This window comes from Dioscorea cayenensis, chromosome 5 (assembly GCF_009730915.1).
Source record: "Dioscorea cayenensis subsp. rotundata cultivar TDr96_F1 chromosome 5, TDr96_F1_v2_PseudoChromosome.rev07_lg8_w22 25.fasta, whole genome shotgun sequence".
Taxonomy (NCBI): domain Eukaryota; kingdom Viridiplantae; phylum Streptophyta; class Magnoliopsida; order Dioscoreales; family Dioscoreaceae; genus Dioscorea; species Dioscorea cayenensis.
In genome coordinates this window covers 27,322,010-27,565,802 of record NC_052475.1, presented here as the reverse complement: position 1 = coordinate 27,565,802, position 243,793 = coordinate 27,322,010, and the positions used below count along the sequence as shown (strand labels likewise).

Below are 243,793 nucleotides of genomic sequence, written 5' to 3'. Positions count from 1 at the left end.
GTGGGCTTTCAACCTGTTCTTGGCCTACTCTCTGTAAATAGAGTACATAAACTAGCAACCAACCCTGGCTTCAAATTGGTTGTAAAATTGAATAGAAAAGGGACCATGCCTCATAAGAGTCACATCTATTTGATGCCTATTTCAGTATTTCTCATTCAACGGTGTAAATTTTACATTGAATAATATTATATGTATACATGTTCAATATGAGATTTTTCATGTTTTAGACAAATTCATTGAGGTCCATTGGATGAGTATGCACAAACCGGATGATCAATTTCAAAAGACGTTCATTTTTTTTATATGTGACTTGTTAATTTTATGAAAAAAATAAACAATAATTGAAACTCACACAATTTTTTTTTTTGAATAATAGGCAACAAGCTGTAATGTCCTCCAGCTTGGTTCTTTGGCCAAGTTTGACTAGAGAGCATCCTGATTTTTTTCAGGAAGTGGAGCCCACTCTCTGCCATTTTACCCATGACCCCTGTCATGTCACCAGTGAATTCCGGATCTGGTAGGCTGTTCTTCTTTGAGTTGGAGCTGTTTTTAGAGAGCTTGGGCTGAAGGCATCTTCTTCAATCTTGAAAGCTCTTTCTCCTTGGAAGAAGTCTAAAGCTTGGACTTTGGAGGAAGGTCCCCTTCGCCGGCAAGCTTAGAGGTAGGTGTGTTGCTCTTGTGTTGGGAGTTTTGATCTTGTGAGGTTGTTGGTGCTTTGATCTTGATTGCATGCTTCTTCTCCCTTGTTTGAGGTGGTTTTGATATTCTTGTGTCTTGTTTGAAGCATGACAGTAAGCATGATTTGTGTGTATCACCTTAGTTTGTTTTAATTAATTATGCATGTGTGTAGCCTTGATCTAGGATATGCAATCGTGGTGTGTGTCTATAAATTTGCCTTTGCTTTTGTGGATCTGATCATGTAATCATGCTTTGAAGTTTACCTTATATATATAGATCCATACATCTAGTGTATAATTATAGCTATATTCATGTAAGGTTGTGTATATTTATTTATAGTGAAACCCGGGTATACTCTGACTACTTGTGTTGAGAAAATCCTTGCATACGGGTGATTTTCAGTTGTTAGTATATTGTGTATTAATTCCAATCATGCTTTTGAGCTAGATGTATTTATTTATTTATTTGGAGAGTGAGTGTAGCACGGTGAATGTAGGTACTGGAGTGTGAGCACACCTCTTTCATTAATTTTTTGGACCTTACTTTAGTTAACTTATGGTATCAATAATTCTGTATGTTTGCATTTGTGTAAATCTGCCATCTTGTAAAGCATGCTAAATTGTTGATTGTAATTATGTTCTTAGTTGATCTTTAATTGTATTTATTGCTGGTAAGCATGAGATATTGATTTCTTTTTAGTATTTGATTTTCTGAAATCTTCTAGACTCTAATTGCGACTCTAATTGCTTTACTATGTTTATTATTTTGTATCATCATGACATCCAGAGTTAGCTTATGCAAACACCAATGTAAGCATGCCTTGTTCAGTAGAATTGTCTAATTATACGTGTGTGTGTGTATACATGTATTTAATTATGCATACTTATCTGCAACCCTAGTATGTCTCCTTTGTGCTAGCAATTAAATATTAAAGCATGGCTTCTTCGTAAACCATTTATATTAGTTGTTATTTACATGTGTGTACATATTTTTGTGATTGGTTGTTCTGATTTTAGCTGTGGAATCTTGAAAGTTTGTTGTATAAATTCATGTTGGGTAAAGTTTGGGCTATAGTTGTAAGTTAGGCAGAGCCCAAGAATTATTTCTAAGTGTAGTTATTTTGTTAGATTAGATTATTGTAGTGAGCCTTAGTTCGTGGGACTTGGTGAATGCGACTTTATAGCTCGGAGCCAGGTACGCTCTCGCACCGTATAATTCCATATTTCTGACATTTGTTATTATTGAATTATTGCATTATATAGGAATTTCATTTTTTTTTGTTTAAATACTTGTTATTTATTATTTATTTTATTCTTGCATTATTAATTCGGTATTTCTTTATGTCTGTATTCTGTATTTCTGCGGTTTTAGTACATCTTCATTCCTGGCTCGCCCAGCTAGGAGGAGTAAATCTTAGCCATATGCACATGTTTTCTGTAGTAGCACTACCCCTTGACCTAGGTCGAGATCCAGCTTCGTCTATTGATATTTAGTTCTGTTCTGACTTCACAGTCGATGATCCAGCCTCGTGCTGTTGATTGTTTTCTGCGTGTTTTTCATATTTCTGATTATTTCTGTCCTCTGAGTATTTTTTGTATTTCTGTGTGAATTTTTATAATTACTCTGCAATATCCGCATTATCTGTTATTTCTGCGATCCTACTGGGCCCTTGTGGCTCATACACTATGATTTCTGTTCTCGCAGGAGAAGATCAAGTCTAGGCTCGGGGTGTGTCTTAGAGTCGTATTCTTGATTTGTAGTATCTTTATGGTGAACTTATTTGTGAGAGTAAGACTTGTATCCGTCTGTATATTTTGGTCTATAGACTGTTTGTATGACTCTGTATTTCTGTAGGGATACTTAAGCTCATACATGTATTATTTCGGTTCCTATCATCTTATTTGTAGTTCTGTATTACTGTTCATATTCCGTTTGCTAGAGTTGACTTTAACCAGGTCAAATATGAGGCCTTGCACCCAATGGGGGTCAGTCGCATTGGATGCGGTCGATCTATCAAGTACTGAACAGTACTGAGCCTATATTAACAATAGGGAGAATAATACTGCTGGGGGAGGGATTTGAACTTATGACCTCCTCTTTTACATTTTGGTGTCATACCATTAAGCTATTCAATGGTTGATAAAAACTCACACAAATTGATCTATTAAAAAAACTAAAATATAGTGTTTTTTTTCATCTATTTGAAAAAAAAAATTGTCTAACTTTAATTAATATCCATTTTATCCATGATTTTCCATACTGTTAATGTTTCAAATGTGATCACAAAGTCATATATTGACCAAAGAGAGGATGGGGAATTTTTACTAATTTGCTCCCTCAGTTTTTAGATAAATGACATTTTAATTATAAAATAAAATAAAATTCGATGAATAAGTGTCAATTTAGAAAAAAAAAATAAGATTTTAATTACTTTCAAAAAAAAATTCCAAAATTATTTGTTCCAAATTTAAATTATTTTAACAATTAATTTTGTTCCTTACAATTTTTATTTTTTATTTTTAAAATGGCCATGCGAAAAGGAATAATAGAATAATAACCGAGAACATCTTATGTGCAAAAAAATATTTTAATGAATTACTATGATAATTTTTCATTTAATTTAAGTGCTAAAACCTTATACTAAGGGGAGATTTTATTATCTCACATATAAAAAGATATGAACAAACTACATCAATCTTAAAGTGAATTTAAATAAATAAAAATAACTATGAAAGAATTTTAATATGTACAGTGTAAAGAATAAAATGAAAAGCAAATCACATATTCTTTTTGTGTTTATCTTATCTCTTAACAAATTGAATTTATAATAATTATTTATTTAAAAATTAAATTTAACACTATTACGTTAGTGTTGAGATGGCCGAGTTGGTCTAAGGCGCCAGATTAAGGTTCTGGTCCGAAAGGGCGTGGGTTCAAATCCCACTCTCAACAATCAATCTGTATATAATATATATAGATGTATATTTTTTTTAAAAAAAAATTATTTATTATTAATTAATAATTAAATTATTCCTCTGTTTTTTATTTTTGCCTTTCTTGGTGGCCGCTGTGCGCATAAACCCTAGCCCTAAGCATCAAAGAATCACAATGGAAATCGTCGCCGTGAACGAATCTGTCGAAGGGTATGCATTCATTCCCTTCTTTCAACTCTTAATCCGCCGAAATCTCTCTCCTTTATCTCTAATTCGACCTGAAATTATCCCAATTTGTTGATTTTTTCCCCTCTTGTTCTCAGTTACAAACCTGAGCCGGATTTTTTGGAGGATTCCAAGGAACCATTGCTTGACATTGAGGTGAATGATTCCACGGAGTTTTGGCTCATTCAATGGCCGATCAACCAAGTGAGTTTTCCTTTCTTGTTTTTCTTGTGTTTTTATTTATTTATTTTTGTTGATTATTCTGTTTTACTTTTTAGATCGCTTTAATTTTGATATGGTGTTGTTCTTGCAGTTACAGCCAGTTGATTTTAATGGGAAGGAGCTTTCTCTTAAGCTTCATCCTGATGGGCGATTAGGTGGTTTTGAGAGCTCATCAGGTACTTATGAGCATTGTTTTATTTGATTTTGGTTTCAAAATGTCAACTTGTTTGATTGTTCTATAGTTTCATGGTCACTTCTTGGTTGCATATTGATTCTACAAGTTAATGGATGTGTGTTTTTGTGATGATAGGCAAAAGTTATGATGTGGTGAGCTTTGCAGCACAAGAACCTAATGCAACTGTTTTTGTGTCATCTCCCAATGAATCAAAAGTCGGTATGTGATTGAGATTGTGTTTTCATTTTTTGTGTTTGAGAATTCATGTTAAACTGAATGCTTTTGGATTGAAGAAAATATGCTTTAGTTATCATCCCTTAGCTGCATGTCTTGTGGTATATGTATGGTATAAGAGTGAGGCATGCTCTGGTTTAGGTGTTGGTGGATATAATTTTAACTGAATTTCTTTTTTATTGTTATTTTGGTAACAACATTGGTGGGTGTGTGTTCTATGACTGTCTGTTTTAGTTGTGTTTCATGGAATCTTTTAGGTACTATTGCCAATTATGAGGATTATAGTATACATTTGCTCAAAACAATATGTCACCATTTTGATCAATACATTGTAGAATGGTTATGTTCTGAAAGGAAGTAAAGAAAAGATAAAAGCTGAACAAATGAAGAATTTTTTTCAAAATAATAATAATAATAATGAAGGATTTTATTGTGTTGGTCATCCTTACCTGTCTTAACCTAAGTGCCTTTTACCCAACAGTTTTATCACTTTATTGCATCTACTTTGAAATTTGAGCCGATACTACATCTGCAGTTCTCATTCATACCATGTCATTCATGCAATTTGTAGATATACTGATGAATGATAACTCATGCTCCATGAGACCATAGATGCACAGTGATGATATATTGATATGGAAAATTTAAACTCTGATGCATGTAGTTAAAATACATGAAATTTGGGCGTAGTGTAAGATATGTTCTGTGGGAGTTAGGATTCATTTTAGTTTTGTGAGTGCTTAGGTCTTTCATGTGAGAAAATGAATGATGAATTTAATATTGAAATTAATTGCTTATGATCTTGGTAAGCATATGTTGGCACAAAAACACTGCTGTTTTATTCTCTTGTCAAGCCAAGATCTGTAACAGATGGGATCAAACAATTAATTGAACAAGATATAATATATGTGGTCATAGTTGTCATTGTGTAAAATGTCTTACTGAATTTTGATCCTCTTCTACTTGGCTTGCTCCACGTGTGTCTATTGGCAATTTTAATTGTCAAATGGCAGTGTGTAGGGGTGCTTAAAATCGGCGAATGCTATTCCAAAGATTTATATAATTGATTCCATTACATAATGGATCTAACCCCTTGAAATACAAGGGAGAGGAAAGTCCATTATATTTCTTGATTCTGGTTTATACTATTATATACTTATTATCTATGTTCATTCCTTTTTTTGTTACTTGTTCAATCTATATAACAATCAATGATTTATCATGCTTCCTCACTCTTTTGCCATGCTCTGTCCTTCTTGCTTAGTCGGGAGGGTTTCCCGCAGAGTCTGTTTAGTTCATTATCCAGAGCCTGAAGAACTGGAGAAATCAGCTACTGGTAGGAGATCGGAGGGTAAGTCTTCACACTGGCTGGCATACTCTGCTCTGTTTTCCCATGTTTTCTGCACATTTTGTGTGAACTATTCTCGGGTCAGTCTAGGAATCAATGATCTGCCTTCTTTCTCAGGTCCCATGAGCAGGAGCATGTCTCGTCTCACTGGAAGTCGGTTGAGGTCCGGAAGTAATCGAGGCACTGGTGCAACTCATGATACCTTGACTTCAGCACACAGTATGGACCAGAGAAGTGAGGAACTCTCACCAAAATCAAGTAAAAAAAGACGCAAAAACACCAGTGCACCTATTGTTGATACACCTACAAGATCAGCAGGACGACCTTCTCATGCTTCTGAACCAGAAAGCCAGATGACAAACACCACCTCCGGTTCTGAACTTTCTCGTGGAGACAAATCAAAGAAGAAGAAGAAGAATAAAACAAAAGTCGAAGAGTGATATCAATCATCAATAATATTATTGAAGCACAAAATTTTGAAGAAAACAGAGAAACAGTTTTGATTTGCTAACATTGTTTTGCCATTAAAATCACACTGTTTTATCTCAGCTATGTTCATTCAAGCAATGCAATACAATATACATTTGTTTATTAAGGAAATCCTTATTATATGCCAACTGATGATTCTCTAATGGGCATCATCTAATTTTAAGTTATTCAGGTGTGCAAGTGCAAAATCAGTTTCTCACATTTACAGGGGTCTATATACAAAATAACCGATGAAAATATCATAAAATCTCGTCTGACGTGGCATCTTATCCTCCTTCCCAAATCGGAGGATCTCAAAGAAATATTCTTTTGAATTTCAGGGACCTTATCATAACATTACTTCTCGTCGGAGCTTTCTCTTCTCTCCTAGAAAATGGCAGCGCCTCCACCTCTTCTCTCATCGCCGCCGCAGATCGCCGGCATCCCTCACCGGCCCAACCTATGCTTCAATCCAACATTGAGACGACAACAGAAGCCAAGGTTATCCCCGGTGCGCGTCTCTCTCCATGAGATCTATGCGGCGGCGCCGGTATTCACGATATCGGCGGCGGAGGGAGTAGGGTACTCTCCGGCAAGCTACTACACGTCGCTGGGGTTGTTCGTGATCTCTGTCCCGGGTCTCTGGTCGCTCATCAAGCGTTCTGTCAAATCTAAGGTCTCATCCATCACTTTGATATCATTTAATGCATTGGAATTCTGAGTTTTTTTTTCCTTTTTTTTTTTTTAAAAAAATTGAATTTATTTGGAATTAATTAATCGTGAAAGAAAATGGGATCAGATTGTGCAGAAGACGTTCGTCAAGGAGGGAGCGGCGGCGGCGGCGGCGGCGGCGCCGAAACAGGTCGCCGGCGAGATCATGTCCTTTTTCACGCGCAATAACTTCTCCGTCTCAGACCGTGGCGAGACCATCACGTAATCCTCCTCCGTTTCTCTCTGTTTCTCTATTACTACATTATTAGTTTGATTTTTAATACTATAATTATTTATTTATATTTAGATAAAAAAAATTAATTAAGCAGTATTTATCTTTTTTTCCACCTTGATAAAATAAAAATGTTTGATTTTAGTAAAAGCCCATACATACTCTGATATTTGGTTCGAACATTAAAATGAACAGACGTTATTAAAAATATTTAAAAAATTCATAAATTAGCCGTGAATCATCTCGGTTTTTTGTGTAGGTTTGAAGGCATGATGGTGCCAAGTAGAGGACAAGCAGCATTGTTAACCTTCTGCACATGTATTAGCTTGGCAAGTGTTGCACTTGTTCTCACAATCGCATTGCCAGAAGGTGGCAACAATTGGTTCTGGCTTACTGTTCTCAGCCCTTTAGCGTGAGTTCTCTAATCACAATTCACAAATACTACCACTAGTACTAGTACTACCAAGAGATTAATCATAGATTTGTGGCTTTATTATATATAGAGTACTGAGTAATAACTTCTTGGTTCATAATTATTGTTTAGAGGAGTGTATTACTGGCAACGGGCGTCAAGGAAGGAGGAGATCAAAGTGAAGATGATTGTTGCTGAAGATGGAAACCTCTCAGAGATCATTGTTCAGGGTGATGATCAGCAGATTGATCAAATGAGAAAGGAGCTTCAACTAAATGAAAAAGGAATGGTTTATGTGAAAGGCATCTTTGAAAGATAAAAAAGAGTGGGAGATTTTGCTGACAAAGAGTGAAACAGTTGGTCAAATTTGCATTCTAATTTTGTAGCTAATTGTCTCAATTGAGTAAAAATTACATAAAATTACATCAACTTGTTCATGGCGTGAACACGGCGAATAACATGGACACAATTCACAAGTCCAAAAAAGAAACTCAAGCTTCTGGCACAACTAGAAGATGCACAAAAATTGGCATAAAAAAAACTGTCATACCTTCAACCAAAATTTGCATTAATTGATTGTCACTGTATGGTGAACAAACACAATGCAATTACAAAATAAACATGGTTGCAGATTGATTAGTTTGGAACTATCTTAAGAAGCTCGATGTCGAACAGTAGAGTTTTGTCAATCAGTCCTTGGTTCTTCAACACAAAATCTAGCGCCCTTTGTCCCTGAGTCGAGAAAAAATAAACATAAGCTGTTATTTACGGAGAAGAGTAAGATCTGGGGTTCCAATTAAATTACCGAAAAGGTCATTGGCTTTGGACCAAGTTTGTTGAAATCATTGTCAGGATATCCCAACTCTGGAGGAACTATTATCCTGCATTGCTGTGAATTAAACCTTGAGATAAAGGTACAGTATAAAATGTATGCATCATCTAGAATATGAGAGACAAATTGTAAAGTGATAATGAAAAATCAATTGTTATAGCAACAAACAAATCGACCTTCTATTTAACAAAATGAAGTGTTACACTCCAATATCTATAGTTAATGCACAATTTAATTGCAAGTGCACAGCAATTAAGCAAGGTGGCGAGTAGAGAGGCACCAGTATGAGGATAAAACAATTTGATTATTAACTTTAAAGAGGTGAGTTGGGTGGACCTCATGTCCAGGTGAACAAAATTTTCCATATGAAAATAAATGGGAGAAAAACAAATTTTCACCTGCGAATGCCTCCAGAAGCCATGCCTGCTACAGCTTCCTCAAAAGCAGGTATAACCTACAAATTGGAAAACAACAATTTCCAAGGTGTTACTTCAAGTATGTCAGTACATTTTCTTTTTAAAGCATGCCAAGTACATTTGACTATTATGGACACTTGTTGTAAGTAAAAAAAGAAAAGAGATCTGCAGGGCTACAAAGACACAACTTGTGACTAGATAAACAAAAGTGGAATTTAAAGGAACTTTCTTGTTCCGTGTGAGATTGGGAAGGTGCGCGAGCTTGTTACCTTTTTCGATCCAAGTTTAAACTTGAAAAAGTCTTTATCATCACCCTGCAAGTTGAACAAGAGTATGAGAGTTTTGACTCATAAACAGAAGGAGGACTTGGGGATATGCCTAGAAAATTATTTAAAAGTATTACGAAGGTTCACAGTCAAAGAGATTCTTTTACTGTCAAATTTTTAGGATCCCGTGCAATATCAACACAAACCTACCATACCTAGAAGTAAAAAAGAAAAAAGAACAAAAGAAGAAGAAGAAGAGTCCAAACGGAGAGTGCCATACCTCAAAAGAACCACCTTTTGTCTTGTTTCTAGCTTCAAAAATTCGTCCATAGTATCCTATGGTATAGCCATCCCAATCAACCTTAAACGCATTTAGAATTTAAAATCTGCATCAGAGTCTATGCTACTCAACCAAACTTCAAAAACATTCCAATAAAGGTTTCAAAAAACATAGAAGTTAATCAAGACAACACCGCCTATTGTCAAAAACACACACAGAGGAGCAGCTACATATCTAGAGAACAATATGCACCATTAGACATAATTGATAATTCTATCAAAACCACTCTCAAATTGAAATAGTCAAATTCATGACAAGGATATGAGAAATGAGACATAAATCTTGATGAAATAAGGTTTATGTAATTCTCACCAATATCTTAGTCAAAGATTACAAAAAATGCAATAGTCTTACCACCACAGTCTCACCCAGCTTTGGTGCTGGACCATCACCAACTCGCAAATCCTAAACGCATAAGAAGCTAATTCAGCAAAATAGAAAATGAAGCTATACCACACACATGCATAAATGGTGCAATAGGTGAATGAAATGTTACTAAGCGATTGCCTTGTACTGAAGCCCTGATTGTGTCTCTGTATAATCCGGAAATTTCATCTTTGTTTTCCCATAATCCTTCCCACGCAGTGCAGGCACTAAACCAAACATTTCCAAGCCAATAATATGCAGGATTAAATCCTACTATTTTCACTCGGAAAAAATCATAAAAGTTGCAATTTTCGAGGGATTGGTCCAAGAACAAATTCATCCATGGAATCAATAATTCCTACAAGTATCTGCTAAAATATGTCAAGACAAAACAATTTCCAATGCAGGCGTTCACAAGGTCATTAAAAAGTGGGACATTAAATAGTCATTTGATGCATTTAGTTCGTCAAAATAAGAGCGTAGGGGATCAAGATGAACAAAAATAAATAAATAAACTGGATTTAAACCGAATTACTGTCAGCGAACTCTGAAGCAATTGCAATTGGATTCGCAAAAGAGTGTGACAAGGCACCAAAAGTGCACAATAGGGTTGAGCACAAAATCAATCTCCTTCCCTCCAATGCTTCACCACTCCCCATCCAAACATTCCCCTCTGAAAAAATAGTAAATTATGGAATCATAACATCGATCTACGAAAGAAATCAATTACCTCAACAAACCCTCGATTGAAAATCACAATGAATCAAAGAACTAGAAGAAATCACCGTCTGAAACAGAGACCTCAGAATCCCTGGAAGTTCCACTCGTGATCCAAAGATTTCCTCTCTTGAAACCCAAGCCCTAATTAAACGAATTTCATCGATATAGAGTAAAAAAACAACACCAATTTTTCCAAAAAAACAAAGCAGAGAATTCACCAGAGAGGAAATCACACCTTAGAGAAGAGAGATCTCTGAGTTCTAGCATTTGATAAATTCGGAAGAAATCCAAGAGATGAGATCGACGCCATTGGAATACCTTCGAAGGTATCAGCACAAGAGAAACGAAGCAAACGCGCGAAAGAGAAGATGGAAACTATCCGTTGTTTAAAGACCATTATACCACTACCTACCCATACTAATAATATCAATGAAGTAAGGGTGTTTTCGCCATTTCAAGCTCTGAGACTTGGCTCTAGAGATATCCTGAATGTAAGTCTGTGGATGTGGACTGTCTTGAAATTTTTGTTGTTAATTTAATGATTTAATTCCAATTTGATTTTAATTCTTCAAATCTGTGTTTCTGTATTTGTTATGATATAATCCTTCGTGTCATTAACCAGCAAAACAATTAAAAATATAAAATAAAATTTCCCGTTAATAAAATTATTTCTTTCCATATTTGAAATATTCATCTTTAGACCCAAGTTCAAAGTGTTTTGTCTGGCTTTTCAGAAAAAAAAAAAAATCCTTTGTGAGACAAGCTTAAGAGTGTTGATGAATGCAAGGCTAACTATATAATTAAAAAATAATTATTCTGAAAAAGTAAAGTTTATATAATCATGAACATGAATTTCTTGAAAAAAAAAATAACATAACTTAAAATGAGTTGAAAAGCACTGCATGTCAATATTTAAAATTAATTCATAATATTTAAGCAGGAATACAAGCATGTATCTTCTGGGCTGGAATCAACGCCATTTTGCCCACATTCCGTACTTGCTTAATCAAGGCAGTTGGTAATGGTGAAAACACCTTATTATGGTTTGATAGATGGCTAGAAGGACAATCCCCCAACAATCGTTGGCCATCTCTTTTCCTGTACTGAGGTCTCCGCTCCCAACTCTATTACAATTTCTGAAAATCTAAATCTTCTAGCAAAATTACTTTATTCTGTTGGCTAGCATGAGATAACAAGATTCTTACGCTTGAGAACTTATTCAATAAATGTTGCAATCCGTACGCCACTGACACATGCATACTTTGTCACAATAACTCCGAATCAGTGGACCACCTTATGTTAAACTGTATCTTCTCTTCTCGTATTTGGTCCTTTTTCAAGTGTCTTTTTGATTCTGAAACCCTACCTTCCTAAGTCTCAAATATCTGGACCAACTGGATTCCCTCTTTGAATCCTTCATTAGAAATCTCTGGGATCTTTGTACTAGAGCCATTTTCTGGATTATTTGGATGGAACGCAACAATCGTATTTTTAATCATAGTTGTTCTACTATTTCCTCTACATTATACAAAACAGCTAACTTGGTTCTTACTTGGTTATCTGCAGACCCGGAGTCTCACCAACAGGAAGCTTCAGAGGACATTCAAAAAATCAAGCGCTCGTTAAACTTCCTGAGCTCCAGATCCACCGACTTCTCCAGCGAGCTGGCGCCCAGCCTAAGCCAAGAGTAATCCGTTACATCCGTTTTTGGACAGGCCTGTGTCTCCAGATGGTTGACTTCGCCGGCTCCAGATTTTTACCTTTTATTATGTGTTTTTTCGCTGCTACTATTGTACCTTGTACTTCCATGTATTATTTTTTTTAATAAATTAATGGTTTATCCATCTTATTAAAAAAAAAAATACAAGCATGTATGTATTCTTAAATTCATGGCATAGAAATCTTATATAAAATATATGAATCTTGCGCTGTCTTTAATATTTTTCACATGATTCACATTACATTATTATTTAAAAACTATACATTTTCTTTGAAATGTTATACTCTAACTCATTTTCTCCCATGATATACCTCTAATTTAATCAACATATTTATTTGGTTAAATTCACCTATTTAATAACAAATATTTAGAATTAATTAATATTACCAAATATTTATTACTAATTTATATAATAATGCAATAAACTTCCATATCTCACGGTTGAGGATTTAAGTTGTACATTCATGTCATAAAAAAAAAAAGATAATTATCAAAGCGCATCATTAATTGATATAAAATTCTTTATCTTGAAATCCAAAATAAAAATGCCGTGAGGACATAACTTTACTTGCAAACCAAACAGATTGTGTACTACAGTAATGATGACACACATCTCGAGGCAGAGAGAGGACAGTGCACGGTTCTCAAAGAAGATCATGGCAGCATTGTTGGGGATTGAGGGGCCACTTTATGCCTAATAGCTTAAGCAATTTTACTGTATAATAATATGGGGCATCCACCCCATCATCCAATTCAATTCTTGATTTGATGTTTAGGTTTAGCCTGCTTCAAATCATTCTCTTTACAAATAAATTTTTTCTTACTCCTCGTGATACATACTTTTAATTAAAATTTAAATCAGGATCGAATACAAATGTAAAACATACATATAAACTTAATAACACTTGGCTTTAATTTTATATAAATTTTGATTTCACGATCATTCCAAAATAAGAAATTTTCATAAATAATCCAGTACCAATAGATTAAATAACTACTGATTACAAATAAAATAAAATAAAATAATTATGATAGATTTTTAATAACAAATACATCAAGTCCTGTAAATAAAATTTCTAAAAACTTATAATAGTTATTTCGATATTTTAAATTATTATCGATGATAATATGTTTATATAATGAATAACTTTTTTTCTCTAGGTTGTATCGCATATGTTCACACACTTGTCACTTTATGTTTGTCTTTCTCTCGACAACTTATTAATTATGGTATTACATATAAAGATTAAAAATTATTAGGTGATGATAATTATCAACCATTTCTCTTAATTTATGTTGAGTGGCAATGACACTCCACTCTATGAGGCATTACTTTAAAACTAATCTAATTAAATAATATAAACACCACAATTAATTTTTTAAACCAAATGAGTATCCCACACAGTTGCATGTATTTGTAATTCAGCATGTCAAATAAAAAAATGGAATATTAAATCTATTCCTCTGATTAAGGATGGCAAAAAAAAATTAATTAACATTTTACATTCCCTTAATTAGTGTCACTTAATCTCTTCATCTTCACCGTCGGATCATATAATACACGCACATCCAACCGTTGATCCAGCTACAAATACTTTCCCATTCCAGGCACGTCAAACGAAAAACACGGAACACATTTGCATTCAAGTCCTTTTCGAAATATTTATCTTACCAAGGACTTTTTAGAAAGATCTCACCAACGTGATACAGAGAACTACGGGAATGATGAAATAGTGGGTAGTAGTATAAACGACGAAGCGATTGAGAAGACAGGCACGGCACTTAATTTCCCCAAGCTACCCCTACGAACAATCAAAGATAATTTCCCGAATAATAATATTGATAATAATTTTAAAAAATAAATAATGTGCATCACAACCGAAAGAAGATCAGAGAACTATAATTTCTTGAATAAATAAATAAATAAAATAAAAATTTGAACATAATTTAAATGCATTTTTTTTCTAGAAGAATGGATGTAGGGGCAAATGCGTCATTTAACAGTGCCTCTTCATATCCAGAGTGTCCAAGTCTATCAGAGCATCACTCAGGGACAAGGGCCCAAATTCAAACCTCGTCTCTGAAACCCGCCTCCATCTCCATCTCCATTGCTGGTGCTTGCTCGCCAATGGCGGCGCTGGATCTCCCCTGCGACGGCGATGGAGTTTGCATGCGCTGCAGCACGAAGACGCCGGAGGCGGAGGTTGTGCACTGTCAAACCTGCACCACGCCTTGGCACGTCCAGTGCCTCTCCAAGCCTCCTGAAACCATGGCCGCCGTTGTTGGCTGGCTGTGCCCTGACTGTGTACCCCCTGTTGACGTCGCTGGAGCCGGAGGTGCTGGTTCCGTCTATGCGCCTTCCACCGCGTCCAGTCAGCTTGTCGCTGCCATCCGGGCGATCGAGGGTGATGCTTCGTTGACGGAGGCGGAGAAGGCGAAGCGAAGGCAGAAGCTGCTTTCTGGTGGTGTGGAGATGGATGAGGATGACGATGAGGAGGAGGAGGAGGAGGAGGAGGAAGGGGAGGAGGGTAGAAAGCGGAGAACGAGGAAGGGGAAGGAGAAGGAGGATGCTATAGAACTTTTTGATGGGAAGTTTAAGTGTTCATTTTGCATGCAGCTTCCGGAGAGGCCTGTGACCGTGAGTATTGGTTTTTCTGCCATTTTGTTAATCTTTTTACGCTGATTTATTGAGTTTATTTAACATATTTTTGTTTGTTTCTTCGGGAGCTTTAGATCGAAGATCCCTGCGGGAGCTGTGCTTGGTTTACTTTTGATGTATAAATTATCATTGCTCTTGTGCTTCTTTTTCTTGAAAGTTGGTGCAGGTGTTTGATTTTTTTGTTTCATTTCATTCTTGTGCTATTATGTGCTTCTGTTGGCTCTGTTTGTAGATTTAATGGAGATTCAAAGCCAATGAGTGTGCCTGAAATGTGCAAATGATATAAAAAAGAGATGGATAACCAAGGGTAGAATACAGGGGAAAAGCTTCTTTCTCTGTGTTAGTCGGCTTTGTGTTTCTAGATAAAATTTTTAAATATGGTCAATCTTATTGTTTTGGTGCGGTCCGGATTACTGTTCCGAATGTTGCATGGTTTGCTTTTGGTGTTGTTTTACTAGGTTGTTTCTCTATCTAATCTTGTTTTTGAATGTTGATAATTTACCCTTTTGAGATCATTGGTGTAGCAGTTTTTTGTTTTTTCAGGGAGCAGAGTCTTTGGAACTTTGTTCTTTATGATCAGTTTCAGTAGTTAGTGACCTTGAAGTGAGAACTAAGCTTCATAATTCATACTGAGAAAGCTGGCTTTGGTGCACTATTGTTGGTGCTTACTATTGACATCAAATATGTTTCACCAGTAGAGGTGCACAAGCATGGCCATACCCATAAAATTTCCTTCCTGCAGACCGCACCCTCTTACATGAACTCAAAACTAGCTCTGCCAATCCCATTTTTCAATCCCAAATATATCATGTTAACACTACAGAATTTCTTTGGTTCATGGTCCTAATAACTTTTGGAAAGAGGAGAATATCATACTAGAGAAAGAATCCAGCTAAGCTTGTGGGACTGTTAGGAGAACCGAAACTAAAGTGCTTGCATTCAATTAATAGTTTGGGTTTTTAACTGATTTTAATAGCTCTGAATAAAATGGGACATTACATATCGGTGTCTGGAGGGAGTATGGAAATCTCTGCCTTTGTTTTGAATTTTTCTTGGCATGAAGGTTGATTAGTCTGACACAACCAGATAGAGAGTAAGGTTTTTGTTATGATATGGTTTGTGATTCTTGTGCCATTGGAGTTGTGGATAGATAATAATCATAGACTAAGCCGAGTATCATGGTAATGTGCAAGTGTTGCCGCTTACTGATTTACGTTGGCATACCAACTTATAATTTTATTTATGTATTTATTTATTTATTTATTGTTATTATTATTATTATTTGCGTGAAAAGGTAATGAAAACATATTCTGAGGACTGAAAAGCATCTACTTCATACTTCATAGGGGGATGTCTGCTAGATTATGAATAGTGTTCAATGTTCGCCTAATCAATTTGATGTTTTACGTGATGCCAATTTATCTTTTCGTCATGTTCATTATAGACCAATATTATATCAGTATTATATGAATTTTGTTAATTTGAAAGATGTAACTTGGATTAGAATCTACGACATTTCCTTGATTGGCCATTGGAAACTACTGTAGTTCAAATTGTTTGTAAACCTACTTAAAGTTAACAATCTTAGATCTCAGTCATTAATTTTGTCCTCAAATGGATGAGCTTGCCCTTCTATTCTTGCACAATCATTAAAGCGGTAAATGCTCTGTAAAAAGAATAATATCCCATGTTTCAGTGTCTTTGATTAATTTGGCATTCCTCCGTTAACCATTTTTGTCAAACATCTAGCACATCTAACATCTATGAGAGGCTGAGTGACCCTAAGGGGCTTGTGTTTAATCTAGTGATTACTATGTCAAGCTCGACTATCTACCCAAAATGTTCAATTTGTTGCTAATGTTATTTGTGACAAATTTGTAAAATTTTTTATGCTGAAAAGCTTCTGTGCATCTGTATTGTTTACATTGACTATTTTCATGGAGTGCATAATCTTTTGAAAAAGCGGTGCATAATACGACAAAACACAATAATTAGGCTTGCTTGCTATTGAGAACTTATCAGCATAAAAATGCAATGCTTTCACCTAGTGCATAATCTGCTAAAAGCGCAATGCATGATACAACAAAAGCTCAATAATTAGGCATGCTTACTAATCAGGACATATCGGCATAAAAGTTCAATGATTTTTTGGTAGTGCATAATCTGTTAATAGTAGAATGTGTAATAATCGGTTGCTATTCAGGACATATTTTTCATAAATTAATTGCTCAGGTGCATTGTATGCTTTCACAAATTATTTTCTATGGTATGTTTTATGCTCTCACCCAGAGAATAATCTGGTAAAAGAGCAATTCATAATACGACAAACTGCTATAATTAGGTTTGCATACTATTGAACTGAAGGAGGTGATAGGAAATATCACGCACAACTCATTGTCTGATGAGCTTTTCACATAGTTCTGGAATCACCTTTGTTTTGTTTACTCTGTCAGCACTTTTATTGGTATGCAAGTAAAACCATATGGTCAGGCTTTTCATTGAAATAGTTTACTATCACAAACTGATTTTCCCACTATTTCCCCCTTTGTTCCTAAATACTTGTGTTGTGACGAGGACATGACCCTTTCTTAATTTGTAGTATATTCTAATTATGACCTTGATCTCAAGCAAGTATTGCTCATTTATCAGGATCTTCCTTGCTATGAAGTCTTTGGAATTGGTCTTGTCTTCAATGGAAACTTGTATTAGATGAACCATGTACATAGGATTATCTTTTGTATCTCTATTTGCATTGATTTTAAGTCTGCAATGATGGTTGGCTTGTCAAATCTGTTGTTGTTGTATGAGTGCTTTGTTGTTTTTCTTTGCTTTTGACACATTCCTGTGTAATATGTCTCTTGTCTGCAGACACCATGTGGTCACAATTTCTGTTTGAAGTGCTTCCAGAAATGGGTTGGCCAAGGGAAGCACACTTGTGCAAAATGTCGCACACAGATTCCATCAAAAATGGCATCTCAACCAAGAATTAATTTATCACTTGTTGCTGCTATTAGAATGGCAAAAACTGCTAAATCAGTTGTAACTGGTGTCTCATCTCAAGTATACCACTTTCTGCGTAATGAGGAAAGGCCCGACAAGGCATTCACTACTGAGAGGGCAAAGAGGGCTGGGAAAGCTAATGCATGCAGCGGTCAGATATTTGTTACTGTACCTCCTGATCATTTTGGTCCAATTCTTGCAGAAAATGATCCCAAAAGGAATCGTGGTCTTCTTGTGGGGGACTTGTGGGAGGATCGAATGGAATGTAGGCAATGGGGAGCCCACTTCCCTCATGTTGCAGGTATAGCAGGTCAATCAGAATATGGCGCACAGTCAGTTGCACTGTCTGGAGGTTATGCGGATGATGAAGATCATGGCGAGTGGTTCCTCTATACTGGAAGGTACAAACCCTTTCACATTTCTCATTTATGTAGCTAAATCTTGATATGGGATGCCTCTGCAGTAGTCTGTCATTGTAATTCTTTCTGGATACAATGCAATGTTTTAATTTGCTTCCCATGATCTTCTCCTTGAGATGCACATCTTGATGCATGTGTTTTTTCTCTGGGTTGAGTAAATTCTATCATTCTTCTGCCAGTGACATATGGTTCTCTTGATCTATGTCATTACTAAAATACATCTTTAAATTTACTTGAATGACAGTGGTGGGAGAGATCTTAGTGGAAATAAGCGAACAAACAAGGAGCAGTCATTTGATCAAAAGTTTGAGAAACTTAATGAAGCACTCCGAGTCAGCTGCAAAAAGGGTTATCCTGTTCGTGTGGTCAGGTAGGTGTCCAAAGTCTTCACATCTTCTGATTGATCATATTATGATGAGATGCTCTAATCATTTGTGCACCCTTGCGAACTTTGATTCTTGCAGCTAATCAACTTGTTTGATTTTCCTGATCTCTTTCACTTGGCAGATCACACAAGGAGAAGCGCTCCTCATATGCACCTGAGCATGGAGTCCGGTATGATGGGATTTACCGGATTGAGAAATGTTGGCGCAAAGTTGGAATTCAAGTATAGTCCGTTTGTGTGTCTTTCAAGTGTTTCTGTTTTCCTCCTTCAAGCCTCCTTTTAAAATATAATTCATCACGTATGTTGTGAGTTCTCTTTTCAGGGTTTCAAGGTTTGCAGATATCTTTTTGTAAGATGTGAAAATGAACCCGCTCCATGGACAAGGTATTCTGACATCTTAAGTTGTATGCTCATGTAGCTTGTTTGTAATACTTCACATACTATGGTAAGCTATCTTATGCCTTCTTTCACGACAATTTGGATTTCAGCGATGAACATGGTGATCGCCCAAGGCCTTTACCAACCATCAAGGAATTGAAGAATGCAACAGATATATCGGAGAGGAAGGAAAGTCCTGCTTGGGATTTTGATGTATGAAATTGCTATCGCAACGTTATTGTTTTGTTTTCTGTGTTGCCTAGTTTTGCCTTGCTTCCATATTTCTGTTTGTGTAGTCGTTGTGGGTTTTGGTTTATGTGCATAGTTCGCATTGCTCATGTACACAATAAGATGTTTTTCTACTCGACAGACATATTTTTACCAATTTTCACTTATGGCAAGAATACTGGTGTATATGGATGAGAAATTTCCCACCAGGCAAAGCGATCATGTTTAATTCACTCTATCCTTTTCTGTGATCATTGTCTTGTTCTAGGTTTTTGCTTATATTTTCCTTAACGTAATTTTCTTCATTTCTTATTAGGAGAAGCATGGCTGGAAATGGATGAAACCTCCACCCGTAAGCAGAAAGCCTGTGGTAACTGGAAATCCAGAGGATACGAAAAAAGTAAAGAAAGCAATTAGGCTTGCTCAAAACAACACTTTTAGGGAGAGGCTTTTCAAAGGTTTGCGCTGTTCACACACACACGCGCGCGCACAATTTATAGGTTTTTCTTACCATGTATTTCTTTTGGATGAATATTTACTGTGTTCGTTTGCTGTTATGTGCAGAATTTGGATGCTTTATATGCAGAAAAGTAATGAGCTCTCCCATGACAACCCCTTGTGGACATAATTTCTGCAAGACATGTTTGCTGGATGCATTCTCTGACAAATCATATATGCGGGAGAGAACCCGTGCTGATGGGCGTACCCTTCGAGCACAGAAAATAGTAAAAAAATGTCCGAGTTGTTCTGTTGATATCTCTGATTTTCTACAGAATCCTCAGGTTATTTCCTGCATGTGTGACTTTAGTTTGTTATATAGATGAAAGGAGAAACTGAAAGCCTGTGGATTACTTGTTTCAGGTCAACAGAGAGCTGATGGATTTAATAGAATCACTTAAAAAACAGGCTGAGGAGGAGGAAAGAGCTAAAGTTGATGATGCTGGGGTTGATTTGGATGAAGAATGTGATATTGCTGAGGATAGAAAGTCTGATAAAGAAGGGAGTGATAATGCGAGTAACATTAGTGAAGGAGGACCTGGTGATGAGCAAGGTAAGAAGTTCAATGTTGAAAATTCTGACGAGAAAGTGAATGGGAACCCCGATCACACAGATAAAGATTCTCAAGTTGATTCTATTACTAACGAAATGGATGTAACTGCAGCTGAAGAGAAGAATGGTTGCTATAAGACAACATATAAGATGAAGAATGACAAGGCTACACCGAAGGCTAACAAGAAGTTTAAGTGCGAGGAACAAGTTTCGAATTCAAAGAAAGATATTTCTGGTGGGAAAGCTGCTCATTCCGAGATGCAGAGGGAGGAATTTGTGAATTCAAAAGAAGATATTTCCGTTGACAAAGTTACTTATACTGAGAAACAGGGTGAGGAGGAAATTATGAATACAAAGGCAGAGATCTCTGTTGAAAAGGTTGCTCATAATGAGGCACAGAGTGATGAGGAAGTTGTGGGTACAAAGAAAGAGATTTCTGTTGACAAAGTTTCTAATTCTGAGAAGCAAAATGATTTATTAGTGACATCTGAGGGCAACAAATTGGATTCTCCAAAGGGAGGAATCAAGAGCAATGCAGAGAACTTGGTCAAGGGAGGGAAGCCTCCCATTGCTGTGAGGTATAAGAGGCTTGCTAAAAGAACTAGGGCAGCCAAAAGAGTGACTGATACTTCTGATAATGGCGATGAATCCCCTTCAAAGATCCTGCGTGCTGAACCAGATGATGACTTCCAGTGATTACTGAAGTGCCTCATCTGGTAACCTTTCCATTTTGCTAATTCCATTTTATTAGATGCCTTCCATACCATCATTTTGTCGGTGATATTCCAACTATGAATTGCTATTTGTTTGTTGTTCTAAGCTTCTCCGATCACAGGTGCATGCCTGGTTTTTGTTAAACATATGTTCTTTGTTTTTCAGTGTGCAAGACGCATCTGTAGCTTAACCTCTTAGACTTATATTTATATATATATATATATTTACTTTGAGAGAACTCTCTTAGACTTATATTTATGGCATTTGACATGGTGAAAGCATTGTGTATGGAGCTCTGTTGTGTTCCATATGTTGTGGTTGTCTCTATTCCGTATCTTCACTTGTTTCCTTTTTTTATGTATTTGTTTATTGGTACTAATGCAAAAGTATATGGAATTGAACATAGGTTTGCTAATATACCTTTGTAATTTATTCTCATACATAGCCGGACATGGATGAACGAGTGAACACCATCATGTCAGTGTTTCTTGTTCTACCTTTGTAATTTATTCCCATGCTAGTTTTTTATCGTTTCTTTATCATATGGTATGCGTTGCACCTTGCTTAAGTAAAAGACAAACACAGTTGTGGTCCTCGTTAGCCCTTTTTTTTTTTTGGTGGTACCAATGGGTCCTAAGTTGTTCCCATGGTGCCATATCTTGTGGGTTGTTGGCACTAATTCAGTGGATGCCTTTTGCTAATGGACTAATAGTAAACACAGAGAGAGAGAATTCAGGAGTTTGTTCCAAGTGATATAAAAAGTCTTATTCTCAGATTGTCATGATTTGTACTTTGTGAAACTCTATTTCATCATGTGTTATTTCTTTTGTCTTTTTAGCCTCAAGACTGAAGACTCTTTTTATGCACATACTTGGTTTTGGGAACAGGTGCCGCAAAGTTTGACATGATACGCCGAAAGAAGGTTACACCCTTCCCAAGATGATCATCAAGGTGAGCGTGCACCAGGGTTCCTTATTTTAAAAAAAAAAAAAACTAATTATTATATATTATAATAATAATATATTAGAATTATTTTGAATGTATATATTTATATATCAATACATATACGTTTTTATATATAATTTCATTAAAAAAATTGTATTAGTAATTGTCAGTGATAATATTTTGGAGGAACTCATTCCAGTATTCACGTATAGACACAATATCACCGAAAAAATAAAATTAATTGGGAAATAGTAAGGTATTATTTATTTAAACTTAATTAAAAATAAAATTAATTGGGAAATAGTAAGGTATTAATTATTTAAACTTATTAATTATGCCACTTTGTTACATCAAATCAGAAAGTTAGCAGTGGAAGGAAGGTGCATAGGGACAATAATCAACGGCCACATTCAACTCCATTCATTGTTTATATCTGAAAGAGTACTCCAACTTCCACCATGCATTGGAGGGCGCTTTTATTGTTGAAGAGATTGGAGACCATGCACCTACATATAGAAACTCACTCAAACTTGATTGAAAGCAAGTGCTCAACGCCCAAAACCAACATGTATCAGTATGAACTATCAAGTTATCTTGCCGACTTCCATGACCATGGACTTTTGAAGCATCACGTTTGTTCCTTTTCTTTGACAAAACTCTCTTTCTTTTGAACTAAGACATTAGAATTGCCCCCTCTGGCCTTTTTAATAAACAGTTTTTGACCATCAACCTCCATACATATTATAGACATAGAGCAGCGCACACACAGACAGAGAGAGAGAGAGAGAGCATCATGATGTTCATATAATAGTAGTGTTGTTTCTAATTGAACATGCAATGTAAGTATACTTTATGTAACATGGAGAACGCAAGGAAAGAATATATCCTTTGAACAAACATGTTGCAAGATGCATGCATTTCATGAAAAAGAAAAAAGAAATGCGCCGCTGAACAAACAGTTCAAACAAACAAACAAACAAACGAAAATAAAGATAAAAAAGTATACACGGCATTGATATATTCTTTCTTTCTTTCTTTCTTTCTTTCTTCTTCTTCTTCTTCTTCTTCTTCTTCTGCTCTTGCATAATATCTATAGCGAAGGATAGAAAGGAAAAGAGATAGAGAGATTGTGATGAGGAGATGCCATGCATTGCACTTCATGAGACGTCCTTGTCCTTGTCCTTTTGATGTTGTTGATCTTCATGAGGCCAAGAAGTTGAAGAAGTAGAGCTACCAAAGTGGATATACTCTTGAGATGAATGAGATGTTTGGGATGATCCTGATGAGAAGAAAGAAAGGCTAGAAGCCACATTGTGAAGGTCTTCATCTCCACTACTTTGGAGAAGCTGTGCATATTGGAGAAGGTCTGGAAATGAAGATGGTGGTTGGATTGGTTGTTCTTGTATTGTTCTTTGTGGTATATCTTTACTGACTAAGAAACCAAGATCAGTCCTCCCTTGAACTCTCTCAGGGAAGTTGAGCTTGGCCTTAGTGCCCTTAAATTTAAGGGCAGCTTCATCATAAGCAATGGCTGCACCTTCAGCAGTGTCAAAGGTGCCAAGCCATACACGTGCTGCCTTCTTTGGATCTCTTATCTCTGCTGCCCATTTGCCCCATGGCCTTTGTCTCACCCCTCTATAGTGCCTTCTTCTCACGTTCCCTTCATTCATTACCATTTTTTTTTTTTTAATCTTTAACTTCTCCATTAGATTCTATCTATCTATATATTTATACTACAAAGAAGAGATAAATAAAACAATCATATATATATATATGATTATAATTATGCTTGCTTCTTCTTCTTCTTCTTTATCTTTACAATATCATATAAAATGCATTCATTAACTGTAAGGTGTAATTAAACTGCAAAATATTTGGAGTAGTAGGGTAAAACTTGAAAGAAAGATCAATAAATAAATTAAAGAGGTATATCACATCAGATCATATCATATCATATCATGTTAATCTCTATATATGTACTTGATCAGCTATATATGAAATATATATAATAGCAGTGAAATTGGATTGAGAATTTCATCTGATTATATAAATTAATAACATATACATACCTTGATCTTCTAAAGGTTGAGTAGGTTCCATATGATGAGATACAATAGTACCAACTGGGAGTGATGAAGGTGGCAGTGGAAGTGTTGTTGCTTGTACTTCTTCTCCAACTGATGATCCTTCTTCTCCTGATCTAATTCCTCCAGCTGTTTGGCTACTACTTATAACATGAGCTAAAGCTGAGACCATGGCCGAAGCATCCTGATCCGCACGTGCTGATGAAAATCTAGAGAGCTTTTGCTGCTCTTCTTCTTCTTTCTCTTCTTGCTCATCTGAAATAACTAGAGGCCTCTTACCATGCCTTCGCTCCACCTTTCTCTTCCTTCTATTTACTTCACTTGCTGATGATCGTATATTTGATCTTATATATATATATAATTTCAAGAAGATGATGAACAAGTTGGTGAACAAAGAGAGGAAGAAAGAGTAAAGAGAGAGAGAGAGAGGATAGGAAGGAGGCAAGAAGGAAGATGATGATAAGAATGGGATATGGAGTTGGGTGGAAGCTTTTATTGGGCAGGGGCAATGAGCTCTACTTTGTTTTTTTCTATCATATTCCCTAACTTTTAGACTAATGAGACCTTGGTTTTGTATCAGAAGGGTGAATATATTGATGCTCTCTTCTTTTCTATATATATATATATATATATGTCTTGGAGGACCTAATTAATTAATTATTTATTTAACTTGTAATAACTTATTATAATGTTTGTATTTGTTTCTTCGACACAAATAGTCACAATCTGCATTGGGGGTTTGTCAAAACTTCTTTATCATATTGTGACATTATATATAATAAGCGAATATGTGTTATATTCAAACACCATATATCTCAACTTCTACTTAATTTTAGGGTTACGGGTCATGTTTGGGTTTTTTTGGACTTGATCAAAAATAAAAATTTCAGAGTCAAAAGCTATAATTGAATAATCTTAAAATTGATTGAGACACATAACCTGCTTAATATATAGTACTAATTAATATAAAGAGAAAGAGAGCTTTTTCATAAACACTTGTCGGTATTACATACCTACACGTATATATATATATACATGTCAAAGATTTCATAAATAAGTGCCAACATGGGTTGTCACTTCCCAAGGTTTAATTTGAGAGTTTTTTTTGCTATTTTCTTTGGAGTATGTATATGTTAGTATATATACTTGGTATAAATGTATACATACATACGTATGTATGTGTCTATGAACTTGTGATAGCTATATTGTAATTAAATTGGTGGTCACTTGTCAAGTCTTGTGTATGGGTATCTTTAGATTATATTTATACATGTGTTTTCTCATGCGTAAGCAAATACATCAAAAAAGTACAACTCAAACTCAAACTCCCCATAAATTTATATTATATTATATATTGTTTTTTCTAACAAGTCATAGAAGAATGGATATATAATAATAATGAACAAAGCTATATATATATATATATTATAAATGAGTTTGATTATAAAAACAAAGGACGTTCCGTGTCTTTGTTTCCTATTGAGTGAGACATTTGACGTCTTCTTTTGCTTCGCTCGGACTCCCCAAACTTTTAACTCATTATCTACAACCTATCTATTTATCTATCTATCTATCTATCACTTTGCTTTTGCTATCTTGGCCTTTTCCTATTTCCTTATTCTTCTCTCTTTCTCTTTCTCTTTCTCTCAAGATCTATCTATGAATGTGGCAACCTTTGAGCTTTGTCATTTTGTATCTTCTTCATCTTCTTGAAAGACTTGGCCACGTATCACTTTGGAAGTACCTTCAAAGCCATTAATGGCGTTTGGCCACCTTCCATGCTGAAAATTTAAACGTTTTTATCGTTTGTTAACTTAAATGCTTCCAACTCTCTCTCTCTCTCTTGTTTGCTTGTTTGTTTGTTCTCCACTTTCTTCTTATCTTTTTTGAATTTATAATTAATGATTCACATGTTACTCATTTCTTGTACCAAAGAATATATATTATTATTATTGTTACTTATAATCCTATGCTTCACTAAGAATTTTCCTTGGATTGATAAACTTAATTAATAAATTCAACCCTCCTGATCATTAAAAACACTAATTCCATACTTTAAATTAAAATGCTACTTAATTAATTAATAGAAAGGTTTATAAAATATTTAAATGGAAAAATGACTCAAAGTTCTTCAGACACAAATGGCCTTGAATGTCCTTATGACCTTTGCAATGATCATATCCTTATTTTTATCTATAATTCTTCCATTGTGCTCTTAAATACAAATCAATTTTTAAATTTTTATAAATTAATAATATTATTCCATTTTTTTCTCTATGTACTCTATTTTTTCCTTCATTCACTTTATAAACGGTGATATTCTCTTTGTTATTTTCCTTTTTTTTATTGCATATGTTATTATTTTTTTCTTTTTTATATTAAATATTTTTCTCTATTTTCATTTTTTCCTTTTTTATTAGATTTGTTGTAAAATTCTTTAACAATGTTTGTTTTTCTTACATAAATCAAAAGGGTAAAGAGAAATAAAAAAAATAGGAAAGCTGAAATGAGTCTAACAAGTTATAGATTAACACGCTGATTAGCGTGTCTAACAAGCTAGATTAGGATAATTAGCAACTTTAGCTGTTTTGAAATTAATATAAATAATTAAAAATAAATATAAGCCAGTGGTGTAACAATGATAGATTAACACGCTATTGAACAAGTAATAAAAGAATATGAACAATTAAGAAATAAATATAACTAGTGAATTTAACAAATATGAATTAAAAAGAAACCCGACTAGACAATGGTTATAATGAATCAAGTAACGAAGAAATATGAATAAGTTGAAAGAATTATGAGTAAATTTTTTAAAAGAATTAGATGCGTAAAAAGTGTAGATTTAAATATATAAAAATTTATTTTAAAAAAAATATATAAAATAATTGGTGGTTAAAATATTGAAATTTGTTGTTTAGAAAGGTGATAAGCATCTGCCTCTATGACGTGTGAGTGTGTGGACTACTTTATCACTTATGAGTTAATTTCTCTAATAAAAATTTGAACCTTCAGCATTGTGTCCGTCACACAAAAATTTATTTTTAATGTTGCTATCTATTTAAACTAAATAACTCTAACAAAAATATTGGGATTTGAATTAAGTAATCATTATAAATAAAAAAAAACTTTATTTATTAGCGATCCACTTCTATAAAATCTTAAAATATTAAAAAAAAATTGAATAATAAGATTGTTCTCCTCAACACTAATTGCTTAATGTCCTTTTCTGAGATTGTTTTCAAAAAGAAAAAAAAGTTTGATATCACCTGCAACGTTACAAATACTTCAAAATCAACTAAAATTACATCGTAGTCTTTTGAAACATTATTTGTATTTAAATTAATTTAAATATTACTTAAAAAATGTCGCCATGAGTTGATCTCTAAATTAAAAAAAACAATAATGTCCATCCAAAGTCTCTCACTGTTACACAACATATAACATGATGTGAATTTAAATATTATTTGTTTTTTAAGTTAAGATCGATTGGGAAGATCACCTGGTATGTCATCTCATCAACCATCTTTTCATCTTATTATTTATATCAATAAATTGAAATTAAAAAATTAAAATGTATTAAAGATGAGGCATGGTCTTTTGACAAGTTCATACCATGTCATACGCTATGCAACCTCCACTGGTCTACTTTGACATAAAATATAATATTTACATCCATATTATTTATGACTGTGAGACCACCATATGAATATTTTACTAATGGAACTCATTTGAGAAGTCAAATTAATTAAATGATACAGATACAAATGCACTTACTCCAAGATGATCCTAATACTATATATTACTCTCTCTCTCTCTCTCTCTCTCTCTCTATATATATATATATATAATTTAATTAATAAATTATATATATATATAATATAATTAAAGATGACCAAGTGGAAGCAAAGAAAAGAGCAAAGTCTTATCTTTGCCACAGAACATCCAGATCATCACCCCTCAAAGCAGATATACATTAACTTTGATTCCTTCCCATAGCATTCAGTCTATGTACTCTTAATTAATATTTTTTATCTTTTATCAACTTGATTTATTCATTTTTTATCAAAATAAAATAACATAGAATAATAAAGTGGATAAAGATCCACTTTATTATTATAAGATCAGAGAGGATCTAATTATTTACACTTCAATTCCAAACCTATGTTTATCATTTATTTTATTTTTTTTTTAATTTTTTGGAACATTAGTTTTATAAGAATCATATGAAAAAAATATTTAGAGCTCTATTAAAAAATAGATCTTTTCCGGTTAATATTTTTCTATACATAAGAATTTAAATCTCTATCACTTGGATTAATCTCATTAGTATTATATCGATCTTAGACTTGTTATTATTTAAGGTTAGATGAGTAAACGGTAGACCCTAACCTATCTTTCTAGTTTATACTATAAATGTCCAAAGCCTACTTTATGAGTTGTAAGACTAGTCTTTTAAAAGAATAGTTAAGAAGTCTTCAAGGGCGTGGAGTTCTTAGTTCCTAGCAAACATCTTCATCATCTCAAGTTTATTAAATTAATAATTCAGTTCATAATTTTTGTACAAATAAAGGGATGGTGATTTTTTTTCCCATCCTTTTGTGTTTGGTTGAGTGAAGGAACTAAACGAATAAAATGTTGATTTTTCTTGTCACTCACTCATAAGTTTCACGAAAAAGATTAATTTTTCTTGTGACCTTATCAACTGTAAATTAATACTGGTCAAGCTCACAAGAAAAGGATATGAAGCATTACAATGCATTGAACTTGAATATATTATTTAAAATAATTAACTTTCCCACTTGTGTTGGTCTTATCTTTTCACATGAAAGCATGCCTATAAATTTTTCCTTTCATATATATATATATATATAGACACACACACACACATGCACATAAAGCTCATCATATAAGTGATGCATCACTTTGATCATGGAGGGTTCAATTATATAAGGCAATAAATTTTGAAATATTTGGAGTTTTAACACATTTTAAATAATATCTATTAAAAAAAATGGCATCTAGAAACCCATCATTGGATAAGTTTGGGAGCCGGTTCTTATATAGAGAAATTGATTTACTTTGATTATGCCTTAATTTATGCAAATATTGTAGAAAATAAATATTATTCTCTTATGCTGAACGATCATACATTGCTTTTGTTAAATTATCAAAGCGCTGTTAAATTAATTTTTTATAAATTTATAAAATTCAATCATATTGAGCAATATATATTCACTGCACCAAATTGCATTAACAATGAAATAATGATAATATTACTTTTATAAGCTGAAGCTAAAGTTGTAGTTTTTTCAATCAAGACAGAATTAGAATTGTGCCTAATAAATTTAAAAATTAAATAGATTTTTTGAGCCTTAACAGACCTAGTTGAGAACCAAAAATGTCTATAGGTCAACTCCTAACTGGTCAACATTTAGGTATTTATTTATTTTATGCAACACTTAACCTTGCTTGCATGAATATACAAAGAGTGTTAGGTTTTTAGGTGACCCAACCTAAAAGATGCTGCACATGATGTGTGGTTGCTCTGTTGATGTTGTGAACCCACAAACACACTTGCGTGTTCAGCAATATCTCTAGGTCAAACAAATCCACAAACTTAAATATCTCTTATTTTATTTTATTTGTTTGCTTAATAATTTTTTTTTATAAAAAACATGGATATTATGGATTATCCTATATTGCTCTTTATCATAAAATGTACTTGTCATAAATCAGTACCTAAAATTCTCTTTTTTGGCAGTGGATTTGTTTGAAAAACAAGAAGATAAATCAAGTCTAAAAATGACAGCTTATTGAAGAATAAATTCCCTAAAAGAAACAAACTGTGTTTGCTTGTCCCTGCAATCTTTGCAAGTTAGTCAAAGCAAGTAACAATAAAATATATATATATATATATAAATTTAAAATAAAAATAAAATAAAATAAAATACAAATGGTATAATCACCAAAATAGTCCATGTACTTTTCTCTCTCATCCATTTTGGTCCCTCTACTTAAAAATGCTCCCGACTAGTCCTTTTACTTTTGAAAATGTGCCCACTTAGTTAAAAATACTACCAACTAGTCCCTCTACTTTTAAAAATGTGCCCACTTAGTCCCTCTAATTGGGCCATTTTTAAAAGTAGAGGGACTAATTGGGAGCATTTCTAATTAAGTGGACACATATTCAAAAGTAGAAGGACTAGTTGGGAGCATTTCTGAGTAGAGAGACCAAAAGGGAAGAGAGAGAAAAGTAGAGGGACAAATTAGGGTATTATACCAATACAAATCTAGAGGATGACAGATGTTGGAAATCCTTCACGCAAGAACAATAAAAACAGAATAAGAAAAGTATCAGAGAAGGGATGTGGGGTCATATTGTTGTGCCTTCAGGGATCATCAATAAACTAAAAGGACTTGCGCCAAATGCCAAGTTTCCATCTATTTTCGGCAGTCTTAAATCACAATAATTGATGACATGACTTAAAAATGGCAAGATACATTTTGATCAAAAACAAAAACTAAATCCTACTCAACGGAGCCAAGAATAAAGGAAGGGAGAAGATAAAAAAATAATAAAGTTCTGACCTAATTAATAATTGGTTTACAGAGACATTTCAGGCACTGGAATGAACTATGATGAAATGATAAGGAAAAGCTCTGAAAACACAACATACACAAACATGGTGACCTCACTGACCTGGGAGTTGAGAAAAATTATCCATCCACAGTTTATATATGTATATATATATGTGTGTATCAGTGGTACTTTTAAATTTCCAATAAGAATGAAGAGAATAATTGGGAATTAAACACAACTGAATATTTTGAAGATGTTGTAATCAAGTCTGGAAAGACCTAATTTAGCAGGAGAATGACTATGCTTATATATTGCATAACATGCACAACCACAATATATTCACATACAATGTAAAATTCTGCAGCAACGTTCGGGTTTCTTGCTTTCCGTGCAGAACCTTTGTATTGAGTTTGTTATGCCGAACTCCAGATTGACAGGGGGCTTGGCTTTTTGCCTCTTTGAAGGATGAAAGCTAAAGGTAAAATTGAAATTATGAACAAAATTATGGGGGCAGGAAGGTAAAAGAAGTAGATGAATGCCTTTGGGTGATCAAAAAAGATCTAGGGCACCAAAAGGGGAGATGATGAACACACAAGATGAAAATAGAGGATGAAAGCTGAATGATGGAAACAAACCCATAGCAAACTAAAATTAGCTGAGAGGTTGAATATCTCTACTCTGCATGTAAGTCAAAAACTGCCCTGGCAATTCAGCAAGGAGAGCATGAATTACTGATTCTTGATCACCTGCAATTGAAAATGCTTGCAAGTCAAAATTTTGAGGCGAGTGACATGACCTCCCAATCTGATGTGCTTTAAATGCATATGGTTGAATTGTAGATCCAGGTTACAGGTGAGACTGAATGGAAGTATTGAAAATGAGTAAATGACTAGGCCTGAAATTTTTATTAACCTGCCTCATCTTTCTGGGCTAAGTTTCTTACGAAGTTGCTAAATCAATTGCAGATCACCAAATAATGTATATTTATTAACTCTATCTAAACATTTTATCTTCAAGTGCCTCAGCTTCTGGCTTTCCTTCGTGTAATGTTCACCAATTTCATAGAATATTTATTTATAACAAGAAAATGTTTCCCTTGTTTTCCATGGCAGACATAATCGAAGAGTGAGGAAAAGGTACACACCTTGAACATCCCGCATAGGGACAAACTGCACGATATCTCGTGATGCAACTCGTCCACTCAAGCTCTCAATTTTCTCCCCTTTGTCCGCATCTAAAATCTACATTAAAAAAAATGTTAAGACAAAAGGAAAAGACAACAATATGAAAGAGTTATTTCACACTGACTTGGGATATGATAAATGAAAACTATCAGCTCAGCAATGGAGACTTAATAATAGTCAGAGAGCCCAATCTAATGAACAAGCATACCAAAGTCATAAAGAAGACAAATTTATCTGTAACTATCTGGGGAACCCAGAACTAATGAAGATTCTATGGATTTGTTGCTTCGCAATACCTCCATTTCTTTGAAATCGGCACCACCAACTCCAACAATTAAGATCGATAAAGGCAAATCAGATGCCCTGACCAAAGCATCTTTAGTTTCCTGAAGATCAGTTATCACTCCATCCTGAAGACAATCATTCCAAATTAAAGAATAATATATTACACCTAAAAGACCAAATTTAAGTTTCTTTCATACCGTGACTATAAGTAGAACAAAATACTTCTGTTGACTGCTTTCAACAGATTGGCTGGCTATTAGAGCAGCAGTGTTGATTACTGGACCGAAAAGGGTAGGCCCTGCCAATGATACATTGTGGAGGGCACTGATGTAAGCTGACATGACACCTTGGATTCCTTCAACCTGAAAAAAATTAGCTACAGTCAAAATCTGCAAGATAATATAAAGGTAAATCATATTGTGCTGCCCCCCAAAAATTTATGACACTTTTTAACATTCAATTAATATAACTAGAAAATAAAACAACAAACACTTTCCAGTTACACCCTAAGGGCTGATCTGGAACTGATTTTGCCATCAATTTTTCTATGATATGTATAAATGCTAGGTAATGATTACCTCAGACTGGTATGTGCTTCCATTCAAGTTAAAACAATGAGAAACAGGGCCATCAATTGGCCTAGCTCCAAAGCCCCAAGCAGGAAATCGCTTATCAGAATCATAAAACTGCAAAACTTCTCCAACCTCAAGTATTGCCTGCCAATAAATAGATAATATTAATTTTGTGCCTACTTTCAGATATTTGATAACAAGCACAAGGCTAAAAAGAACTATAATGATGTAATATAAAAGTCCCTCACTCTTTGATACGCATTCAGTCGACCTGACGGGTCAATGTAGTGCAAAGAATCTGGAAGGCGGGGGTTGCCATTTGAAGCTGAAAAAGAAACTTTTGAGAGTCAATGTTCTAATTTAAACATAATAATTCATAAAGACTGATCCAACAACCATCAAGTGGTACTGTACCTGTGAAGTCAATTGCAATCATGAAATTCAATTCACAACCATTAGCAATATAGTCCAAGAAGGTCAGCCTCTTGCTCTCAACAAACCTTTCCACAAATAACTGACTCTTCAGTACCTGATGATCACCAAAATATCATCAATTATTGAGATTTGTTAAATCGGTTAACATACTGCATAAATGATCAAAACACCTCAATCTGCATGATAAATACCTTATTTTGAAGATCATTCCCAACAGCAGTGGGAAAAAATAAATGCTCCCCATGCTTGCTGTAGTGAAGTTTTTCCAACTCTGATAGTGGTTTGACAACTTTGCTGTTCAATCAACAATGCATGAAAGAGATGGAGAGAGAAAGAGAGAGGATGGAGGAGGAGGAGGAGATGGGCAGGGCTTTACCCAATCAAATCATGCTTTCCGTTGCTATTGAAGTTAAAACAATCAATACTTAAAAGGTTATCCTGCCAATGATGAATAAGTGTTAAATAGTAAAAGGTCTATAGGATTTTCACTAGCTTGGCTAAGAATGACAATACCTTACTTCCAATCTGTTGAAGATTCAATACTACTGGTTTCCATATGGGATTAAGATCATTCTTTCTCACTTCTGTCTTACAAATTGGAATCCATACCCCATTTTCTGTAACTTTAGATATCACCAAGAAAGGGTCCTGTGAAGGGAGGGGCAAATATAACACACATCTCCACATAAATGGGAAACAAGAATCACATCAAAAGAAAACACTTACGCTTTTTGAGAAGAGATCCTTGTTTTCCAGATCTGAGCACCTGAAAATCATTTCTGCCGTGATTTTTGAACCAGCATACTCCTCCGCAAGGACAGTCAGCTGGCCTAAATTTCTTGAATCTGGTGGTCCATTATGTTCTCTGCGTTCAAGATTTAGAGTCAATGATCTTGTTCTCTTAGTCACTATCTGCAAAGAAACATGGAAGTGAAAAAAAATGTTGATGCGCAAATAATGGCTCACAATAATGATTCAAAGCGTTTCAAATAGTAGAATAGTATAAAAACATTCAAGACATGCTAAAAAACGGTTCTGTGGACCTGCCATTAAATTTTGTAGACATGCATACCTGAGACAGTGCACAACTGGCTTCTCCAAGAAATTGCTGCTCATCCAGCTTAAGCATCTGCAAAATTTGTGGTGTTTGCATTATGTACAAAATATTGCATGCACCAAGCAATAATGCAAGGAAATTCATGCCCGCAATTAAATTGATCATAATGCAGAGGTCCCTTTAATTCACTAAAAATTCTTTGCAAATAATCAAATGATGATGATGATACATTATTATTATTATTATTATTTCGACGACGACAGCAATTAAAAAAAGCCTTTTTCTACCATATCTCAATAATAAAATCATTTTGTTCAACTTATTTGAAACATTGAACGGTAAGAACATATCTCCAAAATTGAAAACTTAAATGCCATTTTAATCATTAGTGTGCCACCTAGCTAACTCAACATAATCATGTTGATAACTAACAGCAATTCTAGCGATAACTCAAATCTCCTTCATGGTTACAATGGATCAATAATAAAAATAGTATATTCATTCCAACATTGACTAAACTCAATTGGATGTCCTGTATGGCTTTATATAAATGATTACTTCCATGATCGTCACCACAAACAAGAAAACTAATGGACAAAGCACTCCGTGTTTAAATAGATATTGGCCATAATTACCTTGACAGGTACACTATGAAATTGCGTGTCAATGTCATATACCTGAAACCTGTGATAACAAGTAAATTGATTGAAAAGAAAGGTCAAACAATGAAATGTAATGCTTAAAAAATAAAAAGTCAAGGAACTTGCTGAAACTTGAATTTGATAAACATTGAAGCTTACACCAGATGCTGCACAACCTCAAAATAGTAAGTAACACCAATCTTCACAACCCACATAGGATTTAACGAATTCAAAATAACCTCAGTGCGCCCAATCTCTTCAAGTGTTCCATCTTTCCTTTTTGCATAAATGACAGTCATTGGATCACTCTACAGGGAAAGAAGAATCTGATCAAGGATGCATGCTAAAGTGCACCTACTATCAAACACAGAGAACTTATTGCATGAAGTATGGTGAAGAGTTATGGTAATGAAAAATGTTTGATATCACTGGAATTAGGAATCTCACATAGTAGCCTCAAGATTGAAAAAAGGAACTTAGATAAATAATTTTTTTATTTTTACAACAAAAGTACTATCTAGGGCATGATCATTATGTACTATAAATATAATACCACAATGTAAAAATGTTAAGCCTTGGAAAATTCACAAAGTTACTGACCGAAAATAAACACTTGCATGGCATGGAGTTTGTTAATGGTAGAACAATAAGAGTGTATAACAAATGAACACCAATGGTCATTGAAGCATAGATAACACGATCGGAAATTGAACAACTACAGTCTTCCCACAAGGAATATAACATAAAACTGTAAAGAAAATGCCACTTCACTCAATCTAAGCAAGAATAAATTATTCTGGATCAAGAAACAAGGGATTGACAAATTATAAATTTTCTAGCATAATTTCAATAGTGAGAAATTACCTTTGAGAGCATATCCCGATTGAGCAAGTTCGAAGCAGAGAGAGACAACTGGCACAAAAAATAAAATAAAAAAAAAACCAAAAATATTTAAGAAAAAATTTTCCATAGAAAAGTCAACCAAAATAATTACAGAATGAATTTTTGTTTTGACAAAATACTCATTTGAATATTCATAATAGAAAATCTAGTTATGGAATGGAAGAATGAAAATCTGCTCAGTAGGAAACAAACATTTTTAAGCATAATTCTTGAATATGGTTATTAAATAAAATCCACATAACAAAATAAGAAGGCAATCTTGTGCTAAGTTGATCTAAATCCACAACAGAAAGGTTGTAAATAACTTCTCTTCACACATGTGGACCTTTGAGAGTAAATAAAGTAAGGTAGACATGAGGATGTTCTTCGTCAACTATAAGGGGGGTTTATGTTGCTTATGTATTAGCAAATAAATATAAAAAAGTTCAAACATAATTACTGTCTATTATATAGGTTAAAGCATTCAATGGCAACTCAAATCAAGCCAAGTGAGGAAGAAATGACTAAAGATAATATGAAATGACCAAAGACAATATGACAAGAACTGTTGAGAAATTTAATAAGATCTTGAAGAATATTTTTACAAGATCACAATCCTCAGTATGTAATATATATAAATATATTTTTTAACTCAACAGAATCCTACATTAATTTCTCACAGAAGGACAATTGATCATCTAAGATAATGTAAATCAATATACGAACATAAAATGCAATAGAAAAATTTCCAAGCTATTTCCAAAATCTTGCCTTTTTTCAATTCTGCCACATTTGAATTCACATGTAAATCGATCCAAGCAAGAATTGACATTGGAGACAATTACTAAATTTAACTTGTAAAAGTTCTGTTTCTTAATAAGGAGCTTGATCAGCTGACTGCATTGAGCCCTAGAATCAAACTTACACAGCACGGCCATAAATAACAAGAAGGATGGAGAGATTGTTTAGGGGAAACAATCCTAATCCGAAAATACATTGGGGCCCGCCTACTCAAAGAAGAGATTTCAAATTCAGAACACTTTGGATTCTCGGACATGAACCAGACATTGAATCATTGTCCTGATACTCAAAATGAGAATGGTGTCTGTGCATGAACAAGAATAAGGGAAAACTAAATGCTAGAAATTCGGGAACCAATAATCCATAAATGAACATCGCGAGCTACGCTACTCTGATCATCACAATCCTCAGTTTTCACTCACAATTCACTGAAGCAATACACAGCAACTTAATCTCAACCAAATCAAAAACAAAATTCCAAATGCACAACACCTAGAGCGGATTAAACACTACTAAATTCCATCTCCAAGCGGCTCAGGAAGATAATCGAGACAAATATCCACCAAACGACAGTGAACAAAACAAAAGAAAGCCATTAAGCCACAAAAATCGGGAAACAGACCTCGATCTGAGAGCAAGGCCTACGAAATCCACCACGAGACTTTAGGAAGTGATCTACAGCATCCACAGCGTCACTCCTCCCCGTCGCACCGGTTCCGACGGAAGTGGCAGCGCCCCCCACGGCCTGCCGCCCTCCCGCCACATCGCCAGAGCAGCAGTTCCCCATGGCACCGAAGTCCAAAACCCTAGAAACGAGATCGAAGAGGTAGAGATGAAAAGCGGGAAGGAGGACGAGGGAAGCTATTTATAGACAACGGCGAGGCCGGCGCTGTGACGAGAGAAAGCGCGTAGTTGGAGGCCCGATTGAAGACGAGAGAGAGAGAGAGTGAGACCAGTCCTTGTCTATGGTCGAAATTACCATTTTGGACCTCCCTTGCCTTACTTTCTCGAGGATGGTTTTTGGGAACCCTATATACTTTAGGGGCGTACGCAAAAGCCGTGAATTAGGCCTTGTTTGGGTTAGCTTTTAGAAAAAGAGTTAATTTGTAGAAGCGTTTTTTAAAAATGCTTTTAAGAAAAATAAGTTAAGTCTTTTGAAAGTATTTTTATATTTGGATAACTTAAAAACAAAGCGACTTTTTATATATGTAAAAGTTGTTTTGGATGAAAATTTTTAAAAGAACTTTTAGAGATAGAGAAATTACTAAAATGAGGCATTCATTGAGTTTTCATTAAGTTCTTATTAGACATTGGTATTAATTATAATGAAAGCACTAATAATAAAATTAATAATAAATTAATATATTATGATATTAATTATAATTACAATTATTATTATTATTATATTAATTATAATTACATTGAAGAAGTGAGAATATGAAAGGGTGGGGAAATTTTATAAAAAGACATGGGTATTTTAGTAATCTTACAATCCATAAAAAAAGCTTCTAAAAAGTGCTTTTGAGAAAAGCACTCACTCAGAGACTTCCCGAAAAAAAGCGTATTTTTTTCGACGAACTTTTTACCAAAAAAATCTAATACAAACATAATTTTTAAAGCCCAGAAGTGCTTAACTTATAAAAAAAAACGCTTTTGGGCTTTAAAAAAGCCAATCCAAACATGCCATTAATCATTCAACTCGTACACCTTCAACTAGGGATGAGAAATTTGAACTGTGAGCCCATATTCATAATAGATGACCCGTTATCATTATTGCTTCGAATGAATCTTGAACTCAAGATGTTTTAAATTTCTTTCATTTTCTACAATAATATCTAAAAACATTAGGATATGAGGTTTTTTTATAATTATGATTTTTTTATTGATATTTTTATCCGTATATTTATATTTGTATATATATAAATATAAATATTGTAATCGAATTTATATATTCTTTCTTTTTTTCATCCCATTATATAAAATAATATATTTTATTTTTGTGCGATATTGGTTTGAGTTGTGGCATTTATTGACGTGTTTTTTTATATTTTAAATTTATTTATTTATCTTTATGTTAAATATTAAGTTGATTTATTTAGAACGGGGTATAAAAGTGATAAAATCAATTTTAGAGGAGAAGAAATTTCTCGCATAATTTCCAACTTTGAAATTTGTATTTTTCACAAAAAAAAAATAATATGTACAAAAATTTCAAAAAATAATCATAGAATATATTTTGAGATGCTTTTAATTAATTAATTAATTTGATAAGATGGATGAGGCATTCACTTTAACCAGTGATGAGAGGATGTTAATACTTCAATCTTTCACTTCTCAAAAAGAAAAAGATAGTATTTTCTCCTTATGATCTTTGCCTAAAATAAACAAATAAATAAATAAATAAATAAATAAAATCACAAATTAAAATATTTCAAAAATAGTTTTCAATCTTATTTTTTTTTCTCTTAAAATTGTTATTTTTTTAAAAAAAATTATATTCATCTTTTAAGGAGAATCATATTTTTTTAGAAAAGTAATATTATTTTCATTTGAGAGCTCAAGGTAACTTTGAAATATAATTTTATAAATTTTTTTTTTATCAAAGCGTTGAAAATTAATCATCTAATCTACACACCCTGTGGACCAGGGTTTTGGGATGTGAGCCCGCATCTATAACCCGTAATTTATTACCATTATTATTTTTAATGAATCTTGAACTCTAGACTTTTTGATTGTCTTATCATTGTTATTCGCAATAAAACCAAATACTGTTAAGCTATGAGTTTTTTGGTAAATTTTTTTTTTATTAATTATCTTTAGTTATTAATATAGTTTTAGAAATGTTGTTGCCCGGATCAAATGTAACTAAAAATTTAAATTTGATGGGTTTTAAAATTATGAAAAAAATAATCTATTATATTAACCAGATACTCTTTTGCAAGGCTCCGTACATCACTATATGATTAGGTCAACAACAACAACAACAATATATATATATATATATATAAAGAGAGTGAGAGAAGGTAGAGAGAGTTTTGTTTTTTATTTACTCAAAAATTTTAAACTCTAAAATTATTTATATAAAGTATTTTATAAACAAAAAAACCGTTGAATTTCTTATTGTCATGTTTCAATATGAAATCAGGATTTGAACATCCATTATCTCATGTTCCAATTATTGACTCCACTTCAAATTAAGAACAACATCAGGATAGTATTCTACTATTCACTGAAAAAATCTTCAAAGTTTTGAAAAATTTAAGAATAAATTAAGCCAATCTCTAAAATGACATGCTAAGTCACATCCATCATTTGGAAGTCAATTTGAGCTATATATGAGCGCACTAAAAATTTCTATAACTCGTTAATGAGTCAACTCTCATCAGTCTTTGAAGTCCTTCAATCTAAAGTCAAAAGCATGGAAGGAAATGGAAGGTTCCAGAGTGTGAAACAAATTCATTTCCAGAACTGATTTATGGTTTTCCAATCCAATGTTTAATTAAGATTTTGAGATAGATAATTATCACACAATGAATGGAGGGGCCAAGCAAAAGAGGTCACTAAGGCTTATTCTGTTATTTCAGTTATGCCTCAAGTCAATGGAATTGGAGATCAAAGACCGATCAGCTGTTTTATAGTAAACAGCAAATATGAAAAGCTGCAGGAGTGTGTAGGTGAAGAACACGTAACCATGCATGTTAAGTGGAGTCCACAAATATATGTAGAAAGTCTTCTAAGTAGTTGACATTTGGAAAACACTAGAGTCAACGAAGAAGACCAAGTGAAGTGGTTGGGTTGGGTTGGTTTGAGTGGATTCATACTTGCATGGATAAAGACGAACACGGAATCAGTAATGCCACCATGAATTGTTGGGTGTTACTGAGGATGAAATATCTTAGGACAAGGCTTGGCATTGAGACCATGGTCATCGATCTCACAGTATATATATATATATATATATATATTTTTTTTTCTTTGTCTTGGGTGGGAAACATGTAGTGCAAGTTTTATTAGAGTGGACAAGTTACTGTGAGTCGGTCTAGCACTGGCACAATAGAGTTAGTCACTTTAATATTCATATAGTTGACTTCAGTTGAAAGTATACCTACCAGTCAACCTTGCTAAAAGGACATGTACGGGCAAACACAAAGTTAATCTCTCAACATGCACTACATATGTCATCATCCAACAACATAGGCACAAAATTAATTTCTCATATGCACTTCTGGGGATCAACTTTAGATTCTTTTTCACATACTAAGAACCTTAGACCACTGACCTAAAAGTCTAAGTTTTTAGTGATAATTTAGCGAAAATACTTGTAAAAAAAAAAGTTAGTTATTCTTTAAATAATAAATGATCAAAAAATGAAGCCATTATCCAAATTTGAACATTAGAGGATAGTACAGAGCTGCAAGAACTTCATGGTTTGATGATAAAATAAAGAAATAAACAAGAGTTAAGACTGAGGAAACACTGTGCAGTAATCTCTTCTCTCTCTCTCTCTCTTTATGACTTTGTCAACAAAATCTCTCAGCACAACTCAGAAAACAACAGCAAACATTGTATGAGGTGTACAAAAAACTGGAAATAGACAAACTGGTAGCAACAAGGGAAAAAATGAGAGGGAATGCAGAGAAGGCCTTCTCAAAACTCAGATAAGCGCAATAACAGTTACTAGCTCTAACTTTCAGGATCTCCTGTACATTGTTTATTTTCTCAAGATGGCCATCCAACAGCCGAAAGCTCTTCCCGTGCAGTTCACCGTCTCGACTTTCATAACAGAAAGAAAATTTTGGAAGCTGGCTCGAGCTTTCCGTCACACATGATTATATCATCACTACAAAATGATGCAAACAAAGCGGGAGGTGATTGTGAACCCAAAAAAACACAAAAAACTGGAGGTGAGACAAAGTTACAGTCTGCCTGCTTTTGGTTAGTATAAGTTGGTTGGTTTATGTCACTCGGAGTCCTTCCCATTTGGAGTTTCTTCTCCATTTGCAGAGGATGATGGACTCCCCTGAAGGTTTTCTTCATTGTTGCAAGTCCTGGATCTACCAGGTCTGGACCTCACATTGGTCCCTACAGGGAATGGCTCCTGCAAGGAACAAAATGAGGAGTTCAGAAAGACAGCAAGTGCATGAGTGGAAGTGTTTCTTCAACATATATAATTTAGTTATACCTGATCCCCGGCATTGGGGCCATCTGAATGGAAAAGAATGGGACGGCACCTTTTATCTTCATTCATTAAGCTTGAGTTCTGAAAATGTGCAATCAGAGCTGCTTTACCTTGGATACGAGCATATGCCAGTGATGCCACCTTCTCACTGTTGAACTTCTCCCATTTTTTACCATTGAATGCCTGCAAGAGATCCACATTGCCCTGCTTAGCAGACTTTAGACAGGAGAGAGTTCATAGGCTCCCCCTTTTTATTTATAAGGAAAAAAAAAACCTGATAAAATGGAATGATGCGTTGGGGATCTATCATGTTGATAAAAGCATAGCCCACATTGCATTTGTTCTGAAAAGGGAATAAAATCCATAGAGATATATCAGGAATCAAAGGGAAAGTTCCATAATCAAAGGCAGGATTATATATAAGCACTAACCTTAAAATCAATAGGCAAATAGATGAAATCATAAGTTCCTCGGTGATTTTCATCAATAGTGGCCAAAAGCATCTTAGAGGTGTACCTGATAATGAGTTGTCAATTATTCAAGAAGCAAAATGTATAAAAAATTAATACTATAATCTCGACAGGGCAAGGAAAACAGGTCAAATCCACATACTTATTAGGAATATTTTTAATCATCAGTGTTGTTCGAGAGTCTTCGCCACGCACAATGCGATCAATATCAAGTTCATACTGCTTTTTATTATCAGCCTGGTTGGCATTGGCATCAGCTCTCCGGCTTCTAACCCGATCATTAGGTGCATCAAATGAAGAAGGTATCATAGAATTTCTACCATGGAAAGTGGGGCACCTTTGCTGAGGTGAAGGAATCCCACCATGTGCAGAACCAATAGAAGTGTCTATATGGTTCCCATTAGAATGAGCAAAGATATTATGGGAAGCAAGCTCCAAAGGGTGCAAGAGGGAGCCACCAGAAAACCCCATACTTCCGAGAGAACCTGGATGAAATGCAGATGGCTCCACAGATTCCCCAGTATAAATATGCCTCCTGTCCCAAATTGAGGGATTTATGGCAGGTGCAGAACCCACATGATGGTTTACAGGTAGACCTGCATTCACCACGGGTGTTGGTGTCCTTGGAAGTCCATGCATGTGTTGTTGATATTGAGCAGGAATGCCATTGAATGAAGGCGAGCTTTGCCACATCATGGAGTCAGATGCATGATGCTGGTATGAATTGGAATTGTTGATATAGAACTGGTGTCCATGAAGAGGGTGGCTTCCATTTCCCAGTCTTGCAAATGCTGCGAACAGAGTGCATCAATTGAGTAGAGCATACAAAGGACTCACATAAATCAGGAGAACAAAGATGCAGATAGAGAAAAAAAATTATATTTTATTGAGTCAAGCTCCAGATGGCAACAGCTTCAGGGAGTTCATGTGAATGCATTTGAAGATCATAATGATTAAGCACACCAATAAATGATGAATATTCTACTTTTAGTACTTACCAGCTCCGTTATGTTCAAATGAGTGATTGTTGGGGCCACCAGATGCTATTCTGTGAATGTGCCTCTTATCAACTCCCCCGACACATATTGAGTTGATGTCAACAGGCATGGCTGATATGTTGCTTGAAGAATTGCATGGTATGCCATTGGATAACCCTTCATGGTATTCTGGAAGTGAATGAGCAAAAGTTGGCACACCCGGAAAAGGAAAGTTCATCTGCCCCAGAGAGTGGCTAGGGTTAATGTGGCCAGATGGATTCCCATGATTGCCAGCTGACGTAACCCTGACCGGGGAGGATAAGTTATGAGGTACGCTTGAAGATATTCCATTAAATGCAGTATCCATATATGTGGTGACTGGTGTATGGACTGCAGAACAAAGGACTTGCAAAGCAGCATTGTCAAGGCCACCCGTGGTAATCGCTCCAAATGAAATTGCTCCTGAAGAAACTGACATAAAGGATTTTTAAGTGAAAGCATGTGCAGAATGGCTCACACACATGCAGGGATAGCAGAACCTGCAGCAAATGAAATTCTTTCACAAATGACTACCATGCCGATGATCATACCATGGAGTTTTGATGGTGAATTATTGGCAGGGCTGCCCTGCCATCCAATTGGCTCTTCCTGCTCCAAATCTGTATAGGATTGTTGTTGCATCAAGCTGCCAACATAAAAACTTTGTGCAATTAGTGAATAAGCATAACCATGAATAACTGAAAAAAAAATGCAATACTAGCTTATCCTTATTCTTGGGATAAAGGAAAGCAGCATAACCATCTTGATAATGTACTTGAAGGCAATAATACAGTACAAACATATGGAAAAATGATTGGCAGGATTATCATTTGGAATAAAAATCTAAATTAATGCCTGAATAAAGTTAAAACTCAACATGAAGCAAAGGTGTTATCAGAACTCAGAAAATGAAGATGCAAGTTTCTGATGTAAAACCACCTTGCACCTCCAGGGAAGCTGAGCTCAAGCTTAATATTTTTTCCCAGAATGTCACTCCTGTTTGATGCACGCAGAGCAGCTTCAGCAGCTCTAACATCAAAAAATTCAATGAACCTGTGATGCTGCTTGTAAGGAATTTCACGGATCTATTAACCAAAAGCAGAAATTAGTATCTTAAAATTTCAGAAGAAGTAACAAAAATTCAACAAGGACAAACTTACCTCTTTGATTTCCCCATAAACACCAAAGATTTGACGAAGGTCATCATCTGAAACAGAGGATTCAAGGTCAAAAGCCACAACTGTCCCCTGGTTAATATCTTTTTCTGAAGGATTGTCCTGATGAAAACAAGGCAAAATCAAAATAAACTTTAAACCAGAAAGCCATACACAAGTAAAACAGTCAGTCATACCAAGGAAAAACACTATATATGATTATACAGTAGCTAACCTTTAGAACAAAATTTTTATTTGCCAAAAAGAGAGCCCACAAAGTACATAGAAAAAAAGATTTCACAGGGAAAAATACAAAAATCTAGCTGAAACAAAAGAAATGTAATGACATCTAAGTATATAATAAATAATGGCAGACTACGTTACATGACAGGACCTGAAAAAATTCCTGTAGGCAATACATCAAACTGAAAAGGAGGAAGTGGCATGCTACCTTTGGAATAGAGAAGTGTATGTCAAGTTTCCTACGCCTCAATGGTTTGCTCTGCAGGGCTCTCATTGCATTTTTTGCAGACCTAATATCATAGTATGATATCATAACAAAACCACGATGCTTGCAGGCTGTATAAAGTGCTCGTACATCCCCATATTGCTGAATTTGTATACATGAAAACAGTTAGAGTGGAGACAATTTACAATTCCCATTAATCTATTGCAAATTACGCACAAAAAAAAGTGTTAGAAAAAAAATGGTTTGAGTACCTCAAAGAGATTCTTCAACTCAGAATCCTCAACATTGCTACTGATGTTTCTTACAAAAAGTGTTCGTGATGGATGCTCTCCATGGGGATGTTCACCAGCAAATAAATTATTCAGCTCACCTTGTTGAACAGCAGAATCGGCACAGTTGATGAAATGGGAGCGATTTTTGTAACTGAAATTACCATCAACCTCTAGTTCCATTCCTCCACCACTACAGAAAAGATCATCTTCAATATCATCACCAGAGTTCGATCTACCAATATAGTCAAGATCATCAATGACCCCGGAAAGCAAATCATCATCATCAGGAAGGAGGTTTCCAATAGTTTGAGCTTCAATTTCTTCCAAGGATTCAAAAGGTTCATCAGCGCCAATGTTGGAGTCAATAATAAAAGCATGTTGGCGAGAGTGTTCATTTGATGATAGTCTCACTGCATCAAATATCAACAAAGGAATTTATGTAAATATAACTAGCTTCTAACAAGCCCGAACCACACCAAGGTTTTGCAAAACAACACATTATAACATCAGACAGCTCAACTCGATACTTTAAATTTATAGCTGTCGCATAATGCATAAAACTGCGAATAAAATATTTGTCAAGACCAGTAAATAATGAACAAGGAGAGAGACGCACGGTTTTTGTTAAATATCTCAGACAAAGAGCTTGAGAAGAGACCATTCTCATAACGATCCCGATGAAAATCAAGTTTGATCCCTTCCAGACTTCCAGTTTTAGGTACTGCATAAAGACCAGATTGAAATCTGGAATTCTCAGTAGCTTTCCAGGAAGTCAGGGGCTTGCCTGCGATGCCCTCAAGTCCCACAAAATTTTGATCAAGTACAAATTTAGTCTTTTGATCTTTTAAGAAATCAGGCTTTGCAAGTTCTGAGCATTCTACAGAATTTGATCCCATATTTCTAATTTTTTCATATGGAGATGAACAAACTGATTTGCTTCCTGACATGAGTGGCATTCCTCCTGTTCCTACTGACAAAGATAGAAAGAATAAGCAAAATGATAGGGAAAACAATCATTTAGATAGAAAATATGTAACAACAAAGCACAAGGCTGTAAATAAAAGATGAATGATTGGCTGCATGACGCACATTAATAAGAGGGTATTGAGTTAACTGGCAGGGAAATTCCATTCATAGATAAATGAGGGTTGTTCTCGCCTGACAAGTGTGTCAACAACTTGAAAGCTGGCTCATTGGTGATGGGTTTGGTAAGCACCAATTGCATATCTCTCAGTCTCAGTGATCCGAATACAATGTAACTTCCAATAGCAATGTTCTTGGCCACTTGTAAATCAGGATAATAAATATGTGCTAAGTCCAGAACCACTCATCATTGAGTATTGGCAAAGAGTTTAATTTATTTGTGACTTTCTTGTTTAGAGTTGAGAAGGATTATGACAGACACATAAAACTAAAACTCAATAAAGGAGACAATGATGGAAACAGGACCAGAATAGAAGCCTCCCTCGATAAGCAATATATGATTCAATAGTTAAAAATGGGTAGGTGGTCGTCAAGAAATAAAAAGTGACGGCTCAAACACATAAATCTGTTTTAATTATGTGATTGAAAAGCCCTAGCAAGGCAGTTAATAGAATTCGGGGCCAGGCATCGGCACATAGGTAGGCAGATTGTAAGTAACTCGGGTATCAGCACAGGCTTGATGCAGGGAAACAACCTTCAAAAATGTGGGAGCAATGGTATCAATATTTAATCATTTCCAGCTAACAGGAACCTTGAGCACTACTATTCTTTTAGAACTGGTTTTCTTCCAGACCTAATAAATCTATCATCATGAAGCATATATAATTACATAAATGCTGTGGCTGCTTGAAAACCAGTTCAAAATGTAATTTTCTCCAACCCAAGCCTGCAACTGGAATCAAAAGCATGTGCTAAAGAATATAAATGCATGAGCTCAATTTTGTAGCCAGACTGGTTCATAATAACTGATGTCAGACAATTTCCAAGGGGATCCCATTCTCTAGCTTTAGAGCTCACGGAGGACATTGCCAACAGTGAATTATAATGAGTGCCTAATAAATTCCTACTGGACAAAAGCTAGTGAAACAAAAAAGAAAAAGGAGACTGATTCACTGGCAACTATAAGCTGTGCCACAAGAAACAAAAACTTTTTTGCAACCTGTACAGCTAAGATCAATAACCTCAGGCCTTTGGGCAGAACCTTTAAAATAAAAATTCAACAAGCAAACCACCAATAAAGATGCATAAACTGAGTCAGAAAATTAAAGAAGAAAGCAACAATTAAATCACTGCCCCAGGTGCCATTGAATTCACATAAAAAAAGTCATGAACACCGGAAGTATAAGAAAATTTTCACTGAAAAACAATGTGAACAGATATGGAATGCCAAAACTATAGTACTCACCACAATGATCAGGCATAGACTCGGGCTTCCAAAATCCAATCTGTCTCTGAGAACAAAAGGCAAAGAAAACAAAAAACGTCAAAATTTCATTTCCAAAAGTAAAGCAGGAAACGATTCCAAAAAACTGGGACCCCACTCCACAAAACATTCACTGAACTAAAGCAGTAAAGATAATCCAAAAGCAAAAGAGACGACTTCTTCCTCATCAAATTCTCAAAATGCACTAGGAAATCAATCAGGAAGGCATTAATTCAAGCTCCACAAAGCAGGCACCTCAGCAGGGAAGCGGATCTCTTCAGAGAAGAAAGACAAAGGCCTTTGATCCATGACCTCAGATGGCATCCTGCGTCTCATTCAACCATCAACCCTTGGAATAAAAATTCAAGCTTTAAGGTTCCCAGACCTCAATTTATGGTCCACCTTTTCTCCAACTGGTCTCTAATGGCACCGATCGCCTGAAATTAAAGCAGATCAACCCAAATCATAAGCAAACATAAAAGATCCAATATATCAACAATAATTGAAGAAAATCATATCCATCAACGAAAATTAATTGCACCCATTTCGAGAAAAAAGAAATTACAAAGAGCTTTAATAAAATTACGTCTAATATCAAAAAGAATAAAATCAATACAAGCAAAAGAACTCCAATTCGATCTCCCACCACGATGCCAACAAATTTTTAAAAAAAAATGAAAAATAAACAGAATTAAAACGATTAAAAAATAATTTAAAATAAAAAATAGAAATACTCACCAGATCCCTCGTTCTTCTTCTCACCAACCAAAAACTCGTTCACAAAAAGAAAAAGCACAGTCCAGAGCTAAAGATCAAGAGATCAAGGCGCAAAACAACCGATCGGCAGGGTGACAAAGTCAGCCACAGTCCAAGCAAGCGGCAGCTACAGCAAAATACGAATCCTCCCCCTCACGATCTCTTCTCAGTCTCGCATTGCACGCAACCCCCCGAATTTCACACAATTCCCACGGCTACTCACCTCCCTCTCACTCTCTCTCCCAATTCTCCTGAATTACTCGCCCGCAAGGCTCCGATTCCACCCACCGTATTCTCTAACTCCTCCGGCGAGGTCCTCGCCGGCGAGTCGAGGGAGAGAGAGAGAGAAAAACCAAGCGAGATAAGAGAGAGAGAGAGAGAGAGAGAGAGAAGAGAGAAGGATCACAATATATTTCTAGAGAGAGAAAGGGGGGTGCGCGGAATGTGGGGGAAATGCGCGGAGAACCAGACCGCGGTCCAGAGAGAAGCCAATGGGAGCGGCTTATGCTCAGCTACTCACGCCCGTACGTGCGCTTGTCTCGAGATTCACATTCTCACCGATCTCGATGTAATCCGGTGGCTGATATAGGAGATCCATCCTGGGTGCCAGTATTACCAAACAGGATTTGACGCCGTTAGACGCACGTTGACGGTTGGCGGGGAACTCGTTTGAAGTTTTTCTCTTTACGCGCCGGTTTTAACTTGTTCTTTTCTGGACTTACGTATTTGCCCCTGAAGACATTTTTTTTTTTATGCTATTTTATTTATTATTGTTTTTATATAAAAATTAGTGTGTAAAACAGTAAAGAGTTCAAAACTTACCCATGTATGGCGATATTAGGCCTTATTATGAAAAATAATGGTAAGGTAATCAAAAGGATTGACTTTATGACTCATTTAAAGTAATAATGATAATGGACATTAGTTATGGATGTGACTTCACAGCCCAACCTCTTGTCCCCCGCTATAGGTGCACAAATTGGACGATTAATTTTCAACCTATGTGCACGCCCCTAATACATAAACACTTGTTGTTTTTGTAAAAAAAAAAAAAAAATCAAATCTTTACTCCACAATATTGTTTATTGATAATGTTCATGTATTGTACATTATGATTTAGACTGTTAATAGTATTTTTGTTGTTCATGTTGTGGGTTCTTAATGTTTTTTTCTCTTCAAGGTTGTATGACAGAGGGATTTATCTTTTGATCATTGACATTAAGCCACTGTAGTTGACACACCTCTATACTTGTTTGAATCTTTAATGTCACTTTTCTCGTTTTTTTAAATAATAATAATAATAATAATGAGCTATTTATTTATTTTAAAATAAAATTATCAAAAGGAGCTGTTCTTGTGAGTGATTTTAATTTGTGGGGAACCCCAAAGGCATGGGTCACATTGAATTATAGTTTGTTGTTGGCTTGTTTGATGATCAAATTAACACAAAAAAAGGGTGGGATATTTGAATTAGAAATTGAATGAAGTGGTCCAATTGGCCATGAAATTGGACGGTGGAGAGTTAAATGTGCAACATTGTTGGGTCACTAATTCTAATTCCCAATTTAGATCCACAATGTTTCACAGTATATCTAGAAAAATCATGTGTTTTTTGTGAAATATTATATATATATTGATAATATGTCGTTTATGTATAATTTAAGTTTTTCATGAGAACAGTTATATAATTTATTAAATTTAATGTATTATATGAAACCATGTTTTTTTTTTTTTTTCTTTTCTTTTTTTGTCCTTGCTATTCTTCTGATATGATTTGTAACTAAAATCTACTATTTGGTTTGCCTTGTACCAGATTTCATTTAAAAAAATTAAAACAATTAGCATGTTATAAAATTGAGAAAATAGAAAAGCCGGGACTGGATTCTGGAATGTGAATTTTATATAATAAATTAAATTTTTTTTTTATGAGTGACTATATAGTTTATTCTTTTATGACATATTTAATCAAGAGTTTTAGAAATTCAAGCATCTCCCTGATTAGATTTGATAAAAAACATGAAAATGACTTGAGTTTGATCGTGATACATATTTCATTGTTTGGTTTTATAAAATTAGTTAAATTTTTAGTAAATATATTTTTTAAAAACATCATTTACTTTATATAATTTTTTTTTTATGTTTCTAAAAACCGTCATTATTCTATCTTTCATGTTAAGAAAAATCTAGAGTTTCTGGGGTTTCACATAAATGAAACAAATGATTCAAACGATATATTTAGAAATTAACTTGATTTTAAACTTTTCAATACCACAATGACTACTCGAAGTCCTTCTTTATTGCTTTAGCCAGAGATGCTAATATTTTTCTGTTAGTTTTTCTTCTAGTTGTGTTGTCTCCACATCTAGTGAGTTACTTCAATTATTTTTTCTATTTATTTTTTTATCATTTATTCTTTTCGAGTATTACTATATTTTATTTATACCTTCTCATCTCAAGTTTTTTTTTTAAAATAAATGCATCGTGATTTATCTATTTAAAAACCTAATGCATGCAATTTTAACCATGCCCGATCACGTCCAATAAGGAAAAAAAAAGACGAAAAAAAAAGACGAAAAAAACTTTTTTAAAGTGAAAACTAGGCAACAAAAGCATATGGATATAAAAGTAAAACAGATAACTCAACTTTTTTTTTAATCAGCGGGGTCCCTTTATTTCCGCAAAATTACAGTTTGTTTGAGGGAAAAAAATAAGAAAGCTAGAGCGCGCCACTCATTTCAAACCAGAGAAACATTTCGTTAAATTTACAAATGGGACCCTCAAATTGCTTGAATTTATCCGCCAGACTGACAGCTTTTGTCGGATCGAATTATTTGGTCTTGTACTCGTTTCCCAGATTTCCGTTGATGGGCTTTCGGTACTTTAACCGCCACCGCTCTGAAAATTATTCTTATATTTTTATATAATAATATTTCTAGGTAATTCTCACCTTCTTTTAATTGAGAGGTGACTATATCCTAATTTTTTTATTTAAAAAAAAAAAACGACAAACACCAGAACCCAGGGACGTGCATGTGTGAGGAGCATGGCTCAATGCCGACCCATGTGCTCTCATCTTGCATAGGACATGAGGTTTGATATTGGGTCCTCTCCGAAACGAACGCTCTACACAAATGACCCGATATCAATTGACCAAAAAGCCGTTGGTCTGGATCCCAATTTTCATCTTTCATTTTTTTTATTTTACAATAAAACTCAACAAATGGCAATGTAATATTTAATTTTTTTAAAAAATATTTATTTCGTTTATAATAATAATAGTTTATAATCTATTAATTTATTGGCACCTGGTCCGTACATAAGGTGAACTTTTACTTAGTAGAATGAAAAAACACATTTATGTTGAAATATTAATATACACTTATGAGCATCCCTGACTTGGTTGTTAATTTTATAAAAAAAAATAATATAAAAATAAAATTATTTATTTCATTACAACAAATATTAGTCTAAATGGTCCACTAGAAAATTTTTGTTTATTTATATAATTTTTAGTATTTTTTTACTGGTTTAGAATGTGTAGTTATTAAAAGCTAGCAAATCGAAAATATTAAAAAAGAAACACACATTTTATTTGTGTATAGTTTAGTATGTAAACAAATTTGTATATACAAGAATAAATTTTGATAATTAAAAAGTGAAAAATAGAACAATGTGAATATAATAAATATCTCCATTACATCATGAAATTTGTATGCATAGAGGCACTCTCACTCATGGTTGTACAAAAGCCACGTGGTAGAAGGAGAGTGGGTTTGAATGATATAATGAAAGAAAGAAGGGTGTGTAAAAACAAAGGTTGAGAAGGGGATGTTGATGGACATTGATGGAAAGAAGCCCTTCACCTTCAAAGTCCAACTTGTCCTTTTTTAAAATTATTATTATTATAATTATTATAATTTGCATGCTTTGCATGACCTTTTATTTTGCTATAAACTTTATTCATCATGTAAAAATAAAATAATTAATTCCCGAATTATATCATTGATGCAATACATGCAATCCTCACTCCCTCTATTTCTTGTTTTTATTTGTTAATTTTGTGTTTTTATAATTGTTATTTAGAACAATAAATTATTAACCCGTGATTTGATTTGGATTAACAAGTATACAAATCTAATTTAGAGTTAATATATTAATCATGATTCATGAGGCACAAATGTATATATAAATAAAGTGTAGGCGTGCCATGGAAATATATGAGTTTTAATTAGATGAATATTTGCATGAAAATTAGGATGGAGGGCATTGTGAGAAGAGTACTATTGATTCTTTTCACAGCTCTTTAAAGCTGTGATGCTTGTGCACCTTCTCTTTAGGATATATTCAAATTTCATGGACCATAATAAGTATCTTTCTCATATGGGAAAAGAAAATGAACCATTTATTTATTTATATATATATAAATAAAAAAAGATATAATATTAGTTTTTTTTTTTAAAATATAGGAACATGGAAAGAGTTTCCCATACTTTTCAATGAATAATTTTCATTCCATTTTAATTAAAATATATATGATCCTTATTATAGTAGTTAAGTTGATTTCTTGGATCTAAAATTGTATTAATAGTTGGATTTTGAACATTAAATACAAGATAATTGAGTAGCCAACCACACAAGTAGTTGAGAAAAGACCTCATATTAAGCTCAAACCTCATGACTTTTTTTTTTAATATGGATTTAAACATTTAAGACCAAGAATTCAACAACCTTCGTTCACATTCATTTATCCTCCAATCTTCCCTTCTTTGATGCAAATATAACTTAAAGAAAAACCACACTTAGTTTTTATCAAACAAAGGGTTAATAGTGACATGGCAGTGATTGTTGGACTCCTCTCAAATAATTAAAATTTAAAATTTATCCTGAAAAATTTAATATATGCTCAAGATTAATTATATATATATATATATATATAAACATTATCAGCTCAGTGAAATTTTCAAGGTATGAAAAGTTAAGACTTAGGTATATGAAATTCAAGCTAGGTTTAATAATGATTAATGTTTATATCCCCTTGATTAGAGAGCCAACTAGTCCACAGACTGGCATTTAATAATAGTGGTTTAGAATAATAATCACAATTCAAATCTAATTAGCTCTACTACTAATCTACTTATAAAAAATCAATCAAGCAATCATTTTTAATTATTAGAGCCTGAGATGTATTCTATGTATTTCATTGATACTAAGAATCAGTTTTAAATTAATTTATTGTATGATTTTCATTTAATCAGAGATTAAGAACATAGAAAAAGAAATTGAAAGGCCAATGGAGAGACATATATATTTTATGAGTTGTGAGGCTTGGTTTGCCAGGCAATTTTGGTGTGGATTTTGTGTGATTGCTTAGCTGGGAATATAAATATATCATATAAAGTTTAGCTTAATTTATATGCACTGCTTTGTGATCTGAAGGGTACCTCTATGGTTTCATATGGCCTCAAATGAATGAAGAAATCTCAATCAATAAAAATCATTGAATCATTTAGAGGTCTATTAATTTTTCTTTGTTTGAGTACTGAATATTTTAGCCTTGGATTCACACATAACATCATTCATACACATGTGTATGTGTAGGGTGTGCTTGGTTATCTAGATCTAGATCAAGTTTCGATATTATTGCATTTAGAACTTGATGAATAATATACCATGTGATTACTTAAATAAACCCATGAAATTAATGTTAAAATGAGGGTATTTTTTTTTTTATAGGTGTATCACATTGTAAGGAGTTAGAATTTTAGGAAACAACATTGTAATTGTTTTTTATAATGACAATTTTGGTTGCATAAAAGAATGGAAAAATTATTATTTTTTATATGTCACACAACAAGGGCATTTGGTCTAGTGGTATGATTCTCGCTTAGGGTGCGAGAGGTCCCGAGTTCAATTCTCGGAATGCCCCCTAATTTCATTATTTATTTATTTTTTGCCATTAAAAAAGAATTTTAAATCCCAACAAATTATTTGCAACAGATCCTTTGAAAAGGAATAAAAAAACAATGATTAAACAACCAGTATTATACAATTAAATTATGAGAGACATACAGAGAACAAGATGAGTAATCCACAAGTCAATCAAAGTAATCAATATAATTAAAGAAAAACATCTAATCCTATCCAATCCATCTACAACTTCATGAGCTGTCCATATGGACTATGCTAGTTGTCAGCCTCCAGATTTATTATATTAAAAGCCTGATTATACATTAGATTACTGACAGATGGTTATGGTTAAGGATGTCTCTGGATTTTAATCCCTTCCCTTCCCAATTCAAGAATGATATTTAAGATATTTTCCAGCAGAGCATTCACCACCCAAAGCAACTTAACTTATGCAAGATGAGAAAACAGCATGATCATCAAATTCCCATTTAAAGTAAAGAAACAATCTGTAATTCCCATTTTAACAATGTAAACAATACCAGGGATTTTAACTTTTAAAGATTGGTGGTTATCTCTTTTCCATTCATGGCAACATACAGTGAACAACACTCAGGCATCTTCTTCAAGGTATTGATTGCAGCAACAATGTGGGGTTTATTTGTTTAGCAACAATACATTATAATTCTCTATCTAATTCATGTTTGGCTGAGCCTTTTTTAATTTTTTAGTAGAGTGGCCCCAAACAGATGCAGCGGACTGATGCTGTACTCATATATTGTATTATTTTAAGTTGGGAATCCACACACTAAATTAGGCTAGTACTGCAAACAGATGGATTGAATTTGGTTATATTTTTGTTTTTGGCAATCAGACACTGTAGGACTATCATGTAGGACCATTTCTCTTATTATCCTTTGTTTGGGATGCTATAGAATATAAGCTTAGAAATCTTTCGTCTTTGAATGAATGCTAGCCACAAAGTAGTGCAGGGTATTCCAGAATACCATATCTCTTTATCCTATAATGGGCAATTAAAATTCATGAAAGTCTGTCAGGATTTAGTGCAGTCCAACAAAATTCCCACCCATAGCACACCATGCTGTTTATGTCTTCAGCCTTATCATTGTTCTCAAAGTTTGTGCATTATATAATATATATTAAGATTTTGTTTCTGCCTTGGATGCTCAGTCCAGTCCAGCAACTTAAGTAGTTTTTTCTTCCAATCCTTATCTGGATATTGTTATATGTTGTCCTTATTCAAAGCAAAACCCTTGAGTATCTCTAAGGAATTTTTGGACAATAACATAAGTTCCTAACTACCCACTGCAGGGTTATTTTTATATCAGCCTCAAGGAAATATTGCTATCCACAATTGCATTAAACATTAAAACCCAATAAATTAATCATAAAGGTCAATAAGCAGAATATTAATAATCAGGGAATAAATGATGTGTTACGTACACAAATAAGCAAGTACTGGATCAAATAAGACAAAGTTCATTCTGAGAAGAAAGTTATAGTTTCATGTAAATTATCTAATGAATGATTACTAAGAGTGCACGCTATAGATTTGATAGTTTGATGTTGCAAACTTCAGACCTTGGAAGAAACCCAATGAGAAAGCATAAAAACCAGTGAGGAATTCTAATACATCAATATTTTGAGCTAAGACTTAATAAATCTTAATTTCTTGATAGAAGAATATTTGAACAAACACAACAATAAATATTTCAATTTTCTGAAGCACATGAAAATGGCGATTGAAGGCCTTTGGACTACTTTGATAAGTCTATAACAGAATACGGGAAAATACCATCAAGAAAGAACTTAGTCACATTGAGAAAGCTAGAACCTTTTAAGTCACAAATTTCAGAATGATTTAACAGCTCTAGATATATTAAATCTACAGAAAAAGAATATGCAATAAATGAAATGAGAAATAAACACATTCTTTATTTCCTAGCATATTCTATTAGATAATGTCATGGGGGTATGGAATGCTAGTTCTCATACCGCCTATTGTGGACCATGATTCATGACCAGAGCCATCAAATCAGATCATTTAATCAATTAAAACTCTTATTATGAAAAATGAACACCACAAATCCTTGTTTCATTAATTGCCTATCAAAGGAAACAACTCATGAGACATGAGGATCACTTGTATAATTGAAGACTATGACCATCAGATAATACAAGCCAATGTCCAATTCATGACAACAATAGGCCAGAAGCATGTAGAACTAGTAAATCTCATGATACTTGATGGCTTTAGGATTCCAGTGAAAATATTTGGCTATGAATACAAAAAAAAAAATCTCAAGACCTTTCTGGCAAGGACTGGAACAAACTTTTGATGGAAAAGCATTAAACATTAAGCTTCGCTTTAGTTTTCCCAAAAAACTAAAAGATTACCACTTACTGCAGATTAGGCATCAGAGAGTTCCTCAATCAAGTTTGGAGCAACTTATCATTCTTCTTTGAGCATTTCTTTCTCTTCCTCTCAGATTGGGGATCTTTCCCTTTCAGTTCATGAGAGAAGTTCCGCAACAAGGTCATCAAATGTGCATTTCGATGAGCTGAAACAAAATTTAGAAAGGATTACCACCACTAGAAGATAGTTCCCAGAAAGCTAGTCTCAAAGTACTATGAATACTAATAAGAACTGGTACTGAAATTCAAACAATAAATAAATCCTAACTTGCTATAATTCAACATAAAAATACTCCAACATTGATCTGAAATAATTACCAGATAAAATAACATCTTCCATATTCACAGATTTCCGGCCAGCATGCTGCGCAAACATCTCTACATCTTTCGCCAACTGTTCTGCATCACACAACCCAAAAAAAAATATATAAAATTGTTGTCTATAAATCAGAAGTTTCAAAATCAAAGAATTTCACTGTGATACAATCACTCTCATTCATGGATCACATCTATAAGCAATAAAAGAAAAGGAAAACACATGCCTAAATTATATTAATTGTGCTTCAGTATTGCATCAAAATCTGAAATTTCATTCATTTTAGCAATTATTATGTCTACAAAGTAAAAGACTGCAAATTCAATACAAGAATTCCACTTTGAAAAAAGCGACATCAACTAGGTGATAAATTCAAGTTAATCCAGCAAACAAAAACCACTTAAAATGCTTGGAAACCCAAAAGTAAGCGAAATTAGGGCATAGGCATCGACCTGTGAGCTTAAAAGCCAGATCAGCGATACACGCCACCACGGTCTCCGAAACCTCCATGGATTGCTTCTTGACTAATCAAAACACGAAGATTAACACCATCATCGCTGAAGAAAACCTAGTAAATCAAATATTAAAGAAAAAAGGAGAATCCAGGGGATGGACGAACCCTCTGATTCCGCAATGGTGATGACGGAGAGCCTGAAACGATCCTTGAGCAGCTCCCCCATCTCCAAGTCCTCTTCTTTCTCGATCTCCCCATCTCCTCCATCCCCGCTCTCCATCTCTCTCTCTCTCTCTCTCTCTCTCTCTCTCAATTTGGCGGGAAATGGAAACGAAGCTTTGTCCATCTTCATGTTTAATGGGCCCAACTCTAATCAAGTACAGCACATTTGGCCCATTTGGTTTTTTTGTTATCTTTTCAATCTAGAATTTCCTTTTTTATTATTGGTATATATATATATATATATATATATAGAGAATTTGAGGGGGGTCTCAATTAATTTATGAAAAAAATAAAAAAAATTGACAAACAGTTATACTATTTTCTTGAGAAAAGTATTCTTTTTCTTAATCTAATTCTAACGGTGTTTTATTAATTATTATTTTATAAAATTTGTAATTTTATGGGTTTTTAATCATTTAAATCCTTTTCTATCAATTTATCAGGAAATATCATTTTTGTCAAATGAACTTTGTTGTTTTATATTTATTGCAACGTGGATTTTTCTCCATTTTGTAGACAAAAAATGATCACTAATTAAAATTGTGGTACTAATGATATTGATGGAGTAACTATAAAAATTGATAATTTGAAAAAAATAATTATATTTAGGACAGTTTTAAATGTAATATATTTATATGTAATACCAACTCAACAAATGATAACCAAAAACTAGATATCAAAATAAATTTGAAAGTTTGTGAAGTTATTTTTAAATTTTTAAATTTATTTTATATTAAAATTACACTCCAAAATTCTTCAAAGTGACCACCCCTAGAGAGTTATAGTATTTCATTTTTATCTCAAACTAACAATTGAGATTTTAAATTTATGAGTTATATATATATATATATTTAAAGAATCAACGGATGTAAAATTACATTTCTTTTAATACTATTATTATATTTAATAATTTCTATTAGATTATAATTGTAAAATTACATTTCAAATTATGACTTTTTTTTTTTGGTTAATGAATCATAATTCCACTGGTCAAACAGAACATCTTCAATTCTTATTTTGAGCTATGATTATCATGAAGACTGAAGTTATGCATAACATAAGTGTGTTTGTGGACTTTAATCCTCTTTGCTTGAATTTTCTTTTTAAAGGAGCTTTCATGTCAAGTGAGTACATTTCTCACATAATTTAATTATTGCATAAAACTATTGATAGAAAAAATAAATAAATAAATAAAAGATATTAAGATGGTGGAGAAATTCATTGATGCAACATAAGTTGTGCAACTCTTGATTTAGGCATTAGGCATTAGTCATTCACTAAGAGCCCACTTTTAGTGGTCCCTTGAGTCTGTGGCTCTATAATTTCATAGTGTTTCTTTTAGTCACATTTAACAGATGCAATTAGAGAGGTGAATGGAGCATTGAAGAATTTTTCTTTTCAACTTTTATCTAAACTTTCCCCTGAAAAAGATAATAAATATATAACACAAAAAAGTTTTCATTCCAATACCTCAATAATTTTTTTTGCATATATTTATATTTTTTTTATATAATGGACAAGTCAGAGATGTCACAAATAACTTATATTCTTATCTTGCCTGATTTGATATTTGAATATGATTTTTTTTAAGAATATAAATATCCTATATATTGGTTTTAGTGACAATAAATCAAGAATTCATCAGTATATTTGGAATTATTTATATATTATTATATATATATATATATTGATGCATGGGAAAAAACTAAAAATAATAAATAGAAACAAATGAATTATCCACTAGTGCACAAAGGATTGACCTTTAAGGGGCCAATAATATTGAGTTATGGAATGATGAAAAATGAGATTCTAATCATGCCAATATTAAAGCTATCTTTTTTGGTAGTCAAAATGAGGTCCATGGAATGAAAAAAAGAATGACTAGAAGGAAATGGGTTTGGTGCCTTGATGACCCACCCAAGCAAAGGCTCCATTCCATTGCCCATTCTACTTTAAGTTTGAATATGGAAAAAAGTAGATTGGATTTGGTTGCCCTTATCTTTCCTTTGCACTTATTGGGCCTTCCTCAAATCTAATTTTGGTAAATAATAATAATAATAATCACTATATATATATAGCTTTAAATTATAATTGAAACCTTATAGTTTTGCCAAAAAAAATATTATTTTGTCTTTATTATAGATAGTTGTATGAAATCTTCAATATTATGCATTATTTCTTTGGATTGCCAAAATAGGAAGTTTTTTATTTAGATAATTTACATGAATGCTGAAAGTTCTAAAATTTTAGTTTTTTTTAATCATATTTAATTTTATTTAAAAATATGGATAAGCCATAAATTCATATTCTCGACTTTTGATTAGAAAAAGAAAGAAATACTAACTCTCCAATTGCAATTGCTAGGATGATTATTATTTTTTTAAAACTTTTTATATTTTTTTAATGTATTTTTTTGTTTTGACTCGATAAGAGCATTTTATAGCTTTTAGTTAAAATTTAAATCCAATTCACAAATAACTGTAGGTAAGAGGTCATAATAATCATGAAAAATTCAATGAGTAGTTATCAACAATTACAAGGAGCATAAGGAATTTTTTTTTAAAAAAAAATCCCCACAAACCTGCTTTGAATTTTCTATCCTCAGATTTTAAAAAAAAATAAATATATATATATATATATTTATATATTTACGTTCAAATCACTAATCCTTTGATTTTTCCAACTTGGTTTCCAACTTTGTCCATTAAAAACATTAAATAAAAATGCTCCTAAATCTTATTAAGAGTGGCTACAATATTATACAGTGGATCCATTAGCCACTAAAGATAACAGCAAAGTTAAAGCTAGACCCACAGCTATCATTCCAAAATCAAATCTTAATCCCCCTCTTAATTCTTATTTAAGACACCCTCTATAATAATAAATGAAAAAGAATCACTTCTCTTCGTATCACCATTAAACACCCCCATATCTCTTACGTTTTAATCTTTTATTAATATATAGAATCAATAATCTCAATTTTAAATTTTTTTTTTTTTTTATAAAATAAACAAATCATATCAAAAGTGTGCACCAATATAGATTAAATGGCTCAATACATATGTACTTTTATCTTGTTTGAACTGAGTTTAAATCCGTCTTTATTAAAAATTTAAAATTTAAAATAATAAAAAAAGTAAATAAATAAAAGGATCAAATTTGATGTCATAGATGCTGATAAGGCACCACCTCACTCTCCATTGCCCCAAAAGAAGAGGGTCCCATGAATTGGACTAAGGGAATGAGATTAATAAGATGATTAATAGAAAATTAAATTTTAATGAGTTTTGGAGGAGCCCTCCAATTGTCCACTCAAGCCGGCCAATATGACCCATTTTAAGGGCATCTTCTCTCCTTTGGTCCCCCCTCTTCTCTTGTGGCTATCACAATGTAAAACTATCTTGTGACCCACCCATGGCTAGTGACCCCCAATCACTTCATAGAGACATATATGCCTCCTAATCCCACTAATTAGCCCTCTCATTTGTCAATGGACAATTATAATTTTCATCCTCATTAATCCATTGATTAAGGATTATTAATACTATTTATTTTGTGTTTTTTTATTTTTTTTTATTAATCTTCTTCTTGACACATCAGTCTTCGACTAGCCATAAATTTTAAATCAATATGGGTATGGGATGAGATAAATTCTTAACTGATGTTTTTTGAATACTCAAAATATTTAAAATCTCTATTATTTAGATAAATTCTGTTGATATTTATTTTGTATTTAACCAAAAGAAATGATCAAAAGTTGCAAGCATGGTCCATGACAATCAATTTTATTTGCTAAAAAGAAAATTGACATATCAAAGCACAATTATTTCTAATTAATCATGTCCTAATCACTTGTAAAACAAGGTCCGAAAACCACTAGTGGTATCCCTCTCCATCCCACAAAATACTATTAGGAAGGTGGTGGAGCCTTGTCAACCTTCATACTAGGATAGGGATATCCCTTCCTTTCCTATTTTATATGTATAAATAGTTTTCCATCAACATCAATGAGTTTTTTTTTAAACAAATTATTTTCAAGTAAGTAATGTTAATAATTACAAAGAATAGATTTATTTGGGAGAAAATTTTCTTAATATTTATATTTTATGAGGGTATATAAGCAATTGTAAGATTTTTTTTTAAAAAAAATAAATAAGTGAAAAAAGGGAAAAATAAATAAATAGGAATTCAAATCTAAAATCCATGTCTAATGACCCTCTAATTAATTAATTAATTATATATATATATATATATATATATATATATGGATGGATAGAGAATTAAAGGATAGATTAATTGATTGACTAATTAGGCTCCATTGTGACCTTTGCCCTTCTCTTCATATAACCCTCTTTCTTTGTTTCGTTTGTTCTCTCTTTCTCTCTCTACCCTCAAAAATTGGATTTTTTTTTAGAGAGAGAGAGAGAGAGAGGTTAACGGCGTTAAGCGCCGTGAAGGGGAATGGAAACGGCGGCGGCGGTGGCGGCGGCGGCGGCGGGGAACGGCGTTAGGGCGGGAAGGCTACCACGGTGGACGAGACAAGAGATACTTGTGTTGATCGAGGGGAAGAGAGTGGTGGAAGGGAGAGGGAGATGTCGAGGGCCAGGGCGCGCCGGAGGACCGGCCGGAGAACCGAAGTGGGCGGCGGTGTCCGCTTATTGTAAAAGGCATGGGGTGGACCGGGGACCGGTGCAGTGCCGGAAGAGGTGGAGTAATCTCGCCGGCGATCATAAGAAGATTAAGGAGTGGGAGAGAGCGGGGAAGGAGTCGTTTTGGGCGATGAGGAATGATGCGAGGAGGGAGAGGAGGTTGCCGGGGTTTTTCGATCGGGAAGTGTTTGAGATTTTGGAGGGGACGGCGGTGGCGGTGCCGGCGGTGGTCGGGGAGGAAGAGGCGGTGTTTGATAGTGGGAGGACGGCGGGGGAGGATGGATTGTTTTCGGATTGCGAGGAAGAGGAAGAGGAGGAGGGGGAGGAGGAGGAGGAGGAGAGGGCGGCGCCGTCGACTCCTGTGGTGGCGTTGCCGATCTCCGGTGAGTGGTTCTTTCTCATCGATGAACTATTTCTTTTTTTTAAAAAAAAAAAATTGGCCTTTTCTTTTGGCAATCAATGAGAAAAATTCATATCTTGAATCTTGATTGCTTCACGAAAGTATTAAAAAAAAAAAAACCTTTTTTTCTTCTTTTCTGGATAAATTATTGTTCTTGTTGAATTGCTGGTATTGTTGGGTTGATTTTTAATTGCGTAAGATGTTTGGTGGATTATAAGAGTTGTTTTTGTTGATTGGATTATGGTCTATTGAGGATTATTATTTTTGTTGCTGTTTTATTTATTTATTTTTTTTAACTTGTAATTCTTTGGCTATTTTTCTTCTTTGAGTGGGTGTAGAGAAGAAGTATGAACCATCTCATCCGGAGGCATCTGAACCAGGTATTAATTTGCTTCAATTGGTTAAAAATAAAAATAAGATTTTTTTTTTTTAATACAAACTTTATTTGTAAGATGCTAATTCTTTCATTCTATGTTTGTTGGATAATTAGCTCCTTAATTTATCTATGCAACAATGTTAAAAAAGTGTGTATTCAAGAGAAGATTGATGTATTTGTTGTTGGTATAATGACAATTGGGACTAAAACTTATATGAACATTCTGAAGGGTTTTACTGATGTTTATGCATTAAAATTATTGGGGTTTAGAGAAGTGATGGAAGCTTTGCATTGATGTATGTTTTTGAACTGTTGAGATTTTATAGGCATGCCCAAATTATTGTAGTGTAGGGAAGTGATGCAACTCTGTAAAGCTTTGCATTGATGTATGTTTTTTTAACTGTTGAGATTTCCCAGGCATGGCTGAAGATCAGCCACAGGCAGTTGAAAACCCGGAGAAGGGCTCATCGTCTCGGGAAGGACAGAAGCGGAGACGGGTATCACCGGAGGAAAGTGGTGGTGGCTCTGGTGACACCAATCTGCAGCATCAACTAATAGAAATCCTAGAGAGGAACAGTAGGATGCTGACAGCCCAACTAGAAGCTCAAAATATGAATTACCAATTAGACAGAGACCAGAGGAAGGACCAAGCAGATAGCCTGCTTGGTGTGCTTGGAAAATTGGCAGATGCCATTGGGAGAATTGCTGACAAATTGTAGGAAAATGCAGAGCTCTATTGAGTGAAGGACATTGCAAAACCATTGTATAGATAGATTAGTGCTTGACTGCATTGATTTAGGAGATGAGTGTGAGTTTTCATTGTTTTTTAGTTTCATTGAGTTTATAGGAATACAACAGGATGTAGGGGTAAACACCAGAGGTGGTCCTGGAGCACCATGGTGCTGTTTATTTGGTTGACATTTAGTCTTGGAAGTGTTTGTGATTGTTTCTCTCTCTTCATAAATTCTCAAGATTTACAAATGATTTTGTATAGTATGGTTATGAATTTTGAACCGGATTATCAGGTTTCTGCTTAGGATTACCAGAAAGTTAACAAAATACATTGCAAGAAAATTATCATGAACAGAGTAAAACCGAGCAATCACACACCCTCACTAGCATCTCTGGCCTGCTGCTTGAACACATTCCTAGTGTACATGTAACATGTAAAGAGAGGTAAAACCTTAAACGGATGAAGTCCAGTTAAACCTGCCGATTAAATAGTGCTTCATAGTTTGACAATCAGGCAGGATCAGATGTGGATGTCTTTGAACGATACTTGCGATCTGCTTTCCTTGCATTAAGGTTCCTCTCTGTGATGTCATCCTCTTCCATTTCACATGCATCATTTTCTTGGGCTTCCCCTGCTGCAATGCCCATGGTATGGACCAAGTTATGCTCAGGTTCCTTGCCCATAACCAAAATTTTTTGGCTATCATCAACTGACATAGGATCACCAGCCTTCTTCTTTTGAGGAGTGAAAAGTATGGAATGGGGAAGGTCCAAAGTAAATTCAGGCTCCAAGTTCTCAGGTTTCGATTGCTTCAGCAAGTTGCGGAAGTCTTCAAAAGCAGACCTATTAGCCCGATCATCAAAATCATCTGATGAGTCAAAGGTATAGCGGGTATACTTTGCGGGGTTCTTTATATAATCAGGTACTGCAGGGGTGGTTTCCTGATGTAGGGTTGAATCCTCATCGGACACAGCAGTTGTTTCCATGGACTGTGGAACCATATGGAAATCTTGTACTTCGTGGGGCACTTTGTCATGGTTATTCTCGCACCCAGGATCAAAACGAACACGTTTCTTTGGCCTAGGATTCACCACAACCTCTTTTCGTTTCAAAATGGGCTTTAGACCAGCATCAACTTCAGTTATCTTTCCCTGTAAATCCATTGCAGGTTTGTCAGTGTTGACATGAGGATCTGTAATGGCAGCTTCCTTGTCTTCATTAATCCTATTCCTCGCTGCAAAATGATCCGCCCGTGGATCCCTTTGGTAAGGGTTGATTTCCTCAAATGACTCATCAAATGGATCAGAAATGATGCTGTAATAGCTTAAATGAGGACCGTGATCTTTGACATCCCTCATGTATACCCGTTCATCCATGTCATCTTTGAAAAAGGCAGCTTTGTCATATTCATCCTCCTCATCCTGCGGAGACATTGTCAAGTCAGTAAAATCAGGAATTGGAAGATCAAGGGAGATCAATTATCTTCTATAAAAATTTTATTTCTCTATCATAGTAAAATAATGGAAAATAAAGGAAACAAAACATTAAAATGAGAAGGGTTCAGGTCACACACCCAGGTTCAAAATAGAATCCATTATGTGATAATGAAGCAAAAACATGTAAAAAAAGATAAGCTGTTTTCACTGAAGAATAATGAATCAAAAAGAGTCTATCAACTCTACTATTACTATATAAGTTATAAAGAGTAAGGCAATGTTTAACCTATACTTCATTCTTAGACAACAAATGCTGTCTTCGACAAAGACAACATGCACCTTAGTTGTTTCATATCATTTCCATGCATTTATCACATAAACTTTTGCATGCCAAAAGCCCACCAAATATCATCCTTTATCGTTATTCTTTTACAAGCTACTTCACACCATTTCCATCCGGTTTGCATCTCACATTTCTTTCATCTTATGAATAACAAAAATCAAATGCCTATAGTGTAAAAAAAGATGTACAAAGTAAAATCAAATTCATTCCTTAACCAATCAATCACACATGACCTTCGCTCTCCTTCATCACTGCTCTAAATACTATATATAAGACTTACAGAAAGAGCGCATCTTATCACAGAACATGATGCCCCATATGATGCAAACTAAATCTAATCTGGTCATGTTCTCAATCACAAAACACTTCATTCTCTACAATCTCATCATTCCAAAAGCAACGCTAACTCATGGATTCAACCACATGGCAACCCCTGTATTTTTGAAAAGCAGAAAAAAAAACAGAAAAAAAAAATAAAAAATCCAAGCACCTCTGCATCACGAAACTAAGTTCATTATCATCAGCCAAAATCCAAGTTTCACATACTCATCCGCTAACATGATTTGAACTTCGATGCTATAAAGCATGGATAAAAAGGATCAATTTGCAAACAGAGCTGGAAGGCAACTACTAACTAAACATGGAAATCACTATTAAAAAAATTTCTCAGATTATTAGCACCTCAAAATTTCAAAATTTAAAAAACAAAAATGCAACCAAATGACAATAAATAAATAAAAAATTAAATAAAATTAAGAAGGAGAAATCGAAGAAGAAGGAATCGTACCTCGTTATCTAAGGTAGGATCCAAGCCGACCGAGGAGCGGATCTCCCTCTCCTCCGCATCTTCCCCCTTTCCCTCCTCTTCATCATCATCATCATCATCATCATCATCACCAAGGTCATCAAGATCGGCCTCAAAGTTCTCCTTGCGACCTCTCCCTCCCTTGTACTTTTTCGAGAAGCACCCACCTTCATCAAACGCGGAGGCGCAGGGGATGTCCTCGCGTTCCAGATCAGCACCCCGCTCGCGATTCCACTCACGGCGCTCAACCTCACCACTGGCGACCGACCACGACGACGTAGGGAAGGAGCTGTTCGGTACGGTGTCGAAGAGGTGGGATCCGAAGAGCCGCTTCACGCGCAACTCGAAGCTCTCGTCCATGGCTGCCCTCTCTATCTCGGCCTCTGTCTCTCTTTTCGCTCTCTCCATCGAAATAGCGAGGACACCGACTCGAGGTTAATGGATCCTACCCGATAACACCATTCAAATCCGACCCGATAACTCACGTGCAACGTGCGTGGTCTCCAGTCAAAAGATTCAAAATACAAATGACTGCTGGATCCGTATAAATATCATTTTCAAAAATCAATAAATTAATTGAAAAGGATATAATTATTCAAAATCAGGTAAGCAGAAGGACACTATTGGCTATAAAAATAGAGAAGTTCTTTCTGTTTTTTTTTTCTTTTCTTTTTGTCATTTTACCTTATTATTTTCATCATTTTTATTTTTATTTTTTAATAAAATTATAATTTATTCACATTTACTTAAAAAAAATAAAATGTTGTTCTTCCATTTTACACCAAAAGATATATTAACATGTATTAAGATTATGGATCACTTTATAAAAAAATTTAGAAAAGGATTTTGTCATACCAAACTTGGATTGGCTTTAAATTGGTGAAATAAATTACATAATATGGGTTAAAAATAGAATTTTCAATATGGTTATAAATTTTTTAGTTGTCTTTATGCTTATCAAGTGGAATTTGATGTTGTGCGGGTATTTCATGTCTGAGATATGAACTATCACTTGGTGTCTTTAATTTAGCCTTTTCAGATTATATATAATAATGGTATTAACAGGCATACATTATAACTATGAAATGAAAAAAATATATAAATTTGAGTAAAAAAAATATAACAGATTGATTCATTTAAAGCTCACCTTTAAATTTTTAATCAAATCATCCTAAAATGTGAAATTCATAAAATATTAACTATATATATATATATATATATATATATATAAAAAAGAAAAAACTACAACCTCAATGAATGGGGAGATCTCTCAAGGACTCCATGGCGAGGGAGAAGGGTGATCATCAATATTAAGAGGAGACACAGAGGAGAAGATGGTGTTCTTATCAATGACATCTCCGCCGCTGCTCGTCAGTGACACCAGAGCAGCAACAAGCCCTGCATTGCCAGCGAGTGTCGGCTCCGTGTAGTTCATGTTTGTCCTCATATCGGAGAAGCCATCGCCGTGGTCCGGTCCGGCCACCATGGCCCCTGTGATGTTATTAGGGTTCTTGTTTCTATTTTGCAGCCATTTCCTTCCTTCAATGCACCCATAATGCTTGCCATCTCTTGGCGTTGATGCTCCACGATGATGTACGTGCATGGGCCATGCATATCCGTACCCTACTACGTAACTCATGTTCTTAGGGTTTGCTCCCAAGATATAATTCACCTAATTACAGTTATGAACTAAAAACTGTTAGATTGAAGCATCATAATATACACAAAACATACATATATACTTGGTCAAAGGGAGAAGTACCTGAGAAGCAGCAAAACTTCGGAGATCATCTGCAGAAATGAAGTATGGGCCACAATACCATCCAGGAACATTTGAAGCATTCATATAGTCTGCATAAAGATTAGCAAGGAATGCGGCATTTGCTGCATACTGCAATGGTCTTGGTCTCTTTAGCAGAATCAATCCCCCTTCATCATGCATTCCATCCACCAAATTAGTACATTTATGATTTATCTGTCAGAAACTTGAAACAAGAAGGAGAATTTGTGATTTTAATTTGTTCATTTTTTATTACCTGGAGTCCACCTGAAAACTTTGAATCTTCGGAGAAAAGAACACATGTTCAGGTCTGTGGAGCTGTGGTATCTGCTGAGAATGTCCTCATAAGGATAGCCAGGATTCAAGAAGATTCTGAGCCTGGTAAGGACTAGTTCAGCACCTGGTAGCTTGTTGTCCCAACTGAACATAGTTAAATTCTGAAACCCTGAGAAGGCATTTGCATTAGCAGCAAGATTTGAGTCTGTTGCAGCTGTGGCATAGCTGTAGTTGCCAGTGGCATAGTACATCCATGCGCCACTCCAGATGAACTCATCCCAGAAATCAGTGGAGTTGTAGAAAGGCTCAATGACTGGATTGTTCAAAGAGTATGCTGCTTGTGGATAATTGTTGGCAAATTTGTATATTGTTTCAGCTGCCTTGATGAGGTTTTCTTGAGTAGGCGATGTCATCGAGGAAGACTATTGAGGCAGCAGCGAGAGCAGCAGAGATTTCGCTACCTAGATCAGATGCAGAGGAGCTCCGCTGCACTGGCCTCACATAGCTCATGTCTTCTGGCCTTTGCCAGCAGAAATGATCATCTGGACTGGTTGAGAACTCCACTGCCATTCCCACCTATCAAGCTTCCATATCAAATTATGCTTAGTAATTGAAAACAAATAACTTCTGTTTTTTTAGGTACCTGAGTGTAGATATGATCAACGGAGGAAGCAGAGGAATTGAAGGTCTTTAGCAAGTAGTCAGTGCCCCATCTGATGATATCCCTGACATGGTTATACTCTCCAATTGCTTTGTATTTGTGACTGTACTCTATCACTGACCAGCTGAGAAGTGTCATGGAGAAAGCCATTGGGAAATGGTACTTGATGTTATCCCCTCCATCATAATACCCACCAACCAGACCTCCTTTCACATCTGAAAGTTCTGAGCCATCTTTCATGGCAGAGTTCCCTCTCCATGGCACACCATTGTTCTTTGGCAACTGGCCAGCTGTGTGAGAAAGCAGACAATAAATGACATTCAACCATTAGCTAGATTCATAAGTATCACATATATATTATATAAACTCTATCATTTTGTATCACATATTGAAGAAGCACAAGGAGTGTCTTACATCTTTGTGCATTGAAGAAGAGGAGGGCCTTGCTCAGGGCAATGGCATATTTATCAGGTGGAAGGACTGGCTCCTTGTGCTTGGGTAGAAGCTTTTTAGAAATAATGATGGGAAGTCCAATGGCAATGAAAGTGATCAAGGTGCAGTATATAATCCATTTGAGCACCTTTTGCTTGCAAAGAATGCATCCTAAGTCCACGTACTTGTGCTGCTTGATGTCCTGAGGGCCTCGGAGCCAGCCTAACTGAATCTCGTCTAAGTTATGTCTAAGCAGAGCACCTCTGTCAGTATCCATGCACTGGCTGTGATCATCATCAGTGCCTGGCTCTTGTTGAATCTCAAATGATCCTCCCCAGTGGTTTCCTAACATCATCTTTCTTCTCCCAGAATCTTGTAGAATATGTAATTTGATCATATGTAGTAAAATCATAAATGAAACAGTGAGAGAATGTGCATGAAACAAGATTCAATTGTATGTTTGATTAAAGACATTCTGCAACATTAATTAATTGGCCAAATGAAACAGTGAACATGAGAAAGGAAGTTTGGTATTTTCATTTTGAAATGCTTTTCACTCAAGCTATAGTGCCTTGTTTGTCATCTTGCTGCAGATCATTAGTTCTATTCACTGTAGTTAGATCATATATGTGGAAGTATGCAGCAAAGAAAATACAGCAGTTAGTTCAATTAAAGATGTGTGTTTCTTGCATTAAGGTCTAATTAACTTGAGCAACAATGGCAACATTAGACAATAAAAAAGAACAGAGAAAATTATTATTTTTCAATCTGAAATGTTTTCAGTTCTAGTAATTAATGTTTACAATCATCTTAATGCAGATCATGGTTCTGCTTGGTGAATCCAATGGATTCCTAAAGAGATAACTTTGAGGATGTATTAGTTTGATTATAAAAGTCAGTATGATGAATGAAGCATTGGGGAAGCTTGATCGAGCAAGATATAGCAACCACTTCAACTAAAGGCATGTTTGCTAATTCGCGCAACAATGGCAAACTTAAACGAATAAAAAAAAGAAAATAGAATGATCGGTGATTTTCACTCTGAATTCCTCTTAATTCATAGCAAGCTATTCAATATGCATTCCTCTTGATTAAAAACAACCAATCTTTCCAATCAATCGCTTCTCATGGATCAAACAATTACAGTTGGGAGATTGAGAAGCCAAAGAACTTGTAGTACACTGAGGAATTCCTTTTGTACTAATTCAAAGGCCATTAGATTGGTGCAATTCTGAATTCCATTGAGCAACACTTGTATCACCAACTTCATTCAGAATCCTTAGGTTCTCAATCAGTTGCTTGTAATTGGTGCATGAATGAAAGAAAGAGAACACAAGCGAACCAAATAAAACGGTGACCATTTCTATGAAACAAATCTAAAGCACACCAAATATATATTTGCTTTCTCTATCTTTTCAAAGAGAAGATACAAGAGCAGTGAAAACCACATGTGATTTCCATGAAACAAATCCAAAACACACACACAAACATATCGAATTGAATCCTTGCCTTCTCTATCACCTATTCACAATCATTGAGAATCCCTTTTTTCTCTCAATATGATGCTTCTTATTGGTGCAAGAAAGAGAGAATGAGAACTTGCCATAGAAAGAAAAAACAGTGGTCATTTCTATGAAACTAATAAAAAAAAAAGCACATCAAAATGAAACTTTGTTTTCCGAATTATCAAGCTCCATCAAAATCAGACCTTTTTGCTTCATCGATTCATCTCCGTTCAGTCTCAGTCTCTCACTAATCGTTCAAGAATGAAAACCGGTTATAATTTCAACAAAACCAATCCAAAAACCACAAAAAAATGAAACCTTTAAAAGAAAAATCAAACAATAACAAAACAAAGTGGTGAAGAGGGAATTACCAGAGATCCAAAATCGAAGCAAATCCCTTCAAGCAACTTCCTTTCCGATTGAAAACTCACACTATGAACACAAAGTTGAAGCCTTTGAGGGAGTGGAGAAGGAGGAGAATGAACAGGAGATGGGTTGGATGACAATTAACAAAGTTGAACATGATGCTCATTTTTGGAAAGAAAGGGATTAAATTGGGGAAAAAATAGGAAGAAATTTGATTAATTGTTATGCTAATTTTGGCTCAAATATGAGTGCATGAATCCTTGAAAGAGCTACGCGAGAGGTTCAAGTGGGTCCAGTCAAACACTCAGCTGAAAATTAGAGAATTATTATTATTATTATTATTATTTTAAAAACATCCGTAAAAAAAATCAGGGGTGTACACAAATTTTGACAGAGTACACAAATAAACTAGAGAATGCTCTTGTGATTCGAAATTAATTATTAAAATTTTTCCATTACAGTCTATTAAAATGCTAGTATCATGCTTAAATGAAAATTGTATTTGACATTTGAAGTTCAATAAATAAAAATGAAATTATATTTGGCATGGTATGAAAAATATAATATTTTTTTTAAAAAAATTGCCTTTAAATCTTTAGAAGTTTATAACATTCCTAATCAATACCTCTTATATATTTTTTATATTTTTATACCATCATTTTTTAATATTTTTATTATTATCATTTTAATAATTTTTTATAATATCAAAAAAACTCTTATATAACCGCTGTGATACACTGATACCAGTATGAGTGAGTAAGATTAGAGCCTTGTTTGGGTTGGTTTCTCAAAAAAGTATTTTTTTTTTTAAGTTTAGTATAAGTGCTTCTGGAAAAAGTGCTTTTTCAACTTAAGTTTTAAATATTTTTTTATATTTTGTGTTTGTATTAGATTTTCTGTAAAAATAAGCTAAAAAACAGTTTTTTTTTCAGAAATTGCTTCTGATTAGCTTCTAAAAATAAAACTGCTTTTTCGGGTTTTTTACAACTTGCAAAAAAACCAATACTAACAAATTTTTAAACCAAAAGTGCTTAATTTAAAAAAAAAACACTTATGGGTTTTCCAAAAGCTGATCAAAACAAACTCTAGAGATAATTGATAATTTTTAATGAACTTAGATTTAAAAGTAATAATTGATATAAAATGCAAAGATTGCTTTGTCTTGCTAAAAATTATTTTTTTTTATAAAAATAGAGAATTTGAAGGGGCTCTTATTAATTGTCTCGAAAAAGAAAGACTCAAACCTCTTATCTTTATTATTAATGATAAATGAGATATAACTCGTCAAAATAAAAATGAACTAGTCCAAAACAATGCAAAATTAAAATTGAAAATTTAACAGAAAATATGAATTACTCTAATGACATGTTTAGTTGGGGATAAATATGGAGTATTTCCCAACCAAACATTTTATAAATCCATTTTAAATATTTAATTATTTTTTAAATATATGTATTAAATAATTATTTTTTAAAATAGTAATAATAAATACTATTTATTTTAATAAATTTTTAGTTAATAAGAATTAAATCAAAATCTAATTAGCTAAGGTAAAAACATTTGTTTAACTGAATACTCTCTTCGTTCCTTTTTATCTGCTATTTTTTAACATTAATAAATATTTATTTATTTTTTTCTAAAATTACCCATAACATTAATATTCAACTATTTTGTTGGAATTAAATAAGAGAAAAATGTGAAGATATAAATTAGGGGAATTTTAGAAAAATAAATAATTTTTTATAAAATTTTATGAAATAACTAAATTTCTTGGTATGTGAGATTCGGATAAAACAGAACGGAGTATTAAAAAAATCTTTAAGTTCCAAAAGATACAATGTAAATAAATTAAATAATAATTACTCTCTCCTTTTTTTTTTATCTGTCGTAAATAACCGAATCTCACATATCAAGAAAGTTAGTTATTTTACATAATTTAATAAAAAATTAGTTATTTTTTTAAAATTACTCTCTCTGTTCTCAAAAAGATAAATAAAAAAAAAATGAATTTATGACAAATAAACCAAGAACGGAGGGAATATAAAAATAAAATGATGAAATAAAACAGGAGAAATGACAAAATTAAAAATCAATGCGGCGCCAACTCTGTCCTATCTTTGGAAAATAAGTTGCATACGTGGATTCTAAGGTGCACGCGGAAATTATTAAATATCCCCACGTGGGCCAAAAATAATGGGCCTCATTTCTTTTTTTAAAAGTAAAGTGCATCACACTTCTCACACTGTCACACATGACTTAAATTATCTTATTTATTATTTATTATTTATCGAAATATTAAATATAAATATTTTGACGATCTCCATGCAACTCCAAAGCCCGAAGATTAATCAATTGCTTTCCAATCTTATCCAATCAACAGCTCCCGCTTCCACTGCCCCGCGGCACAGTTTAACAAAATCTAATAATTAATTAATAATTCATTTTGAATTAATGATTAAAAAACAATTCAACTAAATAGCACCGTAGCTTTTTTTTCAAAAATAGATAAGGGTGATACCGCGAAGCACCAGAAACATGATAGAAGGGAACAAAGAGAAATTCGAATTTTTAAAATTTAAATTTAGAAAGAGGTTTAACAACATACCTTTTTATAAAATTTAATTATTTGTAATGATAATTCAAATAATAATAATCATTATTTTTTTAAAATCTTAATGATTAATAATTATTAATTATCGATTTTATCCAACGAGACGAAGATCGCGGTCTCCGCGAAGGTCTTCGTCTATAAATCTCCTTTTGTTCCGCAAATGAGGCAGTGAGACTGGGAGTCACTGAGCTCCACCTTGGAAATCCATGGCGATCGCCTCCTTGCGCCACCTTCTCCAGCTTATTCTCTTCGCTGTGGTGTTCTTCTCCGTTGAATCGCAGTACATCGCGTACAACACCTCGCAGGGGATCGTTCCCGGGAAGCTCAATGTCCATATCGTCGCTCACACCCATGATGATGTTGGATGGCTGAAAACCATAGATCAGTACTATGTTGGGTCTAACAACTCCATTCAGGTCTCTTCCATCCTGTTTTCTTTGATTTTTTGTTCTGGTTGTTGGATTTTTCTTGATTTTTTTGGGGAGAGGATTGTTGCAGGGGGCATGCGTGCAGAACGTGCTGGATTCGATGGTGACGGCGTTGTTGGAGGATAAGAATCGGAAGTTCATATATGTTGAGCAGGTTTGAAGGCGATCCATTGCTGAGGTTTTTGGATTCTTGAGCGTGGCTAGCTTATTTTGTGGTTTTGCCAGGCATTTTTCCAGCGATGGTGGAGGCGGCAGAGCGATGCAATAAAGAAAATAGTGAAAGAGCTACTCAGCTCTGGGCAATTGGAATTTATGTAAATGAGCTACCTTTGTTCCCTTAAATAAATGCGCATTATTCCCAACGTTCACTCTTCAGTGAGTAGAGTGTTCTGGTCGCACTTTTGCCTCAAGATTGGGCGTGCAAACACCAATCTCGTGGACGGAGTGAGTAGGATTAAGTTTTAGTATTGTAGTATACCTGCAAAGTTGCCTTTTTTAGCTCATTCTTGTGGTTTTCAGCAACTATCTTGATGAAGTGAGTGCGTGAGCAGTAAACACCAAGCTTCATTTTCTCTATTGTTAGTGTTTTTTGGCCTTTGTTTATCCATGACTTTTAGTCTACCTGCAAAGTTGCCATTTTTAGCTCGGTCCTGTGTGTTTTTCGCAACAATCTTGATTGATTAAGTGCACGCATTAGTAGTGAGCACAAACCTTTATTTTTTTATTTTTAATTTTTTTTTATTAGTTTTGTTGGCCTCTGTTGATCAGGACTTTCAGTTTTTCAAATTATAATTGGTGGCTTTTGTGGTTTGAAGAAATGGTGGTATGTGTATGCATGATGAGGCAGCAGTGCACTACATTGACATGATAGACCAGACGACATTGGGGCATCGTTTTCTCAAGGAGGAGTTCGGTCAGACCCCAAGGATTGGTTGGCAGATTGATCCTTTCGGGCATGCAGCTGTGCAAGCTTATTTGCTTTCTGCAGAGGTATTACCTAAATTTGGTCTCCTTTCTATTGGTTGAAATCAGAGATGAGAAAAAGCTTCTTCTTCTTCTTCTTCTTCTTCTTCTTTATTTGTTTATTTTTTCATAGTATTTCTATTGGTAAAGCTCATTCCTTTCCTTTGATGACCCTTCCTCTGATTTTAATACAAGCATATGTAGTGCAGTGTCTTAACTAATGTCTTTCGGCAGGTTGGATTTGATGCTCTATACTTTTCCCGTATTGACTACCAAGATAGGGAGAAAAGGAAGGATCAAAAGAGCCTTGAGGTTGTTTGGCGTGGTTCGAAGAGCCTTGGCTCTTCTGCAGATGTAAGGGCGTTATTTTCCATATCTCATTATGTTTTGTGCTAAATTCATCTGAATTAACCTTTTTTGCTCAATTTCAAATCCAATGCTTTCCTTTGATCTCCAATGTCCCCTTTCCTCTGCTCACCTTCAGTATTCTATATTCAGGTTTTCACTGGCATATTTCCAAAGAATTATGAGCCTCCTCCTGGTGAATTTTACTTTGAAGTTAATGATGCCTCCCCTGTTGTCCAGGTGCTTCTAGTCACGAGCTTTTGGTATATTTGAGACTCCGCCTAGAAGTTAACTTTTGTATTATCTGATTGAAGGATGATCCACTACTATTCGATTATAATGTTGAAGAGAGAGTGAATGATTTTGTTGCAGCAGCAATAGCTCAGGTAGGTTTTATCATTTTTTTTTTCTGCAATTTCTCATATCAGGCTTTACTTATTGGCTCTTGGGATCCTTCTGAGATTGCCTAACTTGAGGAAAACAAAGGAATCCTTCTGAGATTACCTTTCTTGTTGTATTTCCGGTATTAACTGGTAAGTATTTATGATGTGGAAAACTGCATTACCTTACACCCGAAAATATGCAAGCCCCAATTTGGAGGTTATAATGGTGGTGCTCACTTTTCATTTGATGGCAGTATTGTGATGCTACAAAGCTGCACTTCTGTAACTGTTTGATTTAACTGTTGTCTTTACCGTGGTAACAAACTATCTTCTATTCGCTTCAGGCCAATATTACCAGAACAAACCACATCATGTTCACAATGGGGACAGATTTTAAGTACCAGTATGCAAACTCGTGGTTCAGACAGTTGGATAAGTTCATTCACTATGTGAACAAGGTATTCAGTTGTTTAGTACTACTTTCTAGTTTCTAGCGGGCACTTCATCTGTGTCTTATTATCATTGATGATTCAACTGAAATTTCGGTTGAACATTTAATTTTTTACATGTGAGAGTTTGCTAACAATTTTTGTTTTAATAAACATTATGCTTTTCACTTTTAAATTTTTTAACTGTGCTGTTGCACTGATGTTTTTGGTTCAACTACAACATCTTACGCAACTGCAGTGCTGTTTGTGAACTTTGGCCATATCTGCACTTGTTCATGGTAATTGATTGATTCTCCAACTTTTTATTGATTGGCATCACATCTACATTTCCATCTGTTCTCTTGTTTTGCATATATACATGCTAGAACCATTCTATACCACTATTATATTCCTTGCTGGAGATCAATAAGTCTTGGTGTTTCCTGGTCTTTTCCTCATTGAGCTTTGTCCTTCCCTTTGTTCTTCCTTGATATGGAATCAGGAGATATGAAGGCAATGATTGCTGATAGAATATTGATCAAATTTATTCAATTATCAAGTACTGATGAAAGGCTTTTAAAATAATTATATTACTATGAGCATGACTGACTAGCTTCTGTTGAGGCTTTGCTATATTTGAGTATTTTGAGCATATACCACAAGCAAAAGTCGCCTTGCTTACCAGGAAATCTGTCCTTATCAAGCTGAATTTATTTGCCGTGGTATTTTGATGTGATCCATTTATAAATATAATTTACTTGTAATGGTAGTTTGTTTTCCTTTCCCTATGATCAACACATTTATTATGAGACATGCCATATTGTGTTTTTTATTGATTGTTTCTACCTTGTTTTCTTCTATATATTCTTTAGATAAGCCTGGAAACATATTTGGATGAGATTAATTATTGTTACATTCTGCTTTAGGATGGAAGGGTCAATGCCTTATATTCAACCCCTTCCATATACACTGATGCAAAATATGCTGCAAAGGAGTCATGGCCTCTCAAGACTGACGACTTCTTCCCGTGAGTTAAATGTTTCTCTTCCTTAATTGCAATCAGTTATCAGGATCCAGTTTTCTGCTTTGATAAAAAACCTTCTTTTGTATGTTCAGGTATGCCGATAATCCAAACGCATACTGGACAGGTTACTTTTCAAGTAGGCCTGCCCTTAAGGGCTATGTGAGAATGATGAGTGGGTACTATCTGGTAAGTTTTTTCTCCTCTTTGGCTGCTTTGATATTTTACTTTTCATGTGAGATGTGGAGTTTATATGAATAATTTGTTATTAAAAAACAGGCAGCTAGGCAATTGGAGTTTTTCATTGGCAGAAATAGTTCAGGGCCAACAACAGACAGTTTGGCTGATGCTTTAGCAATTGCTCAGCATCATGATGCAGTCAGTGGAACTGAAAAGCAGCATGTGGCAAATGACTATGCTACAAGATTGGCTATAGGCTATGCAGAGGTGATAGATTTAATTAACAACCCACTTCTTACCTTGTAAGTAAACTTATACTTTCCGTTCTCTATGTAGGCTGAGAAACTGGTTTCATCTTCGCTTGCTTGCTTGATGGAATCTGTCCAAAATTCAGTGTGCAACCCAAAAATGAAATTGGAACAGGTAATTTCATTAATAAATAGCATGAAATGTGTAGGAATGGTATTTCTTGCATCTCTTGGTTAAATCCAAATTCTTGATTCTTTTGCAAAATTTGTTCCACCATCAAGTGTAATCACAAACTATAACCTATTTACTGAATTTGACCAGTGTCTTCTTCTGAATGTAAGTTATTGCCCACAATCTGAAGCAGATCTATCTGATGATAAAAGCTTGGTAAGGTTCCCTGACAATTCTTTAGCTTAATTTGCATTAGATTTTGTTTCTTTTTTATTTTTTTTTTTCTTTTCTTTTCCTGAATTCTATCTTGTTCTGGCAGTTCTCTAATTTCTTCACTCTCACTTTTAGGTTGTTCTGGTGTACAATTCTCTTGGCTGGAAACGGGAAGATGTAGTGCGAATACCAGTAAGCAATGCTATTATTATTTCTTACTGTATCTGCGTCTGCGTTATTCCTTCATTCATTAATCATTACTTCTATGTTCCACACAACATTAATGATAATCAGGAACTATTTATTGGAAATGTTTTTATAACTATAGAAGGATATAGCTTGTTGTGTTGTAAATCTTCCTTAACCATGTGTCAGACTTGTCTAGAATAGAATTGGGCTCTGCATGCAAATGCTGTCTAAGAAAACGGCATATTATAATTATTTGCCTTCTTAAATTATAATGATTTTTATGCTTGAATTCAGCTTATTAAGACTTTCCTGCTGGCTGCTAAGGGTTGTGGGTAGCAACAACTTGCTACTTTCTTCTTTGCTGACATTCTTTTTTGGTGTCCTAAATTTATTATTATTATTTCTTCAGGTTTCAAGTGAATATGTAGTTGTTCATGATTCAGAAGGAAGGGAAGTTGTGTCACAAATTTTGCCTCTGGTCAATGCCTCAGCTGCCATTCGTAATCAGTATGTAAAGGCATACTTGGGCATTTCTCCAAAAGTTAATTCTTTACACTGGCTTGCATTTCCAGTATCGATACCACCTCTTGGTTTCAACACATATGTTGTCTCAAGCTCTAAACGGACTGGTGAGGGATCAATTACTTGCTTTTGGTGCAATTATTATTTATGTTATACAAACAGCCTTGCTAACTTTATAATGTTTTTTTTTAAACTCTACATCAGGATCTAATGCTGTCATGTCAACTCTGTACTCACCACAAGAAAACAAGAAGAGCAACATAGAGGTTGGGCCAGGAAATATGAAGCTTTTATTTAATACAGATGAAGGAAGACTCACACAATATTCTAATGGTAGAAGCTTGGTATGTTTTATTACTCGGAACATGGTTTCTAATCTTTTAGTTTTCATTGTTTCATAATCCTTTATCATTGATTGTCATTATATAATTGTTATAGTGTATTTTAATTGCTCGCAAATAAAATGTTGGCACTAATTGCTTCTTGTGTTTAAACTATTTCTGTGAAGTTCTTGAAATTCTAATGAAGTTTTTCTTCTTCAAGGTCAATGTACCTCTGGAGCAGTCTTTCAGTTATTATCCAGGAGATGATGGAAGTGGTAAAGATCCTCAGGTAGCTATAGTTCTTTAATGATGACATTTTCACAGTTGTGGGTAATTCTGCTGTCAATATTTTCTGTCTACACTGCTGTACACTTAGAAGTCACTGTCTAAAGATTTTAGCTACTTGTTGTGAAGGCATCTGGAGCATATATCTTCCGACCAAATGGAACAACTTCAATTAAACCTAAAGCACAGGTAGCTTTTCTCATGATTGTGAAAGACGAGACAAAAAAAAAGTTCCTTTTTTTTACTTACCCTTTACTTTTAACCTCCTGTGTGTCAGGTGCCTTTGAAAATATTTAAAGGACCCATCTTGGATGAGGTGCATCAGCAGATTAATCCATGGATATATCAGGTGATTCACCTAAACAATGCCAATATAATTTTCCCTCTTTATTGAAGACTGGTACTCCATCGAATTCTGTTCTTGTTGCCATCTATATCTACATCTTTTTATGTTTGCAAGGAATTGTTGGATAGATATAACAACAAATGATATGCTTTCTAGTAGAACATTGATGACAATGGCAGGTTTTTGTCATGCTAACTGGTCTTGAATTTACAGATTACCCGAGTTTACAAAGGCAAGGAGCATGTGGAATTTGAGTTCGCTGTAATACTTTCTCTTCCAACTTGAATATTCTTTGCTAACGCAGAATTATATTGTGTAAAAATCACGACTAGCATTGGAATTCTAAATGCTAATCAAGATGTTAGCTTTACGTAACTCTCTTGTTTAGATTGGGCCAATATCTGTTGATGATGGAATTGGAAAAGAAGTGGTTACTAAACTGACATCGACCATGATGACCAACAAGATATTTTTTACAGATTCCAGTGGACGGGATTTTCTCAAAAGGGTATGTTCATATATATCTTCCTTGTTAGAAATAGCTAAATCAATATTGTTGCGGGAGAGTTAAATTGTTTAGATTCTAGAGAGATAAATTGTCACTGGCTTTGCTCCTTAGTCTCTACTATTAAATATGTATGCTTTCCTTACACTCTTTTATCTTTTACTCTTGAAGTAAAACAAGGGCCAATTTGGAAATCCTAGAAAATTTGATGTGGCCTTCTGTTCTCTGTTGTCAGTGGTAAAGATCACAATCAGTGAACATCTTAACGGTTGTTTATAGGACTCAACTACATATCTCATTTATCAAAAGCTGTATGGTGGAAACTTTTAGGTCAATTATTTCTATCTCATATATATTTAGCAAAATATGTCATATTTTGAAAAACACTGGTTGCTTAAGAAGTTTCATTTTCATATATTTTCTTTTTAAAATTCTCTATACCTAAAGTAAAGTTTTGTGGAAAATCTAGTTGTGATAATTATCCGACATTCACTCATACTTTGTTGGATTTTATTGAGAACTTGATAGGTAACGATCATTCTCTCAGCAATATGATGCTTTCAGAAGTTTTTTTTTTATTTATTATGGATGAGTTACAGATGTTATTGGCAGGACTTAAATTCTTACTCTACTTTGGAAAATCTACCATTAGCATGTGAAGTAAATAGAACAACCAAATAAGAGAGCTAATGATACCCCTAGTTAAATTTTTAATCCTGAAACACATAAGCATGATATTTTCTTTTTTTTTGCTCTGATCATATAATAATTTATCAAATGGCAGATAAGAGACTACAGGTCAGACTGGCAACTGCAAGTGAACCAACCTGTTGCTGGAAATTATTATCCTGTAAGTACCCTGTTTCTAAGTTTGACATTCTAATGTCTCTCATGAAGGTGCTGAGTCTTTCTCCTTGGAAATGATGAGGCTGACACTTTTTTTGTGTTTCTACTAAACGAAGATTAGGACTCATGGTCTTTAATGTTGGTAGTGTTGCTCATGATTGAATCTTATAACCTGCACAAGCCAATTTGAGGGAGTACATTACCTTGTTTCAGATCAATCTTGGAATTTATTTGGAAGATAAAAGCACAGAATTTTCAGTTTTGGTAGACCGGTCCACAGGAGGTTCCAGCATACAAGATGGTCAAATAGAATTAATGCTTCATAGGTAACTTCTTCTTGACTTCGATTACTGCATGTAACCACTTTTGATCATCAATTTCGTTGTCTCTTTTGTCCATGACTTATTTCAAGTGGCCACATGATTTCGCTGGCATGTTTGAACTTCCAATGTTGATCTGTGAGTCATGTAACAGGCTTTTTTTTTATAATGATCATACAGGAGATTGCTCCACGATGATGGCCGAGGTGTTGCAGAGGCACTCAATGAGACTGTCTGTGTCAATGATAAATGTGAAGGATTGACAGTGAGTCCTCAACATCTCCAAAAAACTGCACGTGTTCAGAATTGTATCAATGTTTATGATGTTTAATATTGATAGGCTCTTTCTTTGAGAAAGGATAACAAATTCGTTCTGCAGATTGGACTGATCATTAATATCCTAGCATGTACTTTGTCAAAATGGAAATGATAGGGAAGGAATATGAAATGTTGTTATCAGGAAACAATCACACATGCTATAAATGTGTGTACTAAAATTTCCAGGGAAATGGTTTCCCGGTTGGGCTTACAGTTTAAATACTCAGCTTGTTGAAGTGTTCTTGGTTTCATCTGATGCTTAGTTGAACATAGTCAAGTCACAGTTGGTGCTATGTTTCTGTAACTAGTTTAGTATGTCTCTAGCTGAAATATGCACCAGTATGCATCTAGTTGTTTAATACCTTTTAAAGGTATGTGTGGTTTTTAACATCTTGTATTTGAACAGGTCGTTGGAAAATTTTATGTTAGCATTGACCCAGTAGGAGAGGGAGCTAAATGGCGTCGGACCACAGGGCAAGAAATTTATTCTCCCTTGCTTCTTGCCTTCTCAGAACAGGTAGGTTTTTTGAAACACCACCTCCTTATTGTTCTCAATTTTTGATGTATAATTCATATTGTCCAGAAGGGAGACAAGGGGAAAAGTTCACATGTTCCGAAATTCACACCAATGAAATCTTCCTACAGTTTACCATATAATGTTGCATTGCTCACCCTTGAGGTACGCCATGTTTGTTTCCATGTCCAAAGTATTTCAATATCTTGCTTTTGCAATGTTGTTATGGTTGAGCCACAGGACAAAGTAATTCATGTTGGATACATGCCTCATAACATTTGTTTTTGGTGATATTTTTCTCCGACTTTCTTCGTTATGCTTTTAGTTTGTAATGGTTGAGCCACGGCACTGAGTAATTCATGCAGGATGATGATACATGCCTTTTTGAATAATATGATTTCTTGTCATTTATTTTTACGTCAGTGGTCCTTCAATATTATCACTCACATAATTGGGTGATATTCTTCTGACTTCCTTCATATGTTTTAAAACTTAATATGCAAACTTCTCAGGCACTTGAAGATGGAACTACCCTCCTTCGGTTGGGGCACCTTTACGAGGTCTTAAATTCTTAACTGTGTTATGTTTATTGATCATTTATCTTTTGAAAATAAATTCAACATCTATTGAAAAGAATGCCAAAACTTTCTATTTGTTGACGCATTTTCTGAACTTCGAAGTCTGTATTCATCGCTACTCAATTTGAAAGGTGGACGAGGACAAGGAACTCTCGAAGATGGCAAGTGTCGATCTTAAAAAAATGTTCTCAGGCAAGAAGGTAAGTAAATTGTGCATCGAGCCATTGTTTTCTTTACTTAAAAGCATCTCTAGCTCAACTGACATCTTACCTTGTTGAACTTGTTCTGCACTTCAGATCAGCAAAATAACAGAAATGAACCTATCCGCCAACCAAGAGAAGGATGCAATGCTGAAGAAGAGATTAAAATGGAAAGTAGAGGGTTCTGCGGAAGATCAAAAGATGGCAATACGAGGACGGGCAGTTGATTTATCAGATCTCGTGGTGGAGCTCGGCCCCATGGAAATCAGAACATTCAAAATAGACTTCGAGTTTGATTCATTCCTTGCGTTTGGCGACCGATGATGATGCGATGAACTTATTGAACTCTATCAATGTACTTCTAGTAAAAATAAATCCTTGGTGTATGTGGGAACCTTCACCCCTTACCACCAAAATCTAAAGTGTAGCCAACCTTTAAAATTACGCCAATAATTTATCTTTTTTGGCTTGCATCCCCTAAGAAATGTGATGGCTTGGTTGAAATAGGACCAAAAAACAAATTATATAAACTCACCTACAGACAACGGACGAAACTATGGTTAATAATTCTGAACTATCAATTTTATTGTATGAACATATGAGTGATAGTACTTTTATATGTATTAAACTCTTTCTAATTGATGTAAATTGGAAAAAGATTCAGAGAATAGATCAAATAACTATGAAAAATAAGTAATTTCTATAACAATAATATAGAGTGGTATCATACATTAATTACATAGTGCACCCTCTGTCCACTATAATTGTAATGCTGGAGAGAAATTTAGTGGGGAAAACATGTCACTATAACCCAATGCTTGTGCTGGTTTGAACTCATAAGGACCCTCCTTTGCTCCCCAAACCTGATTTCCTTCATCATCGAAACCTCGGTCCCAAGTATGCACTTCTCCGTTTTTGTGGATCGACAGTTCAGTTGTACAATATGACGCACCATTCTGTTTTAATTGGGTTTATAAGTCCAGCAAAGGTAAAGAAACACAAATGTTGAATCAGAGAAGGAGCATCATACATAGTTTTAAGCAGTCATCATAATACGAAGAAATGCATAGATTGAATCTCTTAGAGAAAGTAGCATCACAGATAGTTTTAATGGCTGGAATAAGAGACTTAATTACCCAAGTATTAGGGAAACCACCAGGAGGTGTTGAACCTTCATATAGGCAGCGTTTACCCCGTTCACAACGCGAGAGATGTATGGTTGTAAGATGTTCGGCGATATCCTGAAACAGAACCATTTGCGAATTGATTATGGTACAGAAACAGTATTATAGATTCGAATAGAACCACACAATAGGTGCTACACAGTGCAACAAACTGTACTCATTGCAAATTCACAAGATATTCAATTTGCATACACAAAGTCGCAGTTATGTAAAAGAAGATTGGTGATGCTATAAGAATCAGAAACTTAATGCATTTAAAATAACTACAAGTTTCCTGTGCATTGGATAGTACCTCAATAACTTCTTCAGGTTGTGGTCGTTGGTCTTTTGACCGGTCACAGAAGTTCTTGTACTCTTCTACATCTCTTATTGCATATGAGCTCAACTGATTAAATAAGATATCAAAGATCATGTGTTATTTTTGAAGTTGTGTACAACCTACAACTGTCAAAGATACTTGAAACATTTTAAAAAAAGTAGAACAATCAGATGTAAAGTCTTCTTTATTATTCAAAATTCACTCACTTCAACATCACATCTCAACTCTTTAGGACAAGGCTTCACCATATAAAATCTCTGCAATTAATGAAGTCATGAACTTTCAGTATGCTCCAGCAAATAAATAACTGCACAAACAAGCATAGCATGACATAAAAAGTGTAGCATAAATTCATTTCAATTGGACAAAAATCATATCTCATTTTAATGTGACTAAAATTAAGTATGTTTAGCAGATAACTGAAAGTTTAATTTATCAATAATTAAAAATAATCAGCGGAAGGGGAGATCAAGTTTGAAAAGGGTAATGCTCAAAAGACTAAACACAATAAACAGAGTAGTGTTATAAGATCAGCTGACCAACAATGTCAGATTACAGGAGCATGCTATGGAATCAAGTTGCAAGTAAAACAACTTAGCAAAGGGTTTGAGCATACAGGACGCAAATAACCATACTTGTCGAAAGGGTTTCTCAGGAGTTCTCCAAAATGCCTGACCAAAAAAAAAAACAGTCGAGTCATATTTTCTTGCACAAAAAGGACACGGTTTTATACATATAAAGAGAGAGAGAGAGAGGAAGCGTAGGGGAGTAATACAAACCTGTTCAAAGTACAGGATTCGTGAACCATCAACCAGCTCTGTTGCAGGGCAATTCAACATCCTGCGGCAAAGAAGGCTAGTTGACTAAGCTTAAAATTGAGAAAGTGATACTTGTGAATGTAAGGTACTATAAAGCTATAACATTTGTGATCTTATACTCCAGAACAACCAGCCCTTAGTTGATTTCTTCTTATTTAGACTCGTGCTTGGAGACCACCAAAATCACAGTTTTGAGCTACAAAAAATATTTTTTAGCAGATACCTATCAGAAGTGATTTTCAGGTCTTTCAAAGATGAAAAAGCAGCTTGCCCATCGTAAATGCATTGTTTATTTCATTAAAAAGTGTTCTTCTTGCAGTTTTTAATAATATAATCAATTAAAACACAGAAATTTCTTGCTCAAAATCCAATGAAATCCTAGGTCAATCAACAAATCAACCAAAGGTTTACTACATAGAGAGATCTAAACAATAGCCAAACAATAAAAGAAAAAAAAATACAGAATAAAGAAAGAAAAAAATCTATTCTATTGCTCTCTAAACTCAAGTAAAGCATAGTTAACAAGACAAAAAGCATGAATCCCATTTATCCCAAGCATAACTAGCACAAGAAAAGAGAATTCACCTCAGATTGAAATAGTTATCAGGGTCTCTGCAAGCTTGCTCTCGAGAAAACTTCAAAAGATCAACACCATCAAAAGATAAAAGAAAATTAAAAGCATCAGAATAAGACAAGAAACTAAAAAGATTTATTTATTTATTTTTTTTAAAAAACAAATCATAGGAATGAAAACAAAAACATAGAAATAAGCATACCTTCTCTCCAGAGAGAGCTTCAGCGACAACTCGGGCATGATCCCATCGAGTTTTGGACTTCCTAAGCTTCTTAAGAAGCAGAGCTCCGCCCAAAAGCACAAGAGCCTTCAAGACCAGCCCGCCAGCTCTGCTTCCTCCTCCCTCCTCTGCCGAATCCCTTCCCATCCTCTGAAATCAAGGATCTAGTCACAAAACCCACGTTGATATCCTAAAAAAAAATCCCGCCTTTTTCACTCTATATTCAAAAATCAGTAGAATTAAGCAGCAATCAATCCCAAAAACTACAGCATGAATCAAAATTGCAAGAAAAAACCAAGAAAATAAGTAAAAAAAGAGGCAAATTTATCCACATGTACTTACATGAATGATTCTGAGAAACAGCGAGAGGGAGAGAGAGCCTTGCCTTGCCTTGCCTTGCCTTGCCACAATCGAAAGTGAGGAGAAGGGCTTTCAAGATGGTTCCATTTCTGTGGATTTTTTTGGGCGTAATTAGAGAATCAAAGATCGACGTGGCACACGGTGCGACGTCCTCTCAGCCTTGTGAAAACTGTGTGCATTTCTGATATTTAGAATAATTTGCCCAACTTTTTTATAATTTTTTGCAAGATTTATATATATATATATATACATATATACATATAGATGAAAAATAAAATGAATTTAGGAATTTATGATAATTTGCTTTATTTCATTTCTGGCAAGCTATTCATTGTTCTAGAAACGCATTTAGAATTTGTTGTTTATCTTTGATTGGATATGGGTCCTAGATACTGTGTTAGCATGACAATTGGTATCTAGGGCAAGCACCAAAGAACATCTGGCCATAGTAGTTTTTTTGATCCCCTATTTTTCCTTTTTTTTTTTCATAAATTTCATTCAATTCTTTTTGAAAAAAAATACATAGAGGTAAACTTTTTTTTTCATAAATTTACAAACGAATCATATCCCCTATTTCAACAGGACATGACAGTAAAATTTGAAACCTAACACCTATGAGAGAATTCATCATGTGTCATCTACTTAGATGAAGAATGGATGTCCACTAAAGATCAACCCATTCAATTAGTTGATTTTGGACAATAAAATTATAACACTAAAGAATTTTTTTGGGAGAAGGTGCAACAAACTCTTTGCGGTTTTTACTATGTTACCAATGAGATTATAAAACTTTTCTTCACCTGGTCTTTCACACTGATCATTTGGTAACACTTTGATCAAAATCCTCAAGCAACCTCAAACTTCGCACTTTTTAGAGAACCCTGGGTAATTGGTTTCGGAAAGTAAACTCCCTAAACCGAGTCTCTTGAGAATTTTTAGCAAAAGTAATTACTTAGCATATTTAATTTGAAAAAAATAAGTATATTTTTAATTTTTAAATTCTTTATCCTTCTACTTTTAGGATTGGGAAAATCTGCCACTTATTTCTTTATATAGGCATGAAGCTAATCAAGCTGCTTAGGGGTTTCCGCTCTTTTTATTTAGACGTGTTGGGCTCTTACTCTTTGCTTTCTAATTGTTTGTTTCCACATTTAGTGTATTATTATTACTATTTTATGTATGGCTGTGTACTTGTGTTTTTTAATAAATTTGTTATTTATCTATTTTTTTAAAAAAATCCCATCCCATTTTATTTAAAAAATATTTTTAATAAAAAAATTATTAATTTTTTTATAAAAAAGAGTTTGACATTTCATAGTCTTCCAAATGAAAACGTTTATTACTATATTAACAAGTAATATTTTTCATAAAATTTTTACAAACTCTTTTTTATAGTGCATGGACAATATGAAAAATATATTATATTTTTTATTAATAAAGATAAAAATTATTTATATTTACATTATACTCCATCTAAGTTAAAATTTACTCCAGAGTAACAAATAAGATAAAATTTAAGAGATGGAGAGTAATTTAATTATTTTTCAGGGGAGGCGAGTGAAAACCCAGATAATAACAAAATATAATTTCAGGGGCTTTTTTGGAAAAGGTTAATAGCAAGAGAGGAACAAGCGGCGAATAGCGGAACATTCCATTCTCGAGTGCCGAGCGAGATGAGATCCGCGAAGGGCCCGGCCGGGCGTCCGACGGTGCTTGCTCTCCTCGGCGCCGCCCTCGTCTTCACCGTCATCGTCCTCACGATCCAGTCCGCCTTCTTCACCGGTGGTCCGAGTTCCGACCCTAACCGCGGCGAGATCCATATTCTCTCCGGGTTCCAATCCGCTGTCCAGCAATGCGTGGTATGCTTCGAATCTGCACGAAACCTCTGATATCTTTTTTGTGATTTGTGTTTTTCTAGGATTTATTAGTGAAAGTTTAGTGCTTGCTCTTTAATGTGCTTCAAAAATCTTTCGTTTCGATCTGTAAGGAAGGCGACAACATGATCCAGATAATTTTTTAATGTGTCAGTGTTACTAGTGTTGAATCGAGTTATTCCAGATATGTAATGGCGGCATTATATTGAAGCTAGTTCTCAATACTTGCTGCAAATGAGTGAAAGCTAGATTTTGTGTTGAACTAATAGACTTTTGGTGTACTGACTTTATCCGTAAAAATGGTAAGGTTATATATATATATATATATATCAGTAGCTTTTAGTGATATAATGCCATGTTTAAGCTTTTTATTCAACCATTCATTTTGTATGGTTTCTTATTGTTTAGTGCATTATTGCCTGTTATAATATGCTTGTTACTGGACTTGGAGGATTAAAACTGGTAACTGGTACCCCTAATGTATTCTGATAGTGATAAATATTTGTAGTTATAGTGTTTTACGATAAAGCAGTTCTTTTTATGATTCCAGCCTTAATGCTGTGCTTATACTGTAATTTTGTGTAGGCAAACAGAGGACTTGGGCTTACTGCAGAAATCATTGACCACTGTAAATTGGTTCTTAAATTTCCAGAAGGCACAAATAGTACCTGGGTCAAGCACTTCTCTATGCCTCTACTTCAGGGTTCTTGAGCATTTGACTTTCTTGTTTGTAATAATGCAATATTTCATATGGAGAAGCGCACATGCATGTCTAATTGTTGTTCTCTTTTTTTGGTAACAGTACAATGAGCAATTCAAAATTTTTGAGCCACTGGAGTACAAATATGATGTCTGTGAGGCTATCCTGCTGTGGGAACAGGTGAGATTTTAGTTCTCGTAGGTGTATTTTTTTTCTCTAGGTGAAAATTTTATTAAGCCACTTGAAATTCCAGTACCGGAATATGACAACAGTATTGACAAGAGAATACCTAGATGTTCGGCCTGATGGATGGCTAGACTATGCAGCAAAAAGGATTGCACAGTTGTAAGAAATTAGCTGTTTCAGTTCCATTTCAATCATGCTTGACTATACTGCATGATTGTTTGAAGAAACTGAATCTTTTCTTGATATTTTGGGTTTTTAGAGGTGCAGATAAATGTTACAATCATTCTCTTTGTGAAGAACATCTTAAGTTGATCTTGCCATCAAATCCTCCTTTCCATCCACGCCAATTTAAGACATGTGCGGTTGTTGGAAATTCAGGGGATCTCTTAAAGACAGAATTTGGTGAAGAGATTGACAGTCATGATGCTGTTATCAGAGACAATGAAGCTCCTGTTAATGAGGTGCCTATTAAAGATGCTAACAACTTCATTTTGCATTTGTGTGCCAAGTTTGGAATCACTTGCATGTATTGCCAATCTGCAGCTTTCAGTATGCATTTGGAATCACTTGCATGTTGGCAACAAATGTTGATGATGACTTGCCATTGGTAGTTCTCATATTTGTTGTGACACTAGACTCCATATTTATTATTTCAGTATACTTATCTCTCAAGGTGCATCTTTTATATTTAGCTTGACCGTCTTTTGGCAGAAAAATTGTCTTATAATATATTTTTATGTAATGATTCCTGTGAACCATTCATGATGAACATTTTTTTGCCTAATATACATGCTGAAAGCCATGCATGGTCATGGATTCCAAGAAAATTCTTGTTGTTCTTATCTTGACTGCTTTATTAGCTTTGATTCTGCATCTTCTTTTCATGAGTGCTTTTGGAGCAATTGATATCAAGATTCATCATGTTTGGATATTGATCAAGTTTCATCATGTTTGCTTTTTCATTGTCAGCAAACATATGCTCAGTGTTTTTCTTTTTTCTGTTTCTATAACTGAACGCACTTGAGGTTTCAATTGTCTGTTGCAATATATTAGCTCTCAGATTCTTGTATCTTTACTTGTTTCTATGTATTATGTTGGTGTGGCTGTCATTCTTCATTACTTTTAGTGTTTGTTATGCTTTTGCCATTACCAAGTGATCTATCTTTTGTATTTTGTAGAAATATGCAAAGTATGTTGGTTTAAAGAGGGATTTTCGCCTTGTAGTGAGAGGTGCTGCACGTAATATGATTCCCATTCTCAATGGATCATGTAAGTTTAGAATGTATTATGAGATGGTCGAAGTGCTTTGGGGATGTTGACACTAACATTGAGAAATTGATTGTCTGTTATTTGCAGCGGATGAGGTACTGATAATAAAAAGTGTGACACATAGAGACTTCAATGCCATGATAAAGGTGAAGCCCCTAAAGGAACTATTTAATATCTTAGATGTGTCTGAAAATGGTGATTTAAGTTGTCTAACGTTTTCATTAAGTAAATAATGTTATTCACGAGACATGTGCGGGACCTACTTAATGCTGCCTTGTTGTCTCTCCATGGTTTATAGGCCTTCGAAAACACTCTCATATGATCACTTTGTGTCCCTTATTTTATGCAGATGGTTCCAAATCCTGTCTATCTTTTCCAAGGCATAGTGCTGAGAAGGGGTGCCAAGGGAACTGGAATGAAATCTATAGAACTAGCACTTTCCATGTGCGATGTTGTCAACATATACGGTTTTACAGTTGATCCCGGCTACACAGAATGGTCAGTCAAATCATTTTAAAATTCTTGCTTCTTTGGCTAGAATCAATGGACTTACCAATATTACTGTGATTACTATTATATTCTAGAGTATGCCTATCATTGAGAATGGTTGGTAATTGGCCTCCTTTAAATGCCTTTGAGTTCATAGCTTTCATATATTATTGGACCTTGATTTTTAGTTGGTATGCTCCATATTTCAACAGCCTAACTTCATGGTAGTTTAATTTTCTATTTCCCTTGTCTATGAGAGCAAAACTAGCTAGTTATTGGTGCCTTTAAAATTTTGCATTGATAATAGTTGTCTGGATATTTATGTGGATTTCTTCTGCAAGGGATGGCTGGCCACTTTTAACTCAAAAAACAATCTCGAATTCAGATTTTAGACTTTTGAACAAATAGATCAGTCTACTACAACCTGATTGACAACTTTTAGACTAAGTTCCTGGTTCAACATATGTCTAAGCACTTGCCAAGTATATCCTGGCAATTTTATTACTCCTAATGATGTTTTCTCAATGTGTCAAACCCCGGCTTAGCAAGTGTATGCCACTCTAAACTAGATAAAAATTAGGATCCTTTATACTTTAATATTGGTGGTTGTGATTATGATGTATAATTTTTTCCCCCGAATTCTATGTTTGTCTTATTGCTTGAAGTGTTAGATGTGTAATAATCACTAAGATTGTGCTTTCATTATCTCCTGCAGGACTCGCTACTTCTCAACTCCAAGGAAAGGGCACAATCCATTACAAGGAAGAGCATATTATCAACTTCTTGAATGCCTTGGTGTAAGTTCTCTATATGCCAACCTAATCATCAGTTCGCACTTCCAGGCTTCCAGGCTTCCTGTTTTCCCCAATCCTCAAAAAAAGCACATTCTTTTAAAGTGTATAAAATTGATTCCAAGTTCCAATTTCAGCAGAACTATTACATATCAATCCTTGGCTACAGAAACAGATAATGGCTCCATGCAGAATACTGGTGGATAGATCATCAAGCAAAGAAAAATAGAAAAAAAAATCTGAAAATAGATATATGAACCTTCAAGATTGCTTTCACATGGAATTATTCTCCATTCATTGACCATCAAACAGACTTCATTTGCTTTTACATTTAAGTCTTATGCATGTCATTATGATAGGATTTGAATTGGCAATATGTGTAGGTTATCAGAATCCATTCTCCAATGAGAGCTAGCAGGAAGGACTGGTCAGACGTGCCCAGCAGGGAAATGATAAGAACTGCTCATGCTGCCGCTCTGAGTCTGAAAAAGACTCAAGCTGGGCAGCCTGCTGACTTGGGGCCATTTAGCAGCTGCAAAGTTTGGGGTACAGCTCGCCATGGCGGCCCAGTTTCAGGATCCCCGGACATGAGTGATACAAGAAAACATTCAAATTACAATAAGTGGGAGGTCCTACCTTTCACGGACCTGAGAAAGGAGGCACAAGAACATTTCATTCAGATGGACGGCGCTTCTCTGTACAAGATGGATGGTAATAAATTGGATGATCTAGTATGTGTCAAGCATTCCTTGCCATCGAAAGATTGAAATGGTTTTGATCTAGTTCATGTTTGATTGCAATGCATGACTGCGGAATCAGAGAAATCCATGATGAAAGACTGCTATCCTTCACTGGAGGATAGATTTGCACCGTATACCTTTCATGGAGATGTAAGTCATTGTTGTTTCCTTTTCGGAGATTGCCATTCTTGGTGGTTGCATGTTTTATAGAAAAAAGATGTACTTGTGATGGATTAGGGTTTGTCAAGTTTCTTGAGAATTTTTGTAAAATCACACTGGATCTAAAATAGTTTTACTCAAACTTTGTTGATATTTCTTTGTCTACTGTTTTATTGTGTTCTAAATTCATGCTAAATGAATTATAGAAAGTTGATTGTCAATTTGAAAATTTTTATTTATATTTATCTATTCTAATATATGTTACTAAATTCGAAATTCTTACTTGTATTAATTTTAATTTTAAGATACCTGTAATCTCATATCTTCAGTAATTTTATTGCTAATTTAGTGTAGTAATAGGGTGAATATTAAAAACCTTTATGATTTTATTCAGGGCTTTGACCTTGTTGAGTTACTTTGGTTTCCTCCATTTTCCGGTTCTAATATAACATGATACTTGACTTTATTATGCAAAACATGAAATGGATACCATATATTACCTACCAAATTAATTTGATTTTACATATATAGTTAAAAAAAAATCATATATTTTTTTCATTTGTCAAATAAGAAACATATTGAACAAGTTTAAAAATTTGTGGCAAATCAAACAATGCATAGTTGAAAAACAAAATTTCCTTGTATTATATATATATATCCTAAATGGACTAGCTACTCAGAAGCTTGCAAGGGAGAATCTATCATGCAAGAGTGTCCGCCAAAGGAGACTTTATTTACATGCTTACATGGGAAACGGACTAGCGTTATATATTAAGGTTTTATTTGGATTGACTTATCAAAGAAGTGCTTCTCCAGAGTAAGTTAAACACTTTTTATATTTTCTATTTGGATTAGTTTTTATATAAAAATATAAGCTATAAAAATAAGCTAAAAACAGTTTTTTTCATAAACTGATTATGACTAGCTTTTGAAAGAAAAAAAAAAAAAGGTTGTTTTTACAGTTTATGTTTTTTCAGAAAAACCAATGCAAACAATATTTTTGGAACCCAGAAGTACTTAACTTATAAAAAAGCATTTCTGATTTTCCAAAAACCAATTCAAATCAATAAACAATTGTTTCTAATCATGCTTTAAATTTCACTACCTCTTGCACGCAAGGTGTTCGACCATTGTATCGAACCCTCCTAGTCCTGGTATGAGACCATTCAAACCACATGGCTTCCCCGCCATTGCTTCCCTTGTTCCCAAGCTCATCCTCCCCCAAATCCCAGACCCCCAGATGATCAAAACCGGCTTTGATCTCCAGACCTATAATTCAAACCACCTTCTCCAATCCCTCATCAACAATGGAGATCTCTTCGAGGCACGCAAGTTGTTCGACGGAATGCCTCTCAAGAACACCTTCACCGCAAACCGGATGATCTCCGGATACGCCAAGTTCGGCGAGCTTGATGAAGCCCGGAAGCTGTTTGTGCTCACCACCGAGCGCACTAAGGTCACCTGGACGATCATGATCGGCGCATTCTCGCAGTTGGGTTGTTCCAAGGAGGCGTTCGAACTTTTCAATGAGATGTTGCGCTCCGGTGAGCGAGCAGATCATGTGGCGCTTGCCGCATTGCTCGGAGCTTGCAATGATCCTCATGCTTCACGTTTGGTGAACCAAATTCATGTTCATGTTGCAAAATCTGGTTTTGGGAGTACACTGTTAGTGTGCAACACTTTGGTGGATTCTTATTCCAAGTGTGGCCTCGTCGATGTTGCTCGATGCCTTTTCGATGAAATGCCGGAGAGGGACACAGTGACATACAATGCCTTGTTGATGGGTTATTCTAAAGAAGGATTCCACGGTGAAGCTATGGAGCTCTTCATGGAGATGAGGAACTTGGAGTTGAAGCCCTCTCAGTTCACTTTTTCTGGAGTTTTAACTGCCGGAACAGGGCTCGGGGATCTTCGGTTTGGGCAGCAGGTTCACAGTCTCATCATCAAATCAGACTTTTATTGGAATGTGTTTGTTAACAATTCATTGTTGGATTTCTACTGGAAATGCGGGTGTGTAAGCGAAGCTACAAAGTTGTTCGATGAAATGGCTGAGAGGGATAATGTTTCTTATAATGTGATGGTCTCTGGGTATGCATGGGATGGGAGGACTAGAGAGTTTGTAGAACTCTTTTGGGAGATGCAGTATCTGGGTTTCGATCGGAAACAGTTCCCTTTTGCTAGTATGTTGAGTATCACGGGTGCGTTGTCGGATTTCCAGATGGGCAAGCAGATACATGCACAAGTTATAGTGCTGGATCTAGTGATAGATGATCTTGTCGGAAATGCTCTCATTGACATGTATGCAAAGTGCGGTGACTTGGAGACTGCGGGGATGATGTTCAGGAGTAGAACAGATAGAAACACAGTCTCTTGGACAGCCATGATCTCAGGGTTCATTCAGAATGGACTTCATGAGGAGGCATTGACTTTGTTTTGTGAAATGAGAAGAGCTGGTGCAATCCCGGACCGAGCCACGTTTTCGAGCATCCTACGTGCTTCGGCATGCCTTGCATTGCTTGAGCTTGGAAAGCAGCTTCACTCATATATAATCCGATGCGGCTATATGTCTAGTGTGTTCTGTGGGAGTGCCATGCTTGATTTATATGCAAAATGTGGCTGCCTAGCAGACACTGTTCTGCTATTCAATGAAATGCCCGAGAGAAACATTGTCTCATGGAACACCATGATCGCCGCATATGCACAAAATGGGCAGGGAAATAACGCTATCCAACTATTTAATCAGATGCTAAAACAGCGTATCAAGCCTGACTCAGTGTCCTTCCTCAACATCCTATCGGCCTGCAGTCACGCAGGGCTCGTGGATGAAGGTCTGGAGTATTTTGAGTGCATGAGTACAGCATACATGATAGAACCTAAGAAAGAGCATTACACTTGTGTTATCGATATCTTAGGCCGAGTAGGCCAATTTGACAAATTAAAAGCTTTGATTGATGCAATGCCATTTGAGCCGGACCAGATCATATGGAGTTCGATTCTGAACTCATGCAGGATACACAAGAAACAAGAGCTAGCGAATCAAGCAGCGGAGAAACTATTCACAACTGAGATAAAGGATGCAGCTCCCTATGTAATTTTGTCGAACATATACTCCAGAACAGGAAGGTGGGAAGATGCAGCAAAAATTAAGAAGATGATGAGAGACCGAGGGGTAAAAAAAGAGCCGGCGTATAGTTGGGTGGAAATTAAAGGTAAAACATATACATTTTCGGCAAATGATGAATTGAATACTGAAATAAAGGTGAAACTGGAAGAGTTGGATAAGGAAATGAAGAAAGCAGGATATAAGCCTGACACTCAATGTGCATTGCACAATGTAGATGAAGAAACAAAGGCAGAGTCCCTCAAATATCATAGCGAGAGACTAGCAATAGTGTTTGCCTTGATAAATACTCCGGGAGGGACACCAGTCAGGGTGATGAAGAATCTTAGAGCTTGTGATGATTGTCACAATGGTATTAAAGTTATTTCCAAGATTGTTGGAAGGGAGATCACAGTGAGAGATTCTAGTAGGTTTCATCATTTCAAGGATGGTTTTTGCTCTTGTGGTGATTTTTGGTGACCTGTATTTAAAAAAAAAATACATTTTTAAGATTATTGTTGTTTGTATAGAATTAAAATTTGTTGATTGATGATATACACCTTGAAGAAAAAAAATATCTATATGAGATATAACTATAATAGTTTTGCTAATGTGTCCTGCATTGAATTCTTGAGCCTTACCATTAGGTTATATATCAACATGGGTAGCTAACTATGAGGGACAATTACCCAGATATAAGTAAGCACATAATCATTATTACTATTATTATTTTGAATAAAGTGGATAAACCACAAATTTATTAAAAAAGAACAAACTGGAAGCAACAAAGTACAAATGAAAATACAACAAACACTGGAACAAAGCAGAAGTCTGCTATCCTCACCAGGGATGAAAATAACAGAGAACAAGGAAAGCGAAAAGGAAAATAAAAGAGGAGCAATCTGAAACCGGCGAAGTCAACCATATGGAGACACAGGCCCGCTCAGAGAAGAAGGTAACGGACTACTCCTGAATCTGATCGGGCGCCAGATCACCGGTGCTGACAGAGGATCTGGAACTGAGGAAGTTTAAGGAACGCTTGATCTTTCATTCAAAATGCGGGAGTCAGAGTCTGCAGTAATCCAAGAAAGAATCATATTAGCCATTTTATAAATTGTAACAGAAGTTTGTGAACATTTTTGGTTAAAAATACGGTTATTGCGTTCCAGCCAGATATAATACGGTTAAAAATACGGTTACTATTATTATTATTATTATTATTATTATTATTATTTAAATGTGGATGAATCAATTTCATTATACCTGATATAGTACAAAGATCCTCCACAAAGCAATAGAGGCGAAAAAAAACAACGAACCACTAGATGTGGACATCAACAAAACTGGAGACATACAATAAAAACAAGACGACAAACCGAGAGAGAAACATTCCCTCCAAACTCCCAGACCATCAGAAAAAACTCTAGTTTGTTTTCGTGAACTGTCTCCTCAGGTGTCGAAACCCCACTGGAGGTCACCGCACAAAGTCCCAAAAACTCCAAGCTTTTGCGAATGGTCGACATTGGAGTCTTTCAACTTCTCACTAGTGCCCTTTGATAAAGATGAGAATCAGTACATAAACATATGGTCAATTTGCAGAATAATAACATGAGCAGATAATATATTTTGCGTTGGCATATAATGGGTATGTGAAAAAAATAATAAATGATAATAAGTAAAACAAAATAATATAAGAATATGTTAATTTATGTAAAAATTTCAAAATGAAGAAAAACTACAGGTTGAAGAGGAAAAAACTATATGCTGAAGTCATTTATTTTATAATAAAACTCTCAAATATATTTAAATTGATGGCAAGTCAAGTTGATTTAGATTCAATACGGATGATGGCCTAACTTGATCCCATCCTTCCTCGTAGATTTTTCAAAAAGAACCGAGTTAAATAAAATTTGGTTCACAAACTCTAATATTTTGTAATCATGTTTAAATTTGGATAATTTTTAACATATCCATGTTTTTTAATGTGGCAATTTGGCGACTTAATCCCAGCTAGTTTAACCTTTCAACTACGCCAAGACAAATCTATTAATTTTCAGTTTATTTCGGATTTATATCTTTAGTTTATGTAAACTATATTCATATAAAGCTGACATTTGCATAACAATCAAAGAGATGACATTTATAGTTAATAACAACCCGCGTTTATTTAAAGACAATCCCAACCAAATATCTTGATTAATTGAAAATCCAGCCAAACTAGACTCCATAAATTTTATAAGGTGCATTTGATACGCTAGAAAATGAGGAACAACACAGCATAAATTTTCTTATCTCTTGTTTGATTTGTAAATGGGTTTAGATTATAACACAAAGAAGTTACCTGAGTACAACACAAATTGCTAAAAATTTTATCTCATAAAAACTATGGTAAAACTTTTTAACTGTGGTATAACACAATTAAAAGTTTATAAATGGGTTCTTAGATTAAAATTAAAAATTACAACACATGACCACAACCCAATCAAAAAATTTTGAAAGTAAAAAAATTATATTTGACAAAACATTATTAAGTAATGTATTTTAGAAACTAAAAAAATATAATTATGGCTTAATAATTTTGCAAATTATGAAAAAATTAAATGGTGACTGTTAAAAAAAAAGAAATTTAAAAATACTTAGTTTTGTGAAATTTTTTTTCAAAACAATAAAATATTTTACAAATTTGTATTATAGTAATTTTTACGGTTTTTAGACTAGTACTTATATAAATCAAACAAAGAACGGTACAAAAATTTTGTGATGTTCACTAAATATCAAATAAAAAATAGTACAAGTATTTGTGATGTATCCAGACACTTTGTATTATGTTGTACCTATGTGCAAATCAAACGAACTCTATATCAAATAATACCTTACGTAACATAAGAGTTGATATTTAATTCACATATAATTTTTTAATTATCCTTTCTAATAAGAGTTTAATTATTGTTAGTTTTGCATCTTTCAATACTTATTTATACTGTTTTTGTCTAAATCCAATACATTGCATCTAACAACAATTAAATTATTTATTTATTTATTAAGACAAAGTGGACAAGCCACACTAGAGACGCGCAAAAAACGTGGAGTTTCTCATGTCTATAACCTAATCTTGTGTGAGCTGAGATTTAAATATATCTTTTCAGCATGGACACAAACATTCAATACAGATGATCTGCTGCCAAAAAAACCAAAACATCATTGCCACCAAACTATTATCAAATACGCTAATAGGTTTTGATGCACCCTGCCAATTTGCATGCTAGAATTTTGGCCTGCAAAATGAAGCAAATTTTCTTTAAAAAAAATAAATAATAATAATAATAAAAGGAAAGCTGAGTTTGGTGGTCCGCAGGAGTAGCACAATAATGCAGTGCCTGCGTCACAAGGACGCAGAGCAGTGCTCTCTGCCATTCAACCAGAGACCATCAACGTGGGCCTTTCAGACTTCTGATAAAACAAATGATAACCGTCCGATCAACTACTCACTTCCCTTGTCGGTGGTCCTCGTTCCATCTTATTGCTCCATCATCCCTTTCATCTGGACCGTCCATCCGTTACTTCCTTAATCTTACTCTATCTGTGTTTATACTAATAATCAATGTTGCTGATTTACAGCTTACAAGAGAGAGTGATACTCACTCGTATGCCAATTAATTAATTGGGGAGACTTAACAGTTCATTATATATTTACATTTATCATTTACAACGCAGTAAAAAATAAAAAAAATAAAAAAATAAAAGAAGGGTGAAAATAAATTAAAGAGAAATGATATCAAACTGGTACAATTTTGTCACTTTCTTTTATTTGCATGTGTTGAGGGGTCTATTGGAGCCCATTTCATCAGCTTTTATTTAATCCGTCTATATATATATATATATTTATACATTTTTTTTTTTGTTTTAATTCAAGTCATCATCATATTATAAAATACAAACTCCTTGTTTTCCCTTATTTGAGTTGCTGCAGTTTTCTTCCAATTATGATTATTTTTTTAAAAAAATGTTATATTTTAAAATATCTCCAAAAAGCTCATTATCAAGTTAAACAAAGTGAATAACGACACTTAAAAAGGGAGAAAAGAGAGCTCATAGCAGTAGGGGTGGGGGGGCCCAAAGAGAGAAATAAAAATAAATATAAATTTAAAGGTTATAAAGACCAATGATAAAGAGTGGGTCAAAAAAGAAGTCGGGAAGTGGGTGGAAATAAAGAAAGTGAGTGGAAAATGTGTAGAGATAATTGAGAAGAGGGAGTAGTGAGTAGTGAGGTAAGAGGTTCATACTTTGTGCTGTGTCACTGAGCAATGGCACGCGAAGTAGTGGGACCCAAACCCAGCTCAAATTAGACTCATCTGAGCCACCCTTTTACTCTTGTCTCCAGAGTCACGTGCACTGCAGCCTTGTCATTCTTGGTTTGGGTCCCACCTCTTTCTCATCCTTCACCATCTCTCTCTCTCTCTCTCTCTCTCTTCCCTTCACCACCATTTCCCAATCATTCTCAATTTCTTTTTTTTTTAAATAAATAAAAATATCAAATGTTTATCCAACCACATTAAATTTCAAGCGTTGGTTTTGCTGTGGCCAGACCACATCACGACGCCCAACAATTTCATTGGTTAAAAAAAAAAAAAATTATATGTGTTTTGTTGATTGTTATTTGAATCTATCGAATGAATAACAATTTGAACTTTTTTTTAATTAATTATTTATTATTTTTACAGTATCTTTATGAAGTTAAAGAAACATGATAAAAGGGTAAAAAGGATTAATAATTCCAAGTTTTATTACTTTATAGTTTAAATTAAAATAATTTCCAAGTTGTAAAAAGCTCGCAACAAACCGGAACGGACTCACGGTTGAATTCGTGGTGGATGTTGGACCGATGACGTGGAGTGGGCCCGGGATACAGTTTAGGTAGGGACGCGGTTTTTGGTCTGAGGGGTGAGGTGTCACAAATGGAGGTCCAAAGTCCGGGTCCCTTCCTTTTTCTCAATCTCTCTCTCTCTCTCTCTCTCTCTCTCTCTATGTGTGCCCGGGCCATGTCTATTGCCCCGCTGACATCCTCAAGTGGGCCCCCACTGCCCCGTCCCCTGTCTATGTCTCCCACGCAGGAAGCACCGTTGGGCCCCACTTTCCCCCACTGCTTCCGCGAAATTTGCAGACACACCCAGTAAGAACACATAATTGCATAACCCTATCAAAATCATACATTTATAATTACATTACATCACCAAAATATCACTATTTCTGTTAACAATTTTAAATGTTTTTCATCAGGTTATATTATCTATTTAATTATAATCATCTCCAAAACACAAAGAATAACTTGATATTTTACTCCTTTTTCATAATCAAATATTACTATTTAAAAAAAAAACTTTAAAAAAATCTCCATTGTTGAACATATATAAAAAATTACTCCACATAATGAGAAAGATATTTCAATTGATGTGAATTTTTTTAAAAAAAGTCATACATAATTATGCATGTTTCAAGGGGTATATATGAAAAATCTTCTCCTCCGTGGCTCCACATCTCGACGGACGGCTCAGATCGGAGCAGCTGGTTGTAAGTTTCAGAACGACCCCCCTCCCACGTGCGGTGTCAACTTGTGAGATCTTTTGATCGTTTACTGAGGACGTGTCCATCATCTGAGCCACTCGTTTCACAGTTCGCTGTTCGGGATGTGACAGCGGATTATAGAAAGATTACGTGGTGGGGCCTATCTTTTGGGGGGAGGGAGGGAAGGGCACCATTCTCAACGTGATCCTAACCGTCCTTGAAAGCGTTACGAAGTTTAGAAAGCCATCATTGCTCATCGGTTTCGCCCAGAACAGAGCGCCGTATCACTCAGCCCCCCTCAACCCCAACATTAACTCTTCCCCCGGTAGGCTTACCGCCTCCCCTTCCCCTTTACCATACCCATCCTCCCAGACTTCGGCAATTGAAGGAAGGGACGCCGGTAAGATTACCGCGACAAAAATGTACCGCCGCTGCCCAATTAGAGCAATGGCATGGACCCCACACCGTCTTTGTCCGACACGTGTTGTTGCCCAAAGGGGCAGGCTGGGAAAAGTAAGCCCGGTTGATTAAATAATTAAATTACACTTTCTAACACAATCTCGAGTAATAAATAAACAAATAAATAAATAATAAAATAATGAACTTAATTAATTGTGTTATTCTAATAATTTATTTTGCCGCGCTTCCTCTTCTCAAGGAACAATTGCTTTATTATTATTATTATTATTATTTGGATTAGAGATAGTTAAGAATTAAGTTTATAGTTCAAAGATGTTTGTAATCTACAGAGAAAGAACAGAATCATTATTCAGTTAACTGGATTAATTTTTTTTTTTTCAATAATTTCAATCATAGTAAATGAGTAAAAAATAAAATTAAAAAAAAAAGGAAAAGAAAAAAAGAGGTAAAAAATTTGGGGCCCTCGGGTTAAGGAATTAACCGCGGTTGAAATGATTGCGTGGGGATTTTAACCTTGGGTTAGCAACCGGTCGACCAGGGTACGAATCCGGTCTCGCATCTGGACACTCTCACCTTCACCTCCCTTCTTCTATATCCCTCCCGAGAGCTAGGGTTTGGTCTTGTTCTCCGTTCTTGCTTCGTTCAACGGCGTGGATGTGGGATTTTGGCCGGGGTTGAGGCGTCGAATTCGGAATGGCGGCGTCGGAGGCGTCGGCGAAGGGGAGTAGTGGGAGGGGCGAGAGTTTCACGTCTGGGTGTACTGAACCGGGTGGAGGTGGTGCTTCGGATGGTCTGGCTTCCGCGAGAGGTAGGATTCTTGCTGATCTTTGGGTGTGCGGTTGGATTTTGGGTTTCGTCTGATGATTTTGGTTGTAGATTTGGACGATGCGTTGTATACTGAGCTCTGGCATGCGTGTGCGGGGCCGCTGGTCACTGTTCCTCGCAAGGGGGAGCTGGTGTTTTACTTTCCTCAAGGACATATAGAGCAGGTATGCCTTGGATGGGATTTTGCTGCTGTTTGAGCTTGGGTTTGTGTTGAATTCTAGGGTTCTGCTTGGTTTTTTAGGTGGAAATTTTGTTCTTTCAATACTTTGTTTTTAATGTGGGTCTATGGATTGTGGAGATGATGGTGTTCTGGATTTCCTTCTATTTTTCTCCCATTTTTGGTGCCTTTTTGGCAATCTAAGTTCGAATCACTGTGGAGATGTAGGTGGAGGCGTCGACGAATCAGCTGGCGGATCCTCAGATGCCGATCTACGACAACCTTCCGTCTAAGATCCTTTGTCGAGTGATCAATGTTGAGCTAAAAGTAGGATTTTGGTTTTTAGGGTTTATAAATCTTTCATTGTTTCTATAGTTCTGTTATTTCTCGTGGATTTAATGGACCATTTGATTTTTTTTTTTCTCAGGCGGAGCCGGATACTGATGAGGTGTTTGCTCAGGTGACCTTGCTCCCTGAGTCGAAGGTTTGTAGTTAATTTCGTGCTTGTTTAGAAGTAGGCTTTACGAAGGTCAGATGTTTTAATGTCTTGTGAATTGGTTGTTTGAATGGCAGCAAGATGAAAACTTGGTCGAGAAGGAGATTCCACCTCCACCACCTCTGCGACCTCGAGTTCACTCCTTCTGCAAGACATTGACTGCATCTGATACAAGCACTCATGGAGGGTTCTCTGTGCTGAGAAGGCATGCTGACGAGTGCCTTCCCCCACTGGTTGGACCCTCTTTCTTTATCTAGTTTGGTTGTTGGATTATGAAGTTGTCTCAGATTGCTTCTCGGATCAGGACATGGGCAAACAACCTCCGACTCAGGAGCTGGTGGCGAAGGACTTGCATGCTGTTGAGTGGCGCTTCCGCCATATATTCCGTGGTAAATCTCATGGGATGCATGTGGTTATTTTGAATATATGAATGCTTAACTGCTCACCTTTTATGCTGATCCCACACCATACCTTTTGAGCATTTACATTAGTTATTGGGCTTTTCTCGGAAATCCGATGATTATGTTCTCTCTTTTATCAGTGAGGTGAGCTGGAGAACATGTTGTCTCTAGAAAACTCAAGCCAAAGATGTTTAAGAGTTTTAAGTGTTCTTCTTGGGTTTGGCTCCTGACAATTTTGAGTGTTGCTGCTGCCTAGAGTTAGATAAATTCCTGAAAAATGGGCTAGGAGTTTTTTCTTCTTCTTAAATATGCAGTCCAGTATGCAGCAAATGCTCTCTCGCCTTGGATGTGACATGTAATGCCTTTAATAGCGGTCCGCCCATCCAAGTAACTAAGTTGTGTTTTCAATCGGTATTGGGATTCAGGAATATTTTTGGAGCTTGTAGGTAGTGTCAAGTGTTGTGGGGTATCATTTTCATCCTGGGATTGTTTTCTGTGTTTGTTGAGAGGTGTTTCCTTTCAATCTGATGTTGTCAAGTCATAGTATTGCTCCCTTAATTTCTAATTTGACTGCTGTGGTTATGAAACTCTAGGTCAACCAAGGAGGCACTTACTCCAAAGCGGGTGGAGTGTATTTGTTAGTTCAAAAAGACTTGTTGCCGGAGATGCTTTTATTTTTCTCAGGTCTGTTCTGTATATATATAATGTTATTGAAGTTGAACAATTACTGCCTGTTTATATCCATGGCATCATCTGATTGTTTCCGACTCTTAGAGGAGAAAATTCTGAGCTTCGTGTTGGAGTAAGACGAGCAATGAGACAACAGGCTAATGTACCATCCTCAGTTATATCTAGTCACAGCATGCACCTTGGTGTCCTTGCGACAGCATGGCATGCTGTCACTACTGGGACCATGTTTACTGTCTACTATAAACCAAGGTATTCCTTTGATGTTCTTGTTTCTGTTGACATGTTATATAATACCTGGAGTAGTATTTATTAACTCCCCTCTTGTTACAAATTTTTGTCATGTAATCCCTCAATTCTGGTTATGAACCTCATGACTGTGCTGGCTGTTTCCATCACATTTCATCCAATCTTTGACAATGTTGTTTTACCATCAATTTTGGCCTCAGGACAAGCCCCTCAGAATTTATCATTCCATATGAACAGTATATGGAGTCACAAAAGATTAACCATTCTATAGGAGTGAGGTTCAAGATGAGATTTGAAGATGAGGAAGCTCCAGAGCAAAGGTATAACCAGTATTTCACTGCTCTACCAGCAGTCAAATGCTTGCCCCTTCATAGTCGTTAGTGAACTTTTGTTTTTTCTCAATTGCAGGTTTACTGGTACTATTATTGGTATGGAAGATGTTGATGCCAGCAGGTGGCCTGGGTCAAAATGGAGATGCCTTAAGGTGATGTGCATATAAATTCTCTTGTATTTCTGTTTCTCTACTAGGTAGACATCTCAATTTTGAGGCCTTAGGTACGGTGGGATGAGACATCCTCGATTGCTCGCCCAGAAAGAGTATCTCCATGGAAAATAGAACCTGCATCAACTCCTCCACCACACTCTTTGCCACTGCCTCGTCCCAAAAGGCCACGTCCAAGTGTAACACCTGCCTCACCGGAATCTTCAGTTCTTACAAGAGAAGGTACAGTACAGCATTTATCTGTGTTATTGTGATTGATAGGTTTTAATATTTTAAGCTCTTTCTGCATTCTTATGGGCACATTTAAGAGATTTATGCATTTTCTCAGCCGCATCTAAGGTTACTGCAGACCCTTCCCAAGCACAAGCAGCTCAGAGGGTCTTGCAAGGTCAAGAAACTACGACCTTGAGAGGGAATATTGCTGACAGCAATGAAGTGGACAACACTCCAAAACCCATCATGTGGTCTTTACCACATGAGGATAAATGTGATCAAAGAAGATTAGGATCAGACAATTGGATCCAGATGACAAGGCAAGAACCGATGTATACTGATATGTTATCAGCATTTCGCCGACCTGGTGATTCTGGTGGATTCAATCCGTCACTTTTTGAGCAGACTTCAGGGGATGCAAGCCACCTGAAGAGTCATTTTCAGGATCAGGATGGTAGATTAAAATCACTGTCAGGGTCATGGTCAATGATGCCTCCAAACATTCCTTTCATTATGGAGTCCACCATGAAAATGGCTCCACAGCCCGGTGAGCTACCTTATTCCGGTCTTGGAAGCATTAGGTATGGGGGTGTGGGGGGCCTTCATGGTATTGGAGTTGAGCAACATTCTCCAAATTGGTTATCACATTTATTGCCTCCTGCTCAAATTGAAACAGCATCCCATCCAAGGGTTCTGAAGCCTCAACCTATGATGGCAAACCCTACTGAGGGGGCAAAGCCAAAAGGCAGCGGCAATTGCAAGCTCTTTGGGATTCACCTTAATTCCAATCCAACATCTGGTCAAGTGATTTCACACAGAAGCGTATCCTATGAACCAGAGTCACACTCTCATTTGGTGGCTACATTGAATGAGTCACAGGCTGTTGAAGTTAATCAACAGCAAGAGCATTTGAAAGGCAAGTCAGTTGATGCTGGTGCTGCCTCTAGTTGTGATCATGAAAAGTTGATGCATTCTTGTCCGCAAACATCTAAAGATGTCCAGAGCAAACTTCAGTCTGGTTCAACAAGGAGTTGCACTAAGGTTTGTTGCCTACCCTTGCTACCTTGTTGGAGCTATCTCCTTTGGTTATTGGTTGGGCTTGTTTTCTCTTCTTTTCTATTCTTTATTTTTCATCTTGGTCATGTTTTATTGTTGTTAATGGGTATCTAACCTTTCAAGTCTTATGCTATATTTTCCTGGAAAAGTTGGTTGCTTTAAGTGTATCATGCACATCAATTATTAGTAATCTGAAGCTTATCAGTTGTGCAAATCTCTCTTGATTTTAGCCATGGTATCTAGGGAACTTTTTGTTCATATTAATGCTCCTGTTGATTCTCATGAACTATGTTGCCTACATGATTTATTCAGGTTTATGATTGGTGTTCGCAAATGAATGTAATAGGCCTGTTTTCGTTTCAGGTACACAAGCAGGGTATCGCATTAGGTAGATCTGTAGATCTTGCAAAGCTAAGTGGCTATAATGAACTGATAACTGAACTAGACCAGATGTTTGAATTTGATGGTGAATTGCTGTCTCCCATTAAGAATTGGTTGGTTGTATACACTGATAATGAGGGTGACATGATGCTTGTTGGTGATGATCCTTGGGAGTAAGTTTGATTTTACCTTGTCAATTTTCAAGTCATTCAGTTCACAATTCATCTCCTTACTGAATTTTCTTTAAAGAATCATAGAATTTCTAATTAAGCTGGCTTTTTTTTAATGCCTTTTTTGTGTGCAGGGAATTCTGTGGCATGGTCCGCAAGATCTTCATCTACACAAAAGAGGAGGTACAGAAGATGAATCAAGGAGCGCTGACCCCAAGAACAGAAGACAGCCCATCGGCTTCAGAGAGAACTGCACCAATAGAAACAAAAGGTGCTTTGACCATATAAACTGCTAATTCTGAATTCTTCTTAGTTCTCTGCAGTTTTTATTATTCCTATGATTACATTAAGGAAAGGTTGAAATCTCATTTTTGCTTTTCCCAATAAAAAACGTGCAATTTCCTAGACCATGATTTGATTGGATAGTACAAGATACTTGACACTGACCATATAAAAGATGTTGCTCATTATCGTTAAAGACAATTCTTTCTGCATAATGTTACTTTAAATTACAGTATCTTTGTATTCTTTTTGAAGCTTTAACTGAAAGGGTACATACTCATTGGCCTGGTGAATTGCTTTTTCGTAGGCTTTGAAGCAGAAGTTTGAGAAGAAAGGGGAGTGAGTGATGTTAGGATAAGCTTTTTGAAATGGGGTTCAGACATCACTGGTGTGCCCCATAGTAGGGTGAGTGGTGTTCTTTGCCCTCAGAGAGGCCAAGAAGGCAAGCCACCACTTAATTTTATTTACTATCTAGTATTGCCCTTGTATTTGTGCCTGAGCTTGTCTATCATATATTGTTATCCAGAAGGCTGAAGTGTGGATTCCCAATGTAAATAGTTCTATGTTGTTGGCCATATATTAATATTTCAACATCCTTTTTCCTAGGGTGAATGATGTCTACTGTTCTTTGTTATGAAAATGGATCTCATGTGAGAGCGCTAACTTTGAAGCAGTCAGATATATCTTCATAGCAGGAAAAATATATGAAATAGTTTGTACTTGAAAGTTGAAAACCCCCTCTTCCCTTCTCTCTCCACATCCTATATTGTGTTTGATCAATCTGAATATGATATGATGGTATGCATGAGTGGTATTGAAGAGAAATCAGCAAGTATGATGAGCGGGAGGCTTTATTTTATTTATTTATTTTTAGGTGGGTGGGGGTGGGGGTGTGAGAGTGCTGTTCAGGTGGTTTGGCTCTAATTCTTTTTGTTTTTACTTTGTTAATGTATTTTTCAATTGTCTGGCTGGGGAAAGCAAGCATATAAGAACCTGCAAATCCTGAGAGTCAAGATAATCATGATGATAATAATGTGAAGTTGTGTATTCTTTTGAAGTGATTGGTATCCATTGTTTGGTCCTCGAAGTGCAGTGATTCAGACTGGTGAGAATCATTCTCTATCTTTTGGGGGGACAAAATAATGCTTTGCTTTGTTGGTAGGGTTTTTAATTTAGCAAATAGGAAGATTCATATATCCCATATCCTGTGGGTCCCTCTCTCTCTCTCTCTCTCAACAACAAACACTAATTCTGTGGCGTGTGTTTTGGGTTCTTGTTGTGTTAATGCTGTTTGGTTTTCAACTTTCAACAATGATAACAGTCAACTCAAACAGTCTCCTAACTCTAAGACTAATATTAATAAAGTGCATATGATTCCACTTGATTAGGAAAAAGTTGAATAAATGATAACATGGAGACGAATCAGTTGCTCCATTGTTAATAAACCCTTAATTAAGATTCACTGACTGATTGATTGGACATGCAAATGAATGAGTGCCCTCATGAAAGCTGTCCAGAAAGACAAAAGTGTAGCAGAAATTCCTTAAACAAAGAAGATTAATAACCCTCCTAAAGGTGTCACCTGAAAGAATCTGTCAGAATGACCACTGATTTGATGTAAACAAGACACTAGTGCTTTGGGGGCCCAGGACTAGGAGTATGAGTAGGACTAGGACTATGACTAGGACTAGGACTATGCCCCCTTGTGATCCAATTGTGTGCCTTTTCAGTCACTATGCGCAATGATCAGCAAGCCTGTCTTTATTTGATATATAACTATCTCCGCATCAGATCCTAGCACCCATCAAAAGCATATACATCTCTATAAATATATATATTATATTATATATATAATGCACCAGTCATTTGGGAAGAAGTGTCCATTTCTTTATGCAATGGTATAGTCCTGTTGAGAGCACCTCCAAGCACAACAAGGCAAGCGAAAGAGGTAGAATCCCTATTTATATACTTACCACTGTTTAGAACTTAGAACTGTCCTGTGATGCATGAAAAAAGTTGCAATCAGGGTTTGCATGTTTCAATAAAGTGAGATTCCGCAAGTCTGAAGAAGTATATGGCAATAAATTCACTAAAATAAATGAAACCATGGAGATGACATTAACAAGCAAGATTATCATTTAACAGAATTTTTAGTTTGGAGGGAAACAACGAAAATGAGAGTATTTCCTCATTGAACAGATAGAAACCTAAGTTATGATCCCAGAATACAAAATGTTAAAAGACTTTTAAGTGATGAAAAGGCTTTGTCACATCCCTTCCTGTACCTTTAGTAATCCACTGGCGAGTAGAACTACAGTTAGTGCCATTTCTGAATTGTCCTCTGATGTGTAGATCACATAGTACTTTGAAAACCAGCAGAGTGCAAAAGCACAGCCTTTATTTCCTCTGGAAGAACGCCAGGCCCATCTTTGCATTGCTGACAATCAAAGAGTGAAATATTTTAATGTATAGTTTTATTTTGCAAAAATAAAAAACAAACATATGTATGTTGAAAACACACACACACAAATCTTTATCTTTTGGGAGTGATTTACTTTACCTCAGCTCTGAAAACATCTAGGGCAAAGCCATTGAAGCAGCTGATGACCGCCTGTTGGATGTCCAGACCAAGTCCATCGAGTGCCCTCATTGTTGAGAGAAGAAGGCCAGGTCGACGAGCACAGAACATATGTATGTTGACTGCTCGGCCTTCTCGTACCCTTACTTCCACCTAAATCAAAGAAATTGGAGTGTATAGTGAAGAGGATTCAGTAGGTTACAATAAAAATACAGAAACGTAGTAATTAGGCTAGCAAAACTAGTAAGATCATGCTGTGTTTTATTTTGTCCTTATGCTTCCTCTTTTCATGTTCCATCAACATTGCTGGTCCCTGTGCATATCAAAGTAACAGAAGAGTACCACAAGTGCAATTTATGAGCAAGAAGGTTATAAATTTAAATAACTTGAGGTACAAGGTTGAGCAAGAAGTGGCCAACCAAGAGGATTCCAAGATCATGAAGAGGAGCAAGAGACACTGTCACTCTTTTATTTATTCAAAAGACAAAAGAAAAAGAAAAAAAAAAATTCGAATAAGAAATTTCTTAAATAATCTAGAGTGATTGTGTTTTAACATTTGGGATGATAAATAAACATATGCTATCATTTATTTTAGTCAAAATTTTCAATAAAATTTTTAAGTTTTCATAATGTGCTCAAGAATCAGGAACTAACCCTGGCTGGTTGGTTACTTGGGCTTGGCAATGAACTTGGACAGAGCTCTTCCTTCACTCGACATGGTAGAGTGGATGGCGTAGGAGTCAAAGGGTGAAAACTGGTAGGAGTGGTGGCAGCCATTGAGGAACTCGAAGGTGTTGACTCAAGTTCATTGTGAAGGTCATTGATTCTTTGTAAAAGCTCCTTTAGGTATTCAATTGCATCACCAAGTATAGACGCTCGATCCATCTGGCAAAATAAAGAGGTTGACAATATATGTGGCAGAGCAAAATAAAGAACCAGATAAAGGCCGCTAAACGGGATAAATAATCACTAGTAAAGAGCTGGGATATCTATGAAAGGAAGATTAGACCAAAATCCCAGAGCAATGGTGAATTTTTTAGCACAATATGGCATGAACCTGAAATATTTACTTATGGACACCACTCACTTTTAAAGTTCTAAAAAGTAACGCTCTCTGAAGATAAAATACTTAGCAACAATCAAAAGCCTAGTATTGAACTATTCACATCGAGGTCAAAAGGAAACTGTTGATCAAAGTTACAAGCCCTGCCTACATCCTGCGTGACCAGAAATCCAGGTTTTGGCAAATGTTTGTCTAGCATCAAACAAACAATCAGGCTGCTTAGCTATTTTCTGTTAACAAGCTGTTACTTAAGCACCGAAAAAACAGGCAGTTTCATGGGAGAAAAAGAATACCCCCAAAAAGGTCATGAAAAACATCTGGCAAGATCCTCCACAAAGCCACACAAAATCAATCAGCAAATATACTTCGTCTGAAGCGCAGGCAATCTAACTCTGACTAGTTTAAACTACAGACAAGATATACTCTCACAAAATTATGTGCATGGAAAGCATTTAAAGTTTAAACCATTAAAAAGTAACAATGAAGCAAACAAGCACAAAGCCACACAAAATCAAAGAGTTTGAGAATGAAAATAAAAAGTTCACCTTGCTGATCTTGGGAACCACAGATCTAAGCATGTAAAGCCGGTCATTGAGCTTCTTCCTTCTCCTCCTCTCGGCCATCAGATTCTTTGCAGGCAAGCCCTTCTTCTTCCCTTTGGGATCAGTCCCGCCACCTGTCACTGTGCTATTGGCATTAGAAGCATTCCCTCCACCACCAGCACCATTCTTCCCACTCTCCTCCCCCTTCCCATTCTCCTCTGAATCATAATTCAAACCAGAGCCATCAAAGCTCCCTTCCTCAAAATCATCCTCTTCACTCCACCTCCTCTTCCTCTTCTCACTCTCCTCATTACTCCCCTGCTTCCCTCCCTCTAAACCAATAATTCCCCCAAAACTCCCACCTTTCTCTCCCCCCAAGCCAGAGTTTTGCCGAATGGTCGCCGCTCGCTTCTGGAAAAGCGTCGGCTGAGCGCCCACCGGCGGGAAAATCTCCAGAGGCCTCAAAACCTTAGTCCTGTTAAGGAACGGAGAATTCTCAAAGCTCTCAAAGCCCATAGGCTCAAAACCAGCACCAGAGCCAGAGCCCGAGCCAGAACAACTCTTCTGCCCTAGCATCAAGCTGTTGCTATGAAACTGAATACCCGAGCCAACAGTTGAGCAATTCATCTGCACATTAGCCCCCAACCCAGAGAACCCAAGAACCCCACCACCGCCTCCCTCTCTACTCATCAACACTGGTGAATTCGACACCTGGGGCTCCGCAAGGAACCCCGAAGCATCACACCCGAGATCAGCCCCAGTATCAAAAGGCATCGAAGACGCAGCTCCAAGGAAGGAAGAAATCATGGTTTTCGAGGAGAAGAACGGGTGAGACGAATCGAGGTTGAAAAGAGAAGAAGGCGAGCAAGAGGAGGAGGAATCCATAGCGGGGTTGAAGAGCATAGCATCAGTGGAAGCCGGGTCAGTGGGGAAGCTCATCTGCTTGATTTCCGAGTGGGTTTGCAGAGCTTCAAAGCTCTGAGGGTACCAGTCATCGTCAAGCATAGACTTGAAGCTCGCCAGCTGCGCCATGCCGTCCTTTGCTTCGGGATTGATGGTTCTCGTCCACGTCGCCGCCTCTTCGTCTTGGTCTCCTGCTCCTCCGGCGTCCTCCGACCATGCGGCACCGCCATTGATGCGCGAGAGCATAGCTCCGAAGATGGAGGAAGAGAGAGCGAGAAAGAGAGAGAGAGAAACGAACGTCGAAGAGAAGCGAAGGCGAGAGCGAGAGAGAGAGAGAGAGAGAGAGAAGCGAACGTTCAGGTCGAAGAGAAGCGAAGGAAAGAGAGAGAGAAAGACAGGTGTGATGTGGTTACCTTTCTTTGTCCTTTTTATCTTGTTTTTTTTTTCTTTTTATTTATTTATTTTTTATTACTATTTATTTTTCAACTTTTTAGAGTACTATGCGCCAAATTACCCCCCATTTTGGTGATTATTTCTTTTTTAAAATGCTTTTATTTTGTTTAATTAGCTTTTTCAAATATATATTTTTTAAAAAAACTATTAAATTTTGACATTCCCCTTTCTTGATCGTTTTCTCTTGTCTTCTTTTTATGCCCCATTTTTAGAGGTCTACCTTTTATTTTAAAATATTTTTTCGGACAAAACACTAATATTTTATACAAATAACCAGTGACAATAAATTAATAGTTTATTGGTAATTTAATTAATTTTTTAAAATAAATTTGGTAACTATTTAATTAATTGTGATTTTTTTCATGGTTTTGTCCTCTGTTTTTATTTAATTTATTATTTTAATATTTTTATAAATTTTCTTTAACTTTTAGGCCCAATGCACTAAATTGGTTCTTATGTTTGCTAATCAGTTCGTCTTTTAGATAGCTTTATTAAATATTAATATTTAAATGTGTAAGATAACTGCACAATAAATTATTGTATGTTTTGGGTGTAAAAGAAAAGTTTAAATAATTTTTTGAAAATGTATGTCAAATTTCAATGTTTTAAGTTTAACACGAGAATTTAAATCTAAAATCTACGTGTGTTAACAATGAAAGGTGAAAACCTTAAAAAATAAATAAAATAAAATAAAAAATACCACATTTGTTTAGTCACAAGTTTCAACTATGCTCTGAAAATAGATTGTTTCATGCCACCAATAAATGTTCATCATTAAATAACATATATGGAGGAATAGTTGGTATAGACTCAACTCATATTGGTAGCTTCTGCTTCCAAACTCCATATATGGCTTCTATTCAAACTCTAAGTCTGTTTTACAAAAACATTTTTTATGTGCTTTACTATATATATATATATATATAATCAATAATACGATTTAATTTTTAAAAAAAGGCGATGATCTCGGAACCCAGGACAAACACGTGGGGGAGCCGCGCTCACCATCGAACCATGCCCTCACCTTGCGCTAGATGGGGATCGAACTCGGAGAGCCACGCTTAACACTCAAGGTGAACACCCTACGTAAGGAATCCGATGCCAATAGACCAAAAGGTCGTTGGCTACGATTTAAATATTAAGATCTGATCGACGGAATGTTAAAATCAACGGTTATAATTATTTGTATTATTTATAATTAATTTTCACTTTTTTGTGGCCCAAACCAGAACAAAAGGAAGATGAGCACAAGAAATCAATTTTTCACTGTTCTGTCTTGCTTGGGTTTGTTCAATTTATCTACAGTCACTTTTCAAGATAAGTTTTAGAATATTTTTTTGTTATATAGCTCTCTCAATTTTATGCAGTAATTAATTCTGTGGAATTATCAGATATTTCTTTTGTTTTACATTTATAATTATTCAATAAATGATAAATATTTCTTGTTAATTCGTAGGAGTATATATAACATCTGAAAATTATCTTCTTCATTTTTTTTGTATTTTTTTAATTTATATTTAGTTTACCATTATAACTGTTATTTGTATCCATGTGAATCATGGTAAGTAAAATGGCCATATATAATTTTTGATATATATATATATATATATATGTATTAAAATATGAAAATTTAATATTGATAATGATTTTACTTTTGACCTATCCAAATGGATTCCCATGTGTAATATCTGACTAACTAGCAGACATGCAATTAGCACCTTGACTTGATTTTAAATATACATAATTCAATTAGTAAACTTTTATTACAACTCTAACAGGAAACAAACAGCTAAAGAGGTAATAGTAAAATTACTTAATAGCATTAGTAATTAAATGTTTTAAGTTTTTTACTCATCCTTCCTCCGGCTAAAAACAAGATGCAAAATTACTTAATAGCAAAACAACAGTTATTCATTAATTCAGCATGTTTGGAAAAAGTCATAATATACAAAAGTAAGAGTTCTACTTGTGTTATTCTTCCTGGTTTAATTCTTTTTTCCTATACATGAATTTGATTCGGAACAAACAAGTAAATAAAGACCAGAGAAAGTGAGAGACAATTAAACTCTGACTTTTAAAAAGCTTAAGGGCATTCATGTCAAATCCCCTTAAAAAAGAATTCTAGTAGAACTGTAGTTCTCCATGGTAAAACATCAACCCTGTTAATTAGTTTATACACAGAACAAAGAAAGAGGTGGCGTATGAAGTGTGCTGTGCTCTAACGGCCACTTGAGGTCACTTCTTAATCCTTATTAATGACAAGCAAGACAAATACTAGAGATGGAAAGAGAGAGAGAGACATGGATGAGAGAAATCTAGAGAAAGATGTATGTGCTATGTAAGCATGCATATATGGTTGTTAATTATAACACATAAAGAGAGAGAGAGAGAGAGGTATGGCTAGTTGCATGGCAGGAAGGAATAAATTGGATGATGGAGAGAACCCCAGGGATCTCGTGAAAGCTTTCTATGTCACCCCCACCTAAATCTCAAACCCAGCATTGAATCTGATGAGGCCATGAAGAACCAAGCCGACAGCAACATTAGAAGCACATTTATTATGTGCCATCCATGACCTTCTTGTCCTCATTACATACTTCTCTCAACCTAATATTATTCCTTTTTTTTCTTTTTCTTTTTCTTCTATTATTTGCAAACATATATATGAGAGTAATTCAAGACACTGTCTTTGTACATATATAATTCAGATACATGCATGCATGCATGCAGGAGAATATATATATATATATATATATATATATATATATATATACAAAGACAGCAATTTGAAGTTTGAATTTGTGTATATATAGAGATCGATGCTGACCAAACAGTATTGTTGTCTCACACGGCTTTAAAATTTGTTCTGCAGAAATGAATATTGTGGTTTAAATTGATCAAGCACTGGCAGTAGGATAACGGTACTGCATATGTTTCATGTGTGTTTCATTAGACTTGGACTGAGAAAACTGGTAGCGTTTTTCTGCAGATAAAATCTGTACATTTCTGTGGTTTCTGACTTCTGAGAAATGAATTCCTTGCAAGTTGCAACTTGCAACGCGGTAATCTTACTCCAACCAAAGCATTGGCTGCAAGATAATATAAAGTGAGACGGTTTCATACTTCATTCAAATAAAGTGAGAAAGACAACAGCATTGCTCTCACAATTAATTAATTCCTTGCAATACAGATATACAAACACTTAATTAATTAATCTCAAAGCAATTTTGGCAATCCTTGCTTCAAAGTTCAAAGAGTTGGCAGTAGGACAACAGTGCATTAATATGCATATATATGCTAATTAGAAAACCAACAACAATTAATTTACTGCAGATGAAATTTGTACATTTACAAGGTTTCTCACAGCTCATGAATTCCTTGAAATAGTCTGATCCAATTCCAATTAAAGCATTCAAATTGTTGAGTCTAACTAAGATCGATCCATCAGATCGAGCATTGGCAAATTGAGTTGCTTGCAGCCAGTAAATCCTCCATCAACCACCAGATTATGACCTGAAACATACTTGGCATCATCAGATGCAAGATAAACAGCAGCTTTGGCTACATCAATCTCCTCACAGTTTGCGCCCTTAAGTTCTCCAAGTCCTTTAATTATCTCAAGGACTCGCTCCCTCTCTGCTCCTTGGTACAATCTTGCAAATTGCTCGACCACGAGTGGTGTCCCAATGACAAACGGCGAAATGCAGTTAATTCGAATTCCACGGTGACACAATTCACTAGCTGCAGACCTGACAATGCCCGGTATGGTGAACTTTGAAATGGAGTATGGATGAGGCCCAAGTCCACCAAGCAACCCACTAATGCTTGCGGTGCAGAGGATCGAGCCCGATCCTTTTGGGCCCATTACACGGGCTGCATGCTTGATAGCAACAACGGTTCCCCGGACATTCACCGCCATTACTTGATCAAAGTGAGCCAAATTAAGGCTAGCAATGTCGGGTGCTGCCGGAGGCCCAGTAATACCAGCACTGTTGTGCAGTATGTCAAGCCGGCCGTGTCGAGCCATGGCAAAATCCACGGCATTTGAAACTTGCTTCTCTACTGTAACATCACATTCGATGAATTTAGCTCGCGAACCGAGTTCATCTGCTGCTTCTGAGCCTAGTTTGCTGTTTATGTCTGCGAGAATGACAGTTGCCCCTTCCAGTAAGAATTGCCGAGCTGTGGCTTTGCCTAGACCACTTGCTCCTCCAGTGATAAGAGCAATCTTTCCTTCAAGTCTGCATTCAATGCCATTCCATTCTAATTAATAATTGATGACGGATGGTTGTAACATTGGCTATGAACACTCAACATTAACAATAATTTTCACTAGAAAATCTAAGCTTTGATTTAAAACTCACATCTGATTGAATTTAAGTTGTAAAAGTAATCACCTCTGTTATCAGAAGTACACATTACAGACTTCAACAACAGTGTATAATGAATTATTGCATGTTTTGACTCTGTTATAGCACAATGGGTAAACCTTCAAATCAATATCCAATCAAACTTCTTTAGCCTAATTTACAAGAAGTAGTTGAGCTAATTAATTAACAACTCATGCTTGTTTTGGTGGTTCTTACCTAACGATTTGTTCAATTAAATTAATGAAAAAAATCCAGTTAATGCCAGCTAATTAAGAGTACGGGATCTCCAAGGAAGAAGGAACAGCTCACTAAAAGTTTTAGTTCATTAAAAATATTAATCTGTTCCTTGAATATTACAACATAAAAATAATTAAACTAACAAAAACAAAGCTCTATTATTGAACATCTTGATTTATTTATTGAAAAGAGGGCAAGAACAAGGAATGAAAAATCAAATGAAACCACAACTCTTAGAATTTACACAGACACACACACACACACACACACACACAACAAAAAAGAAAAAAAAAACTACCAAAATCAGCAGCTAGAGCAATTCCATGGTGATATAATGATCATAAATACAAGGGGACCAAAAAAGGCAAAACAAATCTTTGAAAACAAAAGTACATATAAACTAAACTCTCAACAATGACAAAGGTCCTTTCTTTAATTAGCTCTTAAATAAAGAAACATTGACAAAAAGAAAAACAACAACAAAAACTCACCTTCGTATGCGTTCTTTTGTAGAATCATCATTAAAGGAACCACTTAATCTTCTCACAAACATAACCCTCCTTGGGATAACTTCAAAAAAACTAAGAAAAAAAAAAATTAAAATGAAAAAATGAACACCATCTAAAGTGCAAGATATGAACCAGACTAGTAGAATAGTACTACCTGGAGGTGAGGCGGAGCATCCTACCGGCGGTGGTGGTGGCGGTGAAGAACTAGTGATCTGGTTATCGGATTCGGGTGTGGATCCGAAAAGAAGCACTCCAACCCGCTATTTAAGGGCAATGCACGGCGCTCAACGGGAAAGCTACCCACGACCCACCATCTTACGAATCCCCATGCACTTATCTTTTTTTAAAATTTGTTTATTATAATACAATAGTATATTAATAAAATTATTATTATATATAGATAATATAAAAATATATACATACATATATAAGCACGTCTTTTTAGATTTCTATGCTTCCCAAACACGTTAACATGGTGTCAGACGACAACACTGGCTTCTCTTGAATGGTTAATTTAATAGAAAGTAAACCATGCATGCAAAGCTGGTCTCTACTTTTCGATGCAAGAGAGTAAACACCTGGTTACTTTACCATTTCTCTACTCCATTCCTTTTTGAAGATAAGATTTAAGAAGCCATGCATGCTTGGAGAGAAAAAAACCATGCTTTCATTGATGGACGTGGGGTACGTGCATGGGTTAGATGTACGTACGTACGTAGACATAGGGGCAGGTAGCATGAGACTAGGGTTTACAGTGTGATTGGCTTTGTCTTCATGGATGCTAGTGAGAAGAATAGAATCAAACACTTGTTTTAGACACGTAATCTTTGCATGAAAAGTATATATGTTCATGACATGCAGTGCTTTGTATAATCTAGTTGATTTGAAGTTAACATTAGTTTAAGTTTAGTTCATATCTCTTCATGCATGCATATAAATCATCTTTGGACAGTAAGAAAGAAAGGTCCTGTTTCTCCTATGTTGCTACTAATAACTCTATATGATCAAGACCACCTCATCTTCTTCTCTGTGAGTTGGAGACAAGCTAGGGACAAATGAGGTGTTCCAACCTGGAATCTCTTGTCTGTGGGACAAAGAGTGGCCCATGTTGAATTATGATATTATTACAGTGTATCTCTTGTTTTCTTGCTGGTCTTCATTGACTCATTGAATGGAGAAGCATTATTGAATTTTTGTGGCATATATGCATTTAAGTATGTTTGCTTTATTGCTTTGTGTTTTTGGATGGAATCACAGACATAGAGAGTAACACATGGAGTTGTATGTGTTGTAGCAGGCACTCACCGGGAGTTCAGCTCTGCCTTACATTTGAAGAAGAATGTTTCCATCACTAGAACTATCATGACAAATAGAATACTACTAGAGATCGATGATTCAAATTGTTTCCATTCTTATTCCAAAACACTGTGTTTGAAGATGTGATATGTTTGGTGACAAAGAGCACATCGATCCACAAACAAATGTTCATGATCACATTGTGCAAGAAGAGCAGTACTATCATGTAACTCATGCTTTAATTTTGTATTCATATAAATTTGGTTTACTTCCAAGTCATATAATATGATGAAGCTTGATCTGAATATAATGAAAGCAAACTTTATATAGATATAGATGCTAAAGCTCTATATATTATCAAGATATATAGACCCAAGTACGCTTACTCTATCACTCTGTTGCTTCTATATATATATATATATATATGATCTTGAAACATATATACCTAATATATGCTTAATTTTTGCTATGATATAATAAATTTTAATAGTGAAAAACTTCTTGATCATAGTCCAAAGAAGAGGCATATTGCTTCCATTGTGTCTTTTACAAGAAGTATTTTTTAAATTTTGACTTTCATTCTGCTGTTTATGCATGTATCTTAATATCATTGAAGTTAAGAATAACAAAAAGCACATCATTATATATCCATGTTTTTCAACTAATTTACAGTTATATACTTATGACTCATTATTAGGATAGTTATTGAAAGAGAGCTAGACAATTAGCACAGCCAAATTTTGTGGAGCATGTACTTAATTCTTATTTTATTATTAGTTACTGAAATGAGTGATGATTGATGTCCACCTTTATAGTGCTCCACTCATAAGTTCAATAATTTGGAAGCAATTTATTGTTGGAATGATTTTTCTGAATAATAATAATCAAAGAACTAGGGTATTATTCACACTTTTTAGACGTTCTAGGATGTTCAGCTGAAATCATGCAGAAACAAGCTTTATCTAGAAAAAAGTACAGTAAGAAGAAAGATTTTTTATTTTCTAGCATTGCTAGGCTGAATGATTGATATATATGGATAGATAATTACTTGAAATTAATACCATTTATAGTTTTTTTTTTTAAATTTATTCACAATTTTCCGTTGCTTTCTTTTTCTCTTCTTACTTTTTTCTGACTATTCCTCCTATTTTCTCCCAATATATATAAACATATATATATATATGGCAAAACTGAGCGAATAAATATCTAGTTCTGAGCAGGTGGGCTGTCTCAACTCTCAAGCTATAGAAACAAAAGAATTCAGAGAGACCCAAAAAAAACTTTAAATCAATAATTAAGAAATTATTTTTTTTTATAAAAAGAAAAGTGGATAAGACAAAATAATTAAAAATCAATTAAAAAAATAAATTCAATTTCTAAATTATTGATTTTAAAACACAATTAAAAGCAAAATTTCAAATTTATGAAGCCCGGCCCAGTCCACTATAAAAAAGACTGCCCGGCCCGTGGTCATGAAAAAATCGCTAAGGGAAAAAAGAATCGTGACGTGTTGAAACGGCGAAAGGCGGGAGAGGACAAAATAATCAATGACGGTTGCTTGGCGGCCACGTTTTCATTTCCCTCTCGTTCGTGTACCTTCTTTGAATACCTAATGTAGATATTTAGGGTTTCGCTCTCCAATCCCCTCTCACCTCCCTCCTCTCATCTCTTTGGAATTAGGGTTTTATCCAAACCCTAGCTCCACCACCCGTCCCCAAGGTATTGGTTCTTTTCCCCTTGGCTTAATGATTCTGCTAATTATATATATATATAAGAATTTAGAGAAAGAATGGAATTCTTGGAGGTCTGATTGGTGTTAACTTAGCTTTGTATATCTGTAAATCAGCTGGACTTGTTTCCCTGTGTTTATTGATGTCTGTGTTTCTTGATTCTGTTTAGTATTTACTTTTGAGATGTTTCTTTGTTTTATTTATATCAAGCCTGATGTTCTCATTGTTTATGTAATTAGTTTGATTGTTTTATTGGTTACTTGTTTTAGGGGGATGGGTTGGATGAGTTTTAATTTATAATTTTTTGGCTTGGATTATACTTTTATGCTGTATTATCATGTAACTCCTCTTAGAAATTTTATCGCTTTATTGTAGATTAGCTAGTGACTTGATTGTCTCTTGATATGTATCTCTTGATTTTGATCCTGCCTTAAATCTCATTTTGATTTTTATCTACCATGAATACATAAGATGGTTATTTTATTAAACAACTGATAGCATGAATTTAGTGAATTGATTGTCACTAATTGGTTTATGATACCTAATTTGGGGAAAATTTTGGCATGAGGATAGCTGATATCATCCCATTTCTTGGATTGAGGGACCTAATGATATCCATCCTGATTTTATTGTTCATGTTATAATCTAAAAAGGTTTATTGCCTGGATAACGACAACATGGAAATATGACTTCTACCTGTTACTCCTTTATGATTCCGTTGATAGCATAAACACACATATAATAGGATCGCTTGCACTTACTTAAATTTATTGTATATATTTCTGACTTAGATTTCTTTAGTGATCCTGCAATTTTATCTGTTTGTTAGGTGATTGCATTCATTCTTTTCTCTAAGTAAAGCTTGTTGGCTTTTCTCTAAGTAAAGCTCGTTGTCTTGTCCATAAATCAATAGTCAAATTACTTAGTGCTATTGAGACCACTGTGTAATTTTATTAATGATCGAGAGGCTGGCTCCTGTGACTAGAAAATTCAACAGGACTGTGTGAAATTGGCACTTATGAGTTGTTGCATGACTGATCCTAGTAAAAAATTTGGTGACGCGTTGGAGTCAATGATGAATATATTTACTGTTCTTTCTAGATATTTGTGAGTATGGTTACTCAGTGTAGAATTCAATGACACACACAAGAGGGGAGTTTCAAACTCACGCGGGATGGATGAAATCCCAACACCAACACACCATGCTATGCCTTTGTTGGTGTTCAATGTTGAATTTAAATATATAGAATATATTTTATATTAAGAATCTAGCTATTTGGTCCGAACTTGGATGAGCCAACCTATATACAAGCTCAGCTCGTTATTGATTTTGAGCTATAGATCCGGGCTTGAGTTTAGCTCATTTATTAAATGATTGAGCTGAATTCTAGCAGCTTGTGAGCTGAACAGCCCTATCTGTGATAACTTTCCTGTAACTGTAGACTTTACAGCTCTCTCATACATATCAACCCTTTTTGCAAATTTTCCGTGGTACACAGACATGGCTGGGACTCTTCTTCAATCAGCTGTTTTTCCTGATGTGAATCGAAGTTGCATTCAACCTCGGGGTTCAGGGAAAGACAAAAGGGCTGCTACAATGAAGTGCAATTTGCAAAAAAACTCACCTAAATTGTCAGCCTTTGCGGGTCTACGACCATCCAGTACATTGGATTGCATTTCTAGACCTCAGAAGGATTTCCATTCTGTTGTGAAAACTTCAATCTCAGTCCCAAAGGGGAAGGCTAGTCGTGGAGTTGCTGTTGCTATGTTTGAGCGGTTCACTGAAAAAGCTATCAAGGTTATTATGCTTGCACAAGAAGAAGCAAGGCGGCTAGGTCACAATTTTGTTGGAACAGAGCAAATATTATTGGGCCTTATAGGTGAAGGGACTGGAATAGCAGCCAAGGTTTTGAAGTCAATGGGTATCAACCTTAAAGATGCCCGTGTTGAAGTGGAGAAGATAATTGGAAGGGGCAGTGGTTTTGTGGCTGTTGAGATACCGTTCACTCCTCGTGCAAAACGCGTTTTAGAACTTTCTCTTGAAGAAGCCCGCCAACTTGGTACACTCCTTATTGATTACTTCATTACATACTATCATAGCATTACAAATTTTTATATTAAAGTATCTTTGTGAACAATGCTTGTGTTCTCATTATTAGGTAAGCCTCGCATGGTTTCATTGCTGTTGCCTATAAAATTTTAACTTCTAATTTTATTATGAATTACACAATGCCACATGATCAAATTTGGCTGGACTCCTTCCACTTGTATCTGTTTCTAGGAGACATTAGATCTAGTAATGTTGCGGCTATTTTTGCATGCGAGACATTAGATCTATTATTTGCAGAATAGGAGACAGTAGATCTGTCGTATCTGTTCGTATCCTTCCACTCGTATCTGTTGTATCTGTTTCTAGGAGACATTAGATCTATTATTTGAATAGGAGATTGCTCATTGTAGAGAAACTACCTCTGCTAGTTTATTCAAGATGATGATGATTATATGGGTCATGGTATGCCATGTCTTAGAATATGTTCAAGTTTGTTTGCAGAAAAATTATGAAGGACAAAGTATGAAAAAGCTAACCCCCGAATCTTGTGTGATAAGTCACTTGCGTATAGTTCTGGCCTTTTCATGAAAGTGTTTTGTGTTCTCATAGGAATTTCAAACTTTCAATCAATATGTAGGTCACAACTATATTGGATCAGAACACTTGCTTCTTGGATTACTTCGTGAGGGTGAAGGTGTTGCTGCCCGTGTCCTTGAGAGCCTTGGAGCTGATGCAAGCAACATTCGTACACAGGCAAGACCTGATGCTTGAAATTCTGCTGTGTCCAAAACTAAGTCTTTAATCTTTATTAGCATGGTTAACAGTTTAAAACATATCTCTGTCGTATGGTTAGGTTATTCGGATGGTTGGTGAGAGCACAGAAGCTGTTGGTGCGGGTGTTGGAGGTGGAAGCAGTGGAGCCAAGATGCCTACACTTGAGGAGTATGGCACCAATTTAACAAAATTAGCGGAGGAGGTAATTTTCTGTCTTTGTTTCTCTCTAAAAGCTTCTAGTTTTTTGGTTTCCTGGAAAATATGATGTCTGAATGTCTTGTTGCCTTGCAGGGTAAACTCGACCCTGTCGTTGGGAGACAGCCACAGATAGAGCGTGTTACCCAGATATTGGGTCGGCGGACGAAGAATAACCCCTGCCTCATTGGAGAACCTGGTGTTGGGAAGACAGCTATTGCTGAAGGGCTTGCTCAGCGCATTTCAAGTGGGGATGTTCCAGAAACAATAGAAGGGAAGAAGGTAGCTAACTTTGTTTATTTCTTAATTTTATCATGGTGGCTGTGCATTCCACCTGAATTTTGAGAACATTGCCCACATGAAATCGTTCATCTCTTTGTCATTACAGGTAATAACGCTTGACATGGGATTGCTTGTTGCGGGCACAAAGTATCGTGGAGAATTTGAGGAGAGACTGAAGAAGCTGATGGAGGAAATCAAGCAAAGTGATGAGATAATACTTTTTATTGATGAGGTTCACACTCTGATTGGAGCAGGAGCAGCAGAGGGTGCCATTGATGCTGCTAATATCTTAAAACCAGCTCTTGCAAGAGGTGAACTGCAGGTATTTATATAGGCGTGCATCTTCCTGTTCAACACCATATGGTGACGTTTAGCTTATAATAAAATTGTTGAGGTTCTTCAGACACACTACCCCGCAAGCATATATATATATATATATTTGTTTTTTGCTTAATTTCTTTCTAAAACCTTTCTCTCTCAGTAAGAGATCACTTCATGCTTTTTTTCTGTTTTCAATTGTTTCTTTATACTGAACCATGACTATGAAAATGTATTGTTTCTCAAAATTAGTATATATGCTTTTTGTAGTGTATTGGAGCCACTACACTTGATGAATATAGGAAGCACATTGAGAAAGACCCTGCTTTAGAAAGACGGTTCCAGCCAGTAAGAGTGCCAGAACCAACAGTTGATGAAACAATAGAAATCCTTAAAGGCCTTCGTGAAAGATATGAAATTCATCACAAACTTCGATATACAGATGAAGCTCTAGTTGCTGCGGCACAATTGTCTTATCAGTATATCAGGTTAGTGATGTGCATATTATTTATCTTTTGATCTGCTATAGCATATCCTTTTTTTATCTTTATATTCTTGTGAAATTGCAGTGAGGAACTTTGTTTTATGCTTTCACTTTTTTTTAAAATATATTTCTTGATCAAGATAACTATCAGCTGTTGTAAATGATCAATTTCCATTGTTTGCAAATATTTGATGTGCATACTAGTGGGGTTCCTAGTGTATCATTTATAGAACCTGGTATCTGACATAATCTAGTCTTTGGCAGCGATCGTTTCCTCCCTGATAAAGCTATTGATTTGGTTGATGAAGCTGGCTCCCGTGTTAGGCTTCGTTATGCACAGGTATTCTTTCAACCACTAGCGCATCTAATATATCACCAATCACCATGGAACTTCCAAAAACTAAGTTAGTTTTTTTGCAGCTTCCTGAGGATGCAAAGGAACTTGATAAGGAGCTCAGACAGATAACCAAGGAGAAAAACGAGGCAGTCAGGGGTCAAGATTTTGAGAAGGTATTTCTTTTTTTCTTTGTTTTTGTTTTGATATTTTAAAATAACATTACACTGAACATGAGTGCCCCAAATTGTCAATTTAAGTATAATGTTGTTTGCACACTTTTCGTTTCTGTTCCTAGTTAACTTTGCAATTCCTGTCATTTAGCGGCCTCATCTATGTTAAATCATGAGCGTTCAATTCTTCTAGCTGGTTGTTTGCTATTTAATGTGTGAGTCTTTACTCTTTGGACAGGCTGGGGAGTTGCGAGATCGAGAAATGGAGTTGAAGGCTCAGATCTCAGCTCTAATTGAGAAGGGGAAAGAGCAGAGCAAAGCTGAAAGTGAGGCAGGTGATCAAGGCCCATTAGTTACAGAAGCGGACATACAGCATATTGTGTCCGCTTGGACTGGCATTCCAGTGGAGAAGGTCTCAAGTGATGAGTCCGACCGCCTCCTGAAGATGGAAGAGACACTTCACAAGCGTGTGATTGGCCAGGATGAAGCTGTGAAGGCCATAAGCCGTGCCATCCGTCGAGCCCGTGTTGGTCTCAAGAACCCCAACCGGCCAATTGCTAGCTTTATATTCTCCGGGCCTACTGGGGTTGGGAAATCAGAGTTGGCCAAGGCTTTGGCTGCCTACTACTTTGGCTCTGAGGAAGCCATGATTCGGCTTGACATGAGTGAGTTCATGGAAAGGCATACTGTCTCTAAACTCATCGGTTCACCACCTGGTTATGTTGGCTACACTGAAGGCGGCCAACTGACTGAGGCAGTTCGCCGTCGCCCCTACACTGTTGTCCTATTTGATGAGATAGAGAAGGCTCATCCCGATGTCTTTAACATGATGCTTCAGATATTAGAAGATGGAAGGCTAACAGACAGCAAGGGCCGGACAGTGGATTTCAAAAACACCCTTCTAATTATGACTTCCAATGTTGGAAGCAGTGTGATTGAGAAAGGAGGACGTAGAATTGGTTTTGATCTTGATTACGATGAGAAAGATAGCAGCTACAACAGAATCAAGAGCCTGGTAACAGAGGAGTTGAAGCAGTACTTCAGGCCAGAATTCCTGAACAGGCTGGACGAAATGATTGTTTTCCGACAGCTCACAAAGCAGGAGGTGAAGGAGATTGCAGATATAATGCTGAATGAGGTGTTTAACAGATTGAAGACAAAGGAAATCGAGCTTCAAGTAACCGAGAGATTTAAAGACCGGGTGGTGGAAGAAGGATACAACCCAAGCTATGGAGCAAGGCCATTGCGGAGAGCCATAATGCGTCTTTTAGAGGACAGTCTTGCTGAGAAAATGCTCGCCGGGGAGATCAAGGAAGGAGATTCAGCTATTGTTGATGTTGATGCCGATGGGAATGTAACTGTCCTGAATGGAGGGAGTGGAGTTGCCGATTCATTGCCTCCTCCAGTTTCTGTACAATAGAGCAATGACATATTCCACCGAGTAGAAATTCTATAGTTAAAATATATGAATTTTTTTATTTTATTATATCTGAAATGAATATAGATATGTACAGAAAAAGAACTATTGGGTTTCTCCGTCTTCAGAATACTTGTATAAGATAGCATGACTCTTGCTATATGTATATTTCACATTACTCATTTCAAATATATTGATCTTGAGAGAAGTTTTATCTGTTGTTTTCTATTTTTACTTTTTGATAAAAGTAAAATAACTATGTGTCATTGAAAATTAAAGCTGTTTTTGTACATTGTTGGTGGTTTTATCAGTTCTTTTCAAGCTGATGTTTTGAGCATTAGTAGTGGTAAATGTTGTGATTATTTACTAATTGCTTGTTCAGTCAAAGGATTATATTGATGATGATCAACGTAAAAAACAAAATTTATAATACAAAGGAAAACATGGTTACACAGGAGTCGGGATTACTAGCTTGTCTTTGAAACTAGCAACAACGCAAGAACCGGATCAAAATGATGCCCATTTTTTACTGTTTAAAAAAGAGGGGGGGATCATGAATGATTTTCAAAATGTTTCTGGCAGGGGTCTGCCTTGCAGGAATGCTCTGAACAGCACCAGAGACCGCTCCGGCTGCGAGAACGGAGCTTCATGTGATGCGCCTCTTATCGTCGCAAACGAAAGCATGTTGCCATACACCTGAGTCCATCCGCCAACCTACGAAAACCATCAAGAGATGATCAATCAAAGCTGTGTTAGAAGAAAATCTCAATTTGCAAAAAATGTGGTTTGATTGAAAGAGTTTCAATTTTGACAGTAAATTGTTCACCTGTTGCCCTTCAAACCAAACTCTGTATGGCACTGTTGTATTCAATCCTAGATCTTTCGCCAAATTATGCACTAATGTTCGACTACCGGTGAGAGGAATTACAGAATCTTGATCCCCACTGCAGTATCAAAAGATTGATAATGATCAACACAAGTTTTAGTTCACGAATGGCGAGAAATCAATTATGTACCTACCTGTAAACCAAAACTGGAACTCCAGATTTGATCAGTGAGCCTACAACAGTTATTGTCGGTATTTCCAAGTTGAGAAGTTCATATTCAAGTACACTGAAATGAATTATGTCAATGTGACATTAGTTCAATCCTACTAAACCATTAGCTCAAAAGTTTTTGAAACTTATAAACACCTGCTGCAAACTGTCCATTTCGGCACACCATTGAGCTGAGCATGGAGAGCCTCCTGCACATCTTTTCGGTTCAAATAATTCACCATTTCATCTTCCACGCAGACATCGATTCGCTCCTCGACACCCTGCATTGAATTTATTCAATACAAATGGTTAACAAATAATTGCTAACTTCCTATTGATAAGAATTTAAAAAACCAACAATTTGGACTTCAGACTTACATGAGGACTGAGGACCAAAGACTGTGACAGAACTGATGATATACAAACATCAAGAGTAACATCATATTTATCGACAAATCGACTGGTTTCTCTAGTCACTTGGTTCATCACTCTCGCACAAACAGGCGAAAGATCACCTCTATAATACTCACTCACATACCGAGAGTAGTTACACTTGGAAGTGAACATGTTGTATGTTGAATCAGAAATCAGCCCATGAGACCAAAAGAATTCAGCTCTTGAATTGAAATCAGTTGAGAACTCAAGAACAGGATTTCCAAGCTGCCAAACACAATGCAAAGGAAATCAAAAAACAAATCAAATTGCAGACTTTTCAAACTGTGTTGTAGTTTTATAATACTCACAGCAATGCCTTTGAGATTGAATATCTTCTCCTTCATATTATACAACACCATTAATTGAGCAAGTTGAGGAACATAATGACCTATAGAAAATTCAAAACAAAAACCATTTTACCGTTTATCTTTCTTGCGAACAGTGGAAGCATTTGAGAGCAACGGTGATTAGTGCCATTACCTGCATAGCTTTCTCCAGTGATGTACAAGTCCCTGTTCTTATACTGTGGAAACTTTGCAAACCAGCGGTGCAGGAACACAAGATTGTCCCTTGCTTTACATTCAGGAACATTCAACAGTTTCAATAGATGAAGAATTGTAAAAGAGAAAATGGTTTGAAAAAAATTATCAATAGGTAGTAATACCTGTCATCTTATCACTGACTCCAGAATAGTATGAAGAATCAGTGGCAAAAGAGAAGCCAACACCAGCTGGAGTCTCCAAGTATAACATGTTTGCTTCTAATAAAAGATAAAAGCAAAAGCAGAAGTAAGTTGCTTTCCTCCTTTTGATCTTTGAATCAAAAGAAGGGGAGAAAACTATTGATACCTTTGTTCCAACTGTACTCATTCTTCACCAACACCTCCCCACTTGGCCTGAAAGGTCCATTCTCAGAGAATGCACCAACTCCAACAGATGAACATCCCGGTCCTGCAAAGATTCAATCAATTAAAACCAAAACCGAGAAAGAAAAAAAAAACAACTTTTTTGGGAGATGAGATGTGACAAGGAGAACAACAAGAGTACCTCCATTTAACCAAAGAACAAGAGGCTTGGAAGTAGGGTCTGTTTCAGCTTCAGCAAAGTAGTAAAAGAGAGACCTTTGTTTATGCTTGTCAACTGAGATGTAGCCTGAGTAGTGTTGGAAGCTGACTTGAGGTTGGCCAGGGAGCTTGGTGATCTTGTCTTCCTCCATGGAAAAGCTCAGCTGAAGGTTCAAAGCTGCAGCCATTGCCATGGCCATAGCCAACAAAGCTACAGAGCTCATGATACTGAAGAAAGAGGGACACAAGGGAGACAACTGAGAGAATGTGAGAGTGAAGAAGAAGAAGAAGAAGAAGAAGTGAAGAATGGTAGTCAAGAGATGCCCAGAGGATGGCATTAAATAAGCAAAGGCTCATGTACAAAGATAAATGATGGTGTCTTTGATCCTTAGGCATGTCTAAGTATGTCTTTAAGGATTACAGTTTTGTTGCATATGATCTTACAGTACTTTTTTAAAAACCATTGTTTTAAAACATTTTTCAAATGGAAGAGTCACATGATAGTGTGCAAAATTTGTTTGTTTGTTTGTTTTTTTTTTAAAAAATAAATGGTGTCAGGAATGAACTTCAAGATAAAATAAAAAAAGGATGAACTTTGAGGCTGTAATAATGGTTGTTAAATACTAAACATAGAAAGATGTTGCTAATGATGCTATCCACATATTCATGTCATGGATTCATTTTGACTCAAAAAAAATAAAATAAAATAAAATAAACTGAATTAAGATATAATCCAAAACCAGAAAGAGAGAACATGAACACAATTTTGATGGGACTTATCAAAAATCTCTTCTCAGTTTTCCATGGTTATTGCATCAATGGATGGATGGGGGCCAGTGGTATTGGTAAGGTACCAAGTAAAACAACCTTTTGAGAGTGAATGCTCCTGACAATTAGTATCATCTTTTCAGCATCTCTATTGAGAGTTGGAGCAAAGATTAAAAATAAAATTATTAAAAATAAATAAATAAATAAAAGAAGAAAAAGTTAAAAGAGTTTAGCATCCATCTTTTTCTTGTTTTCTTCTGAGTTTGTTTTTCTCCATAGGAATTGGAGGATGGTGGCAAGGGAATTTGTGAAAACAAACAACAAACAAGGCAAGATGGAAAAGTTGATCCAGTGAGGAAGAGGATTCCTGACATTTTTCATGCACACATGTGATTCATTGGGGACAGGGAAAAATAAATTAAATTAAATTAAAATAAAATATACTCACAAAATACAAATAGTCCTTTCCTGCTACTCTTCCTTTACTGCTGCCTTATGCTCTCTCAGTTTTCAGTTTTCAGTTTTCAGCTCTCAGTACTCACTTTTCAACTCTCTCACATGTAAATTCTCTGAATTCATTTCTAAAATTATATACTAAATTTTTACATTCCTTAAAATTCATTTATTGAGAGAATGAAGAGAGAGGAGTGTTTGGTGTTTGGATTGAGAAACATGTGAAGTGGCAGGGACTGGATGGGAGATGAAACATGACAAGAAGGATTGTTTGTACATCTCTGAGTACCCACCCAGACCCAGTCTGCTCTCTGTATTATCAATCCAATAAACCAAAACTTCTCCACCTTGGGGACTGTAAATGAATTTTCTTTCTTCTTTCTTTCTTTCTTTCTTTCTTTTTCACATGGAATTAATTTTACATATGAAATATAATTCTAAAAATGTGTGAAAGTTCACAATGTGTCCTTCAGCATAGTGACATATTCTTATTGGTCCTTGAGTCAAAGTTTTTTTTATATTTTTTCCCCAGATTTTAGTTTAATTAAAATTAAAACGATCTGGTAAAAGGTTAGATTATCATGTCAACAATAACTAAGGATTGATAAAAAAAAATAAAATAATATTCTCATACAATTATTTAGTTCCATAATGAAAATAAATATTTTAGTATAATTTGAAATGTGATTATTATTTTGAAAACATTGGGCATGTGAATTTTTTTTATTTATTTATAATAAAAATGCATATGTTTACATACTTTTTTTTTTTCATTCCATAAATATTTATTTTGGGATCATTAGTTATGAATCCATGAATTTAATAACTGGTGTTGCAAAAAAAAATTATTAGAAGTGGATTATCATTATATATATCATGCCCATTGATCAGTGCTCATTAATGAACAAATTTACAAGGGATAATCATTCAATGATAAAGACCAATAGATTTTGATAATTAGACTTAATCCTAATAAAAATAAATTAATAGAATGTAACCATACCTTTTTTTTCAATGAAATAAAATAAATTAGACACTCAACACCTCTTTTGATTCACCCTTGGGGAAATCAACAAGCGTGCAAAGAACCACATTTTATTTATTTATTTATTTATACAACCACTTGCCACTTTGATCATGTTAATTTAAATTCAACATCATCATATATAAATATATACACACACTTTTTCATTTAAAAAAAAATATGTATATATATATAGTTTTTATATTGAGAGTGCTATGAGTGATACTTAGAAAATTTTGGGATGGAGTGTTCTTTCTCATGCTCCATTTCTTTGACTTATTCTCCACATTCCTTAAAAAAACTTTTCACATCTCTCCTTTTTTCTCACTACTTTTTAATTTCTTTTCAAACTCTCTCAGTTTCTTTATATTAACACAAATAAATAAAAATACAATAAATATATATAATATTTTTTTTTATTGAAAGGAAAAAAGCCTTTCAGCTTTTTTAATATTTTAGTGACAAACATCAAGCATTTCTTATCTGACATTTTGTCCCCCTTCAAATGGTCATAGTTTTTGATGCAATTAATTAGAGTTTTCTTTCATAATACTTGTGCTTGTGCAATTGAGAAACTCTTGTATTTCTTTTTACTTATCAAAGTATTGAACAAAATGAAACAAAATAATTGGAAAGAGAGCATGTTATGTGAGTGAATTTATCATGTTTAGATGATTATAAACTTTGATTAGATTTTGAAGTATTGGGAATTAAAGGGAGCTGTTTAATTTAATGTTTTTTCTTTTAATTTGGGAACAAGAATAAGAATAAGGGATTATTTTTTTTGTTTAGGAGACTTGGCAAAAAATATTAATAATAATTTAATTAAATAAGTTTTGGCCTAATTATTTTATAATCCTTACTTTTTCTCTTTTTTTTTTTTACTTTTTGGCCCCTCATGTGATGATTTTGTCAGATAAGTAATCATTTCAGACCGAGTGGGGGGGCAGAGTGCAAAAAAGAAGAGCCGGAAATGACAGCGTGGCATTCCGTATGACGTGTACAGTGGAGTGGGGCCCATATGCTTGTCACAGTTAAAGAGCACGTGGGCCTTCTGGGCCCACACCTTTTAATTTTATTTATTTTTCTCTCAAATATATCATTCTCTTTTGCATTTTATCCTCAAATTATTTTTTTCAGTGTTTGCATTGTATTTTATGAAATTTCTCTCATCCATATATCAACCAAGCAGGTTTTTGAACAAATAAATAAATTTATTCAAAATTTATCCGATTGCAATAAAATTTAAACACATTCAATAATTTATTTATTCACCAAACAAGTGCTTGGTTCATAATTCAATAATATATATTTTTTTAATAAATATGGATAATTTACCTGTCAGGCATCAGCAAGATTTAAGGTTTGGATTACAAACCTAAGCTCACGTTAGGAACCCTTTTTACCATTACATTGTAATTGAGGAAATTTAAACTTGGACACTAAAGGCCGTTTGGTTCACGATAATGTGAAAATATTACAGTCTATTACGTGGCGTAATCTGTGACTACCAACCTTAGAAGATTACCAAAAAATTTGATAATCTCATTACCACCAAAATAGGTGGCTATGTTGGATTATCAAGTGGGTGGTAATTTGAAATATTTTTTGGATAAATATGTCCTTTGTTTAAAAATAATAATTTTCATACTTTATTCGTTAGATAAAAAAAATTAAATTTAAATAATATTATTTTGAGAATATATTCAACTTCAAAAATTTAATTTTTTATCCAAAATTTTATTTTACTTTAAATTTAAACTCGCACAAAATAGTAGACACAAAGATATTTTGAGAAATTTAGAACATTACCAAGTTGATTATATGTAATATGAGTTTCTAATCAAACATGGTTATCATAAACACCACAACATTTATGGGAATATAACATTCCTGATTTTATTACCATGGTAATCCCATTATGTGGTGGTATATCATTACCTCAAACCAAATGACCCTTAAAATTTTTTTATCATTATTATATATAAGTAGGACAATATTGTTGAGTTATGAGCTCATGGGTAAGAATAAGATCTAAATTTCACTTTTTTCAAAAATTATCTTACATTATTACTTGTATAATAAAATGATTTTTTTTTTAGATATGTAACATTCGCAACAAAAAGTGTTCTATGCTAGCAGTATTTAATCTTAAAATATAACAAATTACACAAAGGAATCGAATTATTTATATATATAAAAAAAGACCATATAAATCACATTATCCTTTCTTCCGTTTTTTTTTTCATTATTCATGCAAAACGAGGTAACCACTAAAGAAAAAGGAGCCCGAAATTAGCGTCCTTAACTTATATATATATATATATATATATAAATAGTGGGTGATTTGGCCAAAGAACACAATCCAACATGCAAATGGACAAGACCAAGAGCCATTACATGCATTAGAGGCCAAAGCATTCAAAACAAAGTGAAAGAAAACAAATACAAGAATATGTAAAGAAAATATTGAAAGGAACTCAAGAAGCTGGATTACTTTGAGACAACTTATGGTGGAGGACCCCCACTATCATACTCACTGTTTTCCCCTTCTTGTTTTTCAACCTCTCACTCATTTCACATGAATCAATAAAGGGTATATAACCTTTAATACATTGATAACTAGAGATACTTGGATTTATTTAATTTATTTTCAGCTAGCAAAATACAATAACAACGAGGTCTTTACTTAGTTTCACTAGCTAAGACAAACTTAATTAAATTAATGAGCTCTAGATAATGCACCAAGGATGATAGTCTTCAAATTAAACAAGTGAGAGCCAATGTTTGTGTTCTTCTTGTTCATAACTTTGTGAGAAAAATAATCCTTGTTGTCATTAATCTTCAACCGTTTGAGTTCATCATGGAGTGTCTCATTCTCATGCATTAACTTGTTGTGCTCCTCCATAAGTTCATGCTTCTCTTCCATCAACTTCTCAACCCTAATCCATAAATCTCTATTCACTTGTCTCTTCTCTTCATATCTTGTAGCTAACTCCTTCAAATGTTTGTGGTTGTCCTCCACAAGTATTGCTATGTCATCTAACATGGCATCAGAGCTTGAGATTGAAATCTTTTTATTATAAGTAAAGTTTTCTATCGTCGAGTTGGGAGAGTATAGCTTGGAAGTGGAGTCGATAGAGTGTCGGTTGATTGATGATCGAGCCGATAACTGATGGAAGAATTTGACTAACAAGCGAAAAGAATTCTCAAACTCTTTTATTGTTTTCATGAGATCAAGTTTATCATTGGCGAGTGAATGACCATCTTGTTCTTGAATCAGTTTTGATATGACTGCTATGTTTTGATCAAGCTCTGAAAGGTCAAACATGTTTATATGTATATATGTATATAAGTTAAATGTTTATTTGTCCATGTATATATATATATATATATATATATATATATATAAACATAGGAGTAATAAACATAGTAGTAATAATATTTGGTTTTCATTTGTGATACAAAACTTTAATTTTGAGAAAATGGTTTTAAATAATTTGAAAAAACATGCATGCATGATCATGAAAATAAAGTTACAAAAGAGAAAAAAGAAAAACACAAGAGATGAAGTATTAATATATTAATTTATATATGTACGTATAATATTGGTTGAAGAGATGCATACCAGAGAGTGTGCATTGAAGCCATTGATGGCTACTCCACATCCAAGAACTTGAGAACTTCTCTTGGACATCATCCATTCTCACTTGTAATCTCTTCTTCTTTCTTCTTCTTCAGTCTCTTCTTTGTTAAGAGAGAATAATGAAATGGCTTGTAAATTATATATAAAAAGAAAAAGAAAGTTAAGGAGAAAGTTTATGGCCCCCGCCTCATCTATTGCCTGATAAGTCTCTTTCCCATCAAGCTCTACTATTTATTACATTGATATTGTCAATTTTCTTACCCTTTATTTTTATTATTTTTCTGAGCATAAGAAACGGCTACTCTCATTTATCATGTTTATTTATGAGAATTAGAGATTTTAGATGCTGAGATCTAGCAATTGATTAGGTTTTTTTTGGTTAAATATAGAAAGTTATCTTGGCTAAAGACTTTGGTTTTTGTATTTTGAAAAAATCCTAGATTTATTGCAGAAGATAATGATTAATCCACTGAGAGTATTATAATTTCATCTCTTTTAATTACCTCATCACATTCTGCGGAATAATCCCACTATGATGATATTGTAATAATTTTTTTTTCTCTCGTTTTATATGATAAATTATAGATCACAATATTCCATAAAAACTCACATGTTTTTTTTTTCTTAAAGAAATAAGTGACAAGTAATACCCTCATTTTGTGGGGTTTTAAAATTCAAGTTCCCTTCAAAACAAACACCCTTCATAATAGATCCAATGTCTATCCTATGTCAATAGAAAATTGACTAAAAAAATCAGTTATTATGTTTAAAATTTCAAAAAATAAAAAAAATTAGGACCACTGCTATTATTATTATTATTATTATTATTATTATTATTTCTAAAAATATAAATAAATCACACATAAAACCGCCCTCGTTAGATATGAAAATTGCTCCTAACCCAACTATCATTATTTAGTCAAACATTAATTATGTTTAAATTAGTTTTATCCACATGCAACCTTAGGATAGATCACAACAAAAGATGACACATTAACATGTAATATATACATGTACATAGAGAATGCTAAATATTTTACTTTGATCATTAAAACTTGGGGAATAATCCTCTTGGAGAATATTAGCATTATCTACAAAAGACTTATTCCTCCTCACCCCTTCACAGTGATATAAATGTGATATAAATCCTTCAACCCCCTTATCCAGTGCCTTTAAACTTTCTTTCTGGCTTGCTTTCTCCCCTTAAAAGCAACCTTACAAGTTTTCCCTCTTTTTAAGTGTGATTAAAAATTTCCATAAATTTGAGCTTTTAATCTTGCTCAATGTGGGGTTGAGGTTAATTTCTTTCAATTGAGGGTTTTAGAGATCACTCTCCAAAGGCCAATGGAGCAGTGAACCAAAACCGTAAATATTCATTTAATCAGGGAGCTTAATTAACTTTTTCAGCAAGTGATTTTAAGCTTGTAGGGAGAGCGAGATTCTTGATTCAATTATATTTTGACCGCAAAGTCATGCTCATTTGCCCGGCGATATAACAATGCTGAAGCTTCAACCCCTGCCCCAAAAACAATAAAAAAATGGTCTCCTCAGTATATAGATTGAAAAAATTATGAAGTGATTACTTTGACAAGTCTCACCATCCAGGATGTACAACAAATCTTGCAGTGGACAAAGCCCAGTTCACCTGATGAATGGAAAATTGGAGAAGTTGAAGACAAAAATATCCATGATTTGTTTTTAAGAGAGGGGGTGTTAGAGAAGTTTGATGTTTACCTTATCGGTTCCTAGTGAATTGGCAACAACATGTGTGACACGATCGTCGACCTGATTTGTGCAAGAAGCACCGAACTGCTCCGCTGTCTGCCAGAGTGGATGCATATGAGGATTAGCTTCACCCACTGGGAAAACACGGCTGAAGACTATCCTGCATCCTGCCAGGATCTTCCGCTGCTCTGATGCAAGAATGTTTCTAACATCAACATTGTCTAGGGAATGATTGGAGAAAAAGTTTTGGTGAATTCTCTCAATAACCTGTCTTGATGCAGGAAAAATAAATCATTCGCTTAGGTACAACCTTAGAGAAAAATTAAAATAATAATAATTAAAAGCATTCAGGAACCTCACCCCCAAAGAAGAGGCAAGAGTGCCATCCTCTGGCCTCTCATCGTGGTCAATTTCAAGGAGCGAAGGGCCGAGAAGGCCAAACTGGCGTCGGCTGCAGGGGAAATATGTATACCTGCAATTGGAGATGCAAAGGCAGTCTAAGAGGGGAAGAAAAGGTGAAGGCTTGCAAGGTGAGAAAATGAAAGAGAGATTAAGATGGCCCATGGTACCTTTCAACCACGATCAAGTTGAGTTTGTTATGCGGCCAGACCCTGATAGAGTCATCAATGATCACAACAGCTGATTCCATACCCAATACCCCTTCCAGGTCCTTGCTTCTGGGTGCCCTCTCATCTCCATCAACAGGATCTCCATCATCACCTCTGGAAATGACTCTTCCCGAGAACAGAGTGCCAGTGGGGTCAAGCACTTTCGCCATCTCAGTTGCATATAACTTGTTTCCCATAGTGTAGAGATGCAACTCATAGAGCTTACTAGCCTATAGAACCCATAAAGAAAGAAAGCTAAGCATTTGCATTGAATTAAATTCAAGATTTCAATCTTCATGAAATCCTCACCTTTTCCAAGAAGTTCCAGATTCCTGGCCTCAACTTGGTCCACATACCCATATGGTGAAGACGGAAAAGATGCCTCTGGGCCTTTTCTCTGTCTTGCTCCTCTTTCTTTCTCAATATCTCGTCGTGAATAGGATCTACTTCAGTAAACTAAACAAAAAAGAAGCATGTTAATCAAAGTCAAGGACATGGTGGATATAAACCGCTTCTCAAAAACAGTTTCACGCAATACCTTAGCTGAATTTAGGAGTGTGTGATCTAGATCAAGAACAAGACATAATTTCCGGGAGGCAAACATCTTGTTCTGTTCTTCAATTCTTCTTGCTCTCTCTTTCTGGATGGCAGCTTTTTGATGATCATCATAACCATCTAGCAGGTGTTCAACATCCCCCCATGGGTTTGAAGCTTGTGCAGCATCAGATACACCGTCAGAAGATGAGATGGAACCAGACTTTTGATCATTAGATTCTGCTGATGATGGTCTGATGTCAACCTTACTTATCTTGTTCATGTTGGGTTGTGGTGTGCTTTGTGGAAGAACTGTGAGCAGAGGAGTGGTTGTTTGCGAGCTGGGAATACTATCAGCATTGTTCCTGGGATTTGAGGTTAACTGCTGCAACACATCAGGCCTGGAAGTAGAATGTGGGAGCAAAGTGGTGGTCTGTGCCTGTTCTCCTTGCTCACCAACTCTTTGTAAATCCTTGTTCATCAGGCCATCAGTTGATAAATTTCCAGTTGATTTTGTCTGTTCCAAGGCAGCCTGGGCCAAATTATTGTGAAGGATACGCCGAGGGTCGCGGGGTTTCATGCGAATTTTGGAAGTGTCAGTCTGGATATTCTGCGAATTGAAATAGTGTAGAAAAATTAACAGTTATCATGTAATAATCCACAAGACTAGGGCACGCAAAAGTCTACTAAGTCCATCAAGTCACATGCAATAATTGATTCTTGAAATAGACTCAGTGCCTAAAGTTCTATGGGAAAATTCTTTTGTCATGGCAATGATAAACCACTCTTAAGATACACAAGCTAGAGGAATCGTAGTGGATAATCCATTTGCAACACTTGTTCGAGACTCATGAGAGTCCAAGAATAGTCATGATCATCTAACATAATGTTAATACCAGTTAAGTTCTTACATACTACCAGAGGCATAGAGCAAAAGCAAGAAAGGGGTACTACTCACCGTGGGAATTGTTTGAGCAGGCATCTGAGATTTTCCTGCTTGTCTCTGTCCAAGTTCTGCAGAATTCAGAGAAGCGATACTCAAAGAAGGGACTGCAGCTGTTCTGTTAATAGCAGAATTTTGTATTGCATCAGCTGGTTTTTGTTGAGCTCCTCCTGCTAATCTCTGTTGTTCCATCTTAAGCAGTTCCACAAGCATTGTGGGATTCACAGCAATGCCCTTCAACAAATTAGGCAAAGACACAGCAGCAGCAGTGCTCAAAATGGAATTCAACTCAATTGCATTATTTGAAGCCTTAGTTATCATGCAGGCATCTGGTCTTCGGTCAGAAACAATTTCACCATTTCCAGGTTTCCTCTGAACATCTACACTTTCACCTCCATAAATCCTGCTGTTTGGTTGAGCAGACATGGAACTACTGCTTCCCAACCATCCTCCTCTACCTGAAGTCATCAGCACATCTCTTGGATCTGAAACACCATTTCTTCGCCTTTTCATGTGATGGTCATCCAACAAAGGCTCATCAAGTACTTTGTGCTTCCGTGTGTTCACCAATGCTCCAACTGGTCCATTTTTTAGGGCTGTAGACTCAAGGGAAGCGGTGTGTTTGCTTTGATCTGGAGAATCACCAACCTCAGCATTAACAAATTTCAGTCTTGGATCTCTACTTTTTGCAGCAGACTTCATGACAGAATTTGGCGCACAACTCATTTGCACAACTGTTTTGGTAGGAGCTACTGGCTGCACAGTCAAGTTCATCATTGAAACATTACTGCTACTAGATCCAATATCTTGCGATGAACTTGTAGAATTCGTACTTTTGGAATGGCTGCTAACTGAGGAACTAGAGACTTCACCACGAGTATCATCATCATTATTTTTACCATCCTCAGAAGGAGTTGGGCTTGGGAGCCTGTTAGACTGGAGGAAGGTTGTTTTGGAATACTTCTGCTGATAAGAAGAAACAGCTTTAAGTGCATCTGTCAAATATGGATGCACAGAGGTATCATCAGCATTCACATTCTTTGAAGCTATTGGTTGGGAAGGTGTAGTTGCACCAACACTAACACCAACTCCAATAGGTTGTAGCATAGGCAATGGCTGTGGGTTATCACGTGTAGGAGAAGGAAGGCTTCCTTCATCGTACTTAGCATGGAGATCCACCAAAACCCTATTTCTTGGCGTCACGGGAAGTTCTAAATTTGGAAAACTAGGCTTTCTTTGGTCAAAAACAGGTTTTTCAGCTAGCTTAGCAGATCCACTCCTATCAACATTCATTTTCATCTCTTTCTCTTTATTTGAGTTCTCAAAAACTAGTGTTTGCACCAGAACATCAATCTGTTATAGAGAAATAAGCAACAAATTTTAGCAATCATATGTCCTTCGATGAATTTTACCCAACTGAGAAGAGAACGAACCTCCTTCATTTGCTCAGGGTTTAAAAGAACATGATATTGGTTCTTAATACGCATTAACAACCTACAATTAATGCAGTGAAAAGGATTCAACACCAAACATAGATTTTCTCAATCAAAGCAATCTGATATTCTGATAGATGACAGACAAACCTCACAAGAAATTTCTCAGCTTGATCCATATTTTTCAAGTTCCCCGAACTATACACCTGCCAATCAAAAACACAAATGAGGTTTCCCTTACAAAGATCCACACTTAAACAGAAACACCCAAAAGGAGTCATGCATCTTACAGAATGCAGTGTCTGAATCGAAATGAATGCCTGCTGCACCAAGGCATCAACAACAGGTGTATGCTCATCCGATGACATCTGCTTCAAGCTCTCAAAACACTTGAGTAACCGCAAATAAGAAGCTTCAAAGGATCTACAAATCACAAACAAATCCAACACATTCAGCTTTCAATCAATTCAATGATCCCAAATTATATTGTTTATAATTCAAGAATCACAGTTCAGTTTTCACAGTTAATATATTCCTGATAAACATATTAGTTTTATAATCAAGGTCAAGAGTTTTCCATTTGGTTTAACAGCTCCAAGAGTTCATTAGCACTTACTTCTCCACCTCTTCAACAGTTATAGCATCCAACTCTTCAAGTATCAAACTCACACTTTTATCAAACTCCCCCATCTCTTCAACTTCCACTTCAATGTCCTCCTTCCCATTGCTCTCATCGGCATCGGGTGGAGGCTCATTGCTTTCATCAACATCAGTAACGGGGGCAACGACGTCAGAGCCGAACCCGATCTCCCCCTCCTCCAACTCCCCTTCTTCCTTCTCCCCTCCCACATTCTCGCTACTGTCTTCAATCACCACATCGCAAGGATCCTCCTTTACACCCTTCTCCCCATCGCCGACGATCTCCACCGACCCCATGGGGCTGACCTCGAACCCCAGTGGCTTGTTCTGCACCGCCTGAGCCCAGGCGAAGTTGTAGAGATGAGGACTGTAGTTCCTCTGCCTCGGGACCTCCATCCAAACCCTAGATCTCGATCCCCTGATGTCATCCCGCCGCTTGAAGGCATCAGCAGATATCTCCTCCAAGGACTCCGACGACCCCCCGTCGGACATCTCATCGTCCCTCGACATCCGGTCTAGGGTTTCCTCCTCTCCAGGGTTTATAAAGAACCGATTGGATCCGGCCACGCGCATAGAGCCAAAATCAGAACTAAAGGCGCGCTCACCGGAGCTCCGGCGATCGATGATCGGCTCTAGGGTTAGGGTTTCCGAGATTTCCAGATCTAGGGTTACGTTCGGGGTCACAGGCCGCCGTTTTCTGCAAATCCTAGCTCGTTCCAAAGATCTCGACGAGAGAAATCGATCGACAATGGTTTCGATTTGTGAAATAGTGTTTTAAATTTCCAATTTGGGGTTAAAAAACAACACCTATCAATCGAGATCCGGGCAAAAATGTGAAAGCACGAACGAGAGGAAAGGAATCAGACAACCAGAAGACGGAAGAGTGCTCGTGATATGAATTTAAAGCCCTAAACTCAAATCTCCACCGTACACGTCATCAAACTGGTCTGCCACTCGGACTTTAATATCCAAATAAATTTCAATTTTATGCCTATATTTAATAAATAATAATAATTGAGATTTTTTTCTAAACGTTGGTTTGATTTGGCAATTATAGATTTTCACGTTTACTGCTTGCTTGCTATATGGAGCCCCAACAAAAAGAAATTATCAAAATTTTGATATTCTGATTTTATCCCATAATATAGCATCTTATCAACGTCCCTTGGTCTAGTAGAACAGCACTGAAAAATCTTATATAAAATATTTATATTCTACCGAAATAAAAAAAATTTAAATTTTAACTTATGTGAAATGAATTGGAAGATATGTTAAAGTACTAATTGCGTACTAGTGCACGTACTTAAATAATTTTTTTTTAAATTCTTTTAACAGATTAAATAACAAAATTTCAAGTAGTTGTATCAATCATATTTGCTATATTTATATTTGTATTTATCAAAAAAGATAAAATTTAAAATGTTTTTCTAAAAATTGTTATAAAAGTTTCTTTGTTTTTATCTAATAATGATATTTTTTTTAACTATATATTATTAAAAAAATTGGGTTGTTTTAAAAAATCAGAGTAAATTAAACGGTTCTTATTATATATGATCTGTCTATATTTTATAAAAATAAAAAATAATATAGCATCTCTATTATGAATTTTCTTTTCTATAAAACTTCATTATGAATATTTGTTTTTATTCAGTGAAACTTTAATATTATTTTTAAGATTTATTTGTATAAAATGACAAATGATTTTTTTTTTAGAGAAAGGACAAATGAACTTCATTTATAATGTAAAAGATCGGAGTTGAATTTTCAAGAAATTATGCTGAATTAATTTCCGAAAGAAATAAAATTCAAGGGGGCTTCTACAAATAAAAAAGAATCCAAGGAGCAGAGTGAAAAAAAAAACAGTGAAAGCTGTCCTCCATGGCGGGAAGCCATGGCTTCAGCTCGAGCACCAAGCTCTTCTAAAGGAAGCCATGATCAAAGCTCCATCGTTTAGAGTTCTCCAATGGCCTCGCCTTCTATCAATGGCCGCTCATCTCTCATCGGAGATGGGCGTACATGCTCTCAATCCCACAAAATTCGACTCTTTTTTCTATGCCCGAGCCTTTCAATCCTGCATTGCTGAATCTAATCCGTTGGCCGGAGGATCATTCCATTGCCGAGTTCTCAAGTCTGGCATTCATTTGGATTTGTTTTGCAAGAACATTCTTATGAATATGTATGTTAAAATTGGTCATCTTGGTGATGGCCATAAGCTATTTGATGAAATGCGTGAGAGAAACATGGTTTCTTTTGTCACCTTAATTCAAGGCTATATGCAGAGTGGTGAGTTTGGCATGGCGGTTCATCTCTTTCTCCGAATGCATCGTGAAAGCCACGAGCTTAACCAGTTTGTGTTCACTACTGTCCTCAAGTTGTTGGTTTCCATGGAGTTGCCAGAGCTTTGTAAATCCGTGCATGCTTGTGTTTGCAAGCTTGGCCATAGTTCTAATGTGTTTGTTGGTGCTTCCATGGTTGAGGCGTATTCACTTTGTGGAATGGTAGATGAAGCAAAGATGGTGTTTGATGGAATTGTAGGGAAGGATATTGTTGCTTGGACTGGAATGATGGCTTGCTATGCTGATAATGACTGCGGCGAGGACTCCGTTGAAGTGTTTTCAAAAATGATGAATGAAGGGTTTAGGCCAAATAACTTTACACTTACTTGTTTGCTCAAAGCATGTGTTTTGCTTTCATCACTAGAGCTAGGCAAGTGCGTTCATGGTTGTGCAATTAAGACACAATATGAGTCTGATCCTTATGTTGCTGGTGCGCTTCTTGATATGTATGCAAAATGTGGGGATGTTGCAGATGCTCGTGCAATTTTTGAGATGGTTCCTCACCATGATGTGATCTTTTGGAGTTTTATGATTGCCCGGTATGCGCAGAGCAATGAGAGTGAGGAGGCACTAAAGCTTTTCCAGCGAATGCTTCGAGCATCAGTTGTTCCCAATGAGTTCAGCTATTCAAGTGTTCTTCAAGCTTGTGCTGATTTAGGCGGGTTGAAACTGGGAGAGCAAGTTCATGGTCACATTGTGAAGGTTGGCATTGAGCAGGACATTTTTGTTTCAAATGCACTTATTGATGTCTATGCTAAGTGCGGAAGCATGGATACAGGATTGGAGATTTTCGGCGAATTGAATGATAAGAATGATGTCAGTTGGAATACAGTGATTGTTGGTTATGTACAGTTGGGTTATGGAGAGGATGCTCTGGGACTCTTCCTGGACATGCATGCCACTCAAGTCCCAGGAACTCAAGTGACTTACTCTAGTGCCCTTCGGGCCTGTGCAAGTATAACGGCTATTGACCTGGCCAGTCAGATCCATGCTTTGGTTTCTAAGACCTCATTAAGTGATGATTTTGTTGTTGGGAATTCATTAATTGATACTTATGCTAAGTGCGGCAGCATTAAAGATGCTCGCAAGGTCTTTGATTTGATGAATGAGCATGATGTGATATCTTTTAATGCTATGATCTCAGGATACGCTATACATGGTTTGGCAGAAGATGCATTAAGTATTTTCAGTAAAATGAACCAAATGAATGTTAGAGCTAATGCTGTGACTTTTGTTGGTGTTTTATCAGCATGCAGTAATATAGGTCTGGTGAAAGAAGGTCTATCTTACTTTAATTCTATGACTCCGGAGTATGGCATTGAACCGAGCATTGAGCATTATACTTGCATGGTGAGGCTTTTAGGTCATTCTGGTCGCCTTGATGAAGCTGTTAAATTTATAGAAAAAATTCCAGCAGAACCTAGTCTGATGGTCTGGCGTGCACTTCTTGGTTCTTGTTTGGTCCACAAAAATGCTGAGCTAGGACAGATGTGTGCAGAAAGAGTACTTGAGATAGAACCTCAGGATGAGTCTACATACATATTGTTGTCAAATTTATATGCTAAAACTGGGCGTTGGGACAGTGTAGCTCTCACCAGGAAATCCATGAGAAGCAGGGGAGTAAAGAAAGAAGCAGGTCTTAGTTGGATTGAGATTCAAGGTGAAGTTCACTCTTTTTCAGTGGGAGATAAATCACACCCTGACTTGAGGCTGATCAATGCAATGCTGGAATGGTTACACATTAGGATCAAGAAAATGGGGTATGTCCCAGAGAGTGATGTAGTATTGCATGACATTGTTGAGGAACAAAAGGAACAATTACTATGGGTACATAGTGAGAGGCTGGCATTAGCATTGGGACTTCTTAACGTTCCACCTCGTTGCCCTATCCGGATCATCAAGAATCTCCGCTTTTGCTCTGATTGTCATACCGCATTTAAGTTAATATCTAAAGTTGTTCAGAGAGAAATAATTGCAAGAGATGTGAATCGTTTTCATCATTTTCACAGAGGGGTATGCACATGTGGTGATTATTGGTGATGGTTTACAATCTTCAAGGAACCCAAATTAATTCTATTAAACCAGAAAAACCTCAGTGAGAGCATATACATTGTTGACCACATTTGCTAGAAAGGCCTCAGCAAGTACACGGTTTTTGGTGAAACACATTTGTTAGAAAGCACTCAACAAGTACAGGTTTTTTGGTGAAAACATTTGTTAGCAAGCCCTCAACAAGTACACATTTGCTAGAAAGGTCCCTTCTTGGAAGTGCTACCAGAAGCATCTTATTGGTATTAGATGAACTGCAGCTCTTTTGTGGCAAGTAAACTGTTAATCTCCTTAGAATTGTTCATATAAGAATGAGATTCCTTTAATGATTTGCTTGCATGATACAATGCACCATAAGTGTTATATTAAGTTACTGTTTTCTAAGTTTTCAACAATGACCATGCTCATACAAGTTACTGAGAACAGTCACTAGATTTGAATGACATCTCAACTATGTCTATATGGATACTAAATTGTATTTCACTTATTCAAAACAATTACTATTTAGATTCACGTGTTTACTTGATTTTGTTGGCCCATTTTCTGAACTTATACTTGATGCATGTTGTCTAATTTTGTTTAAATAGAGCCTTAGAGACTTTAGCACATGCATATGCAATTCCATTTTAGCCTTTTACCCTAGTTTGGTTTTTACCAATCAAGTATAATTTTTTTCTACAAAAAGTTATAGACCAGATCAGGATCTCATTCTGAATGAGTTCAGGAAGCTCATTCATCATTATTAATAAAAATATGTCGATTCAATAATGAAAGTTGGTGTAGTTTTCATGATAATCATAAAATTAATATTTGAGGACTATTGGAAGGCAATATTATTATTTTATCTTACAAGGTGTAATATTGCAGCATCATCAAGTCTGCTTCAGAGATTAATTAATCTGTCTTTCATCCACATCTCATTGTCAGTTGAATGATGCCGAATATGCCATAGGTATGTTGCATTATTTGACCTGTTGTGCATGTTATTCTTGAAGCCTAACAATTGGCTTCTACATTTTAAGACTGCAAGTCATCCTTGGCAGGAGAAAAAGAAACCTTCCTAGAATGGTTAGTCTACTTAATAGAATGCATCACAGCACAAATATTATATTGACTTAGTTAACAACAACCATATTTATTCATTCAAGAATGAAATTATCGCATGCCTTTGATTGTGTTTATTCATTTTCTGAACTTACATTTTATGCATGCTATCTTATTTCATTTAACTTAGAACCTTGCGATTCTAGTGTTTACCTCCAAAATTTATTTACTTTGGTTTTTACCGACTAGTATCATATCATCTACAAAAGTTATACACTGAAAGTATCTCATTTTGAATGAATTCAATAACCTCATTCATTACTGGCAATAGAAATAGATTGACATGATGTTGAATCCTGGTGTGGTTTTCTTAATTATAACTTTAATACCAGAGCATTATTAGAAGCCCATATTATTTATCTTACAGATATACTCATTTTGCAGCATCATAAACCCACCCCCCTTCAGAGATTAATCTGTTTTTCATCTGCTTCTCAACATTATTATCTGAATGTGTGTGTGTGTGTGTGTGTGTGTGTGTGTGTGTGTGTGTTCACAAGATACTGATCATGTTGCCTGATAAATGAAGGGCCCAGGTCAGGGAAACATGATCAATTTCGTTGATCATTCTCTCATCGGTGTGTTACATTATTTGACCTATTTCACTTGTCATTCTCATCCCTAACCCTTGCACCGCCTTCCACGTTTTGTTTTAGTGTTGCATTTATGTGATGTGAAAATATGCAATTTGGAATATACAGCATGTGTTGCTATGTTGGTGTAACAAGGTGTAAGTTTGAAAATCAACTAGATCAAATACATCAATAACTTTATAGTAAAGTATGGTTGTATTTTTGGAAATTTATCAGTCTCATAATATTTTCTTCATTCTTTTTCCTTCTACAGCAATTCATTCTCTGGAATATCAAATTCTTCATAATCAGAATTATGACTAGTGACATCTCTGTTGGTGTAGACACTCCTTTACCTACCATTATTCTTAGAAGCAAGGCAACCTTGATTTTGTCTTTGAACTCTAATCAGCTTCTAGATTGAAAATTTTCTGAAAAATTTATAGAGACCATCTTATATATAAATAACCATAAATTGTGTTAGTGATTAAAATTCTAGCTTGATATAATATATATTAATTAAGTTTGCATGTCAATTACCTCTTCAGGGTTAGACTAAAACTCATTTACTCTATGATTTAGCATTTAATGATCAAGATCATTTCTCTAAGTAAACCATTGTTTCTGCAGATATGTTCTCAAAGTCTGTCCGACAAGAATTACCGCTATCACTCAAAAGATTATGACCCCGAATACAAAGATCATGACAGCATTTGAGTTGAATCTGTTGTTTTCAAAAGCATTCTTTTGTTTAAAGGCATCCAGCAAACCATATCAAAAGCCAAGACGTTCTTTGGATTTAGGTAATCCCAAATTGTGACTGTTTATTGAACTATTTATTTATATCAGTCAAGTTTTGGAGAATAAAAAACAATGTGATCGCTATCCTTTTTATCTAATTGATCGTGTGAGAAAACTTGTGGCCATTCATATGATAGCTGATGCACTGATTTCACTGGATTATAAACATAAGTCTTCATAATTAATTCAAATGAAATTGATGGTTATATTAATTGTGTCATGTCTCACTCTGAAAGCTTTTTAGGGAATGTAAGGTCATTCAAAGTATAATGCAATGGGAAGTGCATGATGGTGAGATAGCTTTTGCAGCAGTTGTGCAGTTTTGGCAACAAGAACACTTTGATCATCCCAAACTCCTCCCTTCCAAAAAGGAAAAGGTAGCCAGCTTTCTCTCCAGCTTCTCTCTTTTCACTTTATTTACCTTCACTACCTATCATCATAAACATTTCTAGCCACTTTCATATATCAAATATATACACACAGAATGTAGATGTTAATTTCTATGTAGTGTAGAACATGCTTATAAGTATCTAGTTAAATTGATTTTCATATCTTTTACTGTTTAACAAGGGTTATTCATAACATATTATTCAGATGTCTAATAATTATAATAATTTTCAGACTTAAGTTAAGCATAAATAGGTTGTGTCAGCCCAACCCGTTTTGTCACTTAAGAGAAAGAAATTAAGGGGAAACTGGACGTACGTGTGGACCATGCATTGCTTTACAGGCTATCAATTCAAACTCATGTGTCACCTTTTCATGGTTCCTAGGAGGCTAGGACCTTCTATAATTATAAACTCTCTAAAATAAAGCTTGCTTTAATTCATGATAATCCAAGGAGAGGTGAATAATGTTTTAAAGTTTGTGTGCATTAATAACCCAATTAAGGTTCCATCTTCAACTTGTTAGTGCTAAATTAACAACTTGAAACAAAAGGTGATCATTGCTTAGTATTGTTTGCTTTCAACTTTGAAGGAGAAGAAATTACAGTTGTAGTTTGATTTATTTGTCTGAAAAGTTTCTGAATATCAAGTGATGAATGATGCTTGAAAAATAATAGTGTTTGTGTGTAAGTGGGACTATATCTTATCTGGTTGGGTCCCACCACTTGAGGATTGAAGAGTTGAGACCAAGTTAACTCATCACCTCATCCTTTTTTTTTATTTTTTAAATAAAGATTTATAATAAAATAAAATAAACTTGATTGACATTTGATCTGTATATGAGAGAAAATAAAATATAGAGATCTATAGTTAATGTAAAGGTCTTAGACTTGATAAAATCTTTTTATATATCTTTTAATGTGTAAATGAATATACAATGGTGGGTGATCATGATTAAACAAGCTGTCATAACTAAGTAATAAATCTTCAATTTAATTTATGATAAATTTAGTGAAAATGAAGAAAGAAAATGAGTGTGTGAGTGTGAATGTTCACAAGATACAGATCTTGTTGGATGATAAATGAAGGGGGCCAGGTCAGAAGGGAAACATTGATCAGTTTCACAGAGCTCAAACATCTTTTCTTGTCTCTTTTAGTGCTCTACAAGGATTGATGAAAATATGGTACCACATATACTGACAGAGAAGATGTGTGGGGAGAAGAGAAGGACTTGGGGTTTTTCTTCTTGTCATTTGGTGCAATGGAATGAACTTCTCCAACAATATATATAGACACTTACAAAATAAAAAGATTAGTGGGATATTATGTAGACCTAACTTGTACTACTTCATGAAGAGACTCACCAACTCTTTGCATGCTTAGGGTTAGGTTTTGCACATGTATATATTAGTGCTGTAAATAGTAATAAAAAGTTTTACAATAGAAGGGCAAGAAATGAAGAAGATGTAGCATATATGCATGGGAAGTCTCAACTTAATTAGCATGTCCCATCACTTCCAAACATTTAGAACAAATTAGGGTTCATATATACTTCATAACTATATATCAAAGTCCAAAACCCTAAAAGTGACTCATATATATGACCTTTAATTTTAAACATATATATATATATATAGAGAGAGTTATTGACAAAAGGACATAAGAAGAATGAATGAATGAATGCTTTAGTTTAAAGGGAATGGTTGTTAGATAGAGAGAAAGAGAGGGAAAATAAAAACTAAATTAAGGTACTGATTTAAGAGTTCATATAGATTGATCATACATAGAGGCCTAACAAGATGGCGACACATGATACCAAACTTTGGACAAACAAATATATCAATAAAGTAAAACTAAAGGAAGCTCACGAGCTCATGCATGCATTGTTATTAAAAATCTCATGCAGGTTAATAAGTTTCTTATTAGTTCACATGTAACCCTTTATATATATATATATTTATTTATTTTATTTATTGGTAAAGAAAGCTAGAAGGATTGGTCTAGATCATGTTGAACAACTCTTTTCTTAGCTTTAATTTGTTTCCCACTTGTTGTTCATCTCTTCTTCATGGCTTCTTTGATTAACTCTCTTTCTCACTGTGCTATATATATTGATGACAAGGTGAATGATGTGAGGATGACGTGTAACAATGAAAGTTAGGGATGTGGGCTCAAAAACCTCAAATATTAAGTCATTCAAATGGTATTGCTTTGTATGGTGGCGAAGGGACTCCACTAACCACTACCACTTTGAGAAGGACATGGCTCACACTCTCTCTTCAGTCTTCACCATGATGAGCCCATGTATATATAGCATCCTATATATATATATATATATATATACACTTTTCCTTACAAAGAGATTTGTATATACATATATATATATATAATTTGTGCTTTTGATTTGTATATATGTATCTATATATAAGGTCTAGGCGGTTAAGTATAGGTGGACCTTTTCTTTTTCTATAATTAAAAAAACAATTTTTTTAATAAAAAATTATAATTTTTTTTACTCAAAGTAAACTGTTAATTGTTGAACTGTTATACATTGCATTCTAAAAATTATATATAGCAACCTAAATAAGATATGTAATTGCTCATTTATTTCTGTTTTGTATTTTTAAAAATAAAAATAATTTTTTTATGGTAAAAAGTAAGAAAAACTCATAAAATGATATTGACAAAGATGAAATAAGTATTTTATATATTTTTTGAGTTTAATTTTATTTTATATTTGTTTTTTTTTTAATAAAAATATTGTATTTTATCTCATTTCAAATGTGAAATGTGAGAGTATATTTTTGCCGACACATAAAAAGAGAAGACAAACAAAATAGGGCAAATACAAGGAAGTGTAAGTTTGACTTGACAAACTATGTCCCTTTCTTCCTCCTTTCATTGTTCAATCATAAAAAATAGACCACTACTGAGATTTAAATTTGCAGGTCTAACATGTCCATTCATTGTGAAAAATCCATTGCATCTTCAAGAAACTCCAACATAAAGGACATGATCCAAAATTAAACAAGATGAAAAATTGAAAGGCTAATTGTCATTTGTCACTCAAAAAACGAGCTAGCTCTTATACATGGTCAACAAACTTAATTAAGCTCTCATTGGACATGGAAAAGATCCCATCATCTAATTAATATGCCCATGCCCATGCATGCATGGACATTTATACTACGTGTCTGAATGACACGTACTCATCTACAAATATGTGAATGTGATCAATATATATCCCCTTCAATTATATCTTGATTCTTTTCATGGTAGTTGGTAGTCATTTTTAAGCTATATATATATATATATATATAAAATAAACCAACACCATTATACATGTCACAACATAGATAAACAAAACATTAAAAAAATATATATTAATTATATATATGAGAGTATCTTTAGTCTTTACATGGTTAATTAATCTTTAGCAAGCGATGTCGAGATGAGATTAAAAGAGAAGGGGAATGAGAATACTTGTGATGGATACTAAACATATAGTTTATATAAAGTAAAGCAAGTATCACATAATTGTCACTTAGTGTGAGTCCTAATAATTATGCTTGTCATTAATTAATTAACATGGAATATAAAATTATAGTAATTAAGAATCTTGCTTTTTGATAAACTTTCTTATCAAATGGCACCCTCTCTCTCCCCCACTATGAATGTGAACTTAAAGAAAAATGCCAATTGCCATGGAAGGAAAAGGATGAAGAAGGTTGTGAGCTAATAAAGAGATGAAAACTCATGGTTTCAGAGAAGAAGATAAGAATTTATATATGAAATGTGAAAGGTGGCCAATTGAAATCTTTTTCATTGTGACTTTTTTTTTTTTTCTTTCTTAGGAGGAGAGAGTCTCATATAAGAGAATCTTGGTGGCCACCTTTTGGTAGAAAGATATCTCCATCAAACCCTAATTCTTACTCATGCTTTCATTCCAAGCTTAAGTCACTCCATGCCCATGCAAACATCAATGCCCACTCACTATGCCCACACCCAAAGTAAGAGAAAGAAAAGCACATCTCTCATTACACACTGCACCCACTTTTGTCTTAAGGATTATTTATTTTGTATAATATTATTAAAATTACATAAAAATATTATGACTTTCAAAAGTTTTGTTTAGATACAGTGTTTAGTATTTCTTTCTCTGTTATATAGCAATAAAAAAATAAATATATGAAGGTTAATCTACTTTACCATTATTTCATGTAAGGTTTTGATGGGACATGATGCTTGATATAATCATATCTTTCTCCCAATAAAAAATCAAAATGAAATTTGATGGCCAATATCATCACACTCACCTTTTTTCCCTGTATAAATTATAATACAATGATCTAATACAAACATTTACATAATACACTTATATAGGTGAACTTTTAGTATTTTATATAATAAACTGTTAAAATTATAATATATAGACAATTAATAAACATATATGTGTGTGTGACACTGTCTAGAGGAAGGCATCATGCACAGAAGGTAATGTTTCTCTTGAACAAAACATAAGCAAAGAGGCTCCATTTTGTTGAGCCAACTTTAGCTATACACTAATAATTACAAGAATGTGACCTTTTGTGGTTTTGACTCTCTCCCTCTTTCTTAAACAATCACTACTAGTACTCCCTCTACATATATAATTATTTGATATCCATTTTTACATCTCTTTGCTTGCCTTGCTTGTTTTGTTTCCTCTTTTAACTCATCTTCACTCAAAAGGAACAAACATATATATCAAATTTTTAATGTCCATATATATGCATAGATAGTTGTACTTGATCATTCTATTTAAAAATAAAATTTTGAGTAATAAAATTATCATATAGTTTAATTACGATTGTAATTAGTATGATAAAAAAAATTATTATTGGATAACATGTGTATAATCCTTTGGAATAATTGTGGAAAGACAAAAAAAATTAATTAAACACTTGCTAAGATTGCATTTATTTATTTGAGCGATGCTATTTACCGAATAGATTTCCTGGATGACATGGATGCCCAACTTGTCATCCACATCGTTATCCACGTCATAATCTTTTTTTATATAAACTTTAAATTTGAACCTTAAAAATTCTTAAATACTTAAAATTAAGAAAATATATATAAAACTATATTTAAAATCATAAACCCAAATACTACAAAATCTATACCCTAAAAATCTAAAAATTTAAACCATAAATAATAAATATTAAACCCTAAACTCTAAACCCTAAATCCTATGCCCTAAACCCTAAACAAGAAATCACAAATCCCTGCGGGGGTTTGTGATTTCCTGTTTAGGGTTTAGGGAGGGATTTTTGGTTTATCATTTATATATTTATCTTTTACGATTAAATGTTTAAATTTAGGATTTAGATAATAAAGAAAAATTAAATTTTTTTTAAAAAAAATATAAAGAAAGAATGCGTGGAAGCTGACATCCATGTCATTCGGAAAATCTATTCAGAAAATTTATTCGGTAAAAATATCATTATTCTTTTTATTTTATTTTATATTTAAAAAAAATAAACCATAAACATATTAAGTTAATTGTGTTTATTTCTTGTTATTTAAGATAGTTATATATTTAATATATATATATAATATTAATAATTTTTTTAAGCCATAAATTTAAGAAAAAGTTCACCGGGAGAAAGAGGTACCCATTGTACGGCGTGCTCAGCACGTGAGTAGCACGTGGGGATGAGACTCTCACCATCGCACCGTCAAATCAAGGAGAAGGATTTGATATGATTTGCGGGGTCCACCCGTTACTTATTTGTCAAACCGCATCTGAACCGTTGGATTTTCCATCCTCTAGATCAGTCCTGATTCCGAGGCAAAACCCCCCATCGACACTCAAAAAATTCTTTTCCCTTTTATGGAAATCTCTCTTCTCAAAAAATAAAAATAAAAAAAATAAATAAATAAATAAATTTGAGAATACAAAATTGAAAAACCTAAACCATTTTTATTTTTAAAATTATATATATATATATAAACTAAAATTTTCTTTCCGGTTTCGCAGCCGGTTCATGATGATGATGATCATCATCATCAAGGAGGGCCAAGGGGGAGGATAGACTGTAAATAAGGCAACGGTAGAAGGGCATTCTCGTAACGTCGTCTCTCCCGCCAATAGAACCGAGTCACGACAAGTATTCCCGTGGGTCCAACATAATACATAAACACGAAACCATCCCACGTAGACGACATACTCGATATTTTTCTATCTTTTTTTTTTTCCTTATTAAAATTTCAGTCATAATCTAAATATATTAATAATACACACGCATATTAATATATATAATTAATATCAACATATAATAATGTTAAATATTTAAATAAAAAAATAGAGAAAACATGCAAGCGACTTCCTAACTTTCTCTCTGTCTCTCTACGTATTCCATCTACTAATAATTCTGATTCTCAGACCTTTAAAGGGAAAAAAATAATAAATCACGGAAAGTAATAATTTTTCTCAACATTCTTAACCAATAAAAAAAACACACAAACATGTACAATAATATCTCTCTCTCTCTCTCTCTCTCTCTCTCTCTCTCTCTCTCTCTCTCTCTCTTTATCTGAAGCTATTTCATCTTCACAAGCTTCCAAAGGAGGAGAGAAATAGAGAGAGGAGATCCAAGAACCCCCTCTCTTTTTATCTTTCTCTCAGCTCCATTAGTAGCTAGGAAGGGAGAGAAATTAGAGCTATTAACTTCTTATACTTTCATGGCCATCTTCATCTCTTCTTCTTCATCTCCTTCTTTTTCTTCTTCTTGTTTTTGTTATAACCCCAACATCTAAATAAAAAAAAAACCCTGCTTTCTATGGATTTATCATCATCACTAACATCATCATCATCATCATCATCTACATCATCTTGTTTTGCTTCTTCTTCTTCTTCAAGTGCTACAATAAGGAATTTGCAAAAGATCAACACTGACTTTGATGGAGATAAGATTGAGAGGTGGAGCTGGGAAGGGTTGACGGCATGAGGAGATGGTCGGAGCGCGTAACCTCCTCCGGCGGCACTACGACAGCTATGGTAGCTGTTTTAGTGACACAACATACAAAGACTTCCACCAGCTCAAGTCTTCCATGATAACAAATTTAATGGCAGAAGAGATCTCAAGAACAGGTGGAGGAGATGAAGAAGACGAAGAAGAAGAAGAAGAAGACGAAGAAGAAGAAGAAGAAGAAGAAGAAGAAGAAGAAGAAGAAGAAGGAACTAGTTCTAAAGATGTAGATGATCATGAGCCATGGTTAAGGTTAAGTATAGGAGGGCAAAGCTCATCTGATATCCCAGCAAGAACTCAAGAAGAAGGTAATGGTAGTCAAGGGAGAGGAAGGTTAATGGAGCTTCAGTTGTTTTCAGATAGGCCAACGGGGGGGCATCTACAATCGGTTAGTCCTACAATAAGGACAGGTAGGACACCGGCCGGAATGATGATACCTTTCTTGCCGGCGGGGGCAGTGAGGCCGTGGGGCTTCTTCACTAGTCAAAGTCCTGTGTTTGCAAGTAGTGGTTCTACGTCTACACCACCACGCTTTGATTACAGGCCTTATATTTACCCACAGTGGAGTTTAGGATCACCGTCGGTGATCGCCAGGAGTTCGATGGCTAGTAGAATGAGGGTTGTTAGCCCACCAAGACGGCGACAAGCCGGACTTTGGTTTATGCTTGAGCCAGCTCAAAACCAGTGAGTTAGACGTTTATATATATATATATATATGTTTCTTGGTTTTGATTTGATTCTTTGAATGATTATAGTGTAATGGTTGCACCTTGATGATTTAGATGGTGGTTTGTTTTTTTTGTTGGTTGAATGCAGAGAGAGGGAACCTTTTTTGCCTCAGATACCTAAGAACTACTTGAGAATCAGGTACTGCTAGCTAGCTATTGACCTTCAGTTCTCTTTTCATTCATTCCCTTTTGTTGTTCTTTTTCTTTGTTTTGAATGCCTTAAAATGGAGTTTATGTGGCTTTCAGAGATGAGAGGATGACTGTCAGAATGGTGATTAGATACTTGGTAAACAAGCTTGGATTAGAGGATGAATCAGAGGTAATATAATGTGCACCATTATCTTATCACATATAGATATTATATATATTACACACACACACACACACACACAAAAAGAAGAACTTGAGGTGGAATGGTAGCCTTCATGGTAAAAATTTTAGGTGGGATGTATGTATCTAAGAGGTACATCAATATGAGAATTGATTGGGGTTCACTGAGCTAAGTGTTGGGTAGAGGGTTGGCTATCAAAGGGTAGTGATGGGTTCATTTAGGTGGTGTGTTTAATTAAGAGATGGTTTAGCTTTTAATCTTTGTTTTATTAGCTAGCTTAAGCTTGGAAATGTAGTCTTATATATATTGCTCTTTCAAGTGTGGCATGGGTTGAATGGAAGAGACATGATTAAATGAAATCAGATATTGATTAGTAGAATTAGTAAGAATTAAACTCCAATATTTATTAGCTCACCTACCATTGCTTGAAAGCTATGCACTAACTATTTTGTAAGAAGTTTATTTTTAGTTTCTCTGAACCATCATATTAATAGTACTATTGAGATTGAAGTATCAAAATTAGCTAGTGTGAGATGATTTAATTTAATGCAAAATGTTGCCAATAATTATTTATTTTGGATATATAGGCTCTGGTTAATTAATTAAGGTGTGATATACATGTATATTATAGATTGTTGTGACTCTAATTCTGATTATATATATTCACTTGTTCCTATAATGTTTTTGGACCACAATCTTTCAACATCCCTTGATATTGTTCTCCTTCTATTTGAATGAATGAAGATGTTAATTAGAGAGGATGATATCTCCTCCAATTTTGGCCTTTCATTAATGTCTTAATTAAACAAATATGCCAGAAGATCAAATAGCTAGAAATCATTGTGTAATAGCAATTAGATTAATATTAATGGAGATAAATAAGAGAACATCTTGAAAAGAAGAATATTCAAAGAGATTAACATTGAAGTGATAATTCTTAATTATGCTACATATTAACTCGGACATTTTGAACACTGAAGTAATTTGTTGGCAAATCTGATGTTTTCACTGCACAGTGCCATATAAAAGTATTAGTTATAGCTTTAGGACTTGGACCAACTCAAAGTTTCCATCCAAATTGGAAGTTTCAACTAATTAAAGAAATGAAAACTAGAAAGACAACTAAGTATTAATTGTCAACAAGACCATAGCTTGAACATGCATTTTCTTAATTCATATATAAACTCCTCAGTTTATTCTATAAATATATAATATTCCATTAACTCACATTTCTTGTTAGTGCAAGCAATGCCTAGTCACTTGCTTGTACATATAAATATATGCATATAATTTATTTTTTTTTTGGTTAGCTTGGGGTCAATGAAATTGCACGTTTGTTTAGAAAACAATAAATTTAAATTTTCCATTAATTCTTAATGACAAATCATCAAGTGTGGACTTTATGCACAGATGATACACCAACCCAGAAGCAAGGCATATATATATATATATCTTTAGTGCCAACTTATTATATATAAGTTTATTAGTTAAGTAGTTGTTTTTGTTCATGTTGCTGTGAAGAGGTTGTTGCATGGGCATCGATCATATATCAATAGAGAACGTCGTCATGCTCACATCAACCTCAGGTCATCCTAGAGATAAACAAAAGAAAGGTTGGCCTACATGAAACCCTAATAAGTTTGTGGTTAGAGGAGCCATCAAAGGGTTAAGTGGTGCACTTGCACTTGCACTTGGATGGAATATAAAAGAGGGATGAGAAATGATGATCATAAGTTTAGAGGGGGGAAAACGAAAAGAAAAAGAAAAAAGGCAATGCATGGGTGGGAGATGAATGGAAATGTGAAGCATGAGAATGATTGGGAAGTAGTTGGTGATTATCAGGTAGGGAAGTGGGTGTTGTGGCCATGAATATTGGAAATGGAATGCATGGAAATCTGGAATATTGGAATGGAGGAGGCGTTGAATAAGTAGTGTATATATATATATATATATATATATAGTGTGACTTGAAATAAAAGCATGGGTGGTTTGTGTTTGTGTTTGTGTTTGTGTGGGAGGGGAAGGGAATGTTGACTTGCTTTCATTGCTACAATAAGAGAAAAAAAAAAAAGATGGTGAAGGACGTGATGAGGAGGGAGACGTGCATGAGGATTAATGACTTGTTGTTAATTTGGTGGTGTGGTGGACACCCTGAAACTTTTTAGAGATAGAGAGAGAAATAAGTAGGAAGAGGAGGAGGAGAAGAAGGAGATGGTAGTTCAAAAATTTATTATATGTAAATAGCGATATTAATAAAAAGAAGATGATGATGATGATAAAGAATCCATTCATCCTTGTTGCTCGGCGTGCATCTGGGATCTGCCACCTTCCATCCTTGGTTAACACATCCTCTTTGTTTATTTGTGTCTTTAGTCTTTGTTTGGAGAGAAATATAAGAAACAGTACTGGAGGGGCGGGAGAGAGAGAGAGAGAGAGGTTATATCAAAAATAATAAATTTATGAATAAGAAAATCAAAAGAGAGGATGGGGGGTCCTTGTAGAATGATGGGGATGGAGAAAGAGAAAGGAGAGGTGGTGGGCAGCGTCCCCATTGTTTTTGTTTGTGGGGAATCTCCACATCTCTCTCTCTCTCTTTCTTTCTTTCTCTCGTGTTTTATTATTCATCTTTCAATATTCTTCATCATAAAATTAAACAATTATAACTTATATTTTAGTAACCAAAGTGAAATTTGATTTGTAACATTTACAGCATAATAGTATGAGCATAGGACTGACAGTTTTTGTTTTGTTTTGTTTTTTTTGGGGGCTTTGTTTGGAAAAAATATACAGATAGAGATTAAGTGTAGAGGCCAACAGCTTCATCCTTCATTGACATTGCAGTACGTCCGAGACCACATCTGGTGTTCCCCGGAGATAGCGGCAGAGGAATTCCCGGCCACCGCAGCAGATCATGTGATGACTCTGCAGTACAGTAGGCCAAACCAGATCATAATAACCATGACGACGACCACGATGACCACAACAACAACAATGACATCTCTTGTATAATTCAACTGATTTTTGCTGATTCCTGCTCTGTTTTTTGTTCTTTCATCTGATTCATTGAGAACAACAGCTTGGAAACAGCAACAACAACCAAAAAAAAACCAAATTTTGAGGAGGAAGAGATTGGCAGGAAGCTCACTGTTTCCAATGCAATAACTGGGTTTGAATTTCATCTGTTCTTGCTTCTCAATGTTCAAGCATGAAATCATATCAAGAGAGAGAAATGGGATGAGATTGAGGCGCAGGCCTGGGGAACATGATGCGATGGACAAGAGCAAAAGCCAGAGTTTATGTGTTTTGGTGAGGTAGTACACACACACCTCAGTGTTCCAGTCCTGCAACACAGAGAGGAAATAATTTCAGTGCTGAAAGATAACAACAAGAAGCTGAATGCCATGCACAAGTAGACATGAAAATCACAGAGATGGTTAAAAGAAAAAAAATAAATAAAGGGTGGAGATTTCGGAGAAGAAAACAAAGCTGAAGGCATTGTTGTCACGAGCCTCTTTCTCGCATTTTGATCTGCAGCAGGACTGGTGGATGGCTGTAAAAATGCAGAGGTAATATAAGTAATCAAAATAGAGAACAAAACCAGCTTCAATCATGCAAATTTGACAGTTGTTGTACCATAAAGGAGGAAAGAAAAGAATAGGGAGTGTGTCTGAGAGAACTGAAATCCTGATCATGGAGAGACAAAGAAAGTGTGGTTAGAGGACTGCAAACCTTGAGAAGATACAAAAGTGGCTTCAATGGTACTCTTGGCGTGCAACACTGTGATCATAACAGTCTAATGTCAATGTCAATGCAACCGACAAAAGGATAAGGAAATAGAGTCAAGAGATTCACATATATTATTTCCAGGTAAAAGACATAAATCAAACAAAAGGGGTATTGGTTCTTCCTTTGGAGAAACCAAAATGGAAAGATAGAGTAAAAATAACACTGTTGTGACTGGCTCACTGAATGGGAAAAAGAAATATATTCCACTTGTAATAATAGCCAGATGCCTGAACCTCAGCTCCACAGTAGATCCCGCTTTAAAAGTCCATCTAGAAAAAGAGTGAAAACAAAAAACCAAAGATACACATAACAAGCTCCTTGAAAAAGAAAAAAGCAAGAATGAAGCACTTACCTGGGCCAAAATATTTTGAAAGGGATTCCTGATATCGCGTTGCTTGAAAAATATGTATATAGATAGACAAGAATGTGCTGGTCATTCCGTCATCATACATCAAACATCATGCATTAAAAGCCGACAGTATACATGAAGAAAAATTGAAGACTGACAATGCTAAATTAGTTCTTGCAATGAGATAAACTGAAGGTTCTACTTTCACTCAGTTGGTTACACTTGCTTGAAGACAAAAAACAATAGAAGATTACTAGAACATTTAGATAAACTCTAACAGACAATGCTCACCGGCACAACTGGAAGCTTAAACCCTATTCTTCAAGCAATGGCAACAAATAACTCTTCCAACTGATCATCCAAGAAGATCTCCCAGCTGAAACAGACCATGCACCAAGAAGAAATTGCTTTATCAGAAATATAGCAGTTTTAGTAAGGTCAGATGCTGCCTGAACACATCATTGAGAATATAGGAGTTGCAGGAACTGTAAAGTAAACTGCAGCATGAATATGCTTCATCGGAATCCATAACTGTAATGAATGATGTTTGATCTAAATATAAATTAATGTATGTCAATTATCAAGGGAGAATTGAAAAAACTGAAAAAGACATAATGGCATTGTAACACACTAATACTTGATAAGAAATGAATGGTTGTGAAGGATACACCAACCCAAATTAGTATTAGTGAGATTGGGCTCAAGGCGTAATTTACCCAGAAGCTATGAAAAAATAAATAAAACAGTCAATACATCCAAAAAAATTAACTGAATGCTTGAGATCATCATTGCAAGAATCAGAACACCTTCCTGCTTCAAATATGTTGATAAGGTACAACTTTAATTATCAAACAGTCAAGAAGAATTAGCAATAAAAAATATATCCACATATTGTACTGTCCAGTGGAACACACATGCATCTCCTCAATAGTACCTGGGCAAACAACATATCAATTAATCATAGTTAACATTTGACACTGAAGAAAACACAAAGTAAGAAAACCATTATGGACTTCAGTAAATATGCATAGCAAAACCTTTCTTTCACTAACTAAAAGTAATTGTTATATTTAGACAATAATCTAACTTATGGCTAGACAACTCATACATGAATGGAATTAAAAGGAAAACCTTTCTTTCAATGAGCAAACCGTTGGCTCTGATGGAACTGTTCACTGATGAAACTAGTAGTTTGTTTACTTTGTTGTTGCACCAAATAAAAGTTTATATGAATAAGTGGCCTGAAGTGGGCAGCCGATGCCATATTTCCATGATGAAAGATCTTTAGAATCACAAGTTTCATCAAAATTAGCAACTGAACATACATTTTAGGTAACGTTAACATGAAGATCACAATTTGAAATTAAAAAGCTTCTAAGATACTTTAGTCTGAGACACATCATATATCAATGAGTCATTTAACAACTTGATAAATAATAAAGTCAATATATTATACAAAATCTACTTGAATATACTTGGCCGGCCTCAGGTATCCAGTACAGCATTTGGTGTATGGAGATACAGTTGCTGATGTAGAGTTAAAATACAACAGAATTGAAATGAACAGAAGGCACTAGATTATGAAAAACTTCTTCTGGAACAACAATATGTAAGCTATGAACAATAGAACCTAACTTATGTTTATATGAATCCCTTCAATCAAATCAAAATATAATGCAAGTATTTGAATAAGATAACTTTTCCCTCAGATGGATGAGTTCAGTACTATCTGATGATATTGTTAATATTTCTACACACTTGAATTGTTGATTTGGGGCTTTACTCAATGACCCTTGGTCCAAGTTGAGGAGAAATTCCTGTTGTAGGCCATGATGCATCAAGCTGGCATTATCCTGCTGAATGAGGCCCAGAGCAAAAAATGTGAAAAAACATAAGCCGAATTCACATCTTGATAGAGACACCTTTCTTAGGGTTTTGTAGTCAATAAGTTAATTCAACTAACCTATGTTACCTGACCTGGATCAACCAAAAATGGCATCTACTTGGTCAGATGTAAAACCAAATGTGACCTGACTTCGAATAGAATGCTTGACCCCTCTCCATTTCAGGTTGGACTGTGTTAGGTTAAAAAATTTTCTAGCTTGCAGAAAGCCATTAAAAGCATGAACTTAGATGTCTAAATTTCAACAGAGTTCTTCTCCAAGAAAATCAGGTATAACTCATGCAAGACACTGCATAACGCGGCTCGAATCTACTAACCACGATAAAGAAGTTTTGGTTAACTTGGACAGAGTTTCAACACCTACCTACATGAATTTTATTTCCTCTCAGAATTTATGAAGAATGCCAATTTTTGAATATCTCTCACAGAAAACGATAATTAAAAGAGTTGTATGAGAAGTTTGTGATAAAAGTTAATCAGTAATGTTAACTTGAGAATATATGTAAAGTGAGATAAGGTTGAAGATAAGCATAACAGAAAAGGTGTTATTCAAGAAGGCAAAGATGAAACCTTTCAGCAAATAAATTTGAGTAAGGATGCACTCAATGTGTTGGGCATCTAACTAATAGTTTAACAAGCAAAGGCGAAAACAGGACACACTAGACATTTTAGTCAAAGAACTAAAAAGCTGAAGTTGCAAGGTAAGCAAACAAGAACCTAATAAAGATACATCAGGCAAATGAAGACATAAGATTTACAAGTAACACGTGATTAAGAATCTAAAGAAGCAACATGCTTAGTTTACAGAGAATAGTATCACTCAAAAATAAGAAAAACATTATGCATAGCAAACTTTAGCTTCAACAACTCCAATTGATAAAGCTAGTGCCCCCAGTAAACAACTTTATTGTGCACAGAAAGCAAATTGGAATCATTATTTGATGCTCAAAATACAGGTAATAGACCAACATATCACCCAAAATCTGTAATCTGTAAAAGAGAAAGAAAATCTCTCATGATGACAACATACCTTTGAAAAAGATCACTGCCCTGCAAAATAATTCATTAGTGAGGGAACAGAAGAAATGAATCTGTGCTATTAGAAGACACAAAAAATACCTCATGTGCTACTTCAAATGCCATATATTCAGATAGGCACACCATCTTGCAACTCTAATCCATATGATCATATTAAATTTATAAGGGGCAGATTGACCGATTCTAGTCAACAACGGCAATGCACAATATGAACAGGAATGGGATGCCCAAATATATGTGACCCATGAAAAACACGGAACATATGTAATATTAAATTTTCATAGGATCCTTGTAATAAATTAACCAATAAGGGTAACAATATTGAACCAAGTGAAAAAGAATCATGAAGCCAAGAATCAAATATTAATAAGCTATAGTACACAAATCCTCCTATATTCAGAATTGCAAGCAAAACTTAAAATATAAAAGTGGAAAATGTGTGCGTGTACACAAAATCAAGACAACACTTTTAACTGTGTGTAGTTTATAATTTATGACTTATGGGTTAAGAAAATCACGTTGTGTGGTTGGCAAAGAAGAAACTGAAAGTAGGAAACTTGCATGATGACTTGAAGAAGTGAAGATTTATCTCCTTAAGCACTATAAGGTGTTCAATGGTTAGCAGAGGAGGATATCTTTATTCTTCGGTTAATCATAATTCATAAAATGCATAACATGATGGGGCAATGAGATGCCCAAATCTAACATGATATTGCTAGTCATCAAGTTAGCATCACCCAAGTCATTAAAGTCATCTGTCGAATGGATGACCTGTGGGTGTACAAAAACCGAGTACAATCATTTTTTGTGGTTAATGGTTCTACCATCAGAAGAGTAGGAACATGCTCAGAAATTTGGTCAAAAAACGGAGCTGATTCAAGTCCTACTAAGTTAAGTCCTCGCATCATAAACAAAACAATGGATAGTCATAGCCAGTGTATCATAGCTTGTTGGCCCATGACAGGGTTTAGTGGGGCATATTTGAGCATCAACCATAGGCCAGCCACACATGCTCTTTCTTTTACATCTACTTGCTGCCTCTTTTCCTTCCATTCCAGTTATGTTTTTCAGATTGGTTGTTTTCTTGAATTCAGCATGCTGACCAAACATGTATTTATGATGAAACTTGTAAGTTTACCATAGGAACACACATTAGAAATAGTTTCTTCCTGAGCATACAGAAGCCCTGGTAACAGAGCAGATTAAAGTGATATGGGCAAAAGGTATAAACATTTTTCAAGGTATAAGCAATCCAAAGCATAACATCAATATGCAAGCAGCAATGCTGAACAAACATACAGAAAGATGAGTGTTCAAACTAGTTCGTCTTAACCAGAACTCATAAAGATGAACACAAATTTCCAATAGTTATTAGTAAGACTCAAGATAAACAAAGGCATATGTCTAACAATCTCATTTACAATCACAGTACACATACAAGACCCAAAAATTTTAATTAGCTGCTCTAGTTATTCAAATCATTTCAGAAAAAAGAAAAATAAAGATTGCCAGTGAAACTAGTTGCTAATCCTTTAATTCTATACTAGAGTTGATTTTAACATTGACACATATGCTGATATATTTATCATTTTTTTATAGGCAAACAAAAGTACACAAAAGATATACAACGCATCAATGCACAAAAAGTAAAACTTTTAGCATTATATTGGATTTAAGAACAATAACTAAGCAAATTTTATAAGCATTAGAACACCATTCCGCAATGTTAACCTGCATCTCATGTGAAGCTCTTCCGTAGCTTCTGGATGGCAGAGTACATCTTCCTCCTCGATCCCACGGCATTAATCCCCATGTCCTTCAAGTCTTCGAGTGTCAGGAAAGGCAGCACCTCTTCGTCAACCTCATGGATCTCGAACGCTGGCGCATACCGGGCCAGCCCCAGCCGATCAAGCCACGACCGGACTCCACTGTCGTCACTCAATCGGCACATCCCATTCCGGTCCTCATTCCAATACCCTCCGTCTGTCTCCGATGGCGCATCCCCATCCCTGTTCTCAGAGCCTTCCCGAAAGGGCTCATCGCCGGTTTCCTCTCCGCCGCTCGATTTCAAATCGGCCGCCTCCTCAGGATCATCCGGCTTGGAAATCCAGTTCGTTCGTGGGCGGCGATGGGCGGGGGGCCCTCGCCGAGACTTCCCATCGCGGAGGCCTTTCTTTATAACAAGGTTTAGGGTTTCATGGTGGTGGTTGTTCTCGGGGACGGGTTCATCGGAAGGGGAGACGGTGGTGACATGACGGGTACGGGAAGGGGGTTTGGAAGTGTGAGAATCGGATAAGACCTTCCATTGCTTGAGTCGGCGGGGATGGGCCTCGTGGGGGATCGGGTCTCCGATGTCGCCGAGGCGGACGCTGGGGCGGCGCTGGCGCTTAGAGGTGGGGCCTGAGGGTATGGGTTCAACGCCTCCTGCAACGGAGGTGGTGGTGGCGCCGTTCATCGGCACGTCCGGTGATGGCTGGGGTTCCGCCATTAGAGACCTCGAGGTGTAGCTCGAGAGAGAGAGAGTGTGCAAGAAAAAGAGCTTCACCATGTGGCGATGCGAGTCACTACCTCGAGATAAGAAATCGATCGTGATTATTGTCCGTTCATCTTCTTCGAGATAAGACCTCCACCCCTGATCAGAGGGATTCATGCACGTCCGTCCATATGTCTTGGGATTACGTCTCACCCTTTCTGATCGGATCCAATCCTATGATCATATCCAAATTCCCGCCTATTGTTTTTAAGGCTTTGCTTGGGGTAAAGTGTTATGGAGGGTTTGGGAGGGTTTTGGAGTTAAGGGTTATTTGAACCCTTGCTTGGGGTGAGGAGTTGAGGGTGAAGTAAAGGTTTGGAAGGTAAATGGAGGGTTGAAAACACCCCATTTTACATCCACTTCTCAACCCTCCAAATTGGAGGGTTGGGGAGGGTTCATATTTTTTTATGACAATAATGCTCTTAGTAGAATAATATAATGACCTAACAATAAATAGTGTTTTTTTCTTAAAATTATTATTTTTTAATTAAAAAATTATTATTTTGTTATTATTGAGTTTATATCTCAAAAGGTAAACATCCTATTTTGGTAATATTTTAGGATAACAAATATTGGAATAATAAGACATATTAAGGATATTTTGGTAATATTAGTACCAACCCTTACTTTTCTTTACCTCCAATCCAAACACAAAAGTTAAATAACCTTCTTTTACTTTACTCTTGCCCCAAGCATGATATAAGTTCAACCCTTACCTTACCTTACTTTATGAACCTTCCCCAAACTCCATCCAAGCAAGGCCTAAGGGTCGTTTGGTGTTCATAATAAAAATTGATAAAATAAGATAAGCTATTATCATATTGTGCTCTTATCTTTTATTTAATGAATTATTTTATTTTACTCACTATTTGATAACTAATATATATAGGAGAGTCACAATAGAAATTTATAGAATAGGATAAAAAATAAAATTATTTTTTTATTTTCATTTAAATTCTCACGTACTTTTATATTAAAAGTCTTTTAATAACAAGATATATCTTAAAAATTATATTTTTTTTAAAAAATATATATTAATTATATGATAAAAAAATAAATTTATCTATTTTTATAATATATATACATATCATATCATGACATCCACTTCAAACATAAAATAGGATAAAAATTTGTTATTTGATAATACACATCAAATATAGGATATAGAATATGAACGTATTATTCTCATAGTCTTTTCTACTTACGTCCAGTCCTCATATTTTACTCATAATTGTCATATCTTATTCACTAAACAGACTTTTAACTTTAAATTGAAAAAATATCAAAGCTTTAACTAAAATTGTATGTGAGATTTGATTTAATTTTTCTTATAAAAATCTCAATAAGATTATCAAAGTTTGAGTTAAAATAAGCTGTTTATTTTATTTTTTTTTCTGAAATTCATGGGCTTCACTTTCATGAAGGTCTTATTCTAAACTTTTGAGCCTGTATAACAAATAGTTATCCACATTGAATTCTGAAAACTAAAACACTTAACACTAAACCACATGCAATGCTTGTGCAATTACTGAAGTTGGTTCCTCCTGAAAGCCATCCAAATTCTATTCATTGTATTTTCATGTCGAAAGATCTACTATAAAGTCACTGTGGACCATTCCGGCCGCCCAACAACTGGCGAAAACATTGAATGCCAAGCAGTACTCTTTTCACTCTTTGATCCCCACAAACCTCATTCAAGCATGAAACAACCAGTTATATCTTTGCTGTACAGATGCATCACAGATTCACAGTATTGTTTGCCAGCATTTATGGACACAAATTAATATTATTAAGATTACTGGTCATACATGCATGAATGAACAATAAGTCTTGATTAATCAACACATCAGATAATAAGATTGGTTGTCTGAAATTTGATAATGTATTGATGTCGCAGCAACTAAAATCATGAGTCCAAATGATTCATAAATTTAAGAGGATTGATGAATGAATTGAACAACATCAACAACAAACAAGAACATGTGGGGAACAATGGCCCATCTAATTCATGGACAACACATGCCTGCCCATCTTCTTCTCCACCTCCATTGTAGACAAAGTTACAGACTGCACCATGCTCCATTGCTCGCCGAAACCGGGCCCCGCCACCGCCCGGCCTGCATTCTCATGTCTGTAGTATGTTCTCGGCATTCACACACACACACACACACAGATTTATATATATATATATATATAATAAGCAGACCTTCATATTCAGATCATTGAATATTAATTCACATAAAGTTCAGATATTTAGTTGGAAATGGACCTACATAGTTACATGATAAGGAACATGGAAATGCATGTATATGCTACCTAATTTCATCCACTTGAATTGAACCACAAATTTGGCTGAAATCCTGACTGTGCTTGCAGATAAAAGTAATTGACAAAGATGCTTCAATGGTTAGTCAAGTCAGCTTCACAGACACACACACACACAACACACATATGTAGGACAACATAAAGGACCATTCATCTTTTATTTCATTATATCTCACAAGATGTAAAAGTTACAAAATGAAAAACAAGCGCTCAGCTTTTCATTCTGTTATCAATAATGAATCCAATTGAAGTGCATTGAAAGCTTTCTGTGCATCAGTTCAGTCTCTGCATGAACTACAGAAAAAAGAGAAAAAACGTGACAAAGTTCGTGGTCATGTTCTTTACTGAAATGGGCACATGTTGTCCAAGTTGAAGCCCACTTGCGCAGGAAAACCGCAACTCTCCTGGAAGAGATGTAAATTGATTCTTCAATCATTATAATTAATGTTGATTTGAGAAGATAGATGAGTTATAATTAAAACATGATGAGATTAAGATTAAACCTGACTAATGGCAGTGAGGACATCAAAATTCACACCAAATAGATCATAAAGCATTGGATTCATTGTTTGAAGCTTCATTGACAGGAACTATATATATATAGACACAAGTAAATAATTAATTGAACCGCATAATTAAGTTGAGAAAGACAAAATGAAACCTTATATATATATATATATATATATATATATATATATACATATTTACCTCTACTTGATTCTGCAGTGATTGCACATAGTTGATGATCTCATCAAGCATGAGTGCTTTTCCAGTAACCTTATCACAGCCAGGAACAAGGTCTTGCAGCATCTTGAATCTCAAACTTATCTTCTCTCTTCTTACCTGAAAACTCAACAAAAATTAATACCAAAACACAAAATAGAAAACATTAGATTGTGATCAATTAATGAGAAGTTAAAAGAGTACCCTTTCTGCAAGACTATGACTATCTGTTGCATGACCCCTCATTGCTCTCACATGAACATAGTCTTTAGGGAGATCCTTATCATCTTTGATCTTCTTCTTGCTCTCTTTCTTTCTCTTACTCTCACTTATATCCTAAAAAACAACGAAAACATCAATAAATAAATAAATAAATAAATAAATATATATATATATATAGCTATCAACTCTTATGATAAGTTCATTAAACAATCACCGTGGCATCTCTTCTTCTCTTTCTCTTCTTCTTCTCCATGGAAATTTTGGGGAGCTTCTCTTCAGGAACTAATATTGTAGAAGTGCTGCTTTCAGAAGGGAAGTAAGGAGAGATCACATGGGAAGTATTGATCATATGATCTTGTTCAAGAAGGTGATGAGATTGAGGAGGTTGGTAGAGAGGCATGTCAATGGGAGTGAATGGAAGGAAGGGGAGCTGTTGATGATAAGGGAAGTCTGCCATTAATTGTTTGGAACTATAGAGAACAAGTTGGAAGGAGCTAGTGGATGTAGAGTGGGTCTTATGCAAGGTTTTGCATGGCTTTATATAGAGGTTCTAGTAAGTGAAACAAGGGGGACCATAGTAAGTGGAAGGTGGGGTGATGAAGACTTAATTAATGAATGAGTTAATTAACACTATAGCTAGCGAGTTTGGAACAACATGCCTGCATCTCTCTCCCTATTCCTATCTACTAAACGTAGGGTTGGAAAAGCATGCAACTCATGGTGTACGTGTATGGGTGTGTATACACTATACACATATATGCTAAAGAAACTGTACGTACGTATAAGCATGCAACTTATTGCATGTATGTGTGTGTATATACTATATATATTATAAAGAAACTATATAAGCATGCAACTCCTCATTGCATGTATGTGTGTGTGTATATATGTTTAATTATATTATAAATTAAAAAAACTATATAAGCATGCAACTCATTGTAATTAATTATACGCGTGTGCATGTATCATCAAGGTTTTGGTTAATGTGCAATTGTGCATATGCCATAAGTGCAGTTCAGAATTGTACAACCATTGTTGGAGAGACCATATAAATTTAACAGTGGATACTCTACGTACGTTTATAATCTTGAAAGTAATGTTAAGGGCTGTTAAGTGGCCTACCTAGCTTAAATATTTTCTTTGTCTTTTTTTTTTTTTTTACATTTGTCCTATTCTAGAATTTTCTTTTTCATTCTTATATTCATATTTAGAAAATCTATAAAATATTATATAGTTTTATTTTATTTTTTATCTTTAACATACTCACACGTATTTTAATATTTTTTTAACTAAAACACTATATATATTGAGAGAGAAATTAAAAGATATAATTAAATTATAAAAAAATTAATAAAATCTTGGTGATTTTTTAATGTGAGTAATTTTGAAAGTTGATATAATTTTTTTATAAATTTAAAACAACAATTCATTCAAATTGATTTCTTAATGAATGTGAATATGTTAAGTTGGGCATGTAAATAAGACTGGAGAGAATATATATATAATATAATATAATATAATTTTTTGAGATACATATAGAGAGCTGTGAAAATCGTTTTTTTCTTCAACAAAAACGACAAGTATCTCCCAGTAAAGGGTTTTTTTGTCATGTTATATAATTAATTTGTATTAAAAATTTGACCATATCATTTTAAATGGAAAAAATATGAAAAACAAACGGTCGGATGAGAAAACTAACTACAAGTATAAAATAATTAAATAACCTTGCATTAGAAAGAAAAATGACCCGCTTAAGTTTTGTCGGTAATAATTATTATCGTTCACAGTGACACCTAAATTCATGACAAACATCAGTGACATTATGTCATAGAAGAAGTGAATTTAATACCACTAATCAAAAGGACAACCAAAGAACTCACTTCCAAATGAACTACTACTGGCTTGACAAGTTCTGTTGCATACAAGTCAGATAAGCTTTGTACTAATTCATGCATCCATGCATAAAAGACAGAACATGCACCATTTAATATGACAACAAAGGTACAAAGGGAATGCAATGAGGATCATGTTAGTATTTGGAAGGTTGAGTTGAAACTCTAACTCTAATGATCATTAAGAAGAAAGTTTTGAGCTTGAAAAGTTTCCTATTATAGTGTAGCAATGAACACATCACAAAGCTTAGGATGCTGAAATTTTGACATGACAAGTCACTAGTGAGAGCGAGGAGATGATGACCATTTGAAATTTATAGTATTAAGTGTGCATATATACTTGACTGTTATATTGGCATCATGTCTTGTGAAAATCAATGAATCATAACTAATTAATAATTGAAGATAAGCCAAAGGACATAAGGTGGCAATCTAAATTTTGTTTATTATATATTTGTGATTTAAAATGTGTCAATATTATGTTTTTTGAGGGGAAAAATATTCTTAATAGATTCATGAGAGATAAAAAAAAAATTAAACTCTTGCTAACGTAAAATATAGTTGAGGATTTGAGTGTGTAAGTAAAAAATTGATAATAATAAAATAAAATAAAGAATGATTTAAAGAGAAAAATGTTTAAAAAACAAAATAAAAAATAAAACCGAGATGTTTATTTAAAGGGAAAATTACTTTTAGTCCTGAAAATTTCAAAACTTCCCAAACAATCCTCTAAGCCTCTAACATTTAAATTTTTCAGACAACTCCTATCTTTTTAGTGCATTTTTTTTTTTTGTCAATGCAGTTTATTCCATTGGTTTTTTTAATCTTACAACATTTACTTATCGCTTCATAATTATAGTTTTTATTTAACATTGCTTATTTACGTATAACCATATAAATTTTCACTTAATATGTTATCTTTTGTTTTAATATTTTTTATTTTTTTGGTATAATATATGGCATTCCTATTTAATATTAATGCGTTTTCTAATGATCATTTCTATCAATGTTAACTACTTTTATGTTAAAAATACTGAAAAAAAAACTGTAAGAAGAAAGAATGTTATTTTTAAGAATATTTAAATTTGAGAAAGTAAGGGTGCACAAAGAAAACTTTCAAGGGTTTTTGATAATTACCAATTATTTAAAATGAACAAATGAATGAGGGAAAACAATGTTAAAATAAAAGTTTATCATAACCGCTTATTAAAATGACTATTCAGCATCGCAAAGCAGATCGGACGGTTGTGGACCTTGTGGTCGTTTTATCGTGATGCCGAAACCGAGATATTTTTCGTGCCAGCATGGATTTTTATTTTATTTTTTTTCTAGGGTTCCAAAACCCAAAACCCTCGCCCATTTCTCACTGGAATCCTCTCTAACGCGACAGTGAATCGCCGGCCGGGGCTGCAAATGGCGATCGTAGGCATCAGCAATGTCACCAGGACCTCTCTTCCCTTCCGACCTCCTTTCGTCCTCGCTTGCCGCCGGGTTTTTTTTTCCAGTCTCTCATGAGCTTTAAGATTTCTTCGATTTTTTCTCTAATTTGGGCGTTGGATTTACGATTTGATATCCTTGTTTCATTTGCTTCATCTCAGGCCGGCCGCAGGAGCTCTGCCGCCGCCCTTGAAACCTTACCAGAAATCACCCATGATCCTGTAGATAATGGAAGTGAGATTCCGGCTTCTTCCCCTCCACCCAAAGCTAAAGGTGAGACCTTTCTTAGTTTTCTCTGGTTTTTTGAGCTGTCTGTGCATTTTTATTTTTTATTTTTTTGGTTTGTTACTGAGATAATGTTTTATATATAATCTGTGAAGTTTGGGAGGGTCGTGGTTGGCCGGAGTGGAAGATGATGAGTTCCAAGGAGCTTGGTATCAAAGCTTCCATGATCACCAAGCCGACAAAGTTGGTTCTTGACGAGCTTAAGAAGAAAGGTGGGATATTTTTATGTTAATTCCACTGCATAGCAGAATTATGTTTGCTTTATCATGTGACGAATATAACCCTGTGAGTTGGTTTTCAAGATTGGCAATGTGCTCCTTTGTGTGCAGGGTATGACGTTTATCTTGTTGGAGGTTGTGTGAGGGATCTCGTTATGAAGAGAACCCCCAAAGATTTTGATATCATTACTTCGGCCCATCTTTCAGAGGTTTTACTGCTGAACTTTTTGTTTTATTTTCATTCATTATATTTCTGGCTTGACAAAATTTATATGTTTGATAAATCAGGGTTTATAATTGGCCAATAACAGAGAACATTGAATTATATTTTTATGAATGAAAGTTGGTGTCTATTTGCTAAGACAAGTGCTGACTAGCTGTATACTTGAAAAAAAAAAAAAGAGAGGATTGGTCTTGTTCACAAAATTACACCTGTAGTTTCCAAGTGTTATGTGGATAAAGTTCTATTATTGATTATAACTCTTTGAATCCTTCATCACCTTTGTCTGAATGATATTTGCCAGCCATAGTTTAATTCTGAGTTGTGATGTATCCTGTGACACTATCTTGTAACTCATCTCTCTTTCTGCATCCGAATCCTGGAAAGGCACCCTTATTTCTCTATCAGGCATTTAGACCTCTGAAATTGGGAAATGAAAATCGTTTGTGTTTTATACCTTCATTAGATGGATCATTCAGCCAACCGCCAGTATAGCATTGCCGAGAAACAATTCACGTGCCCTTGCTGCTACTTCTACAGTAGATGTTATGTATGGACTCACTGATCCATGCAGTTTTTTTGGGTAGTGTGAATAGCATTTTACTCCCTCCGTTCCTTTTTATCTATCACAAATCCATGTGACTTTTTATGTCATTTTCTAACATCAAGAAGCATTTATTGTTTTTTTTTCCAAAATTACCCCTAACACTATTTTCAATTCTTTTCTTGGAATTAAATATGAGAGAGAAATGTGAAGATATAAATTAGAGGTAATTTTGGAAAGATAACTAATTTTTTATAAAATTTTGTGAAATAACTAAGTTTCTTGGTATGTGAGTTTCGGTTAACTACGACAAATAAAAAGGAATGGAGGGAGTAGCTTTTTTCCATTTATAGAATTTTTTATTAATTTTTTTAATTTTCTGGTCTAAAGACATGACTTGTTCTTTTTGTGATTGTATTGCCCTCAATTTCTGCAGGTCAAAAAGACCTTTTCAAGGTGTGATATAGTTGGAAAGAGGTTCCCTATATGCCATGTCCACGTGAAGGACTCCATTGTGGAGGTTTGTATACCTAATGTGTATAACAACCTAGTCAGTGTGATGAATGGCCATGATAAGTGATGGGACAAATATAAATCGTTTGTGCCAACTAGGCGTTCCCACGTTGCATGCTTTAGTTATTCGCCAACCGTATTATTGCTCAACTCGCTGGAATTTTCAATTTGTTAATCAATTAATATTTTATTATTCTGCTGCTATTAACCTCCATTGCATCTCCTTGATATGCAGATAAGGCATTTTTCTGTTATTTTATGGTTTCAATTTTTTTTATTAAATAATTCCTTAATCCTTACCTTGTGGTGATGTTTCCAAAGCATCCTGGGTCTTATATCTGCATTATTGGTGAATTATGTAACGTGCAAGTTCTGGCATTAGTAATTTCATGTAATGAAGTAGGTCTCAAGTTTTTGCAAGTTCTGGCATTATTAATTTCATGTAATGAAGTAGGTCTCAAGTTTTTGCAAGTTCTGGCATTATTAATTTCATGTAATGAAGTAGGTCTCAAGTTTTTGCACCTCTGGAAGGACTCCGAGCAAGGGTCTGGTTTATGCCACTAGAAGCCATCAAGACTGCAATGAGCATGATTACATGCGCTGGAGGAATTGTCTGGCACGAGATTTCACAATTAACGGGTTGCTGTTTTGACTTCACATCTCATGTTGGCCTCTATGATTATTGCATGAAGTTGGGGTGTAATCTCGTTTTTTGTTTTCTTTGCTCTCAGGTTGATGTTTAACCCATTCTCAAATCTAGTATATGACTACATGGGTGGAATGGAAGACATTAAAAAGGCTAAAGTGTGCATGTACCTCTTGACTTTTATCTGTCTCATTGGCTTTGCACGCTGTGGTTTACCATCTTATGCTTACCAGTGTACCTTTTACATTAGGTTCGAACTGTGATTCCTGCATATACATCTTTCCAGGAAGATTGCGGTGAGAGTATATTTCATGGGTTTTCTCATTCAAAAGGATAGTTTTATAAGTACAAATTTTTCATGGGGCTTTTATAATTTGCACAGCTCGTATTCTTCGTGCAATTAGAATTGCTGCTCGTTTAGGCTTTCGTTTTTCGAAGGAAACTGCTCATTCAATAAAAGATCTTGCCAACTCTATAATGAGACTTGACAAGGTATGTGTGTGTCTTTCAAATTTTCCTTCACTTTTTGCTTTGCATTTTTTTTTTCTTTGCTATGAACAATCTGCTTTCTGAATTCTGAGACACCTTTTTACCTCACTGCTTCTATTTGCTCTGGAAACATTGCAGGGAAGGCTTCTCATGGAAATGAACTATATGCTTGCATATGGGTCAGCAGAAGCTTCTCTTAGGTTACTTTGGAAGTTTGGGCTTTTGGAGCTTCTATTACCTATTCAAGTATGTTTCCCTTTCCATTGATGATCTGATAGTTAATCCATCATGTGTCTGTTTGTATTTGCACATTCTTCATCAGATCACGTGATGTGCACCACGCAGGCAGCATATTTTGTCTCACAAGGTTTCCGAAGGCGAGATAAACGATCTAACATGCTCTTGGTAAGCACAATCCTGATATTCCATACCCCTGTTACTTGGTTTTCAATCTGTACTTTATCAATCAAGTCTAACTCCTGTTTATTCTCTTCAGGCTTTATTTTCTAACTTGGATCGGCTTCTTGCACCAGACAAGCCATGCCACAGCTGCTTGTGGTGAGCATTTGTATAAATCTGAACGTGATAAACTTACTGCGTTTATTTACTAAATTTAGCCATTTGGGCCCATTCCTTGTTTCATTGACAAGAACCTTCAGCAGGCTAAATGGTAGTCTGGACATGAAAGATTTTTTCAGTTTATCACATTGGTATTTCTAAGTGAGGACAATTATTTCACTAAATGCTGCATGATTTAGGGTTGGGATATTGGCTTTCCATCAAGCACTGGTGAAGGAACCTCGTGATCCGTTGGTGATCGCCACATTTACCCTTGCTCTTCATAATGGAGGAGATTTATCAGAAGCTATAAGTATAGCTAGGAGAATCAACCATCCGCATTATGTCAGCTTCCCTGAACTAGTGGAAGCAAGAGGAATAGATGACGATGAAGAATTGACAAAACAGGTTCAAGATCTTGCATGCTCAGTAAACTGTTCATTAAGTGCAATGACAGATGAGTATTTTGTTTCTAAAGCAATGATTAATTATCCTCAAGCACCACACTCGGATCTGGTAAGCAATCTTAATGTCTATGTTGAGCCTCATTGTCATCACACTCTTGATTTTTTATTTGCCAACTACTGAACTATTTCTGTTGGGCAACTTAATGCCATTCATGATTCAATGGGAAATGATTATCTGAGTAATTGTGAAAAATAGATGACAAATTAATTTTCACTGCTATGTGAAAAATAAATTATTAATTTTCAATAATGATATGAAGAAACCATTGCTTATGTGCCAATCTCATAATGAATCCCTGCAACAAGTTGAAGGAGAACTCTGATTTTTTGCTTTTACTTTTTTGGTTTTCAGGTATTTATTCCACTTCAAGTTTATTTGAAGGTGTGCAGGATCTTTGAGTGTATTATAAATAGAGGAACAGAGAAATTCTTCGTTCCAAAACAAGGCAATAAGATAAACTACTTCGTACTGGCCCAGGGTGGGCTGGCAGAGGTGCGACATGTATTCTCTAGGGTGGTTTTTGATACCATTTACCCCCTGAAACCTCAGGATTGTGAGACCAGTACTTGAAGAATCAATAAATACAAGACGATTGAAGAATATCCAGCCAAGCAAGGAGCTGATGAAATCAGGAGTCTGATTAACTGCATGTTGTGAAGGAAATCCTCGTTGGATTCACCTGTTATCGCTTACTGTAAAAGCTCCTGAAAAATTGTTTGCTAGAATCCAAAGTCTGGCAGAAGCACTGGCACATGCTGGTCCGGAAAAGGAAGATAAAAACAGTGTATACTTTTGATATGCTCAATCTTTCATTTTTGTACATTATTTTGTTGCAGAGTTCAGAGAGTATGAAGGGTTTTATCTGTATTTTAGAATTTTTTTTTATATATTTCTTGTGTTTTGGAATCTATCTTTATTTGCTCTTTTCTAAACACTGGATGTTCCCCTAAGTTGCAACTGACATTCCAAGTGCATCAAACAAGATTCAATTATGTTTTAAGTGATTTGTAGAAGCTGGTATTGTCCAGGGAAACAGCTATACATACTCATGACAGAAGATCAATTGCAAGTATGTGAATTGATTGTCAGAATGGGAAACAAATTAGAGTCGCATTTAAATCTCCACTTTTTCTCAAATTCCTACTCTAGTTTCTTCAGCTTTTCTTCAGCAGTGACCTTTTCTGGTTCAACAGGAAAGTACTTGATGCCTACAAGATCTCCAACTTTGCTGATCACCTGCAATTGCATAATTGTTCTAGTTGTCAGAAGCTAGAAATTGAATGAGAAAACAAGAGATCAATGAAAAATTTTAAACACCTCCAAGCCTTTGATCAAATCTTCCCTAGTGTGAGAAGCTGAAATGCAGATTCGAGCTCTTGCCAAGAGAAGTGGAGTTGCAGGAAATGCAACGGTAACCACAGCAACCTGAACAATTTCAATTTTATGAGGAAGATGACATTTTCATATGGAGAGATGAATGAAAACCAAGTGTGTTTCAGAAAATAATTGCTCACATTTTGATTAAGGCATTCCCTTGAAAAGGCTGGAATTTTTGCCGGATTGTAAAGCATAATTGGCATAACAGGGGAGTCATTGTCCCCAAGAACCTCAAAACCCATCTTTTGAAGTTCCGATCGGAAGAAATTACTGTTTTCACGAATCTGCGCAAGTTTTTGAGCACCTGAAAAGCATACAAAATTCCAAATGAATAATTTCCTAAGCTTGGAATCTGAAATCATATACTGAAAGCTATAGATTTCACATACCTCTGTTTGATCCATCTTCTCCGAGAATCACTTTGATTGCTGATATAACTTGTTGTACTGCCGGTGGGGACATTGATGTCGCATATAAATGTGCAGGACAAGTGTGTTTCAGGTGTCGGATGATCTCCTGTGGAGAAGACGATAAATGAGGTAATTATCATTTGACGAATATAGAGTTCTCATAAAGAGAAACTAACATTAGACAGACCTTTGATGCCGCAATGTATCCTCCACAAGATCCAAATGATTTTGTAAAAGTTCCCATCATGATATCTACATCAGCAGGGTCAACCCCTAGAAGCTCGCAAACACCTCTACCAGATTTTCCAATTGCACCGATGCTGTGAGCCTCATCTAAGTATGTGTATGCCTGTTTGCAATGCAAACAACGTTACTAATCTGATATGTATATAATCATTGGAAACCAAAAACTTAAGTGCCATCCACACCTTATATTTTTTGCAAACAGCTATGATCTCTGGAAGTTTACAAAGCTCCCCTTCCATGCTATAGATTCCCTCAACAATGACAATGATCTTCTTCCAGGGCCTATGTGTGCGAGGCTGCCCTTCAGCAATCTGCTCTCTCAGCACTTCCTCCAAGTGAGACGGAGCTAAAAATACGACAAGTAGCAAATGTTAGATGTGCTATTGATAATGTTTTACTGAGTGCAGATAGATTAAAGAACTTACTGTTATGTTGGAAAACCCGAACCACTGCACCTGATCCTCGAGAACCATTGACAATGGAGTTATGATTCAAAGAATCACTGATTATCAACCCTCCCTGTGATTAATAAAGATGATCAAAATTTTTGCATTTCTTACATTCTTAACTCTGATCTAGTAAAATCAGACAAACCTTGCTAATCAGAGCAGGAATAATAGCAGAGTTTGTTGCATAACCCATGCCAAAAAGAATGGCTGCCGGCTTTCCAACAAATCGAGCAACTAACTCCTCTAATTCAGTATGCAGCTTTGTCGTTCCTGCAAAAGAACAACTCAAAATCAGCTGAGTTTTAAAACTGCTAAACATGTATTCTCAACCATAAACTGCAGGAATACAGATATTTACCCCCATCGGCACGGACGCTGCAAGTACTGGGTGAATACTTCTTCAAAGACTCGATAACTCGAGGAGTGCAGTATTCATCTGCAGCGGCAAAGCCAAGGTAGTTGTATGATCCTAGATTGAGACATTTAGTCGTATTCGAGGTCCGTCTGCATTGTAGGGAATAGGGATTCACAAGTACATAATTATTATGTGAACATGATGTTAGCACATGAAAACTCAATGTAATGTGATAAACTCACTGCAATGTTTTGTTATTGTCATTCGAATAACGTTCAACAACATCAAACCAAGCATCCGGTGCACTGGCAATTGGGCGGCCAAAACAGTCCTGGCAAGCAGGATAAAAGAAATCAAGGATCAAAAAACTTCAAATCAAATCGTATTGAATATTTTTCTTAATGACATTTCCCCAGCTATCTAATGTTTAGCTCAAAAGAGACATTGAAATAAAATTCAAATTAGAGACTAAGCATGCAGAAACTCAATCACCAAAACAAACATACCAAGCAACTGTAGTGCTTATAGATCAAAAATTTTAATGTGATACTTTTGAGTAAATTACTGAGCTTTATGATTCAAAAACATCATGAACTAATGATCACATAAACATCTAATCCAGCAAAATAGGAAAACAAAAAAGCTCACCTGGATGCGAAGATAGAGACGACGAGTATAGAAATCCTCAAGCCCTAAGCAGATTGGGGCATACCCTTTGCCCTAGATTTATAACATGAATCATCAAGATTCCATTTCAGCGATCAAATCCAAGAATTTTGGATTTAAGAAAAAAAAAATCAAATCAAAATGAAGATAAAAAAAGATAAAAACCTGGACTTTCTCGAATTTAAGCAAATCTAAGATCTTGCGGAAGAGATCCCTTATCTGCCCAAATAGGAAGAGGAGGCCATAACTTATAAGCGTCGTCAATGCAGTCAGGTACGGTAACTTCACCATTCTTCCTCCCTGGCGATTTCACCCTCAAAAAGGAAGAATAAAAGAGCAAGCTTTGGGATTCAACGGCTTTTAGAGAGAGTGAGAACCGGATCCTTATAAAGGAGCAACCTTTTTGCTTTCAATGACGTCTAGAAAGAGACAGAAAGAAGGGATTCAGACGGGAATAGTTGCAAAGAGAAAGCTCTGAACTAAGCCTTCAATGACGTCTAGATAGAGAGAGGCAGTGATAAAAAGGGAATAGTTAAAAGGAACAAGCTTTGGGGCTTCAATGGCGTTCACAGAGAATGAGAGATGGAAAGAAGGGGAGAAAACTCACCAAGCAGCAATCTTTCTGGCTTCAATGGCATCCAAGGCGATACCTATATAAACAGAGAGCCAACGATAGAGAGAGAGAGAGAGAGAGAGAGAGAGAGAGAGAGAGGAAGAAGAGGAGGTTTGAACTTTGAAGAAAGCGGCCACGCGTTGACCAAGTTGTGAAGCCAAACTTCGCCTTCTCTCTTTTTTCTCTCTCAAATTGGCCTTCTCTCTTTTCTCTCTCAAATTTTTGTCATTTTTTTTATTGGGGGAGATGGGCCAACAAATTGATTATGTTTTGTTCTTTTTAATCCTTTGATTTTTGATGTTTTTAAAATTCCGTGTTTCTAGTTGATTCTTTTTAAAAAAAAACAAAACAATATCATGACCCATGAGAAAATAGAGATATAATATATTTGAATGAAGAATTTTTATAATACTCAAATATTGAATATTTTTATTTATTTGAAAAAATGGATAAATAATAATTTATTAAAAAATAGCATGTTCAAATATGAAAAAAAAAAATCAAAACAAAGATGGTTAAATAATAATAATAATAATAATAATAATAATAATAATAATAAACCAAGCTAGAATAAAAAAAAGAAAATCCACCAACGGAAAGATAAAAAGAGAAAACATAACAGAAATGATATGTAAACATAACCAATGATGTGCCACAATAGTGAGATAAGCCAACATTTTTTTTTTTTTTTGGGGGAGGGCTAGTAAAATTAAGATTTCTTCTGAGCAAAAGAATTGCTTCTTTAAGTTTGGTTTATTTTACTACAAGAGTTACATTAATCCAAGCAATTAATATATAATTAATTTTGCATATTATTGAAATATATAAAAATTACGTGCCTATGAAAATGCGGTTGTTTTTTCAAATCAAATGATCCAAACAATTACATGGATGAGAAAAACCCTAAAACCATCTAAACTTTTAGCCCTAGTTGTTATGACCAGCCTGTTATTATAGCTATACCTAGCTTGTTATTGTAGATTTCTCAGCAATGTGCTTTTATTTGGCACATGGTACTGTAGCAACAAGAGTTTTTGTTCTTTCTTTTTCATTTGTTTCTTCTTTCTCAGAAATAACTTTTTTTTTTTCTTTAAATTTCTACTACGAACGATTTTGGCGAAGCAAAGCTAGAAATCTCTTCCTCCCTTGCATGTGAGTACGTTAAGGGGGCGTTTGGATCCAGGATTGGATCTTTGGGAGTGGGAATCACAAGTACCCATGCATCCCACTCCCATGTTTGGGTTGAAGTAATGGGAGTCCCATTGCTCTGATGGGATGGTTGGACCATCCCATCAAGGGGATTCCCATTAGAGAGAGGGTAATGGGTGTAATACCCATATTACCCCTCTCTTTATATTTAATTAATATTTAAAATTAATATAATTAATTAATAAATTTAATTATATTAATTTCAAATAAATAATAATTAAAAATAATGATTCTTTTATAAGTAAAATTTTTTATTTTTGTTAATTAATTATATGTTAAAAAATTATTACTTTAAATAATTAATTATAATAACATATTTACATATTAATTAACATAATAAAATAATTTAAACATCATTATTTTTTTAACTATTATTATAATTAAAATAATTAATTAATGGGGTTAATACCCCTATTATTATTTTAATTATTATAATTAAAATAACTAATTAAATATGTAAATTAATTATATTAAGTTTAAATATTTAATTATAATAAATTCTAAATATTTAATAATAAATAATATTAAATATTTATTATTAAACATAATTCATTGTTTTATACAAATGATTTATTTACACAAAAGGGTGTTAATGTAATTTTTATCTTATCTCTCTCTTACTTTTTCCTATTCCTAACTCTCATTCCCTCCATCCAAACACTTTCTTCATTACCCTCCTTTTTCCCCCTATTCTTATTCCCATTCCTCCCTTCTTTTCATTCCCCCTCTTCTCATTCCTATTCCACAATCCAAACGGCTCTTAAGAGTTTTGATCCAAGTTTTATTCTGTATTTTACTCATATTTCATCATTTTTGAGACTTTGTAAATCCTATATTTAAAGCTTGGTTGTGGATGATTATAGGTTTAAATTGAAGCCATCGTTCTCGTTATTCATTTTTGTGGATAATTGTAAAAAAAAAAATTTGTTGGATGATGTAAAAATCAGGAGAAAACCATCTTGTTAGGGTCAATTTACTGTAGTAGTTATTAATTATTGTAGTAATACTGTAGTACCGGTGAACTTTAGTTGTTTCTTTGTCTTCGTTGGTTTAGAGTGAACCTTAGAGCCTTAGAAATTCATTGATGACCTAAAAACCTAGTTTTGAGCTAATCCTTGGATCAATTTAAAGTTGTTTGTTAGAGAAACCTATGGTTTCATTATTTGATTTGTTTTGTCTAATTCTTGTTGATGCTTTTGTTTGTGCTTTGGCAAGGCGGTGAAGTCTCGGCTCAAGGCAAGGAGCTGGCGGAGGATTAATGTCCGGGGAAATTTAATTGTCTAAGTTGTGAGTGGGTTTTGTTTTGCTACGGTTTGTCTGGAAACTTTTCTTGGTTTTAAATACTTTGAATCGATGCTTTGATTATCTTGGAGTACACTTCTTTATTAATGTTTCATACTTGAAAATTATTGATGTTTGAGAGAAGGTATTCAGGATGATGTTGATGTTATGAGTTGTGAGTTGAATTGTTTTATGAAACTTTTGATATGCATATTCTTATAGCATTTCTGTGTGGAATTGGTAGTTATTATGGTTATTGATTATTGTCCTGGCTATGGACTCCATGTTTAGATTTGCTTGTATTGCTTGGTTTGTATAGTGGTATTTTTAGGTAATAGGCGGTTTTCGCGGTCAGCCTGTTAAGGTGGAGCGGTAGACCGGTTGATCTTTGTTGGTCTTATTCAAAAGGGGTGTAGGACCCTGATTGAACGGTCATCGGGAAGCCGAAGTCACCATATGGTGAACTGATAGGTCAACGTCAAGGGCTTGAGTTCCTTGACAACTCTAAACCTAGCCGTGACCACGATGAAAGTTTAGAAAGATTTCTAGACTACAATCTATTGGGTTGCGTTGCGAACTTGGTATTTTAAAGAGTTATGTTTTCTTGCATATGAGTTTTTGAGAAGTAATCTCTTGCATATCTTTTGTATTGCTATTTTAGGTTGTGATGAAATGACGAAGCCAGCAGTTGCTCTTAGGATAACAGCCCCTCACAAATTTGATTTGATGATGAATATTATGTTTTATGGATTTTGAAACTCGTATTATATATGTTGTTATATATACTGAAATGTTCTACTCTGTGTTTATGATTGGTAAAAGCTTATTTTGGTAATTTATATCAATTTTTATTTTGGTATATTTTTTTAGAGTCATGATAACCCACTCACTGAGTGACCTAAGTTAATCATCCCTCATTCTTCTTTCTAGTCTTTAGCAAGCAGTAGTGTGGCAGTGAAGCGATGTGCTTGGGATTCACTAGCTTTCGTTCTACATCTATTTCATGTACCTTGTATGTTTGTTTTTGGGCATGAACATGTTGTATACAGTTTTGGATCCACTAGTGTGTTGAAAACTCTGTATGCATGGATCTTTATTTGGATACTCCTTAAACTCTTGTGTCCAAGTATTGCTACTATTGTTGTTGTTGTTGCTTCCCCTTGGGTATCTTTGAATTCCTCTATTTTGTAATTGTTGTTTGATGTTATTGATTTTAAGTATTTTTGATAGCCTTGTGGCGAGTTAAGGGTTGAGTGATGGGGTACCTTTTTTCGGATTGTCGTGGGGGTTGTCGCGTTCCACAGTCCGTGCGTAGGGGTGTGACACTTAGTCTTACCCAGTAGGACCAAACATCTTTTGAGATTGGACATAGTAATGGGGATATCAAAGAGCACACAAATTGTGCCCAGATTCTAAAAGCATATCAATAATTTCGGAACAAGTAGTTTACAATTTTTATTAACGCATGACAGAGTGGGCAAACCCCGTTCCACATACGAGCTAGTTGAAATCTCATTGTTTTAAAATCTCATTGTCCCATACGAGCTAGTTGAAAATTTTGATCTTGAGTGGGCAAACCCCATTCCACATTGTTTTACCGATTGAACATCTAAAACTCCCATCATTTAAGAAGTTGAAAAGGATTTAATAGATAAACTCTCATTTTTATTCCGTCACCAAGTCTAATAATTTGATCCCTTGGTTAGCAAAGTAGAATAAGAACTACGAAATTCAATGTTATGCTTTGTGGTTTAACCATCCAAAAAGCATAAAAGAGAAAAATGGTTTTACCAACGTTTATGATCTGAGTTTGCTTCTAAGTTATTTTTAATATCTTTCTAAAATTACTGACGATAATATTACTTTAATTTTACCCAACATAAATACATCAAAAATATTGCAACACAACTTATTATTGAGATTGATGGTTGATATAAAAATTTTCTTTTGTAAAAAATTTATAAACATAACACTAATATACAATCAATGCATGATTAAGAAAAGATCATTGATTTTTTTTTTTTTCAAACATAAATTAATTATAGAAGTTCTTGGAATGCTCAACTCTTGTCGGTGCTCGTGCGATGAACCAAGTCAAATAGTTTTGGTTCAACCAAATTGATTCATTAAAAGAATGTGTGCGCCACTTTGACAGTTTCAACCCAAGATCCGTAAAAAAATCAAGTCCATGTTAGTTGTCGCCGTTGCTGATCAAAACAATGACCAAGTGGTCTGCTTTTTAACTGATTGGACCTGGACTAATATAATAAATAATAAATAATTAATTAATCAAATATATATACATGAAACTAAAGTTGAGGAGCTTTTTTAAAAAGTAAATTGGAAATAGTTAATTAATTTGAAATAAAAGTTTCCAAATTCAAACTATAAAAGCCCACGTCTTCTTGGTCCAATATTTTCATTTGTATATAAATAATTTAATTATTTTAAAAAAGAATTATAAACATGGGGAGACAAAAATGAAAACAATCAAAGTTCGGCACGATCATGTTGAAAAAAAGAAGAGAAACTCTATGCAAGCAACTGTTGGGAGTTTGGTTTGTTTAATTATTTGGATTGAGTCATGTTCAGATGGCAAAAAGTACAACAACTTCTTTAATTCAGACTATGAATTGGACTTTTTTAATTAAATCATAAATGTTGTGTTTTTTATCCTGAAGATTTCCATCTCTTTGTTCATACGATTCATAATATGCGATGCCACCACATATTTGTAATATTTTTTAAAAATATTTGAATAAAATATTTGGAAAAAAAAATATTATTTTGATTGAGAATAAATTTATATGTAATTCCAAAAAAAAAAAATCAATAGTAACCAGAGCGGGATAAATATGGAATGTAGGGACTTAAATATAATTGTGAAAATTTTTAGTATCTATTAGTCAATATACCACTAAAGAGGGATTTATAGGTAATTTTACTTTTGGAAATGGCCTAACCTATGGAAATTAAAGCCCGTTGGAATGGCCCAGCCCATATTTACCGTTGATCTGAGATGCCTCGTGATCGGCTCCGTGATCGAGATCGAAAAAAGCAGCAGCCCAGATTTCCAAACCCTAGCGCTCCTCTCTTCTTCTCCTCCTCCGGCCATGGCAGAGAACGGCAGTGAACCACAAGCCCTAGCACCGTCAGATCCCCCCGACCACTCCGCAAAGCGGAAGCCTGATCCCGACTGTGCCGTAGAATCCGAAGCCAATCGTAAAAGCAAGCTTCTCAAGCCCCTCGAAGGAGAGGACAATGGGGAGGAAGAAGAGGAGGCTAATAAGAAGGAAAAAGGCGTGATCACGGCAGTGGATAAAGGGAAGGGGAAAATGGTGGTCGAGGATGAGCAGGTTGATGGCGACGATGAAGACAGCAGTAGCGATGATGTGAGTAACGGTGGTGTTGATGGAGGTGATGAGGATGGTAGCGATTTCGACGACGATCCACTGGCAGAGGTCGATCTCGATAACATCTTGCCGTCGAGGACGCGAAGGCGGGTGCCACCGCCGCCGGGGGCGTATCTAGTTGTGGATCAGGATGAAGATGAGGAAGACGATGAGGATGAAGATGGTGAGGAGTAGATGGTGACTTGAGAGGAGAAAAAGAGGTAATCTTTGGACTATTTTTAGAGTAATTGTGCAACCTGCCTCTATAGTTGTATGAGTAGAAAAATGAGGATTTGGATGAGCTTGCTGGTCATCCAGTGCTTTATGAATATAGTGTAGTTTGTGATCCTTAGAAGAGCAAAGGAGAAAAAAGATACCATCTTTGCTGCTAGTTTAGTTTGATTTCGCATGCAAGAGTTTTATTCCTGTTAAAAATGTTTCTTTATCATCAATGTATGTGTCATTGCTGATTCCATCTCTAAATTTTCATTGAAAAAAAGTTTTCTTTCTCACTTTTTTTTTTGGGATGAAATTGATGAATTTATTGTTTTAGAATGTTGAATGTTTGGTTTGTTTTTGTCTTTATAGAATTGGAGTTATTGGTTCACTGGATACTGGGGATGATGGATTGAAGTGCAATTTCTTTTCTTTTTTTTTTTATACAATGAATAAGATATTGTGGGGGAAAAGGTTTCTCTGTTACTCTTAAATGGAAATTGATGAGTTTATTGTTTGTTTTCAATGCCAAAAGTTGATTGGTCTTGTATCACTGGATTAGTGTAAGGGTAATGAGTATGGGAAAAGACCTTGTGGGAATAAATAGAAATTTCTTAGAGTCAAATTATTTTGCTTGTCTCTAGTTAATGCATAGAATCTCTCATTGTAAGCTAGATCATAGTTTTTCACATGAAACCACTGAGAACTATGAAAATGTCTGGAGATTACTCTATATGATAAAAACAATCAGTATGAGAGCGCTGCTGGTTAGTGTTTCACATGAAACCTTTGATAATTAGCATTAGATATTGTCCTGTCATTTTTTTTGTCTCAGGTGAAACCATATCCTTTTTACTTTGTTTTATATTAGGCTTATTTGTTTCCTTTTTTCTTGTAAGAACAAATAAATTGATGAATTTGGTCTTGTATGATCAAGTATATGGAGATGCCGATAACCTGTTTGCAGCACTAGTTCATTTTAATATATCTCAATGTATGGTTTGCAAATAACTGAACATTAGGAGAGCTTTTCTAGCATTATAGAAGGGATCAATTGTTCAGTTAATTAAATTAAGTGTATTTCTTTCCCCTACTTTGTTGAGATGAGAACAAGATTGTTGTCTATTGCATTTGAATTTCCAGGTTTCTTGCTGGACTTCTTTTTTTTCCTGATTGAAAAGAAGTTTCTGAGAGGCCGGTCGCCAGATATAACCTCCCTTTGCTGTCCTAGTTTTCAGTTTCAGCTTATTTTTATTTTTTAGTGCTATTCTTGAAAAAAAAAAAGTTTATTATCAAGAAAAGTAAATATAAAAAATAACCAAATTGTTGTTTCAAATTTAAAGACATTTATTTAAACAAAATCATGATAATTTAATTTGTAGTTGTTTATAAATTAAGTAATAACAGGGTAAATATTGCCCTTCGGCACTATGAAAATCATGTTTGCTTATGTATGTTTCCCTTAAGAATCATATGGGTGGGGAAGGAGGGTTTGGGGGTTAGTACAAGTATCTGTATGCAAATTTGCATTTGATAAGTTTGAAGCTTCTCATTAAATAAATAATACTTAGAATATTTTTAGTATCTTTGTTTAACTTTAAAAAAACATTGCATTAGTTAAATATTTCAATAAATTTTTTTAATGATTTTATCTCACTAATATTTGAATAATATCAGCATTTAAATAAAACTAAAGCTAATGAATATCTAATAGAAGTCAAATTAATTGTTATGATGTGTTTTTTTTTTAAGGGACGTGATAATTTATTGGGAAGAAATTCACATATTGATGGATTAGTTTAAATAATTATTAGTTCATGCCATTATTTTTGAATATTATACCATTAATTAGATCAAGAGATACAGGGTAACTCATAGAGTAGCCCTTCTCCATATGAAGGGACAAATTTGTTCAAGAGGAGTTGGCATGGAATATGATAAACTTCGGTTTTTAGTTTCATATCTCACGTGCACCAATTGATATATATATATATATATATATATATATATATATATATATATATATATATATATATATATATATAATAAGAAAGTTGTCTACATTTCTCCAAAAATAAATATATAAATAAATAAATAGATAATAATGAAATAAGTATTTGGTTCGGTCATTTTACTATTTTAGTGTTCAAAATAAATGCATTTTAAAAATTTATGATATTATGACATTATACAACATGCTTTATATTATTTTCCATTACGCATACTTAAAGAGGAGCTAACACAAGATAAGCCAGGTTATTTATTTATATAACTGTCATCTTTTCTATTATAGTAAACTCTTGGCTTCCATATATATATATATATATATATATATATATATTTAATAAAGTGGATTAACCACATACATTAAAAAAAGTACCCCACAAAAAGGGCGAGAGAGCAACTGAAAAGTACAAGAGAGACAAAAATAAAACAAACAAAAGACCAAAAGCAAAACAACACTGAAGAACAGGTCACTCAGGCCCAAAAAGAGTAACTGGAGACCACATCGACAAAACGAACTACTCTGTAGGAACAATGTCAATCCCTGTCTGTCCACCAAGGAACTACAGACTACGCTTGGCCGTAGACACATGCCCTTCCAATTTTGCTTTTTTGGCATCTGGCACTGCATTTATCCAAGACAAGAACATATAAATAACTTTCAACAGCACAGACTGATGAACAGAATAAGCATTGTTAAAAATTCGAGCATTTCTCTCAAGCCAAACATGCCACAGTAAATATCTAATAACTGTTAGAGGGCCCATATTCTTTAGGCCCATATTGTTTCAAAACATTCCTACTAAAGGTTTAGTACCACATTGCCTAGCTACAAGGATTTTCATCCACTTTATATATAGTACTATTCATTATCCTTTAACCTTGCTTTAGTGGTTATGCTCTCTTACGCGCAGGCGCAGGGGGGGTGCAAATTTCAAGGTTTGGATTCGGAAATTACCTTAGAAATTCTGAACTCACGTAGGCGCATGGTGCGGACACGAATGCACCAGATTTATTGGGTGCGGACACGAATGCCGCGTCTCTTCTTCTCCCTCCGCGACCCTTCGAGAACCGGCCGTTGCCGTGCCCTGATCCATCCCAGATTCGGATACTAATTTTTTCTTCTTCTTTCCTATCACCCGAAAATCTGAGCACTCGTATGTTCTTTGTTCTGGTGCGCGAACAAAGAACTTGACTGTTGAATCCTGGAGAACAACGCCATCTGTGTTCCTGTCGCACTGCAAAAAGGAGGCGAAATTGTTCTTAAGGACAGTGCTCTTGCACGCCTCAGTCCTCTGTCATCTCGTTCCTGTTTCTGCTCCAACATTATATCATAATTTCCAACAATAACAAGGTCCACGGCATCCTTGATAGGTTTTGGAATAAGAGCTCGCCAGCTCCCCCACAATTCTTCAACAGAGCGAGGAGGGGGTGGAAAATGAAAACGAGCTGCAAGGAAAGCCCACAATCTAACAACAAAAGGACACAAGAGGAACAAATGGTCCACAGTTTCAATATCCGCATTGCATAACACACAAGTAGCTATCGGAAGTTTATTGCAGCCTTTAGCAGCGAGATTGCTCAGAGTAAGAATACTATTATCCCACACGAGCCAGTTAAACAAGATGATTTTCTTCGGGCAAGGGGAGTTCCAAATTGAGTTGGTGATTCCACAGGTAACGCCACCATGAATGAGAAAACTGTAAAGAGATTTGACAGAAAAGATGCCGTTTGAAGTAAGGGCCCACTTCTTGGTGTCTACAGCTCCGCGAACCACAAGTCCAAGATTTGCGACTCGCTTCGCTAACTCAACATGGTCAGATTTGAACCAGGACTCCTGGGTGAGATGGATGAGTTCTTTGACTGTACCGAACTGCCTATTCGAGGCAATGAAAAGATCTGGCCACAGATTTTTTGGGGCACAGTTATCCACCCACCTATCTAACCAAAATAAAGTTTTTTCACCATTGACCACTACCGAAGAAACACCAGCTTGAAAAGCCGGAAGATTGTGGAGCAACCCGTTCCAAATGAAGGATCTTCGGTTAGGAGGTTTGCTATGGAGGTTCCAACCTTGAGCAGAGTTGGAGTAATTGAACATGACTATTTTATCTCCGCACCAGGAGGCTCCAGAAGTCAATTTCCACCACCACTTTGCTAACAATGCATTGTTAAAAACTGCAAGGTTCAGAATCCCCCACCCTCCCTGTTCTCGAGGTCTACAGATTCTGTGCCACTTTACCAGCCTCATTTTTGGATGATCAATGTCAGGGCCAGACCACAGAAAATCCCTGCGCATCCTATCAATGGCTTTTATCACCCAACAGTGAAGTTTGAAGATAGACATCCAGTAGTTCGGGGTGGCAGAGAGGACAGAATTTACCAATGTTAGCCTGCCACCAAAAGAAAGAATCTTTGCTTTCCAAGTTTGCAATTTCGATCTAATCTTCAAAATAAGTTCCTCCCAGACTTGTCGAGAAGGTCGACAACCAGAAATTGGAATCCCTAGGTAACTCACAAGAAGAGTGTCCCTAACACAGTTGAAAGTTCTAGCAAGATGTTCCTCTGGAAGCTTGTTTTTTTCCGAAGAGAAAAGGCAGGTTTTATGATAATTAACTTTCAATCCAGAAATACCTTCGAACAAAACAATGATTAATTTGATGATGCGAAGGTCCTCCTGCCCCCCAGCTGTAACAACAAGAAGATCATCTGCATACTGGAGATGGCACATTTTCCCAAGAACTCCCAGAGGAACCCCGAAAAGGATTCCAGAGGTGAGAGCGTGCTTGAACATTAGGCTAAGCACATCCGAGACAAGCGCAAAAAGTAGGGGGGAAAGTGGGTCTTTTTGTCTCAAACCCCTGAGATATCTAATGTAACCCACCTGTTCTCCATTAATGATAAAATTTGCTTTTGAGGAGATGAGGATATATATATATATATATATATATATATATATGAGATTTGACATTAAGAAAGAGTTCGGAAACAAGTAAAAGGAGGTCAACATACTTAAACATAATAAACTTATATACTCCCCCACACAAGCATATATTCATTCCTATCTTGCAGCCTTTGCTTAAAAACAGTAAAAGAGTCATCAGTCTTCTTCTCAACTCTCAAGAGAAACTTGGTGACACTCTTTCAGTTTCTCTTCTTCTTCTTCTTCTCTTTCTTTTCTCTCTTTATATTTTTCTCTCTCTCACTACTGCAGTGCTTCACTGGCTCATTTTGCCATCTCACTGCATAGATTCCCTTCTGCCAAACCGAGGAAAGGTTTGTCTGATGCGCAGAGCCTCTCTCACCTCCCACTTTATTCTCTCTCTCTCTCTCTCTCTCTCTCTCTTTTTCTCTCCACAAGCATTATTCCATACAGTAACTTTTAACTAGTTGTTTATCATTATCAATATCAGTATCATCATCTTCTTCTTCTTGCATGCAAGCAAGCAAACATGGAGATATTTCTTTCTTTATGATGTTATTCACTGTAAAAGTAATTGAATAAAGGATTGTATCTTTGTAGGACCTTTCTAAGAAGGGAAAAACTCATACACCCATTGCTTTATAATGTTTTTACATTATCATCAGAAACTATATACACAATATAAACAAATTCAGATAAATTTTAAAACAAATAAAAAAAAAACTAATTCATCGATCTACATTACATACACTCAAAATAAATAAAAAAACAAAAACAAAAAAAACAAAAAAAACAATATAAACAAACCAACATTAGATAGAGATCAATCAATGTCTCTGTTTTAGATTTATCATTCTCATTTAAAGAGATTCATAGAGAGAAAATAGATAGGAAAAAATAATTGAGAAAAATTTTATAAGGAAAAAAAGGTGGCAGCTTTGAGCTCAGAGATGGAGAAGAGCAGCACCGCACTTTGGGCAAGCTTCAACGCTCTTCGGCACCATGAAGTACATGAAGCAAGCCTTGCAGCCGGCGGCGACGAGGACTTGCCCGGTGATGTCACCGCCTCCGACACGGCCGCCGACCTCAAAGGACGACGATGAACAGATTGACGAGATTCCAGACGAGCTTGCAGTATCCCTGGTTTCCTCCTCTTCTTCTTCTTCTTCTTCTTCTTCTTCTTCTTCCTCAACCTCCTCATCGGAGCTGCTTGCATTGTCACCGGAGCCAGAGAAGGAGCTCTCCGAGCAGTAGCACGTCGTTGAAGGCAAGTTCCTGACTTGATTCCTTGGGTCCTCCTTGGTCCTCATCCCCGTTCTCCAGTTCACATAGTAGACCTCCCCTGTCTGCGAGCTTTGAATCAGAGACGAAGAAAAAGGGCGAAAACGAGCACTTTTTTGGATAAAAATCTCAGCTTTTTTCCATGATTGTGGTCATTTAGGGAAGAACAAACAGAGAGAGATAGTAATAGAGCTAGTTAACTAGTAGTTCATATATATATATATATATATAGTTCATACTCTCATGTCTAAGCATTGCTCCCAGTTGCGAGGTAGTGCCACATCAGAGTTGAGTTCCACTGTGAGTCCCTCGCTCTCCTCCTCCTCCTCCAGTTGTGGCGGTGGCGGTGGCGGTGGCGGCGGCGTAACCGGTGGTGCTCTGGCTCTGGCTCTGGCTCTGGCTCTGTTCCTTCCCAAAGAGCAGTTCTTTAGTGACTCTGCTATCATCTCTATGCTGGGAGCCGTCATAGAGAGACAGAGAGAGAGGAGAGAAGTTTGGGGAGGAGAGAATGGGAATAATAAGGGAATGGAGGGGTTTTAAGGAGAGAGATAAGTTATGGTAGGGGTATTCTGGGATAGATACTGTGGGGATATCTTTTGCTAACATTAATAATTAATAATAATGATAAATGATAGGGAATAGCTAGAAGAGTTTGTAGTCCCAACATGACCCTCTAATTTTGGTTGGAATAGGATGTGGAAATTGGAGAGTTAATTGTGGAGGATTTGGAGAAGGGTGTTTTAGGAATGGTCATGAAAAAGTAAAGCACTTCATTGGTTGTTCAATTCTTATTTGGTGGTGATCATTCTTGTTTGGCATGCCTACCATCTGTTTCATTTTCATCTAATAATAATAATAATAATAATAATAATAAGCTTTTTAATTGGTGATTCTAAAAACTATATATATATATATATCAGTTTTTAATGACATGAGATATTTAGATAGGGAACCATCACATCTATGCGAGGCAGCAGTAGAGGTCAAATATTCAGCTCCCTCTTAATATATGATTAAAGTTTATTTAAAGTGCATGTGATAATTTATCCACATTGTAATAGGTATATATATTATAAATTTTATGTTATAATATTTAATTTTTTAAATGTGTTATAAAAAATTAATTGAATTTTAAAATCTTAGAGATTAATTTTAATTTTGAGGAGATGAAATTTATATTTTTAATAATCAAACTATATATATAATTTGATGTGGACAAACCACAACATACATAACATAAATTCTCAATTATAATTCAGAAAAAAGTCAAACTTTTTATTTTACTCATATATATATATATATAGATATATATCACTTGATTCTCTTTCTTAACAAAAAAAAAAACACATAATTAGATTAATGTAAAAAAAAAATCTCAATCTCGGTGTTTAAACTAAAATACAAGCAGAGAGTAGTAACGGGATATGGTCATGCAAAACTAGTACAATGTGTGTAAGTACTACGTACAAAAAGACGGACCTCGTTCTTACTAATTATAATTATAAAGTTAAGATATACGTGGCATAAAATATATATATATGTCAGATGAATTCGCGTCACATACCATCACATTAATTTGACTGTTCAAACACCTTCCGAGACCTATCATAGATGCAAAATGTAAATCTCTTTTGATCTCAATAATTTATTCAAAAAATTAAAATAAATTAAAGAATGAAAAAATAAATAAATACATAAATAAAGAGTGGGGATAGAGAGAGAGAGAGAGAGGATGAAGGAGAAAAGTAGAACATGTTGCAGTGAGACAAATGGAATCCTCTGATGGTGGAACCATGACACTTCACATGTCAAAAGTGTAGAAACAACAGTCCAATCCTTTTCCACAGCCTAAGCTTGCTTCCACATTGGGGGCATATACATGCCACAACCCACAACCTCTCTACCACCTTCCCTTCATTCTCCAAACCCTAACCCTAACCCTAACCCTAACCATAAAGTTAGAGTGGGCTCATCAATCACAAGTGTACTTCAAAATTTATGATTGTCAGGGTGTTCTCAAATTTCACAACTCTCTCTTGTGTGTATGTTTAAACATATCCTAAATAAGAATGTTTAGGATATGAAAGAAGTTGGTTTGATGATCCATGCATGTGTATGGATAGCGATGGAAGGGTGCTCGCAAATGAGACAATTCCAAGTCCAACCAATTCTGGGTTCATAAATGACTCAATCAGGATTGGACCACTTTCCGAATGGGTCCATTAGAGACAGCTTGGTTAGTTCTGCACTATTTTGGTTTTTTATGTTGGTTATCTTCATCTTTCCTCCCAACCAAACTTTCAAATCTAATTCCTCCATCTGTTATATATATATATATATATTATCAACTTAATACATATAAAAATATATATATAGTTTTTGACTGACTAATTTTCTAGTAGTCATATCCTATTAAAAACTTTATCAAATAAAATTTTCACTATATATATTTTTATTTTTATATATAAAAATTCCAATTCAAAATCACTTGTCTAAATAACTTAAGTATATATTACTTAGACCAACCTCATTAGTAATGATAATAATATATTTTAGCCGGCACCTTGAATCAAGATGCATAAAGTTTATGTATTTATTAAGTTATTTATTTATATATAGAAATAAATTTTTGGAATTTTCCTTTAACTTGTTTGATTGAGAATGAAAACCAGATTGGATTGCAGGAGAGATCACGAGATGGGTTGATTGATGTTGCAGAGATTCTTTTGGTTCCCTTTTTCTATTTATTACTTTTTTATTTTTTTTGTTCTCTCTTGAATTCATTTCTAAACTTTATATTTAAGATTTAATCTATGAAATTAATTTTTATTAAAAAAAGGAAAAATATTAGGATTTCAATCCCCTCAATTTTTTTTAGTTAATTTTAAATTAATTAAAAAAACTAGAGTTCCTTATAAAACGTGTTTGAATAAATGATTTCTAGAAGCTGCATTATGTTGACATATTAAAAATTAAAGGGTGTATTTGAAAAAACCGAAGGGCCTCGAAGAATGTTTAAACTTTTTGAGGACTAGAATGTAAAATAACAGTCAACCTTTGACCAAACTTCACGCGTTCTTCTTCTCGCTTTCTTCGTCTTCGCCATCGAAGAACTCAGCGAGAACTCAGCGAGAGAGAGAGAGAGAGAGAGAGAGAGAGAGAGAGCAATGGAGATGAAGGGAAAGGGAGAAGAGCCAGCGCTGGGAGTTCCGTACCCCTACGGCACGGCGCCTCCGGCGCAAGCCTACTATGTCGCGGAGAACCCCTACCAGGCCGGGATGGTACCGCCGAACGCCATCTATGGTGATCCCAAAGGCATCCCTTTGCAACAGACGATGTATCGCGACACGCCGGCGCCTTTCAATTGCACCTTCTGTGGCTCCTCTGGTCTCACCACCGTCAGGTCTCCATTCCTGTCCTGGATCTCCTCTCCAATTGCTTCGTTTCTTTCTATCTGAATGTTTTCTCTTGTTTTTAATACCATGAATTTTGTTTGTTTTTGGCATTGCTGTTGATCTTTAGGAAATTGATTCCAGAATTGGGGATTTGATTGTTGTCTAGGGTTTCCATTCAAAGTTTAGATTTTTATGAAATTGAAGTCTTGTTCTTCTAATTAGAAAAGATTGGTGAAATTCGCAGGTTAATATTAACTTTCACAAGTATCAATGACTCTCTTTAGCTTTCATAGCATGTTATTATATAAGTATTAAGGACTTTAACTCCAACTATTTCTTAATCATTCCAAAAATTGGCCTTAAATCAGAGGCATACTTTGTATTAGTACTATTGTTTTGTCATGTTTGATGGAATTTTGGTGTTTTTGTTTGATCATCATCTATGGTTCAGCTTATTTAGATTCATTTCTGGGTCATCTGTTATAATGTTCCATGATTTTTTATTTAGACTTGGTATGCAATTAAGGATGATTGATCTTGCTCATTTTACATCAACAGAGAATCAGCAGAAATGAGTGCTGATAGTTATTGGGTTTCTTTTGATTAATCTCAAGAAATAATCAGTGTTATGCTCATATGTGATCAATGCTTAGTCTGTATTTGGTGTGAATAGTTCTTGATTTTCTTTTTATTAATCTTGAGAAACATCAGAGCTAATTGTCATCAATATAAACATATTGCTAAACTGGATTCTGACGATGAAGGAGGTAGAATAGATAGAAAACAGATGATGATGGTTATAACTCTAATAGTATTTATGTGAACACATGCTTGATTTACTCTATAGTTTCTGGGTTTTATTTAGAACATACTTGCAGTTAGCTGCAGATTTGTCTGCTGATGTTGGTTCACTGTCATATTTTTGGTTAAGATCAAAACCGAGTGTTGCAGCGGTTGTTGGTTGCATGATGACATTCATGGTTGGATTCTGTTTCCTTTGCCCTTCCATGGATTGCCTTTGGCACAAATATCATTACTGCCCAAATTGTGGAGAAAAGGTTAGTTATACATCAATACTGTCTCATTGTTTTTAGCCAATTCTTCACAATGCAATGTCTAACTTTGAGTTTTGAATATCATAGGTTGCCAACTTTGAAAAATCCGATCCATGCCTCGTTGTAGATGTGCCTCGTTGGACCGAGCCCAGTTTTGCTGTACCTGCATAAAATTGTTTGTTCAACGTTTTTCTCAATTTTTGTATCATGTCTACTAATAACACTCATGCAACTGTGTAAATAAGGCATTAGCTTGTGTTGCCCTGCTGAATATGTTATATGGTTGTGTTTGCGTTTGATATCTTCAGTTCATGTCATACTTTGTTGATATAAGAAATTTGGAAATTTTTACTTAAACGACTTGTTGCTTTTATTCTTTTCTTTTTGTTGTTGTTTTTTTTTTAAAAGATATGAAATTTTTGTCTACACATGGTTTAATCAACTTACACCACCTTACGGAAATACATCTCAGGAGAAAAGAATATGCTCCTAAAACTGGTTTAAAGTTCATGGATAAAGTTCCTCATAAACCATGTTTTCACATTGGAAATAGTGATTAACTAGACAGGCAAAGTAGAAATTGAAATGTTGAGGATGAAGTCTTCTCAAAAGTTAAAACAAAACAAAAAACTAGCCGAAGTGATAACCAGGATTGTATTTCGAATCACCGCTTCTTCTTGCTTCCTTTTGCGGCACTGGATTTTGATGATGGGCTTACAATCATATAGATGAAAGTACCCACCAATAACAGAACAGACACCAGCGACCCGTATTTAGCTATGAGCCTCTGCAAATAAAATAGTTCCATTTTGAATTGCATACTCTTAAACATGTATATAGAAACAAGGGAACAAAGGAAAAGAAAAATAACTTCAACGCATATGGCTCACCTTTGCCTGAATATGTCCACAGCATCAACATGATTTTGCAAAGAAAAATACAAGAATGAAATTGATCAGTATTGAAGAAATAGCTGAACTTCCAAAAACAATAACAGAAAGTGGAATAACATGAAATTTACTAACCCATTCAAACTTCTTCTCTGGAGGCCTTTCTGCAAGTATATCTAAAGGAAGAATGGGAGTCGAATATGCCTCCTTAAATTTGGAAATCAGATCAAACGATATTTCATCAGACAAGCAGCACAAAAATAAAACCACACAACCGGGGATGTATGAGTCCAACTCTTTATCATATATCATTTAGAAAATAAAGGCATACCTGAAGTGTAGATTTTGTGGGAACACGGAATTTGATAACAGCAGGGGTTCCATGGAATGTGCCCTTCACTTTTGACTCCAGAACAAATGAATGCGAGACAGTGGAACCACTGCAGTTTACAAAATCAATTTTGATGTGGAAAATAAGAGAAGCAACGTCTTGAAGAGAAACAAAGGTGCATAGGTATGGCAATCTTACGCATCAAGCCTTTCCCAAGTCTTGGTGGTGGTGCCAGAGATGAGTTCAAATGTGTCTTGTGGCCAAGTATCATCATTGAGGCTAACATCATATGCAGTGCTGAATGCAAATTAATATTAAGATTATGTTATTAAGATGATCTAGAAATATCTTTTAAAAATAAATACCCAAACAGTAAGCACTACTCCGCACATGTTTACAAAATCACTTCCAACCGAATTGATCAGAAATTAAAATTAAAATGAACTTTCTGCTGTGTTATTTTTTGGCAAAGGGCAATGGCTATGAAAATAAATAAATAGGAACATAGATAACACATGGTAACACACAAACATGATGGTTATACATTGACTACTGTTCTCAAAGGATTGTCGGTTTGCAATACACATGCAAGTCTTAGGTTGTTAAAGGAAAAAGCTCCACATATCTCAATAAAAGTGCGAGACTAGCTACAAGGAAAAGAAATTCCAATAAATGTCTCATGTACTGTGACCTGGATATCTAGGAATCAAATCAAATACCCAACAAACAGACAAGATTAACAGGTAATGCCTCACCAAATTGTAGCATGCATTTTGTTAAGCCCCACAAAATATATCATTTACTTTGAACAATCTATCTTTTCATTTAAGTGAAAATGGATTCACATTGTGGAAACAAGAATGTACATATACTGAAACAAAAGCAAAGAACTTATGTAATTTGATTTCCACAACCACATCTGTGTTCTAATTAAATTATGAAAAGAGAGCTCCAACTCTTAATTGATCAATAACATCCAAGATGCCTGTTTTCACACAATTACTTAAATGAAAAATCATATAATACATATATTATATCTTTTCTAAGTTGACAAAAACCTCGAAACATCATGATCAGAAGAATAAGGGCTCAGCTAAGCAAACAATTAACATTCATGTTTCCAAAAAAGCTTCAGTCCTCGGATCCAAGCAACTTAAGAACCTTTGCGCGAATCCCTCAATGTAATTTTTCATGATCTAATCAGTTCTAATTCCAAGATGAGGAGTTCAACAATAATACCAAGCGTTTAACATCTTCAGTAAATTTCCCTAGATTCACGGGAGAAAAAAAAAAAGACAAAAAATCACAGCCTTAATTATCAAAATTACTTTCAGAACAAGATCAAAACACCTTAATCCACATCATAGCACTATTTTCACAGAAAGACATGCACCGTAAAATCATCACGAAAATCAACCCAAAAAAAAAAAATGAAAAGCTTAGTGAAAAATAGCATCAAATGGATCGAAACAGCAAAGGGGAAACACATCAGATGAATCAGACGAAGAATTAATAATCAAAATTCAAAAGGTCGAGTTTTTCAAAGAAAGCGCACGCTGATCCCTGGTTGTAGACATCGATGGAGACGGAGACCCTCTCGACGCCGGACTTGAGCCGATTCAGTTCGACCTTCTTGTGTGCCACCATGAATGGAACATCCGAGCTCGCCAAGGCCAAGGATACGACCAGGAAGACCACAAGCAAAGGGACGCTGATAGCAAGCGATCTCCACCTCGCCGTCGCCATGTCAACAATCTCGCCGCTCCCTTCCGATCTATCTAACCCTAGAAAACATCGCAGCGGAGTAGAACAAAAATTACCCTTATTTGCAGCAAACCCTACGATTTTTTTCTAATTTCATTATACTCCCTCTTTGTCTTATTCAGATTTGCTATAATTAGTAATTACTAGAGATTGCAAGGAGCTGTTTGCAAATCTCCCCTGAAAGAAATTAAATATAATATTCACTATGTCTTTTTTCCTTGTCCATCAAATTGGTTAAAGTTAATTAGTAATTTAAAATTCATAAAAAATTATATTAATTTTCAAATATTATTTTTATTTAAAATATGATTTAATAAAATATGTAATTGGATATGATTTATTGAAAGTTGTAAAAATACATTAAATATAAAAATAAATTTTATAAAATAATATTTAATGTTTCATAAAGTTTTTAAATGAACAAGTGAAAAGGACAAAATTAATAAGAGGGAGTATATTAAATAAAGAGTAACTCATTTCCCTTCCAAGTAAATGAGGGTTCGAGCCTTCAACTCTCTTTCATCACATTGGTTGAGTCCTATTTGTCCATATTTATTAAAAAAATATTTTTTTTAAATAAGTTATAAATAAAATTAAAATATTAATACCTAATGATAGTAGAGAAAGAGGTTGAAATAAAAAAAAAATGTATTGTCTAATTAAAATTATATTAGCGAATAGTACATCAAATCTATTTATGGAACGATCTAGATTTTCTTACAAGAATCAGATTCTATAAAAAATAGAAAAAATTTATGAAAAATCATTTTAAAAAATTTATTGAAATAAAATATCAAATATTCTCTTTTTTATCGAAGAAGTTTCGAATAATTTCTGATTGTATTGTGATTTTTGAGTTTTTGTGACTCATAAATCCATAAATCAATATGTCTAAAGATGTAAAGTCTGTAACTTTATTTGATAACAGATTTATAAAGATTGGAATGTGAGGTGAGTATTCATTAAATTTGTACTAGATTTGTAGCATCTCTATTTACATCTTTATTATTGTTCTTTTTCTTTCCTTGAAAAAGGCAATGAACCAATATTGACCTTCAAAGTGCTTAGAAGACACACTAATATTAACCATCCATGAAAACTTTAATTTTAATACCATTATTATTATAATTATTTGTCATTGTACAAACATCCAAGCAAATATATGTATATATATACATATATATGTGTGTGTGTGAAATAGGCACAGATTTTGCTTCTTATTTTCCTTGCAATTGCATATATCAACATATGTATGTAAGGCATGTATATCCATAAAGCATGCTTGCCGTTTAACATGTGCATTGTGTCAGTACACTCAAAAGGTTTGAATTTAATAATATTTAAATGTATGTTTTAATGTTTTCATTATTTAATAATATTTAATTTTATTTTAATTACAATTTAAGCAGAATAAATTTAAAACAATACTCTACAGCACATCATCGTAAACATAATTTATTTTGGTATATGGTGTGAGTGCACAATTTTTGCCGTATATTTATTTATTTATTTCTTTCTCTCTCTCTCTCTCCATATGTATATATATAATCTATGGTGTATATATATACAGTAAAATTTTTACAAAATAATACATTTGGGATCATGAAGAATTATTATTTTATAAGAATTTATTTATTAACAACTAAATAAATATTTATTAGTTTAGAGTAAGTTTTTATATTTTAAATAATTAAAAAAAAATATAAAAGACCAAAATTGTATGAAATCCATTTATAATACAAGTGAAAATGATAATGTGATGGAATGACCTGTAATGAAGAGATTATTCAAAAGTTAATGAATTACAAAAGGTTTTTTCTAGCAATAAAAATCTTAAAAAATTAGTTGTTATAAACTTATAATATGATGACATGAGAGAAATATATTAAATATAGTGTGTATTTTGTAAAAAAATTAAAGATGAGATTGAATTTAGTTTTAAAATTAAAGAAACGAATGACTTTGGAAATGAGTAAAATTTAAAAATACAAATAGTCCAAAAAAATTTCAATGTTATAAATTTTATACTGTACTTGAACTTTACCAGATCCTAAAGAGTTTTTTTTTAATATTTTTTTTTTGCATTTAACAAAATTATTAATTTAGCATATATTGGTCCGGGATTGAAAAAATATTATTTAATTAAAATTATTAATTTATTAAATATTCATTTATTAAGGTTTTATAGTATATGTAATATATAAACCATATATGCATACAAATACACAATATGTATATACGACAGATTATTATTAAATATTATAATAACTCTTGTGATCTAGAAGTGCTTGTCTGTAAAGGATGGAAAGGGAAATTAAATCGGTCCGGTTGGGATTAGAAAGGATATATTCCGTATGGAGGAGGGCGAGAGAGTAAGAAAAGAAAGAAGATGATAGGCCTAAGAAAAAGCAATGGATGAGGGCAAACAGGTGAGATGTTCTTTCTCTATGTGGCGACCCGAATATCCAATCACCATCTCTCTTTTTAAACTTGTTGCCATCCTTCCTCTTATCTCCCATATATAAATACCTCCCAACTCTTTCATTTCATCACCATGCATATATACATATATATATCCCACTAGCTACTCATATATATATATAGTCTCATATATATATATATATATACCATGCATACATACATACATATATATATTGAACTCATATATAGCAGAGTGTTGATCTTTCATGAAGATAAGAGCCTTATCTTTGGTAGCCAAGGATGACTTGCCTGTATTATGAGAATGACTCAAGCTTTCTTATTGGCCATTAATGGCCGGCTTCTTGCATTGTGGTCCATGTATAGGCAGTCTCCTTGGCTAACCCTAGTGGCTCTTATCTGTCATGAAAGGCCTTCAACGCTCTTCTCAATTCCCAACTAGTGGCTCATATTAATGCTCGCTCCATTGGACAAGAGAGAGAAGATATATACATATATTTATGCTCGTCATATACAAACAAGGTACGTACGTACAAGAGAATTTGATTCCTTGTTTGTATTTCTATATGCATGGACATGCATGGTGTCTGTGTCTACGTGCATGCATACGTGTACCTAGCTAGCTTACGTGGTGTTCTTTTATTGGTTATAGAGATTTATTTGATTTTAATTATTATCATTATATATATATATATATAGTTTTTTTTTTAAAAAAAAAAAGTATATCTACGTGCTTAAATATTAAATAAGACATAATTTTTACTTTTAAAATGCATTCTCATCGTAGCATGTTAATTATTTAGGTAAAATATAATAGTTTTATATTTACAAGCTGTGGTAAAACTTGAATGATAAAAAATATTCAAATAAAACATATGTGATCTTATATATTGAGGTAAATACTACTTCACCAATACACACTACAAGAAAACATATACTTCATAGCGAGCATTTCACGACAGTTTTTATAAAACCACCACCAAATATAGTATTCACGACAGTTCTAGTGATTGTTTAAAGCATTGCTATGAAATGTATGCGTTTAGCGGCGATTATCACTAAAACCGTTGTAAAATGTAGCAATTCGTGGTAGTTAAATGAAAACCGTTGCTAAATGCTTGAATTTCGTGGTAGTTTTAGTTATAACCAGCGCCAAAGGTTATATGACAACCGTCGCAAATCGCATGTTTTCACCCTTTTTTTATTTTATACTGTATTAATGTTATTTTTCTTTCTTTTATATTGAGATTAATCTCATTAAATTAAATGAAAATAACAATACCATAATACATTAATTAATCTCTCATTAATTATCAATCTAACTTGATATTTTCACACCTTTTGTTTAAAAAATAAAAAATTCAACTCACATGTGAATATCAGTTTAATCTAAGTTTTTATTTAAATTTGAAACACTTGGAATTTATTAAAAAAACTAGTAGAAATTAGGTAAATGATCCAGTAATGTAAGTGAAATGTATTTATATATTATGGTCCAACCAAATATTTCAACAAACAACCCAAATTATTTTTCAAATAATGATTTGTTTTTTATTTTATGATGGCATGTATATTTATCATATTTTTGTAATTATTTTTATTATCTTGCATTTATTTTTTAAAAATAAATTGAAATATCTAAATTAGTATTTGCAAATCTCTTTATTAAATAGAAAATTATTTGGATTTGAAAATTAAATGATCTTACATGTACTGGTCATTTGACAACTATGAAATGTTGAAGGGGGTATCAAGTTATGTTGCTTTACTAATGTTTGTCAAGCAAAATTTAATGTGCAATTTATTTGAGAACTATGTAATATTTTGTTGAATGAAATTGGTTGTTGAATATTTCTAAACGATATTTGCTATTTATTTGAGAACAAGTGTGCAATATTTTGTTGAGTGGAATTGTTTGTTGAATGTTTGTAAATAATGTTTGACATTTTTCTCTTGACAAGTGTATAATATTTTGTTGATGTTCTTTTTACAAATCTTATCATACTTGTCAAGTACTCCCTCTGTATATTTTTAGTTGTCATGTTTTGGAGCTCTTCTCTGGTCATTTTTACTTGTTACATTATAAATTTTGTGCAACATTAAATAATTATTTCTAAATTTACCCTTTAATTTAATGTACTTATACAATTTTCAATAAATCACAATCAACTAAGCATTAAATTATATATTCCACTAGTGAATTAAGTAAAGTTAACAACTAAAAAAGAACGGAGGAAGTAATATTTTGTTTAATGGTTGCAAGCAATGTTTGTGAACAATTTTTTATTGAATTTTTGTAAACATTATTTGAGAACAAGTGTATAATTTATTTCATATGTTTTTCTTTAAAAAATTGAACAAATTTGTAGATAAATTTTTTTAATTAATGTTGAATTATCAATAAATTTCTTCTTATTTTTTTATATTTGAAATGAATGCATTTGAATGATACCACAGATGAAAATATGAATTATTTTAAAATATTATAAAAAATAAATAAATATTTTAAAAAAATCATAATAATAAAAAAAATCACTTGCATCTCGCGGCGGTTTTCCAGATGTCGCAAAATGTATCCCATTACATTTCACAACAGTTATAAAACTGTCGAGAAATATACACCGTGGCAGTTATAAAACCGCCACAAAATGAAAAGATGTTGTATTTTGCGGTGGTTATTAAACCGCCGCAAAATGTAACCGCATCAAACAACCTATACTTTTTTGCGACAGTTGTAGAATCGCTATGAAATGCAAACTGCATTTAGTAGCAGTGATTATGTTGGTTATTTAAAATTGGCACAAAATGCTTGCAATGTTAGTATTGATGGTGGTTTATAAACTGGTGTATAAGTAATTTCGTGACAGTTAAAACCACCGCGAAATGATGTAAAAACAGCCGTGAAATGTATGTTTTGATGTAGTGATAATTATTAATTAACAATGATAGTGTAAAGATAAACTGGTACACAAAACTAGAAGCTAGACAATGTGAAATAAAATAGATTTATAATATAAAAAAAAGTCCAAACTAGAAACTAGTTTCAAAAGTTGTCGGTTTATAAAAGACTTGAACTTGAAGACCTTGTCATAATATTTATTACTTAATAATTAAAACTATACCAACCAAGTGAAATAATATTACATGAATCCTTCAAACAATACTTCAAAAAAAAAACCCAAATGAAGCTTCCTGATCATGAGAAATCTTATCCTTAGAAATTTCCAAACACTAATTTCTCTAAAAATATCATATTAATTAATATATACAGACAAGATACTTACTACTGTCAATTTGACCTGCGTTTGATCATGGAAACACTTGCACATTGTTAGACTTTCAATCCTGCAAATTGACCAAATCAAACAAAATTGATTAAGTAAAGATGAAGAAAGGAAGACTTTGACTTTGTCTCCATAAAACATGTATAAAGATTGAGATGTGAGGGGTTAGGCATCATTAATGGAGATCATGGCAATGGTGATTCTTATTCTTAGCCTTCTTATGGCTTCACTAGTGAGTGCTAATTTAGAAGGTATGTATCATCTCTCTTCCTCTCTGCCCCTTCAATTTTTTTTAATCTCACTAAGTAAGCAAATAAATAAATAATTAAATAATCATTGGTATTATAAATCTATCTATCTATCTTTCTTTCTCTTGAACAATACTAATGGCTTGTATAATATAAATGATAAATAATGACAAGTTATTATGGATTATATCTGTATTAGAAATTTATTGTTTGGTTTTATAAAATTAAAGAATGTCGCATGCAATGTAAGTTTTATATTAAAAATATTATATAATTAAAATTTATATTATTATTATTATTATTTGGTTTTAAAAAAATTGAGCTAAAAATGAGCATTTTGCTCAATATATATATATATATAGTCATGCCTTGAACTCCAACTCAAATTTAATTTCCCTAAAAGTTTGATTATTAAAGTTCAAATTGAAATTTTAATAATAATTTTGGAAAACAAACAGGGGATATTCTAATTGATCAAAGGGCAGCATGGCAAGACCCAAACAATGTCTTACAGGGCTGGGATGCTACCTTGCTCAATCCATGCACCTGGCTTCATGTCACTTGCAACATTGACAACCAAGTTACTAGGCTGTATATATCTCCACAATTCCCTAACCTAAATTTCCCTTTTATTTATTTATGTATTTATTTTATATAATAATATATACATCATTTAATAAAACTAATTATTTTCAGGGATTTAGGAAATGCAAGTATCTCTGGACCTCTTATCCCTCAGTTGGGAATGTTGGCAAAACTCCAATACTTGTAATTTGAATCTAACTCTTTCTTTTATTTTTATTTTTTGTAATTTTTAATTTAAGTTTTATTAAATAAAAAACTAAACTCATTATTATTTAAATATATTTCAGGGAGCTCCAGGAGAATAAGATTAGTGGATCAATACCAGCTTCATTGGGCAACTTAACTGGTCTTGTGAGTTTGGATCTCTACATGAATCAATTAAGTGGACCAATTCCTTCTTCTTTTGCCAACCTCAACTCCCTTCAGTATTTGTATGTAATCTTTCTTTAATTTTCCCTATTAATCTTCATTTTCTATTTTTTTAAATTTATTCTTATATATATATATAAGAGTATAACTCGATAAAAATCACATTTATTTATACCTTGAAAATCATTACCATTTGAGTCTAAGGTTAGCATTCCATTTCTTCTTTTTTTAATTTTTTTTTGAATTTTTTTATAATAAATAGCTTGTTGGAGAAAAGAAAAACTTTATAATAATGATTTATGCCGGTAAATAAGTAAATATAATCCCTACCTTGTATATTCACGATCTTTATTTTTGTTAAGTAAATTTATTTTTTTAAAAAAATTATTTTTTTAAAAAAATCTAATTTATCTCTGTAAAAGCAAAACCTAAACATTACATTTGTAAAAAAAAAAAAACTTAAAACGTTACTTTTGAAAGGTTTACATGTAAACAAAATATTATTTTTAAAAAAACCTTAAATTTATTCTAATATTTACAAAATTAAAGATGATTTATTCTGATTTTAATTTTTCGGAGAAAATTATTATAGGAGATTAAATGAGAATAACCTCTCGGGCATTATCCCAAGTGAAGTCAGAGATCTTGTTTTCTTTGGTAGCTTGGTGCAATTGTAAGTACCACACTTTTTTTTTTTTTTAACTAGTTTTGTATAAAGAGTTCAATTATCACATCTTATTAATGCTGTTAATTTTTGGCAGGAATCTTTCTGGCAACTCATTTATGGGGGGAATTAGAAACTCTCATCAAAGAGGTGAGGAGAAATCTTGTCTCTTGAATCTTAAAAACAGTCATTAAAAACTTTGATTAGTGACTAATCATTCATTCTTGTCCAACTTTTGCAGTAATTACAGTCTCCCTGGATTGATTAATTAGATGGCTCTTCAGTCTCCACAAGATTGTCAAGTAATCAATAAAGAGGTTCATGTATTTTTATCTCAAAATGAATAATTGGATGTATTTGGAAACAAACAATAGCTTAAAAGCATTATTGAAAGCATTGCAGCTCTTATTGAGTTTTCTGCTGTTTTTTTTCTGATTTTGAAAGTAAATGGTTCATAAAAAGATTAACTGGAAATGGTTTAAAAATCTTTATTTCACTTACATTTATTCACATATTATCTCATCAAATTTGAATAATCCTAAGTTTTTTTTTTTTTTTTCCCTGACAGTGTTACTTTTCTGTTATAAAAGTAACTGACGTTGATAAAAATATTTTTTTATCTTTTTAAACAAAAATACATAATATTAAACAGAAAATAAGATGTTAAACAAAAAAATTCTATATGTTAAGTGAAAGCTTATGTGGTTACACGAAAACGCGCAATGTTAAACAAAAACTATATATTTTAAGCGAGAAATACATGTTTTAAGATATAATAAACTAACAACGTGAGCTGCATTAACTGAAAAATAAACTGTCACTAAAAGAGAAGCTGTCCGGTAAATTCAAACGTTAGAGAGTTTATCTAAGATGTTTTGAAATTTTTAGACTTATAATTCATTTTCCCAAAGATTAAAAGAAGCATCAAACATGGAGATCATGTATGAAGATTGAAACTGAAATTATGAAAACTATGTACAAGTTGATGTATGTACAGAATGCCATTCAGTTCAGACATGGCAATATCAATTTGTAATGTCAAAATACTTTGGATCTTCCGGCAAATCGTATTCCACTCGTAGCTGTGAAAACAACAAAATGTACATGTTTCAGGTGTTGTACCGACAAAAATACAGCAGTATCAACTTTTAGTTTGAAATGAAAGTAAATACCTCGCCCTCGTCTGCATCGGAGTGGCGCTGCGGGAATACGACCCTGAGATCATTGTAGAGATAGAAACGACGTTCGCCTTCAATGTCCGAATTATTTGTAATTGGAACAGAGGATGGTTCAGCTTTACATTTCTGAAATTTCTTCAAGTTTTTCTTAAGGGCTGGGCACAAGAATCGTAGATGGAGAGCATAACGAAGAACACCGGATGAAGAACTATTGTCATTCACCTTCGAAGAATTAGAAGTAGAACTCCTGCTAGATAAATGGCATGCATCTGATCTGCTACAATCATCCTCTTCAGTGTTTTGAGATTGGACAATGCTAAATGGAGTACTATCTGTTGATTTCATAACAAAATCAGATCCATTCGTGTGTTTGAAACCATTTTTGGGTGATAAAACCCGAGAGCTTATCTTCATGTCATTCGTGGTTTTAACTTCCTTACACTCCACACTGTCACTTCCAGTTTCTTGATCTTTGCTTGCTTCTTTAGTCGGTGACGCATCAGAACTCTTGGATGTTAGAGTAACCTTTTGTCGCATAAAAGTCTGTTTCCAATTTTCCAGCACTTGTCAAAATTTATCAAACAATTCAAAAGAGAAAAGAAAAAGACTATAGTGATGCCATTCAATAAAGAATATAGGGGGTAAAGATGCTACTATATTCAATATTCATCGCAACTGTTATTAAGTAAGAATAGTGAAAAAGATACATTGTTAAAGGACTTTAGTTCCTGAAAACACTACAAAAATTACCTTGGTTCCGGCAGGCATTTCACTTAAATCATAAGTGCAGAAGAAAGTGTGAAGAGGAGTCATCTCTGGATTACTCAGAACCTGGAAAAATAAGCCAGCTCAGCAGAGGAACCAAAGTGAAACTCTTCATATATATAAATGTACACATACTTGATAATTGAGACTATAACACTAATTTTTCAGAGTTATATTGTTCATCATAAAGCAAGTAAATTATAGTATCAAAGGCGTGCAAAGAATAAGAATCATTTAATGTTACCATATGCTAATGCATTGTAAAGGATAAGCTCATGATGATAAGATTAAACTTCAAATATGCTAATAGCATGAAAGAATAGAACCTTGTGAAGGTCATGACTGCAAGCTCATGCATAACTAAATAATGCAAGACTTGGAAATGGAGAATAACAAGCTCAAGAGCCATGAACAGATAATGAGCAAAGGTGGCCTTGCTGTCCCGAGTTCATTTTAAGAAAACAACCCTTTCATTAGTAGATAATAAAGATGCTGCTTCTAATTCCTTGATGCATGAGGCTGTCTATTATGCAAATTTCAGAAGACTTGAGGATTAATATGCTTCACAATCATAGGAGAATTTTGATGGTCAGAAAATCCAGACTAACACCTTCATCAAATCTAAGAGTATGTGACTAACGTACTTGATCACCAACCAAATTTTGAAGGCTAAGAAACCTAGTACCAGTTGTATTCGTCCTTTCATAGGAATACGCAGCCGACTTCTGTTCGCTCGAGAATCATCATTGCTGAGACTTCTTGTCAACTTTGGGCCTCTAGCCTTGTTGGATGCCAAACTTCCCGCTAGATCAATTGATGCATAGTAAAGCAAGTAGTTATCACCATCAACGCTCTTCACAGCAAAAGGAAGCTTCCGACAAGGTGGTGAAAAATTACCACCAGTAACATTTAGCACAGCTAGAAAGCCATCAATTTTCTGGAGGGAAAAAAAATTTAAGCAATCAAACTCAATTGAGAAAATAACTTTCTTTCACTTGTTCGGAGATAAACTGGATATGGGTTATAAAAGGGACATGGAAACAAACCTGACAAACTTTGCTAGATGATAGTCGACCAGACAACAGTGACTCTTCAAAGGAACCAATTAATGATCTCCGAACAGGAAGTGCACTCAAACTTCTAACAAACTTGGAGTAATGAGATCCGGTAGCAGAATCAGGAAGAGAACCTTGGCTGAAACTAAAGCACTTCTCTGGACCAAAAGGATCAAAGCCATCATGCAATATGCCAACATCCTCGAATGTATCATTAGTGCAACACTTGTCCTCTTCTGCTGAAAAAAGAATTCCAGTGACACCTTGATCCACCGACCCCTCCATGTCCATTAACACAGAAAAGTCATTTTCCATCTCTTTCAAGATATCCATCTCTTTCATTCTTTCAGGCAATCTAGGACCAAGTGGTGACAATGATAGTGGTGGTGAATCAACCTTTATCTTTGATATGGTTATTGCTCTTGTAACTTTACTTCTTTCTTTTGAACAGTCAAGTCCCCAGTTCGACATCTGGTGATTGTTAGTGACAGACCCATTGCTATCAAGCAATGGATCATCAGTAAACATACCAGCAGGAAATGAATCGTTATTGTCAGCTAACAAACTACTCAGCTGTGAGGATCTTGTAATTGAATACAGTGAGGTTTCTGCGCTTCCCATATTGGCTTTCTTGCAGTCATTCATTGTAGATATACTATGTGTTTGACTTGGGCCATTGTCTCCAGCTATGTCTAGTGGATCACCATGGAACTGGTGACCAGGCATGCGATTCAATGGAGACAGCAATCGCTTCCTCGCTTGGTTGCCGTGCTGATCAACTAAAGTTTTAGATAACACAATGGAGGCAGAAGAATGAACTTGATTTGCAAAGCTATCATCTGATGAACTTGGGCAAGTTGATTCAAACCCCACAACTCTTGAAATAGGACTGTGCATATTCCACCCCACTTTAAAATTAAATGACGAAATTTTATCCCTCTGTTCGATTCTCAAAGTCTGGAAGTTTGCAGCTCCATCTTTGGAACTTTTGAATTTAGGTGGCCCATCCGTTCCTCTTGGAAATCCCAAAGTAGTTTTTCTATGAAAATCAGATAATGAAGAGCATGGGAAATCCATTGCCATTTTACCATCTATACTACCACCAAGTTCATCTGAACTACAGCTGCCTATAACACCATAAGGAGGGGGAGAAGACACAAATGTGCTAAGTGATTCTGTTACTTGAACTATTTCAGCAGCCAAATGAGGCAATCCCATGACTAGTTGGAAAAATGTCAATGACCAATTTCTCGATTATTTTCCCCTTGTCTTTCCAGCCCTTCAACTCTCTATCCCCTATGTTTATACATTGTCCATCCTGTTACAACAGTAATCTTAGATAGCTCACTCTGTCCACATCCACTGAAATCAAAACAAGGGAACTACCTATAAAGGAAGGCATACTTCTTTGCCAAGAGCTGATGCTAGAAGGGCTTTAAATTCCATTCATGAAGCCCCAAAATAAAACAAATTGCCATAAATGAACTTTAAGAAAAAGGCAATTCATTCTTCTATTCCATCATTTATCATTTCATCCAAAGATACAGTGACTGGTCAAGCAAAAGCTTTGGACAGAGAAGAATCACGGGAACAAAAAGCATCTGACCTCCAAACCAGCAACTATCCTTGGTTACTCGTGAACTGAATCCTGTAATGGCAGAAAACATAATCAAAGAACATGAAAATGTTGTGCAGACGAGGCGCAAATTAGATATCAGAAATCAATCACATTTTTTTTTCTAATTATTTCTCATAAATTCAGAAACAGATAGAACAAAGTTATGCATTTACTCATTTTCTCCGATTTAGGAACCAAAACTAACATAATAAATACATAAATCTCACTGTGTTCTGATGATGTCAAGAAAAGAAAAGCCAAGCTTATTGATATGTTTCCGTAAACACATACCAACAAAAGCCAAAAACAAACAAATCTTAGACCAAGCTTAAACCAAAATCTCTTAAAAATCAACAAATCGTAAGACATCTCTAGAACTTCAATCCTCACCTCAGTAAAAATCAACAAAAATTCCAAACAAAAGAGAAAGAAGAAAGAAAGAAATCAGAGACCAGTTCTTCAAAACCATCAACGTGCCAGAAACAACGAACTGGTTACGTCCACGGCACACATTCCCCCAAAGATCTCACCTTTCCCCGAAATTCACCAGCAATATCGAACATTTTTAAATAAAAAACTAAAAAAAAAAGACATAGAACTTCTTTCCATAAAAATCAAACATCCACAACCGAATCTGCTCAAAAACCAACCTTTTTCTCTCATTCAAAGCCCAATTCAATCGACAGCCCCCAATTTCACCGTCACCCAATCTCTCCTTCTCTCCTTCTCTACTGATACCACAACGCCCATATATATATATATATATATATATATCCCCACCTCTCTCTCTCTCCCTCTCTCTCTCTTTTTCTGTCTGTCTGTGAGAAAGAAATGGTTGTTTTATACCTGCATCATTTCCCATTTTTTTTTCCTTTAAATAACGTATACAGTTCCAGTACACCGGCGGAGCAACCAAATTAACAATATCCCATCTTCAAGAGTAAATTTTTTTTCAAAATAATAGTCTTAAAAAGTTGGTAACTTTTATAAAAAAAAAAACTGTCTACATTTAAACGTGTCACAGTTGTTACAGTAGTTACTGAAAATGATGTATAATTTTATTTGAGAAGTATGAAGAAGTGATTCTGTGGTCTTCTGTGTTATGTCTTTTTCCCTTAATTAATTTAAATATGGCTTATCCTCTGTTTTTTAAACATCACAACTATACAATGCATGAATATATTAACTTATTATAATTTTTTTAATTTATTTTTAAGAGAAAAACTCAATCTTAACTTCTATTAATATATAAACAATCATCATGGGGTAATCTTGTCATTTGACACAACCAACAGGTTACTGAGTCTCAGCCGTCGGATTGATATTACCTCGGGCAACGAGCCAAACGAAGCTGACAATTCGACACGTGTCCGACAAGGAATGGGGATGAAATACACGTCTCGACGGCATGTGAGGATGTCACGTGAGAGTACACCAAAAGCGTGTGTTTTCATGGCCATGTCTGAGAATGCCGGATAGATGCTTGTATTAATGCCGCAGAGAAGAGACTAGATACACAGACAAGCGTGTGGACCCATCTCTCTAATAAGTTTTATCCTTATTTCCACCCACCTTCTCTTCATCAAAGGGACGATGGAGAGACATGGCGAGATTCCATAATGAGTGGATAGTAACAAGCCAACATTGCACGGAAGTACTAATGATAATGCACCATCACATAAATATATATATATGTATTACCTGTTCATCATCCAAAACTAGATATTCTTTTTTATTAAAAAAAAAAAAAAATTAACATCGTACATGTTTCATAGTTGCAAAGTGAAGCCGAATGGAACTTGTATTTGAATGTAGGTTTAAGTCAAAATCAGGAAGGAATTTAATGGATTAGTTGGTGAAGCACGCAATCAAGCATTTTATAAGAGCACTAAATTAACAATTGAAAAGATGTATAACGGACAAACAACACAGCATTCCACATATGATTTGCTAATCTAATGTCTCTTATTATTTGTGAGGCTAATGACATCATAATAATCTCCCTTGTTAAAGAAAATCTCAGCATGATTCATAGACCTTCCAACTCAGGACAAGGTTTGTGATGATGACATTCAATACATGGACTAAAGCAGAGTTTCAAACAGATAAATCAACTCTTGGTATGATTTAGATGAGTTGAATTGAGCATTAAAATGGTTTGGCAGCTGCTTCTATCATCTTTTTCACTCTAGTCAATTTCTCAATTTCCGTCATTGCCTGGAACATATTAGTTTGGGTTGTAAATGTAAGAAAAGGGGGAAAAATTGCAACTCATGGTCTGATTTAGGTTCTTGAATTTTCATTTTCTTTTACCTCAATTGCCATGTCTTCTGGAGTGACTGATTTGAAGTCATCATATCCCAATTTAGTTGTCACTTCTGCAAAAAATTGGATGATTATAGTTAACTGGTTCTCACAGGGTCAAGTAGAAATGAGCAGATTATGCAGTATGGAATTTACTCAGTAGTGAGGCTGTGGCATCTGCGGTTCCATATCCTCCGCTCACTGCCATGTACCGCTTAGTTAAACCTTCCAAAGCCTGTTTGGCAGTATGAAACATTATAAAAACCAATCAAAATCGAACACCAACAAAAACTAGAGTGTTAAACCAATGCAATGCTGAATAGTCTATTCTTCTGTTTGTAATATTAGATGTTGAATTGCCGGAGAGTGATACATTGATTTGCAGCTTTATATGGAACAGTAAACAATACCGGAACTTTGCCAGATAGTATAGTTGTATATTGTGGACCTTTTTGTCCTTGTAAAACACAAGACAAACAGGTCGAACATGTAGGATACCAAAATTGTGGCTTTCGTAAAATATCGTTATCAATAATAAGAAAAAACTGTGCCGCATTTTTCACAAGAAAACTGCAATGGAGTTTAATACCTAAACCAAATCATCAATCACTTAATTCTTCTGATGCATGTGGCAATTTTCAATGTCTCAATAAGTAAGGTGATGAAGCTACACTAACAAAAACAAATTATGACCAAAATCTCGATATCAGAATAATATCCTGACCTCCTGAAAAGGATCCGATTGTGACATGCTTTGATCAGAAGCAGATGGAACCTGAGCTCCCACCATCTCGTCTGCTAATAAATCCAATGGCACATCTATCCATACCGAAATGCCATATCGCAGATAAGACCTTAAGAGTCAAAAGACCAAGTAGACTCAAGATAACTAGCATGGTAGGTTGGAGAAAGGCAGTGCATTCTAAAGAAAGTTGTTAGGTCAAAGAAATGAAGCTTACAAATTTTGAGGGCTCTGTACAGCACCATCGCCTGCACAAACGACGAGACGGCCCATTGATGATAATTGTTTCAATACTTCGGTCTGCCAGGAAACTGTCATTTTAAGTAAAATATCATTTCAACAGTTTGGAATGGCATGACAATATCAACTGAAATATCTATAATGCACACCTCCGATTCGCGAAAGCCCTTTTCATCTCTTTCGAGAAAGGATGTAGCAGAAGATTCACCGCCACTAGCTTCCTCAACCACAGAGTCACTGCTTGGTGGAAAAAATTGAGGGCAAAAACAAACATTTCACACAGAATGCCCTCATTGCATTAGATGATTATATATACCTGTCAAAGTAGTAATATCTCAATGCATCTGCCAAAACTTTTCCCACATTGGTTTTCATGCTACAGTTGATACCTGGCATGAGTATAAACATAACTAGATTGATAAAGGCCTCATCTTTTTGCTCTTGCATAGTTGCACATGTGTATAATTAATAAGCAAACACAGAAAATACCACTATCATACTTACCAACAAGAAAGATAGATGTTCCCTTCAGTCCGAAAGAGATCTCTGTTGCCATCTTCTGCATCCCAGTCATTAATATGTCAGTAGTGCAAGAAAGACAAACTGCAATTTTTTGAAGTTACAGTAAACAATCAGAGTTTTGTGCCAATCAAGAAACATAATACTTACAACCAACAAAGAATACCTCACCTTTACAGCAAGAGATGTTTCAAGCTCAGCAGCTGACATTCTAGCACCTAAGCAATAAAATTGACACGCAGCATATGAGCAAGGACGAAATTCTACCCTTAACACATCTAGATCCCAAGTCTACAATACTTACCTTAAAAAGAAACATCAAACTTTTTTCTACATCAAGAAAAGGTGTAGTATTCTTTATGTAGGTAGCAAAAATCAACATGCAAGATTGGAAACAGTTTGAAGATCAGAAATTGGATTTCGGTAGTCACATTGAAAAGAGAAAGGCTTGGTGATTGAGGATAGAGCCCTTGGTTTTTTTTACTGAAAGCAAACTTCTTGGTACTACCATCACTCAAGTAGCCCAAGCAATAAGTCTGCACAAGAAAACTTAGGCATACTTCTTATTTTAAAGTGACATATCCTTATCTTCACAATAATGATGATAAGTTTATTTAAATCATCCTTCTAAGAGCAAATCTTCTATCAAAGATACTCTAAATTTAGCTTCAGCTAATTCAATAACTTTCGCTCAAAACATCAAACCAAGATGTTTCAACTTTCAAGATGCAAGACAAACAAATATTTGATTAATATACCATCAGAGGGTGTTCATTCAACATGGAACAAATGACAATTGAATATTCACTGACTTCTGGGTTAGAATAGAAGATTACAAATCTCTAGGTTTCGAACATGCAAAAACAGTAAGAATAATGCACTCTGAAAACAAGAAAAGAAGTACGACAAGTTTATAATCCAGTAACTGAAGTCATTTTCAAGATCAGCACACAAATATATGGCAAGAAATCCTCAACTGAAAGAGGCTCCAAATAATCCAGATTAAACAGAGTTTAAAAAGATATTCCTATTTTCAAGTATGATGGAAACACTAAACAAGTTTTTTACTTTTAAATTCTGAATCTCAAATACAAGTGAAGAAACATCTAAAAGTTAAATTTCACAGCGTTTGATTACAAGCTAAAGATAAAATACCAAGAGAGAGAGATCCGGCGCGACGGCAAGCAGTGCCTCTGCGCGGCCGCCCATTGTTCCGCAGATACAGACAACTACCGCAGTTCCCGTAACCCAAAAACCAGATCAACTACATCCAAAATCCACAAAAACCCACCTCGAGATCGGATGGCACAGGCGAGAGGTGCAAGCAGTCAATTGGGGAGCAGAGGTTAAATAAGAACCGAAGGCCGCCGACCCGACAGCGAAGGGAGCCATTGAAGGCCGAGATATGAGAATTAGGGCTAGGGTTTGAACTCGCTGGAGATGAGTGGCGGGGAAGAGAGAAAGAGAACGAAAAACAAAACCGCGGAGGAGATAACAATCTTAACGTGTTCCCTGGGAAACCGTTTCCCAAAATAACATCCCTTTCCTTAAAATTTCTTCAAATTTTCCTCATAAATTCCAAAATTAAATTATGTAAATCCCATTCCAGATTCCCAAACTTCACTATCACTCCGTATGTTATGATTTATGAGAAATTTAGGAACTCTTCCTTTAATAATCTTATTTATTTACATTATTAATTTTCACCAGAACAAGGATGCCTCGGGATCAGTACTAAAAGTTGGTTAAATCTAAATGGAAGTAGAGCCAATGCTCTATGGCTTCCATAATTACATACTAACAAGATCTTGTGATCTTTGAAACATATATATGTCTTTCCTATTTAAATGTTAATAAAGATCTTGTGATCTTGGTAACATAATTATCTTTCCAAAATGGGAATTAACCATTCTCTTATTTAAGACCAGTTGCTAATGTTGTTTTCTCACAACATCATCCCTTCTCTTTTTTCTCAGCTCTTTTCACTCTCAAGGTCAGTGTAGTGCAATTGCTTTCTTTTTTTCTTTTTTCCTTTTCTTTTCTTTAATCTTGTAGTGTTTTTCTATTCTTGTTCTAGTTATATATAATGGACAAAAATAAGCTAAAGTTGGTGATTTTGATGAAAAAGCAGGATGGGAAGAAGGAAGCTGCCAATGGAGTTGATAAAGAATGAAAAGGCACGTTCAAGGACTTTGACAAAGAGAATAAAAGGACTGAAAAAGAAAGCTTATGAACTCTCCAAACTCTGTAGCATTGACACAGTTTTGATAGTTGCTGGGCCTGACAACAGCTTAGAAACCTGGCCAGAAACATCACCTGAGCTCAACCATGTTGTTAAACGTTACATGAACCTCAGTAAACCAGACCGTGAGAAGTATGCAGTCAAACTTGGACAGAAGAGCCCAAAGATGAATTCCACTGTGCAGGACAATGAGATAATGGGCATTATTGATCAAGAAGAGATAGTACCAGTTCTTAATTATTATCCTCCATTATCATATGCTTATCCTTCTTCAGACTTGATGTATTCTTCAGCATATGCCTATAATGTTCAGCAGCAGCAGCAACAGCAACAGCAGCTGCAGCAGAGTGTTCAGTTTCAGTGTTCTTGTAATTCTTGTTTGTTTGGAGTATTGGGTCTGGGAGGGAGTGGGATTTCCTACAATGGCTTGTTTGATCATCAAGATGTTTTTCATGGAGTCTCTGCAAGTTCTACAAGATTTGAGTTTCAGGATGTTAATCATCAAGGTGGTGCAGTGGGATTCTGGAGCATTTGATTGATGGGCTTTTGGAATTTTGATTTCTTGATTACAAAACTAATCAGGACATTTTGATTATAGTAATTATATATGTAGAGAGATATTGATTGGTGTTAGATTGAGAGTTTTCAGTTTACTGATATGTAGTTATATATGCATTCTTTCACATAATGAATAAAAATTTGTTGTTTTGCTAGCCATCTTTCTCTTGGATTAATTCATCTTGGCCTTGTTATTATACAATTGTAAAAACTATATTTATTTATATATTTTCATATATCATTATTTTTTGTTTATATCATCACCTTTATCATCAGAAATTAATTACAAAAATATATTAAAATAAAATAAAAGAGATAAACAAGCAGAAGTGTTTCTGCGGGGTCTCTGATTGATATGATTTTTAGGAGTACAAGCAATTGTTTACAATAGGAGGATTGATATTTCACTCCCCTAGCACACTTTATATATATATATATATATTATATAAAATACAAAAATAGAAAACCTTGAAGGAACACACAGAATGAGAATTTGGGAACAAAAGTACTTTTTCATTGATGAATCATAAGCCAAGTGAAACATTCTCAATTGCATTGCAACTCATCCTTGTAATCCATCAAAGAGAACAAGGATGCACAGACAGATACTAAAGAATGTAAATTTGATTATTTACAGAAACCACAAAAGTTTCCCTGGGTCTGGAGCTTGACTTCTGCTGCAAACATGCTACCAAAAGAACAGAAAATTTAAGGGTTTTCAAATGAATCAACAACATTGGATGACATCAGGAATCAGTGCCTAACCAACTAATCTCGCAGTTCATAAGCTTGAAGAAATATAAGGTAAAAGGTCCATTGCTGATCAACCCAGAGCAAAAAGGATAACAGATAGGGATAGTTGAATAGTAGTTGTTGTAGACGAGGACAAATCTCAATTTCGATCGGCCATACTGTTAAAACATTCAAAATGAAGATCATCCTCAAAGTAGAATCATGAGTCTTGCCTAAGTATATTGTGTTAAGACCACATTATGCAATCTACGAATCAGTAAAATTTGGCTCGAAATCACTGTAAAAGCATTAGACTGACATATGCACTTAAAGGTTCAGTTACCTTATGCTTTTGAAGATGGAGGTAGGGGCATTAGATGAGGTGAAGCAAAGTCATACACCCTGCTAGTAGTATGAGGAGCCTTTATTGACTTCGTAGCTGATGCTGTTGGAGTTCTTTGACCACTAGAAGGTATGGAATGACTGCGCATCATACCCGTAGGCGGTGGCGGTAATGGAGTCGCCGTTTCTAATGGACCCGATGGCGATTTGCTTGATATCTGGTGTTCTTGGCCTCTGGAAACCAAAGGAGCTGAGTGGTCAACCAAGCTATAAGGTCTTGGAGATCTTGTGGAACTGATCGGAGGTCGAGGGAGCTCATGAAGTTCACTGATTTTTGGAGATAATATTGGCGGAGGTGATGCTCTAGGTGATATGCTTGGAGATATAGATGGCTGATGCGTAGGGCTCCGCCTTGCAGATACTGTTGTAAGAGATCCTGCAAAGGACATGGATTCAGCTGGTTTGCTGATAATTGGATCAGAGAAAGCTTGTCTGCTATTCTTCTTAGTAGAAGTAATGCGAGCATTATATTGTAGCATTGATGACTCAGCCAAAGGAGGGGGCATCTTGGTGTCACTGTTTCTGTTGTTCTCTTTCAGCACTGACACTGCTTTTGCTGATCTCATGTTGCTTGGTAGTCCATCAACTCTGAATTCATTCACGGACTTATGTGGCTCCAGAGGTGAGGAATGCCACACATAAGCTGGCCTCCCATCATTATTCTTCACTTGAGCTGAAGAAATAACCTTAGGGATGACAAAGTCTGAACTTTTGGTGTCACCGGGCGTAGGTAAGACATACGAGTAAGACTTCCTTGTTGACGAGGGTTGTGTTTCTTTTAACTTGTCTGATGAATCAAATACTTTCTCAGCAAAAATTGGTGCTGACTGACTTCCGGCCTTAGACATTCCAGAGTAACCAAGTAGATCAGCTTGGTTTCTGTCCTGAAAAATATCAAAAATTGTTCAGGCAGTTAGGTGGATTGAAACTTTAAAGTGACAGGAAGTAAGTTCCATCATTTCTTTCCCTTCAACTTCCAAATCCTTTAGAAACTCAGAACTAAACATGGCTGAGAGAGGAAAAAATAAGAGAGTTCTTAAATAAGAAAATGGATGTCTAACCTCCCATGAACTCCTCGGCATTGAGAAAACCTCCTGCCCTTGGTCATTTCGACTATAATCAAAACTCGGTTCATCATCACCATCACCGCTATCATAACCACCACCGTCATCCACATCCTCTTCTGCATTATCATCTAGTTCCTGGATCTGATAATCAATATGTTGTTGTTCGACATCTACTTTAATATATGAATCAACATCCTCAAGAAACTTGAGTCCTTTCCGGAAAAAATTCAACTGATTGCAGAGCATAGAAAACATAGAGAAGAATTAGCCTTTGCTCAAACAAGACAATGAACACCTTTAACTTCTAAAGTTTCTAAAGACAACCTGAGCAGCATGGTGTCGAGCAGCCTGTGTCAGCAAACTTCGGGACTGGCCTTGTTTCAGTGACTTCAATCGGAAGACAAATAATGTCACTTGGTTTTCATACTCCTCTTGAGCTTCTTGCAACTGCTGTGCTGAGAAAGTTTCCCCTTTAGTGTGTTTTGTCCTTCCTTTTTCTCTCTGCTTCTCTAACATGAATTTATACATGTCCCTGAGGAAGATATGCACAAAGTTGGGATAAAGAAATTCCCAGAGATTTCAAAAAAATGGCTAAAATAGAATAGCCCCACACCTTTTGTCATCGCATTGACGTTTCATCTCCTGCATTGACAATAAGGTTCAATAAGCAGCTATCTCACATTATCATTGAACGGCATAAGTATTATCATGCTTTGAGAGGATAAAGATAAGGCAGTAAAAATAGATAAGGCAGTAAAAATTTATTATTATTATTTTTTAAATGCATGCCCACATGAATGGAAAAGGCTATTGATTCATGAATATGTTAAAAACCAACAGGAAAACATAGATATAACAGAAACATGCATAACTTTTAATATCTAAGTTCAGTTATATTCATGTAACATAGCGTGCCAAGGAAAAGAAGAAAGCAGAAATTTTCTCAATGTTAAGGAGGCTTTCTGATCATCCATACAAAGCCCACCTGTTTGCCACCAAAAAAAAGGGATCTCCAGCCCAAGTTGTAATTCTCTGAGTGAATTAATGCATCACAGGACCATAAGAAGAGATCATCTAACACAGTTCAAAACATTCTAGTTTTTCTTGGTTGCATTTAGAGAACAACTGACTGTTTGCAATATTCTACAGCAGTCATCTAGCAAACAATGCAGGCAAATAACACCTTGTTTTCAGGATAGATTGATAAATAAACCTTTCAAACAACATTTATCACTTAATAGTTTAAATGAGAAGCACCAGGAACCAAATATTTAAGGCTACTCATGCTGTCCATTATTCAGAAAGGAAAGTACCACAATTAAACACCAGTCAAACTTTAGAAAATAAAAGAGGAGAATATTAAGGGCAAACCTCCACTAATTGAAGCTCCTTAATGAGAGACTCTGAAGGGTTTGTAATAGTTTGGGTGACATGGCCGCGCTGAGAAGTCAATTTGGAACCGCTCAATGGTTTACTTCAGAAAATTTTTGCAAGTATCTAAATTAATAGGTCTTAGCAATTAATACTTACATAGGTATCCAAAAGTTTCTGAAGCTCATATTGTGCTTTGCCCAACATTGATAAAGCATTCTCTGCATACATAAAAGCCATCCAAACATTAATACAAGAAGAGGATTAATTCAACCAACAAATATGGGGTGGCTCATAGTACATTTCAGTTTGTCAAAACAAAGTTTTAGCAAAACACTACATTTCAAAGTATGATTACTTTGTTGTTCACAAAGTTCAGCCAAAAAAGACAATGCAAAGGAGTTAGCTAGGAAAACCTTTATGTTACAATTGGCCAAATCTTCTATGATACCATTAACAGATGGAAAGTATGAAAACTTTGGACTTACCTTATTTTTATTTTCAAAATTATGTTCATAACAAATTATCAAAGTAATTACTCCTATTCTCGAAGTAAAATTATGAAATGCATGCATGCATGCAATTACTCAATATCTTGCAAGAGAAAAGGTTCAAGGTCTTCACCATTTCCCTCGTCATCATTCAGTGAAGTTCTCTTAAGCAAACAGTCACCCATCTCCTTCAGGTATATAGAGAACTCTGCAAGAATACGAATGTTTATGAAAGACTTTCTTAGAAACAGACACAACGATGCATATATAATTATTAGCTAAATTCAGGAGTGGATTGAAATAGGGCATGAATTATGCGATTGTGACCAATTACATATCAAAATTCAATCTAAGAACCTAACGAAAATTATGCAATAAACATATAACCTCTGAGAAAACAAAGAAGAAATTCAAAAGTACATATCATCAATGGATTTTATGTAGTTTCATATATCACAATCACAATCACATTTCTTTCAAAACTCAATTGGAAAAGGTGAAGCTTATCAATGAGAAATGAAATGATTGAAAGTGATTTGTTAAAGCATATAAAACTAAGACATTTAAATGATATTATACAGTAAAATAATACTTTTTTAATTTATCAATCGAGTGATTTACAGAAATTAGCAGTCTTTAGAGAGTGGAAAATAATATTGAAAAAAAAAATAGCAAAAGGTAATATGGTTGTCAATTAACAATTAGTTTAATGGATCATTATGGCATAAGAGAAGAACATCTATTGGCCATAAATTTCTTAAACTTCAGCACTTAATAACAGTACAGAAGGTTTTTCTGAACAAGTGAACAAGTGTTAAAACCAAGAAGTAGAACCAGATACCATAGGCACCATTTGCAGTGGCAGCCGCTGCTGAAAGTAAGGTATCATAGCAGTTCCTAATGTCTTGCAGATCCTAAACAAATGAAAAACATGAGTATGAAGTCAAGAATCAGATCAGAGTATAGAAACTATTGAAAAAGAGAAAAATATCTTGGTCAACTTTTGCGGCTTAAGCATTTGAATAATTGAATAACACTTTCAAGCACAAAAAAATGGAAAATATGGAGAGGAAAAGTAAGCTTCTCATGATAAGAAATGACTGTAAGATAAAGAAGTTGCAAGTAAAGAATAAAGTTAGTTGCTAGACCGTAGTACCATACATGCCGTCTTTGACGATGTAAAATGGTGCTTGATGTCCTTATGAAAAAATTGTATTTATGCCATAAATCATAATCATGGATATAAGCTTTATCTATTTTTTCCCCTTTACCTGTCGTTCTCATATAAATCATAATTAATAATAATAACAACAATAAAAAAAAAAAAAAAATCTTCGCCAGGATGAAAATCATGGCAAGCATTCAGGGGCCCAGGTTGCTCTTCTACTGGAAAATTCTATTTTTGCTTTGGTGACTTACATGAGGAAAAAGAGACTCCCGTTTTGCTCTATCTCAAACAATGCACCTCTTCAAAGTCAAACAAACAAACAAAAGTTTTTTCTGATATTTAATTTTCATTATAATAGAAATTTTGGTTTAAAAAAAAAAAAAATCAAGAATCAGATGAGAATCTCAAATCAAATCACCCTCAAGGTATAGCATAGAGGGATTTGTTTTAAATTTCAAATCACATTGATTAGCATTCAGAGTTCAAACAAAAAGACTTTGATCACGTGAAAATTCCCGAAATTCAACCATAATGACCATTAAAGCTATTTCTTCTGGTAAGCATTGGCTTGAAATATTTGCACTTTGACTTTGATCAGGCTGTCTATTCAGTGATTCAAGCATCCTATTACATAAAACAAAAGTATCGCTTTGTTCTGGTCAAAGACAAATCAGTACCATCCAAATTATCCTGAATAGGATGAGCAAACCCTATCCTTCCACTTGACAAATTTGGGGGATTTTTCATTTGACTGAACACCAGAATACACAAAATCAAGTATAAACGACAGTCAGAACACTGGGCATACAAGCTGCATTCCAATTTCAGGTAAGCAAAATTCACAGATCACCAAATAAGCATAAAAATTTCATCTTTTAACATGAGAAGAAGATCTATAGCATACACAACATATGAAACTCATCAATCACTTCCCCAGTTCCAATTCAAAACCATATAACTATAATTCCATCACCAATTGAAAAAAAAAAAGCATAATTAGAGGACTTGCTTACTGGGCATACTAACACAAGGTATATTATCAAGAAAAATCAAAGATTTGAGCCAATTAAACAGAGAGAGAACAGATTGAAAACAAATCCAGAAATTCAAACAGAAAAAGGGCGTGAGAGACCTCCATTTCAAGTGCCGCAGAAGTACCTGGGAAGCCTGAACGAGTTCATCAAACTTGCCCAGAGTCTGTCGCCCCTTCTTCTCCTTCGGATCACTCTTATGGAGGCTAAATCCCGTCAGCTTCTTCAGAGAAGACTTCATCTCTTCACCAAATTCAAGCCTCAAGTTCCAGAGAAGCAGATTGGAGAACTGGTACTAAAAAGCTCTTCTGCATGCCCTAAAGCTTAAGGATTGTCGAAGGAGAGAAGAAGATGAAGAAGAACAGCAACCTCTCTCTCTCTCTCTCTCTCTCTCTTTTCTTGGATTTTGGTTTATACTTTTCCTGGTCAAAGATGATATATATAAATTAATATAAAAAGTAGGGGGGAATTAGAAAATGATGCGTTTGCAAAGGAATTATTGATGTTGGTGTATGAGCAATGGTTGAGTTCTCACTCCAAACAATGCTTATAATAATTTTTTTTTATTTTTTATTTTTTAATTTCTTACAAGTCTATTAATTATTTTGTTTTTTACATATAGCTCTGTCTTGTTCTTCATATTCGTTTTTTTATTATTATTATTTAAAAAAATATTGTCAGTTGGCGTATTCTAAAAAGATTATAAAAATTTTTAAAGTAGATATATATAGATATTATTAAAAAATAAAAAAAATACAGGGAGTCCATGTTCTCCTATTCTTTTTGAATTCATAGATAGGGGGCGAGTAGTTAAGATTTTAGCATGTAGTTGTTAAAATGGTCAAACAAAAAATTTTACTCTGAAAAATTGATACTTCACATCCTAACCAAAAATAATGTGTGGCAAGAAAACAAAAAATTAAACCAAAAAGAGCAGGTTGTTGGGTTAAAAAGTTTTTTTTTTTTAATTTTTTTATTTAACAAAGAAGATAAGCACTGGTGCATCAGTTAGTGTGCTCAAAATAATATATTCCATAATGGTAAATTATACAAGATGAAAAACATGACTCCTTTAAAGGGAATTCAGTATACAGTAAATGGGCGTTCATTTCACTGTAAGTGAGGGAAAGTCAGGAAGTGAAAGAAGTGCCACTTCCCTGAAGCGGGGGGACGTGATATCACTTCCAGGACTTCTGTGTTCATTAGTCAGAAAGTGAGAATAGAATCGAAGGATATAGGTGTTGGATAAAGTTCTATGAGTTCAAAAAAGACTTTAGAAGTGAAAATAAGTTAGTTTTTATAGATTGACTCACTTTCTATTCAGTAAAAAAAATACTGAAATGGGCTTAATTCAAAATCCACTTCAGTCGGAAGTGGGGGAAGTGCCACTTCACTTCCCCCACTTCAGCACAAATGAACACCAAAAATGGGGGAAGTCAGACCATTTCCTCTCCCTTCCCCCTACTTTCCCTGAAATGAACGCCCCCTAAATGAATTAACAGTACTAACAAATTAGTACTGTGAAAGTAAATTTTTAAACTTTTACTTTTTTACATATTTTGTGATTAATTACTACTGGAATATCGGTGGTTTTTGAAAAGAGTGTTTTTCCTTGTTCATTCCGTTGTCAACTAGAACCTAGGTAGCAATTGGGCATAAAATAAATTAAGAAATTAATAAATGATAAATAAAATAACATAACATCTTATATTGGCCAAATATGAGTGGCGGTTCATTCATTCATTCATTCATTCATTCATTTGGATTCCTGGATCTTCCTTTGTCTTTGGTATGAAGAAGATTTTGCAGCACAAATGAAATGAATTTCAAATTTATGTAAGCTGATTCTCACACATTGAAAATCTAATCTTTTATCACTTTCAGAGAAAAGAGTAAGTATTTTACTCCCTTCCCAATGAAATGAACATCAAATTTATGTAAGCTTATTCTCACACTTGAGTAATTATTTCTTACACAACAATTATTAACGGTTGTAGAGAGGGAAAAACACTTGCATGAATTCTAAATTCAAGCTGCAGCAGCATTAGAGGTTGACAGGGAGCATGTTCTCTTTACTGCCCGGACTATATCATCAACCTGAATGACAGCAATGTGTTTTATCATTCCTGTTAATTCAATGTCCTTAATTTTCCTGATATTTGATAATATATATATATATATATGTAAATGTATAATGCAATCTGTGGCAAAGCCATCCCCTCCAGATTGGCGGCATAACGCAACGGTACGTCAGCTCCGGCAATCCACTCCACAGGTGAATCAAGATATTCAAAGCTTTCTTGAATTACAGATGCACTGTCCATAAGATAAATGTGTCTAAAAATCAGCCTTGTGTGATAGTGTGGGATAGAAAAACAATTGGAGTGTTGAAATGAAAGTTAACCAGATTTCAGCACCAATTCCATGCTGTGGGAAACCTTCTTCAACAATCACAAGTCGACCGGTTTTCCTCACAGAGGCATTAATCGTCGCTCTGTCTAATGGTCTGAGAGATCGGAGGTTTATCACCTGCAGATTTAGGATGTTCATGGTAGTTCACATGAATTCTTTTGAATGAGAGCTCACCTCAGTATTGAATCCTTCCTTTCAGAGAATATCTGCAGCCTGAGTTCAGAAAACTAGTTGGTAGATGTTTTTGAAGCAACAGAAGCAAAAATAATCACATGATCAACGCATGTGTCAAACTAATATTTCTAAAGGAAAAACATATGCATAGTGGAGATTAGCAAAGTCACAAGCGTTGAATATTAATTTCATTAATATTGAGAAAAACAAGCTGCTGAAAAGCAAATATTATAGCAAGTCTGTATATTATCAACTGAGTTGCAGGTTCCAGCATTAACATTATAGTGAAGTGTGAAGATCATGTTGCTGAAAATTCAAATCTTAAAAACACACAAAAACTATTTTAAATGTGAAAAATTTGTTGGCTAGCTAAAATTTCATATCCAGGCAAACCAAATAATGATAATGTTAATAAGAACAGGAAATAATTGTAGCATAATGAACACAGATAACAACTACCTTTGATTTTCCAATTGGAAGGCAGAAACTAGAGTCAAGAACTTCAACTGAAACAGGAAAAGACTCTCCATACCTGAAGATTAAAAATCACTTAAAGTAAATTGCCAATTCAAGAATGGTGGGAACTGAGTTTTAGTATTTACTTATAGAAATTCATTTTCAAGAAAAACAACAGGATCAGGGTCTCTTACAGCAGCAGCATTCATCAGCAATCCTTAAGCATCTTCTGATGAATAAAGGCATAGCATTTTCAAACCTGGACATGAAGCATACCAAGCTGCACAACACTGCAGAAGCCCCATTGAAACACATACATACACTCACAAATTCCCTAAATAAAACCAAAAACTACAATATCAGGTATCCACTCTAAATATTTGATGAACTACAGCATCATGTTAAAGCTTTTAAATCAATGACAAAATGGATACAAATCACGCTACAGATTTATGAATAAATAATAATATCATATGTATGTATAATTATTTTTCTAAATTCTCAAGGCACTCTGCTTTCTTTCTCAATGCCAAGCTAATCATGCCGCCTCTGTGTCTCTCTTTTCATAATTTGTGCGCCATTTCCTGTTCCATTACATTAAAATAAAAGTAATAATAAATAACTCTGATAATTAAAAGGCCAATTTTTTTCGAAAGTACAATATGAGAATAGTATAAAAATCATGGATGAACAGTATATAAACAGTATATTAAACAGTAGTGTCGGGGAGGGATTTGAACCCATGACCTCTTCTTATATTTTAGTGTCATACTATTATGGGTGAAAAAAAAATCTTTTACCTACTATCACTGTTTCCCATAAAAACTATTTTATTAATTAAAAAAACCTCATAAAAATCGGCTTCATGGCATCATGCTAATTTTTTATTTTTTTAATCATCTTTTCAAAAAAGAGAAATTTATTTTTCCCGAGGGGTGAAAAGTAAAAAAAAAAAAAATCACCATCATCGTCAGAAGCCACCGGCTGGGTATTGAAATAGAAGCGAAAGCTCGGCGATCCCGGGAGCTCCTCATTGTTCGATCTCATCGTTGAGCTCACTCTCTCTTCCTCATTCTCCTTAAATAGCGTGAGCTTCGAGCGCCCACTATGAACCTTCCAATCGCTGCAAGGTGTTGCTGTGGTGGCGGCATCGGGATTGTCGCGGTGGAGGAGCTCGGTGGTGGAGATGACGCAGTTCTTTCCACGCCTCAACCTCAACCACTGCAGCGAGAAACGGCCTGCCGGGGGCCGATTTTCGTCCGGCTCCAGGTTCGAGTAGCTGCATCCCATTGATGGAGAGGCGAAAGGCTTGGTGACGGTTAGGGTTAGGGTTAGGGTTTTGGAGAAGACACAGGGGAGGTGAGGAGACGATTTCGGCGAGAGGTCCTCAGCTTTTTGCGGCAAAACTGGTTTTTATTTACGGTTATTTTTGTATTGATATCCCCATAAAATTTTATTTTATTATTAATAAAATTTAATTGAATGCACTATCAATGGAAAAAATAAAAAAAAACAATTGTTATTATACATACAATAATAATAATAATAATAACATATTTGTAAATAATGGATAAGAGAAGTATATGGGGTAAATTTTTTTAAGTAGATTATTAAAATTTGACTCATTTTCACTCTGATTATCTAACTTCAATTTATATCAATTTGGTCACTCAATTTTAATTTAATTTCAACCGATAATAAATCATGAATTTTAATCCCCGATTGATCAAATGACTTTCTAAAAATATAAAGTAGTCCTCCCCATGACACATTATTAAGTTTATTAGAGGTGTCCAAGTCATCGAAAAAGAGCCACATCATTTATTTGGGGTTGAAATCCTTTGATTTACTACCCAGTAAAATCAAATTAAAATTAAATAATCAAACTGATACAAATTGAAGTTTTAATGATCAAAATGAAAATAAGCTTAAGTTTAGTGACATGCTAAAAAAATTACCCAAAGTAAATAGCCATGTAAAAATAAATATTTTAGGTATCTATATAACCATGACAAAAATGTTATATCCCAGTAATCTACCACTATTTACATATATAACCTTGGATCAATAATAAACTACATTATTATATAACAAACAGCTCTACCTTTGAAAAAAATTTATCTCTAGGCTATGACAAATTCCATAAATATATATATATATATATATACACATAAAGATGCAGATAATAATGCAATTGTATTAAGTTTTATAAGCTAATTTCCTCAAAAGAAAGTAGAATTCTACAATTTAATTAATCAGCATGAACATTACAACAAATCACTCAAAATTCTATGAAGGCCGATCCTCCAAATTATAGATGGGGGAAAAAAACAGAAATCATGCTGCCTGTTTTCTGGCAAATCTTTGCAGAGAAACTGGCAACTCAGCTTCACCTTCAGCTATCATCTTCTGCTTCTTGAATGGTTGCTCCTCTTTCAGCCGTTGCTCCACAAATGGCCTCTTGGCCTTCAAAACCTCCTCTTCCTTTTTCTTTGCCCGCTTGCTTGGCTTGTTCCTTCCCTTGGTCTTCTTCTTGAGCTTAATGGCTTTTGCAGTCTCGACCTCCGCTTCCATCTCCTCTTCCATTTCCTTTTTGCTTTTCTTCTCCTTCTTCCTTGGTTGTTTCACTGTGCCAATCTCTTTAGGATCAAGCATTATGGTCTCCGGTGGAAGCTTGTCAAGAAGACTATGCACTTCCTTCTCTCTTCTCTGTTTCTTTGTTTCATAGGGATTTGCGACCCAACTATCGAAGTTTGGCTCGCCAGATCCTGGAATTAGTATGGAAGATATGCCCATGGAGTGTCCGATACCCAGCACATCCTCATAAGGCCGGAAAACAAGATTATTCACCTGATATCCTTTAACCATTTCATGAGTCATGTACCGTCCGTATCTCTGATCTCCCTTGTAATCTCTCCATACGTTCACATGAGTTCGATTCCCAACAGCGAGCAAACCCTTCTGGCTGAAATCTAAGGTAGAAGCATGACCAAAATAACTATGAAGGACCTCAAACTTCCTGATGTCCCACAACTTGATCCTACAACCCATGCCTGCAGTCGCCATGAGATGTCCATTGCTGTGGAATGCAATGGCTGTCACAGGGCCGGGGTTGCAAAACATGGTGATGAGTGGCTTTGCACTAGTCGGCTTCCACATTGTGAGTTTCCCGCTTGAATGCCCCAAGCCTATTATAGAATTATAAGGATTCATCCGCATTACATCAGTCCGACCAAGACCAGTCCTGAGATTCGCCACTATTTCACCAGTGGTCACATCTTGATAATGCAACTGACCAAAAGTGTTCACTGATGCCAAAAGGAAGTGTTTATCCAGGAATTGAAGCCTTAGAGGTGTTCCATGTTCCTGAGGGAAAGAAACTCAATGAACAACATTAGAAATTACACAATATATGTTTCTAATTTATACATGTTCAACTGTTATCCAAGTTATTTTCCTCGAAGCCCTAACCTTAAGACAGTGGATCTCCGTCCCTTGCCTGTTATAGATATATAGGTATCTGTCGTAGTCAAAAATGCATTGTGAATCAAGATTAGCATACTGTCAACAAATGCTAGCAAAACATATGTTTGAAACTAATTTCACCATGATAAAAGAATTACTTTTTTTGCGCTACTGAAAATAATTCTTCAGTGTGAAGAAACTCAACATCCCGAACAGTCTCCCTAACCTGAAAAATGCACTCTTAACATAAATTCAAGTTTTACCAAAGTAAAGGAAGAATCAAGTTAACCAAATTCAAAAAAAAATAAATAAATAAATAAATAAATAACCTGAAATTCTTTGACTATGTCAAAGCTTAACATATCTAGCAAGCCTAAGTGACCCTTGCGTCCTCCCAACAACATATAGCGGCCATTTGATGTATACTTCATTCTATACGGACCGAGCTCTACATTCATAATGAAAAGTTAATGAAATAAACAAAAAACAAGGTTAAATCATTTTCTCGAAATCATCACGCAGCTACGTTATCATTTTCTCAAAATCATCACGCAGCTACTATATGAGAATAATCAATAATTTACCATTATAGAGTTTTAGTTAACAAACTCTATTGTACAGAGTATTATTCTCAATGATAATTGATTACTTTTTTGTTATTATTGAGAAGAAAAAAATCAAATAAAAACACAAGTTATCTGCCTTACCTGGTAAAATCATGTCAAATGCCTTTCTTGAACTGTTAGCATCAACTTCATTGAGTAAAGATTGCTGAGTTATTCTCCATGTCTTCTCAAAACCTTCAGCCTCTAAAAAGCCTTCTTCATTTGGCATAAGCCACTGAAACATTCAAGTGATTAGTAAAAGCAACCAAAATCATCAAAAGCAAACATGAGCATCTATGCAACAAAGCACCAGCATAGAAAATAAACCTGCTCTGATATGTGAGAAACAATAGAGAATTGCAAGGTAATTTCAACACTCAATTTCTTACAGTCAAATTAGTTAAGAGTGATTTATATTTATAAGCTAATTTGGTCTAATGGTACAATGGTTTGGAGATGAAGATCAAAAACCAGCAATGAGACAGTAGTAGCCTTCCATGAGGTTGACCCCTTCAATTCTACCCCATCCACAATGGACAATAAATTACATTAACCAATCTTTGCATATAAACAATTCTAAATTGCTGATACTGCATGACATTGGTTACAAATTCAAGCAAAAAAATAATAATAAATTTGAAAGCTCACTCAGACATACTGTGCATAAGACAATAAATTTTGAAGTTTCAGACAAAATAAAGAAACAGAAACCTGTTCATGCTTTGCAGCGGCTTTCGCAGATTGTCCATAGAGTTTCTCTTTGATTACAAGTTGAGTTTTCAACTTTTTGTCTTGTAGAACCTGTGCAAAAGACAATAAATTAAATCATTTTCATAAACATTGAAAACAATACTAACACATTGTACGGAAAAGAACACACCTCCAGGTTAGCAGCCTCACCACGCAAATATTTTTGCATTTTCATGTCCAATAAATCAGAAACATCCTGGCCATAAACAAGCAACTACATCAGTTTAAGCTTTGAAAAGTTCACAAACTACAAAAAAAGAAAATTGTATGAAATTGAATTGATCGAAGCCTCTCCAGAGGAACAAAAAACCTGCATCAATCCATGTGACAAAAGTACTTCTATAGATGACAAAATAAAAATCATAAATCAATATAGAAATTTGAAAGGTGAAAGATATTAATAGTTCGTACAATGTGATTGGAAAAACGTTATGCTCAACAAAGAGGCTATGGTTTGTATTTTATAATATTATACACAAAAGCAGTCTAAAAAGCATCTCAATTAATCTTAGAAACTGAGCTGGATTTCTTCTTAAGTAAAAGAAACATTCCAAATTAGAGATTGTTTTACAAAATAGAGCTTAGCTGTTCAGATTTATTCCACGAGCCACTTATTGCTTATCCTCACCATCCTTATTGATCCAAAATATCTAAAGCATAACAGAGCATAATAGTTTAATCAAGTAAATCTTCAGACTTAAGCGTTAAGCCTTTGAACTATTAACAAAAACATGAAATTAAAACAGAGTAGTCAGTGAGGAAATAAGGCGTAGTTAAAATTAAATCAACAAAAACCATAACAAAAGAATTAAACCTGTCTAGACTTGGAGCATAATCATAAAGAACCAAAAGGCAGTAGCAATGCATATGGAACATGAAAAACACACAAAGAAAAGAAAAGAAAAGAAATCACCTGTTCAGCTCTAGGCTTTTTCTTTTCAGGAACCTTGACTTGTTGCTCCTCCACAAGCTGAAAAATCAATGCATCTCAAGTTATCACCTTTACTATAAATCAACAATTACAAAAATGAATGAATCAAAATAAAGATCTCACCTTGATCAAATCTGGATCTTTTGATCCTTCAATTGCATCGGACTTCGCCATGACCAATCAAAATCCCTAAATCATTACAAGAGATTGAATTAGCAAAATCGAAGGTATAAAATACGCAAGAAAAACTATCAATAAATGTCAAAATAAAACAAGAGACCTAAACGAAGATAATCAACGAATAATACTTCTCCAGAACAAATAAAGAACAAAAAAATCAGTGCTTTCAAAACCCTTACCCAAATTCACGCCACAAAACACCAATAGTTTGGGAAATATCCTCGAAATACTATGAATTCGAGCAGCAAAGGAAAGAAGCGTGAGAAGCTTGACCAGAAAAAACCCTATGTCGCCGCCTCGCCAGGGTTTTAGAGCGAGGTCGGAGTTTCAGGGACGTTGTTGTTTTGCACTTAAACCCTACGAAATTTCAAAATTTCATGTGTCAAAAAAGATGAGAAGAAGACACCATGAAATCACCCATATGCCCCTGCACCTTTCAAGATACAAATCATCTGCCATCGAGGAAGAAAATAAATTGCTCTATGATTTAATTACAAAAAAAAATTTATTGATTATTTATAAATATCAATTTTTTAAAAAACTAATTCATCATAAAATAAATATTTTATTTGATAATTATTAGTTTTAATCAACTTTAAAAAAATTTCTTTTAAAGCAATTTTCAAATTGTAAACAATTATATTAATTTCTTCCAGTTTATATTAAATATATCAAAAGGTTTATACTTCATAACCTAGAAGCATTGATTTTAATGCGAAAAATAGATGTGAAACATTCAGATATCCCGAATGGAGGTATCATTGGACGCAATAATAGTAACGAATTCTCGATGTGAGTTAAGTCTTGCAACTCGAACTTAGTATAACTGAGTGAGAACGCACATACTCTATAATTAATTTTTGGATCATATACATACCCTTTGACCAACAACACTTATTGCATTTACATAAAAAAAAAAAAATTATATTAATCTTATTTTATACTTAAACACATCTAAATTTTTTCATAGTGATGTGAAATAGTTACGGCTTACATATTAGGAAGCCTCATTTATAGCTTGTGAGCTTATTTGAAAAATGTAAACAAATCATATCACTCGTTACTCTTTCTTATGGAGATTGTAAATGTATTATTTTTACGTGAAATATGTATTTGTAAGAAAGAAATTTTTTTAAAATATTATTACATAAAATAAATAGTTTTGTTTTGTACTTGAAATAATATAACTTAAACCATTCTAGCTTAAATGTATTAAAAATAAAAAAAAATATCAAATCATCCCTATAAAACATAAGCGGCAATACAATTAAATATGAAGATTTAAGATGCTTGTGGAATGATTTATCACATCATCAAAATATATATATATAATTATATATATATATATATAACCCATTTCTACCTCCTATTATTATAAATTTATAAGAACTTGGCACTTAAAAACTACTAAGAGATTTTATAAAATTGAGCTAATATATGTATATATACAGATATTTAATATATTTACATAGGTTTAAATATCAAAATGGTCTATCTATTTTGTGTTTTCTATCTTTTTAGTCTTTTTAATATAAAATCTATTATTTTGGTTCTCGTATTTGCTCATTTTCGTCTTTTACCTGTAAAATATGTCATTTTGATCCTCGTATTTACACATGTTCGTCATTTTTTATCCCTCCAAAATGACAGGATGTGCAAATACAAGGTTAAAAAAGATATATTTTATATTAGATGGACTAAAAGAGCGAAAAACGCAAAATAAAGAGACTATTTTAATAATTTAACTTAAATTTTTTTGAAAAGAGTCTTTGGAAATTAAAGGTAAGTCGAGGCCCACTTATGCACCGGCCCAATCAAAGTCCAACTCAAAACAAATACTCCATAGCCTGTGTGGCAGTGTGCGCCCGCGTGCGTGTGAGAGAGTGAGAGAGAGAGAGAGAGAGAGAGAGAGAGAGAGATGGCGGGGTTGGGCATGGGGGCGTTCTGGGGGACGCGGGTGATGGAAGTGGTGAAGCGGAACAACTCGCCGGGACTCCTCTGGAAGCGCATCAAGCTCACCGGTACCCGCAAGAACAATGCCAAGAAGCGCCTTCGCCGAATCTGGCAGGTAATCTCTTGTTTCTCGCGGTGCTAGGGTTTTAGGGTTATTTTAAAACCCTCTCATTGTGCTATTAGATTCGTATTACTTTATGTTTGATTGAATCTTTGTGATGAGGTTTTTGAAAATTTAGGGATTGAATTGTTGTTATTTTGTTCGATATACTGATGCTGTGCTGATGATGATGATGATGATGTGTGTATGTATATCTCTGGGTATGTATGTGTGTTTGATTTTGTAGAATTATACTTGAGATGTTAAACAAGGTCGTTGTTGCTTGAGTTCCTGGTTTTTTTTTTATTTATCAGGTCATGGTAATGCTTGAATTGTTTAATTGCGTTTTCACACCTACTTGCTTTAGAGTTTGAATTTGTTACAAATAGCATTCGAATTCAAGCCACTCATTCGGACCTATATCCTCGTATATTTATTGGAATATATCTCTATAGTTTCTAGATAGATTGATTTTTAATAGTGAATTTCAGGCTTCTCCTACTTTGTGCCTAGAATGTCTCTATATCAAGACAAGCCATCCTTACCCAGCATTTATAGCGTAGTTGCTTTTGGATTATCTTTCTTATTAAGAGGCTAATGGCCTAAGCTTGTTATTGATTAGTGAAAATTTCATGCTTTAAGCTAGAATTATATTTTGCAGGAAAATTAGAGTGGGAATAATTGTAATCTCAGTAAACAGTGCACAAATAAGGGGCACAGTTGGCCTTTTTAGCATTTGGCCATTGGCTGGTTTAAGTATTTGACAAGAAAAATGAAATCCATTTGTCCCCTTCTGGAAGTTTATGAATGCAAGGCACTTTTGTGCATCCTTTAGTCATTAACTACAGAAAACTGATGCCTAGAGAATGGAGGACTTGATTGCTTGTTGGCTAAAGAAGAGAGAGAAGTTATGTATTTCATGAGGAATGACTTGGTGGAAAATGCATGAGCTTCATAAGGCTCTTCAAAGTAGTGGTTTTTTGTTTTTTTTTAAATATTACTTTTAATTTGTTCTTTTTTTTTTTTTACTGCTGACTGATATCATCAGCTTTTAATTTCTGTCTCAACTCTTTATTGAGCTTTTATTATCTAAAATATGCGTCCTTGATGTATACTTCGTATGGATTTATGCTACCATGAATGTTGCTAAGTGATAATAAAACGACGACAATGTAACAACTTTGCCCACATTCTTTTGCATTAAGTAGCATTTTGTATTAAATTTGTGTAGAAAGAGCATTGCAAACTAGATGCAACCTTCATTTTCTTTTATGGAAGGGATGGAAAGGGATGGCTGGCTAGAAGGATTATGCTATTTGTTTACTATGCGTCTTTTTCTTTAAGGGAGATTGCTGGCTTTTGTAATCTCAATGGAGACCTAGTGTTTGTATGCAATGAATTTATTCTTTTCAGTTTGGTGTTGCTGAATGGTTATTCGTGGAAAGTCCAAGCATGCCGCTAATTTTGTTTGTTCGTCTCGCATATTTGGTGACTCTACTAGTATGATGATGACCACAGTTTTTGCACTGGTATCTGATTCATTTGGCAACTCGTGCATCCTTAATTTGTGTATGAATGTTTGATGGAAGAAAGCTATTTGTTGTACCTCAGTGAGGGAGTAGTTTATTTGGTCTTTGTTTAAAGTTGTACTAGGTTTAATGTACTATTGCATTGTGCATCAACTAGCGTACTCTTTATGTGCCCAATCCTGTATTGTCATAATCATGCCACAACAAAAGTTTCATAGGACGGTTATGGGCTATGGCTTGTGTGTTCTTGTTAAAGTAATAGTCTCTGTTGTTTTGCATATTAATCAGTATCCCTTGTTTCTAAGGATTTAAATTTGTTTATATTGCAGAATGAGGCAGTAATAAGGGCTTGTGCTGATCCACCAGCTTCCGAGACATCAACTACTGCATCCAGTGTTGGGGGAGGTCATCAATAAGTGTTAGATAAGCCTGCCAACAATTCTCTTTCATGGTTGCACGCTTCCTCTTATTGAATATGTTTCTTTCCAAAATTTTGCCAAATGAAGGGGTGTTTGTATCTGATAACTTGTCTAGCTTAAATGACTTTAATGTATTGGACCATTTACATCTGGAATCTTTCTTGGTGCAATTGTGCTGTTTTTTTTTGGGATTAATCATCTTTATCCTCTTTGTTTTGTTGGTAACATGGATGCATCTTCAGTTTGGTTGCTTGGAACATGGCTTAGTCATTGTTCTTTTAAATTTCTATTTTCTACCTGCATTTCATGAGATATGATAATTTGCTACTTACTGCTCTCTTGCTGGCTAGGAGTTAAAAAGGGTTATTGATTTGAGTTGGTGGTTTTCTTTTCTTTGAGAATGATGTAACATGTTGTGCTCCACCAGTCAATAGCTTAAATGCTTCTGTAGCATTAAAATTTGATTATGCTAACAGCAATATGACGCTGCTATCACTGGGTTTGGAATTTGTGGATATACCTTCTTGTGTAAAGGAGGCAATCATCAACTGAAGCCAAAATTAGTTTGTAAGTTCTAGGGAGGTTAGTGCTTCTTGCAGCGTTGGTACCATGAACAGAATCATCAGTTGTGCCCATTCTCTCATGTTACTTAATATAAGTATATGGCAGGGGGTAAGAGTTGTAATTCTGATGAGGAAGAAGACATTGTCTGTGAACTATGTCCATCCATGCTCCACTAGAAAACTTTGATCTTTCAGAGAGATGATTATTGTGCACCAGAAACCTGGACTATCAGTTACAATGTGTTCAATGTTGTACATGATTTAGCTTTTGTTAAGAAGAGATTAGGTGTGTTGTCTGTTTATTGTGTTTCTAGTGTGTTTTTTTAATATTTTATATATGACTTCTATTGAAATGTTTGGTAATTCTCTGGAATAGAAGAGCCAGGGTTTTATGAAGCCAATCCTCAGATGACCAAAGGTAAAAGATCCGAAATGTTTTAATTTTTTTTGTTGTGTGTATAATCAATAATGGACATCTCCATGGGGTTCATGCGGACATGCTGCTGAAATAAACCTTAACACATCTGCAGTAGTGTATTCGATGCCATATTAGCATGCTTGGTTAGCATTTATAAATCTTGTGAATCACTTCAAAGTTTGATGAGGGATCCATTTTAAGGCATATTGGGTTTCTATCAAAGTAATTTTTTGCTCTCTTGTCTTCCAACTTTCCTCCTTTTTCTGCACTGAGTTGCATGGAAACCAGGGTAGACATGTCCATGTGCTGGTCACATGCAGGGTGCCCACACAAGTTTGCTCGAAAGGGCCTACCATCCTTTTAAGGATCAGATCCCTTTCATTCGGCTTCCGACTTTATGATTCATGTACATTACATTGATAATCTTGATTTCTTGTTCCTCTATTTTCCTGGTCAGGTAGTTGTCTGTGGAAATAACTGGAAATTTTGGTACTATTGATGTTTCATCTTTTTCAGGCCTATCTTTTCTTTGCGTCTATCAAACACCTTGACTAATTATGTTTCACTCTTAACACCAACCATTGTTCATATAATTGAATAATCTGAAATATTGAGATTTCCGCAGAGCTAATTATTTTCATAAGTAAATAGGACTTTTGCATGAATTTCTGAATCTCTAGTGATTGGAAAGTATATACAGAGCATACGAATGATGTTGAATGAGAAATACAGTTGTAATTCTTGAAATTAATGCGTGTTCTTTGATGACACAGACCCACGCAATGGTGACAAAAGCTCAGTCAGCAATCCAACAACAGAAACATCTTTGGAGGAGGGACACCAAGAGGTACAAGGGGGACCTTCACTGCAATGAGCACAGAAAAAGAAAACATAGATGGTGTCGTGAACAAACTCCCCAGGCCTTTAGTTGGGATGGTGATGACCCCAAAACCCACACTCACAAGAAACTCTGGTCGGCGGTTTTCTTATGCGCAGCATGTCATGGAACGCACGTAAACATTTTAATTATCGGTTTCCCTCTACTTTATTAGATGTTTGATAACTACATGCTCTCCCATAAGCTATTATTTGGATTAGATTTTTTTGTTGCTTCTCAAATCATGATATGTTGTGTTATTACTGTGCCATTATTTTAATTGCCACACATGAAAACTCCACCTACTTCACCATGTAAACTTGAAGTGTTATTGTATATAAAAATTGTCGGTATCATAGGTCTTAGCTTTGTTGGTATTATGTAAATTATATCTGCTATACCTTCTATCGATGACATACAATGCATTACCCGACATATGTAGCATTTAATAATACCGGCTTTTGTTGTGCTTTCTTTTTATATGCAGGTATGGTTTGATGATCTTGTAATAAATGAAGGAAAACCAAGTGGCTTACCCAGGCAAGATCCGTGTTGAGTTTAATTTTGCAGCTCATGTCCACCGTCTCATGAAAACCTAGGTTCGTTTGTCCACCATTGACTACGAAAGAGTTGCATGGTTAAAGAGGGCACTTTCAAAATTATTCATCTTTCTACTAGAAACCAATTTATTTCTGCCAAATCTCATAGAAAGAGGCCTTGCTGTTAATATTAAACATTTTTGTTGCTAGGTTCGTTTGTCCACCATTGACTACGAAAGAGTTGCATGGTTAAAGAGGGCACTTTCAAAATTATTCATCTTTCTACTAGAAACCAATTTATTTCTGCCAAATCTCATAGAAAGAGGCCTTGCTGTTAATATTAAACATTTTTGTTGTCTTTTATTTATTTTTGATGTGAGAACTTTGAGGTCATTTAATTATATTGAAAAACCCTTCACATCTAGGAAATGGTGATGTTGTGATTAAGATTAGCGTCATTTAATAAATTATTTGCATCGCAGTTTGTGAGTTCTAACCCCTCTGATTTTATAATATGAGAAGTACATGTTCAAAGTCTTAAATGAGACTTGATGCACTTGTATATTATATAGCATTGTTCCACCAATAACATTGATAGCTTGCATCCTTAATTGGAGGGGCAATTTTTGCTGTGATACCTTCTTTTTATCTAATAAGGTTAATATTGATTAATCTATTCATTTCCCATGTGGGTGTTTTTATTGCATATTTGGCACTTTGCTTCTTGTTTTCTTGTTGCCCCCACAGATTGATTAGCTTTGCATTTATTTTTAGAAAACTTATTGAGCAGTGTTTGATATAATTCATGCTGTCTCTCCATCCTCAATGTTGCAAAGCTATCTACTTTGTGGAAGTATTTTGAATCTTTTCTTCAAAGGCATCCTCAGTTATTAAATTTGTGACTTTGGTATCCCATGCTGTCTATCATTGGATCCATTGCCCATATACTCTCCAAATTATATCACATATTAATTCTCAAGGTTGCCAACCTCCTGAAGTCTTTTAATTTATAGCTGCTGTACCCCACTTAACTTTGCCTTTTATTAGCAGAATCTCTATCAATTATCACCCTTTTCCCTGCTAATTTCCAGTTCCTTTCTCTAAATTGCAGTTAAGTATGGGAAAAGTGAAATTTTGAAGCAATGAGATGAATCAATGACTCTGACAAAACGTTAAGAACTTCTTTATCATTTTTACTAAAAGCCTTCACGGATGACTTGTGAAGAAAACCACATGAAAGTGCCAGCAAAGTGATTTAAGAACTGGCATGATGCAAGGTATGACTTTTTTAAGTAGGATTTGTTGTTGATTAAGAGCATAAGCTAAGTTGTTCCTGACCCTTTGCTTAAGATGATTGTTATCTCCTTTTCTTGTTTAAATTTTCTTCTTACTGTACTTATCACATTATATAAATACTCAACTTAATTTTCTTTCTGAAGGACGACGCACACACCGAAAGTGATCCATGAAAGAGTTAGTTTTAAGCAAAGCCTGCTCATTACATCATAAATCTTAGTATTCTCTGCTAAATATGTTTCCTAATTGCTTGATTAGGGCCAGACTCCTTTGGTTGGTTCCATCATTATGTTGCTATTTGGACTAGTACAACTGCTCATTACTCAAGATTTTACATTTGATTAAGAAACTAGAGCCAAAGTCACAAACTTGAGTCGATCCATAACACTGTTCTTTTTGAGGCACAAAAAAGATTGCTTGGATGAGTTAATTTTAAGTTAATCTTTGCTAATTAGGGAGTATTTTCCATTATCATACATAATACATGTGCTTGGGGTCCCTTTGAACGAAGTCAGAGCAGCAATTGTTAGGTACTAATCACATCAAAATCAGGGTCTTATTCGGATGTGATCTTCACCATTGCCTTGTCAAAGCAGAGATCTAATGCCAAATATGCTGGGCTAAGAAGGGTGTTTATCAAGGGACCCAGAAGCCATTGACCCATTCTCTGTATTCCGGTTCTTATTCTTCAGTGTGGCCCCCCTCATTGGCATCTCTATCACAAACCACATCGATTTATGCCTTATCTTTCTTGCTCTGTTTCTCTTCCTCTCCTTTTTCCTCCCCCTCTATTTTTTTATTTTTTATTTTTTATTTTTTATTTTTTAACTGCACTGGATGCCATTCCCTCCATACATAAAATTGTCTGATTGAATTCTGCTTTTTTAACTAGGTAGGTAGATCAAGTTAATCAAACAACACTGTTAGCTGCCTCATTTGATTGATTAAACCTCTCTCTTGTTACTAACTTACGGGTAAAAAAAACAGCAGGAATTACAAGAGATACAAAGGGACTACCCATTCTAGAATAACAAAAGGTTACATCTTCAAGATTATTTGAATTCTGATGAACTGTGAGACATAGAAAAAAGATAGCCTTAAGCTTCTCTTCCACCTGAAGATGAATCGGTGCTGCAGCTATTGTCCTCTTCACTAGTATTACTTCCATCAGAA

At 34.9% G+C, this 243,793-nt stretch overlaps 40 protein-coding genes, 2 long non-coding RNA genes and 2 other non-coding genes across 66 annotated transcripts in view; 20 read left to right on the top strand and 24 right to left on the bottom strand.

The window, feature by feature from the left end:
- Window positions 1-325: 325 nt before the first annotated feature.
- Window positions 326-2,602, top strand: LOC120262366. The gene is made up of 2 exons (XR_005536765.1): window positions 326-1,872; window positions 2,383-2,602. It is a non-coding gene; the product is annotated as an uncharacterized LOC120262366 (long non-coding RNA).
- Window positions 2,603-3,549: 947 nt separating this feature from the next.
- On the top strand, window positions 3,550-3,630 carry TRNAL-AAG. Its single transcript has one exon. It is a non-coding gene; the product is annotated as a tRNA-Leu (tRNA).
- Window positions 3,631-3,712: 82 nt separating this feature from the next.
- Window positions 3,713-6,410, top strand: LOC120261203 (mediator-associated protein 2). The gene is made up of 6 exons (XM_039268987.1): window positions 3,713-3,821; window positions 3,935-4,040; window positions 4,150-4,234; window positions 4,369-4,452; window positions 5,732-5,818; window positions 5,933-6,410. The coding sequence occupies exons 1-6, from the start codon at window positions 3,787-3,789 to the stop codon at window positions 6,253-6,255; spliced, it is 720 nt and encodes a 239-aa protein (XP_039124921.1). The 5' UTR covers window positions 3,713-3,786; the 3' UTR covers window positions 6,256-6,410.
- Window positions 6,411-6,572: 162 nt separating this feature from the next.
- On the top strand, window positions 6,573-8,067 carry LOC120261202 (protein COFACTOR ASSEMBLY OF COMPLEX C SUBUNIT B CCB1, chloroplastic). Its single transcript, XM_039268986.1, has 4 exons — window positions 6,573-6,959; window positions 7,083-7,216; window positions 7,486-7,638; window positions 7,771-8,067. The coding sequence occupies exons 1-4, from the start codon at window positions 6,678-6,680 to the stop codon at window positions 7,955-7,957; spliced, it is 756 nt and encodes a 251-aa protein (XP_039124920.1). The 5' UTR covers window positions 6,573-6,677; the 3' UTR covers window positions 7,958-8,067.
- A 118-nt stretch (window positions 8,068-8,185) lies between these two features.
- On the bottom strand, window positions 8,186-10,964 carry LOC120261200 (peptidyl-prolyl cis-trans isomerase FKBP19, chloroplastic). Of its 3 annotated transcripts, none has more exons than XM_039268983.1 (10): window positions 10,814-10,964; window positions 10,644-10,719; window positions 10,394-10,531; window positions 10,000-10,085; window positions 9,847-9,897; window positions 9,433-9,513; window positions 9,156-9,200; window positions 8,869-8,924; window positions 8,444-8,519; window positions 8,186-8,370 (listed from the first exon to the last, which is right to left on the bottom strand). In XM_039268983.1, exons 1-10 carry the CDS (start codon window positions 10,886-10,888, stop codon window positions 8,275-8,277), a joined length of 780 nt encoding a protein of 259 aa, XP_039124917.1. In that variant the 5' UTR covers window positions 10,889-10,964; the 3' UTR covers window positions 8,186-8,274. The 3 variants fall into 3 exon arrangements, with proteins under 3 accessions (XP_039124917.1, XP_039124919.1, XP_039124918.1); XM_039268985.1 differs by having other exon boundaries at window positions 10,660-10,719; window positions 10,814-10,864; XM_039268984.1 differs by lacking the exon at window positions 8,186-8,370 and having other exon boundaries at window positions 8,444-8,527.
- Window positions 10,965-14,358: 3,394 nt separating this feature from the next.
- On the top strand, window positions 14,359-21,367 carry LOC120260382 (E3 ubiquitin-protein ligase ORTHRUS 2-like). Of its 2 annotated transcripts, XM_039267851.1 has the most exons (11): window positions 14,359-14,936; window positions 17,826-18,358; window positions 18,621-18,746; window positions 18,884-18,983; window positions 19,084-19,145; window positions 19,250-19,352; window positions 19,684-19,825; window positions 19,932-20,149; window positions 20,229-20,338; window positions 20,378-20,418; window positions 20,530-21,367. In XM_039267851.1, the coding sequence occupies exons 1-11, from the start codon at window positions 14,427-14,429 to the stop codon at window positions 21,111-21,113; spliced, it is 2,529 nt and encodes an 842-aa protein (XP_039123785.1). In that variant the 5' UTR covers window positions 14,359-14,426; the 3' UTR covers window positions 21,114-21,367. The 2 variants fall into 2 exon arrangements, with proteins under 2 accessions (XP_039123785.1, XP_039123784.1); XM_039267850.1 differs by having other exon boundaries at window positions 20,229-20,418; window positions 20,530-21,365.
- A 1,508-nt stretch (window positions 21,368-22,875) lies between these two features.
- Window positions 22,876-24,730, bottom strand: LOC120260602 (ethylene-responsive transcription factor ERF113-like). The gene is made up of 2 exons (XM_039268111.1): window positions 24,146-24,730; window positions 22,876-23,736 (listed from the first exon to the last, which is right to left on the bottom strand). The coding sequence occupies exons 1-2, from the start codon at window positions 24,330-24,332 to the stop codon at window positions 23,234-23,236; spliced, it is 690 nt and encodes a 229-aa protein (XP_039124045.1). The 5' UTR covers window positions 24,333-24,730; the 3' UTR covers window positions 22,876-23,233.
- Window positions 24,731-30,952: 6,222 nt separating this feature from the next.
- LOC120261718 (protein BONZAI 1-like) lies at window positions 30,953-37,575 on the bottom strand. Its single transcript, XM_039269701.1, has 16 exons — window positions 37,223-37,575; window positions 35,782-35,829; window positions 35,077-35,225; window positions 34,912-34,960; window positions 34,292-34,348; window positions 33,946-34,131; window positions 33,733-33,867; window positions 33,596-33,657; window positions 33,411-33,513; window positions 33,199-33,313; window positions 33,033-33,109; window positions 32,791-32,928; window positions 32,410-32,574; window positions 32,224-32,337; window positions 31,888-31,984; window positions 30,953-31,489 (listed from the first exon to the last, which is right to left on the bottom strand). The coding sequence occupies exons 1-16, from the start codon at window positions 37,385-37,387 to the stop codon at window positions 31,395-31,397; spliced, it is 1,755 nt and encodes a 584-aa protein (XP_039125635.1). The 5' UTR covers window positions 37,388-37,575; the 3' UTR covers window positions 30,953-31,394.
- A 3,426-nt stretch (window positions 37,576-41,001) lies between these two features.
- LOC120260817 (protein MEI2-like 4) lies at window positions 41,002-48,761 on the bottom strand. 5 transcript variants are annotated; one of them, XM_039268387.1, is made up of 15 exons: window positions 48,306-48,761; window positions 47,823-48,004; window positions 47,550-47,595; window positions 45,777-46,130; window positions 45,140-45,570; window positions 44,871-45,029; window positions 44,426-44,542; window positions 44,205-44,350; window positions 43,817-43,911; window positions 43,248-43,688; window positions 42,392-43,040; window positions 42,211-42,295; window positions 42,054-42,122; window positions 41,783-41,962; window positions 41,002-41,698 (listed from the first exon to the last, which is right to left on the bottom strand). In XM_039268387.1, exons 2-15 carry the CDS (start codon window positions 47,901-47,903, stop codon window positions 41,561-41,563), a joined length of 2,991 nt encoding a protein of 996 aa, XP_039124321.1. In that variant the 5' UTR covers window positions 47,904-48,004; window positions 48,306-48,761; the 3' UTR covers window positions 41,002-41,560. The 5 variants fall into 5 exon arrangements, with proteins under 5 accessions (XP_039124321.1, XP_039124317.1, XP_039124318.1 ...); XM_039268383.1 differs by having other exon boundaries at window positions 43,248-43,697; window positions 48,306-48,760; XM_039268384.1 differs by having other exon boundaries at window positions 43,248-43,697; window positions 45,777-46,127; window positions 48,306-48,760.
- Window positions 48,762-54,177: 5,416 nt separating this feature from the next.
- On the top strand, window positions 54,178-54,249 carry TRNAP-AGG. The gene has a single exon. It is a non-coding gene; the product is annotated as a tRNA-Pro (tRNA).
- Window positions 54,250-56,374: 2,125 nt separating this feature from the next.
- LOC120262079 (protein MHF1 homolog) lies at window positions 56,375-57,727 on the bottom strand. The gene is made up of 4 exons (XM_039270134.1): window positions 57,599-57,727; window positions 57,432-57,503; window positions 56,982-57,062; window positions 56,375-56,809 (listed from the first exon to the last, which is right to left on the bottom strand). Exons 1-4 carry the CDS (start codon window positions 57,711-57,713, stop codon window positions 56,682-56,684), a joined length of 396 nt encoding a protein of 131 aa, XP_039126068.1. The 5' UTR covers window positions 57,714-57,727; the 3' UTR covers window positions 56,375-56,681.
- Window positions 57,728-62,244: 4,517 nt separating this feature from the next.
- LOC120261336 (endoglucanase 12-like) lies at window positions 62,245-69,901 on the bottom strand. Its single transcript, XM_039269193.1, is given in 7 exon segments — window positions 62,245-62,533; window positions 67,709-68,069; window positions 68,160-68,326; window positions 68,434-68,848; window positions 68,850-69,029; window positions 69,097-69,404; window positions 69,529-69,901. Coding segments are annotated over 7 exon segments (1,944 nt in total). The 3' UTR covers window positions 62,245-62,393.
- Window positions 63,803-66,811, bottom strand: LOC120261337. Its single transcript, XM_039269194.1, has 2 exons — window positions 66,380-66,811; window positions 63,803-65,234 (listed from the first exon to the last, which is right to left on the bottom strand). The coding sequence occupies exons 1-2, from the start codon at window positions 66,803-66,805 to the stop codon at window positions 64,323-64,325; spliced, it is 1,338 nt and encodes a 445-aa protein (XP_039125128.1). The 5' UTR covers window positions 66,806-66,811; the 3' UTR covers window positions 63,803-64,322.
- A 4,242-nt stretch (window positions 69,902-74,143) lies between the features above and the next one.
- Window positions 74,144-83,836, top strand: LOC120262454 (probable alpha-mannosidase At5g13980). 2 transcript variants are annotated; one of them, XM_039270562.1, is made up of 29 exons: window positions 74,144-74,444; window positions 74,527-74,610; window positions 74,682-74,770; window positions 75,272-75,446; window positions 75,654-75,773; window positions 75,918-76,004; window positions 76,079-76,150; window positions 76,492-76,605; window positions 77,502-77,602; window positions 77,692-77,785; window positions 77,876-78,043; window positions 78,113-78,199; window positions 78,347-78,412; window positions 78,545-78,601; window positions 79,008-79,227; window positions 79,325-79,464; window positions 79,664-79,732; window positions 79,858-79,917; window positions 80,006-80,077; window positions 80,288-80,335; window positions 80,463-80,582; window positions 81,364-81,429; window positions 81,639-81,751; window positions 81,926-82,010; window positions 82,470-82,580; window positions 82,650-82,742; window positions 83,090-83,137; window positions 83,287-83,355; window positions 83,452-83,836. In XM_039270562.1, exons 1-29 carry the CDS (start codon window positions 74,235-74,237, stop codon window positions 83,677-83,679), a joined length of 3,066 nt encoding a protein of 1,021 aa, XP_039126496.1. In that variant the 5' UTR covers window positions 74,144-74,234; the 3' UTR covers window positions 83,680-83,836. The 2 variants fall into 2 exon arrangements, with proteins under 2 accessions (XP_039126496.1, XP_039126495.1); XM_039270561.1 differs by having other exon boundaries at window positions 74,145-74,444; window positions 82,647-82,742.
- Window positions 83,837-84,032: 196 nt separating this feature from the next.
- On the bottom strand, window positions 84,033-86,989 carry LOC120262456 (chromophore lyase CRL, chloroplastic). Of its 4 annotated transcripts, none has more exons than XM_039270565.1 (9): window positions 86,813-86,989; window positions 86,453-86,687; window positions 86,262-86,311; window positions 85,638-85,698; window positions 85,494-85,529; window positions 85,065-85,115; window positions 84,832-84,924; window positions 84,492-84,596; window positions 84,033-84,311 (listed from the first exon to the last, which is right to left on the bottom strand). In XM_039270565.1, exons 2-9 carry the CDS (start codon window positions 86,615-86,617, stop codon window positions 84,114-84,116), a joined length of 759 nt encoding a protein of 252 aa, XP_039126499.1. In that variant the 5' UTR covers window positions 86,618-86,687; window positions 86,813-86,989; the 3' UTR covers window positions 84,033-84,113. The 4 variants fall into 4 exon arrangements, with proteins under 4 accessions (XP_039126499.1, XP_039126501.1, XP_039126497.1 ...); XM_039270567.1 differs by having other exon boundaries at window positions 86,453-86,634; XM_039270563.1 differs by having other exon boundaries at window positions 86,453-86,660; window positions 86,813-86,988.
- Window positions 86,990-88,464: 1,475 nt separating this feature from the next.
- LOC120259818 (sialyltransferase-like protein 5) lies at window positions 88,465-93,137 on the top strand. 2 transcript variants are annotated; one of them, XM_039267261.1, is made up of 10 exons: window positions 88,465-88,689; window positions 89,290-89,376; window positions 89,507-89,584; window positions 89,658-89,749; window positions 89,850-90,051; window positions 90,769-90,859; window positions 90,947-91,005; window positions 91,209-91,357; window positions 92,064-92,145; window positions 92,523-93,137. In XM_039267261.1, exons 1-10 carry the CDS (start codon window positions 88,504-88,506, stop codon window positions 92,904-92,906), a joined length of 1,410 nt encoding a protein of 469 aa, XP_039123195.1. In that variant the 5' UTR covers window positions 88,465-88,503; the 3' UTR covers window positions 92,907-93,137. The 2 variants fall into 2 exon arrangements, with proteins under 2 accessions (XP_039123195.1, XP_039123196.1); XM_039267262.1 differs by having other exon boundaries at window positions 88,672-88,689; window positions 89,290-89,407.
- A 1,043-nt stretch (window positions 93,138-94,180) lies between these two features.
- LOC120260744 (putative pentatricopeptide repeat-containing protein At2g01510) lies at window positions 94,181-96,618 on the top strand. Its single transcript, XM_039268303.1, has one exon. It carries the CDS (start codon window positions 94,195-94,197, stop codon window positions 96,616-96,618), a length of 2,424 nt encoding a protein of 807 aa, XP_039124237.1. The 5' UTR covers window positions 94,181-94,194.
- Window positions 96,619-102,670: 6,052 nt separating this feature from the next.
- Window positions 102,671-108,212, top strand: LOC120260907 (auxin response factor 2A-like). Its single transcript, XM_039268490.1, has 15 exons — window positions 102,671-102,928; window positions 102,997-103,109; window positions 103,331-103,429; window positions 103,530-103,586; window positions 103,676-103,831; window positions 103,903-103,987; window positions 104,593-104,683; window positions 104,774-104,938; window positions 105,136-105,255; window positions 105,344-105,419; window positions 105,491-105,659; window positions 105,766-106,691; window positions 107,070-107,260; window positions 107,392-107,528; window positions 107,847-108,212. The coding sequence occupies exons 1-15, from the start codon at window positions 102,814-102,816 to the stop codon at window positions 107,864-107,866; spliced, it is 2,520 nt and encodes an 839-aa protein (XP_039124424.1). The 5' UTR covers window positions 102,671-102,813; the 3' UTR covers window positions 107,867-108,212.
- A 788-nt stretch (window positions 108,213-109,000) lies between these two features.
- On the bottom strand, window positions 109,001-113,007 carry LOC120262004 (transcription factor ICE1-like). Of its 2 annotated transcripts, XR_005536682.1 has the most exons (5): window positions 111,726-113,007; window positions 110,772-111,002; window positions 110,100-110,270; window positions 109,825-109,976; window positions 109,001-109,536 (listed from the first exon to the last, which is right to left on the bottom strand). XR_005536682.1 is itself a non-coding variant. In XM_039270040.1 (4 exons), exons 1-4 carry the CDS (start codon window positions 112,869-112,871, stop codon window positions 109,893-109,895), a joined length of 1,632 nt encoding a protein of 543 aa, XP_039125974.1. In that variant the 5' UTR covers window positions 112,872-113,007; the 3' UTR covers window positions 109,652-109,892. The 2 variants fall into 2 exon arrangements, 1 of the variants encoding a protein (XP_039125974.1); XM_039270040.1 differs by lacking the exon at window positions 109,001-109,536 and having other exon boundaries at window positions 109,652-109,976.
- Window positions 113,008-116,379: 3,372 nt separating this feature from the next.
- Window positions 116,380-118,504, bottom strand: LOC120261997 (sex determination protein tasselseed-2-like). 2 transcript variants are annotated; one of them, XM_039270033.1, is made up of 3 exons: window positions 118,349-118,504; window positions 118,177-118,266; window positions 116,380-117,319 (listed from the first exon to the last, which is right to left on the bottom strand). In XM_039270033.1, the coding sequence occupies exons 1-3, from the start codon at window positions 118,366-118,368 to the stop codon at window positions 116,509-116,511; spliced, it is 921 nt and encodes a 306-aa protein (XP_039125967.1). In that variant the 5' UTR covers window positions 118,369-118,504; the 3' UTR covers window positions 116,380-116,508. The 2 variants fall into 2 exon arrangements, with proteins under 2 accessions (XP_039125967.1, XP_039125968.1); XM_039270034.1 differs by having other exon boundaries at window positions 118,177-118,255; window positions 118,349-118,501.
- A 2,551-nt stretch (window positions 118,505-121,055) lies between these two features.
- Window positions 121,056-127,463, top strand: LOC120261996 (chaperone protein ClpC1, chloroplastic). 3 transcript variants are annotated; one of them, XM_039270029.1, is made up of 10 exons: window positions 121,056-121,209; window positions 122,720-123,280; window positions 123,908-124,023; window positions 124,124-124,246; window positions 124,336-124,521; window positions 124,628-124,843; window positions 125,110-125,327; window positions 125,588-125,663; window positions 125,744-125,833; window positions 126,069-127,463. In XM_039270029.1, the coding sequence occupies exons 2-10, from the start codon at window positions 122,722-122,724 to the stop codon at window positions 127,248-127,250; spliced, it is 2,766 nt and encodes a 921-aa protein (XP_039125963.1). In that variant the 5' UTR covers window positions 121,056-121,209; window positions 122,720-122,721; the 3' UTR covers window positions 127,251-127,463. The 3 variants fall into 3 exon arrangements, with proteins under 3 accessions (XP_039125963.1, XP_039125966.1, XP_039125965.1); XM_039270032.1 differs by lacking the exon at window positions 121,056-121,209 and adding an exon at window positions 121,306-121,327; XM_039270031.1 differs by lacking the exon at window positions 121,056-121,209 and adding an exon at window positions 121,341-121,364.
- A 166-nt stretch (window positions 127,464-127,629) lies between these two features.
- On the bottom strand, window positions 127,630-130,211 carry LOC120260521 (serine carboxypeptidase-like 45). Its single transcript, XM_039268007.1, has 10 exons — window positions 129,766-130,211; window positions 129,568-129,669; window positions 129,384-129,479; window positions 129,200-129,292; window positions 129,028-129,107; window positions 128,663-128,944; window positions 128,441-128,565; window positions 128,268-128,360; window positions 128,074-128,191; window positions 127,630-127,961 (listed from the first exon to the last, which is right to left on the bottom strand). The coding sequence occupies exons 1-10, from the start codon at window positions 130,118-130,120 to the stop codon at window positions 127,812-127,814; spliced, it is 1,494 nt and encodes a 497-aa protein (XP_039123941.1). The 5' UTR covers window positions 130,121-130,211; the 3' UTR covers window positions 127,630-127,811.
- Window positions 130,212-134,529: 4,318 nt separating this feature from the next.
- Window positions 134,530-135,897, bottom strand: LOC120262019. Its single transcript, XM_039270053.1, has 2 exons — window positions 135,656-135,897; window positions 134,530-135,342 (listed from the first exon to the last, which is right to left on the bottom strand). The coding sequence occupies exons 1-2, from the start codon at window positions 135,729-135,731 to the stop codon at window positions 134,750-134,752; spliced, it is 669 nt and encodes a 222-aa protein (XP_039125987.1). The 5' UTR covers window positions 135,732-135,897; the 3' UTR covers window positions 134,530-134,749.
- Window positions 135,898-136,636: 739 nt separating this feature from the next.
- Window positions 136,637-142,438, bottom strand: LOC120260956 (RNA polymerase II C-terminal domain phosphatase-like 3). The gene is made up of 12 exons (XM_039268560.1): window positions 141,533-142,438; window positions 141,207-141,339; window positions 141,067-141,122; window positions 140,917-140,977; window positions 139,499-140,836; window positions 138,545-139,150; window positions 138,316-138,462; window positions 137,968-138,236; window positions 137,759-137,870; window positions 137,408-137,665; window positions 137,272-137,318; window positions 136,637-137,188 (listed from the first exon to the last, which is right to left on the bottom strand). Exons 1-12 carry the CDS (start codon window positions 142,126-142,128, stop codon window positions 137,125-137,127), a joined length of 3,687 nt encoding a protein of 1,228 aa, XP_039124494.1. The 5' UTR covers window positions 142,129-142,438; the 3' UTR covers window positions 136,637-137,124.
- A 972-nt stretch (window positions 142,439-143,410) lies between these two features.
- On the top strand, window positions 143,411-151,246 carry LOC120260387 (putative pentatricopeptide repeat-containing protein At5g13230, mitochondrial). 4 transcript variants are annotated; one of them, XM_039267858.1, is made up of 5 exons: window positions 143,411-146,182; window positions 146,808-146,892; window positions 148,247-148,419; window positions 148,662-148,794; window positions 150,926-151,246. In XM_039267858.1, exon 1 carries the CDS (start codon window positions 143,487-143,489, stop codon window positions 145,929-145,931), a length of 2,445 nt encoding a protein of 814 aa, XP_039123792.1. In that variant the 5' UTR covers window positions 143,411-143,486; the 3' UTR covers window positions 145,932-146,182; window positions 146,808-146,892; window positions 148,247-148,419; window positions 148,662-148,794; window positions 150,926-151,246. The 4 variants fall into 4 exon arrangements, with proteins under 4 accessions (XP_039123792.1, XP_039123790.1, XP_039123793.1 ...); XM_039267856.1 differs by having other exon boundaries at window positions 143,411-146,214; XM_039267859.1 differs by having other exon boundaries at window positions 143,411-146,214; window positions 148,654-148,794.
- A 4,135-nt stretch (window positions 151,247-155,381) lies between these two features.
- LOC120261054 (histone H3.v1-like) lies at window positions 155,382-161,561 on the top strand. Its single transcript, XM_039268725.1, has 4 exons — window positions 155,382-156,500; window positions 156,633-156,683; window positions 156,791-156,863; window positions 159,666-161,561. Exons 1-4 carry the CDS (start codon window positions 155,800-155,802, stop codon window positions 159,882-159,884), a joined length of 1,044 nt encoding a protein of 347 aa, XP_039124659.1. The 5' UTR covers window positions 155,382-155,799; the 3' UTR covers window positions 159,885-161,561.
- A 4,128-nt stretch (window positions 161,562-165,689) lies between these two features.
- On the bottom strand, window positions 165,690-166,439 carry LOC120260201 (ankyrin repeat and SAM domain-containing protein 6-like). Its single transcript, XM_039267640.1, has one exon. The coding sequence runs from the start codon at window positions 166,437-166,439 to the stop codon at window positions 165,690-165,692; it is 750 nt and encodes a 249-aa protein (XP_039123574.1).
- Window positions 166,440-168,938: 2,499 nt separating this feature from the next.
- Window positions 168,939-170,249, bottom strand: LOC120261968 (transcription factor bHLH137-like). Its single transcript, XM_039269992.1, has 5 exons — window positions 169,969-170,249; window positions 169,737-169,868; window positions 169,518-169,652; window positions 169,313-169,399; window positions 168,939-169,213 (listed from the first exon to the last, which is right to left on the bottom strand). The coding sequence occupies exons 1-5, from the start codon at window positions 170,209-170,211 to the stop codon at window positions 169,151-169,153; spliced, it is 660 nt and encodes a 219-aa protein (XP_039125926.1). The 5' UTR covers window positions 170,212-170,249; the 3' UTR covers window positions 168,939-169,150.
- A 2,714-nt stretch (window positions 170,250-172,963) lies between these two features.
- Window positions 172,964-177,932, top strand: LOC120260569 (poly(A) polymerase I-like). 2 transcript variants are annotated; one of them, XM_039268070.1, is made up of 14 exons: window positions 172,964-173,137; window positions 173,245-173,356; window positions 173,464-173,580; window positions 173,698-173,795; window positions 174,787-174,870; window positions 175,369-175,502; window positions 175,595-175,667; window positions 175,760-175,805; window positions 175,892-176,001; window positions 176,137-176,244; window positions 176,344-176,403; window positions 176,495-176,556; window positions 176,757-176,964; window positions 177,376-177,932. In XM_039268070.1, exons 1-14 carry the CDS (start codon window positions 173,060-173,062, stop codon window positions 177,592-177,594), a joined length of 1,509 nt encoding a protein of 502 aa, XP_039124004.1. In that variant the 5' UTR covers window positions 172,964-173,059; the 3' UTR covers window positions 177,595-177,932. The 2 variants fall into 2 exon arrangements, with proteins under 2 accessions (XP_039124004.1, XP_039124003.1); XM_039268069.1 differs by having other exon boundaries at window positions 176,757-177,072.
- An 81-nt stretch (window positions 177,933-178,013) lies between these two features.
- LOC120260570 (long chain base biosynthesis protein 2d) lies at window positions 178,014-181,340 on the bottom strand. The gene is made up of 12 exons (XM_039268071.1): window positions 180,693-181,340; window positions 180,510-180,581; window positions 180,104-180,192; window positions 179,865-180,010; window positions 179,652-179,776; window positions 179,483-179,576; window positions 179,240-179,403; window positions 178,999-179,160; window positions 178,791-178,917; window positions 178,539-178,705; window positions 178,342-178,449; window positions 178,014-178,260 (listed from the first exon to the last, which is right to left on the bottom strand). Exons 1-12 carry the CDS (start codon window positions 180,816-180,818, stop codon window positions 178,165-178,167), a joined length of 1,476 nt encoding a protein of 491 aa, XP_039124005.1. The 5' UTR covers window positions 180,819-181,340; the 3' UTR covers window positions 178,014-178,164.
- A 5,275-nt stretch (window positions 181,341-186,615) lies between these two features.
- Window positions 186,616-187,505, top strand: LOC120260664 (histone H2A.Z-specific chaperone CHZ1-like). The gene has a single exon (XM_039268200.1). The coding sequence runs from the start codon at window positions 186,618-186,620 to the stop codon at window positions 187,215-187,217; it is 600 nt and encodes a 199-aa protein (XP_039124134.1). The 5' UTR covers window positions 186,616-186,617; the 3' UTR covers window positions 187,218-187,505.
- Window positions 187,506-192,900: 5,395 nt separating this feature from the next.
- Window positions 192,901-193,937, bottom strand: LOC120262092 (serine/threonine-protein kinase pakF). The gene is made up of 2 exons (XM_039270146.1): window positions 193,686-193,937; window positions 192,901-193,511 (listed from the first exon to the last, which is right to left on the bottom strand). Exons 1-2 carry the CDS (start codon window positions 193,911-193,913, stop codon window positions 193,110-193,112), a joined length of 630 nt encoding a protein of 209 aa, XP_039126080.1. The 5' UTR covers window positions 193,914-193,937; the 3' UTR covers window positions 192,901-193,109.
- A 2,607-nt stretch (window positions 193,938-196,544) lies between these two features.
- On the top strand, window positions 196,545-198,092 carry LOC120261591 (GSH-induced LITAF domain protein). Its single transcript, XM_039269531.1, has 3 exons — window positions 196,545-196,849; window positions 197,773-197,899; window positions 197,984-198,092. The coding sequence occupies exons 1-3, from the start codon at window positions 196,614-196,616 to the stop codon at window positions 198,065-198,067; spliced, it is 447 nt and encodes a 148-aa protein (XP_039125465.1). The 5' UTR covers window positions 196,545-196,613; the 3' UTR covers window positions 198,068-198,092.
- A 272-nt stretch (window positions 198,093-198,364) lies between these two features.
- Window positions 198,365-200,939, bottom strand: LOC120261589 (translocon-associated protein subunit beta). Its single transcript, XM_039269530.1, has 6 exons — window positions 200,673-200,939; window positions 199,316-199,414; window positions 199,118-199,226; window positions 198,922-198,993; window positions 198,787-198,792; window positions 198,365-198,683 (listed from the first exon to the last, which is right to left on the bottom strand). The coding sequence occupies exons 1-6, from the start codon at window positions 200,861-200,863 to the stop codon at window positions 198,561-198,563; spliced, it is 600 nt and encodes a 199-aa protein (XP_039125464.1). The 5' UTR covers window positions 200,864-200,939; the 3' UTR covers window positions 198,365-198,560.
- A 5,858-nt stretch (window positions 200,940-206,797) lies between these two features.
- LOC120262276 (leucine-rich repeat protein 2-like) lies at window positions 206,798-208,867 on the top strand. The gene is made up of 7 exons (XM_039270366.1): window positions 206,798-206,855; window positions 207,311-207,443; window positions 207,549-207,620; window positions 207,725-207,868; window positions 208,399-208,479; window positions 208,568-208,620; window positions 208,712-208,867. Exons 1-7 carry the CDS (start codon window positions 206,798-206,800, stop codon window positions 208,732-208,734), a joined length of 564 nt encoding a protein of 187 aa, XP_039126300.1. The 3' UTR covers window positions 208,735-208,867.
- Window positions 208,868-209,410: 543 nt separating this feature from the next.
- On the bottom strand, window positions 209,411-213,932 carry LOC120261210. The gene is made up of 6 exons (XM_039268995.1): window positions 213,737-213,932; window positions 211,460-213,116; window positions 211,099-211,350; window positions 210,399-210,479; window positions 209,643-210,191; window positions 209,411-209,552 (listed from the first exon to the last, which is right to left on the bottom strand). Exons 2-6 carry the CDS (start codon window positions 212,684-212,686, stop codon window positions 209,496-209,498), a joined length of 2,166 nt encoding a protein of 721 aa, XP_039124929.1. The 5' UTR covers window positions 212,687-213,116; window positions 213,737-213,932; the 3' UTR covers window positions 209,411-209,495.
- A 1,067-nt stretch (window positions 213,933-214,999) lies between these two features.
- On the bottom strand, window positions 215,000-218,362 carry LOC120259853 (probable inactive shikimate kinase like 1, chloroplastic). Of its 2 annotated transcripts, XM_039267303.1 has the most exons (11): window positions 218,183-218,362; window positions 218,047-218,120; window positions 217,063-217,109; window positions 216,877-216,931; window positions 216,689-216,761; window positions 216,522-216,609; window positions 216,350-216,432; window positions 216,115-216,244; window positions 215,547-215,625; window positions 215,400-215,464; window positions 215,000-215,303 (listed from the first exon to the last, which is right to left on the bottom strand). In XM_039267303.1, the coding sequence occupies exons 1-11, from the start codon at window positions 218,281-218,283 to the stop codon at window positions 215,235-215,237; spliced, it is 864 nt and encodes a 287-aa protein (XP_039123237.1). In that variant the 5' UTR covers window positions 218,284-218,362; the 3' UTR covers window positions 215,000-215,234. The 2 variants fall into 2 exon arrangements, with proteins under 2 accessions (XP_039123237.1, XP_039123238.1); XM_039267304.1 differs by lacking the exon at window positions 218,047-218,120 and having other exon boundaries at window positions 218,183-218,330.
- A 661-nt stretch (window positions 218,363-219,023) lies between these two features.
- On the top strand, window positions 219,024-219,668 carry LOC120260200 (agamous-like MADS-box protein AGL103). Its single transcript, XM_039267639.1, has one exon. The coding sequence runs from the start codon at window positions 219,024-219,026 to the stop codon at window positions 219,666-219,668; it is 645 nt and encodes a 214-aa protein (XP_039123573.1).
- A 515-nt stretch (window positions 219,669-220,183) lies between these two features.
- Window positions 220,184-226,447, bottom strand: LOC120261624 (uncharacterized protein At2g33490). 2 transcript variants are annotated; one of them, XM_039269573.1, is made up of 10 exons: window positions 226,081-226,446; window positions 224,596-224,668; window positions 223,888-223,962; window positions 223,423-223,484; window positions 223,264-223,332; window positions 222,506-222,534; window positions 222,217-222,424; window positions 221,887-222,123; window positions 220,767-221,709; window positions 220,184-220,602 (listed from the first exon to the last, which is right to left on the bottom strand). In XM_039269573.1, the coding sequence occupies exons 1-9, from the start codon at window positions 226,192-226,194 to the stop codon at window positions 220,768-220,770; spliced, it is 1,809 nt and encodes a 602-aa protein (XP_039125507.1). In that variant the 5' UTR covers window positions 226,195-226,446; the 3' UTR covers window positions 220,184-220,602; window position 220,767. The 2 variants fall into 2 exon arrangements, with proteins under 2 accessions (XP_039125507.1, XP_039125508.1); XM_039269574.1 differs by having other exon boundaries at window positions 220,184-221,709; window positions 226,081-226,447.
- Window positions 226,448-228,055: 1,608 nt separating this feature from the next.
- On the bottom strand, window positions 228,056-230,405 carry LOC120260718 (pyruvate dehydrogenase E1 component subunit beta-like). The gene is made up of 6 exons (XM_039268275.1): window positions 229,958-230,405; window positions 229,190-229,579; window positions 228,999-229,071; window positions 228,540-228,578; window positions 228,358-228,459; window positions 228,056-228,269 (listed from the first exon to the last, which is right to left on the bottom strand). Exons 2-6 carry the CDS (start codon window positions 229,308-229,310, stop codon window positions 228,083-228,085), a joined length of 522 nt encoding a protein of 173 aa, XP_039124209.1. The 5' UTR covers window positions 229,311-229,579; window positions 229,958-230,405; the 3' UTR covers window positions 228,056-228,082.
- A 767-nt stretch (window positions 230,406-231,172) lies between these two features.
- Window positions 231,173-235,292, bottom strand: LOC120262084 (probable U3 small nucleolar RNA-associated protein 7). Its single transcript, XM_039270138.1, has 10 exons — window positions 235,106-235,292; window positions 234,870-234,935; window positions 234,729-234,785; window positions 233,946-234,011; window positions 233,777-233,866; window positions 233,168-233,300; window positions 232,790-232,908; window positions 232,619-232,686; window positions 232,467-232,515; window positions 231,173-232,361 (listed from the first exon to the last, which is right to left on the bottom strand). Exons 2-10 carry the CDS (start codon window positions 234,918-234,920, stop codon window positions 231,333-231,335), a joined length of 1,662 nt encoding a protein of 553 aa, XP_039126072.1. The 5' UTR covers window positions 234,921-234,935; window positions 235,106-235,292; the 3' UTR covers window positions 231,173-231,332.
- A 1,517-nt stretch (window positions 235,293-236,809) lies between these two features.
- On the top strand, window positions 236,810-239,122 carry LOC120261775. The gene is made up of 2 exons (XM_039269760.1): window positions 236,810-236,994; window positions 238,838-239,122. The coding sequence occupies exons 1-2, from the start codon at window positions 236,845-236,847 to the stop codon at window positions 238,922-238,924; spliced, it is 237 nt and encodes a 78-aa protein (XP_039125694.1). The 5' UTR covers window positions 236,810-236,844; the 3' UTR covers window positions 238,925-239,122.
- Window positions 239,123-240,581: 1,459 nt separating this feature from the next.
- On the top strand, window positions 240,582-242,634 carry LOC120259829. The gene is made up of 3 exons (XR_005536349.1): window positions 240,582-240,921; window positions 241,273-241,384; window positions 242,436-242,634. It is a non-coding gene; the product is annotated as an uncharacterized LOC120259829 (long non-coding RNA).
- Window positions 242,635-243,560: 926 nt separating this feature from the next.
- Window positions 243,561-243,793, bottom strand: part of LOC120261595 (NAC domain-containing protein 83-like) — a 1,552-nt gene continuing 1,319 nt past the window's right edge. Inside the window, exon 3 of the mRNA XM_039269538.1 lies at window positions 243,561-243,793. This exon is cut by the window's right edge and continues 155 nt beyond it. Within this exon, the coding sequence (XP_039125472.1) occupies window positions 243,718-243,793 (76 nt within the window). The 3' untranslated portion in view covers window positions 243,561-243,717.

What these genes read in the sequence shown, in the direction of transcription:
- LOC120261203 (XM_039268987.1), top strand. Translation starts at nt 3,787, where the DNA reads ATGGAAATCGTCGCCGTGAACGAATCTGTCGAAGG. An exon ending in GTGAACGAATCTGTCGAAGG is followed by an intron (nt 3,822 to 3,934) that starts GTATGCATTCAT and finishes TCTTGTTCTCAG; the next exon opens with TTACAAACCTGAGCCGGATT. An exon ending in TCCCAATGAATCAAAAGTCG is followed by an intron (nt 4,453 to 5,731) that starts GTATGTGATTGA and finishes CTTCTTGCTTAG; the next exon opens with TCGGGAGGGTTTCCCGCAGA.
- LOC120261202 (XM_039268986.1), top strand. Translation starts at nt 6,678, where the DNA reads ATGGCAGCGCCTCCACCTCTTCTCTCATCGCCGCCGCAGATCGCCGGC. An exon ending in GACCGTGGCGAGACCATCAC is followed by an intron (nt 7,217 to 7,485) that starts GTAATCCTCCTC and finishes TTTTTTGTGTAG; the next exon opens with GTTTGAAGGCATGATGGTGC. An exon ending in ACTGTTCTCAGCCCTTTAGC is followed by an intron (nt 7,639 to 7,770) that starts GTGAGTTCTCTA and finishes ATTATTGTTTAG; the next exon opens with AGGAGTGTATTACTGGCAAC.
- LOC120261200 (XM_039268983.1), bottom strand. Translation starts at nt 10,888, where the DNA reads ATGGCGTCGATCTCATCTCTTGGATTTCTTCCGAATTTATCAAATGCT. An exon ending in TGCTTCAGAGTTCGCTGACA is followed by an intron (nt 10,086 to 10,393) that starts GTAATTCGGTTT and finishes TGTTTGGTTTAG; the next exon opens with TGCCTGCACTGCGTGGGAAG. An exon ending in CAAAGCCAATGACCTTTTCG is followed by an intron (nt 8,371 to 8,443) that starts GTAATTTAATTG and finishes TTCTCGACTCAG; the next exon opens with GGACAAAGGGCGCTAGATTT.
- LOC120260382 (XM_039267850.1), top strand. Translation starts at nt 14,427, where the DNA reads ATGGCGGCGCTGGATCTCCCCTGCGACGGCGATGGAGTTTGCATGCGC. An exon ending in GTCCTGCTTGGGATTTTGAT is followed by an intron (nt 19,353 to 19,683) that starts GTATGAAATTGC and finishes ATTTCTTATTAG; the next exon opens with GAGAAGCATGGCTGGAAATG. An exon ending in ATTTTCTACAGAATCCTCAG is followed by an intron (nt 20,150 to 20,228) that starts GTTATTTCCTGC and finishes TACTTGTTTCAG; the next exon opens with GTCAACAGAGAGCTGATGGA.
- LOC120260602 (XM_039268111.1), bottom strand. Translation starts at nt 24,332, where the DNA reads ATGGTCTCAGCTTTAGCTCATGTTATAAGTAGTAGCCAAACAGCTGGA. An exon ending in TCAACCTTTAGAAGATCAAG is followed by an intron (nt 23,737 to 24,145) that starts GTATGTATATGT and finishes TAATGAATGAAG; the next exon opens with GGAACGTGAGAAGAAGGCAC.
- LOC120261718 (XM_039269701.1), bottom strand. Translation starts at nt 37,387, where the DNA reads ATGGGGAACTGCTGCTCTGGCGATGTGGCGGGAGGGCGGCAGGCCGTG. An exon ending in GACTGAATGCGTATCAAAGA is followed by an intron (nt 32,929 to 33,032) that starts GTGAGGGACTTT and finishes ATTTATTGGCAG; the next exon opens with GCAATACTTGAGGTTGGAGA. An exon ending in CCGATTTCAAAGAAATGGAG is followed by an intron (nt 31,985 to 32,223) that starts GTATTGCGAAGC and finishes TTTTTAATGTAG; the next exon opens with ATTTTAGATGCGGACAAAGG.
- LOC120260817 (XM_039268383.1), bottom strand. Translation starts at nt 47,903, where the DNA reads ATGAGACGCAGGATGCCATCTGAGGTCATGGATCAAAGGCCTTTGTCT. An exon ending in TTTATGGGGAAATCAAAGAG is followed by an intron (nt 44,351 to 44,425) that starts GTAAGTTTGTCC and finishes TTTGGTTAATAG; the next exon opens with ATCCGTGAAATTCCTTACAA. An exon ending in AGCTTCCCTGGAGGTGCAAG is followed by an intron (nt 43,912 to 44,204) that starts GTGGTTTTACAT and finishes TTATGTTGGCAG; the next exon opens with CTTGATGCAACAACAATCCT.
- LOC120262079 (XM_039270134.1), bottom strand. Translation starts at nt 57,713, where the DNA reads ATGGAGAGCGGGGATGGAGGAGATGGGGAGATCGAGAAAGAAGAGGAC. An exon ending in CACCATTGCGGAATCAGAGG is followed by an intron (nt 57,504 to 57,598) that starts GTTCGTCCATCC and finishes TGTTTTGATTAG; the next exon opens with TCAAGAAGCAATCCATGGAG. An exon ending in GGAAGATGTTATTTTATCTG is followed by an intron (nt 56,810 to 56,981) that starts GTAATTATTTCA and finishes ATTTTGTTTCAG; the next exon opens with CTCATCGAAATGCACATTTG.
- LOC120261337 (XM_039269194.1), bottom strand. Translation starts at nt 66,805, where the DNA reads ATGGAGAGAGCGAAAAGAGAGACAGAGGCCGAGATAGAGAGGGCAGCC. An exon ending in ATCCTACCTTAGATAACGAG is followed by an intron (nt 65,235 to 66,379) that starts GTACGATTCCTT and finishes ATGTCTCCGCAG; the next exon opens with GATGAGGAGGATGAATATGA.
- LOC120262454 (XM_039270561.1), top strand. Translation starts at nt 74,235, where the DNA reads ATGGCGATCGCCTCCTTGCGCCACCTTCTCCAGCTTATTCTCTTCGCT. An exon ending in GCCTTGGCTCTTCTGCAGAT is followed by an intron (nt 75,774 to 75,917) that starts GTAAGGGCGTTA and finishes TTCTATATTCAG; the next exon opens with GTTTTCACTGGCATATTTCC. An exon ending in TATCTGATGATAAAAGCTTG is followed by an intron (nt 78,413 to 78,544) that starts GTAAGGTTCCCT and finishes TCTCACTTTTAG; the next exon opens with GTTGTTCTGGTGTACAATTC.
- LOC120262456 (XM_039270565.1), bottom strand. Translation starts at nt 86,617, where the DNA reads ATGGGAAGGGATTCGGCAGAGGAGGGAGGAGGAAGCAGAGCTGGCGGG. An exon ending in GATAACTATTTCAATCTGAG is followed by an intron (nt 85,699 to 86,261) that starts GTGAATTCTCTT and finishes TCTTTGCCGCAG; the next exon opens with GATGTTGAATTGCCCTGCAA. An exon ending in GTGGTTTCCCTAATACTTGG is followed by an intron (nt 84,312 to 84,491) that starts GTAATTAAGTCT and finishes CAATTAAAACAG; the next exon opens with AATGGTGCGTCATATTGTAC.
- LOC120259818 (XM_039267261.1), top strand. Translation starts at nt 88,504, where the DNA reads ATGAGATCCGCGAAGGGCCCGGCCGGGCGTCCGACGGTGCTTGCTCTC. An exon ending in ATGAAGCTCCTGTTAATGAG is followed by an intron (nt 90,052 to 90,768) that starts GTGCCTATTAAA and finishes TGTATTTTGTAG; the next exon opens with AAATATGCAAAGTATGTTGG. An exon ending in GATCCCGGCTACACAGAATG is followed by an intron (nt 91,358 to 92,063) that starts GTCAGTCAAATC and finishes TATCTCCTGCAG; the next exon opens with GACTCGCTACTTCTCAACTC.
- LOC120260744 (XM_039268303.1), top strand. Translation starts at nt 94,195, where the DNA reads ATGAGACCATTCAAACCACATGGCTTCCCCGCCATTGCTTCCCTTGTT.
- LOC120260907 (XM_039268490.1), top strand. Translation starts at nt 102,814, where the DNA reads ATGGCGGCGTCGGAGGCGTCGGCGAAGGGGAGTAGTGGGAGGGGCGAG. An exon ending in TGATCAATGTTGAGCTAAAA is followed by an intron (nt 103,430 to 103,529) that starts GTAGGATTTTGG and finishes TTTTTTTCTCAG; the next exon opens with GCGGAGCCGGATACTGATGA. An exon ending in CTTCCGCCATATATTCCGTG is followed by an intron (nt 103,988 to 104,592) that starts GTAAATCTCATG and finishes ATGAAACTCTAG; the next exon opens with GTCAACCAAGGAGGCACTTA.
- LOC120262004 (XM_039270040.1), bottom strand. Translation starts at nt 112,871, where the DNA reads ATGCTCTCGCGCATCAATGGCGGTGCCGCATGGTCGGAGGACGCCGGA. An exon ending in TGGTTCCCAAGATCAGCAAG is followed by an intron (nt 111,003 to 111,725) that starts GTGAACTTTTTA and finishes TTATTTTGCCAG; the next exon opens with ATGGATCGAGCGTCTATACT. An exon ending in TAGATGTTTTCAGAGCTGAG is followed by an intron (nt 109,977 to 110,099) that starts GTAAAGTAAATC and finishes TTTGATTGTCAG; the next exon opens with CAATGCAAAGATGGGCCTGG.
- LOC120261997 (XM_039270033.1), bottom strand. Translation starts at nt 118,368, where the DNA reads ATGCTCCGCCTCACCTCCAG. An exon ending in ATGCTCCGCCTCACCTCCAG is followed by an intron (nt 118,267 to 118,348) that starts GTAGTACTATTC and finishes TTTTTTTCTTAG; the next exon opens with TTTTTTTGAAGTTATCCCAA. An exon ending in ACAAAAGAACGCATACGAAG is followed by an intron (nt 117,320 to 118,176) that starts GTGAGTTTTTGT and finishes CATTGAATGCAG; the next exon opens with ACTTGAAGGAAAGATTGCTC.
- LOC120261996 (XM_039270029.1), top strand. Translation starts at nt 122,722, where the DNA reads ATGGCTGGGACTCTTCTTCAATCAGCTGTTTTTCCTGATGTGAATCGA. An exon ending in TGAAGAAGCCCGCCAACTTG is followed by an intron (nt 123,281 to 123,907) that starts GTACACTCCTTA and finishes ATCAATATGTAG; the next exon opens with GTCACAACTATATTGGATCA. An exon ending in TTAGGCTTCGTTATGCACAG is followed by an intron (nt 125,664 to 125,743) that starts GTATTCTTTCAA and finishes GTTTTTTTGCAG; the next exon opens with CTTCCTGAGGATGCAAAGGA.
- LOC120260521 (XM_039268007.1), bottom strand. Translation starts at nt 130,120, where the DNA reads ATGCCATCCTCTGGGCATCTCTTGACTACCATTCTTCACTTCTTCTTC. An exon ending in CTTTGGTCCTCAGTCCTCAT is followed by an intron (nt 128,566 to 128,662) that starts GTAAGTCTGAAG and finishes AATTCAATGCAG; the next exon opens with GGTGTCGAGGAGCGAATCGA. An exon ending in GTTCCAGTTTTGGTTTACAG is followed by an intron (nt 128,192 to 128,267) that starts GTAGGTACATAA and finishes TTGATACTGCAG; the next exon opens with TGGGGATCAAGATTCTGTAA.
- LOC120262019 (XM_039270053.1), bottom strand. Translation starts at nt 135,731, where the DNA reads ATGGATGATGTCCAAGAGAAGTTCTCAAGTTCTTGGATGTGGAGTAGC. An exon ending in GCTTCAATGCACACTCTCTG is followed by an intron (nt 135,343 to 135,655) that starts GTATGCATCTCT and finishes TTGACCTTTCAG; the next exon opens with AGCTTGATCAAAACATAGCA.
- LOC120260956 (XM_039268560.1), bottom strand. Translation starts at nt 142,128, where the DNA reads ATGCGCGTGGCCGGATCCAATCGGTTCTTTATAAACCCTGGAGAGGAG. An exon ending in CACTCCTAAATTCAGCTAAG is followed by an intron (nt 138,463 to 138,544) that starts GTATTGCGTGAA and finishes TTTTTTGTTTAG; the next exon opens with TTTACTGAAGTAGATCCTAT. An exon ending in AACTTGATCGTGGTTGAAAG is followed by an intron (nt 137,871 to 137,967) that starts GTACCATGGGCC and finishes CTCCAATTGCAG; the next exon opens with GTATACATATTTCCCCTGCA.
- LOC120260387 (XM_039267858.1), top strand. Translation starts at nt 143,487, where the DNA reads ATGATCAAAGCTCCATCGTTTAGAGTTCTCCAATGGCCTCGCCTTCTA.
- LOC120261054 (XM_039268725.1), top strand. Translation starts at nt 155,800, where the DNA reads ATGGTCGGAGCGCGTAACCTCCTCCGGCGGCACTACGACAGCTATGGT. An exon ending in CTTGAGCCAGCTCAAAACCA is followed by an intron (nt 156,501 to 156,632) that starts GTGAGTTAGACG and finishes GGTTGAATGCAG; the next exon opens with AGAGAGGGAACCTTTTTTGC. An exon ending in GATTAGAGGATGAATCAGAG is followed by an intron (nt 156,864 to 159,665) that starts GTAATATAATGT and finishes AAAAATATACAG; the next exon opens with ATAGAGATTAAGTGTAGAGG.
- LOC120260201 (XM_039267640.1), bottom strand. Translation starts at nt 166,439, where the DNA reads ATGGCGGAACCCCAGCCATCACCGGACGTGCCGATGAACGGCGCCACC.
- LOC120261968 (XM_039269992.1), bottom strand. Translation starts at nt 170,211, where the DNA reads ATGGCAGACTTCCCTTATCATCAACAGCTCCCCTTCCTTCCATTCACT. An exon ending in AGAGAAGAAGAGATGCCACG is followed by an intron (nt 169,869 to 169,968) that starts GTGATTGTTTAA and finishes GTTGTTTTTTAG; the next exon opens with GATATAAGTGAGAGTAAGAG. An exon ending in TCCTCACTGCCATTAGTCAG is followed by an intron (nt 169,214 to 169,312) that starts GTTTAATCTTAA and finishes CATCTCTTCCAG; the next exon opens with GAGAGTTGCGGTTTTCCTGC.
- LOC120260569 (XM_039268069.1), top strand. Translation starts at nt 173,060, where the DNA reads ATGGCGATCGTAGGCATCAGCAATGTCACCAGGACCTCTCTTCCCTTC. An exon ending in CTTCGGCCCATCTTTCAGAG is followed by an intron (nt 173,796 to 174,786) that starts GTTTTACTGCTG and finishes CAATTTCTGCAG; the next exon opens with GTCAAAAAGACCTTTTCAAG. An exon ending in AAGACATTAAAAAGGCTAAA is followed by an intron (nt 175,668 to 175,759) that starts GTGTGCATGTAC and finishes CTTTTACATTAG; the next exon opens with GTTCGAACTGTGATTCCTGC.
- LOC120260570 (XM_039268071.1), bottom strand. Translation starts at nt 180,818, where the DNA reads ATGGTGAAGTTACCGTACCTGACTGCATTGACGACGCTTATAAGTTAT. An exon ending in TTCCTGCTCTGATTAGCAAG is followed by an intron (nt 179,577 to 179,651) that starts GTTTGTCTGATT and finishes TATTAATCACAG; the next exon opens with GGAGGGTTGATAATCAGTGA. An exon ending in CTGTTTGCAAAAAATATAAG is followed by an intron (nt 179,161 to 179,239) that starts GTGTGGATGGCA and finishes CATTGCAAACAG; the next exon opens with GCATACACATACTTAGATGA.
- LOC120260664 (XM_039268200.1), top strand. Translation starts at nt 186,618, where the DNA reads ATGGCCCAGCCCATATTTACCGTTGATCTGAGATGCCTCGTGATCGGC.
- LOC120262092 (XM_039270146.1), bottom strand. Translation starts at nt 193,913, where the DNA reads ATGACGGCTCCCAGCATAGAGATGATAGCAGAGTCACTAAAGAACTGC. An exon ending in AGCAATGCTTAGACATGAGA is followed by an intron (nt 193,512 to 193,685) that starts GTATGAACTATA and finishes CAAAGCTCGCAG; the next exon opens with ACAGGGGAGGTCTACTATGT.
- LOC120261591 (XM_039269531.1), top strand. Translation starts at nt 196,614, where the DNA reads ATGGAGATGAAGGGAAAGGGAGAAGAGCCAGCGCTGGGAGTTCCGTAC. An exon ending in TCTGGTCTCACCACCGTCAG is followed by an intron (nt 196,850 to 197,772) that starts GTCTCCATTCCT and finishes TTTTTGGTTAAG; the next exon opens with ATCAAAACCGAGTGTTGCAG. An exon ending in GCCCAAATTGTGGAGAAAAG is followed by an intron (nt 197,900 to 197,983) that starts GTTAGTTATACA and finishes TGAATATCATAG; the next exon opens with GTTGCCAACTTTGAAAAATC.
- LOC120261589 (XM_039269530.1), bottom strand. Translation starts at nt 200,863, where the DNA reads ATGGCGACGGCGAGGTGGAGATCGCTTGCTATCAGCGTCCCTTTGCTT. An exon ending in ACTTGGGAAAGGCTTGATGC is followed by an intron (nt 199,227 to 199,315) that starts GTAAGATTGCCA and finishes TGTAAACTGCAG; the next exon opens with TGGTTCCACTGTCTCGCATT. An exon ending in CCACAAAATCTACACTTCAG is followed by an intron (nt 198,994 to 199,117) that starts GTATGCCTTTAT and finishes TCCAAATTTAAG; the next exon opens with GAGGCATATTCGACTCCCAT.
- LOC120262276 (XM_039270366.1), top strand. Translation starts at nt 206,798, where the DNA reads ATGGTGATTCTTATTCTTAGCCTTCTTATGGCTTCACTAGTGAGTGCT. An exon ending in AGTGAGTGCTAATTTAGAAG is followed by an intron (nt 206,856 to 207,310) that starts GTATGTATCATC and finishes GAAAACAAACAG; the next exon opens with GGGATATTCTAATTGATCAA. An exon ending in TTTGGTAGCTTGGTGCAATT is followed by an intron (nt 208,480 to 208,567) that starts GTAAGTACCACA and finishes AATTTTTGGCAG; the next exon opens with GAATCTTTCTGGCAACTCAT.
- LOC120261210 (XM_039268995.1), bottom strand. Translation starts at nt 212,686, where the DNA reads ATGGGATTGCCTCATTTGGCTGCTGAAATAGTTCAAGTAACAGAATCA. An exon ending in TGAAAGGACGAATACAACTG is followed by an intron (nt 210,480 to 211,098) that starts GTACTAGGTTTC and finishes TTATTTTTCCAG; the next exon opens with GTTCTGAGTAATCCAGAGAT. An exon ending in AAATGCCTGCCGGAACCAAG is followed by an intron (nt 210,192 to 210,398) that starts GTAATTTTTGTA and finishes AATTGGAAACAG; the next exon opens with ACTTTTATGCGACAAAAGGT.
- LOC120259853 (XM_039267303.1), bottom strand. Translation starts at nt 218,283, where the DNA reads ATGGCTCCCTTCGCTGTCGGGTCGGCGGCCTTCGGTTCTTATTTAACC. An exon ending in AACATCTATCTTTCTTGTTG is followed by an intron (nt 216,762 to 216,876) that starts GTAAGTATGATA and finishes TACTCATGCCAG; the next exon opens with GTATCAACTGTAGCATGAAA. An exon ending in AGGGCTTTCGCGAATCGGAG is followed by an intron (nt 216,433 to 216,521) that starts GTGTGCATTATA and finishes GTTTCCTGGCAG; the next exon opens with ACCGAAGTATTGAAACAATT.
- LOC120260200 (XM_039267639.1), top strand. Translation starts at nt 219,024, where the DNA reads ATGGGAAGAAGGAAGCTGCCAATGGAGTTGATAAAGAATGAAAAGGCA.
- LOC120261624 (XM_039269574.1), bottom strand. Translation starts at nt 226,194, where the DNA reads ATGAAGTCTTCTCTGAAGAAGCTGACGGGATTTAGCCTCCATAAGAGT. An exon ending in CACTGCAAATGGTGCCTATG is followed by an intron (nt 223,963 to 224,595) that starts GTATCTGGTTCT and finishes GTATTCTTGCAG; the next exon opens with AGTTCTCTATATACCTGAAG. An exon ending in AGGAGCTTCAATTAGTGGAG is followed by an intron (nt 222,535 to 223,263) that starts GTTTGCCCTTAA and finishes TTGTCAATGCAG; the next exon opens with GAGATGAAACGTCAATGCGA.
- LOC120260718 (XM_039268275.1), bottom strand. Translation starts at nt 229,310, where the DNA reads ATGTGTTTCAATGGGGCTTCTGCAGTGTTGTGCAGCTTGGTATGCTTC. An exon ending in TTCCAATTGGAAAATCAAAG is followed by an intron (nt 228,579 to 228,998) that starts GTAGTTGTTATC and finishes TTCTGAACTCAG; the next exon opens with GCTGCAGATATTCTCTGAAA. An exon ending in AGGAAGGATTCAATACTGAG is followed by an intron (nt 228,460 to 228,539) that starts GTGAGCTCTCAT and finishes CCGATCTCTCAG; the next exon opens with ACCATTAGACAGAGCGACGA.
- LOC120262084 (XM_039270138.1), bottom strand. Translation starts at nt 234,920, where the DNA reads ATGGCGAAGTCCGATGCAATTGAAGGATCAAAAGATCCAGATTTGATC. An exon ending in AAGATCCAGATTTGATCAAG is followed by an intron (nt 234,786 to 234,869) that starts GTGAGATCTTTA and finishes TTGATTTTTCAG; the next exon opens with CTTGTGGAGGAGCAACAAGT. An exon ending in CCGCTGCAAAGCATGAACAG is followed by an intron (nt 233,301 to 233,776) that starts GTTTCTGTTTCT and finishes TGAATGTTTCAG; the next exon opens with TGGCTTATGCCAAATGAAGA.
- LOC120261775 (XM_039269760.1), top strand. Translation starts at nt 236,845, where the DNA reads ATGGCGGGGTTGGGCATGGGGGCGTTCTGGGGGACGCGGGTGATGGAA. An exon ending in GCCTTCGCCGAATCTGGCAG is followed by an intron (nt 236,995 to 238,837) that starts GTAATCTCTTGT and finishes TTTATATTGCAG; the next exon opens with AATGAGGCAGTAATAAGGGC.